Source organism: Tachypleus tridentatus, chromosome 8 (genome assembly GCF_004210375.1).
Source record: "Tachypleus tridentatus isolate NWPU-2018 chromosome 8, ASM421037v1, whole genome shotgun sequence".
Taxonomy (NCBI): domain Eukaryota; kingdom Metazoa; phylum Arthropoda; class Merostomata; order Xiphosura; family Limulidae; genus Tachypleus; species Tachypleus tridentatus.
In genome coordinates, this window is record NC_134832.1 from 33,575,995 (window position 1) to 33,851,361 (window position 275,367).

Consider the following 275,367-nt stretch of genomic DNA (forward strand, 5'->3'; position numbering starts at 1 on the left):
ACATAATACAGTGAAAGGCACATTTGGTTTTATAATTAAACTTTCTGTTCTGGCTGTTTATAAAATTGTGTGGGTCAGCAGTTGGAAACCATTAAGTTATGTGATGGGGTTTGTTCAGCATAATTGCTATTTTCTAGTTCAACCTTTGTCTTATACATTTGAGATATGTGCCTGTGATTAAACAACTTGTACTTATTACAAAAATTTATTGTAAAAGTAAAATGATCAAACTTTTGCAGACGAAATTTCATGTTGTACTAACTGTTACAGATGGAAATTATCTTAGTGTTGTTACTTAGAAGTTTGCTATTGCTATTTGGAATTAACCAGTATAGGGAAAATAGGATATTTCAGCTTATATTAATGGATTACATTGTTAGGCTAGAGGACATGCACTTGTTCTGATTTGTTGTCTGACTTGTGTAAGAATTGCGGTGATTTTCAAAATTTTGGTGGAATTATGGATGTGTGTGTGTATAGTTTCTGTTTGAATTGTAAAGTTGATAAATTTTTTCTAACTTTCACAGTTTAGAATTTTTGTACTGCTAATTTGTGTCATTAAAATAATTTTTAAAAATATTTTTACATTAGGAAACTATTGCTGTTTGTTATTAGCAACAGATATTAATTTAATAAGTAGAAGAATTAAATTATTCAAAACTAATAATATGACTTAAAGTCTTTGGTAATGTTGGTCTTTTTATATATGTAACATAAAGTTTGCTGTTTAAAGTTTTAATACATTTGTGGATATACTATTTTTATTTAGATCAGTGTCTCTTCCTGATAAAAGTGGAAAGAAGCTTATTTTCCTTGTGAAGAAAAGAACAGATGCATCAATATTTTGGAAGAGTACAGTACGAATAGCTTGTGTAAGAGTAAGTATCATTGATATACAACCATTGGTAGAATTTGTTGCCTTGAGTATGTATTTCATTTTGTTCAATTTCTCAATGTAACCAAATTTGCTGCATAATCCTTTTAAGCCTATTATTACAGGGCATGGGTCAAAGGATGTGTTGTTGCATTTGTTGACTCTCATTTGACTAATGTTTTATTAATTCGTATCATTAAGCTTGTTCTCTCTCTCGGGTTTGGGTATCACATGTACCCTGGAGGGTTACGTGCTCTTCCTCCTTCCTTTACTTATGTGGTCATGCAGTGTTTAATGGTGTTAGTTTTTGGGTCAGAGTGGGCTGAATTACTCTAACCCTTTTCAGGGCAATGTCCATGTACTAGTACACATATATAAATATTCTATTGCCCTATCAGTAAGATGTATATGTATGTATATTTATTACATTTTATTTATATTTTTATTTTTTATCAAACTGTAGTTTATAATTCAAATTTTCATATTAGACATTACTTAAATTCTTAGTTTAAAAGTAAATATTTAAAATACACATCTAAACTTTGATTTTTTTGTGTGTCACATGGTATGTTGAATGCAACACTGGTTCAAATTAGATGTTCTGTGATGTCAAAATACAAAGTCTATTGTTTTGTATGAATTAGGAACTCAAATTACTGATATTTAAAAAGTAGAATATAAAATGAAAATCTTTTATCTTTTCAATATGATGAGATATCACTAATGTAGTGATTCAAGTACAGTGACCTCCAATGTTTGGAAAGAGACCCTCATATACACTTAATTCTTTATATGACATGTAAATAACCAATTTAAAGCTCGGAATTTTTCACAAGTTGTTTTTCCCAACCATTTTTAATTCAATGACATTGTTTCTTTAGAGACAAACCTTCTTACTGGTAAGTTGAGTCATTTAACCTGGTTTTTTGTTGTTGTTTACTCACATACAGCTCTGTGACAAAATTTGATAAATTACGATAGATTTCTGTGGTATTGGTATAATATGATTTTTTTTGTTATTCAAATATATACGTGTGTGTGTGTGTGTGTCTATGTTCAAAATCTTAAGGCTTAGCAACCTTTGACAAGTAGTAACCAAGTACAGAGATTGTAAATAGTAATAATATTATTATGACATAATTTATTAACATAATTATGTTAATAATATTATGACTGAAATTTGATCATTTTTTACAAAATGCCCATTCACTAAAATACAGCCAAGACAGGTCACTTTGTAAAGACTAAAGATCAGTTTTGTCTTTTGGATGTGGTAACATGAGTGCACACACTCCATGCCATTGTAACTTCTATTTTAGCCATAAGTGACTGAAAGGTCAATATAACTAACAAAAGTAACATATATGTAAATGTATAATATTATGACATTTAAGCTATTTGGATTAAACTTTTGTTTTCAAGTCATAATTTGTAGTAATCATAGAAAGAAAAAAGCATAATTTATCTTCCTAATTTTTACCATGATTATGAGATAAGTCAAATCTATCAAACACCTACAGAAATTCCACTTTAATAGTGAAAATAAAATGTGTACAGAGAATTTTATCTTTTAAGCAATAAAAAGATACAAATTGATAAAAAGTACTTAGTAAGAATTACCATGAACAATTTAATTTATTATCAGATTGAAGTCTTGATGTAAGAATGAGCATTATATTGCAAAGGATCTTAAGAAGTTTTTTTTAATATTTTAATGAAACCCTTGGTTTACAAGCTCTTATCTTTATGAAGGTAGCTGATCAGAATGATATGAAATATACCATGTTTGTGAAGTAGTGCTAGTTTAAAAATGAAATGCAGATTAATCTTGAGGTGTGGTTTGAAAGAAAAGTTTATTGAATTTTTTGTTGACTCAGCTGAGCAGCCTTTAAACTGATTCAAAGGAGAAAACGGTGTACATGAAGCTCGTTGTTAATAATAGATTCCATTTTTTCTTAAATGTAGGTCATTACATCATCTGGGAAGATTGAAACATACAGACTTATGAACCTTAAAGAGTTTCTTCAAGTTTATAAGATGGTGATTTACCATGCCAGTGCAGCTCCACCATCAAATGAACCCATTACAGAAGATGATGGTGGTGCTGCAGGTTGCTCTCTGGATGAAACCTCAGTAAAGGTTCTGGATGTAGAAGACAGTAGACAGTGCTCTGTTCACAAAGAGTTTTTTGATACATCCATTATCTTAGATGGGTGTGTAGAACTACTGGAATTTTTAATTATTTTTCTCTTGTTTGTATTTATGTTGGACCATGTGCAATTTTTATTACCTTTGGTTTGGACTGATTGTAACCCTGTGATTAGTGTACTTAGATTGTGAATCAAAGGCTGTAAAATAATCCTCTGTATTGTAGCTATGATTGTGCAAAAGGAGTCAATTTCCTCAATTCAATTACGTAAGAATATTCTAGTACATTTTAATTGGTTACGAATGCTGTTGAATGTCATATTTTAAAATTTATAGACAGCGAGTTTGATTTAGTTTCAATCTCAAGTAAAGTAAAAATCTTTATACACGTTAATTGTTTTTTTTTTTTAAGTGTTGTTGGTATTAACATGCTTTGTAGTCATATAAACAGTAGATATGATATCTTTCACTGGGATACAGGGCCATGCTATCTCTCTGGTTAACTTGTGCTTAGCATTACTGATGGGGAGTGGAATTCTCCAAAGAAAATAGTATAAGCCAGTAATGTACATTGATCAAAGTGTAAATAGAACTGGACTTCTATTGAAGTTAGGCTTCTAAATTAAACATTTATTGGAATTACTGAGCTTATTTGTTTTATTTTATCTTTTGATTTTACTCTTTTATCATTTATTTTGAAACCTTTAACAACACAATAAGGAAAGTAAAATTAAGTTAGTTTATTTTGAATAACTATAATTTTATATATATTATAATCGTAAATTTTTAAGCAAAAATAAAACATTAAAATTAATGTAATTTTGTTTAACTTTAATGTGTTTTGTTTTGGCTTAAAAATTTATGGTTATAATAATTAATCAGAGGTTGGGATATGCTGTTTATAATGCAGTCCTTACTCATGATTTTGTTCACTTGTTTAACTTCATTTAAATGTATTTATTTAATTTTACTACATATATATAGTTTATTTTATTAAATATTATGTTTTGTATTTTATGATGATAAATACTGTTCTGTAATTGTTAAATAACATTAAGTTGATTTTTTCTGAATCTGGAAAAACTTTACACCTTAAGTATTGGGTATGAACTCCTGAGACCTATACATGTACTATTTATAATTAAACCTCATAAAAGAAAATGACAGGCATTTTAAATTCAATAGACAGAAATTTACATCACACCTGTATATTTTGCAGTTAGTTTAATTATGATGCCTACAAAACAAAATCATACCACACCAACCTGGGAATGTAGTATTAGCCTTGGTGTGAAATCCCTTCTAGTTTGAGTGTTTTTGCAGCAGAACCTTGGCTTGAGGAATTTGGGGAGTTATTTGGGTGTGTGTATATCCACTTTTATTTGAAAATGTCTGTCACATGAAGATATATTGTTGTTTCTGTATTCCTTGTATGGGTCTTTGGTTAAAGTTATGGGGAATGTCTTTCATTCTTTTACCAAGGCAATTTGTAGTTGATCTTAATTTTTGGGGAGGGGGGTGGGGTGTAAGAAGGTGTGAGAGACAGCTCCAAAGTTTTCCTTTGATGTACTTTATAAGGTTAAGGAATGGGGATAGTGCCATATTCACAATAATTAATAAAATATGATAGCTCCAGCAGAATCTTAAAGATGCACAAATCAGTATTCCCATCGGAGGAGACAATTCTCAGCACATTCAAGGAGCCAACCTGAATCTTTCATGACCCTCTAATGTACAGTTGTCGTAATACTTTCCAGTTTCTATCTTTGACTTCTTCAAAAGTTGTCATTTTGGTAGGGCTGTACTTAATTGCAGTGCAGCTAAACATAATTGGTGTAGGGTAGCATTTGCTTTAATGAATTGTGGCCTGTATGTCTATAAGAATAGTGACTTGAATTATATAAAAAGATAAAGAGTACTTGGAATATTTCTATGTTAGAGAGGAGGTTCTGGATTCACTGTTATGTTTGCAATTGTATTGGACCCAATTAAATTTCTTTTGGTCAACCTACTCTGAACAGGAAATGGCTGTGAGAATAGACCAGTGAAATTTTTCATAGAATAATTAGAACTCATTGTGACCTTTGAAATATTGGGGTCAAGTCTTAGGGATGGTTTATGCATATACCTCACCTAACAGGTATCTACAGTCAACTGAGAAATACTGTGTTGAAGAAACTGACCATATGAGTTGGGCCTTCTTGCAACTTCAGTTGAAAATAAACATTTGGAAAATTCTCTAAGTTTCTGCTCTTTAATATTGTATTTCAAAAGTTGCAGCATATTATCATTAGTAGGAAAATCTTTAAAAATAAAATGATGTTTAAGATTGTTAAATTTACATGAAATACAACTGCCAAATCTAATGTGAGATTAATCTGACAGCTAGTATTTTCTAAGATAAAGAACAAACTTCATTTACTTTACTTATTTCTGTGTACAACTTATTTATTTGCAATTTTAATTTCTGGAATATATTAATTTTCATTTCATACTTTGTCCCTTTTTGGTGATATTCAAAATGCAAATGAATAAATAGAGCAACATTGTGAAATATTTTAAAGATAATGCATTTTTGTATCAGTATGAATATTGAAAATCATGTACATATTAATCAGGATTCTGGTTAATTTTGGTCCTGTTAGAAAGTATATTTAGTCACCAATAGCCACATCATTTTCTACAATTTAAAAGCACATTGAGGTGTAATAACAAGTGATTTATTAATAAAAACTTAACTTGTGATAACATTATTACATGGTTAGCTAATTATATGGCTAGAGTTGGTTTGTTAGCAGTTGTAAAATGACATGTATGTTACTCTAATTCCTTTATATATCTGAGTGTTTATGTTTTGAAGTTCTATCTTTTTACTTCTATTTTAGTATTAGTGTTGTGAAAGATATGGCTACAGATCTAGATGAGTGTTGTATATGTATGGAGAGAAAACCTGAGACTACCTTACCCTGTGCTCATAGTTACTGTATGAAATGTATAGATGAATGGTAAGTTATATTAGTGGACTTATTTTGTAATTATAAAGAAAAGTTTCTGTGAAGTAATAAAGAGGAGCAATTGTTGGAGATTCCAGAAAAAAAAAAAAAACTTAAGGTTTAGGTTCCAACTTTGTTATATGTTTATATGTATTTATTATAAACTACATGTAAGAGGATCTTTTTCCTTAGTTTTATTTGTTGTCTTTTATATTTTAAAAACTATCAGAAGTACATGGAAATATTTGAAGGAAAAAAAATGAAAATATAAAATTTCTATATGAGGTCTGAGTTTTTTTTGTATAATCAATTTTGAAAAAAGATAAACATAGTAAATGTAACATGTACTACAACTTCTCTATAAATGAGTTATTAATGAACTGTGTATTATTTGATTTTGATATCTCAGTATTCTACTGTATCTTTCTTCACTGTAGCTCATTTTCAATACTTAATATTTTCAATACTTTTTTTTCCAGCACTTATTACCAGGCAGATATTATTTTATTTCATCTTTTACCAGTTCATTTTATAGTTTTATATTATGTAAAGCTCTTTTATTGTATGATTGTAGTAACATTGTGTTTGTATTGCAAACTATCATTGATAGGAAAACAAAGAATGATTAGCAAGCTTAAAGGAAAATGCCATTTTTTTACTGGTTTTTGCAACAAGTAGGATTACTCAAAATGAACTTTTCTTTAAACCATTTCACAATTCTTTAGCTGGACTTTGATTTTAACAAAACAGTGTTTTTTGTTGTTTTCTCTGCACCAATGTGAAGTTGTTGAAATTAATTTAGGCTTGGTTTGGCCTAGTCATAAGCATGCCCAATGGTGGATCATAATGTCTATGATTCATATCTCACTGTAGTAATAAAATATTGCATCCCAAACTTTAGGGCTGTGGATGCATTATAAGAGGACCAGTTAAATCCCACTAGAGTAGCCCAAGAGCTGGCAGTGGATGGTATTCTCTGTCAGCCTTCCATGTTGTCTGTCAATTCAAAATTGCAGGAAAAGTGTCCAGATAGCTCTTATGTAGCTTTGCACAAATATCTGAAACAAAATAATTGCTATTAATATAACATAAAATAATAATTTTTAATTATCACATGAAAATTCAAAATGTAAATTTAAATAGTTGGCAGAAGTATCTGCTTCAAGGAAAACATTAATGGGTAAACAACAAAACTGCATTTATTTTCCAAATACTCTTTTAAAAAAAACTTCAAATTCCATGAAATGAAGAAATTAAAAAATGTCTAATTTTTACTGGTATTTTGTGTTTGGGAACAGCTATTTGTTGGTCTAAACATGAACAGAAATTTGTGAAAATAAAATCAGTTTAGTGCAAAAGACAACTGACATTTTATATTTTATAAAGAATCCATTTAACAAATCTTTTTTTAGATGCACACTTAAATGTAGACAAAATCCTTTTTGGCCCAGCAGTAACCCTCAGGGCTGTAATTGAGAATTCTCTGCTCGATCTCTGTGGTGGAAACAGAGTAGATACTGTTTGTGCAACTTTGTCGTAAAACATTAACATTAATTATATTAATTCTTGAAAAGTATATATTTTGGTCATTATCTATTATAATAATACTCGGTTTTTGTCTGTCCTGAAAATGCACACACATACACACCTTCCTGCCTGAATGTGCATTTTTGTGCACTTCGTTTCAATGGATGTGAACAAAAGCCAGATGTAAATATATATCAGTAGAGATTTTGTGCAACATTAAAACTTATCAAAGTTTTTTAAATCTAATGTGAGGTCATATGATAACATAAGTTTATTTATTAATAAAATTAAGTGCTATAAAGTTTAGCCATTATGAAACTGAAGGAAACAGTTTATTAAAGTAATATAATTTTTTAATATTATAAAAACAAAAAATAAAATGAAATTGAGCAAAAGCCAATCTAGTTGTGATACAACCTGCCAACAGTTCATTAAAGTAATAAAATGATCTAAAATAAATAATAAAACATAATTGAACAAAAGTCAATCTAGGTGTAATATGTGTTTCTATTTGCTAAAAACATTATTTAGTATTGCATTATCTCACTTATCAATCTCAGTGCCCTGAAGCAGTGTGTTTCTTCCCATGCCTGTCTTGTGTACCTCAGTGTGTGTCAGTGAATGCTACTACTTATGTTTGAGTTCATAGCTATTCCTAGTTATTTCAGGACGAGGGAAGGAGAGAAAAGTTGACTCTGAATACTCGTTTTTTTCTAGAACAGTGGAGTGTGGACTACTTCGTTATTGAATCGTGTAACAAAAAAAACGTGCTTAATATGCAATGAAACTATTGCAGTGCTAAAAGAATACAACATTACCAAACCAAACACTTGTCAAACTATTTTCAGTTCATGGGAAAGCCACATTTTGACAAATATGAAACCTTGTAACATAACTTATTGTCACAACAGTTTTATATTTAAGAGGAAGAAAGCTGAGAATGAAGCCAAAACAAGAACAAGTTTCCTAGTGGCACATTTGTTAGCCAAGTGAGAAAAAGCACTTGCCTATAGTGAGCTAATTAAATAATGTATGCATGAAGTAACCAAAGAAATGCACCCAGAAAAAGTAGACTTATTTAAGACTATTAGCCTTTCGGTGAATACAGTTGCTTGTAGGTCGAGGACATTGGAAGCAATATTGTGTGTCATTTGAATGACAAGGCCAAATAGTTTGAGTGCTTTTCCATTGCACTTATTGAGTGAAGAGCTGTGCCCAACACTTTACAGTTGCTGTTTATTCATGGAGTCAATATTAATTTTGAAGTCACTGAAGAATTAGCTTTTGTGCACAGTATGCATGGAACAACCACAGGTGAGGACATTTTCAAATTGGTGGAAAATTCACTAATGCAGTACAACCTGGAATGGAAATGGCTGAAGCATCTTATAACAGATGGTGGTAAAAATGTGTGGTGCAGGAAGAGGTTTAGTTGAGCAAATTTACAAAGCTCTTGAAAGTGCAGGTTGTTCCAAGTCTATGGTTCTTCACTGCATTATTCATCAGCAGGCACTGTGTGGAAAATATCTGAATCTTTCATATGTCATGAAACGTGTAGTTTTAACTGTGAACTTCATTTGATCTTGTGGGCTCAACCATTATCAATTCTGTGAATTTTTGGTGGAAATAGAAGCAACATATCTCACCTTGCCATACCACACTTAATATCAGTGGCTTAACTGTGGGAAGGTTATGTTGTGTTTTTTTTAGCTTAGAAGTGAGATTGAACTTTTCTTAAATGAAAAGAACTGTCCTCAACTGCTACTCAAAAACAGTGAATGGCTTGGGAAATTCGGTTTTCTGCAGACTCCATGTACATGAATGAATTCAATCTTAGGTTACAAAGCAAAACCATGCTTATCTGTGATATGTTCACTGAGGTGAAAGCATTTTGGTAAAAACTAATTATTTTTGAGTCTCAGTTAACGAGGAGTTGCTTCACACACTTTCAAAGTTGTGAAAAGTTCAAGCAAGAAGCAGGATCCCCATTCCCATGCAGGTTTGCTCAAGATATCCTTTCTGACATGAAACTACAGTTCAATGAGTATTTTTCTGATCTTGATGCAAGTGCTACAGAAATAAGAATCTTCCAAAATCCATTTGATTGTGTTATTGATGAACTGCTACCTGAAGTTCAAATGGAAGTGACTGGTGTGCAATTCAATGACATGTTGAAGGACAAATACAAATAAGGGAAATTAACAATTCTATAAATGCCTTCCAAGTGATTAATATGTTCATTTACAAACACTTTGCTCGTGGATTCATTTTAGTTCTTGGCACTACCTATTTCTGTGAAGAGAAAATTTCTAAGATCAGTTACAGATCAGCCATATCTAATGAGCATTTGTAATCACTTTTGTTGATAGTGAGCACTAACTTTGAATTTTGTCAGAAAAACACCAGTTTCATGCTTTTCACTAATGCTAAAAATATGATTTTGCATCTTAAATATTTTCCATATGTGCTCTTATGAGAAATAAATTAGTGATGTTGCATTCTGATCATGTATACATCCCTACTTAATTTTACCATGACTCCTCTGACCCACAAAGCATAAAAACATCTATCTCCTGGTTTGGAGACCCCTGGATTAGTGTCTCAAGTTTCTGGTGAGCTCTGTTAACTAGCTCCCTTCCCCTTTTGTTTGACACTGTAGATTGACAGAGCAGTTAGCATTGAACATATGTCCAAAACCAATTGATTTAAAGGTTTATTCAGTTAATATTTTTTTGCAGGCTTACAAAACATTTTTATCATGTATTACCAGAAGTGAAACTGTTTTATTAATCCAGTAATTAGCAAACTTTTTAATATAGAAACCCCAAAACTTGTACGATTCTCATGAAGAATTGGAAAGATGGGATGATAAGCTATTTTTTCAGAATATGGTATATTTTGTATATACCGTATTTTCCGCCTAATAAGCCGAATTTCTGGCCCTAAATTTTGGACCTGATTTTTGGGGGTCAGCTTATTGGCCGATCACTCCTTTCGGAAATTTCTTCTTCTTAGGAAATGTTTTTCTTTTGAAAATTACCATAGGCAGTAATTTTGTCCCATCAGCAAAGCACGTTAAGACTACAGTGAAACGTTGTTTCTGGAATTTCATTGGTGACCTAATTACAGTGAGTGGAGCCAATAACGAATGACATATTGATTCCATCTCTGTCTCAATACGACACGTTCTGCTTTACTACAGAACGCCAATGATCACACACAACATGCATGCTGACGCTGAAACGAGACTAAGAAATCATTTTGAAGAAACTTGTCGCTTCTTAAAAATGGCTTTGGCTTATTGGGCAGTAATAAGCAAAAACCCTCATTTTCAGAGCTGAAAATTGGCCTCGGCTTATTTGGCGATTCAGCTTATTAACCGGAAAATACCGTATATCATTATAGGCAAAATTCTTGTGTACAATTTCAGGACCTCCTCCTAGGTTTAGCCATCAAAACAACTATTATGAGGACTTCACGATTTTTTTCTACAGGAATGTTTCACACAACACTTGCCCATTATGTCGAGAGAAATTGGAAAGCACAGATGAATCATGGGTAATATTTGATGCTCCTGACTCTAAGGAAGTACAACAAGAGTTGGAACAGACTTTGTTATACATTTCAGAAGAAAAGTCAAGAGATGCTTAACTGATATGTGAAGTATGTGATTTGCTGTATGAGATTTGTGTGTTAGACAATTATATGTATACTGTAATACCCATTTAACATTTAGTAAGGGTTTTTGAGAACAAAGCTCTAAACGCCCTTGATGTCGAGAAACCCACCTGAAATAAAACTACTCGAAACAGCTGGTGCAGGTATTAAACTCTTTTATTGATAAGGAGAGAACAACGTTTTGACCTTCCTAGATCATCATCTTCAGGTAAGAAAGAGAGTTTACAACTGATCATTGCTGGACACGTTTTATGGACAGGAATATAAAGGGGTGCATTTATACTCTCGTCCCTAAGACTTGTCCAGCAAAGGTCAGTTGTAAACTCTCTCTTTCTTAGCCTAGAGATGATCTAGGAAGGTCGACGCTGTTTGCTCCTTATCAATAAAAGTGTTAATACCCATATCAGCTGTTTTCAGATACAAAGGTCTAAACAGGGTCACTTTAACATTAAATATAGGGAGATATATGGCATTGTTTCTTACCTGTGAATTGTGCTAAAGTAGTTATTAATTTAAATGAACACACACAGTCTTAAAAAAACAAACTTGTCAAATTAGTGTTGATTCAAAAACTGGCCCAAACCCAACATGGATGACAGCAGGCAGGTGAGGCAGTGGACATCATTTAGCTCTTTATAATATTAGAAAAAAGTCAAATATTCCTCAGTGTAAAAATTGTGGCATTATTTCACTACACATCTCCTCTGTTCTGTTTTTTCATCACCCCTCCAGTAAGTATGAAATTTAACATAAATTAATATATTATCATTACTTGAAAAAAGCATTTTTATTAGCCTTCAATCTCGTTTGATTACAAAGCCATGGAATAGAAAATCAGACCCCTCCTGCCACACCCATCTGTTAACCAGGTCTCAAGGAGAGGAGTTCTCTATAATGGATCAGCTTAAAGCAGGGTCTTGTTGTAGTTGTGTACATTGCATTAACATATTTTCCTTATGTGTTAACATACTGTACATCATAAGTGTTTAACAGGAAAAATTTTATTGTTTGGTCATGTAGTAATTTGTTCAGAATATTTGTAATACAGTTTTAATGTTGTGGAGTCTTTCGTGATGGTCACTTGACAAATAATGTTTCATAATACCTCTTTAAAACCTGTGCACTCTCAAAGAGGGGTTGGGATTATAACAAAGTGCATATTTTGTGCACTAATGAAAATGGTGAATGCCTCTTTTTCCCATTAAACTTCAGCCCCACGTTAACAATAAAAAGTATAATTCTCTAATTAAAAATTATTTAGCAGTTTAGTTTTTATAAAGAATTTTTAAGATAACAGGTAAGAATTTTACAATTTCCCAAAGTTACTTAACATTACAGGGCACACTGTGACTGAAAACAATTGTTAGGTTTCATATATGAATTTTAACATGAATACGAAAAAATCTTTAACCTGCAATTAAAGAAACTATAATGGGTCAGGGATACCTTGATGGTATGCTTCTGTATTGCAACCTGAAGTGTTACAGTAGTTTGCTGAAAAAAATTCAATTGATGAAAGTAAAACGTGTACAGGCGAGTCATTACTTGAGCAGTGATGACAATTTTTATTCATTTTATTGTACTTCTGCTGGAAGTAAAACAATGAGTTATAAGTTGATCATTGTAAAATAGCATCATAAAAAATATTGAACATTTGAAATAATTAAAATGCTAAGATACGGCCACATGTTAGGTCTTGAGCTTTCAAAGTTGGTGAGCTAGGCTCAGATCTGTCAGATATCATAAAATACTCTATACATTTTAGTTTATTTGAATGATGTAACCTCTTCAACAGGGGAGGGTGTGTGACCAAGTGCTATCTTACCTATTTGTGTAATTCAAAGGGCATGTACGTGTCCTAGTGATTAGCAAGCTCAACCATAAATCTGAGATTCCATAATTCATAGCTTGTCTCTGCCATGAATAGCAATCAAGCTCTGCACTGTGGTGTGGGGCCAGGGGTTGTTACAAAAATGTAGTTTAAATCCTACTAGTTTAGTAGCCCAGGAGATGGCAGCAGTTGATGTTCATTAGTTCTCTATTACTTCATAATAAGGAATGGCTTTTACTGGTAGCCTCTGAATAGCTTTATATGAAATTCAACAAAAAATGACAGCCGAAAGCTGCAGTAGCTTTGCTACTGTGAAAATAACATTGTGAAAAATATCTATCGAGGCTTTCAAGCTCATGTTGCAAGATATAGCTAAAACTGTTCAGATCCATATAACCTGATATTTGGCAAGTGCTTGTTAGTACAAAGTTTCACAGAGATAATGTTTATAAAACTGGTAAATAGCAGTGTAAATTATCTGTCAGAACAATTTCTATAAGTCATGGTTAAAAAAGTTTCATGTGAGCTGTTCTCAAATAGTGGTATCACATAGTTTAAATAGCCTATCAGTTTGTCTTCGAAATTGTGTAGTTAGTCTATTTGAAATCTGGTCTGTTTAATAATTTTAAATCTGTTTTGTAAATTGTTGAAATTTTGAATGCCTGATTAAATTTAATAAAAGGTATCAGTAATCACATGACTATATTATACATTTTTTGAGGTTTATACATACATAATGTATGATCAAATTTTATTGTTAAAAAGAAAGGTTAGAACATACACAAGTAACAACTTTGATAAAATAAATTGTCATTGAGCAGCGAAATAAAATTAAGAACAGACAAATTTAGTGTTTTTAACAAATAGAATCTAAACCTACCGTTGAAGTTATTTTACATTTCTGTGTATGCATTCAATTTATATGCAAAAATGAATGGATACACTTGTAAATCTTTAATGTGCACCTAATGGTGTAACTATTAAGCCTTATACAGGACAATTTGTTACTTTGCAACAATAGAATATATTTAGATGGCACAGATTCCATTTTCAACATTATGAAATAGAAACTCTATAATCCAAGTGCTTTTGAAAGGTGGGCCTTTCTTCTTCAGCAAACTGAAGAAGGTCAAAACCTTTCAAAAGCACTTGGATTATAGAGTTTCTATTTCTAGAACCTAAGTGTTTTTCTAACACCATGAATTTTCAATATTATTTTATCATTGGAAACACACCAGAATTTTCTACAAGAACCTAACAGTTGATGGTATGCCATTATTAGTGTTATTCTAACATCATTACATTCTGTGTCCTAGAGTAATGAATATATCGAAATCTGTTATTTTCCTTGTAGCTAACAAAGTTTAGGTAAATATTTTTGGATGCAAAATTTTAACAGTTTTATCAGTTTTCACAGCTAGTTTTTTTTTACCTTGCTGTAGCTGTAGTAATGCCAGTTACTGGCAATAATGAGTAATTGCAAAGAAACAGTAGTATTATTAAGACCAGAGATTAACAGATAGTTCAGTTATAAAAAATATAATTGCATAAGCTATGTTAGAACTACAGTAATATGTTTTGGGAGTTGTGAAGATATGACTAAATAAGGTATATAAAGTACAAAATAGGTAGTTAAAGTATTTTTTAATAAATTTCAAGGCAAAAAGAAACTTCCCATCAGTAATGCCTATATTAATGTTATTACACATTGTTTAAAAAGAAAGTTTGTTATTAATTCTCATGTCATGAATACACTAAAATTTAAAATCCAAATTATGATGTACCTTATGCATTTAATAGAAAATATATAAAACAGATGGGTTTCAACTAAAAAACAAATAATATAATAACAGCAAGTTTATATCAAAAGATACTCCATTTGTCCAATTTTGAAAACATTATTGTGTTTTCAGTATCACTTATCAGTCAAGAATAAGGATGCATCCCAAGTGAAAATCGTTTTTATTGAAAATGAATGGCACTGTTCTTGTTTTGGCACTGTATACATTTCTTGTAGAGGCTTAAAAAGTAAAAGCAGTGTATGTGTATGTCTATTTATTTTCATCAATATTGTGTTAAGGATTTAGGAAATATATAAAACAAATTAGAAATATAGATAGAAACAACCAAGTTATTAAATAGTAAATGTGTACTGTCAGTTCTGTAGGTATTGCACAAGATTGATTTAGCTGGCATAATTGACATTTAGAATTTTGAAGACACTGGCAAGTTTGTACTTATATTGGCCAAGAATTTAAAATGTGGAATTCAGTACAGAACTAAAAATACCAGATTTTAATTAGAACTCAGTTGTTTGTCTAATTTACTAATTGATAATTTGACTTGTTAATCACTTATTATTGTGGGAGATGGCTAAAAAAAGTATAATATTCTTATGGGGGACAACCAAAAAACTTAAATTGCACAAAATAGTTTTTTAATACATGTTATGGACAAAGCATGTTCTTTTACTTTGTTTAATAAGAAACAAACAGCAATAATTTGATTACATTACATGATTTTAGTGACATTGATTGAATTCTTATAAAGACAAAATTAAATTATTATTGTCACTGATAGCTTGGTCAGACAACCTCAGTGAACATTAACTTTCATCACTTTCCAACTTTTTTGTTAAGCAGTAACAACAAAAGCAAATATTTGTGCTCATTTGTTAAGGTAGTGCTGCATAACAAGATGAAAATATTATGAACAGTTTATAGAGTTGAAAATGTTTTGAAAATGACTTACTGCACAATAAAATTAGAACCAGTAGTAAACTTAAAAGTTCCATTGATAGCACCATTCTACCAACTGAAGTTCATACTACTCATAATAATTATAAAGAATTGAAAGAACACCCCCTGGTGTTAGAGAATTATTTGCAACAGACCAGAAACTTTGATCAAATGTCTCATTGTTTTGTAGCATATACAAGACACTGGTAAACTTTCTACTGTGAGAAAAGTAGCACAAACTTCCCAGAAATTTGATCAACTGAGAGAGATGTGTGACAACAACTGAATAAGCAAGTAAATCCGATAGTGTTTTTTTTACACATACGTGCACACAGTTCTGTCTGCAAGATCATCAGGCCCAGTTAACTTTACTCTTCACTCATTACTAATTTCTAGAGTGGGAGATGTTCTCAGATACACTCATGTCCTTAGAGTGTGACAAGATAAGTTTTCACAGAATAACAGGAGGTTTGATCAAGAAATGGATCATGGAAAAACTAAATTTTACAATATTTTCACCATGGCTGCCGGTGTGAGAATCTGACAATCAGTTTGTAAAACATCCCTTGAAGATGTTTTGGGGCTTTTTCAGCTACTATGGCGTCGAAGGCTCACATATCATAGAAGGTACGATGCGAGGACCACAGTACATCGAAGTTTTGCAGAGAAGTCATTTCAGAATTGAAAAAGGGATTTACAGATGGATCTGGCTCCATGCTACACATTGAAACTTGTGAAGAATTTTATGGGTACAACGTGAATAAAGGTGCTGGCCTGGACTCTCTGGACTTAAATCCTATTTAAAATCTTTGGGTGATTTGTAAAGAAAGACTTTGAGGAAAAGACTGTACTGCAAATTGAGGTGTGGTACCGCGATCCAAAAATTAGTAAAGATTGCAGTCAACTCGTGCACTCGATTCCAAAGCGGATTAATGATCTTCTGAAAAATAAAGGTGGTCATATCGTGTATTATTTTGCGAGTAGTTTTTGGATTCTCAGAAATAAAATGCAAAAATTGTAATTTTCTGTCTTATTTCAATTAATATGCACAAGGGTGCAAGTCATCACCAAAATTAGTGGATGTACTTGCGCCTGAAGGCTCAGTGGAAGAAATGAAACATCTCATCATATCTATACTTAAAAACAAACTCCCTAATTTACAAATGGGGATAATTATCCGATATATCTAGACATTGCCACAAAATCTATTATATTTAATATCCTTGGCAGCTCTATATCTTGTAGTAGGCCCAGTAATAACAACATCAATGATCTTTCCATATCTTTCAACAGGTTCATTTTCTTCACAGTTAGGTAAGAAGTCATCTTTATTTTCAAGAAAATATCTGAGAATTCTTTTCTGTTCTGCAGACAGTTGTAACAGAAGATTATTATTATTTGCAACTTAGCATCGTTAAGAATTTAGCTCCAATGTTCATGCAGTGTTTTTAAATTAGTCAAAAGACTTTCAATGTTGTCCCCTTCAACATCAATGGTAGCTTTGTGGGCTTGCAATACTTGATTGTGTTGATTGATGATCACAGGTACCTTTAACCTATCAAGATGCAAGAAAATTATTGCACAGTCAGTTATACATTTGATTTCGGTTTGTTTCGGTTGCAAGATTGAGTAAGATATTTTCTGATATTGCATCCCAGAAAGATAAGCTGCAAAAAAGCCTGACCCTATCCACTTTATCGTTTCTCTGAAAGTCTGTGACGAAAACAACCTACATTCGTGATCAGGATACTCCACCGTTGTGGGCCACAACTAAATAGATTGTGAAGCTTTTGAACTGTTCCAAAGAATGTCTGAGCCTCTGCACAACTTTCTGCTGACAAGAAAATGATGAGAATTCAGCCAAAGGATTAATTTTTGGTAATACAGTTTCAACATCATTATATTCACCAACCATGTTGGACCCAATGCACTTTGCACTCAGTTGTTGGTATTTCACAATCAGCTAAACAATCAAGTATTAGATTAGAAATATCAGCCCAAGTCTTTTTATTGCAGTCAATAAATCTTAGAAACCTTTCTTGGATGACCAAGGAAGAATATGATGATGGCATGGATTATATCTCAGGATATAAGTTGTATGCTTTTGATGAGAGGAGTCAGATGTTGCATCTACTATGATACCAAAGTACTTTGCTGCAAGTACTTCCTCTCACATTAACTTGCTGAAAATAGGTTGCTATGAATTCATTCTTGGACTTACCCGACAAGTAATGAGCTTGAAAAAATAACATTCTAATTGAGATTCTGCAACATTCTCTCCATGCTCTCTTAGATTTAGATTGTAACAACTGAACAAACTTATTGAAACATAGATAATAAATCAACTTTTTATACAAGGTTAAATGTCTTAATTTGCTACAAAAATACTTAAGGAAATCAGAAACTCACCATATATGAAAATTGTGATGCAAGCTCTTTATATTTTCTGTCTTGATAACTTGCCTACCATCACTTGTTGACGACAAGTCATAAAATAAATTAATAATAACTTACTCTTAATATTCCCATCTATAATTTTCTAAGAAGCTGTCAATTAAAGTGAGATGCACTTGCCACACCAACCTCTAACATCACCCATTTCAGAATTAACCAATAAATAATTTTTATGCTTTACCTCGTCTAATTTTTATCCTATAGAAAGACAAAGTTTTAATCCATGAATGGTGTATAAATTCTTGTTTTCTTCACTATGGTGTAAAAGAAGGTGGCTCGCTTGGTTTGAACACAGCTGTGGAACTATTCAAATAATGATATAAAAAAATTTTCTGGATAACTATCACATTTAGTTTAATGTTTTACAAGTAAATCATTGTCATAAAGTCAAAAGCAAGTTTTTATAACTAAATGTATGATGACCTGGACCCAGAATGGACAACAGTATTACAACCATTGCATCAGAGAGTTATTCAAATCAAAAAGTCAGCTAATCCCTTATTGGGTTACACACAATATGTTATAAAAAAAGAGGTGAAAAATCTCACTATCTGGGGATTCCAGATTCTGTATGTTCAACTTTGGATAATTGCACACATAAATGAGAACTGTTTCCATGAGCTTGGGGTGAATTAACCGACATAACATTATAACAGCATATCCCCAACCTTTCGATGGGCCTGTACACTGTCCTGAATATTTTTACTTGCTATCAATCACTGTTTTAAATATAATTGGGCATGTGTTACTATACAAAAAACTGCAAGGCTAACACCATGTTGAAAAATAAATGTTTTACTCATCCACAATGCTTCTGGGTCTTTAATTCAAAAATACAATAGCAAATTCTGCAGTAGGCAAGTATTTTTGTTTTAACTCCTACAATGATTCAACCTGCAGTCTTAGGTCATTACCAGGTGAAAGTTACATCTGTGTAATCTGCTCAAAGTTGGTGATAGTGAGATGAACAATTTCCACGACACAAACAGTTTTGTTAAAAAGTTTATTAGACACCGTATATGAGCTATGTTGCTTTTCTTTCAACATTACTACACATATAGTGTAAGAAACAACAGCATAGTCGCCTCCTACGTCATACTACCAGACATATCAAGCCCATTAGGATTTAGTTTTGTTCATTAAAATTAGTCCTAATACACAAACAGCATTTAGCTTAGTTATTAAACTTTTGAGTTTTAAAGAAGTGCCATTATATTTTCAGTTCTGTCAAACAAATATCTACCCTTTACTTATGTAGATATAAATTTTGTTTATACAAACTACAACAACAACCAAACTTTTCAGTACAAAAACATACTATTAGCAAAACACTTGGGTAGTATAATAGGTGCTCATTGAAATCATATTCTTAATCATTAACACTAACATTACATAAAAAATATTCTTGTTTAATTTGTGTTTCTCTGACTACTAAGTAACCTGATCATGACAAGATTAAAATCAAATACTCAAAAACAATAATATTTACTATTATTCTCTCGGAAAACCAGTAAAATATATTATTAATGTTAGATAACATTGCTACAATTTTTACACTTTTAAACTAAAAAAAAAACACCTTATAAACCTAATAATAAAATTAAAAATTATCATACCTTACTGATTTCTGAGCAATATATTATAACTGCAGGAGAAAGTGAATTAGATGTGATCAAAAAACATTACATTTATGTACAACTATGGCTTATGATCTCTCATTTGATACTATCTAGGACAATAATTTGCCCATAAACTACTATATACAAAACAAACTGGACACAAATAAGACCAGACTCTCAGTTCTATACATATTTATCTGATGCATCATTACTGTAATAAAAATTGATCAAAAAAATAATAATGTTGATAGCAATATTTACTACTATTTTCCTCCAAACCAAGCAGCCTAAGATCTGAAACAATTATGTTACACAACACAGGATACAAGGATATTATATATTTACCCTTAAATGGCAGTCACCATCAACTGATGTTGCTACCCACAACATTCCCACTGTTTAAGGGTTGTCAGGCATTGACAAGAAGTTACTTCCCATAAAATATATTTTACTGCATGTAAAATTTCTTATTGCATAATTATTTTCCAACCAGTTTTTTTTCTGTCTTGTGGCATTTACTCTGTGCAACTTTTTCATATTCACAAGAATCAAACTGCCGATATTTAAACCTAAATATTTCATATCAAACTTTGTTTCTATTCTAAAAAACAGTACAATCAGAGATGATTCAAGCAAAGATACTTAACATGTAATTGAAAAAACAAAATATACATATATATGTACACATAAAAGAAACAATACTGTTCTATGATCACTCATAAATGCCTTGACAGTAGACTAGTATATCAACTCTTACTACTGAACACCTACTTAAAAATTATTAAAGCTATGATTTTGGTAGGTTCCATAATGTGCAACAAATAAACTTATTATTTAGGAGCTTATGAAATAGTAAAATAAACTAAGATTAAAATATTTTAATATATGAGCTTTAGGCTGCAATACATAAAAGCTTCTAAGCATTATAAAATAGAGATCTTTGATTTAATTGTATACAAATATATGTAAAATACAAAATTCACAGAAAATGAAAGCATGGTATTTACTACTGGCAGACTGAGAAAATAACTATATAATTTTGAGTAGTTACATTAAAAATAATGTCGAAAAATAAACCATATTAAATGTTAAAAGTTACAAAATGAAAATGAGTCTTAATTTACTTTATTAAAAACAAGCTTCCTTCTTGTCCGATATCTAAAGGCCAAAATATATTTTTAAAACTGCTGGATTTAAGGTTCACATGTAACAAACACAGAATATTAACAACTGAAAAAACAATTCTCTGATTAAAATCTCTTAAAAGAAAATTACAAAACTTCTTAAACCTAACACTAATATAATTATAGATACATAGAGTATCTCAGTAATTCAGTTCCAGTTAAAGTCTACCGTAATGCAGTTGGTTAGGGTATATTTTCTGTGTCTTAAAGGGCAAGAAATCTCTATAAATAGATGTTAGTGAATTCACATCCAATAATCTTAAAACCGTTTCCTCCAGCTTATCATTAAGGTGATGACCTTTGTTATTGTGTGATATTAAAAACTTACATAAAAGTGATTAATAATTTATTTGTCCTAATATTCACAGTGTGATCTACTAATATATTATTGAATATGTTCAAGGTTTTATATATATATATATATATAAACTAGAAATCTAAGAAACTTTGGGCCTAAACTATAAATTTCAATCATATAAAAATCATGTTGAACAAGTATTTTCTTCCATCTATGTTCTTAAATCAGAACCAGACAAGACTATTTCTGGTTAATGTAACACCATATATGAACTTCAACGTTCAATGAGAAAGTTGGTTTTTAACTTTGCAGAAAATCATGTATTATAAATACCAAGATGTGAAACATATTATGCAAAAAAAATTCTAAAAACATTATTGTGTCAACTAGTTTCTGTTTTTTTTTTTTATTTCATACTGTGTTAGCTAGTAATACTAACAACTATTTTAAAAATAAAAATAATATACAAAAGTAATATGGCACAGTTAAAAAAACAGTAACAACAAAGCTAAGAAAAACGATTGAAACATCTGAGTTACAAACTATGGTCATCAGGGTTAAAAAATGAAGCTTTCATTTGCCTTTCATTAATGTTATATGGTGTCTTGATGTAAACTCACCTTACAACTTACATAATAATTACTCTTAGAAGCATGCATAACCACAACAGAATAATAAATATCTATACATATTTTACATTAATTTTGATCTAGAGGATATTAAGAATCAATACACACTTGCCACTGTACCATTTTACTAAACTTCTCTAAAGCCATAGCCTTGCCAAGTATTTAAATACCAAACACTTATAGATAGACATTATTTTGATACCTATAGTTGACTGTTACTTATAGCACACTTACCATCTCTCTTAAATACAAAATATACATTGCACTTAAAGTGGTAGGTTTCTCTGACTGGCTTCAGTTACTGTTCTACTGAAGTTAGATCATTAATGTTTACAAGTAAACGTAGCATAAAATTATGCTCTTGTTTTAAAAAGCTATTAATAGTTAATCATAAAAACTTGGTTTTGATAGATGTATTATCACTTGATGAGAAAATAACAATATTTCATTTCAGATTTTTTTAAGAAGATCAAAGCTGCCAGATCAGTAACTATTCTTTAAACTCAAAAGTTATTTGTTTAACAATCAAGATATATTAGGTAATTAATGAATTACCAATATGAACAACTATGTGTACTATTTAAAGAGCAGTAGTTTATGCAATGTAAGTCAATCAAGCCCTCGCAGGTTGCATACCAAGAGTTTTTACTCATTACACTAGACACTGTTCAAATATTATCACAATAGTAGGAGTATATTTTACAGTCAAACCTTTCAAACATGATTTAAACAAGTCAAAAAGTTGTATGTTACATTACATATGATTGTAAAATAGTTCCTTATAAACCATTAAATGGTTTAGTCACATGTTATATGCAACATATATTGGGTCAAGCTGGTCAGCAAGAAACCCATCTCGGAGGTGCATTCGCTGCTTTTCACCTCGCGAGTTGATAGGGACAACACCAGGATCCACAACGACAACCACACCCACAATAAGCTGATGTTCTTCCAAAACAACATTGGTTACCAGAGGTACCACATCCAAAGCTTCATTCTCATTTCCATCAAGTTCCACTACTACCACCAAAAGATTTGTCCACGTGAACACAGCACTAAAGAAATAAGTTTTTTAGACTTCAGAAGTAAAATTAAGGTTTCACATGACAGTTGAGGAAATTATAAGTAAAAAAAATTTAAATAATATAATGATAAGATTATTTCTGATTACCAATTTACTCTTTAATTTAAACATTGATGATTAATTTCACACAGTTTCGTTGTTTTAATGTAATTCAAAGGTTAACATTGTTACAAAAGTTGGCTAGTTTGTGTCCCTAGGCAAATGTGAAATTTTATTACTAATTTTAGATGTAGTGAACATCCAACTAATGAACAAACAATGAACTGGACTATTCATGTTATCTAACAAATTTTTAAAGCATAAGAAAGAAAGGAACCAACAACCTTTAATCCTTTGTCATCTCTACCTGCACATTTAAACCAAATGTGTCACATGTAATTTAAATGCCTCGTGCCTGGTTTGTTATACAGTCAGAACAATGCTACTTTAATGGAACGTACTTCCATGTATGATAAAGGGTTAAAAGTGAAATCAATGCAATGTTTGTAGATGTTGTTGAATATAATGGTAATTATCATTTTTTTATTATTATACCTTGGCAGACATTTAGTTTTAAAGGAAAGTATCCCCCTTCACCCCACACACAAGTAAGTGTAATAATATTGTCATGGTACTTCAAGTTTTCATTAAATTATTTATTATGAGAATGCAACTTAATTTTAGAATTGTGGAGATGGAGTCAGAGAAAAGTGGTCCACAGCAGAGACATGCAGTTTGATATACAACAAAATCTGATCTAATGGGACAGACCCTTTACAGGGTCAACTGTTGGCAGGGTTCTACAAGTTCAATGCCTCAAAATTAGTTACAGGGAAAAATGCGAGTACCTTGAGAAAACCCATTTTCACAAGGCGTGTGCCAAATAATCTACTTTCCCCGTGCCTAGCTGTATAAAAAGAAAATCATGAGTTAGTTATATAATACTAAGTGATATGAGTTGTCTAAATGATTTTCCACTACACTGTGATACGTTATATGGTGATACTGTTTTGTATGGTGCACGTAAGATGGCATGAAAGACAGAGGTGAGACTGTTTCTTGTTTCTATGTTTTTGTAGTATATTTTGACTAGCATGTAAAGTTTGTACTGGAGGTAAGACAATTTACCCACTTTATGTGGACAGCTAACTTGGCGTGTATTTTAGAAGCCTTACAGCTAATCTCTGTATGTGATTTTGTTTATATTATAGTGTTTGGTTCATTTTTTCTGACATGATTATTGTGACCTGACAAAAGTATTTGATAACTGGTCAGATGTAGACTTTATACATTTTAATGATGCTGCTGGTTTTTGTATCATTTAATTTTACCTGCTTATTGGTCATAGGGTGGTTGATTCATTTGTTGATGGTTTTGTATGTGCTCACCCATGTAAATTTTCTGTCAAATGTGATCCCAAGGAATTTGTCTTTAGAACCTAGTTTTATTTCTACAATTTTAATTCTACTTTCTTTGGAATTTTGAAACATTTGTTTAAGCTTCCTTGGAATATTATTTTCTGGGTTTTGATTTGGTTTAACATGACCCATCAATCATTAATAGAAGAATTGCTTCACTACATTAGCTTTCCTACTCTGGTAAACTCATCTGCAATAATTTTGCAGTAATAAAAAGTAGACATTATCACAAACAAGATAAAACTGCGACATGATAGGATGAACCTGGTTTCCTATGACATCCTAGTAGTGACTAACAATCCTGCAATGATTAGATCAAATCTTTGCCACTTACGAAATTTAAATCCATCCCTCCCATCTGGAGTGTATGCTTCCATGTACTGTCTCTAGAGACACATACATATCTATTTAAAGGAGAAAGAGTGAATGTTGAATCACCACCTAAAAATTTAGTCACAGATCCTGAGTTCACATGTGTGATTATCCCACTACTGCACAGCTAAATATGAGTCTTCTTAAATGTACAGCCACTTTGCATCATAAACTGAGATGGTACAAGTAGTTTTCTCCGACACTGACTTCTGGCATCCAAAATTGAACTTTTAAGCATGTTTTTGATATCACTGCCACTCTGTTTTGATTCCCAGTGCAATTTGAAGCATGGTGCTTTTGGCCATGTGGTTGTTTTCCAAACACTTTTAACACTGGTAGTCTTAACAAGCCATCAGTCTATGCAGTTTGGGTTGCAGATGCACCTGTAAGGAGAGGACACTACTGTCATCCCCCTTTCAATGTCTGTTTTACACTTATTTGAAAATAGGTTGAAACACAAACAATCTTTGCAATTTATTCATATATTTTGTTCATACTGAAGCTATCGATTGTTTCACTTATAAAATCCCCCATGTTAAGTGATAAAATCTATATCTAGGTCTTTTGAAAGATTATGCTTTAAACTCAAGAAGATTGTTGGAAATTAAGTACAAAGCTACACAATGGGCTATCTGTGTTATGCCCACCACAGGTATCAAAACGCAGTTTTTAGTAGTGTGAGTCTGCAGACATACTGTTGTGATGCTAGGGGGCAACTCAAGAAGAATTATCCTTAATACAGTTTACTTGACTCCAGCAGTTCTCAGATGTTGGTTGAAAAGTGTAATTACTGTTTGATAGTTGTAAAAAGTGTTCCTTAACACAAGTTTCTGATCAGGGTAAGAAGGCTGTTCACTTAAAATAAGCACCAAATTTAAGAATGAAATGAATAACTTACCATTCTGATACCTTCTTGTGGCAACGAAGGACACTGTTCTCGATGTCTATGGGATGGTATCGCATTCCTCGTAGTATAAGAGTTTCATCTAGAGAGCCAACCACAAAGACTGCATCATGAAGCTCTGGAAAAGAAACAAAAGACTTCAAACAAATCTGTATCCACAGTTGAAATATATAATGGCACAGTATTGAAACAGAGAACATAACTAAAATATTGCAGTGCACACAAATAAAATAACTAAAACCAGCATTATGTCTTTTCATCCATTCTTGTTTAATTAAAGATGTGCATTTTCAAACATTTTTGTCTAGTCATTTTCAGAATAAACAATAATTCTTCTTAATTTACACCAATCCAACAAACAATCTTAGTTGTATATTTTTGTGAATATTAGAAGAATATTAAAACAAACTGGGTAACGTAACCTTCTGAGCTTTACAAGACGTTGGGAATTCAATTCTGATTTGGAAAAGTAACTATGCAAATATGTCTCCCTTCTTTTTTACATAAAGCAAATGCTAATTAACGTATCTACAGCAAAAAGATTAATATATGTAAGATTATATAAAACATTAAACTCTTAAAAATTAATCTAAACATATTTTAAAGTTTGTTCATTCAAGTGGTTAAGTTCCTTTCACCCAAGTTATCTATTGTCCTGAGTCATTTCCCTACAACATCACACAAACACCATGTGTGTTTCTTATAGCAAAACCACACTGGGCTATCTGCTGAGCCCACCAAGAAAAATCGAACCCCTGATTTTGGCATTGTCAATCCGTAGACTTACAGCTGTATTAGCGGGGTGCAAACACCTTCATATGCAAAAGATTTCTATAAAGTTGAATACATTATATGAAAGTAGAGAGCAATTTCCTCTGATGGGTCTAGTGATATCTTGACTTTGTGACAGGAATGATTGATTGATTTAGTGTTTTATGACACAAAGCAGCTAGGCTATCTTTGCCAAATATCCAGTAAAAAGGTAAAAATAAATTAAATGTAGTAAAATACATAAAAAGAAATGAAGGTAAAACAAAACATCATTGAAAAACAGAAAAAGTATAAAACCAATGTTGAAACCTAGTCTACAATGTGAGAGAGAAAGCAGAGTAAAAGAAGTTTTAAAGTACTTTATCTAGCAAAATGGAAATGATCATAACCTGCCAGGAAGACTCACAGGTAAGTACCAGAACCACCGTCAGTCACCTGAAGTTGGTCTTTCCAGTCCTGGTTCCCGGGTTATGTGTCATTATTGCAAGTACCAAAGAGTAAAGTAATAAAAGTTTAAAAAACATGCAGCAAAATTGGCATAACAACTCGCCAGGACGACTAACGGGTAGTTCAAACGGATAGTTCAAAAATCAGTGTTAGTCACCTGAAGTTGACCTTTCCAGTCCTGGTGTCGAGTTATTTAATGTTCTGGCCATTTTCCAATTTCAAATTGAACTAGAGAGATTAAAACTTTGAAAAGGGAAACATAATTAAAAAGGGGAAATGAAAAAATATCCAACACTTAATTGAGGTTAAAAAGATTAATGGCCATTAAAAAACTAAAAACTTTATCAAGGTGGACAGTGTCACCATCACCAATAACACTGTCCAATGTTACAGATAAACCCTGGGAAAAAACATGTTTAAAATAGTGCCGTCGTTGAGAGTCGTAACGATGGCAAGAAAGTAAAATGTGGCTTACAGTGATTTGAGTGTTACACAAACTGCACACTGGTGCAACAGTTCCAGATAAAAGAAAATGATGAGTTACAAAACTGTGACCAATGCATAGTCTAGTTAGAACAACTTCCTCCTTCCGGAACCTTACAGAAGCTAGATGGCCAAAGCCAAATATAGGGTTTTATTTGAAAAAGCTTGTTGTCGTGTTGCTCACTCCAAGTTGACTGCCAGCTGGCATGGAGCCAAGGCTTGAATACAGGACCATAGTTTATGTACGGAATAGGCACAGTGGTGATAGTGCTTGAGCAGATAGATTTAGCTGCCGTGTCTGCAAGCTCGTTCCCACGAATACCAACATGGCCTGGTATGCAGAAAAACTGGATAGAAGTAGCAGTTAATGAGAAATGGGCCAGTCGGTTTTGAATATCAGCAAGAACAGGGTGTGAGCCAACGTGTAGCAATTCCAGGGCCAGTAGAGAACTAAGCGAGTCAGTATAAATAGTGCAGTTGGAGTACTGCTCAGCTTCAATATGATCCAGGGCAAGAGATATGGCATACAGTTCAGCAATGAACACAGAAGCTGTAGAGGGGATTCTGCACGCAACCACCAAACTGCAACAAACCATGGCAGAGCCCACTGAATTACCTGATTTGGAACCATCTGTATAAATTGGAACGTAACGATTGTTTGAAAGATGTTCATTAAATAAAAGACGGTACTTCCAATCTGGAGTATCTGCCTTTTTCAGATGACTTAAAGAAAGGTCACATTTGGGGGCTGTAATAAAAGCTATGGTGGGATGGGCTGACCTGTGGATTCTGCAATGTTATCCAAGAACAAACCCAATTCATCCAATTGAGCCTGGATCTTTAGGCCATACAACATCGCAGATCCCTGTTCTGAAAGAGTATGGCTCACTGATGTTCAGTGAAAACACATCCCCAGGTGGGATGCTTTAAGTGTGGTATAAAGCTTCAAAGAATATAGTAAAGATAGTTGCAAGAACTTGAAGGTGCAGAGACCAGGTTCATCAGATTCACCGATATAAGCTTTGAACAGGAGAGGGGCAGGAAGCCCCAGTGCAGAGTCTAAGTCCTTGGTGATGAATGGGGTCCAGCATCTTAAAGGCGTTCGTCATGGCACTTCCATAGACCATTGAGGGCAGTTTGTTTTGCCGCTCAATATATCTCGATATGTTCTTAACATACAATATCGACATCTCCCCTACTGGCAGTAGAGTGAGAGGAAGGATGTTCAGTGATGTGCATTTGATCTTTAGCTGCTTTAAGTGTGGTACTTAAAGGTCAGCCCTGACGGTCCAAGTTCCTGTACCCAAAACTTGGTCTCAAACCACACGAACTTAGAACTCACCGATATCCATTCAAAATTTTTTAATAAACATGGGTAAATGGCCACATAACCCATATGTATGGAGAGAAAAATTAAAGCCGCGCCATAGTCCACTCCATGTTGTGATTAAGGGCAGTTTGTAGTTGCCGCTCAATATATCTCATGTTCAACGACTTTCACATCTCGTCGCAACAGTGAGAGGGAGTTGTTCAGTGATGGCATTTATCTTTATACTGAATAGTGTGACACTTAAAACACAGCCCTGAGGGACTCCAAGTTCCTGTACAAAAGAACGGGAAAGTGTCAAACCCACAAGAACTTAGAATCTCCTGTCCATTAAAAAATTTTTAATAAACATGGGTAAATGGCCACGTAACCCATATGTATGGAGGTCTCACAATATGCCATACCTCCATGTTGTGTCATAAGCCTTCTCAATGTCAAAGAATATTGATATAAGATGTTGGCGTTTGAGAAAGGCTTCTCTGATTGATGTTTCAAGTCAAATTAGGTGGTCTGTGGTGGAATGCTGTCATCAGAAACCACACTGGGTGGGCGACAGGAGGTTGTTTGATTCAAGGAACTAAACAAGACAAGCATAAACCATTCTTTCTAAGGTCTTGCAGAGACAGCTCGTAAAAGCTCGTAAAGGGACAATTATAGTCAAAGAGACAGTCAGTTTGAAAGGAAAGAGGTGAACGCTCTGCCCAAGTCTTGATGGCCAAGAAGGTGGAGGAACAAGCAGAAGTGCTAGATACCCGGCAAAAGCTTTCATCTAGAGTATCAGCGATGCTCCGGACATCAGCTACCTCTTGACCATCAGAGAGTAAGATGGAGAGGGGGACAGAATTGTAGTGCCCACTGACCTTTCGAATCCTGTCCCATATGACCTTGGAACTGGTGGTATAAGATATGCTAGTTGTGAACTTAATCCAAGATTCCTTCTGGCTTTGACGTCTTATCCACCTAGCATGTGCACGGGCCAATTTGAAAGCAACGTGGTTCGAAAGTGTGGGATATCTACGAAAAGTATCCCAGGCTCGTGTTTGAGCTTTCCGTGCTAAGTGGCAAGCAGGATCCCACCAAGGACGAGGATATCGTGGAAAACGTGTTGAGGTTTTAGGAATACACTGAGCAGCTGCTTGTATAATACAGCCAGTTACCGTTGCCACACAGTCGTCTATTGATGGCTGATTCACGATGGCAGGATCAAGTTCTGCGAGAGCAGTGAAAGTGGACCAGTCTGCCTGATCCAGCTTCCACCGGGGCACCGGGTAGGGTGGCATCGACCACAACCACTCTCTCTCAAAAGTATAGGAAAATGACAACTGCCTAGTGGATTATTGTCAACCCTCCATGAAATATGGGAGAATAATGAAGGGGAGCAAACTGAGAGATCAATAGCGGTAAAGGACTGACTAGGTGCATGAAAATAAGTGAAAGAACCAGAATTGAAAAGAGAAAGATTGTGATCAGAGAGCATATGCTCTACAGAGCGACCCCTCCCATCAATAACAGCACTTCCCCAGAGGGGATGATGTCCATTAAAGTCTCCCAGGAGTAGAAAGGGAGACGGCAACTGTTCAATGAGAGCATCAAGGTGTGATTGATCATATGTCTCTCCAGGAGACAGGTAGAGAGAACAAACAGTGATGGTATGACCCAAGGAAACACGGATGGCTACGGCCTCCAAGGGTGTGTTGAGTGACAAAGACAGGGTGGGCACATGCTGATCAACCAATAGTGCCACCCCTCCATGTACTCGTCCATCACACAGCCTGTAATTTCTATACAAAGAAAACTGCTGAATGGTGACTGTATCAGCAGGTTTTAGAAATGTTTCTTGTAAGGAAAGACATACAGGATGGTAGGAAGCAATGAGTGTTTTGATATCATCCAGATTAGAACGTAAACCTCGACAGTTCCATTGTATCAAGGTGGCCATTTTTAACGATGGGTAGGCGAAGTGGCTGGAGAACCCTTCTGTTTACGACTGTATCTTTTCTCCTTACTGTCCTTAGTTGGAGGAGGTCTATCAACCTCCATGTATCCTGCCCTGGGTCGACTGGCCAGGTCTTTGTTATTGGAAGGGGATTCCAGTGACTGAGGATGCAAACAAATGATTGTTTTGCCTTTTGGGGTGGGAGAAAAAGATGTATCAGAAGAAATGCCTGTATTTGAAACTGAAGGATGTGGATCTTGAGGTTTGTTGGAATGTATGGGTGTAGAAGTCAATTCATCAACATTTTTAACCATGGAGGTCAAAAGGCTTTTCATTTGTTTTGAAAATGATTCTCTTGGAGGCACAGAGAGATCTGTCTGCACTCCCACTGTAACTGTGGAACAAAGTGCAGCAGCATATGTCCGAGCCTGAGGATAAATAATGTTATGAGTCGTTTTCAAACGCTGCACCTCTTTTTCCTCCAACCATTTTGGGCAAGAACGAAAGTAGGAAGGGTGAGAACCATTGCAGTTGATGCAATGTGGGTCCATGTCACATTCATAGGCATTGTGGTCCTTGCCACCACAACGAGCACATGTCAGGGAACCACGACATGATGTCTTTGAGTGGCCGAACCTGTGACATTGGAAACATCGGAGAGGGTTTGGAATGTATGGCTGTACCCTGCAAATTAGATACCCTGCCTTGATGGTGGCAGGTGCACATGATGATGTAAATGTCAAAACGAGGATATTTGTTGGCAGTGTAACTCCATCTTTGCGAGTGGAGATGCAGCTCACTGCAGAAGCTCCTTGAGTGGAGAGACCAGGTAGAATCTCTGACTCGGGGACATTCTTCAAATCACTCTCAACAATAACTCCTCGTGATGAATTCAAGGTAGCATGAGGGGTAACCTCAATAGGTATATCCCCAATTGCCATTGAATTCAAGAAGAGTTCACTGTGTTGGGTTGTGGATGTTTCAACTAATATATCTCGAGATTGAAGCTTCTTTACTGACTTTGGAGAGCCAGCAAGACCCTATAGTCCCTTCTGAATAAAACAGGGGAACATTTGCCCTAAAGGTTTTTCTGAAAGAAAATGTAATATAAGAAAATGAGGTACGTGTGTTACAGATGTTGAAGATTGCTGCTCAGAGTCTTCAAGACATGGGCATTTACCTATTGACTGTTTTTTCACTATTTTATTTAAATTTTTTGAAGGAGGATCCATAGGAAAAAGGAAAATTTCGGTACCCACTGACCCCACCAACCATGGAGCCCTACGATGGGATGCACTACAATGTCATGCAAGGACAATGCAGCAATGCCAGGGTTTTGTGAGCACTATACCCAAACACCAGCATCAGGCACAATGTCCACAACACCCATTGAAAACTTCCAACACTGGTACTTGGTTGACTCTAGCCCAAGTGGACCAGCCGAATGAACCAAGGGGGGCCACCCAAAGGCTGCCCGTTTACAGGAATTCAAGGCCAAAGTGGTGTGTTAGGGTTGGACCCCTCAACCACTCGGATCCTCTCCTCCCCTTCACGGGTCGCCACACATGGCAAACACATGGGTGGATGTTTAGATCCCAGAGAAGGTAACCAGACAGAACAGAACCTTCCCTGGGAGGTCCCCTCACCACGTACAGGAATCCACACCAAGGGGGATAGGAATGATTGAAAGTAGCCTATCTGATGATTTTTATGGGAAATCAATACATCCAAGAATACCTTGCTTCATGACTGTATAAAGTCTGGTAATGTTGTATTTAACTAACAAAAGAGATCAATCACAATAACAATAAATGATCTACACTTTATTCAATATTTCTTTATAGTTTTACAAGATTTAGTTAAAGCTTAACAGATTTTATTATGTAAAAAAGAAATCTTTAAGACACACAAAAACAAATTAAAACATTCAAGATCTGAATACTTGCAGAAACTATTCCAAATACTAACCACCCTCTGCTTGTACTGACTCTGTTCTTCGTAAGAAACCCAAATAGCCTGTGCGTGCGTATGTTTGTGCAGTGTCACCTGTAATCAAACGTGCATTAAAATGGTCACTGTGGAGTGACTCATCCCCATATATAGTGAAGTAGCCAGTACAACTGTGAGGTGACTGTACCCAAATCTGAAATAAAATATCAATAATTTTATCAAGAAAAAAAACAAGTAGCTGAGACACCTTCCTCTTCTAGAATATAGAGTAATACACTATTTTAAATCACATTTTATAAACCTACAGGTAAAGAGATTGGTTATTCTACAAGTTTAATATTTGCTTTTTGTTTGTTTTTAGAGAAAGGCTATATTGATCTATTTGCAGTGTCCACAGGGAATAAAACCTCAGATTTTAGCATTGTAAATGAATAGACTTATAGCTGTTCCACCAAGGGACATTTAATACAGAACAGTAAAGTAAGTTAAAGCAAACACTAATAATTAAATACATATCTTAAAAAATAACAGATTTCTATTTTTTTGTAATATGAAAAGGGAATACTTTTTTCCAAAACACACTTTAAAATACAACATCAGCCTTGGGAATGCACTTGAATTTCAAATAAACATCTTCACATAATTCATAAGTTTGGATAAAACTAAGGTAAACAATGCTAGAGAGAGGTAATGAACAAGTAAAAGAACAGAAAGAGAAATGTAGCTATAACTAATATTATTGGAAACTGCTGCTTAATAAAAACAAAGTATGACAAGTACAGCTTTATGAATTTTTGTTTGATTTATCATTATTTCTGATAAACAATTTTTAGGTAAACACCTGTGAAAAACAAACCTTGGCTTAACACAGACGTAATGCTGTTGTATGGGTACAGTAAATTAGAAAATATTTTTACAATGTTGGAAATAAAATAAGCCTTTGTAAACAAGAAAAAACAACAACACATAGTTGATACAAGTATCTCTAAAATAAAAAATTACATTAGGTCTGAATACCCATCAATATGATGGCTGGATGGTGAAAAGTAAAATCCTACACAAAAATAAATCTACAAGAACACTGACAGGTTATTCCTGTCAAAGTTCTATGGGTTATAAGCAGCATAATTCACTGGACTGACTGGTTCTAAAGCAAATTTATAAACTGATTTCCTATGTTGGAGCTTGATATTAAGAGAAGGCACAATTTTTATTGAAGCCAAATATGTAAGAAACTCTACAAACACATCTTCTAAGTTTTTAATACTGATAGCAAGGTTTTACTATTTTATCATACAATTTTAACATGAAGAATTAAGTGATGTGATAGTTATTATACAAAACCAAACAACTGCTGCTCAAGTACACTGGAAACCAATACATATATATATTAAACTTACAAAACCAGTTTATGAGCTTTACTCCACACCACAAATTATTTGACTTAATTAATCCAACTTTACCTCACCCAGGTGCGAGTCAGCACAATGACCTTTGGTCTCAGGGTCAGCAATAACAACCTTTACTCCAGGTAACAACTTTCCAGATTCTACAAGACACAAACTATGAGGTGCTCCTCTTTCAACTACAGTTACCCTGTCATTTCTCAAAGCACGTACGTCTACGTACACTGTTGTAGGGTCTGGACTAGAGGCTCCCTGAGACAGAAATAAACTCCCATATGTAACAGCAACAATATAAACGTACATCTAAACAACATTTTTATCCAACAAGAATTCAATACAATGACACACCAGTAACTTCAAACATGTTAAATTCACATCTCATTCAGTAGTTCCTATTTAATAAAATGAACAACAAGTTACAGCTATCCATTAATACAAAGTCATTACTTATTTCCTTTCTAACTCACATTCTTTGCTATATTAAAACTTTTTTTGTTATATTAACCAGTGTTTTGGATTATTACAATATAAAAATGGTGACATCAGGTATTGAAAACTTTGTGGGTTCTATCCCCTCATATTACCCCCAAAATAAAATTATAACCAAAATATTAAAATATTAAATTTTTCATCTGAGATGTAATTTTAATTTTTGTTCCCCTGATGTAGTTATAATTGAGCTGGTGAAAAACATTATCTCTCCACTGAGTGACAAAATGTTTTTCTATTCTTTATTCTCAACTGACCACAAATCTTTTGTTTTTTCTCAGCAGATTCACATGAAACTTAGTAGGGTTATACTCTAGTCTACTCTAACCAGATATTTTTTTTTTTTTTAACTTGCTAAAGTTATACTTTGGTCCAATACACCAAGATTTTTTTTTTTATCTTCATGGGATTACACCTTGGTCCAACAGACCTATATATATTTTTCTTCTTTCTTTCTTATCTTGATAGGGTTATACCTTGGTTCAATACACCCAGAAATATTTTTCATCTTATTTTTTTAAAATAAATTTAGGCCTTTTAAACGTGTTAAAAATAAAAGATCAAATAACTCAAGAATGTGTCTTAAGCTTTTCCGAGTCATGTTTACAACAATCAAGATGAAAATTGGTACAAATATAAATTTTCATGTTCCAACATGCTGATATACAAAAAGTTAGCTTTGCCTATTTTCAGTTTTCGTAAGAGAGGATCAAACCTCACAAAAAAAGCATAGCTTTGGGAGGGAGGGGTGATCAATCACTCATCCATGTTTTGACCAATTTACACATATTTTGGTACAAAGCTACACACACTGACAACCAACAACGTTGGAATTGTCAATTTTTAGTAATTATAGGGAGTCAAGATACCACCAAAAAGCATAATTTTAGGTTTTTAAACGTTTTACATGGGATTTGGTACAAAGATACCTTCTTGCAAGATCCAAGCAGCAGAGTATAGATGGTTTATGATTTTCTATGTTTCTCACATTTTGCAAACTCTCTCTTTGTTAACCTAAAGATGACCTATGAAGGTCAAAACGTTGTTCTCTGCTTATCAATAAAAGTGTTAATACCCATACCAGCCATTCTGAGATACCTTTTAAAGTTAATAATTATTAGGTTTTGTATTACTTGAATGTCATAGAAAATAGTCTTCCTTCAAGTTTATTTATTTAACAAAATTATATTTTATAATAACTAGATAATTGTAGATAAAAGTATTGTATGTGACTGTTAGGAAAGAGGAAAATATAGAGAGGTCTGTTCTGAACATATGTACATAAGCTTGTAAAACATGGACATAGTTAATATTTATATATAAAATAGAGTCAGTTACATACTACCTATTTATTAATACTTCACATGATTTTTATCAGACTGTTTAACACAGTGGCCTAGTGAAGAATATCATTAGGCCTATTGCAATATATGATTGAAAACTGGTTTTCTGGTCATGGGTTATGTCCTGGAAAGTAGTTATGTTAAGTGATGGTTTTATGGTATTATAAATCACAAATCAAAAAAAGAAAATCAAATTTATATTCTAAAATATTCCACAGTTATTATGTCATGTGTTTGAAGTATCTGTGTTTTAGAAATGATGGCATTTATAAAATATTAAATTTTACTTATGCAAGATCACATGTGGCATTACACCAGCCATCTGGTTTTAAAAGGTAAACTAACGTGACTTCTGAAGTGAAAATAACAGTGTATTTACCTATACTATTGTAATCAATGCTATACATCTTCAGAGTAAAATAATACATATAAAAAAACATCTAGTACACTAAACGTTTTACTATATAAATAACAATATTATACATAATTGTTTGTAATATAAAACTTATTAACAAACTACAAGTATCTCAATTAGAACACTAAAATTAAAATCCTTGATAAATTGAAATCTATCAAACCTGAAGACAAATAGCTATATTAACTCGACAACCAAAAGAAGTGCTGACAGCACGTGGAGAGAGTCCTACATTTGAGAAGAGTTTGGAAAAGGAACTGGTGAGAGTGACTCGAGGTCGTTCTTCTGCCACAACCACACATGTTCGAACACAATTCAAATTCATACCTCGCTGCTGGTAAATAAGTAGTGTTAGCTACTAAACAATACTTTTAGAATGTTCAACTTTACAATGAGAATATCTGCAAATTATTTTCTTCTGCACATAAAGTTGAGGTTCTTACCAAATTTAACACACAATTTTTTTTTAACTAAAAGACTTTATTAATCATTTCATACCATTAGTTAAAAAGCATATTTTTATACTGTATAAAGTTAATCAGTCTATGCTACTGAAATAAACAACTCCATTTTCTTATTTTAAGAAACAAAGAGGATACAAAGGATAACAACCAGAACTATCAAAACAAGCTTGTAATGTTCAATCTTACTTTAAGTTGGTTAATAGAAGATCCAAGACCCTTAGTGCAGAGCTCCATCACTCCATAAGAACAGAAGGTATCTCGAACTACATAAATATGCAAAAAAAAAGTGATTGTGTGTAACAGAGTTCATAAACCAGTTTCTTTAATATTAATTAATTTGCGTATTAGAAGCTAAACTATTTGGTATCTTAGTTGTCTTTTATTTAAAAATATTATCAGGTCTCAAAAATTATACTAGACTAATGATTCTTACTTTACAGAATCTCTTTGGCTACAGAACCTATCAATAAACAACAACTATTCACAAAATATTTACACAAATAATAAAATATTAAGTAATTAAACTGTTAAAGTATAAGTAATTTATTTGATGACACTTTGAGACAAAAGCTCAACAGCACCATCCTCTCACATTCTATTTTTTCCATGATAAATCTTTACTTTTAATCTCTTGTTTCCTTTTTTAACACTAATTATATAGACAAATCATCAACATGTGTTTCAATGAAAAGTTGAAAAATCTACATAAGTGATACACTTATCTTTTCAAAAATTTTCTCACAAATTTCTTGATCAAATACTACAAATCTCTTATCATTAGAAAGGTCTTTGTCCAAGAAACTCAAAATGTATTTTGGCTTTTAAATTTAGAATCACCCTACCTGCTCTTGAATCTAATGAGTATATTACATGATAGCACAATGTCTTCATTATCAAATGATGACTGGCTTCAATTTGAACTTTTTTTTATTTGCAACGTTTTTCACACAAACACTTAACACACATGTAATTTCCCAAAAGAAAAAAACTACAATAAATAGAATTTCTTTGAGCTTTCTCACCATAGTTTGGTCTAAAATATGCATACACATTTCATTCAAACCATACACTTATAACTCTGCAAACACACATTCAGACATTTCTGTATACTCAGCAAAGTTTGCTTTCATTACAACTTTACACTTAATTTGCTTTGAAATGGTCCATTTCAAAAGTTGTTATAAATACCTTTCAGCCAATTTTTCTCTACTACAAGTTTTAGTTTTTGTTTTTGTGTTTCTCTGTTTCAGTTTACTAAACCATGTCATACACTGAATACCTGCTATTATTTTATATTCTGTGATAATTACCACTACTGTGCTTTATTGTTTACATCACCTGTAGTTTTATTAAATAAAGCTACATCTAAGTGAGTTTGTTTGTCTAACCACATAATGTTTTTTTCAAATAGACCAGGGTTTATCAGTCTAACACGTAATGCCTGTAAAGATGAGTAGCTTAAAATGCATGCATGAAAATAATAAAATACAGGAAATTCAAGCAAAGTCCATGAAAGCTACTGCAAAAATGTTTTATGGATCATGGCCATGAAACAAAATCAATAATACTCTCTTTTTTCTTTTAAATAATGACTGCAGATTGTAACAGAACATTTCAATTATCTATCTTAGCAGCTTTTCAGCTTCTGAGTTTTTCACAGTTTTTCTATTAGTTTTACAACTTCATTATTGATTATATGACCGAGAGGTGAATATGATTTTTTCTGGTACATTTAAGGGTAAAAACTTGACAGGTTATAGTCATCCTCTAACTGTGATAAACTTTTCTAACTTCTTTGTCAACATAAATCTTATTTGACTTTTATCTAACATAAAACGTTTCTAATTTTTATATTTTAGTTACAGCCTATACAACAATGAAGAGAAATATAAATAAAAAACAAACTGTTTAGCTCTTAATAAATTTAGTGTTAAGGTCATTTACACTTAGATGTCAGGTTTTAGTAGTCTTACTTTTTTCTCACTTTATTGTATGTTAAAAAATGATTCATATAACTTTCAGATATAATTTCAGAATACAAAAAATATATCAGGCACTAAAATACAATATTATAAAACTACCCTTCTTTCCTGACTAAGCCACAAATAAGCTAAATAAATTCCATTACTGTTCTGAAATATGACTTTATACAACACAGGTGAAACTTGTTTTTGTACTCTTTGGCCACAAAATTGAACTAACAAGTTTAAAAGTTCTGCACATTACAATATGCTCTTTCTATTGGTTCTAAAATTTTCATTAGAAAAGAGTAGATGTAAGTGAATAATTTGCTTGAAAGGCATAAGAAAAATAGGAAGGAGCCTCTCTGGCAGGTTTAACAAATATATCAAAAAAGTAGATTCCTTGTCAGTACATGTAGTGTGTTTCTAATAAGTTAGACATTATAGAAGTTGTATCATTGAAAATCTAAAGGGCAGAGTTCAAAGAACAGAGATGTCACATGATGCAGATGAATGAAGACAGACATTTTTAAATATTTCCTTTAGAAACTAAAACTCATTAAAATTTCAATTATAATCTATGTTTTAATGCCACTTGTATCAACATATATTTTTAATAAAGTTGTTTAATTACCTTCTGAGTGGTACTCTGTAAAAATGTCATGACATGAACATTTTAAACCAACCATCAGCATAAAATAAAGAAAGTCAGTGGATACCAGTATGATAGATATATTTATAATAATAATAAAAATAAACAACAAAAACTGAACTCAGCAGATGTGAAGATAAACTGACTAAAATTATAATAAGAGGGTTGGACACGAGCAAATTAAGTCTGAATACAGGTAAAAGTAATGCAACATATTACACACTTTTTACCTTTATGCTGACTAAGTGTTGATAACCAGAGAGCTGGATTGACTTCTATTTCTGAAGGAGGTATAAGAAGGGAGTGGTGGCCTGAATACACACTGTTAGAATAATATTCAATAACATACACCATATTATTTACCATATTATACAACCTTTTTTTAAACAGTATTCCACACTGCTCATGAAACTAGAATGTAAAACTGTATTTACTGTTCATATATAGTATCGTTCAGTGTCTGCATGATTCATGTAATTCCTCATAAACTACTTGTCACTCCAACTTCTAAATGATACCAAACAAAGTCTTAATCCCAAAGTTTGAATACAGGTAAATTTTTCACTCCATTTTTTGTGAAACCCAAGGATTTCTCAAAAAAAACCTCTCCTAAACTGCTAGGTCCACCTTTTTCTAGATGGTGTCAAACAATCTTGATCTTGTGGTTTGCATAAAGATAAAACTTTTCATCCAACCCCTTAGGAAACTGAGATATTTCTCACAAAAAAACATTTTTACATGGATTCCCTAAAGGTGGACCCCAAATTTGGCACCAATTTACCTTAGAGCATATAAGTAAGTAGGCCTACTACTTACCATTTGTAATTTGATTAAAGAAATTAAATTTGAATTATAATGACAATGATACCATAAAATAGTAGTTCAAAAATTAAGTCTGCATTAAAACAGCTCTGTAAATGTGGTTCATAAACCTACAGATCTACTTGTAATAATTAATACTTCACCAAGTTACAAACTGGTTTAAAACACAACGTTGTACATATACCAAGTCAATACAGTAAAGAGACCTACTATAATGAACAAAATAAACACTCTATCTCCATTAACAATTTAAATATATTTTAGGAGGAACCTAAATAAAATAAAAAATTTAAAAATGGGGATTTCAAACTAACATTTTCTTCCAAAAACATTTTGTTGGGTATTGTATTCTGTCTTAAGTATATTTAACTACCAATATTAAAACAACTGAAAAGTAATATGCAACAATAAGATGAAGCTTATTAATAAGGTTTAGAGAATATAGGGGTTTAATTTTATATAAAAAACTTTAGTTTTCATAAGTTAAACCATGTAAAACACAGAGAAAACAAGTGAAATATCAAAAAAATATAACATATATATCCTAGAATACTTTTTACTAAAAAATGAGCTCAAAACAAGTTTATGTAACATCAAAGTACACGAGAGATAAACACATTTCTTTAAAAATATGTGACAAATTATTTCCAAGTAAAATCAATGCAATTACAACCATGTCCAAATACAAAAAATTAAAATACTTTAAATCATGTTTTGTGTTTTTTATCTGGCAATAAAACAGATATCTTACCTATTCAAACACCAAAGCACAAATCCCAGACCACAGTAAGGGTCCAAGCACAGAGCTACATGACGTGAGGGGTATAACTCACATGCTAGTTTGATACTTTTGCAGAGAGATGTAGCTGCAGCATGTGACATCTGAAATCAATCAAAGCAATTTATTTCATTCAAGAATAGCTTTTTTTAAATATATAATAATTGTTTTTTGTGAATTCACATTCAACTCTAAGTTACAAAAAACAAAAGCTCAAATCAGTCATATCTTTTGTTGCTGAAACTTAAACATATTTCTAAAAACGAAAGTTAGTGAAAATCCTTCAAAGAATACAACCTCAGGTATTTTACCTTTAATATTTCCAAGGCAAATGATACTTAGATGCAGTCAAAAACAAAAGCCGAGAACAAACATCAATCTTTAACCTCATTATGACCTTCTAGAGGTAGCTGAGAGACATGAGACTGTTTTTGATATTACAGTGTTTTTCAGCACATTACCATAGTACAAGATTCAATACTATTCACTTACAGCAAAGTTAGTGAGGCTATTTGCTTCCATTCCTAATATCAAACAACTGATTACAGGGAAGGCAACCAATCATCAAATCAACACCCCCACTAAGGCTACTCTTTACCAATAACTAATGAGACTGACCCTAACTATATAATGCCCTCATGGTTAAAGAGGCAATCTTGTTCATGATGAGTTTCAATTCTGCAACCCATACATTGAAAGTACCCTAATCAACAACCTATCCCAGAAGGAATAAATTCTGTTAGCAGAAGATAACCTTGAAAAGAAACTCATTTTATGTATCTATTTCTACTAATATAAGCTAAAAAATCTGATGGCATTTGAGTACACATTAATTTGTTTAATGTATGAGTAAATGCTGAAATCTAGTTAAATAATCAAAATTTGTGATTATTTCTTTCTGACATTCCTTAGTAAAGTTCTTCTCTTAATTGTGTTGAAACCCATAATAAATTTTTTGAGCTTGCATTTATTTCAGAGTTGAAATGGATAAAACAGTATGCATATAGGCTTTCCAAAACAGCAAATTTTAAGCTTTTTACAAGATATACTTGTATTGGTCGATTATACAGCAATCTTCATTACAATGCAACCCTCATTTTCAGAAATCCTGGGGAAACAATTAGCATGTCTTAACATCCTTTTTCAGGTCTGTAAGATCAACACTTTAACTAAACAGTCTACAGATGGATTGGCTGCAAGAATTAGTGATACTCTTGAGTAAGAATCTAGTGTTCATGTATAAACAGGTGCTATCTGGATGTCTAGAAACGTGACAGGCTAGATTAGGGGGATGGGTCCTGTGCCAGGCCATAATTATAATGTTACTATGAAATTTACATCCTGATTATTATTTTAAAAATTTGTTTTCATATACATTCACCCATATATTAGAATTTTTTCTTGTTAGACTGTATAGGACATTTCTTTTCAATCACAAAAACTGATAATCATTTAAACCATAAATTATTTCACAACATACACACACAGTTTTACACAGTTTGTTGTCACTCATCATCTCTTAAAAACTTTGTATTGATATGGTACATAATAAGCAATAATAGGTAATTATACAACACCACATGTGTTTCTGTGTGTACCTAAAAATGAGGTTAAGCTTATCTTATAATACAATTGTAAATACACATGTATTACTTTTATTCCAGCCAACATTCCAGTTGTGCTAACACTAAAGTCTAAGTAGGCTATCATTTCTGGAGTGGCCGTCCTATAAATGTTAGCCATTTTCTTCTTGGGTAGGTCATCAGTGTCAAGAGTTGTGGGCCATGACTTGATATCCACTACATTTCCTGCTTCCTTTAATAGAGTTAAAAAATAAAAGACTTGATTTTTGCTTTACAACTTTTATTGTGAAAAAAATATAATTTTATCAGTTCACTCTGGCAAATGTTTCAGTGGGTAAAAATGACAATAGTAATTTTTGTAGTGTACTTTTTAATGAAAACATCCTCAAAACAGGTATGAAATATTGTATTATACAACAATAATTAAATACCAGAAGAAAAATAGTCAACTGTTCAACAGTGCTCAAATTTTGGGTCTCATTGTGCAAATATTAAATGTTAATACCATTAGAATAATGATAGCAACATTTGACAATCCTGTATCTGAAGATGACCTAAGAAAATCAAAATGTTCTTCTCTGCTTTATTAGTGAAAGTGTTAAAATCCATACCAGCCATCCTGAGATACATTTTTACTTCAAGTGAAATTCTCGCCATCATGAATTTGACAGTTCTATAAATACTGTAATGCACCTCCAAAAAATATATGATATGTGTGTGTGTGTGTGTGTGTGTGTGTGTGTGTACAGTGGAACCCCTCTAAGCAGCCAACCCTTGAAAGCAGTCATTCAATCACAGTCCCTTTTTTTGTTTACATAATCCCTAATATGTAGAGTGGAACCCCTCTAATCAGGCCAGTTTGTCTCAGTCCCGAAGGTGGCTGCTTTAGAGGGGTTCCACTGTATATCAAAATATATTCTCATAGATCAAATAAACTGTCTAACCAAGTGATAAATTAATAATTTGTGAAGTTTAAGCATATATTTTTCTACCACACCTTTGATTTGAGGAGCTTTATGACAGGAGACGTTGATAAAATTATCACAGATTTGCTAATGTCAACAATCATTCTAACTGTTGGCAGTGTTGTTTGCAAGTTCTGGGGATGAGGTGGTCTAATACTAACTGGAACAACACCTAAAAAAATTACAAAGAAAAACTGAAACCAGAACAATTCAAAACTGCATTTCACCTTTGTAAGTTTTATTCAACTATTCCACAAACTTAAACTTCTTCTAATCAACTGAGTACATGCTTGGTTAATTATTGACTGTTTTATAATAAAAGGATTGCATGCACGAAAAACCATGAATTTTACAAGGGCAGTAGTATAAAAACAATCTCATATTCTTTGTTATTCAGTTTTAAGAATATGTCTTCTTCTTAAGTCTATGAATTCAAGCATGGATGACATATATACAAGCTATAGATAAAACTGTGTGATGTACAATTTATTTTAGAAAACTATACTAATACTGAGTTTGAAAAGTATTAATAAATAAATTTATTTTCCACATAAATAAATTTTCAGTAACTATTTTTTCTTTTGTTGTTTTAAATATTTTGGCATAGATACTCAAGGGCTATCTGTACTAACCATTCCAAAATTATTTAAGATATTTACAAGTTGGGAGAATTAAATATATGACACACAACAAATGTGTTGTTGTTAATGTTTCTGGCCTAAAGCCTTCTTAAAAAGGTAACCTTGAAAAGAGAATTAATGTTTTGGGCCCAAAAGCTTCTTAAAAAACAGTGATGTCAAAAACACGGATCAGCTGTAGTGTTTAACGTATACATATTAACAAGTATACAGGAAGTGTTTCTAACAATGCTGTTAGGGGGTTTAACAAAAGAGACAATGAATAGAAACATAATAGATAATCTAGGTAAAAGCAAAATAAAACCTTCAGTGAAATAAAACTTTTTTACTTAATCCATCAGAGAATAAAGTGTGTATACTGAAAGTGAGATGTTATTCACATTCTTATATTTGTCTGTCCTTTGGAGCAGTTATCACAATCTAAAGATGTGAAAAGTCATTGTTTTTGCCAGCAATGACTGTTGGGAAATAAGTTTGTCAGAGTTACCATTAATTATGTCACAATGACATTCCCTCATAAAATGTCAGGAAATGGGTTTGTCACAGTCACCATAAATTATGTGACAATGAGATTCCTTCATAAATAATGAGAAAAGGATTTGTCAGAAGTACCATTAATTATATGACAATGATAATCCCTTCTAAAATTACCATTAATTGTGTGACAATGAGATACCCTCATAAAATGTAGGGAAATGGGTTTGTCAGAATTACCATTAATTATGTCACAATGATATTCCATCATTCACTGACTACACATTAAGTCTCACTAATGTATAAAATTTGATACAAGTTACAGATTATTCAGTATTAAATGACTGATATACAAGTGAAAGGTCAATCAATAATCAATTTATTAATTTAAGGCAGTCACAGATAGTTGTCCCAGCCTACAGTACCCACTGGTTGAGAATTACTAGACTAGAGGGAAGACAGTTGGTCAACAGAATCTAACAAAAACTATCAGAATGCTCACTCCAACTGAAGTGATGTCAAACCCTGTGAACAGCAAGTACCATAATTTAGGGATATTTCCAATGCCATTCAAATAATAAAATATATGATCTACATGCATATCTGAAATAACATTTAAAGTAATTATTTTTCAATGTCTTTTATTTAATATAAAATTTCATTGATATAAATATTTTACAAATTTGATCATATCAAGTTATTGGAGCGCATTTTTGTCTTAAGAATAAATACAGAGTTAATTTAACAGCCTAAGTATGGGTATTTACAAAGATATTTTTAAAATTGTCCCAGCACAGAGTTTTACTCTTAGTGAAAACATTAATTAAAAAAATCTTATTCAAAGCCACCGTTTACTGTTGTTAATTGTATAAAGTCATGTTAATAATGTTTAAAACAACATGATGCACAAAAGGCAAAACTGGACTTTCATTTCCAAAATAGTTTACAAAGCAGTTTTAAAATCCAAATTAAGTATTAAAATAAATAAAAGAAAAATGTCGCAAGCCTTACCCACATAAAGGCAGCCATAGAAGGCACAGATAAGGTCGATACCTGGAGGGTAGATAAGAGCCACATGGTCACCTGTGTTGAGCTTTCCTTTCTCTAACAACATACAACCAACTCTTTCTGATCTCTTCTGTAATTGTGAACATGTAAGAGATGCTGCTATGCTTCCCTATGAAAAAAAGAATAATATACAAGATTTCAAACAGCTAAAATTGGATGGTAGAAATAATGGAAAATTTTTTTTTAATGATGCAAGTTTGTCTTTTTAAAATTCTTCAAGCCTGTAAAAAACAAACAATTCAATGCCTTGGGCATTTAATTAGATTTGGGGGTAGATTGATAGAGGTTGTGATAATGAGTAATAAATATCAAATTGGGTATAAGTGAGCTTCAAACTTGGTATTAATGATGCACAAAAATCATGATCATTGGCTGAAATTCTCCATTATGTTTGATTAGTTGTCAAGGAGACAAATTGACAAAATGTTACAATTAGTAAATTTCAATGTCATACAGCTGACTAAAGAGGAATGTCTTTAAGAAATAATTATTTTCATGTTTCAAGCTATACGTATTCACCAAGAACATAACTTAAAAGTATATAAAAATCAATATGCAACTGAAGCAATACTTAAAGGAGATGACCAAATACACATAAAAAGTGTTGTTCTTATGAAATACTAGAAATAGAATAGTCAATTCTCCATACATATACTGTTACTACATTACAATTAATTTTTAGAAAACATATTCATAAAACTTTATTTTGATATGATTTTCATAAAATATATTAGTCATTATTTGCAATCACATGATGGGCATTCATCTTGTTTAACATAAGATATAAGAATCTTGAAATAAATTTAGAGGATCCTTTTCATAATTTGAACCATATTTTGACAAGTAGGAAATATCACAGTTGGTTCAATACCATATTACATACTACAACCAACTAGCAACATTTTACCAATATCTACTGGGATCTTGACAATAAGGTATTATCAAATAACACTATTTGAAGGGATCAGTACAGTTATGGAGTCGATGCACAGGAAAAATGTACACATTTTTCTATCTCTAATATTTTGAAGACAAATTTTTTTTATTCAACTACAAGCATTACAACTTTTAAACAAACTAGTTTTTAACTTTGAATTCAAGCATTTTTATAAACTGTAGAAAATACTGACATTTATAGGGCACTAATACTGTAATATCCATTATTTTTGCATTCAATGATCATAAAAATGTTAGAAAACTTTAAAAATATCCCAACATTTATAAAACTTAAATGTAACAGTCACCTTAATAAAGCAAGTATTGTATTTTAATACAAAGTAATAACTATTATTCAAATACTTACTTTTGAGTTCAATAACGTAAAAATTGTGTGATCAGGTGTAATACCTGCCCTCCATCGCAGGACTTCAGAGATAAATTGATACTTGCGTGCAGCATCCCCCACATCTTCAATTAATGTTATGTCTCTTCCTTGTGCCGATGCAAGTCTCACTCCCTGTACCATGCTTCCAACTAACACAGAAGCAGGACCAACATCTGTACAAAATATTAAATTCTGTTCTCAGAATTGATGTTTCTTTAATTTCTTATATGATACAATTAACACTGATGTCAGACACACCTATATACATAAATATATATATCAAAAATAAAGACGGACCTTTATGGTAAAGAAAAAAGAATGTAGATAAACATGAAGTAAATAGGATTTTCAAATAAAGCACAAACAAGTTTATGAAAAGTAGAATAACACAATTTTTTTATGACATAACTATCTGTTTTGTTGTATTTACTCTCAGAAAATAGTACAAAAAACACCTGTACCTTATACTTACTTTATGATAGCCTTCGTTTATACATTTTTCTTTTTTATATCATTACAGTATCTCTGAGTGTCAGCATCAAATTGTTATTTACTAACCAACATGAAATATTTAGTAATGCAATGGTTATGGTATTTAAAAAAGTATCTGCTTGTAATTTTACACGTGTTACTCTCTTGTTCAAGAATAGCACAAAATATTCTCCTGGGTTTCCTCACTGAAAAAATGAAATTGTATTGTATCACTACAAATCTACATATTTTCTTTACATTTTTAGGCTTACATCACCAATTATAGAATATTATCACAGTTCTATTTCATCACTGATATGCAAACAGTCAACAAATATCTAGAAGTTTAAATATTTCGGAAAAGACAAAGGGGTATCATTAAGGTTTAGTTTCAAATGTTTAATTAACAAAACCTCCTGTATTTGAAATCTTTATTTGTTTTCTGCTGAGTAGAGAATTTTCAAGTCTTTATTATAAGGCATCCCCCTTTATCTTTATTACAAACTATCCCATTGTATCTTTTATTTCCTTCACTTGGTCAAATACATATAAATTTGTAAATAACATATTACTGACATACCACTTGAATCAAATCTTTCATGCTGAAAAGGCCTTTAAAGTATGATTGATATTTAAAGATGACTTTCAGTGAAATTTGTGGTCATGAGGGACTTAAAATGTTCACTATTTTTTCTTTACTTTAAACTGTAAAGAACCCAGAAATAGTAATACAATTGTTGGTTTATAATCACCAGTCATTAGTGTTTGAGAAGTGTTCACTTTTTTTGCAAGTATTTATAAAAGGCCCTAGGTATCAAACTAATATAGTAACAGGTTGTCAAAAGGCTTTGAAAAGAAGCAGCAATATCCTTCCCTAAAAATAATTACAGGATAATAGGCCAATTTATTTGAAAAAATATTAAAAAAAAAAAATCATACAAAAAATCAAAGATAGAATGGTGTGAAGTCTGGTAAAGTTTAACTATTAGAACACCAATATGATGTTTCTCACATTGCTCATTTGAAGACTTTTTATTATTGCATCTCAATATACGTGCAAACAAACAAGAGTTAAAAAAAACCATGTATGCATGGATGCCGGGACTAGGGGAGCAATAGGGACACGTGCCCCCATTTATTTTTTTTTGACAAAGGAAAAAACTGTCCTCTTCAAAAACTACAAATTATTACATTAAAGATACAATAAAGGTATAAAACAGCATGTTAAACATTAACATATAAGATACAATAAAGGTATAAAACAGCATGTTAAACATTAACATATAAGATGGGTTGTAGTTGCCAGAACTCTTATTGATTCATAAATTACCATTTCTTTTTGACAAATCAGTAAAAATGCTAAAGATGTCTCTATAGATTCAACTTTAATGTAGCAGAGAGAAAAACAACATGTAGACATGCTCAGAACATTCACATTTAATATATCACTTTGGAATATTTTAAATTGATTTCAATTACTTTCAGATAATTCAAATACCACTAATATTTCCATACTCTACCAATAACTTCTATACTGTATCAAAAGTAACAGATTTGAACAATTAGATATTGTAGCATTTGTAATTGTAATGATTATTATTATCTATTTTTCATTATCTTGCTACTTTAAAATTTATGTAACTGAACAAATTACACATTACTTCCATTGTGATAAAAACTATTTTTCATTCATTTTTGTAACAAAAAAACAAAAATGTCCTATATTTTCATTTTTCTATATTATTTACAGATTATGTACAACAATTCCTTTCTATAAAGTACAAAAAAAAATAAATTTTACTGTTGAAATTTAGATATCTGTATTATTTGAATAATACACCATGGCTGAAACAGTTTCCTAATTTTCAAGTGGGATTAGATAAGAGCAAGGAAAAAAAATTTAAGGATGTGCTAAATTCAGAAAGATATAATTTAATTGGCTTATTTCACATTTAAAATAGTTATAAACTTAACAAAGTTACTGGTGTTTTCACTGTTTTTCCAAAAAAGGCTTAACAGTAAAATTATTTCCAGAAAACATAGTTATTTGGTACATGTTTTTACTTAAAGACTTAAAAGTCTGCCTAATGGATACGGAAAGTATCATAATATTTATTTCCAAATGTTTTTTTTAACCTTTCTTAAATTATATTTTATACCATAAGATTAATACTATTTTAAACTAGAATTAAAAATTGAAATTACAAGAAACAGAAAGCAAAAATTATCAATATAAGAAACATACTAAATATGTTAAAAGATGACCAATAATTATACAAAAAATAATGATAAACAGTTTTGAATTTAAAATATGAAAGGAACAATCTCTGAAGCACATAAATATAATTAACATTAAACACGAGGTTACAGATGTACTTTGAGTTAATAATAACAATAGAAAAACATTTACAAAAAACAAATCTACCTGAGTGAACTTCACGAGGTTTAGGAAGGTTTGTAACACAGGTGTGGGGACACATTAAAACATTAGCAGGATGAAGACTTCCTTCTAGAAATCTTCGCTTGGTTTCTGACAAATGGATACCACCTAATGGGGTCTAAAAATATTAAGAATCATATAAAGTAACAAACTTTAAGCAGCTTCTGACATACTGTTGATACCAATTTAGATTAGCAAATTAGAATATAAACATAACATTCAGCACTCATGGTAAGCAACTTCATTAAAAAAAATTTTCTTTTCTCTAAAGACGGCCTTACACACATTCATACAATGCAATTTACAAAGAGTTAAAAATTTAGAAAAAAAAATTTACCTTGACTATCTAGTGGATTAATATTACTGACAATTGGATAACTAAGACTCACTATTCAGTTAAAATTAAAAAATGCCTTTACAAAAATTAAATTACAGTATCTTCAAGATCATTAACAATTCTGAACATACAACAACCACTGCCTAACTTCTAAGCACCTGCAGGTATAACACAGAAAAACAAAAGACATCAAAAACAAGATCTAATATCTACAAACAATTCTCTCACCTTTGGCAAATAGTTTGGTGGGACTAGAGCTAAGCAATAAATACCCACTTGGTGAATACTGTCTACAGCTTGCAGAACTCTGCTAATCCATTGGAAACTCTAAATAAAGAAAAGAGTGGACACTGTTAGTACCAAGTACATAGCAATATAACAATCACACAGTATCTCTGTCTATAGCCATTTCAATTTCCAAGCTGAACATCATGAAGCAATAAACCTTGAAAACAATTTTGGTCTGGTTTTTGTTTTTAAAGAATTCCAAATTATTTAGCAGTATGAAATCATTTTACTTTAAATTCAACATGAAATTTCAGTGTTTCTGGGAACACATCCAATGCTGTATTTTCTTTAGCACTTAATTGTTTCGATACATTCCATCAACAAACAAGAGCATTAATCAGAGGAAATAAGAAAATCTAATACTTCATAATTTGCCTTTTTTTTTGGACTGAAAATGAAAAGGTAAACCTTTCTTGAAACCACTTTAACTATTTTATATGGGATTTTAAAGACTACAAACGTTTCAAATAAACATAATTTGTCAGTCTAATTAATTTCATTGGGAAATGTATTAGTTACCTCTTCCTCGGTGCAATCAGGTCTTTGTTCTGCTATAACACAGATTCTTTCATCCCTGAGCACACGAATTGAGAACACAGCAATTCTAAACAAAAGAAAATGAAAATTTCCCTATTTATAAACTACTGAGAAGAAATATATATAGTGACTTTACATACATAGATATTTCAAATTGTATTTAATCTATTGTAGGCTCTGCTGACTACTAAAAAAGCCTTATAAACAGTTATTTCACAATAAACCTCATGGTTACAATAAACTTAAAAATATCTGTATTTTATTTGTTTGTAATTAAGTATAAAGCTACACAATGGACTATATGTGCTCTACCCAACACAGGTATCAAAGCCCAGTTTCTTGCACTTTAAGTCTGCAGACATAACACTATGCCACTGGGGGATAATATTTGAGCTTAGCAACCATATATCATAATTATCACATCATATCTGTAAAGTAACACAACATACAGATGTGTTATAATTATCAAAAAATGACCAACTTCTCATATTTACAAACAGGAGTTTAAATAAAGAAATATCACCTAATTTTTAAAACATTAATTATTACAAAAAACAAATATGCTAATTAATTTTCTTCTAGTCTCAAAATAACTAGTTATACAGGCCTACAATGGTTTTATTGTCTTAAAGTTTTTGTGTGTTCTACAGTAATTCCCGTACACTGAATCTATAAATGGTACACATTTTTCTCCATCACATACAGATTTTTCACAAAATATTACATGCACTTTAAGTAAGTGAATCATTCTCATTGAATTTGGATCACATTTTGTAATGCTTAAAACATTAACTACCTCTGGCTATATTTCTCTAGACCAAAATCAATTGTTCTAAAACCCAAACATAATAATAATAAATTTTCATTGTGGTTATAAAAGAAATAAGAATTTGATCTAAGTAATAGTTTTTTTCTTTCCAATTTGTTTAAAAATCCTTACAGAAAAAATAAATACTTTTGAAATCTGCATAGCGAGTTATGGAAAATCCATTATTAAAATTAAACCTTTTATGAAGTTTAAATTCATAGCCTATTGTTATTAAAGAATTGTATGTATTATACAATATCTTTATTAAAAACTGTATGCCTTATGATATATTTTTTTAAAAAATATCTGTAATTCTCTGTTTCAGGGCATGCTCAAACTTAAACTAAGGAAACAATTTCAGACACACTTGTTTTTGGATATTTACACACATAGACTAAAAGGCTATCTGTGTGAGCCATCCATAATTTTTGAGAGACTAAAAAGGACATCTAGTCAACACCAACCACTGACACTCCTGGACAACCCAAGTGTAGCTAAGTAGTAGGATTTGATTGTCACCCTTATAACACACACCCATGGACCCAGTGCATTGTGTTTGATTGTTACTTTTCTTGTCAGTAACAGGAGGCACAGATCCATAGTTAGGCATACTAATTAATGGGCCCGGTTTGTGACAAAGAGGATATATTTTCTAAATGCTATTAGTCATATAGGAAGTTGTACAACTTTTTTGCTTATCTAATTTCTAGAAAATTTCTGCTTAACCACATGGTTCAGAAATAGACTGAAGTTTACTATTTCTTTGTTCAGTACAACAGGTAAAATCTACTTCTCCTGAGAAGATATTGTGGTCTATTAAAATGGTCAATGGTCCTTTGCTGGCTGAAAAGATATCTGTACGTTACAACCAGAGAAAAATATATGAGAACTACAGTCACATGATAAAATTCTCACAGAAGAAAGAATATGATGTTTCTTTCAAAATAAAAGTATTTACTATTTTTCAATTCTACCCAACCATCCTAGTATTTACTTTAAGAAAATACTGTTTCAAGAGAAAGAAAACTACTTAACAATGCATTGAACCAACAGAAGCAACTGTGCTATTATCAGTGTAAGTAGTTTCACTGCACTTTGTTTTTGTGTTATAAGAATTGTATTCATTTTTCTCAAATGTATCCATTTTTTTCTTTGCTCAACACAGAATTAAAACTCAGTTAAGTTTTCAAATGCATATTGCTCCTAAATGTTCAGGTCAAACCTACTATCATTCAGTGAATCTATCTGATAGCTGCTTGGAAATCAGTTTTACCTGAAAATACTACAATTTTTCTATCACAAAAATATGTAAAGGTGCATTTACTTCATTTAATGCAAATTTGCTACCTCTCAAGTTTGAAAAACAGGAAAAACATGCATACAATAGCTTTTTTCCTGTTTTTTATATTTCTGGATTAAAAATGTGCATTATTTATATTTCTGGCCAATCCTGTAATAAAAATGTATTGTATTTTGTTTTCTAGCAGTTAAAAGTAAAACAAATTTGTATATTATGCACAACCTAAGATATGATTAAAATATAACAACTAAATATCAGGTATTAGCAGAATGAATACACATACATCAAATCTGGTTTATCTCTGTCTTTACTTCTAATGAAACCAGAGTTTTAAGGGCTTAAGTCATGTGTTACCAATTACTTCTAATTACATACACAACCTCCTTTTCTCAAGCAAAATCATGGGTTCCCAAAATAACAACTTCTACTTATGTAGTAAGGAAATTTTTTAAGACCCAAACTCCCACACAGAAGAGGAGTTATTATTCTAATATATTTCAATAATTTCGTTGATGCTTGTTTTCTAGCACATAGTTATATAAAGAGCTATCTGCACTCTATAAACAAACCACAGAGAACTGAAACCCAGATTTTCATAATGCAAGTCCCAAAACTTACTGTTGACCTACAGAGTAACCTCAGCATATTGCAGTGGCACCCTTACAAGTTTAATTATTGCATGTTATAAATCATTTTATAACCATTATTTTATAAATAATTTTTAAATAGAAGTATATTTATGATTTACTGTGTCTTGACTGCAACCCACAGTTTAAGAGCTGCTGAAACATTTTATTATTCTGATACCATTACAGCATAATATCCAAGCCACCTACATTCATGGACAAAAAATGTGTTCAAAGTGAAGCATTACTGAGAACGTTAATATCTTCATCCTTCCATACAAAAATAAATAACACAGAAAAAAATGCATCAAAGAATATGATTTTTGCATTAAGTTGTCTACAATGAAATATATATATCTTTACATTACTGAGAGCATAGCTAGTTTCATTTATACAGCACTCAAAGAATTACACTACATATTTTTTCTATCACTAATGACAACTTCTAAAAACAAATTCACAAAATGTTTGAATAATTCCATGCTACTTTATAATAACAGTCTTTATAATAGATGCTTATTCCATCAACCTGATTCTCACCTGCCACGATAAATAAATTTCATTGGGTCTACAGCCAGAACAGTTGCTATGAGGTCATCAGTATTATGCTTCCTTCCACTTACTTGCATCAAGCCATCTCGAGTACCACAAACAAACACAAGGCCCCCCTAACAGTAAGGACAAAAAAATATAACTTTGTTTTTTCCATTTATATAACTAAATAAATTGTACTAATAACATCAAATTGGAACTATTCAATATCAGGTAGGAACCTCAGATACAATATTTAGTAACACCTAAATTTCACCCTTTCCCATTAAGAATTTTGTCTTTATTATTCAGGTAAACTACTCAACAATGATTAGAAAATTATTATTTTGTAAACAGTAAAACTATCAACACTCACTACTCCAGTTTCCTAATTACTTCACTTGATCATACATTCATTAAAGCATGCAATAACCAAGTTTAATAAGGTAAAATTTCAGAACATTCTTGTATTATGTTTTTCTCTGTAGTAGCCACAGATTTAAAAGATTAGATGTTAATGAGCTTAACCACTCTCATTTATAATATTCATCAGTTCTAAAATTGAGCAGTTTGGTAACTAATATAATACTACCTAGTGTTGCAACATATTCTCTATAACAATAAGCCTTGTAACTTCCAGACAACAAACAAAAACTACAGTCAAGTCACTGGCTTATAACCTAAAACCTGTAACACATACATGAAAAAGTTTTTTTTTGTTCTTTTACAGAAAAATTAAATTTTAAATAAGATGAGCATATTTTCTACACAATCATATAACATTTAGAATATAAACTCTGTCACTATGGGCCCAATTGAATGGACCGAGTTCATGACTCCAAACTGATCTTATAATTTATAGTATTCTTTGTATCTTTAAAAAAATTTTTTCAAGCTTCCAGTAATCATTAAGATTCATCTGAAGATAAAAAAACAACAGTATTTTCAATGAAGTATTTCCAATAAAAATGTCTCTATGAATATATGGAATCAAATTATTGAGCAAATTTCATAACAAATTTTAAAATATTTTTCTTCATACAAAAAAATAACAAGTTTCATTTTTGTAATCACTAGAAACTTTTCCTTTTATCAGTTATTTTCTCTACCCTAATTGTAAATAAGATATACTAGCCTCACAAATGACAAAAACAAAATTCAAATAAATGTAAATTAACCTTTTTGGTTTTAAAATGGCTTTAACTTGTAACATAAAATTACATTTGTTTATACTAACTTTGCTGAATGATAGTTTAGACAAGGGACTTATTAGTACTGTTATTGAGCATTTATCTTTGACATAAGTTAATAGACAGATAGTGCCATATTCTAACACCTCCCAAAAACCTTTATTAAATTTTCTGTAACAGAACACACACTGTGGGGGAGGGTACACAAGCATCTTGTATACTTTAGTGAGTGCACTAGCATAATTTTGATGAGTGAAAAAATGAGGCTTTGATCCCAATAGAAGTTTATAATCATTGTAATGAGCACTGATTACCATCTGATTTACTGTGTTGTTTATTCTTTATTGGTAATTTCAATGTCTTATTACTTATGGTGACTAGATGTCCTGGTTTGGTCAAGACAATCTTGTCTTTTGGTAGATTGTCCCAGTGCCACAGAAAAAGGTTTTTGAGACACACAAAACATCCTGGTTTTATGACAAAGGCATCACACAATTAGCCATACTATATCGTAAATTTAGCATGCCTGCTGGATGTGCTCATTATTGTAACGTACATTATTCTGCTTCCAAACTTTCTTCAAAGTTCAGTATGTGCACTGTGAGAAACCCAAATCTGTTCCAGGTTTTTTAGTTAGTACAATAGTAGACCTATAACAGTTGATGTTTTTTAAATACTTTAAAAGCAGACTTCCTACCATTAAACCATAGTGTGTTATCTGCCTGTCAGTCAGTTTGTTTATTTGTTTTCAATTTCATGCAAAGCTATATGAGGGCTATTTGCACTAGCTGTCCCTAATTTAGCAGTGTAAGACTAGAGGTAAGTTAACTAGTCATCACTACCCATTACCAACTCTTGGGCTACTTTTTAGTCAAAGAATAGTGGGATTGACTGTAACATTATAACATCCCCACAGCTAAAAGAGCAAGCATGTTTGATGCGACAGAGATCTGAACCAGCAAGTCGAACATCCTAACCACCTGGCCATACCAAGCTCCATTTCAATCAAAAGACACTAAAATGAGGTCACATTAAGGGATGCTTAACACTGCAATTTGTACTGTCATGACATCAGTAAAACGAGCACATGCCACAAATCATGAAAAGAATTATGGAGGTTACAACACAGCATGACATACAAATTTCACAAGTAAGAATAAAATTATTTATTACTCTTAATTTCAGGTTTAGTTACTCTGGAAACAGAACATATATTGGGAACCTGCAGAAGTGTATCTAGTTGCATATTTATATTACATATACTTTACATATGTGAGAACTTCAACAGCAGTTGGAAGTAGCTCAACTTAGTGAAATATAAATATTATTGTTTGTTTGTTTGTGGTTAAGTGCAAAGCTAAACAATGAGCTGTTTGTACTCTGCCTACCACAAGTTTCAGAACTTGGCTTCTAGCATTGTAAGTTCATAGACATACTGCTGTGTCACTGAAGGATGTGTAACTATTATATAGTCTTCATTAATAGTTGAAAATGAATTTCTTTCTTTTTACCTCTTATAATAAAGATTATCTGCTGAAAAAAACTAGCAGAAATGTTACAGTACAAGATCTGTCAATGTAAGCAACACATACTATGTACATAATTCAAAATAATTTGTATCAAAAAATGGATTATATATACTGTATAATGTTAATAATAATGATAAGTATTAACCAATACCTTCATGATAAGACTACAGAAAATACTCAAGAAATGTTTTGTAAGTATGACAGTAACATCATTAAATTGTTATGTGGTTCACTTTGTATGAAATTTGAAATTAAAAATATTAAAGAATAAATTACTCCAATTACAAACTAAAACTGTCAGAAAAACTCTGAATAATGTTTCTATATTACAAATGATAAAAAAATCAGTGAATCATTCATAACTTATGATCAAAAGTAAGCTGACCCTACATGTCACTATTAAAAATACATAATTAATCATGAAGCAATTTTTTTATATAACAAATGACAATTTGGATGCAGTATCATTATGAATAATGAAGAAAACCAAACCATGTCTTCATTATAATGCACTTATCGATCAGTTGGGTGCCCTCATCACTAATATTTATTTATACTTATGAATCCATAAACTATGCTAACAAGTAAAATAATCTTCAATCATAAATGTAAGGTAAGTAATTTAATAATATTCAAAGTTATTTCAAACATTACAGCCATTAATAAAACTAAAATTTAAGAAGGACCATTATAAGCCATGCGAAAAAAAACTTTTTATCTTAGATCTTCATTAGTTAAACACGTATTTAACTCATGTTTCTCTGTGAAAAAGAAAACCTAACATTTGTTTATAAGGTTTTCTTATTTTAAGTAAACAGGACCTTTCCTATAAAATTAATCTTAAGGGAAAAATGGAACAAATCAAAACCAGTTTCCTGACAGCTTAACTTTATCAGTTTGACATCAAAGATAAATGGTTTTCAACATATGTTGCTGTTAGTGTTCATAATAGGATACAGCACAAAAGATAAAAAAAATAAAATTATATTACAAACTTACAGGCCCAACAAAGCCCAATAAACCAGTCCTCACAAATTTCTGTTCACTCACAGCCCTCCCATCTGGATGTAAGGGTTGTACCTGTAGAGAAAATATTAATATATTTAATAGCTAACATTCATAGAAACATTAGGGCTTGCCACCTTTAAATTAGCTTCTTATGAAACTTTATATATATTATTTCGATATCTTATGATCTAATAAATAAATAAAAAATTCTAACAACAACGTTACCTTCAATTTTTAATCATAATCCAGTGGATAATATTGCTTTGTTTTCCCTATTCAAACATACAAAGGCTTCCATAATTGATTACAAAAACAAACAAGATTATACAATTGCTTATGTTAATGACAAACACATTTTTCACAAGGTATGTAAATTAACCAACACAATCAAGCAAATGAATCAAAGCAAGAAGTTGTTGAAATTCATGTTTCAATATTCTGTCATAAATATAACAGTACCACTGAGATTCAAAATTGAAAAATATATCATAATCAATAAAGTTGGAAAGTAAAATCAGTTGACTAAACATGTAATTTGTCTACTTAAGTGATAAGCTATGCAATGGGCTATATATCTGCTCTGCCCACTGCAACTGACCAAGAACCAAATATGAAGAGTAAAAAAGAAAAAGTATTCCTACTATTTACTGATGTTTTTCATTCTTTATATCCACTTTGAAAATAAATTGCACCAAATTGCAAAGATTTTCCAGGTAACAAGGTCTTCAACAATAAAAGCCAAGTAAAAGATAAAATGTAAAAAATGCAATCAACATGAGACCTAATTCCACTAATTTCTGCTGTATTTTAAAAAGCAGTGACTTTTATCAGTTTCTGGTCAATTCTTTACACTGAGTGTTATAACAGGCAAAATATAAAACATCTCAATGTGACAAAATACACTGATCCAGTGGTAGAGAATGGTACAGAAATAAGTTAGTAATTTGATGGTTAATTTAAATCAATAGCAAAGAAAATAAGTATCCTCATTAATTAAGTTTCACAATATAAACAGTATTTGTTAGACTATAATACAGATATATTTATAATAAGATCTCAGTATTTTATTTCTTTCAGGCAAATATTTTCAAATAGAACTGTAACATTGGTCAAGTTTATAAACACTGACCAAAAAAATTGAAATTTACACCAAGGTTAAATGATCTAGAAAGTAGTACTGCTGTAAGATTTATTTTATACGTTTAAATTTAGATGTTTACTAGAGGAATCATAATATTATGATGTGGAAAATTTGTGCAGTGAATAGAAAGGAAGTAAAATTTAAAAAACAAGTAATCAGTGATAATAGAGTTAGTTCTGAGATTCAGTTTAAGTTATTAAGTTAAGCAAGGAGTCAACATATATCAAGTTAGAGATTCAAATCAGAGTGAGTTCAGTGTCAATAAAATTATTCTTTGTCAGACAAGAGGGTTATTGTAACTGTTCTACTAGCCAGTTGTTCAATCAATTAGCTGTGAAATTTTACAAACAAGTTAATAAGTAAGGTAAGCCTAAATTTGTTCAGGAGTTTATGCAGAAAAGTTTATGTATTTGGAATCAGATCTAAAAATGGTTGTAATGAACATTTATCTTGGAAATAAACTAGTTCATTGTTCTTACATGAACTGCACTAAATTAACTTCAACAAGCAATCCAAAAGAAATCCACCCTATGAGCAAACACATGATGACAATATTTTCATTATAATTCTTTTGTTATTACTTAGCTGTTATTATGACTTCAAAGTCTCACATATTCATATTTATATCCAAATTTACTTTTATATATAATGCTGATGCAACACTGATGACTGCTAGAAATAAATTTTAAACAGTAGTTACATCAAATATTCTTATGAACAAACACTGAAGTTCTTATTTTAATGTAAATAGATTTTTAATATCATTTATCTTATATATACTTGTGATGAGGCCATGTAACACTTTAATATTGAAGCATATTTCAATCCACATTTAAATCAGTCATTGTCTTGCCAATGAAACACTTAAGGTTTCAATATGAAAGTGAGTACACTGTATGTTTGACAAAAGTTACCTTAAACACACTATTGGTGAGACCTTGAAGCCCCCAGTAAGAACTTCCAGTCAATGAAGAGCTTACACACAACTCGCCTACTTCATCAGTCTTACAGAGATAAGGTTGATCACCAACTTTAACAACAGCTACTACAGCTAAAAAAACAACATTTAGAAGCTAAACAAATGATATTAGATTCCAAATGTTTATAGAAATTGAATATTTAAAGGAATTCTTTATAATTATAGTTGGTATTATTTAATAATTGAAACATACTAAAACTATTCACAAAATTGTAGACTTTTTTCAGTGTTGTCTTAAAGAAGTAATATATTATCTTAAAACTGTATTATATATGAACATGAACAGCAAAAACTTCACTTTTTAGTTGTTGTTGTTTCTTCTACTTCATTACCAAATTTAGAAAAGTTACAAATTTGTTTGTTTTTTTCAGGATTTCAGTTTTCCATGCACGCCTATCATCATATAAATTTAGTTTTGAAATTCTTTATATATAGTGACACAGCAACTTAACTAAAGTATATTATAGCTCTTCAAAATGGTGCTTAAAAGCTGCCTACAATTCATAAAAAATTGATGCTTGATAATACAGGCATTTTCTTAAAATATACAACACAGTGAAAGCATCACATGAAACATATCAGAAAAATAATGAAGGCTATGAAGAAACTATATTCGTTATCACCATTAATAAAGGTTAGAAATCCACTCGTGTTCAGGTGTTTTGAATATGTTTCACTGACACTTGATATCCAAATAAATGTTTAAGTGTAATAATCCTTGTAAGTAAAATTAATTATACGCTCATAGCAAATTGCTATTCACTGGTTTTAAATTGTATTTCTGTGTGAAACAATTAAAATAGTAAATTGATAAAGAATTCAATAAGCTTAGGATAATAAATTATAAAGAAGATATGGACATTAATGAAGAGATTTTGATGCGCACTATCTAAAAATATAAATAACTTTTTCATAATTAAATTCTTCCTGCAACAGATATTTTGCACAAAATACTACAGTTACAAGTTCTCAGGTTCTCTCAGACTTTCTGTGAAAAATAGAGCAAGTTATTATTTAGTTGAAATCTATTGATAAAACTCTGCTGCTTGTACAAAAACTAAGGTCTTTTTTTTTTCAAAAGTGCATGTCAAGTTCTACTTACCACCAGGCATGACCTGTCCACAGTCTTGCAGGGTGAGAGATGTAAGACTATTTTCTTGATCCACTCGGATTACTCCATAACTTAAAGCTGACATGGATAAGACTCCTCTACCACTAGAACCAGGACCTGTTTGACCTGGCCTGAAACAGCAAATTATATAAAAAAATTTGTAAGATAATACAATCTCCTCTTATAATTTTCTGCTGAAAAATAAGTATTTAAGCTCAGTGTGATCTAGGACTTCAAGTTCTCTAAAAAGCAACCTCTTCACAAATAAGTGTTATTTCAAGGCAACAATTTTAATCACTACCTCTTTTTACTTTGCAATTATACATTTGAATATATTATGAAAATGTTTTTAGTTTAAAAGTCTTATATCCAAAACTTTGTTAATAATTTTGTGTGTGTGTCAACATAATAAAATATAATAAATATTCTTTGTCTATCATAAAGTTATAACTTTCCTTCTCCAAAAGTATACTTCTGTCAGGTACTTATTTCTGCTTACATACATAATTATCTTTATTTAGTACTGCCCTCTATTTACATTTTTTTTTTTTTGTATGTCACAAGCCTTTCACTCCTATGTACTCCTCAGTTCAAATGGCTTAACTGAATCTTAAGTGTAAATTATCGTGTGTCAAACCTCCACCAACAGATGTGCCACACACACAAATTACTCATGTGACTTTCTCTTAAGTTATTCTACCCAACTACCACTTCAAGTTTAGGCAAAAACCTAAGCACCAGGTGACAGTGGGGAGGAATAGTGAGAAGTATGAGTGAAGTAAGTACCTCTTGAAAATATATTTTCAAGGTAAGAAAATTATAACCTTCAACAATGTAACTTGCTTCTTCTCACATACCTAGCTAGAATCCTGCACTGAATTGGAAGAGAAACCAGCACAAGGGAGAAAGTAGTAGAAGCATCCTTCAAAAGCACATGAATGACACCCTCATGAAGGAATCCTCTAATAAGAGGATTACACATGGGAACCTGAATCACTTCTTTACCAAACATACTCTTCATCCAGATGTATAAAAGGTATGATAGAAAGGGGTGTAAAAGTGTGAAGAGCATATCCCAATGGGAGAGAAAACAGTTGGACAGTAATCCTAACCACAATATAATTTCAGTCTCCATGATGAAAAGAATGTGGGTAAAATAAGGGATGTGCCCAAAGGTACAAAGTGGCTAAGATGCAACAGGCCACATTCAGCACATTAATTCCATCCCAAACTCAACTGATGGGAAACTACCTGAAGTAAGTCAACTACAATCCAAAACTCACCTTCAGGAATTGAAATCTATGAAAGGGTAGGAAAAATTATCAAACCATCTTCACCTCAAGTTCAGCCGATTGGAGGAATACATCCCACCACCATTGGAAACAGAGCACATGTGAGAAGAGTGAAATACAAATATAACCCACTCAAATCAAACAGGCTGAAATACCTCAATAATACTTACATCCTCAACATAAAAAACATTGAAGGTTTATGCAAGAGAAAAAAGCCGAGTAACCAATAAATGCATCCACTATGACCCACAACATTAGGGCAGGTCACCCAAGACAAAGTGAGAAAGGTACTAGACACCCCTTTGTGAGGACTTACAACGATTGGTGTAGCTCTAAACTCAACTACTGGGAATTGATTTCCAAATGGGTGTAAAATCAGAGATCCCAATTCAAGGGGTGAACTGCATATGTGTGAGTACAGTGTCAATTAAGTTCAGCTCTAAATCCAAAAATAAACCGGCAAGAACTGACATCCATGCAGGGGGCAAGAAAGAGAATCATGCTTTATTCACCTCCAAGTTCAGCTGGCCAGAGGAAAAAAATCTCATCACCAAGTGGAGAAAAGGGCACCTGTGATAAGAATGAAATACAAATATATCCCACTTAAATCAAATAAACCAAAGCACCTCAAACACAATTACATTCTCAACATAAAAACATTAAGGATTAGTGCAAAAGGAAGAAGAGGAGTAACCAACAATTCCACCTATCATGACCCACAACACCAGGGCAGTACAATCAAGATAAAATATGAGTGAGGTATACCAGGCATCTCCTAAACACATTTCTGAAGACTTTGGATTTATAGCTGAGCCAATCATCATAAGTTCAACTTCTGAAAACTAACTTCCATGTGGGGAAAACATGATGGATCATTCCCAATTTGCCCCAGCAGAAGAAAGGTTCACCTTTTAAAAGCACTTGGGTTATGGTGTTTTTATTCATTTCTATCAAGACTTCTTTAACCTGTGTGTTTTTCTAACATTATGAATCATTCATTATGACAGTTTACTCCAATTCTTTGTCATCTCCATGGATAAGCCTGTGCAGAGATGAAGTATCTTTCTTGGAAAATATCCATCAACTACATCAGCAGAATGCTACCTTTCTACTGTCAACTGAAGGAAGCATTATTGATTATATTGTATATCTCTTATTCAGGAGCACAACTCCATGGTCCACCACCCTAGTGGCTTAAAGCTAGAAAATGATAAGGACACTGTTACCTTACTGTAATAAACAGAGGGAAAAAATGAGGTGGAGAGTCTGAAAGAAAATTCACACCATAAACAGTGCAATGGGTGACCACAAAACTATTCTGAAAAGCAGACCACATCCAATTTGTTCAATCTAAGGAATGAGAGAGATGGTAAACAATCTCCTTCTCCTATATCCACAAATTCCACAAAACAGGCATACTTATGAATCAGAGATATCGTGCAAAATAACCTACAAGCAATCTTGTGGAACACTCCATCTCTATCACATGTGACAATGAGTGTTTAATAGTCAACATGGCCTTACACTGCAGATTAGAGCAGCATTCAGATCAAAATATCGGACAGGCCCTGAAATATATATATAACACAAAAGAAACAAAACTTCCCCAGTTATAGTTGCACCAAAGTCTGAAGAATGGCAATAGATGAAAGACAATAACCCAAAGAGGAAGAAAGAGCAACACGATGCAAATGGTGAGAGATGAAAGTAGACAGAGAAACCCATTTGTAGAATTTTTTCCATAGGACAATGCAAATGAGATGCCAGGGAAAAGGTAAGGTGCTTAATCTGATGGAAAGACACCAAAATAATTGACAGAGAATGTGACAAGGAAGAATAAGGCAATCAAATTAAATGCCAAACACAGTTGGTAAAAGTAAAAGAAAAGAGAGATCATGAACAAAGGATATATGCTATGGAATGGATATAGCGAGAACAATTATGACAGAAGGAAGCCAATCTGGACATAGAAGTATATTTGAATCAGACCTAGAATAAAGGTTGGAAACAAAAGGAAGAAAAATTGGTGAAAAGTCTTGGAAAAGAAAGATCGTTCTGGCAAAAGGCAAAGATAACAGGAATGATCAAGTGTACGTGAAACATCAAGGGCAAATAACTCTGACCAGAAACACATACATTGGCCAAAAGAAAGAACAAAACATAGAACAAGCAGACAAAGATTCAAATGAGAGGTGCAATAAAGCATCATACTGACATCCAAATCTGGAAGGGCTGTTGCCATGGAGGTTGACTAATGCAGAAGGAATGTAGCAAGAGTGAAAAGTATGGTAGGTAAAAACTTTACAGTACTGGGAAAAACAAAAAGTGCAATCAAAAAGATCAAAGACTTCTGATCAAATAACCAAGTGAGAAAATCCATAATGACAGGAACAGTAAGATGAATAGGTAAGAACCCACCACCCTGAGACCAACAGTGTAAAATGTTTCACTTACATTTATAAATCTCTATAGAAGAAGGTCAAATAGAACATGGCATTAAAAAAGCCACTCACCATAATCAACTAGATCTTCTTGCAAATAACTGGATAAAAACCAGGCACGAAGACAAAGAGTAGAAATGGTGAGATGCTTGATGCAGAATGGATAGAGTTCTGTAACAGTAGAAAAGACTGGATCTAGATCAACTACCAAAACTACAGTTTGGCCAACCAATAAGAGACAATCAGAAGGACTTGAAACAGAGCAGAGTGGATGATAAAAATCACCCTTGAAAGGAGTCAGATAAGAGGATACACATAAAAAATTTGTCTGTCCAATCCTGACTGAATGCATTTACAGCCACAGCAAATGAATGACACACCAGAGATCAAAACAGAGGTAACTTGGTGTTGAAGACAGTGATAATTGCATCCAAGTGCAGAGTACCCACTCAATTGCATAACAATTGAAAATTTGATGATTTAGATATCATTCCATCAGGCATATTTTTCTGGATAGAAAAAAACCATCTGTTACCAGGTTGAAAGCACCCAAAACGTGAAAAGCAATTAGACAAATACTGTGCATGTGGGCCCAAAAAATAATTTTAATGTTTAACAATATAAGAAAAGAAAACAGGTGTCTTCCTGGTGATTCATATATATGCCACCACTGTAGACTTGCCTGTATGGACTGGCAAGATGAAAAAAATGATCCAAAGCCTGATGATCAGCATGAAGCTCCAAGATATTAATAATATCATTCACTTGAAGACCATGGAACTGAAATGACTTGCTACTTGACCCATATTTTCCAGATATGAAGTGAAGTGTTTATAAAAATATGTAAATGTGGATAAGAGGTGGAAGCAAAACCCTTGCTGAAGTGTAAGACTTGTCCAATCACCAATGAAGATCATCTACAAGGGAGGGAGGAAGGGTAAGAGGAATATCCAAAGGATCCCATGCAAGGTTCCATTAGTCATGAATAGTTCATTGAAGAGCATGATCCTTGATGATAAGTGCTGCTATGAAGAACCACATCCTCAAAAGAGATAGGACCTCACAAACAGAAATAAAGAAGGAGTTATGCCATTGATGACTTCCATCTCTATTGTATGGAACTGAAGAAGAGAAGGTTGTTTCTGATTAAAATGAGTGTTGAGTAAAACAAAAGTCAAATATATAAGACATTGAGTAGGACTAGGAAATTATTTCTCCAACTTGAGAAACCAACCCAAGCCATCTCCAGAGAAAGCAGATAACATGTGAAGTGGACTCCCATTCAAAAGAAACCAACAGAAGTCAATCATTCATGTAATGGTAAAAGCATAACCTTTGAGTGTGCATAAGTCTGGCAAAAGCTTTGACAACCAGACAGAAGACATATGGTGCTACTACAGAAAGCCAGAAAATTAAAGTGGATAATTGATACACCACCTCTTGATAAAGGTAGTGTCTCAACTGCCATGACATAGAAGTATGGAAATAAGACGTGAGACATCATCTTCGTTCATCTCTGAACTTCAAGAAAAATCCACCTGATGCTAAGAAAGGACTCCATGGTAAAAACAGGGTAGCACAAGAAGCAATTGAGACATAATAGATTGATCACAGACTGCCCATCTCCTGTTTTCTTGAAGACAACAAAAAGCTTGGAATAAAGTTCTGGAGAATGGTAAGTCACAGGTTCAATGGCCTTCTGAAAGAAAATAGCCTGTATTGTCTCAAACAGATACTGACATATGGTAGGATTCCAAACCAAAGTTAAAATAAACAGGTATAAGAGACAACAGAAGATGGAAAAGGAAATTGAAGACAAGTCCTTCTGAGAAAATGAGAAGGAACCATAGGTCCTTGACGAAGTCTCACCAAAGATGAATAAAGTGGGATAAAGGTGCCACAGCTAGACCATAACTCATAGGATAATTACCAACACTGTTGGCTGTATGATGTCTGGCATCAAATAAGTTAAAGAGAAGAAAATCTACTAATGGAATGAATGAGCAAATGAGAAAAATATAATACCAAACAGAAATGTGAATTGAAATGGTCAAGACATCAAGCAAGACAAATGAACAAATGATCAACTAACAAGGAAAAAGTTGATTACTGTCTCACAGATTTCAATGGGGTTACAAAGTCGCTGGAAGGTCTCCAAACATTAAACTGATTGAAAAAGGGATCAAGTGCAAGTCCTGAAGATAAGGAGATGGTAAATGAACATAGGACAAAACCATGTCTCTTTCCAAAAGAACCCAACAACAGAGGAACCACGTGTGTAAAGAACAAGTCAAAGTTGACAAATTTGCCAACAAGGATGTAATGAGGTAAATGTATCCCATAAGAAACCTTCAGGATTTCAATGAATCACCTTGAACAGGAAGTACATGATGGACAAACATTATAATTTAAAGGTGAGAATATTGGGCTTTGGACAAAATAACAGGACAATCACGGTCCCTCTCCAATGTAGCAACTTGCACATCAGAATGCATAATGCAAATAAAAACCAAAAACAACTGTGTTGGCAAAGAAAGAAAAGGACAGAAAAATAACTAAGTTCCATAACAGAGTAGAATATTAAGCAACACCATGACTGAGTGAAGTAGGAATTAAAACTAGATAAAATAAATAGGAAGCTTGAAAAATAATCAATATGAAAATTCAAAATATAAAGTGAGAGCTAAATAAAATGTTCAAACATAAGCACTGCTAAACAAGCAACAATAGATAGACAAAATAGCACAGAGGGAGTCATATCAGCTATGTGTGTATGTGGGGCACTTCTAATAGTGGCAATTTGTTGCATGATAATTTGCATGTTAAGCTCAGTCAAACCTGAGAGTTAAAGCCCTGTGGCATGCAAAAAAAAACAACAGGGAAATAGAAGGCAGCACTGAACAAGAAAGCTCTGTGAGTGAATGGAAATAAGGTACCTTTTCAATGTAATATTTGCTTTTACATTTAATACCTTCTGATGGCAACAGTTAGACATTCTTCTGTGGCAGCACATGGACAAACAGCTTCAGGTCGTAGTCCTCTACTGTGGAACACACTCATAAATTGATCACAAGAAGACAAAGACCCTAAAAAAAATTTTTTTGTTTGCTTAATCTCAATAACAAAGACAAAAACTTGCCTAATCAAAAGAGAAAAAACTGAAAGACTTTGGTATTTCTTGATTATAAGGTTTAGGCTGCAGAGCACATGAAAAGTAAAAGTTAGAAATATCTGTGTTAAGCCAGTATTTAACATTCTTCATCTATAATTTACAGAAGAAATATTGGATTACATTTGAAAAACCAGAGTGCATGAAATAAATAAAGTGGGTGGCTTGAATTACTTGTCTTCAAGTTGGAAATATGTTACGATCATATGAAATATGAAAAAACGTTCCAAAAATACAACTAAACATTATGATGAGAAATCTGTTTAACACAAGATGTCTGTTACACATTCTATCCTTTACTTTTCAAACCTTAATACTGAAAATATGCATTAAACTTCTTTTGATTAATTTGAGCCATGGTGAACTTCACTTATGAGGTAATGAAAAAAAAACTATTAGCCCTGAAATCACACACAGACTTTATTATATATTATGTCATTTACTTTTTGATTTATTGTTTGTTGTTATATTTTTGTTACAAAGAGTATTTTGCACTGTTAGTTTAAAATTTGTCTTTAGAACTAACCTAAATCTCATAAGCTGAACAACTCCACAAGACATTGGAATTATAGTAAAAAATGTCATTAACAGCAAGGTCTCCCAAACAATGAAACAATGCATTCTAATTCATGATGACAAGAAACCCACTTGAAGTAAAAATGTAATCTAAAGATGGTTGGGTATGGGTATTAAAACTTGAGTTATTTTAATTAATGTTTTAACACTCATTCCAGCCATCTTTAGAATGCATTCTAATACTTATATATAGGATATAAAGAAAAGTGTATTTAATTACGTATAATAATTGCCAGGTTTATTTTTAGTTTTGCTCTGTGTACATATCTTTACTCTTAATTAGTTATTATTTATTATATACTAAGTGATTAGTAATATTGATGGTATTTTTATTAAAAACATTTTGTAGGACTGGTATTGTAAACAAAAAAGTCTTTGATGCACAATCAATTTGATGTATACAAAATTTTAATGAAATGTATTCAAAAAGCTGATAGGATTCATATGAACATTTCAATAATTCTAGGGCTAGCAAGCTAATTAGTAAAGATAAAAAAAATAGTAGTTTATTTATCTCCTATCAAGATAGTTTTGAAATGTATATTTAACATTTTTTCTACTTTTCTATCTAATCCACTTTTAGTTAAAGTAATATCTGATACTTCTTAAACATGCTAATATAATTTTTTTAATTATTTTCCAGTGACAAATTTGGCTAACTGTGCAGAAATAAAAGTTATTAAATCAACATTATATATTAAATTGATAAACACACAATTCAAAATTCTAAAGGATTGTAAATTATTAAAGCATAAATACACATTTACACATGACATCTAAATGAAAAACTATCAGAAATTACATGGGTTCGATCCATCGGCCACAAGTAGCATTTTTAAAGAACTAAGGTTGACATCCTTGTGGTCCTTCGAAGCCAGTAGACCCCAGTGCAAATCCCGGGATTTGCAGATAGCAGAGGTGGCTATAGTTAATAAAACAGTATCAGTAATTAGCTAACGATGATTTAAAGTACTTAACATCTAAAACAGACATAAAAATAAAGCTGATTGTCTTTAATGCAATGTTACTATCAGAAAAGAACAATCCTCCCCCACACACAAACACGTCAAAGACGTTTCATAAAAGATGTATAATGAACACTTTAATCTACTTACTTTAAACGTTTTTCAAAATGCAACTAAAAAGCTCACAGTAATAAAAGTAACATTCATCTACAAATATTCTCAAGGTGACAGAGCTATATATTCACACACACACACACACACACACACACACATATATATATATAAAAGTATGTTAATAATAACACAACATCAGTAATATGAATGTTTCTTAAAAATACAGTAAAGTATCATACCATGAGGGAACCTTTGTATAAGATACTAAAAAACATGAAATATTCTTCTCTTACATGATCCCTAAATAAGTATCAGCAGAGCCATAAACAGCAATATTAAAAAGTTAATACACTTACTGCATATTCAGCTAAAGCTAAGAAACAATAATAAGAACACTCCTTTAACCTTACCTTGACATGTCATGGATCAAAGGTCATGTCACTGTGTTTGTTAACTTGTGTTCAAAATTTTATTGAGCAATCATTTTATAAATTTACATCAATAATTTTGGTCCCAAACTGTAGATCAAAATTCAAATCTTAGTATTATATACATCAGTCAATTTCTTAATTTAAAAGTAAATATTAAAAGAACACACATTTTTTTTTTCTTGTAAGTCATGCAGAATACAGCACTAGTTCAAATTAAATATTTGTGATGCCAAAGTGCTAATCCTATAGTTTTATACACATTCGGAACTCAAATTACCAATACTGAGAAGCTAAAATATAAGATAAAAACCTCATGTCTTGTCATTTTGTTGAAATATGCCTTATGTACTGAATCAAACCACAGTGGCCCCATTCATCTCTTTCCATTTTCAGAAATGGTCCCTTATATACCCTTACTTCAATATATGACCTGTGAATAACCAATCGACAGCTTAGAATGTCCCCCTAGTGGTTTTCTCACCATTTTAATCTGTTAGAAGCCATTTCATTCTATCAAACCAAATTTCAAGAAGGTAAGTTGTGTCTTTAGTCTGCTCAAATTTCTTTTTTTTTAATAAATACAGCTTAGTTAGCTTGATAAATTATAGTGAAACTCTATAGTATTAACTTATGATTCTTTGGTTATTGAACTTTATATATAAAACCTAGAAAAATTTCATTTCATATCCTCTATATGTGAAATTTTAAAAGGCTTAGCAACTGAGTACAAAGGTCATAGGTACGAAACAATTGTTTGCTTTACTTCTTTATTTACTCTTCTAAGTTTAATACCTTAATTCTAAATAGTAATAATCTATATGCACATAAAATGTACAATAATTGAAATGTGACTGTATATTACAAAATACTAGTTTACTAAACCACAATCAACACAGGGTCACCTTGTGAAGACTAAAGGTCAGTTTCAGATTACTGGATATGATAACATAAGCACTCATGCACTCCATCAATGCAAGTTATGTAATGTTAGCCATATAACACTATATACTTAAGCTATTTAGACTAAACATTTGTATATTTGTGTTATAATCTGTAGTCGTTCTAGAATGAAAAAAAGCATAATTAATATTTATTTCCTAATTTTTTTATGGTGGTTACAAGGTCGGTCAAATTGAAAAATCCCATGTTGTTAGTGTAGAGAAAACACCAGACAAAATATAGTCTTACTGAAAACAAACATTTGAAATGTATTTAGAAGTTTTTAGAAATCACAGAAATAATATTTGAGATTTTTGGGAAAGGAATAGTTTTTTAATCATAATATGAAAATCACTTAACATACAGACTAGTAGAGGAACAGACTCAATATTTTCACAATCAAGTCTTCAGTAAAAGAAATAATTCATCTAAAAATAAGATATTTTTAGTACTGTAAATTTGAAACCTTTACTAAACATCTACCAAATTTTATAAAATACACATTGTGCATCAAGTTATAGGATATATACTAAACATTTGTAATTGAACTAGTGTATATTATACCAAGACAATCATGAAAGGGTTAAAAGTTACATTTTTTCACATCTTTAATAAAGAGAAAAAAAAACAACTTTGATGTAAAGAAATTAATACAGGATTCTTAAAATGTAAATCTGCAAAACTTTATCCAAACCTTTGTATTTGGTTATCATTAACATCCAGGATGCTGGACTACTCTTCATGAGTGAATATGGAATAAATATAACGTGCATACCATTGAGTACACTCTGCAAAATAAAAAGTAGTGTAAATATAAACAGCTAACATGACAGTGTGTGTAAAAAAATCACATAAGAGTAAACTATACACTTGTATCTTATACATTAAAGCATATTTCACTGAAAGAAAAAACACTTTAGAACATATTCAACAGTTATAATTTTAATAAACATAAAAAATCTGCACATTTACAGAACTTTAATAATACAATAACGACAAGTTTGAAAGATGAAAGTACAAAAAAGATCCAAGTTCATCAAACTGTAAAGATAACCGATTAAGTCAAATACAGATATTAGTATTATATTAAATGATTGCTTGTTTGTTTGAATTTAAGGACAAAGTTACACATTGAGCTATCTGTGCTCTGTCTGCCATGAATATCAAAACCTAGTTTCTAGCACTGTAAGTCTGCAGACAAACCTACCAAATAATTAATGTTTTTGCTTAAAAATTATCAAAATTTGACTTATGAAATCTACAGTTTTTTTAGATTTTGCAATTTCCAAGTTTTTGTTGCAAAACATTGTTACTGAAAATTTTCACATTTCATACATAAATTTCACATTTTTTTTCAATGATGTGCAGAGAGTTCCAGTCAGTTTTAACTTGACTGATGTTTATTAAACTATTCCTTTCAATACATTACTTTGTCAGTTTCAGTATTCACCAATCTGGGTATAAATCATAAAACACAGAGCAAAAGCTAATAGATTTAATGAGTGCTATAGGAACAAAACTTTCAAAATGACATCAGTATTATCAACATTCTCAGTTAAAATTGATTAATGTTTAGTAAAAACAATTTTTTACAAGTAAATAATAAGTTCTCTATTATTAAGTAAGGATTTTAATCAGATTATTTGGCCATAATCTACCCTACTTGCTGAACCTAAGCTTACCTACTGTCTTGTCAGAGAATAAAATTTCTGTAGCTTTCAAACAAATACAATGTAACATAAAAACATCTTCAGAAATGACAAAAATGTCTTCATAAACTATAAAATAATCTAAACTCTATAGTTTATTCTCAATTTTCTATATTCCATTTACATTTCTTTTTTCAGCATGCAGAAGGTCCACCATATCAGTTACTCAAACTATAATTTACTGCTCAAACCACATTGAAATAAAAAGCCTACAACCTGCTCTATCCAATCATATTTAAATACTGCATGCACATACTTTCAAAGTTACACTTTGTTCAAACCATATGATTTTAATATTATGAAAATGTGTGGGAACACACAGAGCTGTAAATCAATGACATAGAAGGAAAAGTACTTGAGAAATAAGACATGGATGAATATATTCTTAAGGAATGATAAGATTCCTAGCAGATGTAAACCTACAATTTGGAATAGGCAGATAAATCTAAAATAAATTTATAAATGCAACTCTTCCAAGCTAGACTCCTCAGGTATGACAGTTAAGATTTTTTATTTTTGAATTAATTACAAAATATCAATTTTAAAATATTTTTAAATTAAAAATTGTTCAGACAGATTAAAGAGCCCAAAAGAGATTTTAAGATAATGTTCAAACAGTTTAAATCAAGTACTTACAGTGAGAATACTATGCCACAAACCAACTTCTTTTTTAAAGTCTAAAACACACACCATTACTTCTCCTATAAGAAACAGGAAAATACCATTTAAAAAAACAAATTTATAAAAAATATGTCATCAGCACCTTAATAAATAATTAAAATAGATTAGCTAGTTATAGATTAACAATTTGAAATTAAGTGATTAAACCTTTGGAGTGAACATTTCAGCATGCATATCAATAAATATTATTTTACAAAATCATTAAATGCCCATTCAAGAAACTCACAGATACATTTATTGATAAAATTAGAAATACTTTATCATTTCATGGTAATAAGAAATTGTGCAATATGGATTAACTTAGAGTGGCAGAACCAACAAACAAGACCAAATAACAAGTCATATCCTCCCTAGCTGTTGCAACTCAAGTTGGTGAAGGAACTTATAGAAATATTTATTAATAAAGTTAGAAATTTTTTGTAATTTCCCTTACCAACAATTTCAACAGACCACACTGAAACACTTTAATAAACTTAAATAACTTTCCACTATAATAAAAGTATGCTGTTTTTCGTTGTTTTTTTTCACATACCTTCAGTATAATTACATGCTGCAGTTAAAGCTCGACAGTGATTTACAAGAGCTGATCTGGTTACTGTGACACCTTTCATGGAGTAATCTTTATCAACAGTATACTGGAAAACAACACAATAAAAACAGTACACTCTAAACCCATTAGAAGAAAGCTTGGTTTTTTCTTTGTTCAGAAATGTTTTATCAAATAATAATGCCAATTAATGCATCTAAAAATGGCTTAAAGTAAAAACTTTCATAATATTAATCTAAATAAATAATTCAAATTTTAGTACAGTCAAACTGGACATAAAAATAGTTTATCAACATTTAACATCTATAAACCTGAAGTCAATGTTAAAATCACTTTAAACCTTCAATAAAACAAACTTAAAGGAATATATTTGTGAATAGGAGTACTAGTTAATTAAATGGAAGATAATCAATGAATATCTGTAATAATAATGTTTTGTTACCTACCTTAATACAAGCATTCTAACAGACATAAAATTTAAAATTGCTTTGAATTGGGTATGTCTGTGCAACAAATATTTAGGTACAAGGTGGAGCCCCAATGTAATACAGTAGTTGGAATTGTCATTGGACAATGTTATGAGTTACCCTCTTGATGCATACATCCTGTCCAAATGCCATGTAAATTCACTCACATCCCATTCGGCAATCATGTAGAAATTGATGTTATTAGCCAACATGACACCAAGATTATTGAAATCATACAAGTACTGATGTTGTGAAATTGTTTGAGTTCCTTACTTACAGGAGGCTAAGGGACAATAAAAATTAGAATAACCAAATTTCATTGGTTAAACTGCTTAATTAATTAAGATAGGAATATTTCATTGGTTAGTTAGTAAATTATCATAACTGAATGGCTACTAAAAAATCTTGATTAAACACTCTAAATTCACAGTGATTAATTAACTTTTAGCTACATCCAGAATTTTGGGATCTATGAGGGATCTGCCTTATCTATGTTATAGCAGCTTGCATTGTAACAAGGACTCCACTGTATAATAATTAAAAAACTTTGCATGTTATGAAAAATAATCATGTTAATTATGAGTAATTAATACATTTTAGCTAAGAGAATATTATGCTTATTTATAACACAGCCTGTAATTTTATAATTACTGGTGTGTCAGTGAGTTACATATTAGTTCTGATAGTATGTTACTGTGAAAGAAATTTTCAACATTAACAAGTGAACCAAGGAAAAGAGGAACTCACAAATAACTCATTACAAATCAATAACAGAAAATCAATGAATAACAGCTTTGATGTCACTTTCTTTTTAACCTAACCCTAGACATGTTTGAAATTAAATATTTCCAATGGAAGAACAAATGGTACAGAATGTTTGACAACACTCATATTGTATCCTCTCTCTTCCCCTTTCCATCCATCATACATTCAAATGCTGGAAGAAACAGTTATATCATCATTAAAAAAAAAAAAGAAAGCCACTGCTATGAAACAGATATGGAAGGTACTTCCTTTTTGTAGTTCTTTCTTCTGGACAACCTTCACAATTTCCTTCATCATCTGCATAGCCCAAGCTATGTAGTTCACTTTGAAACTAAGACTAAACTCTACCATTCCTGATGAGCAGGTAACCAAAGCTCAAACAGTACTCATATAAACCAAAAAAATATACATGTCAACAAAGTCAAAAATCAAACCAGTCAATTCAAGTAACTCAAAAATATACATACACTAACCAATAAAGCCAGTAATGTATCTTTAAAAACAAACAAACCTGGAAACAAAAATCAAATTTATTGTTTGCTTTCAAAATATTTATAAAAACAAATTAATCAAGGACATAGTTAAGTCTGTTGTCAACAATATTTTTCCACCTTCCATATTCAAAGAAAAAATTAAATGACCATCTTATCATCAGAATCAAATGCTGTGAAAACATAAAACTGTTTTCAAATTTTACCCTTCTCTTAGAAACATTCTTATGTAGGCCAAGAGAACCTTAAAACAACCAAAAAACATGGTAAAAATAAACTAACCTTTTCATATTTGAAAGTCTAATTTCCAAATAGATAGTAGAAATATGGTAGCCAACATACTAAAAAAACAACTATATACTCAACTTTCAAAATCATGAAATATCTTGAATAGGAAGTTCAAGAGAAAGTACACAAACACATATTTAACAACAAAAACAATATCTCAATACTTAATTTCTGAAAATTTCACTAATCTGAAAGTATTTTGTGTTATACTTTAGAAAATTCAACTAGACCATGGTAATTGTCATCTATTAAATTTTCTCTACAATGATAACAGTTTAGTTGGGCCTACACTACCCAAATTATGCCTAATGAAGACTAAAGCACAAGATTTGAAAGCTTGGAACAAATAATCCCTCAAACAACAAAACAACGTACATTTTATTCATAACCCCACATGCATAGCAAGTTTATAAACTTGTTTGGAGGGGGTTTATGTTTTTCTCCACTAAGTTATAGTTTAATATAACCGTTAAAGTTTCTTTGCTGCACTCCACCTGAGTTAACTCAGAAGTTAATGTTTTTGAAAAGATATTTTTACGTACCTCTATGTACCCAACTGCTTCTTCCGTTAACCTAGGAGGTGGTGTCCAATCTTTAGGTGGCCTGCCAAGATTTTCAGTGATAAACCAGTGAAGTTTTGGCCAACCTGTTAATCACACAGATAAAATATTATGCATATCACTAGCTCTATCTATGTAATTGATTACTAAAATAAAGTTGTTTAAATCATACAAGAAGTTTGGTATGTCCTCATTTTTATGACTAGTATTATAAAGGATCTGACAATATGTTCAGAACTTTAATAACTTGTAGAATCTTATCTATAAAATGCTCTTCTTTTAGGAAAATTTTATCATTTAATTGGGGGAGTCATCTTACAACATAGGTCAATCATTTAAGAATAAGTGCTTAGCTGTCTTGGAAAGGGTAGGTCATTAAAAACTATTTATACTGATGTAATAGTTGAAATTATGTTGTATTAATGTTTTCATGTCTCAAACTAGCAAGAACATGAAATGGAAAAGTATATATTTTGACATTTAAGTCAAATTTTATACAATATGTTGAAGCACACAACAACTGTACTGTAGAAATGGATCTCGATGACAGAGAAAATGGTCACAGTTTGGGCAAAAAGAAACCCAAGCTTCCAGCTGCCATAAAGTCAGTCTATTACTAAATGGTCAGAAATTGGCAAAAAATTTCAGATGCCATAAAGCCTATCTATTATTAAATGATCAGAGACTGGTAACAAAAGAAACTCAAACTTTCAGATGCTAGAAAGTTTATTATTAAATGGTCGGAGACTTGTAACAAAAGAAACTCAAACTTTCAGATGCTAGAAAGTTTATTATTAAATGGTCAGAGACTTGTAACAAAAGAAACTCAAACTTTCAGTTACCATAGAGCCTACCTATTATTAAATAAAGCAAAAAATTATCCCTTTTCATTACAACCTTCTTACTTGGTTGCTGCTTGTCGTAGCTTGCTAAACCTGAAGAAATCTCGCTCATGGTGGTTGGGAAACAAAATAATTTGTTTTAGGTTTTACATATACACTTGAACAACCAAGAAATCAAAACTTACTTCATCAATACAATATATTTTATTATAATTTATCATATTTTATAAATAAGCTGTACAAATACAAATAGAAAATCTCAAACAGGCTAAAGACTCAACAGCATGAATGTTTGTCTCACAATAAAAAAGGGTGCAGTTATATTTCAAAATGGTTGAAAAAATCACTAAGTGAAAATTCTGAGCTTGTTATTGGTTATTTGTATATCACATGTAGAAGTGAATATAAGGGACTGTTTCCAGAAATCATAGGAGGTATGATGGGGGTCACTATGTTGAATTCACTAAGTATAGTGATAGCTCAGCAAATAGAAAAGATAAAAGGTTTTTGTTTGGTATTCTAGCTTGTCAATATTTGTAACTAGAGTTACTAATACATATAAAACTATATACTTTGTATTTTGACATCATAAACATCTAATCTGAACCAGTGCTGCAATCGACATAGCACTTGACACACAAGAATCAATGTTTAGGTGTCTTTGTTTATATTTACTTTTAAAATAAGAAACTAAATAATGTATGGTATGAAAATTTAATTTATAATGTACAGTTTTATACCAAACTTATGGAGTTCAATAAAATTCTGAATACAAATCAACAAATAAGATGACGTGGTATTTTACCCCCAACCCATTGCGATAGGGTTAAATAGTAAGAGACTACCAAAAAAGGAACCCAAACTTCCAACTGCCATAAAATCTATATGTTATTATATGACCAGAAATTGGTAAAAAAAAAAAAACACACACACAACTTCCAGCTGCCATAAAGTCTTATCCATTATTAAATGGCCAGAGACTGGCAAAAAAAGAAACTCAAACTTCCCGCTGTCATAGTCTGTCTATTATTAAATGGTCAGAAATTGGTAACAAATGAAACCCAAACTTCCAACTGACAAAGTCTATCTATTATTAAATGGTCAGAAATTGGTAACAAATGAAACCCAAACTTCCAACTGACAAAGTCTATCTATTATTAAATAGTCAGAAATTGGTAACAAATGAAACCCAAACTTCCAACTGACAAAGTCTATCTATTATTAAATGGTCAGAAATTGACAAAAAAAAGAAAAGAAACCCAAACTTCCCACCACCATAAGATACATCTATTATTCATTGCTATAAAATAATTTTCATTTTAAAGTAAATTGTGCTCAATACTTTGTATAAATAAAATTATTGTTACTATTGTTTTCAATTCTTTCGAGGGAATGTCTTGGTAAAACATTAAATATGTACATTCATGAATAGAAACGAACCCAAATGTGAGGTTGTCTTGTATGCATGCCTCTGAAAGTCAAGGCTGACAAACCCCAGAAGTATGAAGTCATCTTACAGACAAGAAGCCTAACAGTTAAGGATCTATAGTATTTATTAAAAATACACCAGAAATACCTTTGTAAATGTTTGGGTATCATGTTTGTTAGCAGAAATACATAACTAAAGAACAAAACTGTTGCAGGCTTTTGACAATAACCAAATGCACAACTTTAACTCCTTAGTTCAAACATTTTGAAAGTTTTACAAATATTTATAAAGAGATTTAACATTTTATAACTGTAAAGGTTTTAGAATGAATTTCAGCTTGGTCTTATGGTAAGTTTCATGTCAGATTCAACATACTACTTGTCAAATTATTGTAATTGCTAAAACCTATCTTTTGTACATTTGTTTGATTTTTGTGCATAGCTAGACAGACACTATCTTCCCTAGCTGTTTCTAATTTTCAAGTAATAGACTATAGGGAAAGCAACTAGTCAACACCATGCACTGCCATCTCTTGGGTCAGACCATAAAGTTTGGTTTGACCCCTTACTCCCTATTTTTTAAAATAAAATCATGGCTTCAAAGTGAAAAGCTTTTGTTGTTGTTGTTGGTAAGGGGGCATGAGCCACAGAAATACAGCTATACAGTCTGATACATTAACCACTGGGCTGTGCTTATCCCCCTAGGGAGAAAGATTAACCTTATTCCAAGTACCTGTAAGGTATGTTATTTTAATGGCATAGGTAAAAACATGCTTCATTTGTACTGGATTTGATTAGTCTTTACTTTTAATGTATTTCTTAAGCCAGCTGTGATGCAACTTTACAACTGGTATAGCAAAACTATTAATTAATGTTACAAATTTCTCCATATGACAAATCTACAATGTTAATCAGTCCTATGGTGTTAGCCAGTGTTCAATGAGAAAATTTTGGACTATACGCACATATGTATTTTTTTATTTGAGTGTAATATTAGGCAATATATCACAACAAGAAGTACATTTTAAAAATTAACAAATTATGCATTATCACTTAAAATATAACTTAATACCTTCTTATTTACCTGAAAATCTCAAATAGACAAATATAATCATGGATTATATTCTGCATACCAGCATCTCTGTTAGACATTTAAACTGTAAGTTTACTTTAATAGTTTACATGTATTTAAAAAACACCCTTACCTTTGAATATATGAATCTCTCCAGTAGCAGTCTTGGGTAATCCTTTGTAACAAGCTTCAGAAGTGAGAGCATAATTAATTCCACAATTACCCAGTAAAAACCCTATTTGTTGTGAATCAGCATCCTGGAAGAAACAACAAATAGTTAAAACTTTCTAAATTACCTAATTTAAACCCACCTATTGGTTCAACCCTGTTAGTTTGTTTCCATGCTAGAGGTTATTGAGTGACTATGCAGTTATTAAATCATATATAAAAAATAATATTAAAAGATTAATTTTCTTGATTAAATGTAGCATAGTTTGGTGCACTAAAATTTTTTTTTTTAATACTAACAATAAACACAATCCTCTAAAATAAGAAAACACAATTTCAGTACTCTGATTATTCTCTCTGTAAAGGTTTTTGGAACAACTTACCAATATGTTATCCAGTCTAGAATAATTACTTTTTAGCATACCAACACCATAATTATTTCAAAATTTGCCTGTGGGTTATTAATTTGTACAGAATTGCTGTATGAAAATGGGTGGAAATCTTAGTTTTAGTTTTTTCAGAAACCATAAGTGTTCTTAAGACAGTATTCAAATGACCAATTCCTTCTGTTTGAAAGTTAGAGACAACTATCAACTGTTAATAAAACTTTATCCTTGAGCTATGACTGCAGCCTTTCTTGTGTTACAACTCAACATTGAAAACAAATAGCAACACATTAGCATTAACAACTGAAGGTGTTACAAAAGCTGTTCAAACAACATTATCTGTAATCTTCTCTCTTCCATTAATATCTTTAATAATAATAATACACAAACATGAATTCACATTTCTCACTTTAAAACTAAGTTGATGTAGTTTTTATTTGAGTAAGTGCTAAAACTTGACTGAAAGATGACATATTCAAATATTTCATCATCTTTTCTAATCTTGAAATCTTACACCAATCATGGGTACCCTGGATCAAAATTTAACCCTTATACTGTTACATGATAAAGAAATTTGTTATATAACTATTTTATGGAAAGCAGAAACAAAAGTAGAAACAGAGTTGTAATCAAAAACAACATATCACCATATGAGTAATTTTAGCATTCCAGGGGCCAGAATATACAATACAGTGGTGACCTCGGTTCTTGAATGACTCCCTTCTCGAACAATTCGATTTTTGAACATATTGTTTGAGAAAAAAATGTTTTGTTTGTCGAATGTAAAACTCGGTTCCCAAACCAAGTTGTCATGGCCCAAGCCCCCAAAATAACCCGACTGATGACCCGAATGACTCTTTGATCATTTTCAGACCACACCAAGCTTGCCCAAAACATTTTACCTGCACCTGTCACTCAGTCCATATCCCCACTAAAATCTACTGTGAACGTTCTCATTTTTCTTTTTGTTTGTTTTTTGTTGTTTTTCTAAATATTCTGATTAAATAAGCCACCATGGGGTCAAAGAAGAATAATGAAACCAAAAAGAAAAGTTGTTAGAGCCACAATAGAGGTGAAAAAAGATCTCATAGTGAAGTATGAGAGTGGTGTTTGTATGTTTGACCTTACTACACAGTTTGGTATGCACCATACTGAAAAATAAAGAGGTCAAAGGAGCTGATGTTGCAAAAGGAGTGACAGTGCTTACAAAACAAAGATCACAAACAAGGAAAGAGTTAGGATAACTGTTGTTGATTTGGGTAAACGAAAAACAGTTAGCTGTGATAGCATTTCTGAGACCATCATTTGTGAGAAAGCAAAGCAGTTGCATGCTGACCTCCTGAAAAAAAAACCTGGAATAAGTGCTGATACAAGTGATGCCTTTAACACTAGTAGAGGGTGGTTTGAAATATTTAGGAAGTGGCATACATAGTGTGGTGAGACATGGGGAGGGTGCCAGTTCTAACAAAGATGCTGCTGATAAATTTGTTAGGGAATTTAAGGACTATGTAGAAACTGAGGGTTTTATTCCCCAACAAGTGTTCAACTGTGATGAGACAGGCCTCTTTTGGAAGAAAATGCCAAAGAGGACCTACATCACCAAGGAGGAGAAGTCACTGCTGGGACACAAGCCAATGAAGGACAGGCTAACTCTATTGTTATGTAGTAATGCAAGTGGGGACTTAAAACTTAAGCCTTTGCTTGTGTACCATTATGAGAACCCGAGGGTTTTTAAGAAAAATAATGTCCTGAAAAGTAAACTAAATGCCATGTGGAGGGCTAATAGTAAAGCATGGGTAACCAGGCAGTTTTTTATGGAGTGGGTCCATGAAGTGTTTGCCTCTAGTATGAAGAATTACCTCACAGAAAAACAGTTGCCACTCAAGGCCCTTCTTGTGATGGACAATGCACCTGCTCACCAACAAGGCTTGGAGGACTGGCTGGTGGAGGAGTACAGTTTCATTATGGTGAAGCTCTTGCCCCCTAACATGACTCCTCTCATTCAGCCCATGGACCAGCAGGTCATATCGAACTTTAAGAAGCTCTACACCAAAGCACTGTTTCAAAGGTGCTTTGAAGTGACCTCTGACACAGAGTTAACCCTCAGAGAGTTCTGGAAAAATCACTTTAATATCCTCCATTGCTTGAGGATCATAGACAAAGCCTGGAGGGAAGTGTCTTTGAGGACCATGAACTCAGCCTGGAAGAAATTGTGGCCAGACTCAGTAGCAGATAGAGACTTTGAAGGCTATGAGGCTGAGCCTGTTGTCGAGGATACTGTCTCACTAGGCTTGAATGTGAGTGGTGATGATGTGGAGGAGTTAGTGGAAGACTACAACATTGAGCTCACCACGGAAGAACTCCAAGACCTTCAGAAGGAGCAGCAACAGAAGGCAACTGAGGAAGTGTCTTCAGATGGAAGGATGTTCCTTGTTCACTAATCAAGGAAATGTGTGGAAAATGGGGAGAGTTACAAAGTTTTGTGGAAAAATTTCACCCTAACAAAGCTGTAGCAAACCGCAGCATAAACGTTTTCAATGACAATGCCATGTCTTACTTCAGAAACATTTTAAAATGCAGGCAAAAACAAACCTCATTCGAGAAGTTTTCAGCAAGAAATTGGTCCAGTGAGTCTCAAGCAGGTTGTAGCAGTGTAAAGAGACAGAACTCCAAAAGGAGAGTTAAGTGACGTTTTTATGGAAGGTGACTCCCCTTCCAAACAATAATAACCCTCCTACTCTCCACATTCCTCACCACCTTTCACTTATGCCATCAGTTCTCCTCAGCACATGTAAAGTGCAGTTAAATTTTCATTTATTGTTTTTTTATTGTTTATAGTTTTTATGGTTGACTTTATGCATGTAAGTATTATTATACAGGTATAAATAAGAAATATTTTTACTTAAAATGCTTCATAATGCCAAATTTTTGGAAATCTGAAATGGATTAATTTTATTTAGAGTATTTCTTATGGGAAAATTGATTCATTTTTTGAACAAATCAGTTTTCGAACAGCCTTCTGAAATGGATTAAGTTCGAGAACTGAGGTACCACTGTAATTATATCATTCAAATTTATAATATATCACACCTTTAAAGAGTTAAATAAAGAGTTTCACTATTTCTTCTTCCATACTCTCTCTTTTCTTAAGTTATAAAGCTTATTTTATAATCTGTGAAAACATTGAATTATCAACATTATATATCATAAATACTTACCCTCTTCGTAAGGGGAACATCAACTGGAACTGGTACTACGCCCACAGTTAAACAACCATAGAATGCACACATGAAAGAAACTGGGTCATTGTTTGGGTACACAAGTGCTACCTGCCAACAAATATAATTAAAAAACAAATATAAGTGAAATATCTTGATCAGTTCTTTTTCAACAATGAAATAACTTCTTATGTTTAAAACATTAAGATTTTTGTATAAATGTAGTACTTAACAAATAAGTTTCTTTGTTTCTGAATTTCACGCAAAGCTACATAAGGACTATCTGCACTTAACAAATAAAATAAAATACCTCATACCAAATAATTCTATGATGGCACATGATTCATTTGTTTAAAATGGGATGACTATCTAATGGTGGTGAACACTACCTTAAAACACATATTTTTACCTTACCAAGTAAAGTGAAGGCACACTTTGTTACACTGATAATTATTATATTTCACAATTTAAAGGCTAACAATAAACTGGAAGTTTTAAGAAATAATTATTGTCTTATGATATGTTAATACACAAACAATGTTTTTTACCAATGACTTTACAACTGGGCCTACTTATACTAGTAGTTGGCTATATAACCCTACAATTAGGCTTAGATTCACAGTTTTTTTGGTTTTTCTCTGGTAAATTATCATTTGTCAGAAAGAAAAAACTCTTTATTCATCACTGTTTGAATTTTCTGATGTTTCAGAGCATCCTTCTAATTTTTAGAACTTCCACAGATCCAAATATAATTTTTTAATTTAACCTTTTAAGACTATTAAAATGTTACATCCATATTGAAAACATCAAACTTAAGCAGCTTCAAATGAAATAAGCATTAGCTCATACCTTGAGTTGTCATTTTAATCCTACTAGAGAACATTATTGTGAACTGCAATGTTTGAGAATTTCTCAAACATTTGGAAACACCTATTTCATTTTGTCCCATAATATGGCTGATGATGAACAATAAAAAAATCTTCGTACATACATAAGCAGGGTTTTTAAAGCACACCAACCCAAAAAAACAATAAAACAGAATTTCAAAAGACTTGTACAATATATGATATTCTTTCACCACAGTAGGTTTCAAATTTCTGTTCAAGCTTCCAGAATGAGCACTATGAAGCTTCTAGAACACCCATTTCAGCATGTATTTACAAAAATATTGTTTGTAACATTGACAAGAATACAATCACTGTCTGCTTGGAAAACAGTTTCACTTCAGCAAATGTGTTCAGTGCCTCACCATTCACTGAAGAAATGTGTTTAAAATCTGCTTTAAGTGCCTTCTACATCCTTTCTGCTACGTAATAACAATGACACATTCCATAATAACATGCAACATTTCCACTTGAAAAGAATGATGTTTAGCCTTAACTGTGTCAAATATAGCCATTTCAATAAAACTGCATAGTTTATTATTTGGATGATTGTAGTACTTGTTAAAACAAATGCTCACAGTTAGAGGTGAAATTCTCAAAAAAAAAAAGTAAAGGTACTCAGTTGGGTGAAGTGATCCTGTTTTGCAAAATAAAAAATATCTATTTGTCAACATAAAAAACTGACAAAACAGCTCAAATAAGTCCAAGTACTAGCTTTAAAAGAAGTTTCCAGTTGTTAGCATTGGCAAAATTTTCCCCCTTTCTTAGAGCCATATGTTAGCCACCTTTTCTCATCATTAGAAACATAAATCATTGAAATAAAATAGGTTGTAATTTCCTGTACAATGATGAGGAGTGTCTCAACATATAACCCCTTTTGTCATATTGCCATAAGCACATAAAATTGGTAAAAATGTAAAAATAATGATACTCCATAAAAACTCACTCTATCTCCAGGTTTTATTCCAATTTCTCCTTTTGATCCTGCTTTGTTCAGAATGTTATAAGCTATTTTCTGTGAACGACTTAACAATTTTCCTTACAAGCATATAAAAAAGAGAATGAAAGATTAATTTTAATAATTTTTAGGATAAAAGAAAAAAAGAAAAACAATAATTGACAACATTAAGTTAAAAAGGTGATGCAAGAAAAAACAAAAGTACCTCTTTTTAAGGGGAAAAGTATATTTCAAAATAAAACTTTATATAAAATTAATTTGATAATAGATATAAATTTAAATGTCAGTAAATAATTTATTTATTAACTTTCTTTTTATCCATGTAGACAAAATATTTTCCTCAAAAACCATATGTATTTCCAAAGTAACCAAAAATTTAATTTACTTAATAACAAAAAAAAATTCATTTTATAATATTTATAAAATTCACAAACATTAAAATACCAGAATTAGTTTACTTGTATCATCACACTGTAATTTACAAGTAAATTACTAGTTCTGAGAATGTTGACAACAAAGTACTTAACAATACAACTAACAGTTCTGAGAATGTTGAAAACAAAGTATTTAACAATACAACTACTAATTCTGAGAATACTGTCAACAAAGTATTTAACAATACAACTAACAGTTTTGAGAATGTTGAAAACAAAGTATTTAACAATACAACTACTAATTCTGAGAATACTGTCAACAAAGTATTTAACAACACAACTACTAATTCTGAGAATACTGTCAACAAAGTGTTTAACAACACAACTACTAGTTCTGAGAATATTGTCAACATTGTATTTAACAATATAACTACTAGTTCTGAGAATACTGTCAACATTATATTTAACAACATAACTACTACTTCTGAGAATATTGTCAACATTGTGTTTAACAATACAACTATCAATTCTTAGAATGTTGTAAACACTATATTCATCATCACAACTGCCTGTTTTCATAATGTTTTGGATGGATGTTGTGATATGACATTTAGCCAACTATCGGCATTCTAAATACTGTAACATATACAAGGTCAGAATTTTCACAAGTGATAATTTAATAAAAAACTACTATATAGTTCTCTGAGTTATAACAGAAACAATCATGAGCACTTAATAATAAACCTTTAGTGTGGTAATGTTGAATGGATAAGGTTTGGTTTGCTATGAATTTCGTGCAAAGCTACAAGAGAGCTATTTGGGCTAGCTGTCCTTAACTTAACAGTGAAAGACTAGACAGAAGGCAACTGGTCAATACCACCTGCCACCAAATCTTGGAATACTTCTTTACCAATGAATAGTGGGACTGACTGTCACTTTGTAATGGCCTCAGAGCTGAAAGGGCAAACATGTTTGATGGGACTGGGGTGAATGGATGAGAATAATCATTTTTACAACATCATTTCAAATTAAACGTATTAGTCCTGTGACATTTAAAAATAATGAAATATGTATACAGATAGTACTGTGATATTTAAAAACAAAAAAGTGTAAGTATCTCAAGTACCATAACACTTAAAAGTAAAAAAAGTCTTCTTTTCATGGGCTTTCAAAACAGACATTAAAAAAATCTGTTTGAAGGTAGTTACCATTTACTTACCATATGTGATAATTTAATAAAAAACTACTATATAGTTCTCTGAGTTATAACAGAAACAATCATGAGCACTTAATAATAAACCTTTAGTGTAGTAATGTTGAATGGATAAGGTTCGGTTTGCTATGAATTTCGTGCAAAGCTACAAGAGAGCTATTTGGGCTAGCTGTCCTTAACAGTGAAAGACCAGACAGAAGGCAACTGGTCAATACCACCTGCCACCAAATCTTGGAATACTTCTTTACCAATGAATAGTGGGACTGACTGTCACTTTGTAATGGCCTCAGAGCTGAAAGGGCAAACATGTTTGATGGGACTGGGGTGAATGGATGAGAATAATCATTTTTACAACATCATTTCAAATTAAACGTATTAGTCCTGTGACATTTAAAAATAATGAAATACGTATACAGATGGTACTGTGATATTTAAAAACAAAAAAAGTGTAAGTCTCTCTAGTATCATAACACTTAAAAGTAAAAAAAGTCTCTTCTTTTCATGGGCTTTCAAAACAGACATTAAAAAACTCTGTTTGAAGGTAGTTACCATTTACTTACCATATGTTAGAGAGTTTCCTATTTTACCATTTGTATCTAAAACTGTTATTACTGGAGCTTTGGAAGTTACAGTCCCGTACCTCTGGACAGCTTCTTCTAAGGTCATGGGAAGACCTGAAGGTACCTGTAAAGTTACATATTATAGATTTTAATTATATTTTAAAGAAGAAAAAAATGTAATATACATTCAAGTAATATTTCTGTAATAAAACAATTCCAATATTTAAATGTTATCCTGATATATACATATATAATTTGTTATACAAAAAAATAAAGTCCAAACAAAAATCAAAAACACTGCACTAATTCAGCGTACAGGTTATAATGTGGGATATAAAATATACCCTAGATTTTGGAGGTGACTGAAGAAGTAGAACCTACATTGTGGTGGGGATACACCATCTATCAGTCTTAACCTCTGTTTGACAGTATTGTAAAAAGTAAATTACATTTCTCAAGGTATAAGTTTTGTAATTCAAATTATACTGTACTGTATAAAATATTTAAAAATCCATTTCTTTGGTAGTGACTAAATTTTATATAAATATTCATTTTCCTCTGATACAATAAATATAAGAACCATGAGTTTCAGATTAGACTGACAAACAGGAAGCTGATATATTGAAATTAAAGCCTGCACATAAGGCTTACATATTATTCATGAAATTCAGTGAAAAACTATCTTTTAAAAGAATGATGAAATGGATAAACATGTTAGCTCACCAAAGAGGCAGTCCTGTCCATGTTTTGAAGCAAAAGGTACTATAATAAAGAAGCACATTATGCTAATATAATAATAAGTTAGCAAACAATGACTTATAATGCTACATGTTTCAACAGAACATTGGTCTCTCTCCTTCGAGTGCCTTTGAAAAAGAAATCACTTTATTATCCTCATAATTCATTCTTTGTCAACTTATTATTATAAGTTACAAGAGTTAAATAATAAATTAACAAGATAGGTACATCCAAGGAAGCTAATAATACCAAATTTTGTTTTTAGAATTGTAAAAATAATTTCAAGGATATTCTTAACTCTGAAATACTCAAATCTTTTCTTGTTGAGCTTTTCTCATTCTGTCAACAGCCACATGACTTTGGATTTGAATGTCTATGACATAATGCACTGAAAGTGTTAACATTTTCAAAGTTCTCTACTTCTCAACCTTACATGTGACTTGTTCTTGTTACCTAATGTTGTTGTGATCTAGATATTTATTTTTACTGTCCCAAAGTTCAACATCTGGCATCAGGAAAACTAAACAGATATGTTTTTCCTGCCAGATGTCAGACTTGTGATGTTTAGAAATGTATGTCTCAGTTGTGGAGAGGTGGATGTAATGGTCTTTCAGATGCAACTACCCAATTAAAATTCATTTTAATTCTAAAATTATCAAACTCAAATCAGATAGGCTTACCTCTGTAAGACAGAAAACCTAGACTGAGATGGAGGGTGGAATTAAAGAGCATAACAATAAAATACAACCATATCATTAGATGTTGAACTCCAGGACATGAAAGGTAATGTGCATGTATCACAACAACATTAACTGGTGAGAACAAGTAAAGCCTGAGCAGAATCCAGAACTCAACGGAAGAATTGTTAAATGTATGTAGATAACTGGTTAAAGTCTTCACTACTCAACAGAAAACTTATGGAACCAAAGCAAGAACAACTGAAGTGGCAGTGAACTGATAAACTACATCCTGATGGAAAAGAGTAGGAAAGGGCAGTATGCCAAACAAATCAGGATACGAAGATAAAGCATCTAGAATATGAACCTTCATCACTGAATGTCTATATTGAAGTAAGTTTCATAACATCCTGGTATCTTCTACTTTGAAATGGGAAATCCCAAGAAATGATAGAGATGATACAGATTAATCACAGGTCTTCAGCGGTGAAAACACTGAGACATGTGTTGAATAATTTGAATTATTCTTGTAAGAGATTCCAGACTATCTGATCCAACATTTGTCCAATAAGTCACACAGAAGGTGAAAAAGTAGAGAATTTTTAGTAAAGTGGTAATGTATCAAAGGACATTCAGAACTAAACATAATATGGTTGTTAAAAGAACAAAAATGCCTAAACAAAAAAATTCATTGATTGATTGATTTAGTGTTTTATGGCACAAAGCAGCTAGGCTATCTGTGTCAAATGTCCAGTAAAAATGTAAAAATAAATTAAATGTAGTAAAATACATAAAAAGAAATGAAGGTAAAACAAAACATCATTGAAAAACAGAAAAAGCATAAAATCAATGTTGACACCTAATCTACAATGTTGAGAGAGAAAGCAGAGTAAAAGAAGTTGTAAAGGACTTTCTCTAACATAATGGTAATGATCATAACCCGCCAGGAAGACTAACAGGTAAGTACAAGAACCACCGTCAGTCACCTGAAGTTGGCCTTTCCAGTCCTGGTTCCGGGTTATGTTGTCATAACAGCCATTATCAAAAGGTAAAATAAGAAAAGTGTTAAAAGACATATAGCAAAATCGTAATAATGATTAGCCAAATGTCCGGTAAAAAGGTAAAAGTAAAGTAAATGTAGTAAAATTCGTAAAAGGAAATAAAGGTATAAACAAAACAGCAATTAAAAATAGAAAATGGCATAAAACCAATGTTGACATCCAGTCTACAAAGTTGTAAAGGGCTTTCTGTAGCAGAATGGTAATTATCATAACCCGCCAGGAAGACTAACAGGTAAGTACAAGAACCACTGTCAGTCACCTGAAGTTGGTCTTTCCAGTCCTGGTTCTGGGTTATGTGTCATTCTGGCCACTACCAAAAGGTAAAGTAAGAAAAGTGTTAAAAGACATGCAGCAAAAGTGTAATAACAACTCGCCAGGACAACTAACGGGTAGTTCAAACAGCAGCATTAGTCACCTGAAGTTGGCCTTTCCAGTCCTGGTGTCGAGTTATTTAATGTTCTGGCCATTTTACAATGTCAAATTGAACTAGAGAGATTAAGACTGAAAAGGGAACCACAATTAAAAAAATGTAATGAATAAATATTAAACACTTAAATGAGGTTAAAAAGATTAATGGCCATTAAAAAACTAAAAACTTTATCAAGGTGGACAGTGTCACCATCACCAATAACACTGTCCAATTTTACAGACAAACCCTGGGACATAACATGTTTAAAATAGTGCCGTCGTTGAGAGTCGTAACGATGGTAGGAAAGTAGAATGTGGCTTACAGTGATATGAGTGTTACACAAACTACACACTGGTGCATCAGTTCCAGATAAAAGAAAGCGATGAGATAAAATACTTTGACCAATGCGTAGTCTAGTAAGAACAACTTCCTCCTTCCGAACCTTATGGAAGCTAGACGGCCAAAGCCCAATATAGGGTTTTAATTGAAAATGCTTGTCACGTTGCTCACTCCAAGTGGACTGCCAGCTGGCACGGAGCCAAGCCTTGAATACAGGACCATAGCCCATGTACGGAATAGGCACAGTGGTGATAGTGCCAGAGCAGATAGATTTAGCTCCCATGTCTGCAAGCGCATTCCCACAAATATCAACGTGGCCTGGTATCCAGAAAAACTGGATAAAAGTAGATGTTAATGAGAAATGGGCCAGTCGGTTTTGAATATCAGCAAGAACAGGGTGTGAGCCAACGTGAAGTGATTCCAAGGCCAGCAGAGAACTAAGAGAGTCAGTATAAATAGTGCAGTGGGAGTACTGCTCAGCTTCAATATGATCCAGGGCAAGAGATATGGCATACAGTTCAGCAGTGAACACAGAAGCTGTAGAGGGGATTCTGCACGCAACCACCAAACTGCAGCAAACCATGGCAGAGCCCACTGAATTACCTGTATTGGAACCATCTGTATAAATTGGAATGAAATGATTGTTTGAAAGATGTTCATTAAATAAAAGACGGTACTTCCAATCTGAAGTATCTGCCTTTTTCAGATGACTTAAAGAAAGGTCACATTTGGGGGCTGACAGTGGATTCTGCAATGTTTTCCAAGGACAGACCCAATTCATCCAATTGCACCTGGATGCGAAGGCCATAAGGAGCAATGGCAGATCGTCTGTTTTGAAAAAGTAAGGCCAACTGAGGAAAGAAAACACATCCCCAAGTGGGATGCTTTGGTAAGAAGAGAAGTTTCAAAAAATACAGTAAAGACAGTTGCAAACAGCGAAGGTGCAGAGAAGGTTTGTGAGATTCCACGTATAAGCTCTGAACTGGAGAAGTGCAGAATGCCCCAGTGCAGAGTCGAAGTCCTTGATGATGAATGAGGTCCAGCATCTTTAAGGCCGAGGGTCTGGCAGAGCCATAGACCCTTGATCCATAGTTGAGTTTTGAACAAATAAGAGCACGATATATCTTTAACATAGAACATCGATCCGCTCCCCAACTGGCAGTAGAGATGACACGGAGGATGTTCAGTGCTCTTGTGCATTTGACCCGTAGCTGCTTTAAGTGTGGTATAAAGGTCAGCTTACGGTCAAAGATAAGCCCCAAGAACTTGGTCTCAGGGACCACTGGCAGCAAAACTTCACCAATACGGAGTTCAGGATCAGGGTGGATATGCCGTTGGCAGCAAAAGTGCATGCAAACGGTTTTAGAAAGAGAAATATTAAAGCCGTTTGCTGTAGTCCACTTCAGTACATGATTGAGGGCAGTTTGTAGTTGCCACTCAATATATCTCATGTTTGACGACTGACACGAGATGTGAAAGTCATCAACATAGAACCCGTTTGCAACAGTGAGAGAGAGTTGTTCAGTGATGACATTTATCTTTATACTAAAAAGTGTGATGCTCAAAACACAGCCCTGAGGAACCCCAAGTTCCTGTACAAAAGAACGTGAGAGTGTCGAACCCACACAAACTTGGAATCTCCTGTCCATTAAAAAATTTTTAATAAACATGGGAAAATGGCCATGAAACTCATATATATGGAGATCTCACAAAATGCCATACCTCCATGTTGTGTCATAAGCCTTCTCAATGTCAAAGAATATTGAAACAATATGTTGGCATTTGAGAAAAGCTTCTCTGATTGATGTTTCAAGTCAAATTAGATGGTCAGTGGTGGAATGCTGTCGTCGGTACCCACGCTGGGTGTGCGAGAGGAGGTTGTTTGATTCGAGGAACCAAACAACACGAGCATTAACTATCCTCGCTAAGGTCTTACAGAGACAACTCGTCAAAGCAATTGGTCAGTAGTTTGAAGGAATCTTGGGATCTTTTCCAGGTGTAGAGAAAGGTAAGATGATGCCAGGAATCAGGAAAAAACATTCTCCTGCCAGATCCGGTTAAAAACAATTAGAAGAATATCAAGAGAAGCAGGAGAGAGATAACACAGCATGTCATAGTGTACATCATCAGGTCCAACAGATATACTGCCTGACCAATGAAGGGCCATTTTCAGTCCCACCAGTGTAAAGGGACAATTATAGTTAAAGAGACAGTCAGTTCGAAAGGAAAGAGGTGAACGCTCTGTCCAAGTCTTGATGGCCAAGAAGGTGGAGGAACAAGCAGAAGTGCTAGATACCTGGCAAAAGCTTTCATCTGGAGTATCAGCAATGCTCTGGACATCAGAGAGTAAGATGGAGAGGGGGACAGAATTGTAGTGCCCACTGACCTTTCAAATCCTGTCCCATATGACCTTAGAACTGGTGTTAGAAGATATGCTAGTTGTGAACTTAATCCAAGATTCCTTCTGGCTTTGACGTCTTATCCACCTAGCATGTGCACGGGCCAATTTGAAAGCAACGTGGTTCGAAAGTGTGGGATATCTACGAAAAGTATCCCAGGCCCATTTTTGAGCCTTCCATGCTAAGTGGCAAGCAGGATCCCACCACGGACGAGGATATCATGGAAAACGTGTTGAGTTTTTGGAATACACCGAGCAGCTGCTTGTATAATACAGCCAGTTACCGTTGCCACACAGTCGTCTATTGATGGCTGATTCACAATGGCAGGATCAAGTTCTGCGAGAGCAGTGAAAGTGGACCAGTCTGCCTGATCCAGCTTCCACCGGAGCATGCGGGTAGGGTGGCATCGACCACAACCACTCTCTCTCAAAAGTATAGGAAAATGACAACTGCCTAGTGGATTATTGTCAACCCTCCATGAAATATGGGAGAATAATGAAGGGGAGCAAACTGAGAGATCAATAGTGGTAAAGGACTGACTAGGTGCATGAAAATAAGTGAAAGAACCAGAATTGAAAAGAGAAAGGTTGTGATCAGAGAGCATATGCTCTACAGAGCACACTGCACCTCTTTTTCCTCCAACCATTTTGGACAAGAACAAAATCGTGTAAGCTCACATCAATAACAGCACTTCCCCTGAGGGGATGATGTCTATTAAATTCCCCCAGGAGTAGAATGGGAGACGACAACTGTTCAACGAGAGCATCAAGGTCTGATTGATCATATGTCTCTCCAGGGGACAGGTAGAGAGAACAAAGAGTGATGGCATGACCCAAGGAAACACGGATGGCTACGGCCTCCAAGGGCGTGTTAAGTGACAAAGACAGGGTGGGCACATGCTGGTCAACCAAGAGTGTTACCCCTCCATGTACTCGTCCATCACACAGCCTGTCATTTCTGTACAGAGAAAACTGCTGAATGGTGACTGTACCAGCAGGTTTTAGAAATGTTGCTTGTAAGGAAAGACATACAGGGTGGTAGGAAGCAATAAGTGTTTTGATATCATCCAGATTAGAACATAAACCTCGACAGTTCCATTGTATCAAGGCGGCCATTTTTAACGACGGGTAGGCGAAGTGGCTGGAGAACCCTTCTGTTTATGACTATATCTTTTCTCCTTACTGTCCTTAGTTGGAGGAGGTCTATCAACCTCCATGTATCCTGCCCTGGGTCGATTGGGCAGGTCTTTGTTATTGGAAGGGGATTTCAGTGACTGAGGACGCGAACGAATGATTGTTTTGCATCTTGGGGTGGGAGAGAAAAATGTGCCAGAAGAAATGCCTATATTTGAAACTGAAGAATGTGGATCCTGAGGTTTGTTGGAATGTATGAGAGGAACAGAGATGGGTGTGGAAGTCAATTCATCGACCTTTTTAACCATGGAGGTCAAAAGGCTTTTCATTTGTTTTGAAAATGATTCTCTTGGGGGCACAGAGAGATCTGTCTGCACTCCCACTGTAGTTGTGGAACAAAGTGCAGCAGCATATGTCCGAGATGGAGTGGCGGACATCAATTTCCGAGCCTGAGGATAACTAATGTTATGAGTCGTTTTCAAACACTGCACCTCTTTTTCCTCCAACCATTTTGGGCAAGAACAAAAGTAGGAAGGGTGAGAACCATTGCAGTTGACACAATGTGGGTCTGTGTTACACTCATAGGCATTATGGTCCTTGCCACCACAATGAGCAGTCAGGGAACCACAACATGACATCTCAGAGTGGCCAAACCTCTGACATTGGAAACATCAGAGAGGATTTTAAATGTACGGCTGTACCCTGCAAATTACATAACCTGCCTTGATGGTGGCAGGTGCACGTGGTGATGTAAATGTCAAAATGAGGTTATTTGTTGGCAGTGTAACTCCATCTTTGCAAGTGGAGATGTGCCTCACTGCAGAATCTCCTTGAGAGGAGAGACCAGCAAGAATCTCTGACTCGGAGACGTTCTTCATATCCCATTCAACAATAACTCCTCGTGATGAATTCAAGGTAGCATGAGGGGTAACCTCAATAGATATATCCCCAATTGCCTTTGAATTTAAGAGGAGTTCACTGTGTTGGGTTGTGGATGTTTCAATCAATATGTCTCTAGATCAAAGCTTCTTTACGGACTTTAGAGAGCCAGCAAGACCCTCTAGTCCCTTCTGAATAAAAGAGGGGGACATTTGCCCTAAAGGTTTTTCTGAAAGAGAATATAATATAAGAAAATAAGGTACGTGTGTTACAGATATTGAAGACTGCTGCTCAGAGTCTTCAAGATGTGGTCGTTTACCTATTGACTGTTTTTTCATTATCTTATTTAAATTTTTTGAAGAAGGATCCATAGGAAAAAGGAAAATTTCAGAACCCAATGACCCCACCCACCATGGAGCCTTAAGAGGAGACAAACTACAATGTCATGCAAGGACATTGCAGCAACGCCAGGGTTTCGTGTGCACTCTACCCAAACACCAGCATCAGACACAATGTCCACAACACCAATTGAGAACTTCCAACACTGGTATTTGGTTGACTCTAGTCCAAGTGGACCAGCCGATTGACCCAAGGGGGGCCACCCAAAGGCCGCCCATCTACAGGAATTCAAGGCCAAAGTGGTGTGTTAGAGTTGGACCCCTCAACCACCAGGATCCTCTCCTCCCCTTCATGGGTCACCAAGCACGGCAAACACGTGGGTGGATGTTTAGATCCCAGAGAAGGTAACCAGACAGAACAGAACCTTCCCAGGGAGGTCCCCTCACCATGTACAGGAATCCACACCGAGGGGAACAACAAAAGGTTTACAATAATCGAACTCATGACCTTTAAGTTGTGAGTGAAGCACCCTAATAACCAAGTCACTTCCAATGCCTTGTATATTCCTGATATTTAAATAAATGCTGTTCACAGCAGTACTTGTGAGGCAGTCAAATTTCATAGATTTACTGGAAAATAAAACCTATACAAATAATTACATTATATATACCTTATGAAATATGAAATAATTAAAACCAAGTAAAAGGTTACAAGCTTAGACATTGTGCATTATTAACTTATGAACAGAGCTGCACTCTAGACATGCATTAAGATTTTCACTACTTTTTTACTATAAACATCAACAATTGTTACTTACCATTAGCTGCTCTCCTAAATGAGGTGTTACTTACCATTAGCTGCTCTCCTAAGTGAGGTGTCATGGTGCTTCCTTCTGACTGAGGTGAGTTGGGATCTACTTGGTTAGCTGCAACTATATAGCATCACAAATTTTATACCAATAATGTTTAACGGAAATATCATTACAAGCATCCAGTGTCACTCTTTTTTCTCTTTTTGACACTTTGTTCATTCATGCTTTGTTAAAGCTTCAAATTAATAATACGTACAATCTAGTACCACATTAAGAACCAGTAGCAGAAAATATAGATACGTTTGTACTAGCAAAGTACCCAGCATTGCTCGGATGAAAATGACTTTCAACATCCTGAATTATCCTGATTAAATCAACCTTACTGATTGTAATTTTTTGCACAAATATCAAACTGGCTTCTGTACGTAGCTTAATATTTCAATTAAAATCAATAAAAATAACAATATGCAAAAAAATAATAAACATTTCTTCAAGCTATTTTAATCAAGCAAAACCAGGTACATTGATCCTGCTTCTCCTATGCACCTCACATAAATCTCAAGATCATTTGCAGCATATCCTGATTTTATTATCATTCCATTTAATAAAGAATTGATTTACACTCTTCTTGTTGCAACACAGCATAAAGTAAAATTTAACGATAACAAATGTTTTTGTAAAGTCATTGTATAGCTGATCCTTGCAAGTACATTCAAGCAAAGCAAAAGATATGGCTGAAGCAAGTTATTTAGTTGAAAGAGCATGTATGCAGGTTTGAAAGAAAGCACCAACTTTTTTTCAGTAATGGGGAGTTAAAGAGTTAATATGTATGTGTAGAAGAATGAGGGAGAGAGGGAAAGAGCACATATGAAGGCTTTGCAACGTTTTTAATTCATTTTAACACAAAATTGATCATGGATAGGCTGAAAAGGAAAATTCATCATAGAGAAGAAACTTCCAGTCTTTTTTTTTTTAATTTGAGACCAACTGTTTGTCCTGTTTGACAAAAATTGATATATTGACTTTAACTGCAGGCTCAAAATGCCCTCTGAAGTTGCAAAGATATGGCCCATATTACTTCCCACACAAAGTTGTATCTATATGTTGGATTTGGAGTTTGTTGCTTTAAAGATATGGCTGAGCATAACAAACAGACCAACAGGGGGAAGAGACATTCAAGCTCATATATAGATATATATTATAGTAAATGAGTCAGCAACACATTTCTAAGTCTATAACACTGTAAAATTGTAGAAACAAATCTGTTCACAAAACCTTTCTACACAGTTGAGCCTAAATATGTTTTTATATGTGGTATCAAAACTAATTATTTATTATATTTTACTTTTCTCAAGTTGTTTACAGTACTTCATAGCTTTTACTCAATATTTCTGATTATTTATTTATAAGTTTGCCTTCACTGAGAAGTCTGAAACGTTCCACTTAATAGACCCCATGGCAGTAGGAAAACTATACAACAAATTCTCAACACAAAAATTTTCTTTAAAAGTTAATACGCATTCTATCTGGTTAAAATGGCTGTTTAACCTTTAAGAACAAGACTTTTACAAAACATGCTGTAAATCTATGTTACTTTAGAAACTATTTACAACTATAGAAGATCAATAAAAACCAGTAACATATCTTTTACAACAGCAGCATTTGAATTATTTGTGATTACTGGTTATGCTTAAAATTATTTGTGGTTACTTTCTCCAAACAAATTTCAAGTATGCAAAGATTTTTCTCTAATATACAGTAATGACATCACACACACATTTTCCTTTATTCAAAATAATACAAAGAAAAAATAAATTGTATACTAAGAATGATTTAAATTACACATTAAATATTTCCCAAATAAATATAAAACCACAGAAAGAAGACAGCAATGTGCTATATGAAGCATTAATTATATTAATTTGGTAAATTTTGGTAAATAAAGAAAATATATACTAGAATTTATCATACAACTAATATCAGGAGACAGCTGTAAATATTAATGATGAAAATTATACAAATTCAAACATAATGAACTTGGTTTACCTAATTTAAGTCAATCACCTTTAAGTCAATGTTTAACCTCTGATTTAGTGTCATCTTTGTGGCTGTCTCTTCTAGATTTCTATTATGCATTATTTAATCACATATTTGGCCAAAAATACAGAAAACTAAGTTATTATTTCTTTGTAGCATTCTAAATTTGTTTCACAATATGTTTACTCACTTTCTAAGTCTGTTTCATCATCAACATAAAACTCTGGTAAAGGTCTTCTCTTTGGCCGCTAAAAAATATGGAAATTATAACAATTAGTTTCCAACTATAGAAAAGTAATGTAATTAAAAAATAGTGATTATCTTTCACACATTTTTAATTCTTTAACTTAATATTAAAGATTCCAAACAGTTAAATTGTTTCAAAGTACCAAAAGTTTGAGATCACCTATTTTATCATTCCAAGCAAAACCTGCAATTTCATACATGTGGATACACAATCTATTCAACATTCACAAATACAAAGAAAAACATTTCTTTTTACCTTTAATGTGTTTAGTAGTTGTTGAATTTTAGATGACACTTTCCATTTTCCAGTTCCTAAAGAGAACCCACATAATAATATTTATGTCATTCTACAAAAACAAACATGCTAGAAATTTCCTAACCAATTAAAAAAATTAAAAGGTAAGTAATTTTGTACTACAAAGATTACATACAAAAGGGATATTTAAATATCAGTATAGCAGAAAAATAGAATACATATTACTGAATTTTTTAAAAGCACTACTGAAGCAATATAAAATAAACATTTTGTAAATTATTAGTAGTTTTACTGTGTGTATACATAAACAACCAGCTTACCTTAAGCAATGGTTAAAAAAAACAAACTAAAAGCTTACTTATTTTATTGTGTTGCATTATAAATATAATTAAATGAAAATACATGTTACTTACTTAGCTCTTCTAAAGCTTGAAACTTCATTTCTGGAATATGGCATGTTCAGTGGACAAAATATACTTTAAAGTTGATTCCTTCTGTACTGTTTATTTTAATCAGCTATGAGTTGTGTATCAATTATTATTGATTACACAAGGTGAAATAATAAGTTACTTAACAGGTACTGTTAATTTGATGTAACATATAATTAGCTTAATACCTGTGTTGTACTGTAATCCAACAGCTGAGTGTTGTGTTACTCGCACAGAAGACATGTGGGCCTGATTGTATCTATGGAATTGTTCCCCCTGATATTGAACCCCCATGTTGCTAGTAAGATCTGGTTGAGTCCTCAAGTCTACAATAAACACCGTTTGCTTTAATAAAGTCTATATAAAGTAACATCATTGGTGGATAACTTCTTACATAAAAATTTATATCTGGCACTCAAAATCAGGTTAAAATTTTAAACAAAGATTAAGTTCAAAAATGCATTAAGCTCATTGATGAAACATGCAAGTCATACTCTTTAAGTTATATGTCTACAGATTATTTCAAAGAATACATATTTAAAACTATTAGCCTACAAACACCTACAACAGGTTGTTACTTACTAAACTATATGCATCTTAATTGCAGTCAAAAAATTTAGTTTCTTGACCACAGACGAAAATAATAATAAAAATAATATGTTCTTAAAGCATATGTTCCAAACTTTATGTCCAGGTTTGTTTACACTTAACAAGTTACATGATATTTTTGAATTAGTGTTTATTTAAAGGAATTTCTCATACTACAATGGTACAATATACAACACATACCTATTTATTATGTTAACAATTTATACTAAACAAACTACAATGTAACACCAGGTGACATCTATTTGTTTGTAAAGTTAACAATTTATATAAAACAAACTATGATGCTACATTATGTGACATTTATTTATTAAATTAGCAATTTATATAAAATAAACTACAATGCTACATTATGTGATGTTTATTAATTAAGTTAACAATTTTCATAAAACAAGCTGAAGTCCCCATCTGAGATATATAAGAAGTTGTTTACTCTCCTGCCATGCTGTACAAATGTTGTGTTAGAGAAAATTTCTAAATTTTGTTTTTGGTGTAATGACATGGCACCTCCTATGAATGTAGCTAAAGTTAACTTGCATCAAAGATAATAAATGCTCCATAACAGAAATTATGGGTGAGGAAGTTGTGATTCCACCATTAACATGTCCCTTGTTCTAAATTATCATCCCACAAAGTTTGATTATGATTGGTTCAGTAACCTAGGAGTAGTTAGATAATGAACAGACAAACAAACACATTAAGTTTAATATATATAAATTACAATTAACATAACACTATTATTTATTTACTCACGAGGCGTAAGGTTCTGCATCACATCTGCTAAGTTTGTCATACCCTCATTGAGACTCTTACTATGTTCAAACCCAAAATCTCCCCGACTGCTACTACTACCACCACTGTCAAGGTGGCTGTCTGTCTGGCAAGGAGGAGTTTCTCTAGGTGATGATGTACTAGATGTATCAGATTGGACTCCATAGGCTTGATGGAAAGTTTGAGAGGAACTTTCCTGTTCTGGAGTACTATCTTCATCCAAGACACTGTCTTCATCTGATGATGACTCTGTACAAGTCAAATTTATAATTCCATCGAATGAATTGTTTTTCTTCTGAAACATATCTCTAGATGGTATTAGTCTACAAACGTTTGTCTAAATTTACAAAATTTATGCCTTATTATGTACAGGTACAATGTACACGACAGGTTTTAACAGTATGTTACTAATTTACAGTTGTTTAAATTCCAGTTCATTTATTTAACATCTTAACACTGTTTACTGACAGTACTACTACACATAAGCTAATTTGGGCACTGTATAAACTAAATAAAATTTACAAGTATTATTCATCAACTTGGTAAATCAGTTCAACCTTGTATAATGCTTTAAACAATTCAAGGTGATGCCCACATGCAGAAAGTTAAGCATACACATTTTTTTTGTTTTATTTCTTTCTGTTTGAATGTATGATTAGGAAGAAAATTATAGTTGAAACTGAATAAAAAAAGTTGTAAGAACTACAAGAACTCATTATCAAGTGCAACACAGACACAAGATACAAGAACAAACATTACAAATAGTGAACAAACTTACGAGTTACATAAAAACTGTATTCATCATCATGGTGTTCAAAAAATTTAGATAAGTATACAGTTTGTGTTCAGTCAAACAATTATTTTGTAGTCAGTCCAACATCTGTTATAATAATACTCAGTTTAGTCTGCCCTGAAAATTCACACACATCTTACAACCTAAATAATCTTGAGAGGATATAAATATACTTTAGTAGATATTTTGTACAACATACTAAAGGCTTATCAAAGTTTTTTAAAGGCTCTAACATTATCAGTTTATTTATTAATATTGTTAAGTACAGTAAAGTTTCGCCCTAATCAAACTAATGCAAAAACCATACACAAGCTACATTTTCTTTGTTAAATACAGGCTGTACCGAATAAAGGCTTAACTAATATTAGTTCTAAGATGAGTGGACTTACAGATATTGATGTCTGTAATTAGATTTCTTTTGTATTATTCTTGAAATCCTGTATTTAAAGAACTACTCTTGCAATAAAGATACTGCTCTGACCACATGTGTTGTGCTAGTCACATTTAATTTGCAGTTTAACATATTAAGACCAAAAGGAGCTACAGTTCTTCGAGATGAATACTTAATTTATTCACACATCATTTTCATAAACATGTATAAGAATTAAGGTCATTATGGAATCTTACTATCAAGGGTAATTGATATTGCAAAATGAAAAGTCAGAGATAAGAATGGAGAAATCTTACAAAACATGACTGATGTTACGCTCTCTTCCTGATTTCTGTTCAGATAACTTGACTAAATTTCATGCAAATATAAACTTCATGTTTTGGTCAATGAAATGCAAAGAACAAAGTGATTATCAGTGAATAATACCAAACCAAAGTCAGAGCACACCTCTAAGTCTAGTTTAATGGCATAAATAATTTAATCCAACACTGTGAAGACATCTAATTGGTAAGTTTATTACTACTCTAGAAAAACTAAACATTTCTAAGTACTAACAAGCCAAGAATTAAAAAGAAATCCTGGGGATTTTTTTAAAATTCAATCTAAGCACATCAAAGTTTAAATTCAACACCAGTATACAGAGATAAGAATGGTATCCAAAAAGATAAGAAGGATCTGCAAAATGATAAGAAGAATCTGCAAAACCACTTTAAAGACAGATGTTTACAAAAAAAAAAAAATTTTAACCAATTTCTTTAAACTCCTACAAAATTTTAAAACCAAACTAATTATGTATATTATATTAGCACACCTATCACAAGACTGGATAACAGAAAAATAAAATTTTCCTCATGAACTTATGGAACTTTGTAATATCATTGGTGATGTACCTGTTTATTATAGAAGCACTGTATATACATCCAAAAGCATATGGGGCAAATATGATGCATAAAACAAACTTGGAAACTCTCAACATCAAAATAAATATAGTTTTTGGTACGTTATTAAAACAAAATCTTCTCCCAAAATTAATCAGTTTAAGTTACAATTATTTGAAAATAAGTTACTTAAATCCTAAAATATTTTATTATACTAATGTACTGATACAATGGAATATTAATACAAATTAACAGAGATGCAACATGTCACATATATTTTTGTTTAAAATACAATATTTGTTTAATTAAAAATTATTATAAGCATTTTTATAAATAAAAATTAAATTTATATGACCAATTTCAATAAATTTATTAAATTGTATATATATCTAAACTATTTTTTAAAAAATTATTGCTCACAAAAATATGAGATCCACAACTAAAATATACCTGACAGAATGTTTATTCACAATTGTTATTTCAAAACATTTTTCATTAATAAGGAAAAGTAAAAGTTATTGTAAATCTTAGGCATGTAAAATATAAAGGTGTGTCAAAAAAGTGATACGATACAAACAACTATCATGAAACCATGATACAACTGTACTGAATCATCAACAAATACAACTTATATATCTTCAAAAAACTTAGCAAGCTTTCAGTAAACATTATAAGATTTTTACAGAAAATAATCAGAATTTCTAATAAAGTATTATTGCTAAAAATTAAAGATTCAATAAAGAAAGATGAGTATTGAGTATAACATGTCTTTATTTATCAAAAACATTACATGCAAAGTTAACATAACAAATTAACAATAACAAAACAGGTAGATAGATATTAACTTTTTTGTTGTTGTTGTTTTTATTTTACTCCTTTTGCCAGCTGCCATTTATTTGATCAAATCTGAGAAATTGAAAAAGCATTGGAAGAGTGAAGTACTAAAACAAGACTATTAGTTATGTGGATAATAGATTACAGACAAGACAGTTAAACTCTGTAAAAATACATAGGTATATCTAAACAAGTATTGTGTTGAGTACTATAATGATATATATAGTCCTAGTAATGGTTAAACAGACAAGTTTCTTCTCTACTGTTAATTAGTTATATTCAGAAAAATTATATATACATATGATAATCTAAATACTTATCTTAAATGTTAACTCAGAAAAACTTTACACATATCAAAAGAATAAATGTTTGGGTGACTCAGTAGTAAAACTATAAAATATAAAGTTAAGAGTAACAGTAAGGGTTAAGTACACTATATTAAAGTAACATGATTTTTTAAATAAGCAAATCAGCAGGTAATTTGATAAGTACAGCTGGTATAAAGAGTCATGGAATAACATATACCATAACTAAATTTGACATTTTTAAGCATTTCATGGGTTGTGTGATGCCTCTGAAAACTGACCACTTTTGGGAATTGTATGTAACAACCTTTTCCAACACACAGCATTCATATAATATATTATAAAGAGATATTCATTTTAGGGTTTAAAAATTTTTAAAATGGGATATCCATTGTTCACAATGGCATTGGAAAACAAAAAAAAAAAACAGTATGGATAAACTTGAAGAACGAGAATCATCCAGAAAGGGTCCTGCAACAATTTTGCACCCAGTCATAATAATCAAAGCAGATCATCTTGCAAAAGTGACAATCTACAAAGATCATGCACCCCAAACAACATCATCAAGAAAGATCTATATCTGGAAAAGTTACAAATCATATTTACACAAGATGTTTTCACAAAATATCCACTCAACCATTATATACCTCATAAAATTGTAGATATAAATTGAAATCCATTCTATTCCATATAAAGACACTGGATTCCTATGTAATCAAACTTGTGAGTACAACACTGATAAACCATCATCCTTGCATACTAAATGAAGTATGGAGAAGATGCAGGCAGTTATAGTCAGCTTTTGACATGGCAGCCTTTGGATGAAGCTTTTTGAAATGTTAACTATGTTTCAACAATACTGTCAAGATCTACAATGATCATATAGGGCAGGACTGTTATGTGTAATGTAACAATATGGTAAGGCTCCATAAATCATTGAAATATAATACATTCAAGCTCTGAAGTTTGACATAATGGATGATAGACTTATTATTCACAACACAGAAATATTTGTCATCAAGCCTGTTACTGCAATGGAAGCTCAGAAATATTACAATTTAAAGACAAATAAAATTAGATCCATAAAATTATTTTTTGGTTCACTGAGCTAACTGAGATTGTACCTTTCATTGTGCCAAAACATGTCAGTTTTTGTGTTTCTTCTTAAAATATAAACAAATAAAAACAGCAATAACTTATATCCTACAACATGAAGATTCAAAACATTATCTTTATTTGAACTAAAATATTAAATTCAATTTAGAAAATAACCAGGTAATAATAATTGTAGATTTAATGTACAATCAATCACCTACTTAGCCTAACTAAAAGTGTGATGAATAAACCACTATAAATAATATATACCACCAACCTAATAGATGTCTTTCTCTAGAAGGAGATGTGGCCATTACAGAGGTTCGTTTGGAGGGCATTAGAACTGATGGTTTACCTCTATTTTGCATAGCAGCCAAAGCTTGCTGAACAGCTTCTTGTCTAACTTCTGAAAGAACAAAAACTATCTTAATACCATTTGCTAGCAAATACCTAATTTAAGTTTTTAAATAATATTAGCAATAGCTGATACATACATGATTTGTTAACATATACAGTTAACTTTGCAGGAGAAAAAGAATGTTGGGCATATTTCAGTCAAGCAACATTTTCTGAGACTATAAACAAAGAAATAAATGTACAGTATTACATTTAAGATATTAATTAAATTGCTAGATGGCTGAGAACCAGAAGGAAGTGTTAAGAACAAGAGAGACAACTTTTCGACAGCAGAACAGCAACAATGAGAATAATAAAGCATGCCAATTACAGGAAAAATTAATTTCTAGCAAAATATACAAACAAAAGAGAATATTCAATAGCTGGAGCTGTAATTAGATCTCTCATCAGTCAAGAGATGGAGCTACAAATTAAGAGTATGTAACTGAAAAAAAAACTCTGAGCCTTCTGTGAGCAACTGAACCATAGCTAAATAAAATATTTTTTTTGATAATAAAACTTGGGCCAATGATTGTTAAAAAAGAAGAAAAAGCAAGATGATACAAGTTTTCTTGTATTCAAAAGAACAAAGACAATTATTTGAAAGCAACTGACATCAAACTACTGATGATCATCCTGTCAGACTATTTAAAATCTTGATTCTAAAAAATTAACATCTTTTGTTAAACTTCTGATTACTTGTTTTATATAAAATAAGCTTAATAACGTTTTCTTAGTCAGCTGCAAGCAGCTGGTGGTCATGCTTTCTCACCTTTCATTACCACTTGTTAGTTACATACGAGTCTTTGAAAAAGCAGTTAAAAAAAAAAAGCCTGACATGACTACACATCTGAACTTAGAAGACAAATTATTTATCACATCATGTGATCAGTTTGTTTTGTGAATAAATGAAGTATTCTGTAACTCTGTGAGTAAGGTGAAAATAAAGTGGCCACTAAACATATGGTCAGATTAAGATATATATACATACTGGTAGTCAAATTCACTTTATAAGAAGGATATTCAAGGTTCCCTTCTCCACTTCAATATACTGCATTATTGCCTAAAGTTCTAACTTCCACTGAAGTAATAATGTCATTACACTAACTTATGCAAACTATGATTACAAGGTAGCTTAAACTTCTGTATTCTATACATACAGCTGAACGATGCATACCAACACATTGTTCTTATTGAGTGAAGACTGACCACCAATAATACTTCTACAACAGAACTTGTTCCTACTGTTCATGATGACCTAGTAGGATAGACCCTCTCCTCCTTGACATACACACACCCAAAAATAAAAATAAAATAATTATTTGGTCTATTTGTTTCACAAATCAAATAAACTACTTGCAATGTTATTCACAAACCTAGTTATATTTGTCCTCAAAGGAATTAATCTGTTATCTTACTATCCAAGATTGGTCTAAACAGTCCTTGTTTTGCACCTATTCTTTGTCTGATTTAAGTAAGTTACTGTCTTCTCCAGCATGTACTTAGTAACACAGCCAGTAACTGTACACTTTCAAACTTCTTTACAATTCAAGTTAAAATTCCAAACTTTATTGAATAAGTATTTTGTTCAGGGATGTTTGTTTCTTGTTTTTTTACCCACAATGGAAATTTATAAGATATAAATTCAAAAATTTTAAAGGAACAAAAAGGAACTTATTAGGCCATTAATAACATCCCTTCCAGCTCCCAAATATAATCATCCTTTATTATTTATGCATTCATCCAATCTTTTCATGAACTCAGTTAATTTTCTGCCTCCATCCCTCTTGAAAGCATATCATTCCCAAAGCTAATCACCCTGTGTAAAATGTGATATTGTCTAAACTGTAGACAACTCCTACACTGCCCAAATTTGAATTTAAGACTCTTTCTTCTATTGTTTTCACTGCTAAACACAAAAATGTTTGATGGATCTATATTATCAATTCCATTAATAATCTTAAACACCCTGAATCAAATCCTCTATGACCTTTATCCTCTCCACAGAAAACAAGTTTAGAGATTTTAGTATCTCCTCATGGGACAATCCCACCATCACCCTAATGGCTCTTCTCTGAACCTTCTCCAATAATTCAATGTCCTTTATGAAAAAGGAAGCCCAAAACTGCACACAGTACTTTAAACATGACCTTATATGTGATCCATATACTGATACATATTACCTTGTCTTCTATTCAATATTTCTATAGATTCTATCAAAGATCTAATTTGCTCTACTGCTAGCTATAATCCACTGTTTAAATTACTTTTTCAAAACCATTATCTTTTTCTTCAAACCACAGTAATTAATGTATTCCCATTTAAAATGTAACAACAATTTGAATTATGAAAACCTATATATATCACCTTACATTGTGGATATTTAATCTTTATCTGCCACATATCGACATTAAACGATACAAACCCCCCTGTAAGTCTGCAGCATCTTTGATACACTTAACCACCCAAAATATCTTAATGTCATCTACATACTTCAATATTTTGTTAGTCATTCTAGAGTCAATATCATTAATATGAAACACAAACATCAGGGAACCCAGCACAGAACTCTGAGACACACCAGTTGTAGCTCTAATCCAGTCAGACCTAACTTCATTTATTACTGCTCTCTGCCTTCTACTCTCCAGCCAATTTCCCCCACACCCACACCAGCTAAAGTTTATGCATAGCTACATTTGATTTAGAACTAAAACAAATAACCAGAGTAAATGCATTCATTATTCCTTGTTGCCTAAATGGCTACCCTTAAATTAATGGCAGGATTAACTGCAAGTAATGATGCCAGTATAGTTTAAAGCGTTCAGTGACATGCCTCACAAAATGAGCATCTCTAAGAAAGCTATGTGCCCCCCCCTTAACCTAAACATAATAGTAACAAGTATCTCAAAGGTTAAGGTAATAGTAGTGCCAATAATTAAGTTTCATGGAAAACTACATGTGTGAATGTTTTACAACAATGCGCTGCCATATGGTTTATTTATCAATATACAGTGGCATGTAATGGTGACCAATACCAGTTAACTGATTTTTGGTTATCTTTTCTAAAATCTGCCCCTCCTCAAATAAGTGCCCCCCAATGGTGCATATGCTATCATTGAGCCGAGATTGAGAAGGTAATTTGAACATTCTGATCCACCGACGAAGATATAAGCTACAATGTCACGCCAAACCTATGTCAAAGGGCACAATGCAGATAAAAATTAACAAATATACAGAGATCATATATATATATTTATTACTAAAGAATTCAATAGAAGCGCAAGCTAATCAAGTTTGTCATTAAGTGTGTACACACACACACACAAACATACAGAAATGTATTTTTGGTTCAGATACTATCCTCTAGCAAACTAACATTAACAAAACAAAGATGGCACTGTCAGGTTATTGAATTATAACACTTGAAACAAACTTTAAGTCTTACAAGTAAAGATCGAAGTTAGTTTCTATATACTTTTAACACTTAAAACACAACATAGAGACACTTGTTAACATTGTTAACAGGGATCTATATCATGTACGACTCTACTTACCCGAATGATACCTACTCTCGTGACGTGTAAGTCTGCGTTGATTTCGCCGTTTCGCGCGAGTCGACGGACTAGCGGCACCAGCAATGACAGGTAGTGCTGTTATCGAATGTCCACCAATAAATAAAATAAAGCATTAACAACACATTAAAAGCAAAGTTAGTGCATCACTGAGATCCAATTTATATAAAATTCAGTGAGTATTGAAGAATAAAACTAAACGTAAAACATTTTTAATTAATTAATATATTTTACATGAGGAACACATTTAAGTGCATATATAACACGTAAAACGTTTTTACGTCTATACACAGCTTTAAAAACTTAAATACATTTAAGGTTGAATTTAAAACGATACATCATGAAAAAATACTAAATTAATATATATATATAGTAATATTAACTAGAAGTATATCATAATATTAAGATATTAAATATTACAAATTCTTTATTTCAACGTCTATTTGTTTCGAGAAAAGAAAGAATTTCGAAAAGATGTTATTCTTATTTTTTTAAATATTTCAAATTTTAGTTACTATTCAGTGAAAAAACAGGAGTTCATTTTATAGAACTTACAGTTAAGCTACACGAGGTATATGTGTGCTAGACATCCACAGTGTTAAAGAAATGACGTGAATTATTTGAAGGAAAGATTCACTGTATGTCCTTAAAAATTGTTTGCGCGAGGTTGAACATATTAGACGTAAATGTCAAGTTTACATATAGAAATATTACTTGCCTTTTATCCATTCCTCCAAAACAGTTTTTTCATCGCTACACTTGCGTCCATTTTTTAACCTATTCTCTAAGTGAACACTTAAAATTTAGATGACTGGTTCAATTACAGTCCCACATAATAACAATAGTATAATTTAGTTGTAAGCACATAATAAACGTTAGCCTTCAAAACTAACAAGCATGACTTGACAAATTAATATACAGAGTTCTGCTGTTTCTCTTTCGTCGGCAGATTAAAGATTGATCCAAAAGTCTGAGTAAAATGATGTTGATTACAAGAGAAACTCCCACACTGGAGACTCCAGGTTCAAGTGAACTACAAAACCTATGACAATTTCTCTTCTATAAAACATCTCCCACCAAACTGGGCCACAATGGCACCAAGAGAAAGTCAATTTGTGACAATATACTAATTTACTCAAAAACTCCATGTCGTATTCGACACTTCACATTCTTAATGACATTTGAATTATAATATTTTCTGATCCCACCCTAACCGTAAACTATTAAGTTAAAGCTTCGTGAACCAGATACACTGAACTCTTTTGACATCATAAGCTCAGCACTGGATTATTTTTAAACTGTTATCCTTGACAAGATAAAGCAAACGTTTGTTAACTATTTATCACACACTATGCACCTTTCAATATTCAGAAGTTTATTGTGACTTGTTATACATTCTCCATAAGCGAAGTCACTACGTATTCAGTAATTAAGTGGAAATACTTAATTGTACTATTACAAGAAGGGACACGCACGCTTCACGTGGATAATTAACTACGCTGTGATTACAGGTCATTTGCCATCGTTGATAATGCAGTATTCTGGCTAGGAATAATTCTACACATATAAATACGACATGTCTAATAGCACGAAGATCGAAGATTTGATTAAAAGGAAAGTAACAATCACAATTACAAACACCATTATTACACAGAGGAGCTTCAAAGAACAACCCACAAATGTTGCATGTTTGTTTGTAATTCTGCGCTGGCCTTCCCTGATTTTAAACAGGGAAGGCAGCTTGTCATCACAATTCACATCCGAGCTCTCAGACGACTCTTTATCAACAAACAATGGTATTTTCTGTCATATTTTCTGAAACAAAAGGGCGAACACATTCAAGGATGGTATTTCAAACACACTACCCTCAGACTGAATCGAGTGCCCTCACCCCAAGAACATGCTAAGTCAATTATTGAATGAAAGTGTTTGTTTGAAGTTAAGCACAAAGCAATACAATGGGCTGTCTAATCTCTGCCCACCACAGGTATCGAAACCCAGTTTCTATCGTTGTAAGTCTGGAGCCACATCGTTGTAGCACTTATTTAGTTTAAATTAGCTCAGATAAATTGAAAGGAACAAATAACAGAAAAGAAAGTAATGAAATGATGGCGTTTACACAGCTTCACCAATCACAGACAGTTGTTCCTACTTGGCTCTCGTGCAGTCTGTGTCCCACTAGAAAAATACAGCTAATTCGTGTAACAGAACGGAGATAGAACCTAGACTGACACCCATCACAAAAGCTACAACACTAGCGACAAATTATTCACGTGGTCACAACAAATGTCCAGCTTTTCAGACAACAAACTCAAAAAATTATTGGTTTGTTTTGAATTTCGCGAAAAGTTACTCGAGGACTATTTGCGCTAGTCGACCCTAGTTTAGCAGAATAAAACTAAAGGGAAAGCAGCTACTCATCACCATCCCCAGCCAACTCTCGGGCTATTCTTTTACCAACGAATTGTGGGATTGACCGTCACATTATAACGCCCCAGCGGCTGAAAGGACGAGCATGTTGGTGTGAGGGGATTCGAACCCGCGACCCTCGGATTACGAGTCGAGTGCCTTAACCACCTGGCTATGCTGGACCACTCGAAAAATGAGCATCTATTACTGTAACGTTATTAAAACGTGAGTTGAGGTGTAGTCTGTGATATAAACCTACAAATCACAGACATTGTGACTGTAAATATTTTAATCTACATCTGTGTGCTCCAGAACCCTCATGAAATACAAGTTCCCCCTCCAACAGAGTAAACATTATAGGCAAAACCAAGTAAGCACTGAAACATGTTATAAGCATTATATATAGGAGTTTAATATTTTACCCAGTTTCGATGCCCATCGTTTGAAGTGTGGGCATAAATTTAAACCACACTTGAAACTCCTCAGTTAGAGTCGTTAAACACTTTACTTAATGTAGTCAGTTGCCCTAAACGTGTATCATCTCTCCTCTAAATAAGCATAAGAATCTTTTCGATCATTAACACGAGAAAGAAGAAAAAAATAACATAAATGGAAGATAAATACGTTTACAGAGGCCGACCCTGCTTTCAACACTTTCATACAGAACGTGTATCTTGCATAACAAATAACATCTCTTTAGTTTTTTTTCTTTTACTATCAACATTATGGCTTCTTAACGGCAAAGCAGACAAAAAGTAACCAAAATAACTTTACCATCCTCGTCCTTCGACACGACGAGAGTATTAGTGAGGGGAGAAGATAATTCTTTGAGTGGATAAAAGAAATTTCTCGCAAAGTAAGAAAGAGTAAGATTAACGTCATCAGCTGAGAAAGCACGTGAGGTCCACGTGTACTATATCTATGGGCTGACAATCACACGCTTCACAACTTGTTTTCGCAATTTAGGGAATGAGAAACCACCATAGAAGACACAGCCTGGATTGTAATACACATACATATATATTTATTTAATGCTACCACAAGTGTTTTCAAATTATCAAATTTCATAGAAATGTGCCAGAAACTTTTCCACTTCAATAAAGAAAAGGATATTTAATTGAAGCGACACCTGTGATGAGGAAAAAAACAACAACTAGAATACTGCAAAACATTAAACGTGTTTCACTAAAATGTTTTACTTCTGTTGATTAAACTATACACTATAATTATCTCAATATAATATGCTTCAAAATATAACGTGCCCTCTAATCTTCACGAAAAAAAGTCAAATCTGCCTTATCACCTGAAAGCATATGTTCCTAGACTCTTTCAGTAGTGCAGTCAACGTAATCCTTGGGTAAAAAAAAAACATTAGTTTCGAAAATCTTGTAATTGCGTGTTAGTTGCACCGCTTACTAACTTTGAAATTGCGACTGGCAAATAAATATTGTCAAAATGTTGGAGTATCCGTAAAAACGCTAAAAGCTCTTGCGACTGCTATGTTTGTACATAAAAAAAAACAAATAGCCGCCTTTCTTAGTTAAAGCTCTCTGCAACACCTTTGTTATAATGGGGCTACGTGTAATTTCTTCTGAAATTACGCACAAGTGAAGATAGCTGTTTTGACTTCATAAGACCGACTTAAAACTACACTACGAAATCAAAGCCTAACACAACAAAGCCGCACTGGCTGATTATGGACAAGTACTGACACTTAGTTCAGTACTTTAAAAAGTCGGGTCCGCTTTGATTTCTTAAGAGTTACTTAAAATAGACCTAACAACTCATGACAGAAATCCTCCTGTAACTCTCAAGATATAGACTCGGTCAATTCGACCTGTCACGTGACCACAAAGTAACCACCATAGTTTCCATAACTTTTAATATGTTTTATGTATCTTCAAGAATGTTTTCAAGATTTTAGTAAACAAAGAAAAAACAGAATTTTAATTGGGAATTTTCACTATGTTGCCCCTGAACATAAAGTTACGACGCCATTTACCATGACAACCACACGTTAGATAAAATACGCCATCTATTCGAGAGCAGTGACCCGGACAAATGATTTAAAAGCTTCACCGAAAACGATCCATAGTTTTGAATATCAAACAGTAGCGACAACTAATTTTAGATTTTCAAATATTTCTTTTCTAAGTTTGCATATAAATAAATCTTAAAATTTGCAGCTTACCTTCTTGTTCATTTTATTTCCAAATTCATGAATAAAACAGCAAACAATTCTCATTTACTGCTTTAGAAATTGAGATTTCCATAGTCATAATTCCAAAATGCAACATTTTAAGTAAGTATGCATATCGTTCATAAAAAGGTTATCTTAACCAGCTATTAAAAGCAAAACAAAAAAGAAAGATTTAGATTTGTCACCATATACTTAAACACATCCTTATTTCCAGATAAACGTTCAGTGAAATAAACATATTCTTTACCCTTGTGTATGTGCGTGTCGGCACGGCTTCTCGAAAACAGCTGAATAAATTTGAACGAAAGTTAGTATACATTTCGTACGGATATATTTTCGTATTTATTTTGAGAGATGAACACGATCAACGTTGTCTCTCTAGTTAGAAAGACACATAGCTACATAGACACTAAACACAAAGGGCTGTCTGTGCTCTCCTCATCACAGGTATTGAAACTCAGTTCCTAACGTTGCAAATCCGCAGACATATCGCTGTGCCCCTTTGTTTGTTTCTTTCAGAATTTCGCGCAAATCTACACAAGGCTATCTGCGCATAAATTTTCCCAATTTCGTGCAAACAGACTAAACAGAAGGCAAATATTCAACAGCACCCACCGCCAAATCATGGAGTACTCTTGTGTTATCGAACTGTGAGATATTTATATCTCCCTCTTATACCTCACCCCTGCGAAAAGCGCTTTTATGACAACACTTCGCGAAACGTGCATTCGCAGATTCACAGTCCAGACATACTAACCAGTCAGCCAAGACTGGACTTTCTCCTTGTAAAGAGCTGAAAATAAACGTTTCCTGAGACGAACAATTCTTTTTGTGTCTCTTACTTCAATGTATAAACAAATATAAAATCAATATTGACAAATCATTATTGATGCAAGACTACACTTGTCTGACTATTAATGTTTCGAACACTTTCTCCTGCACAGTTTTCGTTGCTCGTAACTCATGATTAGTTAGTATTTCCATATGTACTGAATTTTACATTTCAGAGGTTTTTTCAGAGTTTGGTTTGTTTTTAATTTCGCGCAAAGCTACATGAGAATTATTTGCGCTAGCCGTCCCTAATTTATCAGTGTAAGACGAGAGGGAAAGCAGCTAGTCATCACCACCCACCGCCAGTTCTCGGACTACTCTTACCAACGAATAGTGGGATTGACCGTCACATTATAATGCCCCACTGTTAAAAAGGTGAGCATGTACGGTGTGACGGGGATTCGAACCCTCAGCCCTCAAATTATGAGTCGAGTACCTTTACCATCTGGCCGTGCCAGGTTTTTCTCAAAGTACAAAGAACGTTCATGTAATATACAATAATAATTTTTGACTGAATTCTTTTCCACTCCTAGATATATCCCTTTATCAAAAACTAATTTTAAATTGGGATTAATATAGGCTTGCACATCAACACATTTTCCAAAAACCCTCCACTATAAGTGGGCGTTCACTTCCTTAAAGACCATATTTAAAGAAACCAATCAAAATACATTCCACTGGAGCTACGTCAAAGGACTTTACATATCGAATGAAAATATTATCCTAGTTTCACCAACTATCTTTCTCACAAAAATAGTCACTGATTTAGAGGTGTGGCTGGAAGGTTGTAAATATTTAGCTCGTAAAGCAAAACATGCTTACATTTTTGTTTTATTTTTTTCAAAATCACCAGGGCAGCTTCATCACAATGACTTTGGGGGTCGAATGGTTCTCTTTAGTAATGGTCATTTTGAGAATGAGGAAGTGGCTTCGTAAATTTGGGGTGCACATTCGGAACCCATTAATATCCTAAATGCTTTGCTATGCTCGTTCTGTTTCTATGGAAAACACTGACGAATTATTCTTTGTTTAGAAAGTCCTGTGGATCTATGACGTTTTATAATTTTTATACAAATATACTTAGTCGAAATGAGCAAATATATAAAATTCCACTTGCAGTTATTCATCTTGACAGCATTGCGCTATTGAATGCTCAAAATTTCGTCGGGAACGAAGACGTATACGTAGTAAAAATGTCATCCTTGACGTCACGGGTCGGGTCGCACCTGCAACGATAAGCAACTGAACTTGTATGCAATTAGTTTTTATAAAGTATTATTAATTCTCTGTATTTGTGAGTATTTAGAAGATTCATCGCTAACATTTCTAAAGAAAAAACTTCAAATATTCCAAAACAAATGTTTCATGACCACTTATTGTACAGCAACAATTTTGTCGATGAACAAGTATATACGACAGCCCTCACGTATCTTTCCCGAGACTTAATCAATCCAACAATGCTGAAACAAATCGACTCGGGCAGTACTGATGCAATAAACCTTTTAGTTCTTTGATGCACTTTCTATTACATCATTCCCGATGGCAAAAACTACTTATCTCTTACTGTGTCTGTACGAATACTGCACAACATTTCAAATTTAGTATTATAAATAGTAACTTGTTCCTTACCTTCGGTTTTATAACTTTGACAATATTTATAAATCAAATCGTATACTGGTTACGTCATCATAAATGTAACTGTTGTGACTGCCCGTCTTCCACTGACTTCTTAACTCGAATTATCCACTTCACAATGGCGAATGAGATAAACAAGGCTGCCAGTATGAGACCACTTTAAGCTATAATATATATATTGTTATATTTCAACAACACTTTATATGATATATCCAGTGCCGAAGAGGCCTTTCCCTCAATACCTTGGCTCATCAGATTAGATAGAATAGAAGTTCATGGTGCATCAAACCATTGCAAAAGAGAAAATTTGACAGTTTGAAATCTAGTAAGGTAATGACGAATATATATGTTTGTATAAAAATATCAGAATCTCTACAAACATCTATAGAAGTATAACAGACCGGTTGTGCCTTAGTGACGAAGTAAACACAGACTGCAAACCCGAAGATTCGTGGGCTGCCGCTTGTTGCAGAAAAACTACACTCCGCAATTTAGGGCCGTAGACGCACCGTAAGATTGAAGGTCATATTCAACAACTTCGACTAGCCCAAACGTTCAATCAGTTCAAAGTAACGGACAGCTACGAGCAGATAGCCTTCTGTGCAGTTTTGCGCGAAATTTCTTTGAAGTAAAAAAAAAAGCATATAAATAGAATACTAAAAAATTATCTTAATTACGTAGCAAAAAATATTATTTTACCAATTTTTATTCTGATTTACTTTTTATATCCATAGGTAAGGAAAATTTAAATTTTTGCTTTAAAAGTTTTATTTTTTAGTGTTCCAAGTATGAATAAGATTTTAAGGCAAGGAAGAATGTTTTCATCTGAAAAAGAAACCAGATGGCGATTTTTTCTATTTCTAGATCTACTAACTCTCTCACGTGATCAATGAACCTGTCTTGTACCCGTTTCTCCTACTACGACACTAAATTTAGTGTATTGATACACAGTGGACAGCATTCAGGTTATATCGTAGTTCTAGGATTCCACATTATTTTAGCAAGTGTACGTAAGGTGACCTGCTAAATATTCTTGTGTGTGCGAGTGTCTCATATTTTCCTGGCTGGAGATACAAAACAACATTGTTTTGTTGTTGTTGTTTTTTCTCCCCACCAAGGCTTCGTCTTCATCGGGTTACGGTCCAGGAAGGGCTAGATTCAGTGTTGACGTATTCCCCTCTCTCTAAGGAATTATTTTGTTAGCACTGTTACTGATTTGGTTTGGTTTGTTTATGATTTCGCCAAAGCTACACGAGGGTCATCTGCGCTAGCCATCCCTAATTTAACAGTGTAAGATTAGTTAACACCACCTACTGCCAACTTTTGGGCTACTCTTTTACCAACGAAATGTGGGACTGACAGTCACATTATAATGCCTCCACGGATAAAAGAGCGAGAATGTTTGGTGTGACTGGGATTCGAATCCGTGACCATGAGATTGCGAGTCGAGCGCACGGCCTAGTCACACGGCCGTTCCAAGCCTCACTGTTACTGAATCCTAGGTAATAACCCCTGTTATATTGTTGCATTACTCATAGGTGATTGCGAGATTGCAATAAAGTAAACATACCTTTAATATTTTAACGACGTTTGTATAGAACAAATATGTTTCAAAAATAAAGGCACCACGATTCAGGACAGAGTGGTGTGATATTAATATAACATTTGTAACTTTTAGCTCAAATGGAAATATTTAACTTGAATATAGTCACATTTAAGTTTTTCTGAGATGATGCATACTATTTAACAATGATACTCCCTAACGAAAGCTTAAACTGGTGATATTTCACAACGTATTATAGCTTTATTATATACTCAGCCGCGGGTTCGAACCCGGGCCAGTTCTCAGTTTTCGTTCCTTCAGTTCAGTTTCTGGTAGTTAAAACTTCCTTCTGTACTCCTCTTTGACTTGTTTGTTTTTGAATTTCGCGAAAAACTACACGAGGGTTATCTACGCTAACCGTTCCTCATTTACGAGTGTAAGATTAGAAGGAAGGCAGCTATTCTGCACCACCCACCGCCACCTCTTGGGCTCCTCTTGTACCAACAAATATTGAGATTCATGACGACGAAAAACCCAATTGAAGTAAAAACGTATCTCAGGACGGCTGGTATTAACTCTCTTATTAACAAATCAGAGAACAACGTTTCGACCTACTTAGGTCATCTTCAGGTCAAAAGAGGGGAGATTTACCGCCATTTATAACGTCCCCATAGCTGAAAGGGCGAACATGTTTGGTGCGACGGGGATTCCTCTTTGACGTTCCAATCGGAGGACAAGAAACTAATGAATCCTCAAGGGGCGAAAATCCGTTCCGGACCGTTCTACTCCCCAGTTTAACGTCTGGATTTTAGCCAGCATACGATCCGATTTATGAGCAGCGTGGTACTCGGAACTATAAATACACATTCGTAACAGCTCAGCAAGGTTTCGTACAACCTCTCAGTGCATACGAATTTTACATCTTTCTTACAAAATCAACAACTTGGAACGTATCAAGACGGTTTCCAGCCTTTCTGTAATTTTACTTTAGGAAAGACGCATTTGATATTCAGCGCATATTCTAAGCTGTTCACATGTGTCAAGCGAACTTTTTTACAACCAACAATAAAACAACCACCAACACGTATACAACGATTTCGAACATTAATGTAAAGAAAGAAACACAACTGAAACAACACACACAATGTTTATCACGCAAACGTAATAGAATCACTTATTAAAACTGGGAAGTTATGGATATCCAAGGCAGGTAACCGTAACATCAAAGTGTCTGAATTAAGTCTTTATTGGGAAATTTTACAATGTTATTAAATTCCGGTATACAAAAAAAAAAAGTTTATAAAGTAAGAGTTATGTAAGAAGCATGAAAATTTAGGGAAAAAAGGTAAAAATATAAATATAAAAAGGTTCAAAATAAACTGGAAACTAAAACGTGCTTTAATTTAAACACAGTATCGTAGAAAGAGACAGATATCTGCTATTTTCATTCGTGTAATTACACACATAACCTCATTATTTCAACAACGTGGCTAAGGGACAAGGATGAACGTGTTCTTCGCTTAGACGTGATCTTACCATTTGAACGATAAATTGAACTTGAACGTAATTAAATCAAACAGATACACAATATGTCACAAACTGAATGTTTAAATAAACTGCAAAGCCACAATGGGCTATATGGTGTGTCCACCGAGGAGAATCGACCCTTGGACGCAAGTTCGTAGACTTACCGCTAACCCACTAGGAGAAAGATTTGTTTATTTTTGAATTTCCCCGAAAAGCTACACGAGGACTATCTCCGCTAGCCGTCCCTAATTTAACAGTGTAGGAGTAGAAGGAAGACAGCTAGTCATCACCACCAACCGCTAACTCTTGTACAGGGCTACTCTTTTTACCACCGAATAGTGAGACTGACCCGTCAACTTATAATCCCCCCCCTCACGGCTGAAAGGGCAAATATATTTGGTGGGCCTGTAATTCGAAACCTCGACCCTCAGATTGCGAATCGAGCGCCATAACCAACTGGCCACGCTAAGCCTATTCACCGGGAGGGAAGGTCATTTTATATATTTATTAAAAAGGTTTATTTATCAGAATAAAAATTAAAATATTAAACACTTAAACTATTAAAAATGAAAATTTAAAAAGCATAAGAAATTGATGCACTACATTAATTGTTACCTGTGGAGTAGACGAAAGTTATTCAATTGGTAATTCAAAATCCTTGCCTGTCTGACCTAACAAGTGGGAAAAACAGAGAATAGGCCTTATCCATGTTATTGTTGGTCATCCCAAAAGTAAAATAAAGTGCATGTGACACAAAGGGAATGGCCCAGAACAATGAGCAGCTACAGTAAGAACAATTTAACCTCGTTTCTTAGTCAAATCTTTCTACCAAATCAACAAGTACGCCAAAACAGACATGTGCATGTGAAAAAGGTTTGAAAACTATTAGAAAACAGGTAACTTTTATATACATAGGCTAAAAACTGAAAAGAAAAGCTGCAGTGTACTCTGTTTATAAGCATATTACAGAGTCAAGCCTTGGAAAAGTCATAATAATAATGTACAAATTAAAACACAATAAAGTAAAATGAAAACAAAATGAAATAAACTCAACATATTTTTTATCTGCCAGAAAACTGATCAGATTGAAGATTACTTTTTTTAATTAGGGTTAATCCTACAGCAATGAACATTATTAAAAAATGACCATCAATACTGCTTACCTGAAGCATGGCTAGAAAGATAGGGTCCCAACAGTTTGGCTTTCTTTTTCTCATAACCCTTTTGGGTGATATCACCTAATAAGCAGAAAGAAGTTAGCAACGTGTTAACACTAACTTCTCGAAAAACGTCTGCTAAAAATGTACTTAAATTAAGAACACTTTTTCCTTATGTAATTCGATGAAAATACAACAAGCTGAAGAAAACAATAAAAATGTATTGATCATGCTTTCAGAAAGCTGTACTGGTAACTGAGTTATTTTTCAGTAACAGTATATTAAATCCTGTTTACTATGTTTACCTACACAGCTGGTATCAACATTCAACATATGATATAACGAGGGGAAAAAAAAAGTGCACGCACTATGAACTGAATGAAAAACAATATTTTTATATTTGGCAACATACTTTGTGTTTGAATTCACGTTTCTTTATTTTTTGTTATTTTAATATTTAATACTGTTTTACCACAGCTGCCATGAAAATGAGTAAGTGATTGTAATTACAACATTAACGATTTTTAGGATCAAAACTTCCTGCCTGAGTTTCTATTAGATACTGAGCAGTTTATAACCGCTGTCAATTTCTTATGTAGCATCAAGAACAGATGGTTATTACAACGAGCAACCATTAGGGCTGCAAAAGATGTCTATCTTTTGGGTGTACTTCAGAATATGAGTGAGAAGTGTAATGTTTTGATAATACTGTAGAATGACCTAACTTTCATATCAGGAGTATCTAACAAGATAAAGTCTAACAGCACATGAGAAAAACCCGATTATGTAACTTTTTTAACGCTAGGAATTTTGATGATTGATCACTCAAGGTCCAGCAACAACATTCCTAGACTGACTTACTGAACAGGACACTGTTAGGAATCAGGTTGCCAGGATAGTGTTTAAGAGGAGATGCTAAAATGGAGACGACAAATAATGTTCCCCAGCGGACAAAACGGACATGGGACAGTTACCAAAATGGTTACCAGGCTGGGGCTACAACAGTGGAATTGCAGTAAATCGTGGAACATACAGACCTTCTGGTCAAACTTCTTTAAGTGTATTGTGAGAACTGATAATAGGATGGAATAGACATAGTAAGTACTACAGTAACACGAGATATCCTCTTCCGCCATTCATACTACCAACTGTCATAGTCATGGTAAATAATAGTATTCACAACAAGGGCCATTAAACACTTCAACAGAGCAAAACCATCTACCATATTTATTCTGAAAAACCAAAATTATTTATAGATTCCTTTTGGATTTTATGATGATTACTGTAGTAATTCTGTTTTGATGGTTTCTTTTACCGAGGGATAATCAGTTTCTGAACATCTTTAAAGTTTCTCGCGTGAACTGAATGAGCCCAGTACATTTAAGACTATATTTACTTGTATCTAACAGTGTTCCAACTAGGAGATGATCCTTCATGATACAATACATCCAAATGGCTTACTGGGCTGAGTTTTTTGGTAATACTTAAAAAGTGACCATGGAAAATTTTGTACACGTTTTGGAGATATTATAAAAAGCTAGTTCAACACTCAAGAATTGTTTGAATATCCCACAGATATGATCGGCTGAGATGGTCACTTTACCTATCATATTATATATATACTCGAAGAAAACAACATCAACCAATTAGAGTAAATATATATATCGTGTGTGTGTATATATATGTATATACACACTGACTGATGTTGTTTCTTCGAGTAAAACTAGACAATGAGCTACCTGTATGCTGTTCACCGTGGGGAATTGAACTCCAATGACCACTGGCATTCTTAAAATACTAAAACAGTTTATTTTAAAAACCATAGAAGACCCTACAAACTTGGTCAATCTTCAGGCCAAAAGGCCACCATCCATAAACGAACTACTGAATTTTACTACCTATCATTTTCTATTTATTATATATATCCTCACGAACAACTTTACCAAAGCAAAATCTTTCCATCCCTGGATCCTCTGGCATACATTTACAAAGTTTTAATGACACTAAATAAACTTGTCTTACTCTCTATATGTAACAATATTTTGTTCAATTACCTTAAAAACTGAAGCATATATTAAAATTTTTAAATATAAGCATTTCAGTAGATTAAAGCAATCCCAGTGGTTCATCGGTACGTTCACAGACGTACAATGTTAAAATCCGGAGTTCGATCACCAGCGGTGAACATATCGCAGAAAACCTATTGTGTAGCATTGCTATTAAGAAAACAAACAGCAGTTTCATAGCAAAAAATTGAGTTCTTAAAACATTTTGCTTACTAAAACTGTTAAACAGTGATATATTTTAAAATAAAATACATGTATTTTTTAACTTTTTATACACACTTCTATTCAGGAATGTTAATAAAGATAAATATATTTCAACTACACTGTATCTTTATTTTTTATTTTGCAACCAGCTTCTATAATGTAGTTTTTTTGGAATTTTTTTGCACATAAAACAATTGGAACTCTTGCGAATTTATTGACCAGTCATGAAAAATAACTTCGACCACAGAGACAAAAAATCAGTACAAACAAATTTACACATATTGGCACTTTTTAAAACTTAGATGTCTCTACAGACGTGTAAATGACACAGTGATAATGAAATAATATCTTCACTTGCTCCAGCATAGCCGGGAAATGGGGAGTTCAAATGACCACCACCATATTCTAATACGTCACTATATTCTGTTGTTTTGTTTTCTTAAATAAAATAAATATTCAAGTCCTGGCATGGCCAGGTGGTTAAGGCGCTCGACTCGTAATATGATGATCGCTGGTTCGAATCCCCGTCATACCAAACTTCTAGTCTTACACTGCTAAATTAGATATAGCTAGCGCTGATAGCCCTCGTGCAGCTTCGCCCGAGATTTAAAAATAAACAAACAAATAAATATTCAACATTTATGTAACTTAAATTATTTGTGAAGAATTTTTTTATTTGGAAAAAAGCCTCTTGCTCACCTACTTTGTAGTGTTGACTATATCCCCATTCACACCTGACTCTATAAGCGTCTTTTAAAATACCTAGCGAAATTAAATCACGAATCAATTAATACTTTGTTTAATTTTCTTACTGTAAATCAACACAAGAGCTATCTGCGCTAGCCGCTCCAAATTTAGAACTGATAGATGGGAGAAGGCAGCTAGTCAACACCACCCACCACCAGCTCTTTGGCTACTCATTAACCGCAAAAAATTGGATTGATTGTCACATTATAACGCCCTCACAAATTGACAGTAAATACAGTACGTTTCGAACATTGTTTGTTTGTTTGTTTGTTTTTGAATTTCACGCAAAGCTACACGAGGACTATCTGCGCTAGCCGTCCCTAATTTAGCAGTGTAAGAGTAGAAGGAAGGCAGTTAGTGATTACCACCCACCGCCAATATTTGGGCTACCCTTTTACCAGCGAAATGTGGGTTGACCGTCACTTTACAATGCCCCACGGATGAAAGAGCGAGAATGTTTGGTGTGACGGGGATTCCAATCCGCGACCCTCAGATAGCGAGTCTAGTGCCTTTTTATACCTGGCCATGTGGGCCCGTTTTGAACATCGCCACAGATTAAGCCTAAGGCGAAGATACTGAACTTGAATTTGGAATGACTTAATCTTTTTATCAACATCAGAGAATTTGAATGATCCTGCTCTTGATGCAAAGAAAGAGGTTGTTTATAGCGAAACGTTCTCAGACATCTGACCAGTAATAGGGACATCGACTTGTGAAATCTGATCCATGGACGTGAGTGGATAAACGTGCAGTTCAAAAATAAACATAACAGCCTGCACCAAGCGACTACGTTCTTCTTGACAAGATTTCGTAAAGAATATTATTAGATCCCAAATAAGAGTGAAAACACATACCGCCTTATGTGTAAACTTAAGAAATATTAACACAGTTTTTTTCTTGCATGTTTACACTTAGATGAAGGCGGTGACACTCGTTGGTCTTAAATTTATCAATGTAAATCTGAACAGCATATGCGATAATACTCAAAATTAAAAGCAATATTTTATACGTATTTACGTACATAAAATTAGACTTAAAACTAACGCGTGCCTGACGTCATTAATTTATTTGTTTTACTACACCCCTACACCTCTTTTTAAGACGACGCGAAAGTTGAGTTTGTTTCATTTTGAATTTCGCACAAAGCCACACGAGAGCTATCTCTGTTAGCCGTTCCTACGTTTATCAAAGACAGACTAGAGGGAAAAGACAGATAGCCAATACCACCCACCGCCGACTCTTGGCTTACTCTTTCATCAACGAACAGTGGAATTTACCGTAACTTTATAATGTTTCCAAGGTTGAAAGGGTCAGCAAGTTATGTAACGGGGATTCGAACCCGCGATCCTTAGATTGCGAACCAAGCATTCTGACCACTAGGTCAGACCTCAAAAGTCGAGAAAACAGCAGAAAAAATGTCAAGTTAGTGGACATGTGTATAAATTAAATCTTCCTTTTTTTACGAACTACAAGAACAGTGTTTCTGCACTAAACTTTGTAAACACGTAAAACTGTCATCTAGTTTTATTCATTTTAAATAGCAACGACATAGAAAGTAAATAAATGCATACACAGATGTAATAATAACGTGATCTTTTTTTTTAATTTAACTTTTTAATACGTACTGAAAATTAACACAACTGTTTCTGAAGTCAACGATCACCAAACTGGTTAATTTTAGTCGCTGTTTAGAGTTTCGGATTACGCCTATATCAGGGAAGTTTACAATACGTGATCGGAAAAATGGCTTATTTGTACTAAGACGTTGTCAGTTATCTGTGTGTGTGAAAAACATTTTTTTTAAAGCATTAACATGATATTATCCGTAAATTTCAGGCGAGCGAGCTAAAGTTGTAACATATAAGACTAATCCGTTGTGTGTATATGTGGTGCAACGTTGGGTGTGATTTTCTTACAGCAAAGCCAGCAACGTTGAGTAATAAGTAACTGAGTAAATTTTTTATGAAGTTAGTGGCTTATTGTTTTTCACTAAAAATGTACACTAATTTTAATATGCTTGGTTTTATGTTTTATATCCATTTCTCTTTTGAGTTTGACGTCTTTAGTTCCGTTCGAAGACATACCCGACAACATTGTCAGTATTTCCTATAGACACGAGAATTTTCAGCGTTTCATCATGTTATCAATCATAGCCTTCTATTCTAATTTTTCAAGGCACTAAATGAGGATTCTGGGCACTGTTAAATAGAATTGCGACATGACCCCCATACGTCAGTGTCTAGCGATACCTCTGAATCAACATTTATCTTAGGGTAAGTTGTTTTTCAGTACGATTTTGTGCGACAGTTCTAAATTGCCACATTTTACCCTTCTCTAACTTTGAAGGTGCACACACCTTTATTCGGGTGAATTTTTCACAAGTTTCATGGTGAAGCGTTTCATTCACTTAATACCTTTGCAATCAGGATATAGTTAGCGCTACCCTGCTCTAATTTCGCTCTCAGAGGTTACATGCCACAGTAATCATCAAGAGAGCTCATACCAAATAGTTTCTGTATCGCTGCTGCCGCGAGGTGTGGGTTATACGAAAATGAGGTAACGTTGCGCAGGTTTGTACAGGCCTGTAGATTCCATAAGTTAATCTCCTTGTGAACGTAATTCAAAAGAACACTTACGTATGTAACTTAGAGTTGTAAGCTACAATATGATTGCAATGGTTTGATCAGAAGTGCGTTATTTACGCAATTCTTCCATTCTTCAGTGATGATATGTCTTGAAGAAAAGCCAGTCACGTTTCAAGGTCTATACTCTAATGGAGTGTTGTAAGAAATAGACAAACTTGTACTCTGCTCTGTATATTTGTTATTTGTTGTGCACTTACTATACTCTTACATCTGTTTCACTTTTCTTGCTGTCCTAGTTAATCTTTGTACAAATAAATCTAGTTTTGAACTGTTATGAAGTTAGGTGTAGATATCATTAGTTGGAGCTGAGAGAAATATCTCTAAGGAATTATTGAATTTCTTTAAGTTACTAGAAAATTACTTTTTAGTGAGTGATCACTTTCCTAAGTCTAGCGGTATGGAAACTACAAGATCCCTTATGACTGTACACGTTATAATTCGATGTACACGAAAAAGGTTTGTTTGGATTGTTTTGAATTTACTCGGTTATTGCCTGACTGAATTATCGTAATGTTAGTGACGTGATAATCTATGTTTGTCTTGGGTATTGCCAGTATGTGTTCAGTGTGTCGCATTTGTTACAGTCACCATTGAAATAAATTTGTATGAAAACTCGAAGTATCACTAATATCAGTGAAAGAATACAGGAAAGGAAGCTAATCATCATTACCCACCGCCAACTCTTGGGCTACTCTCAACAACAAAGAGTGAAACTAATTGTCACATTACAGCGCCCCGCGGCGGAAAGAAGTATGTTTGTTGGGACGGAGATTCGAACCAGCGACCCTCAGGTTGCGAGTCGAACACCCCTAACCTCCTGGTCATGTCGGGCCAGCAGAAATAAATATTAATTAGTACGAAGGTTTTATATGCTAAGACTGCACATACTGACAATTTATAGAAACCCCAATAGAGAACATTAGAACCATTGACGACAACAAATCACCAGATCTCTCTTAAGAACCAAACTTCGACGAAAGAAATACGAAGGAATGAAACCAAAGCTTCTGTAAAGCATTTTTAATTAAACCGCACTGTCTACGTAGCAACCAGAACACGTATAATCAAACATAAAGAAATCAAGCTGGTTTTAATTAAACCGTACTGTCTACGTAGCAACCAGAACACGTATAATTAAACCCAAAGAAATCAAGCTCTGAATGTCAAACAGAAGTGGTTAGATCATTAATTTTGGCTGAGCTCATTTCAGAACATGAATTAGTGATACTTCGAGTTTTCATACAAATTTATTTCAATGGTGACTGTAACAAATGCGACACACTGAACACATACTGGCAATACCCAAGACAAACATAGATTATCACGTCACTAACATTACGATAATTCAGTCAGGCAATAACCGAGTAATACTTTCGTTTCTATCTGATCCTTTCCCGACAGGGCGCAAGTCAAAGGCCATGTCATCAAGTTTGTTGACTCGCATCCAAACTTTTATTGAACTACTACTTTATAAATTTATGTCAATAAATTTGGAATCATCTTGTAGATTATAACTCAAACTTTAATATTATATGTGAATTAATTTATTGATTTAAAAGTAAATATTTAAAAAATCCACATAAATATAGATTTTAGTGAGTGGTGCGGTATACCGAATGCAGAAATGGTTAAAATTAGAACAGCAATTATTGGCAGCGTGTGCATTCCTATTACAGGTGGCGTGACGATCAATCACATCACCTTTGTAATATAGGTTTTTATCCTAGCATTATGTTAAGCTGATACTACATGTAAGCCTGCCATTGAATAAAATCAGCTTGTCACGTATAGACAAAATTATAATAAGCAATATATCAGCGTTTCCCAGTCCTTCGTCATCCACGCCCAAACATAAATAAATATAGTTTATTGAGTTTTATTTTTAATTAGTGAAAGAGCGAATCTAAGTGACGAAATATCACACATGGATACATGTGTTTTTGTTTCAAGTTAATCACAAGGCTACACGATGAGATATCTGTGCACTGCCAACTTTGGGTATCGAAATCCGGTTTTTAGCGTAAGTCCATAGACGTACGACTGTGCCACTGGGGAACATAGATACACGTAAAAATCTGTTGTAGTAATTACCTACTAGTTTAATTAAAACGCTTTATTTTGCACTGCTGATTCTACCCTAATAGCTAACGTCACCTCCAAGAAATTATTTGTACCCCCGAGTGGGGAATACACTTCGAAAAACGTTAAGCTACATAACTACACTTAAAAAAGAAATGCGATTTTCAAGTAATCCCCATGTCTAGTTGAAGGGCAGGCGTAGAAAACTTTACGTCAAATTTCTGTACGTATTTCACTTATCAAAGAAAAATCAATGCTGTTGCTTTCCAGCGTGACTTTTCTTTGTGGACAGTCTATATGTCTGTCTGTTTATACGTTACCTAACTACTCCTAGGTGGCTGAGCCAATCTCAAACGAACTTCACGGGAGGATAGTTTGGGACAAGGAGCACGTTAATGGAGGTCAATTCTTTCCACCCCATTACTGCTATTATTGAGCATTTATTATCTTTGACGCAAATTAACTTTAACTACATTTATAGATGAAGTTACGTCGTTACAGCAAAAACAACGTAAAAAGTAATAACGGTATATAATATCAATACACAGGCACAATCATAAAAATGTGTCCAAAATCAGAAAGTAATCATTCATGTTGAGTAATAATTTATTTTAAAATATTTGCACATTTTAAAACCTGAAATCGTGTAAAAGGCACGGTAATAAAGAAATAGCACCTTCACATGCGGAAGAGTTGTATCCGGGATAGGTCGAACGACCACCCCAATTTCCCCTTAAAATTTAGAAAACAGTGGACCTCTTTCCAAAACAACTTTCATGCAAATCACTTAAATTCTTTATGAAGAATAAAAGGTCTACATGTATTTTTGTTGTTGTTTAAAGACCCCAACTTTCAAATGCTGATTCCTAAAATGACTCAACATCTAGTGGCAACTAAATCAAGAACTAGTTAATAATTTATTGACTTTCGCGCAAAGCTACTCCCTAACTTGGCAGTGACATACAAGAGGGAAAGTAGTTCACCATCCACCGTCAACTTTCAAGCTACTCTTTTATAAAACAAATAGTGGACTTGACTGTCACATTATACCGCCCACACGGCTAAAAGAGCGAATATAATAAAATAGAATTCAACCCCCCACCCGAAGATTGCTGCGAGTTTAGCACCCAGACCTCCATTTAAAAAAAAAAAAAATTAGTGATGACGGAAAACCCACTTGAAGTAAAAATGCATCTCAGGACAACTGGTATGGGTATTAATACTCCTACAAGCCGTCCTGAGATACAAAATTGATGTTGAATTTTGTGTCATATAGAATAGACTTCAAATGACTGCGTCCAAAAGTAAACAATTCGTTTTTATTCAAACAAAAATACATTTAGCTTGTGTACACGTAACTGAAACCACTTGCGAAACACACACACATATTCAGTAAGCTTGTATTACAGAAGCACATAATTGCAACTAATTCAAAGAACTCCAGTTGATTGGGCAAAACAAATCAATATTAACAGCCATTATTCCAATCAGGTTATTAGTTGGTAATTTTTTTCCTTTACAAAACATCATTGATTAGCTAAACATGTATTTTAGAAATAATAATGAATGAAACAGAAAAACTAAAAGGACTAAGTTTTAATGAAACGAACAGGAACCTTCAATACAAGGATTTAGGTTGGTGGCGGTATGGGAGGGGGGTAAAATATCGTTTATGACAGTAAGGAAAACTCATCTTTGTTTATGCTCTTTTCAAGTTTTACAAACTTCACATAGGCTAGGCTGAATCATTGATATTTATTATAAGGAAAAAATTTTTTTTTTTCGGGGTGCTACATTCGGCTGTATTGGCTGCATCCCTGTTTCAATATCAATGTTCAGTCTTTTTTTTATTTACTTCCCAACAGTCCTCGGTTTCCGAAATAAAATTCATTAGTGTTAGAGTGTCGTTTATGTTTATTCCATCATAACACTTTTCTTACAACGTCTTGTAGACCAGATATATGTACGATAATACATCGTTGAAGCATGACAGTCGTTTCAGTATAGAAGCATTATTCTACAGCGCTCACCATTTATTTTTTATGACAGTGAACGTGCGTTAACAACAACGAAAAAAAACACTGGGGCGAAAAGTATAGCTGCGTCAGAATTATAGAGCTGTAACAGATCGTTAGACAAACGACATTTTGTAACTAAGGCATTTTCTTGCAGCGAAAACCAATCGTGTGTCTTTTATTACGTCATACATCTCATTGAACTCTTCCTTGGATGGTCGAAAATATTTCTTGAACCCTTTAAGGTTGACTTCGAGTTCGTTCACTAACCAATCTGTGGCATTCAGTGAGCCCTTTCCTTTTTCATCAGGGTGTCGAAAAAGAAAAGAGAGAGAGAGAAAGAGCCAGACGGACTGGAATTGCAGGGAAGAGTAAAAGACTTCAAGAGGAGGGTTTCCGTCATTTGTAACCAATTTGGCTTATTGGTAAGGTAAGGCCTTCCTTGATTTGCTTTGGGAACAGCCTCTACATACACAGTTCGCGTATGTACAACAGTTCCGCTGATGTGTGTGTCAGATTTTATAAAGAATTTACGGCCCTAAAACGCGGAACGGGTTCGAACCAAGAAATGTGGGATTCACACTTCAAACAAACTATTCATCCGGACATGCCAAACATCTTTTTTTGTAACTGTACGTTGTGTACGTGCTTTCCTTCCATTTTCGGTAACAAACAGCATCTAGTATGTCAGAAAACCACTCTGAGGAAAAACGTTCACCATACCCAATATTTCGTTCAGTTGTTTCACCAATACAAAGCACTGAAAAAAATGTTGAACTCAAGAAAAACAACAGACGTAAAGAACATGTAGTTGAAATTACCTCTACTTCTCACATACAAATACACACCCGTATGCGGGTTAGAATCCTCGTCACACAAAACATGCTCGCTCTTTTAACCGTGGGAGCGTTATAATGTTACGCTCAATCACACTATTCGTTGTAAAAGAGTAGCCCAAGAGTTGGCGGTGGGTGGTGGTGATGACTAGCTGCCTTCCCTCTAGTCTTACACTGGAAAATTAGGGAAAACATGAGCTACAAACTGCTAATCTAGTTTGCTTGGTCTAATTAATACTTGCGTATCTGCACGTGCTTTTAGCCCATAGCCTCTAAATTAGCTGTATTTAATACGAATAACAAAAATTAAAAACGAGCCACCTTTACTTTTAGATGAAGTTACAACAAAAACTTTAGGCCGATAGTTCAGGTGACTTGTTGAATACACGTGCATAATATAGTCAAAATTTAGCAGTTTTAATTGAGTAACATTGCAGATGTGACTAATATTTAGACCAAATTTGACACCAAACTATAGGTTGTAAATATCTATTAATGAACCAAATATGAAAAAAAAAATCCTTGAAAGTTATGTTTTTTCTATCAGAACAAATTTACTCAAAATTGGGGATATCTCAAGCATTTCTCAATGAATTGTCTTGAAATTTGGTATGTGAAGTAAGAGTCCAGAAGAGCACATCCACTGGAAATGTGTGATGGTTTGGGATACTGCAGTTTGAGACACAGAAAGTGGAAAAGCACAAAGCAATCACTCATGTTTATAACACAGCAGATTGTTTTGGCCGCACAACACACTATAGTGTGTTTTGATAAAGCTGTGTTTTAAAACAAACTTTGTTTATGTGGAATATGAATCTGTTGCAATTACCAAATATGATTTCTTTGTTTTGAATTTCGCGCAAAGCTACACGAAGGCTGTCTGCGCTAGCCGTTCCTAATTTAGCAGTGCAAGACTAGAGGGAAGGCAGTTAGTCATCACCACCGACCGCCAACTCTTGTGCTACTCTTTAACCAACGAATAGTGGGATTGACCGTCACATTATAACGTCCACACGGCTGAAATAGTGAGCATGTTTGGTGTGACGGGAATTCGAACCCACGATCCTCAGATTACGAATTGAGTGCCTTAACCACCTGGCCATGCTGGGCCTAACAAATCTGAGTCAAACAGTTTTCCTCAAAACGTTTTGCATTAATATAATATTCCGAATCGCCTGTTGTTTAATGAAGTATTTCATTGACATGTGTTAAACCGGTTTCGGAGAAACATTGAAGAAAATCGTTTCTTAAAAGAAACGTGTCAAAGACTCAGTGATTTTAAAACCTGTAAACACAAAACGTCAACAATTAGAAGAGAAAAATGTATTGTTTTAGAGCTGTGTAACATGATGTTTGTGGTCAACACATGGGTGAGGGTCGTGGGTTCGAATCCCCATCCCACCAAACATACTCGCCCTTTCATGGTGGCTTTATGACGTTACGAGTAATCCCACTCTTCGTTGGTAAAAGAGTAGATCAAGTGTAGGCGGTGAGTGGTGATGACTAGCTGCCCTTCCTCTAGTCTTCCACTGCTAAATTAGAAACGGATAGCGCAGATAACTTTCATGTTGCTTTGCACGAAATTCAAAACAAACAAACGCGGGGGGTCTGAATATGTTAATATTTGGTCTCTTCTGGACAAAGGTGTCCAACAGATACCGTGCTGAACTTTTTCAGGTTTAAATCCTCAAGATCACCAGTGCACGACATTTCAATTCTCAACCAGTCACTGCTCTAGTTTTCGAAGACGAATAAAAACAAACCTTCTACTGTTTTAAAAATCCCTATTACAATCTTCGATTTCCTTTCCCGTTATATACTAAATAAGCACAATCGATATCAATTCAGCGAGTTAACATTAACATCCTATAGAATGCTCGTTATCGCGAGACGAGGACCATTAATCTAAATGTATTCACAAATTATATTTACATAAACCTCGTTAAATATGTTTATATATTCTTATCCTAACGACAGCACAAACTTCTCCACAGATTTCATATTTTTTTAAGCACGTGTCTATTTTAAATGCATTCTTTATTGTTTAACGAGCTTATAATTACACTTCTGTAAGTAGAACATTCCAGGTAATACCGATAGAATCCCCTAAAATGTGATTTTAAAAGAAATCTCTCCCTTCAAACTCTTTACGACATAAAAACTTTTATCTTAATATCATATTATAACGTTACATCTGTATACCAAACAATATTATCTGAATTCCTTACCTACTGTTGCTGTTTGTTTGTTTGCATTATTATCAAATACAGTCAAACTAAACATAAAGACAGTTACAAAAGTGCAGACTATATGATTTTATGTATAGCTTTACAGTTTGACATAATACACATTCAATAAACAGAATTAGGAATTTTCATAACACAGCACCCTGTACATTTAGGCCTTGAGTTTACCTTTATTAGAATTGTATGGAGGGTGGCGTCGGTAAAACATTATAGTGAAACTATCACAGATATAACAATAATTATTGGTATCGGTACGTAACGTCGGTAAAACAAGGCACTGGTATTATCATAAATATTTTGGTGGATTGTTTTTTAATTTCGTGTAAAGCTACACGAAGGCTGTCTGCGCTAGCCGTCCCTAATTTAGCAGTGTAAGACTAGATGGAAGGCAGCTACTAATCACCAGTCACCGCCAACTCGTGGGCTACTCTTTTACCAACGAATAGAGGTGCCTGACAATCAAATTATAACGCTCCCCATAGCTAAAAGGGCAAGCATGTTTAGTGTGACGGGGATTCGAACCCGCGACCCTCGGATTACGAGTCGACGCCTTAAACCACCTGGCCATGCCGGGCCGCATGAAATAATAACAAAATAATATTTTGTTCACCATTAACCTCAAAATTGTTAAAGCCAGAAGATAACGTGCAAGAAAAACTTATCATTAACAGTTTGTATTCCAAGATGTGTAATAAGTAGTAAGAGAAACACTTCGATAATCTCTATAACTGATGAAGCAATTTGATAAAAACAAGAGAGAATCCTCAATAGGTGAGGCACTAAATTTTTTTTAGACAGGATTAGAATAAATTTACTTATGAGGTCTTAAGCGTGGACATCTACATTAATCGAAAGGGTTTGACCTCGCGAGTCTAAAATTGTAATTAGATCTCAAATCGGTTGAGAGACGGCGGAGCCACGAGCTGAAAGTTTGTACTTGCAAATAACTCGGAGTCGTTCAGCCGCGACTAAAAAAAACGGATACAAGCAGCAAGAAAAAATAAAAAAGTAGAAATTAAATAGTTGGAAAATAAACCTAATCACAAAATTCTCAAAGACGAGCAGAAGAAATTGTGGTCAATCTCACGATCTCTAGATTAAAGAGAAACCCAAAAGTTGATGGTGGGTGGTGATGACCAAGCTTTCACTACTAAAGAAGGGACAGCAAGTGCACATGGTCCTTGTGTAGCTTTGCGCGAAATTCATAAGAATCTAATCGTTATTATGTATATTCTATAATCAATAGCATGCTTAGAAGCCCTTATTACAGAAAATTAAAACAGGTGTTATATGTCAAAATCTTTACAAACGGATGCTACAGACTATAAGGATAAGGTGGAACTTATTTCATCCGAAGAGTTTGCGATAATATTAATTAGCATAATACCACTCTAACATGCTAAAAATAAACCAGGAAAATCGTTACATTCGGTTTCTATTATTACAACAAAGTGCAACAGAAAAATCACACTAATCATGTGACCTAATATATTTATATCCTTTGCCTACAGATTTTAATGTAATTTTACTTGCAATATAATAAATGCAATTACAGGTTACATTAGCAAAACTGGAAGATATATATTCATAATAAATGATAAATCACTGCAGCATGCCTAAAAACTGCATCCTAAATCATCTTATTCATCTTGCGAAGTTCTCAACCTTTGATTCTATACGAATATCGACCACCACATCTTAAGCATGCACGCCCACAAACTGCAATATTAACAAAATCACATTTACAGGGGTCGATATTTTACAAACAATCTGTGTATTCCTGTTCCGACCTTTAGTATATAGAAACTTTTATTCAAATCTCACTAAAACATCATGCTCATTTCTCAATTCACTAAATCGAAACTTAATATACACAGTCACACCTCGTCCCACGAAAGAAAATATTGATTCTCCACGTGGGCGTGTTTTTTGGTTTGTTGAATTTTCCGAAAAACTATGATCAAGGGATATCTGCAGCGGTCGTCTCTAATTTTAAAATTATAGTCTATAGGGAAGACATTTTTTCAACCCTATCCATGGTAAATTCCTTAGCTATTATGTTTCAACGAATAATGGAATTGATCATAACATTATATGACAACCACAGCGTAAACGATGAGCATGTTTGGCGAGAACTGTCGATCTTGTGATCTTCAGGTTGCTTATTGAGTTTTCTAAACATCAGAACATGCCATGCCCTTTTGGATGCGACTCTTCGGTATACAAGATGGTTGAACATAGAGTTCTAGGTCGAAAAAAACAGCAAATACATTCCTGCTTTTGTACTTCCGTCCCAGACATCCAAAACACAAGAACGACTTTATTTACAAAATGAATAAGAGCTGTAGCACCAATAACGTCACCAATATAATTTATTAAAATCCCAAAACTCCAATGAAAAATAACAGCCATATTTTTTCCTATTTATAAACAGAACTATTTTGGAATCTAGACATAAAACATACCCACCAAAAGAATTGCCAAGGTTAACTCACTATTCCACACAAAATTTATTGCAAACAAACAAGACAAAAAAACATATATTAAAAAAAAACTAACAATACATTACAAGAACCCTAGACAGATAAAACTAGACTCTCAGGAGTTATACATGGGTGCCTGCAAGCCAATTAGCAAAGATATCCTGAATCTTTTTTTGCAGCTGCACATATGATATGGACAAGAAAAGATACATATCCATACTAGAGAGCTGCCTGCGTTATCTGAACATAATTTAGCAATGATAGACTAGAGGGAAGGCAGCTTGCCAATACTAGCCACAGTAAACTCTTGGTGTACTTTTTAACCAACGAACAGTGGGACTGACCATAAATAACAACGTCCCCACTGCTGGAAGGACGAGCATGTTTGGTGACGAAATTGTAATTTACGACTCACATAGTGCCAGTCGGGAACCCAAACTAGTAGTCCCCACAGGATAAGAAACAATAATTTAAGTGTCTAAAGTATTGTATAACTGGCCAACACCCATCCCTAGACCTAGCTGCATACTTCATTTCCTTCTGTCTCTACCCCCACTTCCACACGTGTTGAACGAACAAACCATGCGCTTGAAAGAAAAACAAAAAGGCGTGGGAGCGTTGGATACGAGGTGTAAAACGTTATCAGCTGTTTACCACGTAGCAAACTTATTACGTGGACCTATATTTACCTACTGCTGCTCTCTCAGCGACTTTCTTACAGATGGCTTTAGAAAAAAGCTATAAACCTAAGACTAATTTGACAAAACAAACTAGCGACGGTATTTCAGGAACCAGTCTGTGTTACTTTTAACCGGTAAAAATATTATCTTAATGTGAGTAATACAGTAATCAAGCCATGTCAAGGGCAACTGTATGAACTTTGAACACACACACACACCTACATATATAATGTACAAAATTTCAGTTTCTCTCTAATACAGTTCTTAAAGCCGAGGGCTGCTGTAGCCAATAGAAGCTTCACATAAATATTCCTACAACTGTTCTCAATTCGTGTGATTCGTTATTTCACTTGAAACGTATTAAAAATTAACCAACGTAACGTATTCCTTTCCTCTTCTTTTTTTTTCCCAATATTAAATTCATTCACTACTGTTGTAAAAAACATCCAAGCAGAGAGATTCTTTTACATGTATGTATGTATTATTATTAGCCAATAAGATTAACAAAAGTCAGGTTATACACCACATCCCAGAGTAATTCTAAGAACTTATTGATGAATGAAAGTACAAATGTATAACGATGTCCGTTTTTGTTTGTTTTTATTTCGCGCAGAGCTACACGATGGCTATCTGCGCTAGCCGTCCCTAATTTAGCAGTGTAAGATTAGAGGAAAGGAAGCTGGTTATCACCACCCACCGCCAACTCTTGGGCTACTCTTTTACCAACGAATAGTGGGATCGACCGTCACAATATAACCCCCCCCCCACGGTTAAAAGGGCGAGCATGTTTGGTGCGACGGGGATTCAAACCCACGACTCTCAGATTACGAGTTGAACGCCTTAACCCACCTTACCATGCCGGGCATAACGATATGTCAACCACACTTGGGTGCGACAGAAACAAGATTAAGACCAAATTTATATCGTTGTATTCCAGAAACAATTGCTGTATGCACAGGCGTGGGAACCAGGGGTGATGTAGCACCCATACTTTCACAAATTTCACTTTTATAGCAACTCTAAATTTTTATATTTTTCTGGGGAACATTTCCCTAGACCCCTTAGGTTAAACTAATTTTAGCAGTCCTTATACTTTCAATCTCTCACTGTAAACTTTTCATAGCTAATCAAGCACCTCCTTCCTACCTCACTGATATGGTGTGAACCAGAATAAGTGGATGAGGTTTAATTTTTCATCAGTGTCACATCAGTCATTGACATGTCAAAATTAGGATAAGGATGAAATAGGGTTAATATTATTTATATTGACATCAATTACACTAAGTAACATAAATTTTGTTTCTGGATAGTATGTGTTATTTCTTAATTGCTTATGTTGTAAAAGTACAGAAAATGACCATTATTCTCTTCAAACTTTGCTTTTGGATAATGAAATTTAGAAATTAACCTATTTTCTATGTAAAAACGGGCAAATTTGAACATTTTCATTTACATAATGTCTGAATAAAACAACATATCTATTAATATTTACATGTATTTATGCTAAAGATGTACAAAAATGTTTAGAAGTGAGTATTTTTTCAAGATTTGAGACTGCAATATAAATCACTTTCACGTATCAGCCCTTAAATATAGTATCCCATCATGTTTTTGTTATACGCTCCTTCGTAACGGTGTTCAAAGTCCAGTATATCTTGGTGGAAGCGTTCGCCTTGCTCCTCTGAGTATGCTCCCGTGTTTTCCTTGAATTTGTCAATATGAGCGTCAAGGATATGGACTTTCAGGGACATCCTGCAGCCCATTTTGTCGTAGTTCTTCACCACAGCCTCAACCAGTTCCACATGATTTTTGGCCTTGTGATTGCCCAAGAAGCCCCGAACCACTGCGACAAAGCTGCCCCAAGCTTTTTTTTTCCTTCCGACTGAACTTCTCGGGGAATTCTGTGCATTCCAGGATCTTCTTTATTTGTGGTCCAAGGAAGACACCAGCTTTGACCTTTGCCTCAGACACAGCTTAGATAAGAAGTCTAAATGGTACTTGAAGGCTGCAGACTCCATATCAAGAGCTGGAACAAATTGTTTCATAAGACCCAATTTTATGTACAATGGTGCGAACAACACCTTCTGGAGGTCCACTAGTGGCTCACACTTGACATTGTGCCTCCCCATATAGAACTCGGTCCACTGTGGCCATTGCTTCCTGTTATAGTGTGCTGCGATATCGCTGTTATCTTTGGGATAACAGGGAAACTTGGTAAAGCCTCCTTGGAGACCCATCAGGAATGCCACCCTTTTGAAGTCTCCGATAACCTTCCAGCCAGACTCATCACACTTCAAGGCTTCTAGCAAGGTCTTGACGCTGTTGTATTCCTCTTTGAGGTCACAAAAGCAAAGTTTGAACAGAAAAAATAGGTATTTTCCATTTACTTTAGACATAAGTAATTAGTAAATAACACTTTCTGCCCAGAAACAAGAAAAAGTAAAAGTTTTGTTACATAGTGTTATTTATCGTGGTCATATTTTTACTTGGATTAACTTAATTTATAGCTAAGAAAGAAAAGCGAATAAACGGACTAATCGTATAGAATTTCATGTTTCTATTTATTATTCTCATGGCAAGGTGGTTAAGGCACTAGACTCCTAATCTGAGGGTCGCGAGTTCGAATCCCCGTCGCCCCAAACACACTCGCCCTTTCAACCGTGGGGGCGTTGTAATGTTACGGTCAATCCCACTATTCGTTGATAAAAGAGTAGCTCAAGAGTTGGCGGGGGGTGATGATAACTAGCTGCCTTCTCTCTTGTCTTACACTGCTAAATTAGAGACGGCTAGCGCAGATAACCCTCGTGTAGTTTTGCGCAAAATTCAGAAACAAACAATTATTTATTCTTCACGACGATGAGATATTTCGACTTTTTTTTCTTTAATACTTGTTCAAAAATTAACTATCATTTATAGGCTAAAATTCGTTCACTTGAACGAAGTTTCATAGCTGCTACTTAGTAGACATATAGTTTATTTGTACGCTGCCCCGACCTTCTTGTTGGATAAACAAAGGATCCGTACACAGGAGATAAATTATTCAACAACATATGCACAACCCATTTTTCGATACGTCATCCATGATGAACAGATGTCGCTGTTCACGTTAAAATGAAAATGATGTTTGTGAGCATAAGCGTTAGACCTAAAATATTCCATTTTGGAATGTACTTAATTTGTTATGCTCAACAAATACCAAGAAGCCATAACTTGGATACTGCAAGAATTACACCTTCTCATGTATACGCGAAATCTCATGTTGTGTTACGTGATAACAATAATATGAGAAAAATCACGTTTGTTTGTTTTTCGAAGCTACACGGGGGCAACCTACGCTAGCCACCCCTAATTTAACAGTGATAGACTAGAGGTCAGGCAACTAACTAGTCAACATCATCCACCACCAACTATTGGGCTACTTTTTTTTAGCCAACGAATGGTGGTATTCACCTATCGTTGTAACGCCCCTATGACTGAAAGGCGAACATGTTTGGTGAGAGAGGAACAAGTTATGAGAAGAATTAATTTTGCATGAGAAGTTACAATTAACAGAGTTTTGTGGCTGTAACTGGTAGAAACGTGAAAAGAATTTGCTCATAGCCGCCCTATGAGAAGATACAACTGTTCCAACAATGAAAGTTTGTGTATTCCCCGATTAAACTGGATATGTATATTGTTCTTGTTGTACGTACAACAAACAGGTATTCAGCTAATCCACAATCAACAATACCATCAAGCATTCATCTAACACGTCCGATAATACCAAATAGATATTTTATAAACGACCAACAACAGTATCGAATATTAATCTAATAGAAAATTAACAATACTATCAAGCAGGTATTCATCTAATATATGACGAATAATATTATGAGATATTCATCTAATACAAGACCAATAATACTATCAGATAATAAATCTAATATACGACCAATAATACCGTCAAACAGATACTCATCTAATACGACCAATCTGTAAAGAAATATAAATTTTTTCACCCACCTTCTGTATTAGAATCACACCCATCTGATGAAACTCTGGTAGAAAACATCGAAGATTCTGAACAAGAATCGGATTGGGAGTTCGTGGTTCGATCTTCCATAAGAGCAGGCCAGAGGGAAGGCGGAAAGTTGACCAGAACAGAGGGTACATTACGAAGTGATGGTGAATTGCTTGTTCGCCAAGACATAGTGTGTGCATGTAAGCACCCACAACTTTTAATAATACAGTTTCATGACCAAAATCAAGGGACAAAACCGATAGTAAACTTTTATACCAATAAAAGATGATGGAGGAAAAAGTAGACAATATTATTGCTGACAAAAAATCGTCAATGATAAATAAATATTATCTGTTTCTTTCTGTTTCTAGAAAATGAACTGTCAGATAGACATTTTAAAAAACTGACGCTTTAAAACGAAAATCACGAGAAAAAAACAACAACTTGAAAACGTTAGTAACACTTCTTGAAACCCGAAACAAGAAAAATTCAGAAGTTCCCAAATACTGCCACAATAAGCCGTTTTAATTGTGGTAACCACGTGTTTCTTTCATCTCACAAGGATTAACTAAGTTGTTAAAAGCTTGCCTACACGATAATTCGTGTCCATCTCAACACTACACTTCAAGAATGACGCCAACGTGTAAATGATTTTGACAGCAAGTCCACAATTAAATCAGCAAATGTACGATTATGCTGTGCCACACTGCTTCATCTCATCACAAGCCTACACTTACTAACCTAGCAACAGAGTTCCGTGGTTTACTTGAAGAGTTCAAAAACAAGTGAACTGTGCACGGGGTTCCTCCACTTCCCGAAAGGAAGGGGAGGGGAAGGTAAAGAAACGTTTTATATTTGCTTTCGTATGGCGAAGGTATTACTATAGATTTTCACCATCAATAAATCAAGCGAAAAATAACGTTCGTGGCAGTCTTTCTGAATATTCATTTTACAGATATTAATCTAGAATAGGACCATCAAACATATATTCATCTAACATAGGTCTAACAATATCATCAAACAGTTATTCATCTAATATTGGCCCAACAATACTGTCTAGCAGATATTCATCTAATATAGGATAAACAATACTATCTAACAGATATTCATCTAATATAGGCCCAACAATACTGTCTAGGAGATATTCATCTAATATAGGCCCAACAATACTGTCTAGGAGATATTCATCTAATATAGGCCCAACAATAATGTCTAGGAGATATTCATCTAATATAGGCCCAACAATAATGTCTAGGAGATATTCATCTAATATAGGACCAACAATACAACAGATATTCATCTAATACAGGACCAACAATACTATCTAACAGATATTCATCTAATACAGGACCAACAATACTATCTAACAGATATTCATCTAATACAGGACCAACAATACTATCTAACAGATATTCATCTAATACAGGACCAACAATACTATCTAACAGATATTCATCTAATACAGGACCAACAATACTATCTAACAGATATTCATCTAATACAGGACCAACAATATTAACAGATATTCATCTAATACAGGACCAACAATACTATCTAACAGATATTCATCTAATACAGGACCAACAATATTAACAGATATTCATCTAATACAGGACCAACAACACTGTTTAGCAGATATTCATCTAATACAGGACCAACAACACTGTTTAGCAGATATTCATCTAATATAGGCCCAACAATACTGTCTAGGAGATATTCATCTAAAATAGGCCCAACAATACTTTAGCAGATATTCATCTAATACAGGACCAACAATACTATCTAACAGATATTCATCTAATACAGGACCAACAATACTATCTAACAGATATTCATCTAATATAGGACTAATAAGTACAATTACTGGCTAGTCACAATTTTAAACCTAAGATTTCCCACCACTTAATTATAGCATTTGTGTTACAAATCATAAGAACGTCTTATAATAATTGAAAAATATTGTGGTTGGAAACTGAATTATACATATCATTTCACCCGGCTATTACGAGTCATTACCTATTCTATAAGAACTAATAACGAAAATAAGAACATACTAAAGTAGCTTTCTATATATAGTAAAAGCAGAAAAGTTAGTCACAAATAATATCTTCACCCCTGAAGGAGAAAAGTCCGCATTTAGAAAGTGCTCGGATGATAGGGTTTTTATTCATTTCTAATAGTTTTTGTAACCCTAATTATAACCTACATACTGGTGACACGTGAGTATTCACACAGTAATAAAAATAAGAGGAAATTTATCTTTATAACAGATATATCTTCCGCTATAGTTGAAAATTTTCGCTCCCTTTCTGTGCTTCACGTGTGCCACGTAACCTTGCAAGTTAAACATATTATTTAGTTGTTTTCCTGTATGTAGTGATCAAACAATCACACCTGTACACACCGACATTCGAACACATACTTTACAAATGAAAACATTAAAACTGCTTTTAATTCACGTACGAAGTAATTAATTGATAATGATTTTACAAACGTCTGCACCTGTAAAATTATAAAAAACGAACAAAGAGCTTGGGCTGATACTACTGTTGTAGGTTATTTTTATTAATTTAGAGGTTTGTGTTGTTTTTGACTAGGAGGAGTTTTTAACGTCATATGATAGGTACGTGGTTAATGATGAACTTTCGTGGCAGTCTAGGAAACGAGCAGAACCATTTTAAACACCTTGTAGGCTAGTGGAGATTACATTGTCCTTTGATTAGTGAGTTTGTCACATTATGTAATTGATTACAGTTAGCTAGTCCTTTAGTTCATTCGTCTTGTTACTTAAGCTTCGTGATTAATCAGTTTGTGTTTTAATGAAATAACAGAAATACAAGAAGTATCATACGTGTGTTAAAATTAGCAGTTAAGTGGAATTTCCATCGAAAGTCAAGGGCGTACAAGTAATTGGACACAAAAACCTCAGAAAAATTTATCTGAAAAGCCTAAGAGGATATAGAAATATATTAGTAGTTTTAAGGTTAAAAACAAAAGTTTGTGTAAATCGGCCATTTATTTAAAACTTGTTTTTATTTTCGTTTATTAATGTCGTTGACATAAGGGTATCGTGTGGTTTATTAACGAATGTTCTTAGTATGGTACTAAACCTATCACGTGTGATCAGTTAAACAACTAACATATCTGAAATGCAAAACGCGAGATTGAGAAACGTTGGAGCGATTATTGATGATGTCAACAATATTTATGTCAATGTTGACACATCATACGTTCTACTGAAGCAACGAAAGTTCAATACATTCCTTGTTATATAAATAGGAAAAAAGTTAATAAAATTCAGTCATTCTCAGGAAACTATTTCGTATGAGAGTGGCCATGCAAAGCACAAGTTAGAAATATGTATTTGTATCTATACTAAAAAATAATTTAAAAATCTGTCTTATTTCTCTGTGTGTGTCCGCCATAGCACCAAGAGGAAAGAACCTAGAGACCTGTGTGTGTATTTTTCTTTTAGCAAAGCCACACCTGGCTATCTGGTGTGTCCACCGAGGGGAATCGAGCCCTGATTTTAGCGATGTACACCCGCAGACTTACCGTTGTCCCAGCGAGAGACTCTAGATACCTGAAATTTTTCATGCATATTAAGGGAAACCTGAGGGTATGCACCTGAGTGTTATTTTTTAGATTTGACGCAAAACATTTTGGCCAATTTTTTGCCCTATACTTTAAGCCTCATAATTTTACTTCCTGAAAGACTATCGGATAGCATATATATTTTTTTCTAATTCTCACTGAATGAACAATGTGTGAAGGTTTTCTGCCAAGTACTGTTTTTAAATACAAACATGCGAAGAAAAATACAAACCTGAGAATTAAATAATAAGTTCAATTGAACTAATTTTAGAAAACAGCAACAAACAACAGAAAGAAACAGTATAAATCACAGAATCGGTAAATGGAAAGAATTGAAATAAAAACATAAGGAAAAAACGAGTCTGAGAAACTACATCAAAACTATTTGCTTTTAAAAACAGTTGAATTATGTTAGGAAACTGGCAACAGACAAATGAAGTACGGAATTAAGTACAATTAAGATAATGGAGACACTTGACTAGTGCACCGAGACCTCTGTGAATCATAAAGGGACCTTAGAATCCCGCAGCAGAGCGTGGGTGTTTTACACTAGTTTTAAAATAAAATAATAAATTATAGGGAAATTCTCGGAATTCTGTATTTCTCATCTTTAGTGACATAAGATTTCGTAATATGTTCCGCAGAAAGTAGTCCGTGTATTTGCGCATGTTTTGTATGTCCGAGTGAGAATATTTTGAATTTATTGGCATAAAATTTGTATTATATACTAGTTTAAACTGTATCCAAGACAATACAGAGTGACATCTAGCTGTGAGATGTTAAAGGACTTACCAGCTTATTGAGGACAGATTCGGACTGCAGTTGGTGACTCAGCAGTCTTTAATTTTTTTAATTTTGAAAAGTTTGGACAGTAGAAAAAAAATAATGTTAATGTGTGTTTTCAGGGCATGTCTTTGTAAACTGTAAGATAAGGCCGTCCTTCTTCGGATGGCGTGTAGAAACAGTATAGTATAATTGGCTAGAGTCAAAAGCAAGGACCTGAAAAAATAGAGGGAGGGCGTTTTTATATCTTAAAACGACATAAACCTATTTAACATAAACAAGCATACAATATTCGTATATTTAACTACTAAGACGGGCCGTCTCCCTTACAGAAATGTAAATCACTATGAAATTTAAGATACTTCCTAATTATTATTATATCATATATTAATGCCAAGTACATGCCAACCATTCCTCAGTAAAATTAATAAGATATGCAAGCATCACTTTTTTTATTTGTTACAAATGTTTACAAAATATTTGTTGGTTTGCTAAATTCTGCGCAATGCTATTCGAAGGTTATCAAAACTAACCACCTCTGATTTTAAATATGATAAACTAGAGTCAACATAACCCACCACCAAATCTTGAACTGCCATTTTACCAACGAATAGTGGGATTGTCCGTTACATCATACGCCCTTATGTCTGCAAGGATGAGCACGTTCTGTGACGAGATTCGACTCTGCGACCCGTCGATATAACAAAACTGCCTAATATAGAAAATAAGAATCTCCAAATTGTAGCAGGTTTGTCAGTGAGAACATCCATAAGAAAAACCTTAATACGCAAGGTTACAACATCCTCCATGTGTTTTTCCTGGGCCTCTAAACATTGCACGTGCATTTTGAAATTAATATCACAAAGCTTTGTCCGACCACGTGCACTTAGATATCACTCCTGCAATATCTCACATGCTACTAATAACAGCAATAACCTTACCAAAAGGCTCTGTTAAGTGTGGGTGTGTTATTTTTAACGAATATTTCGAAACAAATATATTCTTCTATACTTTATTTTCAAAGTTTTTCTGTGGTACTAACGTGAAAACAAAAACAGAGCATAGCTCACAAGAACATTTACTCAGTAAAATAACAGATATAAATACGAAACGTAATTACATTTGCACAGCTCTCGAAACCAGTTATTCATTCAGCAAGGTAACAAAGAGTTAAATACTTATGTAACAATAAATAGCTCGAGAAATGAAACATCTAATTAAGCCTTTAAAGTTTAGATGTATTAGTACGACGACAAAGAAACTTATGCTATCTTAGCAAAACAAAAGTATCAATATTGATAAAAAGGTGTATTATCTCGTACATGTAAGTCCGAGTTGACTTCACGCTGCTCCAATAATTCCAAGTAATGTAATGAACTATTTAAAGTTCACACGAGCGTTAGAAAACATAATTGAAATTTCAAACTTTCTGTTAAGATAAATAAATAAACAAAAGCTTAAGACTGTATAACATTCACTAAACTGTAGTACCAGCAGAGCAGAGAGCGTGGTAGTAGTTTCGATTTAAAATTATCTGACCTCAAGCTAAAGCTCATGTTTAGGGGCGTTCACAAATATGTATTCTCTTCGTCCCGTGACTGGACTTCGGCTTAATAGTAGCTTTAGACAAGCAAGCAGTGGCGGAAAAAACCGACGACAAGCCCCAACTCCTATCACAAAATCAACGAACAATTTTGGACTTAATGGTCATTAGATCCAACGCCACAGCTTTTATGTGGGGGAATACAGAGTGCCCCAAAAAACCCACTTTCTCTCTTCGGACGCGAAATACTATCCAAATAGCGCCTTAGCTGAAAACAAAATTATATATGGGTTAAATCACTTGTATCATTATTGTGGTTCAGGGTTTGTTGTGTTAAATACACTCAGGGAAGACTATGAGTTTCTGTGTTGGGTGGCTGCAAGACATGAATTCTTGAGTTGGCGAATCTCTATTAACAGGTTTCTTGTAGAAATGTGTGGCCAGTTGTATTATTCCGTCATTAATGTTTGGGATGTCATCAACGTTGGCAAAATATGAAAGAAGAGTTTGTCAAAAATATATGGTAATCTGTATGCTATCCTTAGGGCTATGTTTTGTTGTACTTGAAGTTTAATGTATAAATTATCGGACATGTTACACAGAACCATATTGCAATATTCCGCAGTAGGCTGTATGTACATTTTGTATATGTGTAGAATAGTGGCTGGGGAGCAACCTTTTTGAAAAACTCCAAATTTTCTAATATAACATAATCTTTGGTTTATTTTAGCGCTGACATTTTTAATGTGTTGTCCACGTTAAGTTTCGGTTGAAGGTGACACTAAGGAACTTTACATGTTTGGTGAGGATTATTTCCATATTGTATAGATACAGTCGGACTTAGGAATTTATTTTTTTCGTTTGAAGTATATATGAAATGTCATGATCCGCATTTTTATGGGTTGAGTGCAACACGCCACAAGTTACACCAGCCAGTGACTACATTGAGGACCGTCTATAATTTACGTACCGCGGCTATTGGGTGGCTTGACTTGCTCCATATCGCTACGCCGTCGGCGTATTGGGATGCACGTGTTCCATTTAGCTTACGAAACGCTATGTCATTTACAAAAAACATGTAAAGCAGCAACTGACAGCTGACTCTTGCGGTACACCTGCTTTCAAATGTTGTTGTTCCGAGGGAACGTTATAACTTCTTACTTTGGCTAATATATTTAGAAGAAATCCAGCTATCCAGCGTGTGAACATTGTTGGAATATTAATCTGTGATAATTTAGATGTTTGAACATCTAATATGATAAACCCTATAGTTTAGGGTTAAATAGGGTGTGTAGCATCATGCCAAACAGAATCGAAAGCACGCTTAACATCTAGAAATACCGCTATTGTAACATGTTTTCGGTTGTAGGCTTGAAATATAGATTCCATTAGTCTTACTAGATGGTCAGCCATTCGTCTATTGCGTCTAGTCGCGTTTCGTAGTACCAATTTCAACCAAATAAAATATATACTTGCGATAGATGTACTTTTTGCAAGGTCCCTAAAAGTGTTCCATTTAAATAGTAAATAAAACCAAGTTCAAAAGTGATAATTTTTTTATATCTTGCTTTCGAAGTTCATACGTCACGCTGTGTTGTAGCCTATAGAGTAAATAATTCTTTTTGTGATTCATGGCCCATGCACGTTTCACTGACGTTATTACATTGCAAATTTCAAAATCATCTGACGTCGTTTTAAGTGTCTACTGACTGACTAACATATAGAAAAACTACTGTATAGTGCTGCAAAGGGTTAAAGTAGATGAATTCTCCAGGCGACCTTCGTCCCCTTTTCGGATAATTTACTCCATTTGTGGTATCAATACGTTTAGGGTTAACCGTACATTCGAACCTTGTGTGTACTCTTAATTACTTGGTTCTTTTTATATATTCACTCATCAATTATTTTCAATGTTAATACGCCGATAGTTATTTTATTCTTTACAAAAGCATGTACAGTTTATCCTTAATAACAAACTACATTTTAATGATTAGTTTTGTTTGCTTTTCTATTGTTGGTTGTTTTTTTGTTGGTTTTTTTTTTACAGGTACATCTAATGGGTTAACTTGAAAAAATATTAGTAATAATTATGAATCATTTACATAAACTAGTGCACATCATAAAACCTGTTTTTCGTGAAAACTGGTAATATAAACAGCGACCAGACCACAACTATATCTGTGGTATCCCAACCGGCTTGATAAACCCTGGTATTTAAAGGTCTCGTAGGCATCAGACATGTTAAATGTGGTGTAGTTGACATATCATAACGTGTTTTGTTTGTGTTTTTTTATTGTTTTTGAGTGTTTATCTTTTGTTTGTTTTTTTTTTAAACTATGTTTGTGGGATTGAAATCAGAACTTCAGAAGAATTACGGTGTGTGTGTGTGTTTCGTATAGCAAAGCCACAAAGGGGAATCGAACCCCTGATTTTAGCGTTGTAAATCCGGAGACATACCGCTGTACTAGCGGGGAGCCAGAAGAATTACAGGCCAGAAGATATTTCCTACATCACTTTGCTAAAATTTTGATCATACTCCAAAAGTTCAAAGCAAATGCGTTTCAGCATGCTCCGAGTTTTAATATTAAAATATATTCGCTCATAACATCGCAACAGCTGTAACAGCGAACACGTTCGATCTCGCGACTCGAAGATTGCCAGTGAGACGCCCTAATCACCACACCAAATACAGAGAAGCTGTATCAACAACATACGGAACACGTGGCAAACACTCAGGAACCTTATTGACAATTTTCAATTCTATTAACAGCGCAGTCATCATGCTTGATTTTCATTAAATACTCAAAAGTTGGATTACCGTCACCACACTTGGATTAGAGGGAATGCAGCCAGTTATCACCACCCACCGCCAACTCTTTTACTAACCAACAGTAGGATTGACCGTAACATAATATAACGCAACCACAACTGAAAAGACGAGTATGTTTGGTGTGAAGGGGATTCGAACCTGCGGCCCTCAAATTGCAAGTCCAGTGCCTTAACCACCAGGCCATGTCGGTTAGTTTTCCGTGAACCCCGATATGAAATACTTGTTTTAATTACTCCAGAATTTTTTTTCTTTTTAACGTATCTGTAAACGGAAGTCCAGAAACTTCAAATTCCTAAATCTCTGATTAAAGTGATTCTTTCATAATTTATTATGTTTATTTGTTGATAATCGCTTTACCCACAATGGGTATCGAAACACGACATTTAGCTACATAACATCCTCAGACCCGCCATTAATTTCTGAAGAACAATACATTACGAGACTTATTAAGACGACTTGCACGTTCTTTGGCTCTGCATTTGAAATACAAGTTTTAAACATATCACCTAAACCTCTAAAATCCTGCTTATTAGCAATTACAGTTACGACAGAAAGTGTTCGTATCCCTGCGTCCCGAGTGGTTTTTTGCTCATAACTTAAAAAGTATCACGAGTAGGCTAATAGAAGTATGAGACATTATAAATATTATAAAAATACACATCTACATGCATTTTTATGTAAATTAAACGACAAATAAACTGTTTATAAACAAATAACCAAAAATAGAAGGAGCAGAAAGTGTTCGTACATTTCAGAACGTGTGAAAAAACTGATATTCCCGTAACAATTTTGTTTAGTTTGACGAATAAACTACATTATACCATTCCAGACCTAGACACTGGGTTCATAATTATTGGAATTTAGCCAGCAAAAAATGTACTTCCGGCAATTTAGAGCCGTCTTCGTCGTTATCTGCTTGGTCATCATGGCGAACAGGAAACAACTGTCCAGTGATTTAAAAAACCGAATTATTGTAAAATACAAATCTCATATGTCTCTTCCCGGTATTGCTACACAACTTAATGTGCCGAAATCTACTGTTCAAAGCATAATTGCCAAGTTTAAGCTTACAGAATCAACTGCTAACCTCCCTCGTTCCGGGCGCCCCACCAAAATTCCAGAGAGAATCAAGAGGAAGGTTCTCAGAGAAGTTCGTAGGAACCCTCGTTTAACACGTAATGACATACAGAAACTGGTAAGGAAAATTGGGGTTGAAGTAAGCACTTCTACAGTTACGCACATATTACGATCTTCTGGGTTCAAAGTATGCCGTCCTCGTAGAACTCCATATTTAAAGCCTGTTCATTTAGAAGCACGATTGAGGTATGCAAGAAAGCATGTATATAAACCCTTTACCTATTGGAATAGTATTCTTTGGTCAGACAAGACTAAATTCGAGCTTTTCGGCCACAATGATGTTCACTATATTTTCCGTATGAAGGGGGAACGAAATCTTACAAAGAACACCGTCCCTACAGTTAAACACGGAAGTGGCTCGATCATGCTGTGGGGTTCCTTCAGCTCTTCTGGTGTAGGCAACCTTCACCGCGTCAACGGAATCATGAAAAAAGTAGAGTACGTTGATATATTAGTCACTTATATCAAGAATGATGCTCGGAACTTGCGACTTGGGCATCGTTGGATCTTCCAGCACGACAATGACCCTAAGCACACATCGAAATATGTGCAATCCTGGTTGCAGAGGAACCATATATGCGTTCTGGAGTGGCCATCGCAGTCACCCGATCTCAATCCAATTGAAAACGTTTAGCATGAGTTGAAGACCAGGGTTCATCAGCGTCATCCGAAAAACATGCAACAATTGGAGGCCTTCTGTGAAGTAGAATGGAAGAAAATACCAGTCGAGTACTGTCAAACCATCATGGATAGCTATGAGGAGAGATTGCGCCAAGTAATTCACCTGAAAGGCCACACAACTGACCATTAAAGTAGACGCACGAACACTTTCTACCCCTCCTATGTTTGGTTATTTGTTTATAGACAGTTTATTTGTCGTTAAATTTACATAAAACTTTATGTAGATGTGTGTTAGTATAATATTATATATAATATACCATACTTTCATTATCCTAATCGTGATATTTTTTACGTTATGAGGAAAAAACTACTCACGACGCGGGGGTACGAACACTTTCTGTCGTAACTGTAGCACTTTCCACTAGGTGTCGCGACGTCAATAAGAAGCTAAGGTGTCTCTTTTATTATTAAACACAATAGACGCTGATAAGAGTTTCCTATCTTTGTCAAAATCACACATATTACATGAGTTTTGATAAGCTTCCTATGGCGTCAAAATGAAATATAATTTATTGTATGGGGTATACAATTTAATGATTCAATATGTAATGGCAAAACGTATAGACGAAGCTAATGCTACATTATTTTGGCTACTGAAATACACATTCTAATGTTGGGAAAAATGTTAAATAATTCTAAACAATTTAAATTTCACATAACACCTTTGAAGTCGAAGAAGCTCAATAAAAGCGGAAACCATAAAATTAAGGAAGATCCAAACACTTGGAAAATATCAGTTATCGCAACTGCCATCTATTGGCACATAGAGAAAACATTAACGCCCTTTCTCACTAAAAAACTTGTACTGATTTTATGAGGTAAGGGCTTTAGCTGAAAGATTTATCTCACTTTCAAAAGCTTACACACTAAAAGGCGAAAAGAAATACGTTTGAATAAAAAATATATTTGTGATATCAAATTTATTCTACAGTAGACATAAAATTTCCTTCATATTTTACAAAAACACACAACATAGTCTACATAATATTAAATGATGGGGAAAAATGCAATTCAGTTACCTGCACACATACACAGTTTTGTTGTTGTTGTTATTACTAACTTGGAACCAGAATTTTCAAATATCAGCTATTTATCTTAATCACCAGCTAATAAATAAATAAAGTTTTGACAGATAATCTGTACCAATATTACCTCCAGCAAAACAGTCTTCTTTTAAACAATATGACACACCCCTGTTAATATTGTCAGGTTTCTTTAAAAAATACGACGCGCCCCTATAAATATTATCAGGTTTTTAAAAAATACGACGCGCCCCTATAAATATTATATTTTAAAATAAAATAACGAAACCCTATAATTATTATCTGTTGTTGTTTTTTTACAACAATACGATGTACCCCTATAAATATTTGTAGGACTGAAGGCTCAATTTCATCTGTTAGCAACCATATATAACTCTCATGAGCTTTGTTTCTCTTCTGAGTTAAACACAAAACTTCAAAATAGGATATATACTGTCTGACCACCATGTATATTGAGACCCAGTTTTTAGCGTTATAAGCTTTCAGACTTACTTGGAAGTCGGGGGCGTGGTATGGGCTGATAAGTTTCAGATGGTTTTGTTTTATGGGACAATCAACAACAGGATTTAAGAACCCAAAGTGAGATTAAGTGGGATCTTGTGATGGAGACAGAGAGAACACTAATACGCATTTATTTTCTAAATTATTAAGCATATATAAATATGATACAAATTACAGACAAGTTAGGCTACCCTTAAACTGTAATGAAAACAGCGGCAGTGAAAATTAACACTTCGTCAATCCTATGAGTTCTGTAACTTAAGTGCTAACTACAGTAGTCTTATGCTCCTTTTTCACGTTTTAGAATTTCTTGTTTTTTGTTTTATTACCCATTTATTATTTTTCATTCATTTTTCTGTTCTTCAGCGTTTGGTTTTTCTCCAATGTTCTTTTGTCTCACTCTTTCAGTACCTGGCATGTCCAGCTGGTTAAGGCACTCGGCTCGTAATATGAGGTTCGCGGGTTCGAATCCCCGTCACACCAAACATTGCTTGCCCTTTCAGCCATGGAGACGTGATAATGTTACGGTCAATCCCATTATTCGCTGGTAAAGTAACCCAAGAGTTGGCGGTTGGTGGTGACGACTAACTGCTTTCCTTCTAGTCTTACACTTCTAAATTAGGGACGGCTAGCATAGAAAGCTTTGCGCGAACTTAAAAAAAAAAAAAACGAAACACTCTTTCAGTGCTCCTTTAGAATTCCTTTTGTTTTCATTCCTCCACAAGATATTCAGCTGACCAGGTGTCTGTCTATCTCTTCATTTCACGTATTTAGAAAGGGTAAAGTGTCACTTTCTTGAGCCAGCACTGTGGCTATGTTCGCGTTTTTGTCTCGCCATCTTCTTCAGTTCTACCATTAGCGAACACTGAAAACGTAGTTTAACTTAATTGTATTTGTAGCGCAGCGAAATTCCCCGCCATTAATGTGTATGTTGATGTTGCACCGATGTTGAATTCATAAGGTGCACAGGGAAGGAATTCCCCAGTCACTGAACTACAGTATCTTCCATTTTGTCGAATATGAATCTAAACCCCCTCAATGGAAGTGTTTGGATTCAACACTGTGTTGTACTAACCATGTATCAGCAAGTTCAGAACTTTGACCGTTATTAACACACCTAACAGAAAGTACAGGTCCAGCGCTCTTGTACGTAACACACACAGTTATCACGTGCTCTGTATACCTCATAAGCAAATGTCGCTTTAAAAACCAACGTCAAGGGTGAACGTACATACGTATCCTTTCAAGATAGATATACGTGAATGAATTATGTGGTGCCAGAGCTCATAAAGCAGTATCCTTAGTTGTGTGTCCTGACGTTTAGCAACACTTGTCACCTGTTGCATTAGTTCCTGTTTCGTTGGTTAACCAGTACTTCTTGTTTGTTCTTTGCCAGCTATTTTCCTTATTTACTACTCGAATTTGAAGGGCAACAAGACCAGTTACCTTCACTCACACACTATCTAGTTGTTTTTTTTTAGAATTAAGCATAAAGCTACACAATCGGCTATCTGTGCTCCTCACCATAGGTATCTAAATCCGGTTTCTTGCGGTACGAGTCCACAGAAATATATCGCTGTGCCACAGGATGCACCATCAAGAATACTCTGGACCTCTTAACATCGACAATAATTCACTATTATTTGGATCTGGTACTCAAGCATCAGACAAATAAAGCCAAAGAATTTACAAAACACGTGTCACAATATTGACTGAGAATATATTCCATTTTCTGTAGAGTGATCATCTAGTAGTTTGTGAACGAACTCATGAAATAAAACATTTACACAACATTACCACTTTAAAGTACAGTGTAACTGAAAGTGACCATCCAACACAAAGTTCTATGATCTCATATATTCATGAACAAGACACGTGCGAATGTAGCAAAATACGATTTGATAGACATCCTGATCCGATCAATATCTTACTATATAAGTAAAAACGAGATAGTGGTATATACTAAAATATTTCAAAGCTGCAACACAGCGGAAGCGAGCATTTATGCAACAACATACACCACGTGATTAAAACTATGAGGTGCATGTTGTTACATAAAGGCACCACGTGACTAAAAGTACGAGGTACGAGTTGGCTGCCGAACAATGTATGAAATAGTTTTTCTCTCTTCTTGAAAGGAAACCCCAGTTCGCCAACCAGAGTCAAGAAAATGCTGTAGAAAATATATAGTGCCAGTATACCATTGGCAATATGGTAGATAGCACAGTAACACAGGAACTCACAACGATACAGTAACGGGCCAGGAATGGCCAGGTGGTTTGTTTGTTTGTTTGTTTTTGAATTTCGCACAAAGCTACTCGAGGGCTATCTGTGCTAGCCGTCCCTAATTTAGCAGTGTAAGACTAGAGGGAAGGCAGCTAGTCATCACCACCCACCGCCAACTCTTGGGCTACTCTTTTACCAACGAATAGTGGGATTGACCGTCACTTTATACACCCACACGGCTGGGAGGGCGAGCATGTTTAGCGCGACGCGGGCTCGAACCCGCGACCCTCGGATTACGAGTCACACGCCTTACGCGCTTGGCCATGCCAGGCCCGACAATGCTTTGGAGAACACTTACTTTGCTAACGATAAACAACATCAGATTTGCATAAAAAGTGAATTTATAAAATAAGTAGTGGCTTCCAGACACCACAGATAAATGTTTATATTACAAATATTTGTGAAACTTAGTAGCAGATTATACTACTATTAGACTCATATTTGAAAAAAAAAGGTTCATGTTATATACGCCCTTTAAATTGAGATTAACTTTTCCCGAAAATGTAATTTTTTCTTCCATCTCCAGAGTTACCACCCCCAATGATATAGCTCTAAGCCTGTGTGTTTTTTCTTTTCGTTATTGGGAGTTTGGTTTTTGTACACAAAGTAGGGTTAGGTTTATCAAGACGGCTTTCTCCCGTCAGAACTCTGGTTTTCTTTACAGATGAATGTTTATCATGATACACCTTGCTACGATCCCTTTACATTGTTGATGTAAATATGTGCGTTAACAATTCTTGTGTTGTGCCTAACGTCGCTAATGTTCGGTGTTGTAGTTAAGCCTTCCACTTAACGAACGGTTTGTTGTGTACAAATAACATTTCACTCGTTCTGAACTAACACAGGGACATCTTACATATAATATCTTTTTTTTTAAATGCTACAAATCGTATTCGCGGTGGCCACAGTACAGCTAGCCTATTGTGTAGCTTTGCGCTTAAAAACAACAACAAATAAACATCCGAAATGAAATTTGTTTACGAATAAACTTATTTCGTACTAAATCACTCAAAATATTGAAGTTGATATACGAATTTTCAACAAGGTACACATTCATATTCGAGGCTGTAAAGTGATAATTGTTTTGCAATTTTGTAATTGGTTTGATAACGGATGTCGATAGAAGGAGTGCCTTTTAACAACCAATCATTTTTCACGTAACAAGAACCTTCCTGATAGTGATAATAAGGAAGTCCTAAATGAAACTGAAGTCTGAATTAAATTATTATTATTATATACGCGTGTGTGTGTGTGTATGAAAAATTAGCATCAAATTACGCATAGAAATACATGTGTGTAAAACATTAACATGAAAATACACCATGTCAAGCCAACATTGAGTTAACCTTTCAAAATATAATAGACTGCTCACAAAAATCAAAAAGTATAATCCATACTATCTGGATATTTACTGTTTAGTTGTAATATTCCTAATATGTATTTTAGTTTTCGATATTAACGTATGTGCACTTTTAACCATGGTTTTAATTTCAAACTGTAGGTTCTAAACAATGCAATATGTTTGTTTAATATGCAATGAACTATCTACTGTATCCACCGTGGGGAGTCAAACCTCGGATTTTGGTATTGGAAATCTGTTGGCTTACCATTCTGTCACCCGAAGATATACCCAATATAGAAAAAAAATGTCAATATATTTTTTTCAGGATGGAATTCAGGTTTAAAATGAGTTGGTTCACTAGTGAGCCAAACTGCAAATTTTAGCGTATCGTACGGTACACTGCCGAAACCATTTTGATATAAAACAATGTGATGAAATAACTATTTTTCCACAAATACAAGTTTATTAATCTTTCAGTATTGTTAGTCACAGCATATGTTGGTGAAGACAAATAAATTCAATAAAAACTATTTAAACACCAAACTATAGTTTACCCTGCATCATATACATATACATATCTTTCTACTTGAAGAATACAAAAGTCATTGAAAAGGTTTAAAGTAATTACAGTGTAAGTAGTCTCCACCAGGGTCGTTACTGAAAAATAAAGTGACATCACTGGTGGGACAATTATTAGATCACTGGAGACAACTGTCCCACCTATAAACGCATTATTAGATCAATGGGAGCAATTGTCCCTGGTGATCTTATAAATGTGTTTATAGGTGGAACAGTTGTTGCCAGTGATCTAATAATGTGTCCCACCTATTGTCTCACCTATAAACACACTATCATATCATTGATGGGACAACTATCACACTTACCTACACATTATTTCAAGGCCTTGTGTTTGTAAGATACATAACTTTAATATTAATGTGAATTATGGCAGATAACTGACAATTAGAAACATGAATAGTAACAGATATTTAAACTTTCTTTTAAAACAAACTAATTAATCTTCTATAATAATTTTAAATACAATTATTTAATTGGATGTACATGAACATTTGATGTTGTTTATGATCTGTCCCAATGTTCCGGATGCTATGTTTCAAAAAAATGTATACGTTTGATAATTAAGTGGGTGCCTCTTAAAAAGGAAATTGTTGATTCATCTTTAATTTCCTTGGTTTGGTTGAAGCTTGAGCATTTTAACCATTATCATTACACTGTAATTTACCTTTTTTTTTTTTTTATTGTGAAATAATAAAACAATGTTTGATGCCACAAACTTGATTTTGTAAATATATTATCATGTTAAAATGTATGCTACTTTAGCAGTCTTCAAGTTAACAATGAATTTAATTGCACAGCTATACAAATACAGTATTATAAGAAGGTTCCATGTCATATGTTATTAACAGAAATTAACCCCGGTACAATTCATCGCAATATCACATTTACTTACATACAACACTTATAGTATGTTCTTATTTATACTTACATAAAGTACATTACGATTAAATTTTATGGTCTGGAGCTATCATGACTGTTATTCATAGAATAACAAACGTTGCAAGTTTTGCATCTTTCATACCATGGTAACAACCTTAACATGTACTCTCAACTTAATTACTGTCACTTAAAGTAGTACATTATGACAGTCCTCATCTAGAAGACACTGCAGCATATAATAGTTTCTCCTTAATCCATGAATCACCCAAGAAGTTAACATAGTGACATGGAGACACAGCAAGAGCAGATACCTATCTGCTTCATCCATCCTTGATGCCAAACTTAAAAGCACTGAATTTTTGCCTTTATAGTTACATCATATTCTTCTCCATAACTGACTACAAAGACTTCTTCAGTGACTAAATGTTCTTCTGCAAAAGATATAAAGGTTTTTTCCCCCAAGATTGCTATTAGGTAGGATTTATTCTTTCATTTGCTAAGATATAGTTCAAAGTTTTTTGCTTAGAACAGATGTAGGTGCGAGTGCCTAATATCTTCACTCACATGGCTTATTACTCTTTTCCGTGACCACAGATTGCAAGTTAAGCACCCTAGTTACCAGTTCATTCCAGGCCTTTCTTTTTGTGACTGTGCTCTGAACTCTTGAATATCTTGCAGCACCACACCTGTGATACACTATATCTACTCTTAATAAATCAAACCAACCTGTTTGTAAAGGTTCTTCAAAGTTTCTCAGGTTGTGTTTCAACATGTATCGCTTAGCCATGCCATTGAGAATATATGGAATGTCATGCCTGTCTGCTTCAAGAGATTGAGGTGTACCTATTGCCAATTTTTCCAATTCTTCCAGAAGCCAGCTTTTAACTACCTTATTCATAGAGCCATTTGGTCTCATTATACTCTACATAACTACTACCAGCTCTTACACTTAGGGATCAGTTTTCTAATGTCTTAACATTGTAAATATATCAACCATTCACATACACTATTTACAGACAAACCAAGTACACAGTGTTAGACAAGTTTATTCATAAATACTGTAGTAGTTAGCCCAATAAAAATCACACTTGCCAACTTTTTAAAATAGAAAATAATAAAACATGGGTTGAACTGGTAGACAAGCAGTGAATATATTTCAATACAGCCTGTAATTTTATTACAAAGTGAACTATTTAATAACATACAATTTATTTCACAATGCTATATTGTAATGACGATAGACAGTGTTTGCACATTTATATATTAAACACTATAAATGTGATTTACGACCTACTGTTTCAAAGTCACAGAGGTTATGTTTAATTTGTTTAATTCATTGAAGAGAGTAAACCTTGGTGTGACAGTGAACATATGCTTTAGCTATTGAATAATACAACAGAAATTAGAAAAAAGAAATGAAATTTAATCCAACAGTAGGCTTAATGGTTGACATAACCTGGGTGTGCTGCCTGCATTTTACAAACATAATCCATTCTCTTGTTACATTTTTCATAACATTTGTTTCTTGAATTTTTGCACAAAGCTACCTGAGAGCTTCCTGCACTTGTAGGCCCTAATTTTGAAGTAATAGACTGAAGGAGAAGCAACTAGTGAACACCAACCACCCCCAGTTCTTGGGCTACTCTCTACTAATTAATAGTGGGATTAAGCATCACATTATAATGCTCCCACAGCTGAAAAGGTCATCGTGTTTAACAATCCCATATACCAAAGGTTAGCATGTCAGTAAGTTACGTGCCTATGAAATACAACAGCATCTATCATGTTTCATAATCCCATGTCCCAAAGGTTACAAGTTAAACACCTCAATCAACTTGTCCCTTCCCAACAGCATATATGGGCACCATACGAGGTGTACAAAGTAGAGTTAATTATGAAATACTTAAAATCAAATCCAAATAAACTTTAGGAATCTTTAGAATGTCTATTTTATGAAATATTAATTTATAATAATTCATATAATACTGTGTCACATGTTTATTAACATGCATCCGCAAAGCTGAAATAACTATGTATACAAAATAGACAATTTCTGGCCTTTATGACCTTACTACAGACTTTATGATATCATCAACACTGACCAATGGTGCCACTAGGTTGTCCTAATGAAGAAAGTTCTGTGGTATATTGTTTGTTATAACTGCAAGAGAATGGCCTTGGAATTTTAGAAATAACTCGTAATTACAATTTGAAGTATGGTGCCAAAATGTTACTGTATCACAATTCACAAATTATGCTGTAAAATATTGATGCTGTTTACTGCAGGAAGGACACTGGGTCCAGATATTAGCTACAAGGTACAATATTCCACAAACCAACTATGGAGGGGTACCTAATGAAATCTAAAAGGTATGTACAACTCTTAACTAGATTAGATCCTGGACTTAAAAAAAATAATAATAATAACAATAACTCTTGAAATTTTTAAATGAAAGATGTAGATTAAAATACTATTTCATACAATATTTTAAAATTTAATTATAAAGAATAGCCCAAAACTTGTAACACGGTACTAAGTAATCTTATATCCCATATTAATTCCCATTGTGTTTATGAACTTGTTTATCTGGGAACTCTCCCACAGTTTTGGTGTCAGCAGGACCAAATTTGACAGAGAAGCTTGGGGTAACCCAAGGCTATCATTATCTATACAGTGGAGGCCTCATCCAGGGATGAGGAGGAGATAGATATAGTTTTTCAAGGTTGCTGAATCAGTAATATTTGAAATGGTGTCCATACCCCCCACCCCAATACTTGCAACCTTGTGAGACCAAATATGACACACTTGCTTAGGTAGTATGATTGGATAGCCCCCCAAGAATGAAACTACCATCTCCAAACTTGTTTTGAATAACAAATACAGTCTATGAAACAAATTCTGTCAAATGCCCATGATTCCAAACTTTTTTCAAACACCCTGTAAATTATTAGTGGTTGGCCAACTTAAAAAAGAAGAAAAGAAACTGAGTGACTCACCAGGCCAACACAGAAAGCAAAAAATGTACTGCCAGGGTAAAAGTCATGACAATTTTTAACATATGCTCGAAAAGCAAAATTTTAAAATATCCAATTGATTGATTGTTATGTTAAACTAAGAATTTGTCCCTTATTAAATATATAAAAAAATTACCTCACACACAATAAAATAAAATTTCTTGATATACTGTATACACACACACACACACCCACCATTAAACATTTACATATGCATATTATAATTCTGTACAGATGTGAAGTTATCAATACACAAATTTTAATGGTAGAAAGAGATATATTTTTCAATAATAATTTTTATCCTAAACTCCAATTTTTCTACTGTATCATGAATGGTTCATAACATGTTCATTTAAAATAATTATTAATTATTATTTTTCACAAAATAATAAAAGTTTTTGTTTGTTTTGAATTTTGTGTAAAGCTACATGAGGGCTATCTGCGCTAGTGTCCCTAATTTAGCAGTGAAAGACTAGAGGGAAGGCAGTTAATCATCACCACCCACCACCAACTCTTGGGCTACTCTTTTAACTAACGAATAGTGGGATTGGCCGTAACATTATAATGCCCCCACGGCTGAAAAGGCGAGCATGTTTGGAGCGACGGGGATTCCAACCCACGACCCTCAGATTACGAGTAAAGTGCCTTAACCACCTGGCCATGTCGGACCATAATCAACGGTACCAGTACGTTTTGGCAAAACTAATAATTTTGCTCATATCTACGTTAATTGACTCACTGCTTTTCTAAACAAAATTTGTTCGTTCATAGATCAAAGCCACATTGGGGTACCTGCTAGGCCCTTCGCCTAGGATCGAAATTTGAATTTACGCGTTGTACATCCATACATTTAACCGCTGTCCCACCAGGAAGACTAAACAAAGTTAGTGTGTTTGTTTTAAAAACAAAGCAAGATTGGGTTATCTGCTGTGTTCACCGCGGGAAAAACGAACCCAGAAGTTTAGCTTTGTAAGTTCGTAAACTTTTACCGGGCCCGGCATGGCCTAGCGCGTAAGGCGTGCGACTCGTAATCCGAGGGTCGCGGGTTCGCGCCCGCATCGCGCTAAACATGCTCGCCCTCCCAGCCGTGGGGGTGTATAATGTGACGGTCAATCCCACTATTCGTTGGTAAAGAGTAGCCCAAGAGTTGGCGGTGGGTGGTGATGACTAGCTGCCTTCCCTCTAGTCTTACACTGCTAAATTAGGGACGGCTAGCACAGATAGCCCTCGAGTAGCTTTGTGCGAAATTTCCAAACAAACAAAAAACTTTTACCGCTACTACGGTGGAGGGGGAGTATAAATTTTATATCACAATGTCTTCGTGCTTTTTACGTTTTCGCACGTCAAATATAACATTCTCTCTCTCATACACACACTAGACATTTTACAACAACAACGTTACAGAACATATTTCAAAAATACATTTGTATTTAAATAAAAGTCAAACTTCATCATAATGCACGAATTATCCATGGAACACATACATACTGTGACGAGTTCACACGCATGCGTGAAGTAGCTACTCGGAAAATGTCAGTCATTCATCTCTTCTTTCGGCTATTCTCTACAAAACAATGAGTCACATTACAGTACCACAAAACACATTACCCATTTCGGCAAAACGTGTCTAACACAAATAATCATAAAAAAAAATACAAAACTTCAAAGATTTATGAAATGCACTGTGCATTATTACGTAATGCTTCCCACGGTGCTTAAATTCGTTATGCAGACACATGGTGGTGTTATTTTTGTTTTCAGACATTGCCTACCTAAGCGAAGATACAAACTTTGAATTTCTCAGTGTGAGGAAAAAAAAAATTGAGGCGGGAAAAAAAGCACTTTACTTGGCCATAAATAAAATAGTTTTACCTCATTAAATAACGCTACAAAAATTTACCCGTGAGAAATAGTTAAAATCTGCTACAACATAACAAAAACATTTTGCTTTTTTATATGTTATGGGCTACAGAACTTGTAATAAGTTACATCTACAAACTGTGTGTGAATGCAAAACATAAACAAACACGTGAGAACATGCCAAACGCAGGACGAAGAAGAAAAACCGAACTTCCCACAGTTAAATACGGTACAAACTACATTCGTCGTCCTGAAACTACTGCCAGAAACGCAGGCTGACATATGCAAAGTTGTCATCACTCCTAAACATAAAACAGCTGTGTTACCCTAAGAAAGCGTACAATCACTTATTATAAAGAGAAAGATAGTTAAGTTGCACTAATCTCACTTCCTTACTTTACTTTAATAGAACACGGCCAATATTTTCCATGTTTTAAAAGTTCAACTTCAGTTTATCGTGTTTTCATTGGTGCTTAGGACACTCAAATGGATTACTCAACAGTAGTCCTTCGTATGTGGGCACTAGAAGTGGTATGCCAGGTTGTTGGGAACAGAATGACATCATGATCCCCTTTTTTTTTTTTTTTTTATTCACCTTGTGTTTGTATGTTCCTAACCTTCTGATTTACAAACATATACATGTATATTACAAACAAGCGCAAGCGTTCTACACGCATAATTAAAAAGATTCAATATGTAATATTACAATTTTCATCATAGGGTCAGAATCTTACGTTTTTTGTACTTACTATAATATATTTAATAATGCAAAATTTACTTTCGTATTTTACCTGAAACAGCTTTCCCGAAATATTTCATATTCATAACATTTCTTATAGTTAGTACTTGTGCCTTTCCATGAGATTCGAACCCATTATTTAACGTTATAGTTAGTAAGCTGTTGAGCTTACTGCTTAGTAAGCAGGCAACCGTTATTTTAAGAAAATATCAGTTACACATATATATTTGTATATAATTTTTTCCAATGTTAATTTCAACTTTATATGAAGGAACTTATTTTTATAAATATGCAGGCGCTCTCCACAAACAATTTAAACTTTAATAGACATCAATGACACAAATATGTAAATATTATACGGCAATGATAGAAATTACTTCAAAAAACTAAAAATTAAATAACATAAAAGCATTAAATAACAATATTTCGATCATTGCCAATTACATGAAAGAACTTACGTTTTTTCGAGTTTTTACGTTGATTTCTTAAAACGCCGCCACTTTAAAGATAGCATATTTTAAACTATTTCACAAAATATCTGTATAAAGTTCTTCAGAGTTACGAGAACTGTATTTAAACTGTTTTTGACAAGTTTATGTACTACTACATTTGATTATTCTTCAAAACTTTCGCTCGTTTGGATAAACAAAGTACATTCAAAGCTATACGAGGGCTATCTGCGCTCGCCATCCTTAATTTTGAACAGCCTAATCACAAGAGGTCAAGCAGCTAGTCAATTATACCTATTGCCATCAGTTGGCTACTCTTATTAAATTATTGAATTTCACTGACACTCATACAACGCACCCACTCACCACAGATGAAGCACAATTTTCTTACAATAAGACAGGAATCATGTACCCACGGCTACACTGTCAGCCACGCCCGACCTCTCAGAAACAAATAAATAGCTATTATTCATTTAAAAGCTCTAAACTTTTTTTTCAATATATAAACTTTGAAATTTCTCGATTTGATTCACAGCTTCACAGTGCGTGTGTGTGTGTGAAAAACAATCATAGGTACATTTAATACAGCGATATGTATTCTACCGAAACGTTTATGAAGACAGAATATTAATATCCGACATCCTCCTACACATGACTAACAACTTTCTGCAGCAAATAACAAGATATATTAAAACGTTCTTGAACAAAGACATTAGACTATTTATAACCGCCCGAATAACATGGTCCAGTGAGTGTTTAATATGGTTGTTCTGTTGTGGTAATAACCAGGAAATTACACGTTTAATTTTAACTTTAGATAATCATGGCTTAGCACACCCCTTTAATAACAGATGTTTGACTAACCCTGAACTTCCATGTAATCAGTCAACAATAGGCAAGTCCTAAACGCATACAGACAGCCATTCCGAAACTTTTCTAGAATAAGTACTAGTTTCCTTCGCTCATACTGTTAATTAATTTTATCCTCTTTTTATATTACTAGTAGTATTATCATTATGAGAACTCCCGCCAATTATTCATAAGGTCAGAAAGCTTTAATTACTGGTAAAAATAATATAAGTCTCTGAAACAATTACAAACACAATTCAAAATGTTATCGATTTATCTTAAAGTTTATACACATACTATTGTTCATGTAGTGTAACAACCTGAACAAACATTAGGCCTAAGTGTACAGTTGTTTTTATGATCAAAGTTACCGACTGTAAGATGTTTTTAACTTGTAATTGTAATGGGTAACAGGTTTTCTTCACGTGTGGCATTTCTTGGTTTCAATGAAATATATTTAAAAATATTTATAAAAACTAAGGAAGTAATTTACGCAAATAGCACTAAGTCAACAGACAAATGACAAACTGATACACAATTAATTATCCAAATTAAATATACTGAACTTGTTTTCAAGAATGCAGAAATTTTATTAAAGATTGTTTTTTATTTGTTTAGTGTTTTTTTTTGCCAACAACAAATATTACTGACGAAGCTTTTCGGTCGGTACCAACCAATGTTAGGTTATCCATGCCAAAAAATTAAAAATAATAACGATACTACAAACATATTTCGGAAAATTATTTTTAATTTCATGTAAAGATATTCAAGGGCTATTTGCACAAGCCTTCCACATTTCAAAATGACAGCCTAGAGGTAAAGCTACTAGTCAGCACCACTACTCTTAAACTAAATTTATTTATCGGCAAACAGTGACTGGCCGTCATATTATAACGTCTGTTTTAATAGTGGAATAGTTTTTATTTTCATGGAGCTGCCTCTGTTTATTTCAATATGATTTCAACTGTTGCAAGTAAATTGAATTAGAAATTCAAAACTATTTTGTCAGCTCAGCTACTGATGTTGGTGGCCATCTGGGGCAGCTCATATTCTGTAATGTATAACAAACACTGTATTCTGCCTAGATTGGTCTAATAAGACTGAGTGTACAGTTGTAAGCAAAAAATAAACTTGTATCAAAACAATTAGAAACTGACTCTTGTAGCCTTGTTTCAGTTACTAATGGAAAGACCAGTATTTGCAGTTTGATATCTCAGGCTAAGTTCATATCAAAATTAGAAAATAGCAAGAGGATTGCAGGTGGGTCACAGAATAGCTGTGTTAGTTGTTGCCATTGGCAATAATGACAATTCAAAGCACAGCTGAGTGACGGTCAAGCATGGTTAGGAAGCCAGAAGATTTAAGGGTGCAAAAGATACTGTTTACAAACAATACCCAATCCAACACAACTCCATACAAATGTTACTTGATCATAAAGTAATGCCCTCTGTCTAAGTTATTTTAAGCCATTATAAATTTAAATATACACTTTTAGTTGAGCCTCTGAACAATTAGAATTTGTCTGGCCTTACTTTTTCAATCCTGACTTTGCTATTTAATATTAAGTCTTTAACCTTTTTATCTTGTTTTCAGCTAACTATTAGTGATGTCACATTCATTCATTTTCTTTCTTAGCCTATTAACTTTGACATTCATAATGAAAGAGGATTTGTCAGAAAGCTTTCTCCATAGTGATCTTAGAGATTTGGACTACTACTTCTAGAGTTGGATGATTAATGGAATTTGGTAATCAATCATTGGGTTTTGTCACTGATAATATTCAACTAAATTTTGATATTTTTCATCAGTTGTGATACTAATCAACTGAGGTGAATAACCTTGAATTAATAATAAATAATAATGAGATATAATGGCAAAATTACAAATAAATGGATAGTTGGAATAATAAGAACACTAGTTTCAATTAGGTGCTTTTTTCCTGTCATTAATTAAACTGTAATATTCATTAGTCAAATATTTTTCATGTACTTAACCTACAAAACTGATTAATCAGATTATATGTTTAGCTCTTACTTGTTCTACCTTCATAAGACTACAAGAAGCAGGCTCACCTTTGACACAGTGAAACCCATGGACAAAGATTCATTACTGGCAAAAGAGCAGAATCTGTCCAAAGCTAGAGTCAGGCTAGCATCAATAATTCCTGATATACTATCTACAAAGGTGACTAACCTGCCACTGCCAAGCCATTGAGAAATGTGTCTGTTATGACCCAAACAGCTGTACAGCTATAATGTTGGTAAAGCCCAGCTCTTCTACAGTACAACCTCACATCCCTACCCTCAAACTAACACCAACATCAGTACAAAGGAATCTGTTAAAGGCATTAAGAGATCTACTTCAGAATGTGAAGTGTCCCATTGGAGGATTTACCATAACAAAACAAACAAACAAACATGACATGTGTAACCATCACTAAATACCATAGCCAAAGAAGCCTTTTCCACAATTAAAAGCTGTCTAAGTCATCCAGACACTGAGAGAGTCAACCATCAATAGGGTGAGAATAGTTTGCTATTTAAGTGTGGTCTTTGATAACACAATTTTCAGTGACCCCACAGGTCAACACTGGAGCATTTATATCCATAACAGCAGACCCACCACAATTTAGTCCTGCACTCAACTGACAGCTACTACCAATAGCTCAACACTTTAGTAGACACTGATCCTGAAGCATCACTGTCAAGTCCAAGCTACTTACTTGGATAGAAGCCATGGTATTCTATATAAAAAAAAAGCTACTGAAGTGGACAGGTACACCATCTCAACTAGGTGAGAAAGTACAGTGGCTTCAGGAAGAACTGGCACAGATCCAAGAGGCCAAAACAAAGGTTAAGGAAATAATATGGCAGACCACTGCTACACAGAAGTGATCACCAGTACACCTATTTGTTGTATAGGTGTTTTGGAGAAATGAGAGAAAGTTACTCGGATTTCACAACTGATGCACAGATGTATTTAGTTGGTTTTCAGCTTTAAAAGATGGACAGTGTCATGTAAACTAACTGATTAAATTAAATAAGGGTTTCTGATTATTACTATTTTCCATTAATCCAATTATCAGTATGTTTGTTGTTAAGCTCAGAGCTACATAATAGGCCACCTATGCTCTGTAAAGAATTTATTGCTATAAGTTTTTCTTTTTTTCAACTTAATGATTCAATGTTCTTGGGTTCAATTTCCACTGCCAAAAAAAAATATTTATTTACCATGTCATTGTTATAAAATGCTGACAATATGGAAGATAAGTAGCTGAAAAAATATTCTGCCAACATTTTTCTTTTTTCTGAACTGCTAAGTAGAGAGAAGACAACTGTGACAGTAATGGCCACCACTTCTCTTTCTTTTGCCTGTATGTACTAATCAACTTATAAAACGTGTTGAAACTCATAATGTTGATCATAAAAGTTCCTTTCATCTTAGCTACATGTTGTTCCGAATCATTCAGTTGTGGTATCACTTGTGCATTTCCTTGTGGGAATATTTTTCCAAATGTGAACTGACTTATTAGAGGACAATGATCTTTTCCATTAGCAGATCACCTGATACCCAGGGATGTAATCTTGCTTTTGTGGGATAAATCAACTATCATGTGGATAGCAAACATAATCCATGAAGAAAAATAGCATTACTGTTTCATGCACATGCTATATTTTCTCAGTCTGGAACAAATTGTCAAATGATCTTTAACAGTTTTGCACAAAACAATTCTTAATGTATTTGTAATTGATGCAGCACTCCAGAAAAAGTTCTCTCATGTGCCCATCTTACCCATAATTATATTTGCTACTGTGAATAAAGATTGTTTAATTTCCTTTCACAGTTTATCCAGTCTCTTTCATTCTTTAAGCTCAAAGTTAGTGAATTAAGATTGATACCATGAAATATATCCTGTCTAATATCTTGTTACTCTACAGTACCTATTTGATCACCTCTAGATGAAAGCAGTAAACCTAAGAATACCGTACATGTATAAACAAAAATCAATTAAAATTTAAGAAAATGAACGACTGAGCAACTCTAATCAAACAAAAAAAACTCAGTTTCAACGTAAACTATGAAATGTACATATATAGTCACTTACCTTCTGATAATTCTAATTCCAACTCAGCAAGTTTATCACGGATATCTGGAGGTAGGCTTACTATGTCAATATCTTGGGCCATGACAATAAATAGTGTCTTTTCGTTTTTCTACTGTAATGAAAAACAGAGCAGTTTTCATACATTTGCAATTTACTATCAATAAACACTTTAAAGACTATGAAAATTATTATAATTTTCTTCTACAGCTGATACTGCAATACAAATATAAAAACACCAAAGCAGTTGCAATAATAACATTTTTATATCATTCCACTGAGTTAATCTATGTTATTGAATCGTAATGGACATGTAAATACCGTATCAAAACTGTAATTTAAACTGAAGAAAGTCTACTTATTTCAAATGCTTTATACTAGTTCTACATTTAATTACAAGAAAATTGCAGAACTTGTTTGAAAAAAAGGTTTATTTAAGAACATCAGAAAAATGGAAGTTGCTCCCCATTTATGAATTTTTTCATCTTGCACTTCACATTTATATACTTACTAAACCATTTGTTTTAGAAAAATTCAAATTAAGTATGAGTACCTCATTATTTAGTCATTTGAAATCCAAACTTACAATCCTTATTGTTTACTAGATTATTATAAACACATGGAATTCAAATGGAAAATACTGAGAATTATTTTATTATGTACATACAATAAATGTTTCTGATTTATCTCTACTATAATCTGAAGATAACAGAATAAGATGATACATGGTTAAGATTGAGAAAAGACAAGTTAGGCTTCAATGAAGAGGTTTATTTTTCAAATGGGTTGACTGTTGGAATGAGTAGTAATGGAGGACAGCATTTTTAAAGAGTTTTATAAGGGAATGTATCATCTCCTGAAAAATGAAAGGTATTTAAATTATTGCTTTTATTGTAAATGGGCATGCCAGAATAGCCTTTAAAAACTACAAGTATCCTGTTCCTCACACTTCGTTAAATTTAGCTGCATCCATAACAACCCATTCCAATACCCAATTGCCTTGTTAGAAAAGTAAAACTGACAGAGCTGAATATGATTCTTACCCACCCTACCAAAATTTATATTAAATCAACTAATCCTACCATTCTTACCACTAAGTACAACAAATCATGCATCAACACTATCAATTCCATTAACAATCTTAAACACCTCAATCAGAACCCCTCTAACTTTTTTTATTTTTTTAAAGAAAATATTATAGAAGTCTTAATCTGTCAATGCATCCTTTCCATCCCAGAAAGCATCTAAGTAACCCTTCTCTGAATCCTTTCCAGTAATTCAATGCCCTTTCTAAAGTAAAATACCAAAGACTGAATATGGAATTACAAATATGGCCTAACCAATGACCTATACAATGAAATTACAGCCTCTTTAGACTTGGATTCAATATTTCCAGAGAAACAAACTTAAAATAATATTTTCCCTACTACTAGAACAACCTTTCCTTCAAAATATTCTTCTTGATTTCCCAACTGTCCAGTTTCATGAACTCTGTTCATCTTCTGTAATCCTCTAATCTAGTGGCTTGGAAGGCTTATGAGACTGATCATCCAAATCAACATCCTTTTCTACTATTGGGTTGAGGAATAATTCGTGAGTGTTTTTTCAAGTTAAAAAAATATATTCATAAATGAAACGCTTTCGCAAAATATTTCATGTCATTTGGTAGATAATTTTTGCTCTAATAGATGGTGTGTTTGATTTTCATATGTCTTTAATTTTTGCTTTCATTTTCTGCTCATTAAATGGAATGTCAAGTGGACAAAATCGAGCATTTTCGACACCATCTGCTTTTCGCATTTAATTTCTTGCAATTTCGTTTAAAACAATGCATACTGTATACCTAGGTATTACATGAAATAAAGTATCATAATAAATGTTTTGAGTGTAATGTGTTCATGCATTGAAGTATTGTATAGTCTTGCATGTAATGCTTGAATGAAATTATTTAAAAACGCTCACGAATTATTCCTCAACCTAATATAACACTGTTAAGACTACTTCCATCAAAATTATATTTCAAATTATGATAATCCACATGTATTACTTCACTTTTATTATAATTAATAGACCTGCCATTTATTTGCTCAATCCATAAATGATCCAAACCCTTTTGTAAAGAAGTAGCTGCATCCTCCCAGATAGCAATGCCCAAGATCTTAATACCAGAGAAAATTTAAGCAATTTATTTTGCATTCCTTCATCTATATCACTAATATAAATAAAAAAAGAACTATTGTTTTAACTCTGAGTTAATCCCTTCATAATATTAATCCATTCTGACTGAATTCCATTTACAACAACTCTGCCTTTCTCCATACAGCTACTTTTCTATCCAATGAGCCAACTTATCCTCCACACCTTTGGATTTTTTTTTTAACAGGCCATTTATGTGACACTTGAAAAATACTTTTTGAAAGTCCAGATACACCAAAGATTGTCAAAATATTAGTAAAGCAAAATTTTCCCACAGCCAAATCATCTTTGTTAAATCATCTTCTAAAAGACTTTAAAAAACTTTTGTCATCAATAATGTAAGACTAATAGGCCTAAAATTGCTTGGACACTTTTTATTACCTCCCTTGAGAATAAAATAAAAGTAACTAACCAGCTTCCAATCTTCTGGCTCATGGCCATCTAGTCAATTACTTATAAAAATAAAAAAGAGCAGAAACAGACTCACGTGATCTTATCCTCGGTCTCCTTCAAAACCATTGAGAAGAAAACCATTTGGCCCAAGAGCCTTATTATTCTTTAAATTTTCCATTTTTTCTCAACAAACCCACAATTACTGTGAGCCTGATGTTCAACTTTGTTTGCATCTAGCAGTGTAAAAATACTGCTTAAATTTTTATTAGTAAAAATTAGAAGTAAAATCAGGATCTAATTACTGAGCCCTCTCATTATAATCAGATATAAGCATTCCTTTATCATCTTTGAAAGACCCTACTCCTATCCTAACATTCTGCTTACCCTAATGTGTTTTAAAAAATTGTAACTGTTAATTTTTATATTTTCAGACAAATTTCCACAACCATCATACTAGTCAATTTAAACTCCTTAAATTTATGTTTTTCTTTTAAATTTTGTTCCTTATATCCTTTGTAAACCAAACTCATTTTTCACTTGCATCCACCTTTTTCTCTATGAAAAGATCCATCTTGAATATTTAAAAATTCATTTTTGATCAGTCACTAATTCACATCAGATAATTTCCAATATACCCACCCTAAATTAAAATAATCCGTAACTATGATCTCACTAACAGCTGAATTCTTTATCTCATTAGAGCTTCTAATAAATTAATACTTTCATCTGGTTATCTATAACAAATAATCACCAAAAGCCTTCTGTAATCATGTTTTGTATGGTTACTACTCCCCTTCTCTTTAGTATTCCATCTCTTACTACATAACCTATTACCCTGTATTCAAAAGGGATTTCTGCAATGAAAATTACCAAAATCCTTTTAATCTCATTATATCTAAATCTTATATTCAAACTAATGTTCTAAAGTCATGTATTTTATTTCTTAGTCTTCAAGCATTAAAAGAGTAACAATTTAGCATATCATTAAAACTGCTTACTTTTTCATACGCTACACTTTTCACTATACATTGTGTTTCTGCATTTCATTCATCCTGGTCTTCTCCACCATCTAATCCTAGTTTAAAATTGTCATTACAGGCAAGCTAATTGCCCTTGCAAATAAACTAGCTTTCTACCCTATTTAAATATAAGCCATCAATGCTAAAAAGCTCCCTTTTCCCATTGAATTCAAACCACAAGTCCATCCAACCAACTTGGTCATCTTAACATATTAACCTAAACCTAATATTAAGGCCTAGTGACCTACTTATAATTTCATCTTCACAACTAAGTCTTGATAGTATCCCTGACACAATTAAAATTATGACCCTTTTTTTAAATGTCTTATATTAAGGTTTTCTTATATATGAAAAAAAATGACAAGGGTCTCAACACTTTTACAAGTTGTTTTCCTAAGGTGATGAAGAAAACCAAGATGTTCCTAAGTTTACCTTTTTTTAAACCTATTTATGAAAGAGGAGATTTTTTTTAAATACTTGAAAAATTTCTTGATTTATAATACAACCATGAAAAATTATTAGTGAAAGGATTCTGAATGTTAAGTTTCTTAACACTAAGTCTACTCTTAGTAATAGGAAGACTGTTAATATGAACCTTATTTTCAAAAGCAAAGGGTCATTACCTTCCACAAAATGTTAGGCCTATTAGTTTGGCTAAAACTACTAACAAAGTATCACAGTTATTATCAAAAGTTATTTAAGTATGTATTTGAAAATTTGGAATTTCACTGATGACTTTAAATATGGTTTAAAAAAAAATTTTCTTAATTAATTAACTGGCATTTGATTTTTTAGTTGTTTTTAAGGCTTCCATTTTTCATAACCCCTTTCACAAGATGGCTTGTGAAAGATTATGTAATTAGTAATATTTACTTTAAAGTTGTTGTTCGAGGAACTAAAAGAATAAAAAGTAAGTTTGTGGAAGGAAGCAGAAACAGATATAAATTATCATTTGATAAACATGCCTAGTGAAGGCTATTTTAGAATCTTTCTTACTATCAGACATGACTGGATAATGTTAAAAAAAGGGCCAAAAAAGCAATGTGCAGGTTCCAGATCAGAAATCTCCCTGAAGCTTCTGCATTTTCATTGAAAACTAATAGTATAAAATGAAAATATGTATACTCTTTTTATCTGTCAATAGCTCACAAAATTTATTTTCTAAATTCACCAAAAGCAATTTTTTATATTTTTGTCAATTTTCTTTTTTTAATCTAGGCCTCACTGTTCCTTATAATAATAGCTTACTCAAATTTTGTCACCTTTATTTTTTACCAACAATGAAACAATGCAAGCATCTGCTATGTTTGCAAAAACATCAGTGGCTAGATGTTATCACATGGAACAGAAAATTTAATTTTAATGACACTGAATTATCTTAACATAAACACTCGTTTGGCGTTTGCTGAATATTCTGGCATTTGGCCAGTAATAAACATGGCATGTCAGGAAGATAGAAGAAACAACAGAGTTTAGATTTGTTCCATATGTTCTGCTTGTTGATCAATAGTTCGACAACCTACATTACTACCAACCACTGAATATTCACCATTTCTCTGAGGACAGTTTAAAAAATACAACAAAATTCTTCTTAAACTTAAGATTATCCTTCCTGCACTACTTATTTCAAAATTCTGGCCAACATCTTCAAAATTATACTTCCAAATTCATTGGTGATTCTAATAAGATGTTGGAAATATAAGATTCTATTAAGAATGCTTTTCTTATCGAAAAGAATCCCAATAAGTTTGATGGCTGACACAGACCTAAAAATCCTTTAAATTTAGTGTTGCAAGGGAAATATTTATTTTAAACAAATGCTATCTGTTGTCAAATATGTTTAATTTATTGTAGAGGTAAATAGATTCCAATTTGTTTGTGTCTCTGTGGAGGGGTAATAAATGTGAAGATTAGGTTATTTTTGAAATGCTAACCTAAGCTGTAATGTTTACATGCTTATGGAGGTTCAAATAATGACTCAGCAGTTACTTGTAGAGTTTGCTAACAGAGGAAATGTTAAAGCTGGCTTCAGTTAAAATTATTAAATTAGTACAAAAATAACACTGGAATAGAAAGTTATGAAACTGTAACAATGACTTTGAGTAGGAAAATGACAGTGATGAAATTATTAGTTCACTACAGGTGCAATACAGTGAAGTTACCATTAAGGGAACCTGCTCTCAAACAATTGCAACATATTTTGGAAACTGTGCTTGTTACCAATGGAGAGAAAGGGGAAGATGATGATGCATTTGTAGCAACAGGTTATCAAACTAAGAATTCAAAGAGTATTTGTAGTAAACACACAGAAAAACTAAAACCTGTTTACCATGCACTGTCAAAGAAGATAATCTTATAGCTGGAAAAAAGTACTTTCAGTTTTCATAGAGCATATTGAAGCAAACCATCAAAGTAATAGCAGGTTAGAAGAGTTAATAAGTAATTAAATAATTAAAGAGCTTATGCAAGGATAGGAAATGCAATACAGCAAGTCAAGTACAGTCCAAGGTTTAAATAAGAGATTATCATGTAGGTGTTTCTTTAAACTGTCAAGATTCAAGGATAAAGAAAAGTTGTTTTCCCATGATTATTTTTACTAAGTAGATTGAAAAACAATTTCCAGAGAAGTACAAAATTGTGAAATGTTTAAAGTTTTTTCCTAAACACAGTGTTACACAACAGACTATCTGTGCTGTGACAATTGTGTATAAAAAACACCTTTTTAGCATTATCAGCCTTAAAACATACTACTGTGTCACCAAGATGTTTTGTTCAAACTAAAACATGTTAACACTCCTACGAAAAGTGGGGCCCAATAGGCCTAATAGGCCCCACTTTTCGTAGGAGTGTTAAAAGTTAAAGAAGTTTTTGGTTGTTGGAGATTTTCACTTGGCTTACAAAAAAACTTGTGGTAATCAAAATAAGTTATTTTACTGAATAACAGAAATAAACACAAAGCTTAATGTTTTATACACTAAAAACAAAACAAATTGTTAGAATACAAACATTTGGTTTCTCACAGAAAGTATGATGTGTTTAGGATACTGCATTATTAATTTACAATACCTGACTATATTGATGGGAATTTAGAAGATTTTAAAATTATTTAGTACACACAATATAGACCAAAGAAGATAAGTTGGTTTGTTTCTCAGAAGTGATCTAAACACTTACAACAAACATAAAGGAAGTCAGAAATAATGTAATGTACACACATGGATTAAATTTTTTGGGTGAATGGGCTCTCGCTGGTGTAGCAAATCAGGGTCAATGCATTGACTTTTGTTCTCTCTTACATTAGTGAGGTTGATATGGGCATAAATAGTAAAGTTAGCCTGATAACACTAAACTTTCGAGCATTTCTGTGATAACCCGAATGCATTACCCTACACCTACTATAGTTAACGGTCATATGCTAATTTTTTGCTCAATTAGTCAAATGATGAGTGATTATGTAGTGTCAATGTCCTCAATACAGCTACAAATACCTAAGAGTTTAACTAGGAACCTTAAAACTGAGGAGTACAATGTTAAGTGACTTTCTTGCTTCTTTTATTATATTTTTATTAAAATGATAATATTGAGACAATCAAGGTGTCTGCCCTGAAACTATAAATTTGTTTAAATATCAATTTAGTTCACATGGTGAAACATATGATGTCATTTTACGTTTCTGTCTGAAATAGTACTTATTGTAAACAAGTAACTGAAATATTAGATTTAATCACTCATTTTACATGAACATAAAAAGCGTAAAACTAATAAATGGAATGAGTCGTGAGCCATACCACTGACAGAATGAATCTTAACTTTTTTATCATGCGACCCATAAGTTATTAGGAAACCTGTAACAGTCATGGATCTACAAGCAATTCACTGCATAAAAAAAAAGTTTTAAAAAATGCACTTGAAAAACCAGTGAAACCCTGATGAACTAAATAACTAGAATTCACCTTTTTATTTTGTTCCTTTGGTCTACACTTCTTGGTGAGTATTGTTGAATTTTCTTGACAATAACCAGTAAACTTGATTCTTACAATTATGGTAATCCAAATTTCAAGTTAATAAAATATTGGGTTAGGCCCACATCACTCAAACCATTGAAACAGTGATTTATTGTTATTAGTAAAGCTAGCAGCATTTTTAAGATGTAATTATATATGTGTTGATTACAAATCACATGTTATGCCTCATGTGGAATTTTATGTAAAATTTTGATTTACTTTTGAAAGAATAGTGACTTATTGGAAATGGTTCAGAGGAGGGTTCTCAGGTTGAAGGCTACTTGTATACACTCACTTGAGAAAAGTACAAATTTTAAACACAACCTCTGTTTTTAAGGAAGTCGTAATTTCCTCTCATGTTCTTATCACACAAGTTAACAACCTTGTTAGCAAAATAAACTGTCTTAATTGAGGCTTAGTCTGTCTTCTTCAAATCTTAAGTTTGTTATTCTCCATAAGATAACCCCTTTCATCATCAGAATCAAGATAATAACCCTCCTTTGAAACTTTTCCAATAAGTAAGTATTCCTTCAAAAGTAAACCAAAACTTCACATGAAATTCCATGTGAGGCATAAATTGTGATTTGTAATCAACACATACATAAATACATTCTAAAATGCTTTAGCTTTACTACTACTAGTAGTAACAGAGTACTGTTCTATAGCTTGAGTGACTTGTACATCGCTGTACGAAATCATTTTCTTCAGTTAAACTATCAAATGAATTATCTTATATATTAAACACTAGCTGGAGTACCTATCAATTGGATGAGTGAAATAAAAATTTGTTTGTAACAAAGGATAGGAAAGTGTGGTTTAGTTTGTTTTTTCTTGACATCACAAACATTAAAAGTGCAATAAAAATATATAAAGGTACCAATACTGATAAGAAAGATGTACTGTTTTCATGAATCCTATCCTGTTATCCTCTATTACTGTCATGTTTGCTGCTGACTGATCAGGAAATACAGAATTGCATAGGAACAGATACACACACTGACATTTATTTATACAAATGTAATTCAAATTACGATAACATGCAACACCTTATATATACTGTAACTGAAGGCCATCTGTCAAATACATATCAACCAATTCATCCATGTCAACCTATAATATTTCAACATCCTTAACACAATTAAAAATAACCAACAGTTTAGTGTCACTAACAAACAGCTAATTTACTATTTATGCTCGTATCAGTATAATTAAAAAGTAAAATCCATGCACAGATCTCCCAAGTTACTCCACTACTAACAAAGGTCCAGATTGATCGGATTGAATTACTATTATTAATATCTTTTTTCTTCTCTCATCCAACCTTCCCCTAATACAATGAACTAGTCTGTTTTTTTCAACTACCACCAAGAACAAATGTTATTTTCATTCACAGCTAAACTTCTGTGTGGTACCTTATCAAAAGTATTTTGAAAATCCAAGTACACCAAATTCATATCCTTTCCATTATCCAAACAATACATAAAATCCTTCAAAAATGTAAAACATTTTAGTTGCAACAATGCAGCGCAAACTATAGTCAACTCAAACACTTTCATCTTTTGAGCCCCGATATATTTTTTCCGATTTGCATAATTACATAACAATTATTCCTTGCATCAAATACGGCAAATTTTTAACTTTACGATAAAAAAATCACAACACAGTGTAGAGAATGGTTCATCCATGCATTATTCTTACATTCTGAAAACTGTAATTAAGATCTTACTTAATGAGATATTACTCCAAATTTTTCATTTTTGGTAACCCTATAACCCAAACACTTTATTACTATCAATCTCGCTCTTACCAAGGATTCAGCCACTAATTAAGAAACTAAAATGAATGTAAGCTTACCTTAAATGTGACTTTCAATTTCTAAATCAAGTCGTACTTACAACGAAAGATACACAGTTCTTTACTCTGGAATAGCTAAGCTATACGTTATTCTTCATAATCCATTTAATCCATTAGAATATGCAAGCAAAACAAAGTTTGGAAAGCTTTCAGCACTAGCTGTAGTAGTTACGCGTTACAGTCTTACTTTTAGTGGATTGCTCTCCGGTACAATCTCCAATGTAGTTAATACTGGCGTTAAACTGTGTAAACATCAGAACGTAAAACTAACATAGCACTATCAAAAATGTCACTTACTATAAACTCCGTAGGCTATGCCGTAAAAATGTTATACTTGTCATAACAGTATATATTAGTACAGAGAATAATATGAAATTCCATATACATACATTTACACTAAGATGAATACCTTAAAAATCACAACAATTACCATGCACAACACACAAATTAAAGAGAACGAATTATTCATCTCCAATTCCACTATACCCACTTTCCAGATGTCACTAGTATCCCACGAAAGGAGGACAGAACTACGTAATTTCTTTTGGTTGGTGCTTTCTTGAGAAAACATTACAACAGTTATTGAATTTATTTTTATTCTAATACAACAAGAACTATTTAAATATGATAAATTAAATCCAAAGTTAGTTTTCCTTGAAAAAGTATTTAAAGATTGAAAACAGTGACATGAGTGTATTCCTTGCCATCTGCTGGTAGTAAAATAAAAATATAAAACAGCGTAATAAAGTAAATTGCATATACAATTTTTGATGATAATTCAACACTATATAATAATGATAAACAATTGTTAATCAAAATTAAATTCTTGAAATCGAAAACTCAAAAACAAAAAACGACACTCGAAACAAATATATATATATATATATGCTTAATTGCTCTTTAATTGTGTATTTAATAAAGTTGTGTTTGATTATTATTGTGTGTGTGTGTTTTCTTATAGCAAAGCCACACCAGACTATCTGCTGTGTCTATCGAGAGGAATCGAATCCCTAATTTTAGCGTTGTAAATGCGGAAAAGTATCCCTGTCACACCGGGAGATATTGATTATGTTATTAAGCACAAATCTTGATAATGGGCTATCTGTGATATACTTATTATAAATATATAATCCCTCACTCTCACCCCTGAGCCACCAGGGGATTGTGTTTCTTTACAAACATAGTTGGACTTATGTGTAATTAAATTCAATCAAACTTCTTAATTTAATTGAACCTAATCGAGTTATGAATCTTATACTAAATATTTATTACAATAAATTATTCATAAAAGTATTAATAAGTTAATATATACTTAGACTCTATTTTCTTTATGTTATTAATGGTATAAAACGACACAGATGACTATATAGTAGGTACTGTAATAAAAATATCGTTTGTTTGTTCTTTTAATTTCGCACAAAGCTACTCGTCCCTAATTTAGCAGTGTAAGACTAGAGGGAAGGCAGCTAGTCATCACTACCCACCGCCAACTCTTGGGCTACTCTTTTACTAACGAATAGTGGGATTAACCGTCACATTATAACTCCCCACGTCTGAAAGGGCGAGCATGTTTGGCGCGACGGGGATGCGAACCCGCGACCCTCAGATTACGAGTCGCACGCCTTAACCCACTTGGCCATGCCGGGCCCAATTAATAATAAAAAAAAAAGAGAGAGAGAGAGAAAGAAATCAAAGTAAACAAATGGGTATAAGATTGAATAAATAACTAACAATTTTATTCTAGTCAACGAGGTGGTTTGATTATGTATTTCATAAATGTTTCGTTCTTATTTATAAGTGTTGTTAGCTAGTATGGCTTTTCTACTGGCAGTATTTATTAAATTAAATCATGTATTATAATGATGAGATCTTGAAAATAGTACTACACGTTATTCATGAAACAACTTAGGCTGTCTCATGTTATACTACAACCTTTCTTGTTCAAGTATTCGTTTTGTTTGGTTTTTCTTTTTTTGGTAATTAGAAGAAGGGGCGTATTTAGTTTGGGTTTGTTTCGAATTTTGCGCAAAGCTACATGAGGGCTATTTGCGCTAGCCTTCCTTAATTTAGCAGTATAAGACTAGAGGGAAGGCAACTAGTCATCACCACCCACCAACAACTCTTGGGCTACTCTTTTTACTAAAAAATTGTGAGATTGATCTTATAACACCCCTACGGCTGAAAGGGCGAGCATGTTTGACGTGATGCGGGATTCGAACCTGGACTCTCAGTTTTTGAATCGAGTGCCATAATCACCTGGCCATGCCAGGCCCTGTGTTTTATATAATCTATCCACATACTTCCAGCAAAATAGCCGTTGCAACTTCTTTCAAATGTTGGACAAGACCAGATGCTTCAGCCCTGGTTTTAGCTGTTTGGTTGTCAACTGCTGATAACTTTTGTAACACTGAATAAGAGCCTTGACAGCATCAGTCCGCGCTAACCATCTTGTGTATCACAAATCTTTGTCAACTGTCAAATTTGTATTCTTGCTATTTTACAACGCATCACGAGGTTTTCTCCAGCAACTATTACTTACATTACACACGGTAGACACAAACCTTCTATATTGTATTAAACAATGCCACAGTAGCAGGACAACTTTCTACTGCACATTTGCCCACCAATTTCAGAGAATGACTCATGCAAGGATATATACTCAGCGCTGCACACTCATCTTTGATGTAGTTTTGTGTACCACGATACTTGCCAGATATATTACTTTCGTTTCAATGTGACTGGTCATGGCAATCTGCAATGAGTATCCTTACTCCTGAAGAAAATTCATAACAATCTCACGTATTTCCATGCCTACATGATTGAGCATGTGTATGAACTTCAAATATCGTTCAAATGGTCCTGTTTCCAAGCCACTGCAAGCGGTAAAATTCGTATGGTCGGTATGAGATATGTCAGGAATGGAATCTACAGGAAAAGAAAAGTACTTTGCATTCCGAATTTTATTTATGAGTATAGACAAAACTTTGTCGGCCATCAGCTGACCAAGTTCTTCAGAAATGAAATCTGATAAGTTGGAATGTATATCCACTACCTATATTTTAATGTTTATTGATATGTGCTGCCAAGAAGCTGTTATAAATGCTTAAAAGTTCCAGAAAACCAAGGTCGTTACCATTATGCACAAACCAATAACTTGATCTTTAGCACGAAATACCAGTCCTCGTTCACAAAGACACTCTAAAACGTACATATAACCCTGCAGCATTTTCTACCTGCAGATGCATTAAGTTTCATATTATTCTACAAAACATGCATCATTTCTAATGAACTACAGACTTGCGAATTATTAAATCAGCCATTGCTTTTCTATACCGATCCGACCTGCCACACGATTCAATGTCGTTCCTGGCCTGCTTCCAGTTATTAAAATCATTTGTAAACGGATTCTTAACATTTAACATTAGCTTGTACACAAAACAATAAACTCAACAAGTAGTCTTCGAGTAACACAACTGTGTAAGATTGGTATTTGTTCTATATAATGCACGTGCGCGGCTAAATAATGACTTTGTGCAATGACATGTTCAATCCAACTCTTTCACAGATGACTCTTTGAAGTCTTCATCACAGTGAAGAAATTCTGAGCGCTTCTTCCTGACAAAAGACCTGCGCATATTCTTACCTAAGTTATTGGGCGATAAACCAAGACCATTGTAAAACTTCTGTAATCCAGTTCCAACTTCTATTTCTTATTTTGATTATTCAGTGTGTCGCTGATTCATATTAGTACTAGTACTTTATCGCTTTATCTGACGCACTACTGTTAATATACTGCTCATTATTATTAGTACTGGTGCTTTCTGGCTTTATCTGATGCACTGCTGCTAATAAACTGATGATTCATATTAGTATTGATGCTTTCAGACTTCATCTGATGCACTACTGTTAATATACTGCTGATTAGGAACATTTTATGGTTAAGCAAATTTAAGAATAGAGGCCCAACCGAGGTGGCTGAGTTCTCAATTTCAAAGAACTCTTTAATAGTGTTAGGAATTATATACTGTAATGATGAGAACGACATGACTGAACTCAACTGGAATAACTGTTTAAATAAAGTACGAAAGATTATCAATAGCTCCTAAATAAATCCTAAATCAAAAAGAAAACAATCACTTATTCAATGGACTCTAACACCAGAAATTCACGCACTAATAATCAAACGCAGACAATTAAGACCAACACACTACATCACACGCGATCCACACATTAAAACAGAAATCAATAGAACAAATACAAAAATTAAACAAGAAATTAAAAAAGTCAGAGAAAACAATTGGCATAACTTCTGTAAAAACTTAGAAAAAACCAAGAACAATCCAAAAGAATTCTGGAAAAAATTCAAGAGTATTGCTTCAGACAGAAACACAAATCACATGCTACAACATATCACACACAACAATAAAATCGCAAGGACGGACGAAGAGAAAGCTGACTTATTAGCTGACTATTACAAATCCTCTTTTAGCGATTTAAACTCAGTAGATTTCGACACACAACACCAACACCATGTCAACAACTTCATAAATACAAACCAAGCTTCATTCTTACCAGGATTCCCTGGCGAGACACTAGAAGCATACTCAAATTCAATCAATAGAAAAATAACCATAACCGAACTAAAAATTAATATCAAAAACTTGAAGAACACTTCCCCCGGACATGACCAAATACCAAATATTATTCTGAAAAAAAGTTCCACTCTCCTACTACAACACCTCACAAACATCATGAACATTTCACTAGCGACCGGGTATTACCCTGACACGTGGAAAAAAGCCATCATAACAACGATCCCCAAGAAACAAACTAATAGAACAAATCCAGATAATTTCCGCCCCATCAGTCTGTTAAGTTGCCTTGGCAAACTGATGGAGAGAATTATCTCCAACCGTCTCCTCCATTTTTGCGAATCAAACAACATCCTTCCAGAATCTCAAAATGCCTCCAGAAAAAATAGACAAACAACAGATCACCTCACACGACTCACCGAATCAATCTACAAAGCTTACAACAACAATCAAGTAACCATCGGGGTATTCCTAGATGTCAAAAAAGCATTCGACAGCGTTTGGCACAACGCCATCATATACAAACTAAATCACCTGCAAATAAATCCCACGATAGTCAAATGGATTTCAAATTTCTTAACCAATAGAACAGCACAAGTAAAAGTCAATAAAACTATATCCAAATTATTTAATATAACGGCAGGAGTGCCCCAAGGATCAGTCCTCTCTCCACTTCTATACATAATTTTCGTCAGTGACATACCTTTTCCAAATCTAACATACACACACGATTCACAATACGCAGACGACATCGCAATCTGGAGCACCTCCAGAAACCCAGTAATGGCCATGTCTCGCGTACAAGAATCACTAAACAACGTCTCAACATGGAGCAACAAGTGGAGAGTCGTGTTAAATCCAACAAAAACACAAGCAATCACCTTCTATAGAAAACTAAAGAAGCAAAGAAAAATCTAGAAAAATAAAACTATCACTTGGAAACACAACCATTAACATGAGCAAAAAACATCACATTCCTTGGCGTCACTTTCGACACAAAACTAACATGGAAAAAACACATAAACAATATACACTCATCAATCAGAAAAAGGATTTCATATCTAAAGACTATAACTGGTAAACAATCGAAATGCGCACCGAACACCATTATACAAATATACAAGGCTTACATCCGTCCACTAATAGAGTACGGATGTCAAGTAACATACAATATGTCAAACAACACACTCCAGAAAATCCAAGTGCAACAAAACAGAATATTAAAATCCGCATTCAGCCTACCATCATTTACGCCAACAAATTATCTACACCAAATTAGTAATTTACCAACTATAAGAGATAGAATAACAGAACTTTCTCTCAAATATTATCTAAAAGCAGAAAATAGAAACAAACTAACGGCATCACTACACAAATTATCAAGTGCACCAACAAAATACATATCACCTTACAACATATTTCAAGAATCACAATCCACTCAACAAAGAATCTAAATAAATAAAATCCATGTTATTAACATGAATTCCTTTTTTTCAGGTACAGGGCACACGACAGGCAAAACTTTCGGCGCCTGTCCTGTGAAAGTGGGTTTTCTCGGGGCACTCCCGTTTCCCCCCACATCAAAATCTTTAGGCATTGGATTTCTAGATCCCAGCCCAGGCAACTCTTTTGCCAGACCCTGAATCGTGCTGTTTGATTTGATCTGGATTTGAATGAATTATATTCATGTTCACATCTGCCCAACTTCTTCCTTTCGGGACAGGTCCCGGCCTTTCTTTCCACTGCTGCCTTTGCCTCCACCCAAGACAACATTTAAAGAGACATCCTCCACCCGAAAAGTCAAGAATAATAACAATAATTAATTTATTAAATAAAATAATAATAATAATAAAAACTACCACTTAATCTTAATAACAATCCACGAAAGGGGACGAAGAGGAACCACAACGTTCCTGAACACCCCGGTTGGGGAGAGAACTCTTCTGATTTCTCTCTCTCTAAACTGAACCCCTGCCACGTTAGTTTAGTTTAGTTATCAATAGCTGGTTGAAAAGGAAATTATCTTTCAAAGGTAAGGTATTAATAATTAAATCAATAATATTGCCGACGATAATGGTGCGTCCTGACTGTTATATCTATACCTGACAAATATATACAGAGATTTAAAACATCAATATTATGTTTATTCTGGCACGATTGTATTCATTTGATTCCTTATGAGCTTTTAATATCCAGTGTGGCCAATGGTGGCTTGAATTTACATGATGTTAAATTTAAGAACAAACATTATAAATTAAATGTAACAGTGATTATCTAAATAATAACAAATCGTTATTATATAAACCTCTATTCAGTATTACCTAAATTTATATGGATATCTCGAATTAATTTGGATAGTTTTTTAAATGTCATATTCAACCTAAATATATGAGGCATGTGAGAAGTTTTCCTATTCAATCGAATATGGTTTGGAAGCGTTACCAAATAAAATTTATGTTCAAGTTAATTGATGCTGCCAATATCTCAATAAAAATCATTTATAAACATCGCCAAAATCAACTAATTAATAATAAAGTTAAACATAGTTGGTATCTACTGTTCAATGCTATCGAGGCTTCACGATGGCGATATAAGTAGAAGAGTGTATGTTCAAAGTATAATGAAAACCTAATGGCTGATATATATTATTTATTATTATATAAATCATTGATAACCGATACGAAACTAAAAATATATGAATTTAACTGATCATGGAACTTGTTGTCTTTGTGATAAATTTAGTGAAACAATTGAACACCTTTATATGGAATGTGAAGAAACAATGTTTCTTTGGAATTACGTTAAGAATGTGTTTGAATTTATCACAAAGACGCTGGTTAGTAATAAACAATTTAGATTAACAATGATATCCGAATATCACAATTTAGAAACATCACTACAACCAATAATGTGTTATTCCATCTCACTTATCAAATATGTTGTGTTCACATCTAGAAAATTAATAAGAAATGGCAAAAACTAGGCTTAATATTGTTGCATATTATAAAGCCAAACATAAGAATAAAATCTACTTTGATTGGTTGAGATTCAAGTATGAAGACCAAATACAGATGTTAAACCATTGGTATGTAGAAACTGGTGTAGCAAAATTACAAGGAGATCGAATACAAATTAAATTACCATAAAGCCAAATAGTTTACTTTCAATATGAAATTGAGAAGTTTTTGTAGTATGAAAATATCTTTTTAAATGTAACATTTATGTACATATGCATTGGTTTTTGTCTCTCATCTTGGGCGAGGAGAGATACCGGGATCAATACCCGGCGTCTTCAATTTATCATTTTCGAAAAGTTCTGTAGTTACTCAACTTTCATTCCGTAAATAACTATATGTGTGTTATATATTAATAATTTACTTTATGAAATAATTTATATATATATATATGTATTCAACTATTAATATTTTATTCACAATTTAAGTCTGATGTGAGTGTCCTTTAAACCCTCAAATTTATATTATTTCATTAAAATTATATCTAAAGTTGTTTATCTTGAAACTACTATCCTGAGATGTTCATGGTTTATATTTTTAACTGATAGCTAGATCAACATGTTTTGTATCATTTTTGATACTGAAATTACAATCTAACTTACATAACAGAACCAATTATCTTTCTTAACCCTATCCTACTCGTGCTATTTTTAGTTTATAAAATACTTGCATATTGATGTTCAAACTTTGGTCTCAGTGGGCTTTGAGTAAAACTGTTATATCATTAGATGACTTCGGAACTCCAAAGAAATATCTCAACTTTATGTGTCAACCAATAGAGAAGATGGAACAAACAAGAGAAGGCGATATGGTTGCATAATGACACCAAACCATGAAGGGGAGGTATTCTGCAGAAATATATTTGGTGTTTGTTACTATGGTTACACCACTTTGGAACTCATCTGGTCGTTGATCGATTTTGTACCAAGTTATTTTTATTTTTGCATATATTATGTGCTCTAATAAATAAATACACTAACATCAGTGAAGAGAGCTAAAGTAGAACTTTTATTTGCACTTAAACGTATTGACGAAAAACGGAACGTATATAATAAATAAATTTAAAACACGTACAGTTGGTTATCTGTTGTAATAATCTTGTACTTAATGTTACGTAATGTTTTATTAAAAGTTTATCATTAATTTACGACTTGTATACAGATATGTTTTCAGGCACATGGTAAAGACATGTTTGACTTTCAAGAGATGTTGCAATGTAAGATAAAGGACTTCCCGAAACATTCAAAGATTCGGAAACACTTTAAAATACGAAAATACAATGACAACTAAATTACTGTCATATTCATTGAAAGTTTCGAAGATATATTTAAAAATTCTTTGTTATTTTTATAATTATAAAAAAATCTAAACAATTGGATCTGTCTAATGATATGTGATACTTCCCTGTTAAAGTAAGCATTACTAACAACGTTTCTTCTCAGTCATTAATTCTTTCAATGTCTTTGTTCGTTTGGCTTTCTGTGGACATGAATATAATTTTTTAACCTTTTTTGTCGAAGGTTTTCGTCGGACAGAATATCCTTTTGAAGATACTATAAATTTGTGTTTCAGTTGTTCGTACCATTCCATCATCAAAATATATTTATTGATAAGTTTCACTTCAATATCAATAATACGATTTATCTTCCATTGATACTCCTCATCTCCTAGGGTCGAATTATTGAGTTTCCAAATTCCACGTTCTCGGGGTAACTGATGAAAATCAAAGTTTAATGTTACTGCGTCGTGGTCTGTAAATGTGCACGAGATGATATAGCAAGATTTCGCACAATTTATGTTATTAGAAAGCAAAATTTTTATCTATCCTCGACTGAATAATTAATATTGATAGATTCTTTTCCATGTATATTGCTGAAGGTCTAAGGCCTCACACTAATTAGGAGGCCTTAAGCTATGACCATAAATGTATTGCACGAAAATGTTCTGTCTCGAAGTAGCCGCTATAATTTGAAACGCCTAGGGTCAATAAAACCATTAATTCGGCCTTCTACACAAGCATTCAAACTTATTAACTAATCTAAAAATACAATAATTACTAATTTCATTAAAGCTTACGAATTTTTCTTTATTTACCTTTCTTGTATAATATTCATAAACTGCAAAAATCTTCGATTAAATATTAATTCATTTCCAATTCTGCCAATTAAACGATTTGCCATTTTATTAAATAAATTACTTAACATTTTATTTGATAGAGTTAAAAACATAAATAGCAAAAAAATAAATATACTTTTTGAATAAGAAACAATAATTAATACAGTCGTATGAAAAAGTTAGGACACCCAATGAAAGCCTGTGTATATTTGTAACATTTTTTAATATATAGATATTTAATCTCAATTTTAACAATACTGAAAGATTATAGGAATATAACTAAACAATTAAAACTGAAGAAAAGACTTTTCAAGATCTTCTGTAAATGTAATTCTACAAAAATGCATATTCTAACTGAGGAAAAAGTTAGGACACCCCCACATTTATTCCCACTTAAAATGGCTCAACTCACACACAAGTGTATCACACCAGGTGCACATGATTATAAGATCATCACTCAGCATGTTGAATGAGGATTGCCCTATTTAAACCTCAGACATTTAGTTTGGTGTGCTCCTGACTGTTGAAGTGAGAGTGAGCACCATGGCGAGAGCAAAAGAGCTGTCTCAGGCCTTCAGAATAAAAATTGTAGCAGCTTATGAGTTTGGTAAGGGATTTAAAAAGATCCCAAAGGATTTTGAAATCAGCCATTCCACTGTCTGGAAAATAGTCAATAAGTGGAGGGCTTTCAAAACAACTGCCAACATGCCCACGTCTTTACAAGTTATAAAGTAAACAATTTATCCTAGGATTTCCTACAATATCCTTTCTATAAAAACAATTTATCCTAGGATTTACTACAATATCCTTTCTATAAAAACAATTTATCCTAGGATTTACTACAATATCCTTTCTCTCTCTAAGTTGATCGTTATATATTCCTAAATTATGTTAATAATGTTTGTTTATTTTTGAAATTTCGCGCAAAGCCACACGAGGGCTCTCTGCGCTAACCGTCCCTAATTTAGCAGGGTAAAATTAGAGGGAAAGCAGCTAGTCATCACCACCCACCACCAACATTTGGGATACTCTTTCAGCAACAAATAGTCCTTGTTTGATGTAACGGAGATTCGAACCTGCGACGTTCAGATTACGAGTCAAGCGCCTTAACCACCTGGCCATGCTAGGCCCTGTTAATAATAAAATACTTTTTTTTCTCATCCTAGAGTAACATTTATTTGAGTACATTGACACAACAATCATCTCAGTTCAAGCCATTAAACATAACTCGATAACATTCATAGTTTTTAAATGATATTTACATTTCTTTTAGAAGATAAACATTACTTACTTTTAAAAATGAATGACAAATGGCGAGTTCTAACTGTTTTATTCTGAGTAGTTTTTATATTTTCACCAATAAATGGCAATAGTATTCCATTTTTATAGCACTGAGGAATCGGGAAAAGAATATACAGTACTAAGGATCTAAAATATGCAGTGCGTGAAACATGAACATATTTAAATGCTAAACTTGTAATAAAAGCTGATTCAGAGTGTTGGACGAATGAGGTGACTATTTTAATCAATGTAAATTATTGAAACGAATCACCTGCAAATTTACGTTGTTTTAAGATATTCAATTGTGTGTCTTATCCACCGAGCTTGTATTGATGTCTTGTAATACATCCGAGCTGTGTTATTGCCTCTACAAACAGCTTCTCGACTCTCAGTTCCCACAATAAACCACTTGCTGTTTTTCTGGCAGAACAAAGGTTGTCCTCGCATCGTCTTCCCCAGCCACGAGAAATAAAAGTATCATGTTATTATAATAGAACAAATATTATTTAGAAATGCAAAATTATAACTGAAAGCTCAAATATACTTTAAAACTTCAGTAACATTTATTTTGTCCTATACCGTAAAATGAGATTACCGTGTGGTAAGAAATATGCATAATAAAATTAGTGTTTGTTTGAATTTCGCGCAAAGCTACACTAGGGTTATCTCCACTAGCCGTCCCCAATTTAGCAATGAGAGACTAGAGAAAGCAGTTAATCATCACTACCAACCGCCAACTCTTGGACAACTCTTCTACCAACGAATAACGAGATTGACAGTCACTTTATAACGCTCCCACAACTGAAAGGACGAGCATGTTGGGTGAGATGGGGATTCGAACCTGCGACCCTTAGATTGCGAGTCAAGCACCCCAACCATCTGGTCATGCCGAACCCACAAATTTTTAAAGAAATGGTTAGGATTAAAGATGACGATGAAAGTTGGAAGGGAACTAAGCTCTTATGAAACATTTTGTAGAAAGATCTACGGATTTACATCGCTAAAACCAGGGGTTCGATTCCTCTCAGCAGATAGCCCGATGTGGTTTTGCTGTAACAAAACACACACACTTCTGTAAAATTATTTTGCTCTCTCTGTGCACGTAAGGACCCAATACCACTTAAAATGACAGCTTACCAGGTTTTTCTATAGGAAAGGAGAATAAGAATTGATTCTATGTAGACTTTGGTTAATGATGTGTAATTATATCATATTATTATATACAATGTTGATGCTAAATTACTACATACATGGTATTAACATTTTATGGGATGGATATATCAAACTGATAGACTTTGATCCTTTTGATTCCAACAAACTACAGAATTGACTGAACTTGGCAAAAACGCAAAACTTTCTAACGTATAAATATCTTACATGAAAACAAGTCATTTAATTTCACCAAACAGAGACTGAAGACTGCCTGGAGAGGTCAATTGTTTTAACCACTCGCACCAATGTACTGTAGGGTGTTGTCTGTCAGCTAACAGATAAATCACTATATTTCAAACTGAAAATATAATTTCAAATTAACTATAGAATATCCATGTTAAAGGTTTGTTTGTTTTTGATTTCTCGTTTAAACCTACAAAAAAAAAAAAGGTTAGCGAATTGTTACCCTGATTTTAAAATGTTAAAGTATGAGTAAAAAAGCCAGTCAACAGCATGCAACTCATGAAATCTCTTGAGCTGTTCCTGTCTAACCAAATAGTGGAATTTGACCTTCACTCAATTAGCAAAGGCATGATCCCAAAGTGCAGAGTACGATAGTGTGGAACCGAATGCGATCCATGAATCTTCTGATTCACGTTTCGATAAGGCCTGGCATGGCCAAGCGCGTAAGGCGTGCGACTCATAATCCGAGGGTCGCGGGTTCGCGCCCGCGTCGCGCTAAACATGCTCGCCCTCCCAGCCGTGGAGATGTATAATGTGACGGTCAATCCCACTATTCGTTGGTAAAAGAGTAGCCCAAGAGTTGGCGGTGGGTGGTGATGACTAGCTGCCTTCCCTCTAGTCTTACACTGCTAAATTAGGGACGGCTAGCACAGATAGCCCTCGAGTAGCTTTGTGCGAAATTCCCAAACAAACGTTTCGATAACACCATACCCGGTACGCATATTAAAATGTTTTACTGACGATTTCGAAATACGAATACAGATTCTATATATTGTTATTCACCAACATATTTATAAAATGTTAAAACGTGTGGTAGTTTAAAGAGTTAAAAATGTTTCCACGACACCTATTGGATTATCACTTTAGCTCAGCCTTATGTGCTAAAATTCTAATAAAAGGTTAGAACGAGCGAAAGAAATAAAATGGACCTGGCATGACCAGGTGGTTAAGGCACTCGTCTCATAATCTGAGGGTCGAAGGTTCGAATCCCCGACACATCAAACATGCTCTCTCTTTCAGCCGTGGGGGCTTTATAAATGTGACGGTCAATCCCACTATTCGTTGATAAAAGAGTAGCCCAAGAGTTGGCGGTTGGTGGTGATGACTAGCTGCCTTCCTTCTAGTCTTATTACACTGCTAAATTAGGGATGGCTAGTTCAGGTAGCCCTCTTGTTACTTTGCACGAAACTCAAACCAAACTAAACTTAGAAATAAAAAACAAAGTTCAATTATTACAAGTGTGCATGTCTTACCGAATATATTCTGGACAATGAATCTCCAACCACCTCCGTACATATAATCTTAGTATTATAATATTCTGGTCGTTGTTCAAGGCTGGAGGGCGATGAACTAAATTTACACGATTCTGGGTTCAGTACCTTCACTATTGTCTGTTGTAATTGGTTACCTTAAGAAAAAACAAGCAAACATTATATTTCACTACTGAAATATTATCCTTGTTATTACCACTACCTACAGAATAACTGATAATTTCTGACAGCGGTGTAACTACAAAAGACGTCCAACCCCCCTTTCTGGTTAAAAAGTAATTGGTTGAATCACCTACCTTCATTTTCTCTTTAATTGTAGTTATGATTCTGGCTGAATCCCCCCTGTCCCCTCCTTATGTGGGTTCCCTACATTTATTTCCCTCAGTCTGTAATTACCGTTCTGGCTGATTTGCCACCTACCCCCACTAAAGCATATTCTTACACTACTGATCTCTGACTACACTTATTCTTATTGCTTTTGAAAGTTTATGCCAAAACGAAACAATACGGTAATCTTGACAGAAATAAATGAGCCAGTTAACGTCTCTTACCTTTAAGGCCCGGCATGGCCAAGTGGTTAAGGCACTCGACTCGTAATCCGAGGGTCGCGGGTTTGAATCCTCATCACACCAAATATGCTCGCCCTTTCAGCCGTGGGGGCGTTATAATGTGATGGTCAATCCCACTATTCGTTGGTTAAAGAGTAGCCCAAAAGTTGGCGGTGAGTGGTGATGACTAGCTGCCTTCCTTCTAACCTTATACTGCTAAATTAGGGACGGCTAGCGAAGATAGCTCCCGTGTAGCTTTGCGCGAAATTCAAAACAAATTAAGTCAAACCGAACCAAACTTACCTACCAGATAGACTCCTACATAGTAGAATAATGTACTTTAATACGAATTGGATGAAAAACGAATTACTATGCGAACTAGACAGGTACCTCATACATGATGAAGCTAGTCCTAAATATCTCTCCCCAGTTAACTTATATTTTAAATATAAAAATAAATAATAAATATATATTAAATAATAATAATAATAATAATAATAAAAATATATATACACATATATATGTATTAAATAATAATAATAATAATAATAATAAAAATATATATACACATATATATGTATTAAATAATAATAATAATAAAAAAATGCCACCAACAAACTTGACATTCTGCTGATAGACTAAAATAATCACTATATATGAGCCACAATACATGGACATTGCCCTGAAAAGGATCAAAATAATATTAAGTTCTACAATTATAAATACCAATCCGTCAAGAACATAAGTACAGGAAGGAGGAACCTGACCCTCCGGGGTATGAACTTTTCTTACCCAAACACCGACAGACATTCATTCATTCGAACCAAACTTACCTTTGAAATCCCATCCTAGAGTAAAACAGTAATCTCCAGGTAGAACGTCAGTGTTTGTGTCAGGAAGACAAACAGGGGACGTGTAAACAGTGATGTTAACTGACTTATGTAGGTTAATCAGTGTTACTCCATCGGGTCCGAAAGGTGATTTGACAATTCCCATCACGCGCCTTTCTTGGTCGTATGGTGACACTGATGCCAGTCTTGCGCTACCAGGCTTAACTGTCCAGTAAGCCTTCGGGTATCTGAGAAACAATAATAAATCAATAAGTCATAATCGTGGAAAAAATTAGTAAGTCATATTCGTGTGAATGTTGCTGGCATTTCAATACATCTTTATAACAAGACTTTCGGCATTGTACTATTATTTAAATTATTTTCTCTCAGCTTTCAAGATGTTACAGCTAGCTAGCCACATAACCTAAAAAAAGATTATAAGCTAGCTGTGACATCTGAAAATCTCAAGAAAAGTTTTAGTTTTGAACAAACTTGATAGTTAATTGGCCAAGCGAAAACTCTTAGGTTCTGGAGTAACTTTTATGTATTCTCTTGCTTTTCCTGAGACTAATTTGATCAATAAATCTATATCTACACCTATAATCCTTATGTTTGTTTCTAATAATAATTTGACCGATAAAACCATACCTATACTTATAACCCTTGTATTTGTGTCTAATCATAATTTGACCAATAAAACCATACCTGCACCTATAATCCTTATGCTTGTGTCTAATCATAATTTGACCAATAAAACTATACCTACACCTATAATCCTTGTGTTTGTGTTTAATCATAATTTGACCAATAAAACTATATCTACACCTATAAATTTTGTATTTGTTTCTGATCATAATTAGACCAATAAAACTATATCTACACCTATAATTTTTTTCATATAAAAATGATCTACTAAATGCTAATATTAATGTATTGAACCAAAGGTCTCTGTTTACATATCTTAACAAGAAACCACGAAAGTTCTAACTGTTCCAAAGAATAACTACGAGGTCTTTTAAACATGCCTTCCTATGAAAATGTTATGTTTTAAACACATATGTTAAATCCAAATTCCAAAACTTATTACTGGAAACAAACGGTTGAGGAGCTTAAAATGTAAACTCACTTGTTCAAACAAACACTAGAGGTTATGGCCCATGTATGATCAACTAAAGCACCATCACAAACATGTTTTCCGTTCTGTATTAACATAACATACCAGGGCCAGTCTGCATGTTTTGCATCTTTCCATTGTGGTGAACGATGATCAATTGTAAGTTGTGTAAGAGTTGGATTTATTCCACAACCTATACAAAAACAACAGTCGAAACAAAACAAAAAAACATCATCGAGAAGAAATGTATAACATTAATTAAGATAAACAAAAATTAATTGTAACTAGCTACGAGAATTTATATCCTAACACTGGAAAACTATACAACTATATAGAATTCTGTCGTGTTCGTATTTACTTAGACTTACCCAAACTGCCTTCTTTATTAAGTCGTCACTCGCGCTCAAGTGCATACAAATAACTCCAACTATTTTCATATACAAAAGAGATTTATTTTGTTGTTTATCAGATGATTGCTTAACCTCTACAAGTCCAGAGATACATTGGCTTATTGTTACTCTCCAAAATAAGAGGTTAAGCCAAGGATCTCTTCGACTTTCAAATAGACAAACTGTTACTAGATGGAAGGCATTACAAAAGCTGTTAACAATACAGCAGCCGACTGCTAGTATAAACAGTGCTTATCTCTGACGGAAATAGGAAAATAAAGCTTTATCATAAGTTAGAACACAAACTGTTGATAACGAATGCTGATAAGTCGCGTTTCACTCTTTTATTTACTAAATGGGCCTGGCATGGCCTAGCGCGTTAAGGCGTGCGCTTTGTAATCTGAGGGTCGCGGGTTCGCGCCCGAGTCGCGCCAAACATGCTCGCCCTCCCAGCCGTGGGGGCGTTATAATGTGACGGTCAATCCCACTTTTCGTTGGTAAAAGAGTAGCCCAAGAGTTGGCGGTGGGTGGTGATGACTAGCTGCCTTCCCTCTAGTCTTCCACTGTTAAATTAGGGACGGCTAGCACAGATAGCCCTCGAATAGCTTTGTGCGAAATTCAAAAACAAAAAACACAAATTTACTAAATATATGCATAAAAACCACACGAGGCACTTAACCACGTTTATGTTATTTCGACAATGCTGTTGATGTAATATTGTGAGAAACGTTCTCCAATGTATGTCGTGTAATGTTGTAAGGAACTTTTCTAACGGAGTGATGTAATTTTAAGAGGAATATTACCAGTGCAGGTATGTAATGTGTTAATGTGTTCCTGTAGTAAGGGTTTGACTCTATGATTACTTTAGAAAATGGCTAGCATCCACAACTTTCTTTGTCCCATAATATTGCGTTTCCATCCACATTGGCAAGGGCACTTCTACTGCTCCAGTATTATCCAATTATAGTGATTTCAGTCATCTTCCGTGACCAGCACGAACACCGAATCTCAGCTACAAACACAGACGGTCCGATTTACCGCTGTAATCCTCAGCTGACATATACGAGTGAATTGCGCATCACACTCCACAATAACCTTACTATAAACAAGCAAGACTATTTGGAGCATCTAATAGAATCTCTTCCACAAAGATTCAAAGTTGTTATCGCAGTAAACAGGTGGCCCTAACTGATATTAAGGTGGAAGTTTCAATGTTATGGTCAGCCGCTAAGAGCATTAATTCTCAAAACCAAAAGCGAGCGGGCTATTACTGTAAAGAGTTACTTTTCAGGACACAAAAATTTGTATCACAACCGGCATCAATTAGTTTCCTCCATACTGTCAAAAAAAAAATAATAATAAGTAGAAAACGGTTATTCGTTTTAGTTTTCAGTTACTTAACGTATAAGGTTACCTCAATTAGTCATTTTGACTGTATCTTGAAGTTCTTCCTTCAGAATGAAACGCTCTCCCCACCAGTGGCACAGCGGTGTGTCTACGGATTTACAAAGCACAGATAGCCCATTGTGTATCTTTGTGCTTAACTCCAAACAATGGTCCGCCATGGCCAGGTGGTTAAGGCACTCGACTCGTAATCCAAGCGTCGCGGGTTCGAATCCCTGTCATACCAAACATGCTCGCCCTTTCAGCCGTAGGGGCGTTATAATGTGACGGTCAATCCCACTATACGTTGGTGAAAGAGCAGCCCAAGAGTTGGCGGTGAGTGGTGCCTTCCTTCTAGTCTTACACTGCTAAATTAGGGACGGTTAACGCAGATAGCCCTCGTGTAGCTTTGCGCGAAGTTCAAAACAAACAAACATAATGAAACCTTATATTTATCGTGAGAAGAAGAAATCTTTTATCCTATTTCAAAGTTTCTGCACCTTTGTTTGGGAACATTGGCATAATGGAATAAAAAAAAACAAAGTCAACTACAGCTTTATTACCATTTTTTTCAAATCAGAATTTAGTTTCATCCCAATAATGAACTTCGCTATACATAGTGAAAACCCGATCACATGAATAATTTTAACATCCTTTATATACTGACTGAAATAGTAAATGAGTTCTGGCTTATGGAATTCAAAATTTTATTTTTTCAGCTGCGATATAGAGCTTCATAGAACATCTTCGATTTTAAGTAAAAATGTTTAACTCATAGCTCTGTCATCTCTTGATTTGTTTGTTTTTTGGTTTTGAATTTCGCACAAAGCTACTTGAGGACTATCTGTGCTAGCCGTCCCTAATTTAGCAGTGTAAGACTAGAGGGAAGGCTCATCACCACCCTCTACCAACTCTTGGGCTACTCTTTTATCAACGAATAGTGTGATTGACCGTTACATTATAACTCTCTATGGGTGAAAGGGCGAGCATGTTTGGTGCGATCTGGATTCGAACCCGCGACCCTCGGATTACATCTCTTGATCGATTTGAGATCTAATTACAGTTTTGGACTTAGAAAACCTAATTTATATGACCACGTCAAAGATGCCATAGATTATTTTATTATAATCCCACCCAAAAGAATTTCTATTAGAGGGTAAGCTGATAAAAATTACTTGGAGTAATAAAACTCAATCGGGTACACGCGCGTCCCAAGCTTGGTTTCACTGGCTCACAAAAAATATAGCTAATATAAAGGGGGTTAAAATGATTTAATAGATTAATTTATTTTAATCCGGCTTAAAAGGACTTCATGGCTACTGAGAATTCCCTCTTGTTTTCCTCGTCACTCAGTAATTTTACCAATGACAAAAATGTCAGCGTGCTTCACTTCACCCTCTAATACTTCCTACTGTTGAAATGAAATTATGATCCAAAAATTTATTGTAACACTTGAAGTACACAAAGATACCATTTGGGGTCTTGAACAATTTACACTAAATTTGTAGTGGCTCATTATTCATTCATAATTCACAAGTACTCCTTCTTTTATTACGTGAAAAGTACTACAAGAAATGGTAACACCATCAACTGTAGACATTATCAAAGAACTCCTACACCATCAACTGTAAACATTATCAGAGGAACACGTCCTATGTACGCCAGTTTTGTGAGAACATTAAAAGAAGTTAAGTTTCAATTTGTAGAAATATGTAGAAATGATATCGCAGGTGTGAGATTTTTTGTAAATATGATTTAAACCAAACAGTTTAAAATCTTGAAAGTCCACTTACTTGGTTTCGGTTTACAAGGCCCAGAACCGTTGTAACTAGGGTAAGTCGAGCAGTTAATCTTGTCGTAAACGTTCTTTGGTAACAAATTCTGACAAGATCTCCAAAATTCTATTTGAACAGATTAAAAAAATCATGAAGTATATGGACATTTTACACAAAATACTGCGTACATCGAACTATACTGGCTACTTCTAACTGCTAGCAGCTGGTCTTAGTTGGCCTTTGCCATAAATTCAAAAAGTATAAATACAAATTTTAAATGTTTGCACATCATTCCTAAAATGTCTATATAAATTTTGATGTTGTTAGTCGCATACAATTACCATTTAAAATCGAACATACCTTCACAAAAAGTTCTACACGGTGAAACCATTACGTCATTCTGGCACTCGGGCTGTAAAATGTGACAAATAAATTCTCGTGCCAAAGTGTAGCACTCAAAATCAACGATTTGACGATACATTATAAAATCTTTCCGGAGCTCTTGAATACTCATGTGTCCAACCATATTTGGGTAATATGTGATGTTATAAGACGGATTTTTACAAAAATCTAACTCTATTGGTCCACAGTGACTTTGTTCCATCGCTGCACTTGGTGATACAGCGAAACTAATACGTAAACCATCTAGGTAGCCGGGGTATTGTTGGTGAGGGATCCAAGAGTCGGCTAACTTACCATCTGAAGATATTCTCTCTATAATAATGAATAACAATATAATAGATTTATCGTTGGTGAGAGATCCAGGGGTGAACTCACTTAGCATCTGATTATATTTTCTCAATACTAATGAATAACAACAACATAACAGTTTTATTGTTCATGAGGAATCCAGGGGTCGGTTAACTTACTATCTGATAACATTTTCTCATTAATAATTAACAACAACAATATAACAATTTTATTGTTGGTGAGGGATCCAGGGGTCGACTAACTAAGAATCTGCTTATATTTTCTCAATAATAAGTAACAAAAACAATACAACAGTTTTATTGCTGATGAGGGATCCAGAGGCCGGCTAACTTGGCATCTGATTATATTTTCTCGTTAATAATGAACAACAGCAATACAAGTTTTATTGTTGGTGATTGATCCATGGATCAGCTAACATAACATTTGATGATATTATCTCAATAATAATGAATATCAACAATATAAGTTTTTATTTATTGAATACTTCGTTGAATGAAAAAACTTTAGAGGTTATAACATAATTTAATATTATTATTTAAATAAATGCAAATACTCAGTTTAACCGTTCATTTAAAGACTCATGACTGTCTAATAAAATCAAAACAACAAAAAGAAACTAACGATAAATGTCAATAAAATAAAACTAATAAATTATGCAGTAAAAATATTATTATATTTTGTGATGACTAACCTCGAATTTGTACAGATGTTTGATCAATCTTCATACCCCGGAAAACACCGAGTTTCGAACTGATTATTTCGTTTATCAGAATAACGTAAAGGTCAGAAGCATCTACTTGGTTGCTCTCACGTGACATTCGAAGGTTGAAGTGAACATTCTCTTTGTTGTATTTCTGATCTCTAAGTAAATTTCAAAGTATATTATAACGAAAATAATTAAGAACTAGATACCTCTCTATCTACATTAACTAAGTTATTCACTTTTTTAATAATGAAAAGAATTCGAGAAAATAACAGAATACACGTTTGTAGTTTATACTTCACCGTCTAATTCTCAGCTAATTCACACATGGAAAAAGTTCATTGTTACGCTACCTAACCTTTCTCGACCCTAATTTCGTGAATATTTAAATAAAAAGCCATTCGGTTAAAATGTTTGTAAAATACGTTATTAAACCGTAATACAAGAACAGATAAATATGAAAATATATCATATTTTACTGAAAGTGTTAGAAAAAAAAAGGTAATTCCTACGAAAGTTACATGGCAAGACAATAAGAAATCTACATGTAATAGGTGTAATAAAATAACAATAATTATGGATAACAGAATAGTTAATAAGTCTCATTGTCTAGTTAAAGGTTTTGACTAATAAACACGCCCCTCCCCACATACGCTAGTAGCACAGCGGTATGTCTGCAGCCTTACAACGCTAGAAACTGGCTTTCGATACCCATAATGGGCAGAGCATAGAGAGCTTATCGTGTAGCTGTATGGTTAGCTTAAACCAATCTAATAAACACGTCCTGACACTGAGGGCATGTTTATACATTTACAGATTAAAAGTGAAGTAATTTTTCCAATAGTATTTTAAACATATAATCTTCGTTTTCAAGAGATTAACATAAATATGATATTAATACTGGATACAAACTCCATTCTTGACATATAGTATTCAAAGTATTCTGAGTACCCACCTTCTCAGTGCTACAACTTCAGCCTGTAAAAAATTCACTACTATAAATACTCTTGTTGTAAAGCTTTTCCAACTGCAAAAGAAACAAAATCATAAAAATACGTTGTTATCTATCTATGGTAGTTTCTGTATCGTTAACAAAACACTCTCTAACACTGTCTTTCTCATTCCTGTTACTTCTCACACCAATAACCTGATTAACTCCCACAAAAAGAGAAAAGAGCAATATTACTCGGCTACTAATATAAACATAATTAATTGTACCATAAACAATATATATTACACGACTATTTAAACTATATATATCACCAGTGTTTTCGGTTAGGGCCCGGCATGGCCAAGCGTGTTAAGGCGTGCGACTTGTAGGTTTTCTGAGTCCAAAACTGTAATTAGATTTCAAATCGATCAAGAGATATAATCTGAGGGTCGCGGGTTCGCATCCCCTTCGCGCCAAACATGCTCACCCTTTTAGCCGCGGGGGCGTTATAATGTGCGATAAATCCCACTATTCGTTGGTAAAAGAGTAACCCAAGAGTTGGCGGTGGGTGGTGATGACTAGCTGCCTTCCCTCTAGTCTTACACTGCTAAATTAAGGACGGCTAGGACAGATGGCCCTCGAGTAGCTTAAAGCGAAATTCAAAAATAAACAAACAAACGTTTTCGGTTAGCATTTGATATATAAGTAAGAATTATCTGTCCTAGTGGCACTTTACAGAACTATCCGCTTTCTGACGCGCCATTTTATGTAACTATGACGTCATGTTACCGCCCTGATTTTATTGTTACATATCAAATATTTTAATTAAGTGTACCCACCACTCGAATTACATGGCAAAAGAGCTTACACTAACCTAGAGAAAGCAGAGATATTTAAATACCACCTACAAAACACGTTCAAAACACACCATGAACCAGACATGAACAGATACTTCTATAATAAAGTCAATATCTTCATTGAACACAAGAAAACCATATACATGCCAAAATTCCCAGTAAACACATTAATAAAACCAGAGAAAACAATAGACTGGAGCACTCATCAACTAATAAAAGATATAACAGTAACGGAAGTACTAACAGCCATCAAAAACACAATAAACAAAGCACCTGGATAAGATGGTATACAAGCCATCCTCCTAAAACACGGTACTCAGAAGCTATATTAACACCTAACAGCTCTGTTTAGCTTATCATTTCCAGCTGGATATATCCCTGTTTCTTGGAAGAAAGCAGTAATATTAATGTTCCAGAAAGAAGTAAAGCCAGCGTATAAACCAAACAACTACCGCCCGATTAGCTTAACCAGTTGCATCGGTAAAATTTTAGAAAGAATAATTAGTAACCAACTATCTATATACTTAGATGTAAATTCAAAATTACCCGAAATTCAAAACGGATTTAGAAAATACAGACAAACTACAGACCACCTAATCAGATTAACAAAAACATTTACAGACAGCTTTGACAAAAACGAATGCACTGTGGCTTGCTTTCACGACATTGAGAAAGCATTTGACACGGTCTGGCATAACGGATTACGCCACCGGTTAACGAAAATGGATTTACTCCAGGGAATTATTTGCTGGCTATTTAACTTTCTGGACAATAGACGTATAAAGTAGATGTGAATGGAGCCCATTTAGGGTCCTTTTCACCTGAGGCAGGAGTGCCACAGGGAAGGGTAGTTAGCCCTATCTTATTTATCATATATGTGAGTAATATTCTACTGTCGGACCTAAAGTTAGGTTTTGTATCACATTTTGCCGACGATGTAGCGGTCTGGAAAATTACCCCCACTCCTTCAATTGCAGCAACAATCCTCCAACCAGTCCTGAGTAACTTAGAATAATACTGCCAGAAATATAGAATAAAATATTATTCCGAAAAAACCAAGTAATACTATTCACCAGATTAAATAAACTGAAAAAATATCCACCAAAGTTATACATGAACACTTCACTTTTACACACTGCTACTTCTGCTAAATTTTTAGGTTTAACTTATGATACCAAATTAACGTGGATACAGCATATCCTGATTAGAATCTGGAAAAGAGCAAATTATGCCAGAAGTCTTTCAGGTAAAAATCAAGGTACATCACCTGATAATATAATAAAAATCTACAAAACCTACATGAAACCTATAATAGAATACGCATCTTCTGCCTGAATAAACATAACAAAAACAATTACACAAACTACAAAAAATACAAAATTCAATCTTAGCTTCAACCAATAAAGTACCACGTAGTACTTCACATTCATGCACAAGTATGCAAACAGAGACAATATCTGTAAGATTCTTGCATAATTCACTCAATTATTTTAATAAGAATTGGCATAAAAATGATTTAATGTGTGATCTCGAAAGATACTACGTACATAATGAACATAGTCCTAAGTACCTCTCTCCTATAAATATATATTTAAGAAATATAAATCAAGCTGGCCACTATGCACTAGATGCTTAAAACGAGTATTATTTCTTTTTTATTGTTTTATGTTTTATCTTTTCTTTTCCTTTTTTTATTTTATTTTATTTATTATTATTTTATGTTTCCGATAAATATATATGGAAAAGGGGAATATATATATATACGAATAAAAGTGAAAAAAAAGAAATAAAAGTAAAAAAATTAAAACTTGAATAAAAGAGGAAAAAATAATAAATAGATAAAGGAAAAAAACAAGGGCAAATCAAGACAATACATGGACATTGCCCTGAAAAGGACCGGAGTACTGTGGAATACTCTGGGCCAAAAGTACTACAACAAATTCTTACTAGCAGCCGACACAAAAGCTAGGGATGAAGAGGTCTTGTGCACCTGACCCTCCTGGGTGTTTAAAAATTAAACATTTCCAAATACCCACAAAAAAGAAGCGAATCAAGTGTAACTAAGTTTGATTTCGAATATTATGAAAATGTTTTTTCATCTTATGAATACATACTTTACTTTGAGTAGAAATAAGCAAAACAGAATGCATACCTTTGTTTTATAAAGTTTGGATTTTGCCTCAAAATCATCAGACACTCTATCTGAAAGTCGATCAGTAAAAGAATCCCCACTTATTACAGAAAACTTTCCCATGAACACTCGATCTATAAAAGAAATTCAAAAACACTTCAATAATTTTGAAAAAGTGTTCACATATACTATTCAACAATTTTAATAACCACTCAGCAAAAAAATTGGTTCAGCCTACCATCTTGTAAATCCGTGGAAAACATACAAAACACTTAAGACTAAGGCTTAACCGTTACTTGCAGTTATTATGTCAGTTTATTCAATTGATCAAAGATGAAGAAAAAACACGTTCAACGTTGTGCATGAATAGTTGTTTTTCGCACTCTTGAACCATATTTTTTTTTAATGTAATTTCTTCGAGGACACAAAAACTTACAGAAGTCAGCACACGTTCAAACGTAAAAAAGGTTCAAACAATGTAAGAGAACGCTAGTACATCCATTGTTCAAGAAACCTAAATAAAGTAATTTACATATTCTTTTGGTGTTGTCCCATGGAAGAAATGTTTCATTTTACTTTACGAATAATCATGTTTTGATAGAAACTTTGTTTTTATAAATACAAAATAAAAGTTGAGAGTTAACAGATTAATAAATCCCAGCACTAAACCGATTAGGCTAACAACTGAATACACCCTAGCACCAAACCTATTAAGTTAACAACCTGATAATTCCCATTACTAAACCAATTAGGTTAACAATCTAATAAGTGCTAATAGTTAACCGATTAGGTTAACTATGTAATAATTCCCAATATTAAATTGATTAGGCTAAAATTATAATATATCTATCTACTAAGCCGATTAGACTAACAATTGAATAACTCACCTTAACCTAATCTTGTATAATAAAGACTACGTTTTAAAGATATTATCCTTCATAATTGGTGACATTTTGTTGGGGAAATATTTTGCAGAGTTTGTGTATATGTATGTTTTATAATAATAAATTATTACTACGTACCATTTAGCCTCTCTGCGTTAAGATAGTCCACTAAAAAGAAAACAAAAATTAAGACAATTTTAATATAAAAATTATAGACATAGGAAATAAAATAAATTAATGGCTTCAAGAGGGTCGAAGTGAATATTTAAAAAATGTAACATTTTTATATATTGCGGTTTATCAAAACACGTTTTTATTCTTCTATTAATATGTAATTACGATTGTGTTTAATATTATATTTTACTTGTCTGTGGTTAAGCAAAAAGTTATACAATTGGCTAAATCTACGCTGCCCATCACGAGTATCAAAACTCGATGTCTACCACAGTAATTCTGCACACATGCCGCTGTTACACAGCGGCGCTACATTTTTCTAAGTTGGATATTAAAATAACACTTTTATCAAATAAGGAATTTTAAAATGCTATTTGTTTATGGAACAACTAAATACCAACAAACGTTTCGTATCTTGATTAATTCAAAAATATATAATTTATAGGACGTTGTAAGTTTGTGAATGTATATAAATACAATTATATAATTTTGTACTCGTAATTAATATTTCGCCATCGTTTTGCATAAACTATTTTCAAAATTAAGATTTTACGACAAGTACACACGTTTATTTTTAGTTTCACGCTAAGAAAAGTATCAAGAAAAGTCATCACATATGTTCGATTTCTCAGTCTCTAAGGTAACTGTCTTTCAGTTGTTTTACGATACACGAAATTGTAAGTCTGAATTTTAGACCATACAAATAAATTTAAAAAAAATATTCAGATAAATTTTGCATCATTCTCAACTTATTATATTTTTCTTATTTTGTTTATTTGGAATTAATCATAAAGCTACACAAAGTGCTATCTGCGATCTGCTTACCACCACGGGTATCATACCCGATTTTTCTTTGCAGTCCATGCGTTACGTTCGGTCATGTTCTGTCTGACAGCAGTGCATGCATTTTGAGAACGGTTTTGCAGTGTAGTTTCCTACTGCAAAATGTTTTAATATATAGCTCTTATGTTCAAAGAAGACCACTTCATCCTGCGTGGTTCTTAAATCTGTTTAGTGAATGTAGTCTACGGTGTTCTACAACCTGTTTCAATAGTTTGATTACATAAAGACATATAGGCTCGGGAATTGTGTTTTTGTATGCAATAGCATTAACACTTTCCAGCTATTTAAGGAATGAAATGGTTAAATGGACTATCGTAAAAGATATTTGTGTATATGTGACTTGTGTCGCTTTTCCAGATGAAAATCCTTCTTGATTATGTTGTTCATTGTTACTTGAGATACATGAACGGCTTTTGCCCTGGCCTTCTGTGTTAGTAAATTCTCAGCTCTTGTAGTTTGTTTAATATGGTTGGGATACTACTTGTTGCAAATCTCTTTCTATGTAGTCCCGATTTCAACGACATTAAGAATAAGAGACAACCCCCTTTCAAGAATTCTAAAATCCCAAGCTGAACACATCTTTATGACTTTGGTGAACAAATATTTTGATAAAGAAAGAATTGTTACATATTCTCTCTAAAAGAAGTAGTATTCTGTGGAATAACACTACAAACAAAATTCCAGTATAAAAACTTAGTTTTCATACATGCCGTTCCACCGTGATTTTATATGAGCTGTGGTCCCCGTGTGACTTTGAACCTTGAATATTTAAAATCTTTTCAATATAATGCACTCAAACCTCTGTAAATTAATTAAATAAATCTTGAAGTTCGTTTCTTCACTTCTTAAGCCACGATCATTACTTTTAGCAAACATATTCACTTAACATTTGTCAACTGCAATAGAAAAGTAAATGCAAACATAAAGACATAAATGTCGATGTTTTAACTGAATTATTAGTTTACCTATGATGCAATAAAAAGTTCTTTCAGTCAAAAATGAGGGTCGTGGTTATCCCAAACCAGCGTAGGGAACAGGATGTGTTTATAATTTCGATATCGTTACAATAAGTTTTCTATGTAACAATCAAGCTATCAAAACAAAACGAATTTGTTTTAGTGCTAGCTACTCATATTATTAGTTTTTTTTGCTTACCCCCATAACAGATTGTAGTTGCTGCTCCCATGGCGATAAAAAGTAGAGCTAAAGTTACACAAATACATGTCGTTGGGTTACATCTCTCTTTCTTCGCAAACTTTACATCCTTGGTTACACCTGTTTCGCTAAGGATGCTGTCTTGGCTTTTAAATCCGTTTTTGTAATTTGTCATTATGGAAAAGTCGTGTTGAGCACACTGAGTTGACTGAAAAAAACAAAAAACGTAAAACAAACGACACTAGAGGTCTGTTTTAATTTACTCTTTATTTTTCAGCACAAAGCTTTACAATGAGATATCTGTCCACCGCGGAAATTCAAAACTCAGATTTTGTGTTTATAAGTGTATGACAGGCTACTTTAGTTTGTTTTTGTTGTTAGCCAAAAAGCTGACAATGGGCTATTTGTGCTGTGCCCACAAATGGTATCGAAACCAGATTTTTAGCATTATAAACTTTAATACTGAACCACCAGGAAGCAGTAGTTTTGGATACAATAACAACTGATGCTACTCATTTCTGTTTAACTTTAAACAAGAGGGAATCTTCAATAACCACAGTTCTTCAAATTTTTTTAGACAGGATTAGAGTAATTTAATGTATAATACCTTTTTTCTTTCCTTTTATTAAATATATTTTTATACGCCAGTAATGACAAATGTGGGTCACGTGTATACCTGATTCGATTTTATTACTCGTCAAGATTTCTACTAGCCTAATCTCAAACTGAAATTGTTTTAGGCAGAATTAGAGAAATTAATCTATGAAAAATGGGGCATGGTTAGACAAAAGCAATCGAAATGGTTTGACCTCCTAAGTCCAAAACTATAACTGTATCTCAAATCAGCCAAGAGATGACAGAGCTAGAAGTTAAAAGTTTGTATTTGAAAAGGAAACAAAAACGAGCCCAGAGCCATTTTATGAGAGCCATGACTGAAAATGTTCAACGTACAAAACTTTCATATGTAATAATGGTGCAAAATTGTGTGATAAGCTAATAAAATCTGAAATGTTCTAGCAATATTTATCAAGTGAATATAATACACTGACCAAAACCAAGCCCAACCTAATTAAGACAATTCTTCATCGCGAAATCGAGGCTAAGAAGTTCTGGCTTGAATTTCGCACAAGGCTACACGAAGGCGATCTGCGCTAGCTGTCCCTCATTTTGCAGTGTAAGATTAGAGGGCAACTAGTCATCACCACCCACCTCCAACTCTTGGGCTACTCTTTCACCAACGACTAATGGGATTGCCCGTAACATTATAGCGCCCCCACAGCTGAAAGGTCGAACATGTTTGAAGCGATGGGGATTCAAACGCGCGCTCCTCGGATTACGAGTCAAGCGCCTTAACCACGTACCCACGCCGGGCCTTGATTAATACACTATATATATACATATATATATAAACAACGTTTTTCACACATAATTACTAATAACATGTGGTTGACATGCACATGAATTGTTCACAAAAACCCCAAATTGTGCTTTTCTCTCTGACAAATTGAGCACAAGATAAGCATTCTGAAAATGTTCATATTTCTTTTTGGGACGCGCAGAAAGTAATTGTACTAAATACCATGTGAATTTGTCGAAATATGGCCAAGAAAGAAACCAAAACCTCTAAAATTATGTTGTAGTTTTTTTTTTACCTTTTGACCCTCCTAAACTAACTGAAAATGGGTAAATCCCAGATTTTTGTATGTCAATGTGCATTGCCTGTTAAAAAGCATCTTAGTAGTGAATTCCATGTAAATTGGCCGAAAAAAAGCTAAATAATATTCACGACTAATATTATTATGAATTTATATCGCCCTTTAACCCCTAAAATGACCAAAAATGGACATATTCTCCATTTTTGAAAGTGTGTGTATGGGACATGTAAAAACGTAAAAAGGTATATTTATTCCAAATTCCACGTGTATTAGCCGAACTACGGCAAGGTAACTGCCAAAAATTCTTAAAATTATGTCTTTAGTGGCATCTTGACCACCTTACGACTACTAAAAATATGTAAATTGAAATTTTTTGTGTATCGATGTGTGTTGCCTGTAGAAATTGTACTGAAACTTATATAAATTGGTTAAAATATGACCGAGTAATTAACTAAAACAAAAACCCAAATTATGCTATTTTTTGCGAGCACCGCTCTCCCTGAAGAAAAAAAGACTCAAAATGAGGAAATACAATTTTTTATATGTCAGTGTGTTGCGTACGAGAAAACTTATATTTCTACCAATTTTCATCTTGATTACTATAAGTATGACCGCATATGAGCCCAAAATATATACATATTTGGATCTTTTGGTGTTTGAATCCATAAACTCCTTAAAAAGCTCAAATCTAAAAGTAAAAAAGGTGTCTCGACGTATTGGACCAAGGTATAATCCTACCAAATTTCAAATACATCTACCCAGAAATGAAGAATTTGTTTCTTTGTTTTTCAAATTCGCGCAAAGCTACACGAGAACTGTCTGCGCTCGCCGTCCCTCATTTAGCTGTGTAAGACTAGAGGGAAGAATGCTAGTCATCAATCATTTTGAATAATGACCATAAATTTTGTAAATCTAGGGGACAAAAAATGAATTAAGAATCAAATATATTTACATTATCATATTTTAACATATATTTATGATATAAATATCAAATTATTGAATATATGCCTTTAACAGAACACTGTTTTAACATGATTAACTTTACAATCACCGATCTCGGAATTAGGGCTGTAAATTTCTGTACTCTACGAAACTAATGAAATAACCAGTTTTTACTAATTTTTCTTTATTTTTGTCTTTAAAATAGGTTGTATACTGTTCGTTTTTGTGGGCTATGGATAAAATTTACTTTAATAAGATATAAATGCCAACTGGATTATTTTCAAAATCATTATCTTTTTATCAAAACTAATTTTATTAGAGTTTTATTGCAGACTACACACCAATATATACACAGCTATAACATACATAAAATAGTTCTTACCTTAGAACTCTTCTGCATTGCTGTTATCCACAATTTTTTGTACGATAAAATGCTAACAAATGAAAGATCAAATTTTACTTTTTCCTAATCCTTTCTGTAGAAAATTTCTGCACTGTTATTACATAACTAGTTCAACAACGACGTCACGACGACCGTCCAAGCAATACAAACTTCCAACCTGATCGTAAAATGAATTCTCACAAGTCTTAAACTTATTCGTCAGATTTAAGTAATGAATGAACTTGAACCTCACGTCTTCAGTCTTTAATACCATCTGACTCAGATCTTTTTAAAATAACGATATATTCACGAGTAAAATTAATAAGAATTGGGAGAAATATTATTGGCATCATTACCAACTTCAGTCACTTTTTACCACCTATTACGGATTGTCATGCGTACACGAGATTTTTTTCATTACATTTACACCATGATTCACTTTTTTAACCATATCCAAGCCAACAAACAAGAGAAACATTTCAGTTGGTGCACTCTTATTTCTGAAGCCGTTAACAAGTAGCATTTCTACCTTGCAAATTATAGGCCTAGTTTTTGTGTTATTGTCGTTGTTCATTCAGCGTATAGGTCCTGCCAAAGATACAAAGAAAGGAATATTTCTGGCACACCAACCCTTTCTTATCTAAGGTGGAGTCACTCCTTGTAATGATTTATGCAAGGTTTTGAGTCACGGTTTAGCTGACTGTTCCTACATGTGTGTGTGTGTGTGTGTGTGTGTGTGTGTGTGTGTACATTTCACAGAATTAAAATAGTTTCGTCCATATTCAAGCCAACCGAAACAAAAGTTGACACACATAACGTTACACAAATCATAAATTAATTGGCGTACACGTGAATACGAAGTGTTATGATAAAATAAATGGGCCTTCTCGTTTAATTAAAAACATTGTTAACGTATAAATAACACTTCATAAAAGTATGTTTTTGTTTGAATTTCGCGCAAAGCTACTCGAGGGTTACCTGCGCTAGCCGTCCCTAATTTAGCAGTGTAAGACTAGAGGGAAGGCAGCTAGTCATCACAACCCACTTTCAACTCTTGCTAATAAATTAACATATATTTATGTTACTTATAATTATAAATATGTGTAAAATGATTATTAAACGTTCATTATATACTTGCAAAAATGTTTAAATATATCTTGAATATGTGGATAATCGTGAAGGAATACACATTTCTTTATCTTTGTGTTCGTGAAGAAAAAATGTTTAGGGTTAAAAATTCAAAAAATTTAAATTGGTAGTTTAGCGAGAAAAGGGGAGGGTGTAGAAGCATGGAGTGAAAACATTTTTATGAAGAAATGCTATTAAACGAATTTTAATGGCTAAAAATTTATTTCTTGAAATTTGTTTCGTTAATAATTATTTTGAAGAATAAACTTCATAAACGACAATGGGTTATTTCAATTATTGTCAATGTTCAGTGTAACTCTGGCAATTTGTTATTTTAATCATATTTCAAAAATAGATATGAAGATAGACCTGATGTGGCTTTGACCCGCTGTGGATCAAACAGTCTAGTTCGATACGTGGTGTCGTTTAAAGGTTGCGGTCATTCCCACTTTCCATTACAGACAACGGACAAAGCCCATTATGGAAATAACTGCTACTGACTTGTTGTCTTCCCTCTGGCCATCAGTTCAAAATGCGATTTGTCATAAGACGTTAGAATTAGACCTAATACATGTTAAACACACCCTTTTTGATCCAGTTTCTTGGAGATTTTCACGAATTAGAAGAGTGTATAATAACAGTATTCCATCTACACTTTTTATATGTCACATCCATAGCTAACGATATGTTTCACCCAGTCTCTTCAAATACGTTAAGCGTTGGAGCACTACTTATATAAGTTATTTGATACAGTAACAATTGTCCCCCCGCTAGTACAGCGGTATGTCTCCGGATTCACAACACTACAATCAGAGGTTCGATTCCCCTCGGTGGGCTGAGCAGATATCCGGATGTGGCTTTACTATAAGAAAAAACACAAACACAATACAGTTATAATGTGTGTTCCTTTTACAAGTCTGATTAGTAGTTCAAAATGAAAGACAGCTGTATCTGAGCCCTAGAAGTCCATTTACTGGCCGTTTGGTCCACATGAACATAAAATGTCTTTCAAGTCGCCTTCTGTCTGGTTAAAAGTTCAAAACAACGAACATCTATATAAATTAACAATTTTCAGAATCACTGTTTATTACAAGAGACTCTATTTTTAAAAAAAATCGTATTATTTCCAATTCTAAGTATATTCCAGTCATTTGAAACAACGCCCTTAGTAGGATTTACAGCACTAGAAACTGGGTTTCGATACCCGCGGGGGACAGAGCACATATAACCCATTGTGTGCCTTTGCGTTTGACTACAACCAACAAAGACTGAAGCAAAGGTATCACTTTTTCCAATCTACACTCACGTACTACAAACTTTATAAGCAGTTACGAACATTTCAACGATAGGTTGTGAATTCAGTAAAATTTAGAATAAGGATAAACGTTTATAGCCATTTGTCAAGCTAGATCTCATGGAATTCTTTCGAATGTCAATTTAAATATAGCATTTAATTCTCAGTTTCTAGATTTATCTACCATTCTAATGTTGTATTTCCTAAGCGCAACCAATTCGTCGTTCCTTTGATATGCTTAAATATTGCCCCATACTACCAGTGGCACAGCGGTAATACTTCGGATTTACAATATTAAAATCAGGGGCTCGATTCCTCTCATTGGAAACAATAAAAAGTCCGATGTGGCTTTGTTGTAAGAAAAATACAAAACATACAAACACACTTAAATATTTCTTATGTTTTCTTCACGTATAGGGCCTTGTTCATCATCACATGTAAATATGAAATGTATAGCGACTTCTTCAGAACTATCAATTTTCCTGAATTTATAGTGAGGTTCTTAACTCTACTTTTATAAGTATACGACGTGATAAGAGAAAAAGTTACGACTTTTGGGTTCGAATAGCACCTGCATAAAATAAAGTAACTTGCATAGAACCCAAAACTCGAACTTAGATAATGTATTAAAATAACTTTAGGCTTGAATATTGTAACTTGTATTTAAGACCGAGTTTTATTGCGTATTGAAAAAATAAGTTAATTAAATTTTGGTCTTGCTTGATTTTGAAAGATTAAACTCACACTCTTAATCTATGTAGAGGCCATGCGATATAACCTCCACATCTGTGGTTTCACAGAATCTCATTAAATGCTCAAATGAAGTTGTAGCAACAGTTAAAACAATGGGTATCAATATTTTTAATTTCACGAGATCTTAGCGTAATTCAATCGTAAAGCCATAGATGGCGCTAATAATAAGCGTCGCTTTATTTTCTATGATATTATTCATAAAAGAAGAAAGTCCCAACATATCTTAAAAATAAAAATAATAATAATAATATGGTGATTTTAATAATTTAAACACAGCGAAAAATTAGGTATTAGAAATTCCAACTTGTCTTTGATTTCGAGAAACATTTAACCAATACCTCAGTTTCAATAGTTTCTCCACGAAAATACTTTTACAATTCTTAATGCCCCTGGCCCGGCGTGGCCAAGCGTGTTAAGGTGTGCGACTTGTAATCTGAGGGGCGCGGGTTCGCATCCCCGTCGCGCCAAAGATGCTCGCCCTTTCAGCCGTGGAGATGTTATAATGTGACGGTCAATCCCACTATTCGTTGGTAAAAGAGTAGCCCAAGAGTTGGCGGTGGGTGGTGATGACTAGCTGCCTTCCCTCTAGTCTTACACTGCTAAATTAGGGACGGCTAGCACAGATAGCCCTCGAGTAGCTTTGTGAGAAATTCCAAAACAAACAAACAAACTTAATGCCCCCTACTGGTACATAGGGATGTCTGTGGACTTACAACCCTAGAAACGGAGTTTTGATGCACGTGGTGAAAAGAGCACAGATAGCCCATTGTGTAGCTTTTTACTTAACTACAAGCAAGAAAACAACCGGTTCCTATTAACCATATCTAATGTGAATATACACTTACGTCGAAATCTCCAAACACTTACATTTTAATTATTGAGATTTAAAATATTTCTCTCGTTTTGCTTTATTAAATAATTGATTGGTAAGAAATTTGATTAGCTGTATAACCCTGCGCCCAAAATTTCAGTGTCGAAGTTGTGTAATGGCATTTTGGATAAATAAATATATAGAATAGAAACTCTTCACACGTTTAACAGTAAAAGGATATTTAAAAAACTAAAAATGGAATTTAGAAGAATATTAATCTAAGAACCAAAATTTCACTAGGTGTCACTACCTGTTGCTATCGGACGAGTTAATACACTGATGATAGACCTTAGATGTTGTGAAACGTAATTTCTTTTATACGTATTTAAAACCTTATTTGGATGTCGCATGTTCAAATTATTTGGGCACTCGAATCTCCAGATTGTGAGTTCGAAGGCTGTCAAAGAATACGTCCACTTTTTTTACCCTGGGAGCATTATAATGTGATAGTCAAATCCGTTTTTATTGGTAAAGAGCTTGGTTTGTTTGTTTTGAATTTCGCGCATAGCTACTCGAGGGCTATCTGCGATAGCTGTCCCTAATTTAGCGGTGTAAGACAAGAGAGAAGGTAGCTAGTCATCAAATCCACCGCCAACTCTTGGGCTACTATTTTACCAACGAATAGTGGGATTAACCGCACATTATACCGTCCTCACAGTTGAAAGGGCGAGCATATTTAGTGTGACGTGATTCGGACCCGTAACACTCAGATTACGAGTCGAGTGCCTTAGCCACCTGCCCATGCCGGGCCTGGTAAAGAATAGCTCAAGAGATGGAGTTGAATAGTGTTGACTAGCTTCCGTTCATTCTCTTTTTTAAAAAAAGTATAAATAACAAATGCAGTTTCATTAGCTTTTGTGTTTTTAAATCCAACGAAAAGAATCACGTTATCAAACCAAAGTAACAAAGTAAATGTTTGAAATTTTGTAATAAAAAATTATAAACACTTTTATTTCTAACCAGCACATATACTCATTTTTTAATGTTGATTTGTGAATTTTCAGTTTCTTTTTACTTGTCTCGCTCAGATAGAAATGGGAAGAAACGAGTTCCCATTGGATTCACGTTTTAGGTATTACTCTGTATAAGATTTTGTGAAACGTTTTTCCATCAATACCTAATAATTTCACATTTTTCAGAACAGTTCTAAAATTTAGCGATTGAATACCAGGAATTGTAAGTGTGCTCCACAATTTAAAGTACAAATACTATTATTCAAGCTTGATTTCTCTTAAAACTTATGTTTCACTCACCAAAGCAACTTTTTCACAATCTAATAATGAAATATAATTTCATTGCATTACGTGAAATAATATTTAATTTATTCACTGTTTTAAAAATGTATTCAGTATTGAGAAATAAGGTATTTGAATATACTTTAATGCAAAATCATGTGTGTCAAGTTACATTTACAAAGTAAAGGAAAACTGGATGAGTAAAAATTCATACGTGTCTACATTTCTAATGAGCAACTTTCAATTTATTCTATTTTCAGTTCTTGCATAACCAACTAATCATACGATATTAATGGGTAATATGGATCACAATGGTTTTTCTTAACTCATTTTTGAAGTTATTAATGCATCAAGTTCCTTGTATAAATATTTAACAATAAAAGAGTCACACGCAAAATTAACAATTAATTAACCCCAATTACTACTGGGGCCCTCTTATGTGCTTTAAATGGAAAATTATTAGTTTCGCTCAAACATATCGTCAGTTATTCACTCTAAGTATGGAAACAAACAAACAAATAAAACTACTCAATATAATGCAATGTGTACCTCATTTGTAGTAAATAGTATAAAAACAACCAAAAATTTTAGGATTAAACACGAAAAACAAACTGATAATTTTAGGGTTAAAAACTGAGACGTTCGAATAGCTTAGAAGGTAACCAACGGTTAAAGTGAAATTTTCAAAGAGGCGGAACTCTCTTTTGTGATCCACTTTGACGTTCCGGTGGGAAACCTTGAATTCCCAAGAAGTAGAACTCCATTCCGGACTGTTTCGCTACGAATTAACCCCTAAAATTAAGTATTATAAAACCACTATTTTTATGTTTATTGAGAATTTATCAACTCGTTTAATCCAACCTTTTGTTTACAGGCTAGTCTTTGTTACACTTCCATACTTACATATCTCACTTATCTGAGGCAATTTTCATAATGTCTGTACGTTTTCGTTGTTACTGGCCCTACTGCTGTCGAAGAGAAAGGTTTTGTCTTACTTGAATTATTTCTAAAATTGGAACCGTGTTATATTTAGTAAACTTTACGACATCCAGTAAGTGGACTATCATTGAATTACGTTGGTCAGACAGATGTGTAAGCCCTTTGTTTTCGTATATTATCACTTTTACCAAACACCTTTAAATACAGATTAGATTATTTACAGAAAAACACGTCTTGCTGTATGGCAAACAATAATTTTGGAATTTCTTTCACAAGATCCTAAATAATAAATTTCTAGGTGAAAATAGAAACATTTATGTCACCAAGAACAGTTATCAGATAGATGTCCATTCATAAACCCACTGTGAATGTAGATTAAACAATGGAGTGAAAATTGTCTCTGTCAGACAAACTCAGTTTCTTATTATCTAATCTCTAACGAATCTTGTCGAGCTTTAGACATATTACTTTCCAGGTTTTTACCAGTCATCGATTTCTACGTAACAACTCTGATATTTCTGTCGTCTCGAGTTGCACGCTTATTTGCAAAAGGGTACAATAAGAAATCAACGAAGCAGATTTGGTAAATAATTCATGATGATAAGAAACCCACTTGATGTAAAAATGTATTCTAAAGGCGTTTGGTATGGATGTTAAAAACTTTAATTAAAATGAAGTACAGAACAACATTTCGACCTTCTTAGGTCATCTTCAGGCTAACGTTGTTCAATACTTCACTTTAATTGCCAAACCAGCCGTCTTTAGAATACAGATTTAGTAAGTTCCCCTGTAAATGTATATTTTAAATCAGCGAGGCCAAGTACGATTGATACACATGTTAATACGCCTTGTTTCGTTTTAGTGCAAATGTTATGACATCCTTTTCTATTCTGTTTTAATACAGGTCTTATGAGATCTTATTTTATTTTAGTGCAAGTGTTATGACATCTTTTTTTCTGTTTTAATATACGTGTCGATATCATTTTTTGCTTTTATGTTATAACACACAAACATGACATCGCGTCTGTATGTTTGTTTTCATACACGTTATCTCAGCTGTAAACTTTGTATATGTGTGTGTGTATTGTGAACAAATTAAAATACACAACCTCTTGGTATATATTTTGTAACTATGTAACTTATAATTCATAGACTATTAAGGAAAGTGAAATTTCCAATATGCTTAGAATAAAAACAAAACACGTCGTATTATTAACATCTGATGCTCTGTAGTTGTTCCCTGCTTCTGGTTTGAGGATATCTCTGCAAATACCATGGCTCATGGGTATAAAAAGTATTGTTTAGCCTTTATTCGAAGCATGGCATACCAATGAAACAACCAGTACCGCATGATAGAAATGGATTTCTAAGGAATATGTCTCAACTAATCCATTGGGTGTAGTGGGTTTCTTAATGGTTGTATTCATCGCTGAAGTTGGTCTCGAGTGTGATTTATGGGACTGGTAGCTGAAGAAGAAAATAGTGTTTTTTTTCCTCCTTAAAACGATTTCGTCGGTGGGTGTTGATATTTTGAGGTCAAGTATTGTTGTAATTAAGATCACATCAGGTCTAGGGTGTCAATGGAAAACCTGAATCTCGTCATTTATAAGTATGCATCATTCTGCCTTATGATGCACAGTACAATAGCTCAATAGTAGAAGTTACATTACGACATAATCAGATAGCCATCCTGGAATTTATTACGATGACCTAATGGACAATTAACGTAAAGCTCACCAACCTGTCACATCCTTATTTGTTACACCACTGTCTGCTTTTTTTAAAAAAATCTAGCGTGTCATCATGATATTTGGACTTGGTGCTTTCTTAGGTTTGATGTTCAGTCAACTTAAGCAATGCGAGGAGGATCAGTCTCTTGGAATGAGAGACCTTTACAGCTAACCTGATCCAAAATGTATAAATGTGAGGAAACAGCATGTAGGATAAATAAAACTACAAATAATGGCTGAAAATCAGAGAACAAAACATACCTGCTTTTAGCTATCATATTCATAATAATGTCTTATGTATCTTAATAGTAAATATATTATTGTATTTTATGTTAATATGCTAGACATTGCTAATATTACGTAACGGATCACTGTTTCTCGCCTAATTTTAAAGTATTTTTTTATATTATCACAAAACACCGAACTATGCTTTGCAGATCCACAAGATGCAGATCTTGTTTATTGCTGTTCCAGGTGATTTCGAATCGTTAATGGTAAAAATATACGATAAATTTTTGGACGGAGATTTAATGATAAAGTATTAATTCTTGAGTAAGGAAGATAATTGTAACGTAGAAAAGGTTTGTGAACCCAATTAAATTTTCGATGATGAATTTGATGTATTTACATTTTTTTCTACAAGTGGACAGCATTTTGGATGTTTGACTGTCATGGTAGGAAAAATTCAAAATGGTCCTATGAATTAGTGGAATGTCTACAAATATTATCCCAAATTTTTATGTTATATTCCTGAACTCTACTGCTGAACCACCGAGGGACATAAAACAAGATAAAACATTACCTTAAAAAACACAACGTATAAGTAATAATTAATATGACTTCCTTAACCCTATTGTCTTTGAGAAAAAATATTAACTTGTTCAAAGAAAATGTGAAAAACAAACTACAACAATAAACTCGTGATTTGTAAAATATGCAAGGTTTATTGATAAACTTACCTAATCACATAATTATTTGGTAAGGCAAACGTTTCAGATAAAAACTTTTATTCTTTTTCTATCTAATTAGAATTAGGAAATATATGATCGTGTGTTATCCTTTTAATAGAATAGCGTCGTAAATTAACACTGCCCTTTACTTATAATGAAAACCAACTGTATATTGGAACAAACTTATCCCTAATATATATATATATAGTCTGTCAATACAAAATTAACTATTTGGTTAATTCGAAGTTTTCTGGAATATCCCTACAATAATAATGACTACCAATTCAAAAAGGCATTGTTATGGAAAAAAATAAATATAACACGAAATTACATTTTGTCTTTCTCACATGATTTCATCTTCAAAGTTTCGATATACCAAGTAGACTTGTACGGTTCTGAAAGATTCGTTCTAACTTGTACATTAATGACCTTAAAGGTTTTAGGTGTGGCCTTTAAACTGACCAATACAAAGACAAACAAAATCTTTCTTTTATCAAAATTGTAGTACGATTCATGAGAAAGATAATGATTTACCTTTGATTTCTCTAGGAAGTTTAGAACTGAATACTTAAGCATTTCTATTATAATGGCATCAAACTGTAAATTTCCCTGACCATTAAAAGTACCAAAGGACATAATTTGTTTATCAAAAGTAGGTAGTTCGAGAACTGTCCTCTGAAAATGAAGCCACGTATATCAAGATGGACTCACATGATGGAATTACATAAAATATACTACTTATTAAAAATATTATTAAATACTGCCTATTGACGAAAACCATAGAAAAAAAAATAATATCTTAAAAGTAACCAACACAAAGTGAATCCTAATAAAATTATGTTCATCAGTGCATTATGTTTTCACGAAAGTTATAGTTTTACTTTTTAATATGATTGAAAATAACACGTCTATAATAATAATTGTTTGTTAGCTTGTTGTTAAGCAAAAGGGTATACAATAGTATATCTGTGCTGTGCTCAATATGGATAGTAAAACCCATTTTTTAGGATTACAAGCCTTCAGAGTTATTGCTCGGCCGCTAGGAGTTGTTATTTTAATAATGTTATTATTCTGATTGAAATGGTTAATCGTTCTACTTAATTGGCCTCGCATGACCAAGTTGTTAGGGCGCTGGATTCGCAATCTAAGGGTCATGGGTTGGTAGTGGATGGTGATGACTAGCTGCCTTCCCTCTAGTCTTACACTGCTAAATTAGAGATAGTTAGCTCAGATAGCCTTCCTGTAGCTTCGCGCGAAACTTAAAACAAACAAACGATTCTGTTTAATTAATTAAATATGATAGTGATAATGCCAAAAGCTTGAAATAGCTGTTACATCACGCCTATGTCTTGATTTATAGATAAAAGTATAGATTAACACTTTTTTCTCATGGCGTTTTAATTTTTAGAGCTACCCCGGATTGTAAGGCGACGTATGATATAATTATCTGCTATACAAGCTTTGAGAAGATACTTTCCTTACAATGCGCCTCAAGGACAAGTATAACTATATATTTTTAATATATCTCGAAGTCGACTTGATGAGAGCATGTTAGACATATGAGCTCCCAAACGATATTTGTCACATTATAAACCTGCTAAGGGCAATATACTATAGAAAACAGTAACATATTAAAACAACACAGATAAAATCTGGAGTCACGTTTCAGTTTCAACTTTTCAAGGATATTTATCCATCTAAAGTCTTGTTTGTCGAAAGAAATAACTTTTAGAATTCTGCTTGAGGCTATTACACTGACTTCCAATCCAAACTGATGTGTTTTGTTCATCAAAACAGACTTATACAGGCTCCAGGACACATAAACAACATTGTTTGTTTGTTTTTTTGGAATTTCGCACAAAGCTACTCGAGGGCTATCTGTGCTAGCCGTCATCACCACCCATCGCCAACCCTTGGGCTACTCTTTTGTCAACGAATAGTGGGATTGACCGTCACATTATAACGCCTCCACGACTGAAAGGGCGAGCATGTTTGGCGCGACGGGGATGCGAACCCGCGACCCTCAGATTACGAGTCGCACGCCTTAACACGCTTGGCCATGCCGGGCCCATAAACAACATTGTTTAGTTTTTTTCAGATAGTGTTCTCATTGATGAATAATCATTGGTTACAAATTTTGAATATTTTAAAAAAGAAAATAACTTCTTATGTTCTAAAAATGTTTTTGTTTGTTTGTTTTGAATTTCGCGCAAAGCTACACGAGGGCTATCTGCGCTAGCCGTCCCTAATTTAGCAGTGCAAAACCAGAGGGAAGGCAGCTAGTCATTACCACCCACTGCCCTACTCTTGGGCTATTCTTTTATCAACGAATAATATGATTGACTTTCACATTATAACTCCCTTGTGGCTGAGATGGCGAGTATGTTCGACTTGAGGGATTCGAGTCGAGTGTTCCAACTACCAGGACATGTCAGGCCCAGACTAAAAGGGGCAGTTAGTCAGAAACATCCTAGGCCACTTCTTGTGGCGGATAGAATTGTGGGATGTGACCGTTAATCTTATGGTGCAAATATGACCCCAGATGTTTAGCGCATTTTTGCTGCAACGAGTCGCGAACCGTTAACTTCCGAATTCAGAGTCCAATCACACTAACCCCTAAGAAAAGTCTGATATTTGTGCCTTTGTGAAAGTAGAAAAAAAAAACAATTACTGAGACAAGCGTCTTTTATTTATTTATTTTAGCTTCTTGCATTAATAATATTAAAATACTCGATCAACAATGATCAATCGCTATTAACCCTGGTTTACGTTTGTTTGAATAACGCTGTTCAAACTCCCCAACACAATTTTCATTCCTCGTAGTACGATTGACTGTCACTTTCGTAACGCACCCACGACCCTCAAGTGCGAAGCATGTTTTTGTTTGTTTTTGGTGGTAACGGGACACGAGGACCCTCAGATCCACAGTCTAGTATGCTAGCCTAAATATTCGGAGCAAGTGAATCATCATATACGAAAATTATGTCAATATTTCATTAATCAAACCCGAACTGTGTTTCACGTGTTATAATTACGAATCAGCACATATACGTTTAATCTATAAAAGGTTATAGCAGCATTATTGTTACGTGGCAATTGATTCGACACCAAGAGCAACGTAAAGTAATTATTTTGTCAAGATTATGACTTTTTTTTTTTCTTCATCTTCTATTTCTTAGCGGAAGCATACTAAAGAAAGAAAAATTACACTCGAAAATGTGAGTGACTCTTTAATTCTATTTGGTATTCATACGTAGTTAGAGACGGATGTTTATCATTGATAACTTTTGACATTGGCACACGGTTTGATAAATCTATTTACATGTTATATTTGAATAAAAACATAAGATTTCCTGTCACAGGTTGTGTAGCATAATTTTCTAAGCAACACGGTTTTGTACGTTTAGTACAGAGAGTTTCAGGGGCTTTAAGATGTTATTACAGTCGTTGTTACCATAGTAACTGTCAGATATATATAATGACATACAGGAGAGATTGTGACAACTTATAGTTTATATAATTTATGGACATAATGAACTTCTAGCATTATAATTCATAGTGACGCAAGATTTGTTTTTGTGTTCTATGTTGGAAGTTGGAGACACTTTTTTCTTAATTTTGGGAGTTACGTGTTTGACACGTATTCTCTTTATTTGTTTTTTCATGCTAAAATATAAACCAAAAACATTTTAATTGGCTTGATTCAGATTAAACAACTAGCATTGTTTCACAGAATAAGTAGTTCAAATATTTCGTAAATAAGTGCATCAAGGAGAAGCAAAGATTGTTCAATTATAAATCAAAATATTTAATATATTGGCCCAGCATGGCCAGGTGGGTTAAGGTGTTCGACTCGTAATCCGAGGGTCGCGGGTTTGAATCCCAATTGCACCAAACATGCTCGTTCTTTCGTCCGTGGGGGTGTTATAATGTGACAGTCAATCCCACTATTCGTTGGTAAAAGAGTAGCTCAATAGTTGGCGGTGGGTGGTGATGACTAGCTGCCTTCCCTCTTGTCTTACACTCCTAAATTAGGGACAGCTAGCGCAGATAGCCCTCGAGTAGCTTTGCGCAGAATTCAAAAAACAAACAAACAAACAATTTAATACATTTTACAACCAAATGGGGTTTCGGGCCATTACACAGTCTTGTATCAATTTGCAAATTCCTCGAAAAGGGACCGAAGACCACGTGGAGGGATTGCTTGTTTTAACTACTCGCACTTTTATACAGTCTGTCTGCCGGTCAGTAGACACTAAAATGATGTCACATAAGAAAGTGCTTAACGTTGCAATTTGTATTGTTGTGACGTCATTAAAAAGTATGCATGCCATGAATCACGAGAAGAATTACGCATTCTTTAGGCTGCATTACAGTACAACGTATGAACTTCAAAAAGCAAGAAACAGAAATATTTGTTACTCTTGATTCTGATTTTATTTATTCTTGAAACAGAACACTTTAGGGGATCGTGCGCAAGGACATATATTTTTTAATAAGAATACTAATTCCCTTAATCACTTTTATTTAGTAATAGCTTTGGTTTAATAACACACGGTAAAAGAAATGAAGATAAAATATACAGTTTATTGATTAATTGATAAAAACACACTGGAATATTTATATCGCAGAAAAGTGTTAGTAATACTGCAATATTCATATAATGTTTCAGTTTGTTTTTTGTTTTTTCATTCTTTGTTTGTTTGTTTGATTTTAAACTCCAAGCAATGCAATTGTTTTTCCCTGGTATGCCAACCAAAATACAGCTGTTATCAATGTATGCCGTGAAACTTACCGCTTAACCACCAGGGGGCCTTTTGCATGCATCTCTATTTTTCAGGTTTATTTTTCGAATTTACTCAAGAATTACAGGCTGGTATCCAACGTCATTGTAGGTAGCTTTCTAAGCGCATAACAAGAATTTGGATAAAGTCTAAACTCACTGTGCACTTTATTAAAAGTATCATGTATTAAAAATCGTATGTAGTTAATTTTCACGCTTGGATTATTTATACAAAGTACGTCTGTTTATAATTATGTGACGTCTTAATCATTCTTAAAACTTTAACTATTCCGATCTTTAGAGGTGATAAACAAGAATGGAGGCCTGGAAGACACAATAAAACTATTATATGTATATTTCTTCCTTCTTTCTCCTTCATTCCAAACCTTTCGCCGTAGATTTAGAAAGAGGAATTCAGTTATTTTGTGCTTTGTGGCACTTTCGTAACTGTAGCTATCATTTTATGTCTAGTATTCACGTAAATAACTACTGGATTATTGTCAGGTTGCGTTTGTTGAAGGTTACATCAACGACAGTTAAAGAAAATGTATTTTGATCAGTGATGTCGAGAAAACCCACTTGTAAAGAAATATGTATGCAAAAACTTTTTTTTTGTATCCATAGAATGTGTATTTAGTAGTTGTTATTTTTCTGAGTGTTTTGCCTGCAATAAATATTTCTTAGCATTTCTCTGATAATGTTTTGTTAAGGTATTTTTATGGTTGTATCAAGCAATCGTTGGAACGTTCCGTGAGAACCAACCAAATTCCTTGACAAGCAATTGATTAAGAATTAACATTTATTGCAACAAAAACTTGTTTGGTTGAAATTAAGCACAAAGCAATCTAGGTTCTAACGTTGTAAGTCCGTAAAAAAGGTGTCTCAACATCTATAATGTGTTCTGTAATTACCAGATGTCTGCTAAACTCATACCAGGTTTATATGCAAAAACGGCTCGTTTGGGCTGAGAAAACACTTTTACATAGAAGAGCGAACAACGTTTCGACCTTCTTCGGTCATCGTCAGGTTCACAAAGAAAGAGGTAACTGACCGGAAGCTGACCACATGTTTGAAAGGGGTTGTGTAACTGTGTGTCGAAATGTAGAGGGCGGTATTAGATGTTTGAATATATAATTTTATTTATTTTATTATATTAATATAGGTATAAAGGCGTTCCTTTATATTGGTTTATTTTGGGTTTAAGTTGTTGTATAAGTAAGGCTTCTTTAATTTTGCGTTTGTTTATGTTTGTTTCTTTATTTAGTATTTGAGTGTTTTCTATGGTTATGTTGTGTTTATTTGACTTGCAGTGTTCGAAAACGTGTGAAGGTGACTTTTATGTTCTTTGAATCTGGTTTCCATTTTTCTACTTCTTTCTCAATATAGAAGTCGTGGCAGTTATCACATTGTATTTTATAAATAATGTTGGTGTGGTGTTTGTCAGTGTAGTTTTACATAGTATAGACCCAGTTTTGTGCCGGGTTTTGAATAAATTTGGTATTAATTGAATGTCATATTTTGTTACTAATTTTGCCAAATGTTGGTTATTTGTTTGCTGATGTCAGGAATATATGGTATACAGCAGTATATGGTTTCGTGGTTTTTTGATTCGTGAGCTGTATTTACTTTAGTTGGTTGATTTTGCTTTCTGTCTAGGTGGGTGCGTATAATGTTTTCTACGGTTTGTGGAGGAAACTTATTGATGTTGGTGAAGTATTGTTTTATTTTGTCTAATTCATACCAGGTTTTATAGCTAGAACTTACTATAATAGAAATATATGTTAATTTTATATCAGTTCACACCCTTTCACAAATTTCAAATGATATAAATTTTCTAGATAGCAATGTTAAATCATCTTTACAAAGTGTTTGTTTTTTTTCATTTTGCCTGTCTGTTAATCGCTGGTTTAACCCGAAATATCACGAACATTCAAAGAAATCTTATTTGTCAAGAAACTAAATCTTGGGCTTAACCAACAACACTATTGGCTGATTTAGTAAATATTATTTTCATATTGGTTGTTGTTGTTTCTATTAACCACCCAAATCATAAAAGTAACAGAATATCTAAGAAGGTGTTGCTAACGCTTTCTTTATTTAGCAAACTACTATTTTTTAAAAAAATATTATTAAATTTACTTTATTTAAAGTATATTTCTAATTAATGTCTAACAATGTTGTTTTAATATTGCTGTGACCCTGTCCATTCATAACACATACACTATTGTTTTCTCTGTCTCTCTTTATAAATGTATTACTTCTTTCAATGCTTTGCAGGAAATTCAAAAACAAACTCCCCCCTTTCAATGATTACGTGGATTATCGTGTTTCCTTGTTAAAAAAATCAACTTGAAAGAAAATATTTTATTATTTGAGAATGAGCATTAAGTGCTTTCCGTTTGAATATCATTAGCTGCTCTCCGTTTCTCAACATTAATTATCGTTTACTGTAGCTATCAATCCCTTACAATAGCATTATTTTTAATGTCTACTCGCCTACTGAGTAATTACGTTTTATTTCCGAAGTAGCTACAAATGTCAAGATACATTGTCCTGTGATAAACAGTACAATAATATCATATTCAAGCTCGTTATAAATATGGGTTTCTGAAACTATTACAACTGCTCTTTGTAGTAAGAAGTGAATGCAGGTTTTGTTTTTATTGTTTTTTTAAATGAATTTTTAATTAATTGTTGCTATTTCTCGATATTATCTGAACACATATATATATATACAAGTATGAGAGGAGAAATATTACTAAATAAAAAAGATATGATGGACTGGCTACTGAACGTGGAAAAAGAAACTAAACAATATAGGGATGGAAGTAGTTACTGTTAGAACTAGGCCTGCTGAAGAAAGATGATGATGAATGAATATAAGGTATCTCAATTTTGGCTATTCGCCGGTTTTCTACTTTGGGACGCTCTGGATAGCTAAAAAGCGGAATATACACAGGAAATAAAGTGAGTATGACAAGTAGCGCTTCATAACTAGCTTCTGATGATCTGTAGAGAAGATAATCCAGATGACTTTTATGTTGTTTTAATATGGACGTCTGTGCCAACCCTACGTAGATGGCGCTAGCGTAATATTCGATTATTTCAGGTAAGACTCGTAATATAAAACTCATTTTTATTTTGTGAAATAACTTCAACTGCTACCAAAGAATAGATGAGCATCAATTATTTCGTTTTTTCCAACACAAGTTCTACACCTTTTTTTCTTATCAGCTTTTTTTTAATCCGATGTGATTTTAAGCACAAAGTTTGTAAATATTCAGCTTTATAGAACAAAACACAATCTCGGCTTGTTCGATAAATAGCAAAATCAGATATTTTAATTTATTTTTTAAAGTAGTAGTAGATTTAAAAGTAGCCTCAAAACCATTTAATTAGCGTGAATTCCAGTGTTGGTACAGCAGTAAGTATACGAAATGACAATGCTAAAAACTGGGATTCAATCGATTCCTCGTCGTAGACACAGCAGATAGCTTAATGTGGTTTTGCTGTAAAAAAAAAAACACCTCTGTCCCGCATGGCCAGGAGGTTAAGGCGCTTAACTCGCAATCTGAAGGTCATGAGTTCGAATCCTAGCCTCATCAAACATACTCGCCTTTTCAGCCGTAGGGGCTTTATGAAGTTACGGTCAATCTCACCATTCATTGATAAAACAATAGCTCAAAAGATGGCGAAGGGTGGTGCTGAGTAGCTGCTTTCCCTCTAGTATTTCACTGCTAAATTAGGGATGGCTAACGCAGATAGCCCTCGTGTAGCTTTGCGCAAAATTCAAAAACAAATACGCTTCATGAGTATGATAATTATTAGTCCGCATCAAGAAATAGTGCTTATTCCAATTTAGCAGAGGACTGAAATTAATTATAAGGTATAACCTGTGTGATCAGTTTTGGGCTTGGATTAGGCTAGAGAACGTTTCACTATCGAAATTTTGAAACTCAGATCACACGCAAAAGACAGAGCGGCAATTCAATTTAAACAAATGTTCCAAACTGTAGGTGACATTTGCTTAATAGGTGAGGTAGATATTTACGATTTATGTGCAGTGACGGCGCCAGGATATTTTCGTTGGGGAGGGCTGAGGTAAACTGTGGAGGGGCTTCCCAAAATGCCATCAATATGAAGTATAAATGGTAAATTATAATAATGTAAATACCAAGGTACATTTCAGAAAGGTGTGCTATTTTGAACTGCGTTTTCAATGCACTTTTCATTGGAAACTCATACTCTGATTAAATAATTCATTATTACAAATTAGAAATAATCTGTTTATAAAAATATGCGTATATGCATACATTATTCATACAGGCCAAACTGTGATTGTGATATTGTTCTTATTACCATAAGTGTGACAAGCACCTGTTACAATAATGTAACTTCTACTTTACATTAAATAAGGCACTTTTAAATAGCCAAATGACAATTTCAAAATTTATTCTAGAATTGTTTAGAAATATTATTTGGTCAGTTAACATGTAAGGTTATTATCTAATCATAAGTATAACGGTAATTGAATTGTAAGTCATATTTCTAAGTGTATGCCACAATCATCAGTAAAATTTTGGATGGCTGATACACAATGCAAAATGATCTCACAGAGGACACAACAGTGGCTAAATGCTTCATAGTTTAAACCTATACACAATACACTTATACATGCATGATATGTTTTACTTTTCAATAAAAGATAAATGTAATTAATGGGTAAATATCTGTAAAACCTTTGGTTTATCAAGTAAAATCCCTGATGATCTGTTGTAACTTGAAATCAGCATGGTTGTCTAATCTTCGTCAAAGCTCAAGATAGAATGGCATTACACAGGAAACGGCAATACAGCGCATGAGTTTCAGTGCATTCAATACGTTGCTATGGGATGCATGACACATACTTCCGTCTTAATGAAGACATGGAGTTCTACAGATCTATGTCTCTTTGATGTTAATTAACAACGATGATTGTGTTTTCCATATTTTATGAATATATGTAGGTAACAATATTGGGGGGCTGAGGGGAGGCTTGGCTTATTGGAGGGGGGGGGGCTCAAGACTTCCCTTGGCGCCGCCACTGTTTATGTGATGAAGTTGGGTGAGCGTCAGTACTTCATATTTATCGCGTGGTGTTGCTTAAAATGTAAAAACAGAGAAACAAGAAACATTTAATTCTTACGTTCAATGTATTCATTTGACGTTGTCTGTACACTTTACCCCACAAAGAGTAATGTTGAAGGATAATATGCTGAAATATTACAAACCCACTAAGTTAAATATTCCACCTTGTCTAATTCAAAGAAGTTTTTTCCTATTGTTTCTAACTCAGGAATTCAACAAATATAGAATAATAAAATTAAATTCTTACCTTAAGAAGTGTCATTACCCAAAAACTGTAATAAAGAAAAGGTTTCAAGTTAGTTAAGCTTAAAAAGGGAACCAACAGTAATATATGTATAAATATAATAGTGCCCTCTGTAGTGTCTTTATGTAACTACTTTGCAGGGTTTGAGTGGATCTTCACCAAAATTGTTATGGAGATTCATGGGGAAATACAGACAAATACGTGGGTTTACATTTTGTGGTTTGCTGGTTTTTTATGGTTGGTTTGAATTTCGCGCAAAGCTACACGAGAGCTATCTGCGCTAGCCGTCCCTAATTTAGCAGGGCAAGACTAGAGGGAAGGCAGCTAGTCGCCATCACCCACCGCCAACTCTTGAGGTACGCTTTTACCAACGAATAACGGGATTGACTTTCACATTATAACGCCCCTACAGCTGAAAGGGCAAGCATGTTTAGTGTGACGGGGATTCGAACCCGCGACCCTCAGATTATGAGTCGAGTGCCTTAACCACCTGGCCATGCCGGACCTTTTTATGGTTGTTTTTTTACAGTTACATATGAGGAAGCAACTTTTTATATTCTAAGATAACCTTTCATTCATCACGAATTTTCGCAACTTTCGTCTAGGTGAGGGGTAGACCAGCTAGTGAAAGAATAACATATTATTCCTTTAATAACAAGGCAATTACTCTTGAATTAAAATTAACACTAATGATATCCAAAACGAAATGGAAAGGATTTCAGATAAACTTTAAAAGCTAAGTTTTAAAATAAATCAATCATACTATCATGAAGACAACATAAAATTCGTACGCTATATTGAATCAGAGAAAACGTAAGGAAATCTGATGAAGAAAATTTTAGCTGCGGCATAACGGCTCCTAAAATGACTCTGCGCTTTTTTTTTTCGTATACAAACTTTTAATTCACAGCTTTGTCACCCTTGGTCGATTTGGTGTAATATTACAAATTACACTTTTGAACTCAGGATTCAAACACACGAAATATATTACATATGCTAAATTTGTTGTTGTTGTTGTTGTTTTGGAATTTCGCACAAAGCTACTCGAGGGCTATCTGTGCTAGCCGTCCCTAATTTAGCAGTGTAAGACTAGAGGGAAGGCAGTTAGTTAGTCATCACCACTCACCGCCAACTCTTAGGCTACCCTTTTACTAACGAATAGTGGGATTGACCGTAACATTATAACGCCCCCACGGCTGGGTCGTAACCCGCGACCCTCAGATTACAAAGCGCACGTCTTAATGCGCTAGGCCATGCTAAGCCCCGTATGGTAACTATATTACACGTACTAATTATATTACAAACACTAAATATATCAGATGCACAAAATATATTACAGACACTAAATATATAACATACACTAATACAGACACGAAATATATTACATACATTAAATATATTACAGACACTAAATATGCTACATACACTAATTATATTACAGATACTAAATATAATACATATAATAATTATATTACAGACACTAAATACACCACATAAACTAAATATATTAGAGACACTATTAGGGAGGAAAAATTTTTTGTATGCTTTAAATTTAATTGTAATTAAGAATAAATTTACACAAATCTCATGTTAAAAATTCAAATAATAGCCAATTACGTGTTAACAAGCACACTGATAAGTGTATTAGAATAATGCTTTAGACGAACATTTTTATTAATATATTTCCATATTGATAATCTTGTGTAAAGAATAAGAGATTATTTCATGAAAATTATTTTATCATTTTGTTTGTTTGGAATTAAGCACAAAGCTACACAATGGGCTAACTGTGCTCTAGCCACCACAGGTATCAAAACCTGATTCCAGGCGGTTTGAGTCTGTCGACATGCCTCTGTGCCAGTGGGGGGATTACTTTATCAATAAATTTGAAGCACTATATATATTACCAAGTTCAACACACAGAGGGAGTTTAAAACATATATATATATACATAAAGTTTTAAGGTAAAAGAAAAATAACGCTGGAAGTTTTATATTGTTAAGTGAGTCTTGTCAGATAAAACCTTAGATCTGAGTAGGACCTAACTTCATATGAGTAGGACGCATCTGATGATTTGATCTATTGAAAAGTAATGATTTACCGTGAAGTGTTTGCGAAGTGTTATTACACAATCAAGTGAACATAAATGGTAATGAAGTACTAAGTGCTATAGTACGAATGTTAATTCATGGACATAGCCCTGAATTGGGAAGTAGAATAAGTGTATTATTTTACTGTTTGTTCCCTGATTTCATGGGGCCTGACTATTACAGATAGCGACTGAACACTAACTTCAGATCAACTCCGGCGAGAGGACCTTATTTTAGAAACTAAAGAGAGGTGTCGTAAAATATACGAAACTGGTGTTTAGTGTTTTAGGTAAGTGTTTTTATATTTATTTTTTAGATTAACAGTAATAAATAACATTGAAAATAATTTATATTGTTTCGTATATGTATATAGCGAGAAAGATCACACTCTCGTGTTTGAAGGTTCTTTATTTTCTGTGCGCAATTGAATGCAACTGCTAAGCATATTACTATGCATCACTAAATGTTATTTATTTTTTCACATGTTACAGCAACGTAAACGTTTGTGTGTTTGGATGAATGAATGCATTGTAAAGTTAATCCTAGGAACCCAATCAGGCGAGATATTAACTTCACACATAAATCATCTGAAGTTTTTGTTTTTGTATACTATTAGATTATAAAGAAGTATTGAATCAAATACCAGAGGAAGAATCAAAATTCCTTCTAGAAAACAATGACACGGACAAGTCTTAAATATCCTTCCTTTTCAGCTGTTGGGTAAATTATTGGAAGAAACAAATAACCAAATAATTTGAAATTTTAAAAACTTACTCTTGGAAGCAAAGAACAATACGTAATAAAGTGTCAACCACACTGTATCTTCCATGTCCACTGCAGAAGAGGCCTTTCGTTCAACACCAAAACTATCTTTTATTTGTACTTCAGTTTCCAACTGTCGTTTTGTATTATCTTTACATATGTAACTATGAACATTTACTAGAAAAGTCACTGCAGTATTAAACTCCCCTAAAGTGAATATATGGCTTATGTTTAACACTTAATAAAAATGGCGTTGGGTTTTACTTAAACACTTAAAAACTTGAAACGTATTCACTGAAGATAAAAGAAAGTAATACGAATATAATGGTAAATTTCTGTTACCTTAGTTACATTCGATCAATTATTGTCCAAGAAATCTGATAATTTATAAAATATTTTCAAATGTAAACTTATATAACTATCCGTTGAGATATTTTTAATTTATCTTCACCCTGCTTATTTTTGAAAGAATAGAAATATTTTTGAAGCATTCCAGATAAATACAAAGCCTTGTCGTTGAATTTTACTCAAAGTAACTCTTCCTAATTTAGAAGTGATATACTAAAGGAAAAAAGCTAATCACTACCATCCATTTTGAGCTCTTGGGCTGCTCTGTTATTTACTTCAATGTAAAGGATGACAATGATTTGCTGAAACAACCTCGGATGACGAGTCGAGCGCCTTAACCACCTGGTCATGCCGGACATTCGGCATGAAACACGATATCTAGCTGTTAATATTTCATCAGAGTAATTTTGAGCATATGCAAAAATGATGCTGGTCACAAAATGAGTTACTCATTAACATGATTTTATAGTAATTTTCTCTTCTTCAAACAACATTAAAATATAATATATAACTTGGCAAATTATAAAAAAAAAAGTTTATCTTTAACCTTGAGATGTTATGAACGTGAAAAAAATAGAGAAGACTGTATGATATGTCTTTCAAGAGATGTAGAGAATCGTCTAGAACAGTGTGTTATTTGTATAAATTTCGGTGGTACGCTAAATATTAATGTAAAAATTTAAAAATGTGTAATAACCCTAATATGAGATGTACACATGTTTATAAAAACTGACCCGGCATAGCAGGGTGGTTAGGTCGCTCGATTCCTGATCTTCGTGTCACGGGTTCGGGTCCCCGTCACACCAAACATGCTCACCCTTTCAACTGTGGAGGCGTTATAATGTGACAGTCAAACTTACCATCCTTTGGTAAACTAGTAGGCAAAGAGTTGGCGGTGATGACTGGCTGCCTGATCTCTTGTCTTACACTGCTCATTTATGGACGGTTACTCTCTTTTCCAGCGAATAGTGAAATGTATCATTATATTATAACACCCCACGGCTGAACGGGCGATCATGTTGGGTGTGACGAGGATTCGAACCCGTGACCATCAGTCGAGCGCTTGGCCATGTCGGATAGAAAATTAAGAAACATCAATATCTAAGATATGAATCTATAAATTACATAAGTTATGTTTTAATTTTGTTTTGGTGATATTCAATCATTTTGCTATTAAAATGGTGATAATACCAGAAGGATAGAAAGTACCTAAGTTTTCTCAAATGGTCTAATCAAACACCTTTTCGTCTGGTTGTGTAATAACAGGGAATACGTTAAAGTTACAAAACGGAAAGTTAAACACAGACAGATTTGTTTGATTTCGAAGACAGGTTAAAACCAGCTTTGTTTAAAATCATCTCAAAGCTTCCCTAGTGCCACAGTGGTAAATTAGCGAACTTATAACATTAGAAAGTGGCTTTCGATACCCGTGTTGGACACAGCACACAGAAATCAGCTCCTATGTAGCGTTAATGTTTATCTATAACCAAGTTAAAAGTAAAATTAAAGAGAAAGTGTTTTTAATTAAACCAACAATAATTTTTGTACTTCCTTTAAATTTGACTATGGAGGGCCTAACGTTTTAGTATATTAGCAGAAAAATTATTACAGACGCTCTCTTTATACGCATGCGCTAGCATATTTTTAAATGTATGTAGATGTTTATTACGCTTGAGGGTCGATGAACGTGTAGATGAGGTCATTTATAAAACCTAATTTACAAGTTATATGAAACTCAACGCCAACCAGAACAGAACTAAACGAGTCTCAACAGATTTTACCATTATATACTGCAGTCGGTGTTTTCAATCTAGACGTTTCTTGAAATTTATTATTTTTGTTTTCCGGTAGGAGCGCGACTGACTAGGTTTTAATGTCTAGAACTTTATCTAAAGTTTAGGTTTCGTTTGGTTTGTTTCGAATTTCGCGCAAAGCTACTCGAGGGCTATCTGCGCTAGCCGTCCCTAATTTTGCAGTGTAAGACGAGAGGTAAGGCAGCTAGCCATCACCTCCAACCGCCAATTCTTGAGCTACTCTTTTACCAAAATAAATAAATAATTTAATGATAAATCAAGTTTGTATAACTTTGTAAATCTGGAATGAAGGAAAATGATTCTTTCTCCATATTGAACAAAATATTTCATTTATTCAACGTTTCAGCTTACAACTTCATTAAAGTAAAATGTTTTACAGTAACTCTTATATTGGAATCATCAATTAGTCATAGTGGAATAAAAATTTGTTATGTCAATGGCAATGTTTGAACAAAATAAATATTAAATATCAAATTAAGTTTTTACAAACTACAGCTTTTAAAACAATCAAAATATTTTATTTAAATTAGTATCCCAATCAGCGTTTCTATTGCTTTTGTATTCGAATCAGAGAATCAGTAATGATTATCTTATTATACTGTTGAATGTTGATTTAAATACAAAAACCTTCACCATTAAAACCAGTTTACTTTAGATCAATTGTACTAACAGTCGAACAAACGACTTAACTATTTATAAATAAAGAATCGTCATTAAAATGTAGCTTGTAAGGACATATATCATCAGCAAGAAAAGTGAAACACAACAATATTATATTGTATCCATGCGAAGACATAAAATAGTTCCTTAAACAAAGTTTGTAATACAGCCAAAGAATTAATATAATAAATCGTTAATTAGTTGTTGTTTTATCTGTGGGGTTTTGTACAGCCAGTCAAAAAACGCATTACGCCTCTACGTCACAGACTCTTTTCAGTTTCACCTCTGGTGAAAATGAAATCTTTAATGTCTCTGTGCAGTTAATTATTATTTATTTCAACCCAACGTTGTTGTGACATAAAATATTCTTTACTAAGATGTATTATTAGGATAGAATTGATTAAAATTGCTTTTGTTTTCACTTTATTTTTATTGCAAATGATGTGTTTAAAAACATATTTTTTTCTGATTTAATTTACACTCAGTCTAAATAATTCATCTTGCGGAAAAAGAATATGCATTTGCAAACAAGTTAGCAAATGTATATAACCGTGTATTTGCAATATATCTACTTGTTCCATTATATTTTATACGTGAGTTCGTAGCTAGCAAAATAAATGTAAAGTACCAATAATAAAATAATATACAGTACAGTTGGCTAGAAAAAAGACAAATAAACAAGCTAATTGTTTTAAAACTAAGCCACAATTTGTTATCTAATGTATCCACCGCAGAGAATAGAACCTCGGAGTTTAGCTTTAAAGTGAGGCGCTTTCACACTGCACGTGGACATGCGCGTTATACGTACATAGATCAGAAAATACAGAAACAAACACGCTATGGAACCAGAACATTTCAAAAACGATATTATTATGTAACGTAAGGATTTTCTTAAGGGTCAACCTTCATGAATTAAAAGTAACTTCTGTTTTAGAACATCAAGAAGTGATATACGATTAAAAGTAACAACTTTCAGTAAGATAATTTTTCTTACGTCTTTGAACGTGCCGATATGTATATACATATATAGCCATTTTTTCACATCTGTAAAACGTTTGTATTTTTTGTCACTTGTCAATACACTATGAGTTACTGTACCAAGACGTAAATCAGTGACGTCGTGTTTTACTATTGGTCAATAAACCGAATCGTGGCTAGAGAGGCGTGGACTGGAGAGTTTAAACGTGTACTATATAAGGTGAATTTGTTGTATTCTTTCAACTTTACCAATACGAGTACAGATCGTTTTGAGTGAACAACGAGTGAAAACAGACGTGTTATGAGATATCAGTAAACAACAAAGATTTTCGTCAACCGTTTTAGAGACTAAATCAAAATATCGTTTTTCATCGTCTGCATAAAACTGACAAATACCAAGGAACAAATAATAGCGAGAATGATGAACCAAACATCATTTCTCTTCATGGTCATCTTCATGGCAATGTTTTTCTTAGCCGCTGGAAAGCCTCATTTAAGGTAAGTTGTATATTGTTTTGCCAAGGTCCATAAGTTACGTTTTTAAATATTTCTCTTTTGAAAAACCATAAATTAAAATATTTCTGGGATGATAATACATTTAAAATAGTACTGTTGTTACAGATTTCATAATACTTGAATTTAAGAGAAGCCTAAAAGTTGATGGTAGGTTGATGCTAAATTAGGGACGGCTAGCGCTGATAGCCCTCGTGTAGCTTTGCGCGAAATTCAAAACAAATCAATCATTCTTGACTACTTGTTCTAATAGCTAAATAAACATTTTTATTACATACTTCTCGCCATATCTCACACGTTCTTTTGATAGAAACATTTAACATGGGTTTAAAAATATATTAATTTACTGATGTTGACGATCCAAAGAACAATTACTCAACAATCATTAGTTTAGATTCTCATGATGCCCTTGAGTTACGACCACTAAGCAGTGAAAGGATCATAATATTCAGGTAAGAGAAAAAAAAAAAAACGTTGACGTAAACCAACAATACCTATTTATAGATCAGAAGGAAGCAATAAGGCCAGTCAAACCTTGGCCTAACCTCTTTCATACCATGCATAGCTAAAGCTTACATGTTAAAGTTTGCTTCTTTTAATTTAATGCATTAAACAGTGTGCATGCAGTATCTGTATAAAGATTTAATATCATAGCCTTATTTTATTTTTAAATTCTGGCAATTGTGGCAATAAGCTGATCAGCTGCGAAATTGCCTCCTACATCAATACTTTTGTAAATAAAAGATTCGCAATGAGTAAGATGTAAACAATATAATAAAATCATCCATTCTCTCTGTTTCTACTTACCATAGAAGAGCAGCGAATGTCAGAGATGTACTTCAGTATTTACACCAAGAACTTCCCGTCTACACTTTACATTCTCCCTTTACTGACAAGAAACATACCATAAAGTAGTTTTTTTATTGTGTCACAAATATACGAGTGATGTTGTTAATTTAAGTGTCTTCACAATTCTGGATCACGTTGCTGAATATAGTAATTGAAACTGACTACCTCTACTTCTGAAACTTGTTTTCTTTTCAGTTTTTTTAGAAAATGCTGGGAAGTCATTTATTAAATTTTTGTTATCATCTGCAATATTGATTCCACCGTCCAAGTCTCTATTGTTAAAGCTGGGTAACGAAGATGGTTGCCTAGAGCGTTAAATATTCGGGATATTCTGTGCCTGTTGTCTACCTAGCTATGTAAAATGTACCTAATAATTGAGTCAATAAACGAAACGTTAAATCGAATTATAAGTGAGGCTACGAAATCAAAATAAGACAAAGAAATGTTGTCAGAAACTCATTAAAGTGTTTTCATGTAAAAATGGTTTTAATGCAAACATATCACACAACAAAACATATTGTTAACTAGATGGAGTGCTCGTTCCCTGGACGGAAATTATATAAATGCATGATTAATCATAGGTTATCTTAGGACATAAAGAGTTTCTTCCCTTATATGTAATTGTAAAAATAGCCAAAAACGCCCGCAAAAATTGCAAACTGGAAAATGCAAAACTAAAAATTTGTGTGTATTTCTTCATGGACCCGATGGATCTCAGCACAAAATATAGTGAAGAATCTATCCACAGGAGATGGTGTAGTGAGAAAAAAATGCCCATAAGATCAACAACACACAAAATGCAAAACTGGGAATTGTTAAGTGTCTTCCTATGGCCCCAGCGAATCACTTTACCAACTTGCCAGGTGATTAAGGCGCCCGACACGTAATCTGAAGGTCGCGGGTTCGTTTTCACGTCACCCCAAACGTGCTCGCTCTTTCAGCTGTAGTGGCGTTATAATGTGACGGTCAATTCCTATATTCGTTGGTAAAGGAGTAGCCCAAGAGTTGGCCGTGTGTGGTGATGACTAGCTGCCTCCCTCTAGCCTTACAATGCTAAAATAAAGAAGGTTTGCTGCGCTCGCCCTCGTGTAGCTTTGCGCGGAATTCAAAAACAAACAAACCGTACCAGTTTTGATAAAGATTCATCTACACCCTCTTAAGTAGCTACATGAACATGCAACAGATAATGCTATTATATTTATATAAATATTGCAAAGGTAACATTGAAAATATAATTTCAATGTAAAATCCGACTATTTCTTTCTTATTAGCTACACTCTTTACCTAGACTGCAGTTTCGTCATTTCAAAATTCATCAGCACAGTTTGTTTGAGCAGACCAAAGAAAAACAGTTAAGCCTTTTGTAATGATAGTCCGTATATAATATATATTTATTATAATATTATAATATTTTTTAGTCCTTTCTAAGTAACCAATTTTATCTAGTTAATTTAGGTATGTGAAAATATTAAAGCATTGCGCCTAATGTATTATTCGGTATTATATAGCGGAATAACTGTTTACTGATTATATTACAGACATCTTTTATTTTCGTGAAAGGTAAAACTGAAAACAAAATCTGTGACGCAGAATCCTACTATATTTTTTTCACCGGGAAATATTATACAGTTTAATTTTAAACTCTAACGCATTTCTTCAATAAGAAGTAAAGCCCTTGGTTCTGGAGTATTTCTATGGGGCACTCTGCAATAGTTAGCAATTTTCCACAGCACGTAATAGTTTCTTCTTGAACACTTGAAATTTTGTTTGTTTTTCAAGTCTTCTCTAGTTATAAAATATCAACAAGTACAGAAGGTTACTCTCACTCAAAAAACGTCTCTAATTCGGTTCCTCATGATTATCCTTGGATTTATTTGGGACAGGATGGCCAGGTAGTTAGGGCGTTCGACTCGTAATCTGAGAGCTGCTGGTTCAAACCCCTGTCGCACCAAACATGCTAGCCCTTTTAGCCGTGGGGGCGTTATATTGTTACGATCAATCCTACTATTCGTTGGTAAAAAGAGTAGCCCAAGAGTTGGCGGTGGGTGTTGATGACTAGCTGCCTTCCTTCTAGTCTTATACTGCTAAATTAGGGACTGCTAGCACGGATAGATCTCGTGCAGCTTTGCGCGAAATTCAAAAAACACACAAGCTTCGCTTTATGATAAGTGAAATAGCATAAAAAATTTCACGATGAAAACTTCTCTAAACTTTGTCTGTGAGTTTGTTTGTTTTAAATCAAAACCATATTGGGTTATCTGCCGTATCCACAGTGGGGAATCGAACCTCGGATTTAGCGTTGTAAGTACGTAAGATTATTTCTGGTCCTCCATGTGAAAAATGTTCTTTTTTGTGAACAAAAGAAAATTAAAAGGTTCCCACGTAGTCTTAGAATTGTTAAATTGTCAAATAATCATGAATTTTTAGGGTGATGAAAATATATATAATGTAGTATTCAAGTTGTACTTGTCATGCTAATAAAAACCTCTATTATAGTATTTATTATAAGTTTGTTGTTGTAGACTATTTTAAACTTGGATATTTGTATTGTTGTTTTGTGAGAGAGAGGTTTTGTATTTCTTGATAAACACGTGGCTTAACGTTTGGAATTTTATTTTAAAACAATTTAAGGAGTATAAGTCGCGAGTTAGATTAAAGTAGATGATTACTCATTTTTGAGTTTGTTAGTTATTTAACAAGTAATCTATGATATATACGATTTAGTCAGTTTGTCTGTATCTGTTAGCTTGTTAGTTCAGTGCGTTGATAACACTATGTAACACAAATTTTGTTATTTCTTAATTGCTTATCTTATAAAAGTACAGAAAATGACGGTTATTTCCTTCAAACTTTGCTTTTGGATAATGAAATTTAGAAATTAACCTATTTTCTATGTAAAAACGGGCAAATTTGCACATTTTCATTCACCTAAGGTTTGAATAAAACAACGTATTATTCAAGATTTACATGTATTTATGCTATAGTTATACAAAAATGAACAAAAATGTTTAGAAATGAGTAGATGTCCGAGATTTGCGACTGTAATATAAATCACTTTCACGTATCAGCCCTCAAATATAGTCTTCCATCATGTTTTCGTTATCCGCTCCCAGGTCACAAAAGCAAAGCTTGAAGAGAAAAATTGGTCTTTTCCATTTACTTTAGGCACAATTAATTGGGAAATAACACTTTCTGTCCAGGAACAAGAAAAAGTAAAAATTTTGTTACACAGTGTAATTAAGTTTGTGTTTCAATTAAGCCATGAAATATAAACCATACGATTTGAAAAGAGATAAAATAAATTAAATGAATGTTATACTATTAAAATCTAGCGTGAATTTCGGCCTACCAGTAAACATTGAATAAACTTTCTTGTAAAACTTGTAGTCGAGGAAATAAAACGCTTTCGTTATCATTAAGTAGAAATTTGTGAATAATTTAAAAAGACCGGCTCAACGTTAGAAACCGCATTTGAATAAAATAAAAATTTCTATCTTGATTTTGTACATTTCAGAAAAAGACGCAGTGGAATCGCTGATCAACGACTAGCTGAACTAGAGACCTTAGTAAACATTTTAAAACTAAGAAGCCGTGACTATGGTTTGGTACCTCCCGTCGCTTTTGGAACTTTTGATCCTGCACGGCTGTAAGTTTTATTTCTTTCTGTAGTTTGCTTCAGTCTATACGTAATGTTAAACGTCATCTTCTATTCGAAGAAAATACTCAAATATAAAACAAACTAATTTGAAAAGAGATGTTCAGTGGCGTAGAATTTCAGAGGACGATCCAATATTGTTTGGCTCTGTGAGTATGTGATAACGCGTGCGTTTACTGATATGAACATCGTAAAATTATATCCATTTTCCAAATCAAAATATTCTAATCAGTCAGTTAGCAAGCATTTCTAAGATGACGTTCCCATCAGGTAACACAAGGAAAAAACTAGCAAAGAACTTCCTCCGTAGGCCCAACATAGCCAGGTGATTGGTCGCTCGACTCGTAATCTGAGGGTTGCAAGTTCGAATCCCCGTCACATTGTAAAGCCCCCTCGGCTGAAATTTCAAGGCGAACATATTTGATGTGACGGGTATTTAGCAGTGTAAGACTAGAGAGAATGCAGTTAGTTTTACACTGCTAAATTAAGGACGGCTAGCGCAGATAACCCTTGTGTAGCTTTGCGCGAAATTCAATACAAACCAAAACATACTAAACCAAACTTTCTCTGGAATATCTACCCTCAGCCATAAACAAAGGGCAACAAAGACAAAAAATGTATCTTCAAAATATTCGATTGAAAGTATAATTTACTTAATAATAAATAAATCTTAACTGTGTAAATTATGATGATTATTTTACTCGATATTAGTTATTGTTTAATATTTCGTCTTATATTTTGATTGATTATGTGGAATTAAACACAGAGCTACACAATGGGCTATCTGTGTTCCGCCCATCACGGGTATTGAAACTCGGTTTCTAGCGGTTGGAGTCCGTAGGAATTCTGTTGTGCTACTGGAGGGCTTTTATACTTCGAACCGTTAATATATAGGGGATATAAAAGTGCCCCCCCAAAATGTTGTTACTTTGTTATATCTTTCACCAGATAACAAAAAATATGTAAAACTACGTGTTTTTAGAACGCACTCGACGAGATCTGTTCAAATATGATATCAAATCCTGATTTTAACACTAGCTAACTGCTACACCATGCCAAATTTAAGATCCAACCTGGAATTTATGTATAGGTAGTACAACCATTAAGCCATGTCCGGCCCTGGCACTCGTCTTTATGCCAAAGATACTTTGTTATCTTATTTGACGATAATGAAATCTTTGAACAGTCTTAACTTTTTCTCTCTTTTTTTTTGTCTATTTTATACTTTTTTTATAATAATATATTTTCTATTTTTCATTGTACTATTTTTATTTGTTTATTTTTTAGCGCAAAACCACATTAGGCAATATGATATGTTCATCTACTGTGTGAATCGAATTCCGGATTTTAACGTTGTAAGTCTTCAGACTTACTGCTGTCCTACCAGAAAACAATTTTTCTAAATCTCTATTTTACATTATTTTAATTTTATGAATGGTTCATTAATACCATGCAATATTTTATATATATATATATTAATTTCTCGCAAAATTGCAAGAAAGCTATCTGCGCTAGCAGTCCCTAATTTAGCAGTGTAAGACTAGAGGGAAGGCAGCTAGTCAACACCACTCATCGCCAACTCTTGGTCTACTCTTTTACCAACGAATAGTAGGATTGACCGTCACATTATAAGGCTGAAAGTTTATAATGCTGAAAGGGCGAGCATGTTTGGTGTGACGGGGAATCGAACCCGCGATCCTCAGATTACGAGTCGAGCGCCTTAACCACCTGGCCATGCCGGGCCTTATTAATATTTCTTTCATTTCGAATATTCCATTGTAATTATGTGATTGTTGTAAATACTCTAAAGTTTCTTAGATAATCAAATACTATACATCGTTTCCGGATGAGGGTCTCAAATGTTACAGTTTTAATTGTTCTTTGCTTTCAAATAATCCTATTTTATCGTAAACCATCTACAAGTTGGCCACGTATATCCTTACTCTTTCAATAGAAGTCAAGGTGTGCTCTTCATTTATAACGTTTATTTTTTATACCTGTTTCTCTAGAGGGAAGAAGAGAAAATATAACAAGGTTCCGACAGTAACGCATCGTATTAAAGCCCATTCTTCTCAGTCGAACACATCCGTAAAGTACATAAAAAAAGAATGAAGATCACAACTGCTTGGCTGCTGAGTCTGCGTGGTGGTTTGACTTAATCTTATCCCTTCTTTACCTCATTCGTTATGGAAATATTGTTCATTTTATTATTGTAGACGTAGTCACGTTTGATGTAACATAATTCATATATTACATCAAGTTATAAACGACTTTTAAGGCCGTAAAGCATGAGTACTTTGGACGTCAGACCAAGCTGATTTTTTTACGACAGGAAAGGCCCTCTACCTAACAGTAATTTAGATACCTCATGTGACGTTAATTACCCAGTTTTATCGTGTGTGAAACATGTCTTTACAAGTTATTTCATTTTCTTCTAAAAACATCTTATAATCTGGATTCTCATGAGCAATCATTGCTTTGTTACTTCAATGAACCACATCTTTGTTTTCCTCCTAAAACAGCTCAAGCAATACTCGATATTATTTCTGGCCAATCACAGGTATTTTCCTGACTGGCATAATCTGTTTTTTTTTGTTTTGTTTTTACTCAAGCAACACGTTGCATGTCTCACAAACCACTGATAACCGATCCGATGGTTTTAATCAGTTTCTACGTAAGAAGATGTCAGCTTCACTTGACGTAAGAAAAAAACTTCTGGCTCGTTCATGTTGACACTTTACGACTGACAGTCTCCATATCGTCAAATCAGAATACCGACTGACTTTTCACACCTATGTTTTTGTTTGTTTCGCGTCAATTAAATAGTAAAACTTCGGTTTATCAGAAGTAAATTTACGGAATAACAACATTAAAATACTGAATTCGATTCTCCGCGATAGACAAAGCGCAAATAGCCTCTTGTATAACCTTTGCACTAAAAAAACGACAAATCTAGTTAACGATCACTAAACTGCAGAAGGTAACCGAATGACCGCGTAATGGTATTTCTGTGGCTTTGATCATATTTTATATCTCCACTTTTTATGGGTTTTTTTACTATAATTTTTTCTGTGTGACTGGTGGAAAAGTCACTCATAACATTGTATTTTTTGAGACACCTATAAATATTTCAATTATTCTTTCATTCCAGTATCTGAACTATCAACAGATTTGCTTATTTTTCTTCGTGATACTTTAAACATTCACAGTGTAACGTTCTTCATGTTCGATTGGCTAGAAATTTCGATACGGATGACATCATGGTTGTACAGTCTCTGGTTTATTGAGCAACCCGTGATTCATTCAGCAAAAATGACTTCAAGACTGACCATGAGACTTGTCAATTTTTGTCATCAAACCATAGCTGAATTAAAACCCTTTGGTTTATATCTCAGAACGGCTGATATGAGTATTAACACTTTTATTAATAAGCAGAGAACAACGTTTCGACCTTCCTAGGTCATCTTCAGGTTAAAAAAAAAGAAAGAAGATGACCTAGGAAGGTCGAAACGTTGTTCTCTGCTTATCAATAAGAGTGTTAACACCATACCAGCCATTCTGAGATACATATTTATTTCAAGTGGGTTTCTCGTCATCAGTAATAAACCCTTTGGTGCCAATATGCAATAAGGAGATATTGGAATCCCCCTTCTTAGGTTTATTGAAAACTGAAACCGTTTTGGGGGGCTTTAAGCCTCTCTCCTAGCCTGATTCAAAATGGAGACCCCTTTTTAAGGGACCGAGGCCGTCATGCAAATGTATGGCTTGCACTCAATCTAAATCTGGTACTACGTCAAAGGACATTGAGAGCATACATAAAATAAGACAGATAATGTTTTATTACTGGATATATAATCATTGTTAATTCACAGTTTGCTTTCATGAAGAAATATCTAACTACTAAAGCTAATATGGAAGTCACAGGAACTTTCTGTGCAGTTTTTATTTAAACTTTCGAAACAAGCCACCATAGAACTAAATGCAACATAGTAAAAAGTGTCGGGAAATTTTCATTTCCAAAGCAACAAAGTAGCTTATCATTCGCTTTCAATAATGACATATATCGTATCTGCAATGTCAGAATTTCAAAACATATAAACAATAAAAGTCTGTGTTTATATATTTTATAAAAGCAAAGCCACAGACTATCTGCTGTGTTCACCGAGGGGAATTGAGTTCCTGATTGTAGCGTTGTAAATCCGTATACTTGCCACTGTCCTAGCGGGTTACAAACAATAAAAGTAGTCGTATTAGTACGAACGATCATTCTCTTGAAACTACAAACAAATACGTTTTTATATGTTTTAATTTTGGCGCACTACCAAAATTTAAATACCACTGAATCCTAAAAGCTTAACGGTGATCGTTGAAAGGGAAAAGCGAAATATTACAACCTTAAACCAATAAGCTTAAGTAACATTTCCCACAATATCCCATTGATTAACTATATTCAGCCAATGGTAATTTTTCTACGATGAACTCGAGAAGTTTAATATTCCACAGTTAATATTTTCCCCATTAGTTGCTGGGTATTTTTAGATACCAAGGGAAGGGGTGGAAGCTTCCTTTGTAGCACTACGCCGTTCGAACTTAGTGTTTTTTTAATCTGTATTAACAAAAATATTACTATGTTTTGATTCATATTACTTAAGAATAATGCAATATTTTTATTAAAAACTGCATGAGTATTACAGTGAAGATAATAAGGAGTGAGTGTAATGAACTTATTATACTTATTAACGGTATGCTTATAAAAAATAAGTAGAAAAATCACAAGTTGTCTAATGTTTATAAATATTTCAGAACATATTGTGTTTGTGCTTCTTTCGTAGTGATAGTTTTATGATGCTAAAGTACTTTTACTTTTTTGTGACGAAAATAACAGTCTTATTATAATTGTATTTTAAAAGAACGAATGATCGGTTAAGCCTTTATTAAATACGACCCATTGGTGTAACTACAATTAATGCCGACCCTCAGCCCGTAATTTCATAGGCTGTGGAAGAATTCTTCAAACACTTGTGTTGCTTATGTTCAATAAAGATTTAAATTAGCACTATAACTTGTGTACGTTTTGCTTTAGTTTATATTGGGCTAAGATTTACTGAATTTCATCCTATCAACAAAAAAATGTATAACGTTTTTCTACGACCCACGTTAGGCCTTTTTAAAATATTTTATAAGCTTTTAATACGTTGTTGCGCAAAATGTCTAATAAAATATATTTACATCAATCTTTTGTTTACATCCGTTGAAAAAATAAGTGTGCGCGCATGTGCATTTTCAGAATATACACAAAAATGAGTGACATTATCATAGATACCAGCGTATAGCTCGTAAAAAACTGACAAAGCAAGTAACCACTCTTACATTACAGTATGACCTAACCTCACATTTCAAAACTAACTGAAATAAATAAATTTTGTGAAATCAGGCTTGACCAATAAAGAGGCAAAAAAGTGCAGTCAAGGTAGTCAAATGTTCTGTAAGTTCCGCAGTGAGCCAGTCAAAATTACGATCGTTTATGAAAATAATTCGTGGCGTATTCGTAGAATAATTATTGATTAAAAAACAGTTGCATTAACAACTTCCAGTATATAGGAAAGCAAGTGTGTTTTGGTAACACAACTTCCCAACAATGAGTTTTTATGTCATATTGTTTAGCAACAAAGTATAACCTAATATTGTTGTTTGTCGATGTAATAAAAATATAAAATGAAATAAATGGAAAACAAAACTAAAAAAATATTTATTGATTTCTTAAAGTTTCCTTTCATAAGAGTTTTTTAATCAAAGACGTTGGTGCTATAATAGAAGATAACTTTATTTAGAATCGATTAAAGTTTGAAATTGAATCGATATTTTTTTACTCTTTTGATAAATTTTATGCGCTTGGTGATCCCGCACTATGTCTTTACTTTAGGCTTATTATAACAACACTCACTAAACCTATAAGGTTTCACAGCACACACCCTCTCATGGCTCCTTTGCACTTTTATTACTAAAATCGTAATAAGCAGATAGTAATTGGATAAATGCATCTTGGCTCTTATGACTCTTCCTGTTTCGAGAAATCAAGCCTCACGTGGTGTGACACACGCACACACACACTGGCTTTTATGTTGGCTAGATTTTATCTGGTCGTTACACAAGCATGTATATATTTTTTTACAAAAATCCTAACGCATAATCTCTAAATCCGAAAACGTGGCGCAAACTATTTTAGAACATGACATTGCCAAAAACGGATAATTTCAACTACCTACAATCCACAATGTTCACAATTTGTGAAGGAACTTTTGATATAGACGCAATGGTCTAACAATTAATAAAGTTTATTCTACCTTACTGTTTGAAAAATAAAGAATATTTGCTTTGTAATTTTTGTTTATGTGCAAAGTGTAGTGATTTACTGAAAAACCAACACGAATGAGTCCTATTGTTTTTAATAAAGGATTTATAAATTACAAATTTAATAGTTATGGATTTAGAACGCTAAAGACAGGGGTTCGATTCCACTCGGTGGACTCAGCAGAGAGCTCGATATAAGAAAACACACACAAAAATCTAATAATCTTCGTTTTCGTACTTAAATGTGTTTATTTGATAATGTATATTATTCAACTCTGTATAATATTGGTTCAAAGTTGTTTCTCAGACAAAAGAAATGAGAACCTTAATTTGTTCTTACTGTTACAGAATTGTAACTAGACACAAGTTTATTCGATGTGAATATTAAACAATCAAAAGAACGTGAGAGTAGGAAAAGTTAGTTTAGTGTTTTAAAAATGTTATTTACTGTTCAATATTTAAATTAAGTTTATGTAAGTCTATTTAATTTACATGGTAATATAAGTATTGTCTTCTAGTTAACATTTCATGGACAAAAAGAGTAAAACCGTTTGAACTAAGTGTTTTATTCGTCTTTAATCACTTGTATAGTAAGGAAAGGTTAATTATTGATATTTTTATAAACAACTTCTTTTTGTTCTTTTAGCTTGCTTAGGCTTAAGTTTTATAACAAAATAACCCCAACTCATTTCCCTTTGAAAACATATTACATGAAATAAACTGAATCATAGTTGATGATTTACACTTTTACACCAAAGTTAAAATATGTAATTTGTCCTTGCATAGACAATTTACTATTACAATATTACAATAGTAGCAGTTTACACTTTCACAAGTTAAGTAAAGGAGGGTCTGCAATGATCACATAGGCCTGCAAAATTAAAGTTCATAAAAGTTGTTTTGGTTTTAATACCGGATATTCCATAAATCAGCTACGCAGATTTCGAAAATAATATTCTTTCTTTTCTATCACATAAAGATCTTGTACAAATCGAGAAGTAAAAACAATGAACTCTTATTTACAAAGTATTATTTTCTTTACCACAATGAACATTTCTTATTCTTATGTTTGAATTCTAGAACGATCGATAAGGCTCTCGTGTCGCGATTGGACTAGAGAAATCTACAGCTAATGGTTGTCAACATTTTAGGAATAACAAAATGTAATTCATTATATAAAAGTACATATGACATTTTGTGAAACCTCTGTACGTGATGGATAAAATTTGACGTCATTTTCCGATTCAATGTACAGGAATTACCATAGAATATGTGAAACATTTAAAGAGAATGAAACTATTGAAGGCCTGTGTTATTTGAGTCAAGAGTTCAGTTTCGACATAGAGTGTACGTCAGATGTAGTAACAAGTTTGTGCTAATAGAATCTGCACAAAACATTAAAAACTACAAAACAGTAATGCCTTACATATTAGTAAACGATACTTGTTATGTGTTAACTGACATTTAACTCACAATCAAGTACGAGCTAACTCTCACAAGTTGACTGCTGAAACAGTGCACCAGCTATACTATAACACGTATGTTGAGAAGTGAACTAGATTTTGAAAGCAAATGCCCCGAATTTCTCAACTAAAGCACAAATGAAAATCCCTAAATTTTGAATGGCGATGTCTAGTCACTCTAGGCGGGGGTGGGCAACTACATGACCACTGGCCACATGTGGCCAGAGGATAGCACACATGTGGCCAGAGGATAGCACACATGTGGCCAGCTCGAGTTTAGGAATCAACTTTTTCCATCATTTATTTTTTATCGTAAATTTGGTACTCAGCAACTGCACTGCCTCACGTCATCGCTAATGTCGCATGCTTCATCACTGCTACAGACTTAGTCCATTTTGTAACGTCAGTCTGGTTTAGATGTTTGTTATCGAGTGTGCGTTGTTTTGCATGCGCTTGCAAACATATTTTTATTGTGCAACTTTCAAGTGTTTAAATATATTTTGTTTTTAATCCCATAATATGAATAAATGGATAATTCGAAAACGCAAAGAATCCAGATTATGGTAAACACTAAGAAAATAAAGACAATTTAATTATTTTTGGTATTACTGCTGAAAAGAGAATGGCACGTGACTGGGAAAACGTGAAACGAGAATTTAATGAAAGTTGGAAGCTGAAATTTGCAGTGGTTGAAGCAAATAATAAGTCAATGTGTGTTTTGTATAACAAACATTTTATGAATAATAAAGTATACAACCTTAAGCAACTCTTTAACAATTTTCACAGTGAATTTAATGTAAAATTTCCAGTTGATAGCAAAAATTGTATGAATGAAATTAGCTGTCTGAAGCACAACTTTATGAACAAAAGGGAGGCCTAAAAAGATTTTTATCATCGATAGAACTAGTTACGTTAGCTGGCTATAAAGTAGCTTGGATCCTAGCTCAAAAAAAAAAAAAAAGAAATCATTTTCTGATGCTGAACCAGTGGAAGAAATATTGATTGTGGTCATTGAAACTCTGTTGGAGAATTATGTTTCAAAAATAAAAAATGATATTCTTCAAAAGGTAAATAATTTGCAATTAAGTCGAAGAACAATTGCCCACATAATGCTAGAGTTAGCGAAAGACATAGAAAATCAGTTGCTTGAGCAAATAAGAGACTGTTTATATTTTTCTTTAGCACTAGATACTCGAGTCAACAGATGTTAGTAACACTGCGCAGTTGACACATTTGGTTCGATATGTAACTTTAGATCTCCAAGTGAGGGAAAAAATGTTTGGCCTTTGTGGATTACGAGATCGAACATATGGAAAAAAACACCTTTGAAAATTTTCTTGAAATATCAAAATAATTCAATCTGAATTTAAAAAACCTGGTTTCTGTCACAACAGACGGTGCTCCCGCCATGACTGGGATGAAATCAGGATTTGTTTCTCTTTTGAAGCAGCATTTAATGTGAAGTCCACGTTGCCATCTTTACATTAGATTTTGCATCAGGAAAATTTATGAGCTCAGATGTCTAAAAGTTATTAATTGAAAAATTTGATGGACATTGTTGTAAAAATTGTAAATTATATGAGAAGTGGAAGCTCTCTCATCCATTGACAGTTTGTTGAGTCTTTGAAGAAAAGCAGTGAGTGTACTTTTGATGACCTTACTGATTTTGCAAATGTAAGATGGTTATAGGAGGAAAAGTCCTGGAACGATTTACTTCCTTATTTCCTCAAATAAAAGAGTATCTTGTTGAAAAAGGTAAGATTGAAAATTTCCCTGAAATTGAAACTTTGTCATGGCAGTGTGATTTGCACTTTTTGTGCGACATGATGGCTCACGTGAATAATTTGAATACGAAACATCAGGGAAGAGGTAAATTAATAAGCGAGTAATCACAGTCTATTCAAGAATTTCAATTAAAGCTAAACCTCCTTGCATAACAATTAGAAAAGATTGATCTGATACATTTTGCAAAGTTGAATAGTTTTCTGGAAAATAACAAGGACTATGATTTCTCTGATCTCTGTGTAAACTGGATCAAAAACCTATCTCAAAACTTTTAATCACCTTTCTCCGAATTTAAAAATTTGAAATTGATATTTGAATTTTTGCATGATCCATTTCAATTTGACTTAGGAAATTTCAGTCAGGAGATTACAACATTTTTGTCTTTGGATAAGTGTGAATTTGAAGACAAGATGTTTACCCTGCAAAGTGTAGAACACGTAAAAGGTAAACAAAAATGTTCTATCAGAGAGATGTGGCTCACTATTCTGATAAACGAGAGTTTTCCAAATTTAAAGACAGCAATTTAAATATTATTTTCCATGTTTGGGATCCACATGGGTGTGTGAGTCAACATTTTTTACGTTAGATTTTCTCAAGTCCATATACAGATCTCGGCTTACTGACATAAATGTAGACAGAGCTGATGCTCATTGAGCATAGATATTAAGCCCAATTTCACGAAACTTGTTGATGAAAACCACAATCAATTTTCACATTGTCGGTTAGTTCAAATGCAATTATTTTGATTCAACTAACATCTTTCAATTTTTTTTTAATAATGTGGCCAACGTTCTTTTCATTAGCCACAGTTGTGGCCACTATGAAAAATAAGTTGCCCACCCCTGCTCTAGTGCATACGATCCAGCCGAGCTGATCCGTGACACCTCGTGACATCTGTGTAAAGCTGCTCTTGGTTTGTATGTTATTCTCACGAGGCTGTAAAATTAGGGGAGGTTCTACAGTGAGTAAATCAAGTTTCTATCAAACTGGCAGCTTTTATGACGAGTTGGAACCATGTTGTGCTAAAAGTGGCTTCTACAATGATGAAATATCGTGACATGATTGTGTCTTCCAGTAAGCTTGTTGAGAAAACTCTGTATGAAAGTTCTTCATAAGGACGTCTTCATGGTGTGTCACAACTCTGCTTTCCTATGAAGGTGATATAAATCATCTGCATAGGTAGAAAAATATTCACTAGGTGTACATTTACTGAGATCATAATGAGCTAATTGTATGATTCAGCTTTCCACCAAGCCCAATCATCCTATTATGGTGGCACTCCAGCTGAAGAGCTAAGTCTCATTAATGTTCTCAGTGCTCGAATGCTGGAATTTCTATGCTGTATAACCACTTAATCTGTGTTAACTTCTTCTTGACTAATAGTTTGCTAGAATTATTTCAAGAAACAACTCAGGTCTTATTATATTTTGCATTTAAATGGCAATATGCTAACCTACTGAACTAGGAAGACATGTATTGCAGACTAGTACTCTTTAACAGTGTCTAAATGGTTAGGGTCTGGCATGGCCAGGTAGTTAAGGTACTCGACTCCCCGTCGCACCAAACATGCTCGCCCTTTCAGCCTTGGGGACGTTATAATGTGACGGTCAATCCCACTATTCGTTGGTAAAAGAGTAGCTCAAGAGTTTTCGGTGGGTGGTGATGACTAGCTGCCTTCCCTCTAGTCTTAGACTGCTAAATTAGGGACGGCTGTCGCAGATAGCCCTCTACTAGCTTTCCATGAAATTCAAAACAAACCAAACAAACCTAAATGGTTATTTCATGGAATACTTTCAGAATGTAAAATAGCGCTCAATATCCAAGAGTGAAATCCTTTTCACAAATCATGGATTTTGACACTATTTTGGCATCAGTGTGTGTTTTTTCTCCCTTGGAATCATGAATTACCGTATAATATATAGATGTTATTTTCTAGTTTAAAGAATGTATCATCGATATAAGGTGCTTCCACACCTTCGTATGATAATTGTGTTCGTAGTTTTATGCTAGAAGAGACAAACCACTAATGTACGGTTGATCCATATGATGGAAAAGATAGTCTTTATTTCATACAGTTGCAACAAATGTCCATACTTCCACATTACATATATATATAGATGTCCCCCCAGTTGCTCTTTGAAAGTCTAAAGGCTTATAAAGTTAAAAACTGGGTTTCGATACCCGTTACTGATAAAACATAGATAGCCCATTGTGTCTTTACGCATAGCAACAAAACACATACAGAAATAAATTAAATATACATAGAAATATTTATCTAAATTTCTAATATTCATAAAAAATAAAAACATTTAAAAGTTTTTAAAAATAAACCAATATACATACTTTTGAACTTAAGGATTAATTGTGTAATGTATTGTTAGAGAGTAGTACTTTAATTCTTAATTTTTGTCATGCTCTAACATTAAAATGTGACGTCAGAGGAATGTGGAACACACCATATTAAATCATAATAAATAAACTTAGTTTTCCGAAAGCTTGTCTGAGCCTAAATCGTAATGCATAAGCTTATGGTCTGTCTGATTGGATTTTCATTTCTTATACTTACTCTCACTACGGTTCTTCTTAAAGGCAAAAATGTCTTAGTTTAGGTTTTAGTTTCTTTTTTTTTTACCTTTTAAATTCATACACCAAAACCTGAATTTAAAAGTTACCAAGATTTTTAACGAAATTCTATTTTTGTAGTTTGTTATTTTGCTAATTAGCAAGCGTAAACTGGTTCAGCGGTACACGGAAATAAAATTCTGTTGAACCCCTTGGAAAATAATTTTTAAAAAGGCTAATTATGTGTCAGTAGAACAGAGAAATAATTATTTGTCTATTGTCATTATATTAACATTTAAATTACACGTGATAATTTGACCCATTAACTTTGTGAATCGAAAGTATTTATTTAACAACGTTAAAGGTACATACGTTGTCTCCTATCTTGGGAGCTTCTTTGTGCTTTCAAAATTGGCCCGGCATGGCCAGGTGATTAAGGCACTCGACACATAATCCGCGAGTTCGAATCCCCATCACAGCAAACATGCTCGCCCTTTCAGCCGTGAAGTGTTGTAATGTGACGATGAATCTCACTATTCGTTGGAAAAAGAGTAGTCCACGAATTGACGGTGGATGGTTATAATTAGCTGCATTACTTCTAGTCTTACATTGTTGAATTAGGGACGGCTGATGTAGATAGCTCTCGTATAGCTATGCGCGAAATTATAAAAACACAAACAAACAGTAATGCAGTAGGGTTTTCTTCATCGCGTGCACCTTTTGAGTTTTTTTTTTTTTAAATCAGTGAAGTACAACTATTTCCAAGTTAGTCACTCATTAAAAGGAAGGGTGCAAGGAATTGTGGGAAATACAATTTTATGCATTCCTTTTGACTCACTCGGCCGTCATGTAAGTAAGTGAAAAGTACATAGAAATATAACTATTACTGATTCTATGGCCGAGTGCTAATGAATAGAGGGTGTTATAGACATTTGTTTGTTTTTGAATTTCGCGAAAAGCTACACGAGGGCTATCTGCGCTAGCCGTCCTTAATTTAGCAATGTAGGACTAGAGGGAACGCAGCTAGTCATCACCACCCACCACCAGCTTTTGGGCTACTCTTTTACCAACGAATAATGGGATTGACCGTCACATTATAACGCTCCACGGCTGAAAGTGTGAGCATGTTTGGTGTGACGTGGATTCGAACCCGCGGTTGTAAACGTTCTTACATGTTTGTATACTTTCGTTAATTTTGTTTCTTGTCTTTATATTCCGTAGAAAATTTATTTTGGGTTTAAAATGCACAGCTATATTAGACTTACAAATTTTTTCGATTATCAGGAGTATAACAGTACTGTTTTTCTTAGGATCCTAGCTACACAGCTTCACTTAAATGTCCTGGTTTATCTTTGAACTAATTTCATGAATTATGAAATTTTTACCCTTGTCTGAAAATCTTTCAACCAGAACTTTTGTCTCGCAGTTTGATTAAATTTAGGAGATAAAAATTTCTACATAATTTAAAAGTTAATTTTCTACACAAATATTCTTATCGAAACTTATTTGAAATTAGAAGAACATTTCATTGAGAACAGTCACGTGAACTTCAAAAACGTTCATCAAAAAACCCTTAGGAGCTTGTTAAGAATTTTCGTTTTCAAAGTTTTGTTCTATTTAAATAAACCATTTAGGAAATAAAACGTTTGTAGTTTAAGGGTTTGTTTGTTTTTAATTTCGCACAAAGCTACACGAGAGCTACCTGTGCTAGCCGTCACTAACTTAGCAGTGTAAGGCTAGAGGGAAGGCAACTAGTTATCACCACCCACCGTCAACTCCTAGGCTGCTCTTTTACCACCGAGTAAGTGGATTGACCGTTACTTAATAATGTCCTCATGGCTGAAAGGGCGAGCATAAATCAAGCATAAAACGCTGAACGAATTGAAAATATCCCGGGGCACAAGCTATAATGTCAGGAGGTGACTATAAAAAAGAAAACCATATTGCGGTGGGAATACACTTTCTATCAATCTTAACCTCCATTCGCCAGTCTCCCGTAAGAAATAAAAGAGTATCAACAGATATAGAAATTAGGAGAGCGAGATGTAGATGCTCAAGCCCACAACGTCCCACATCTCTATCACCCTTCACTGCCTACAGACAGTTGTGGGAAGGTGACTGCTCTCCAAAGTAAAGAAGGAAAATTAACTGAAATATAAATGAGAATAAGAAAATAAGATACTACCATTTGAAGGTAAGTAAGTTGGAAACTTACCTCTTGAAGTTAGCATTTCAGCTCGCAATATGGTAGAAAGGCACTAATTGATAGCACAGAAAATGAATTATACTAGTATGAAGCGTCCCATCCAGTTATATAAACAAACCAGTATAACTCCCATCTACCACCCATATATATATTTAGAAATCTTACTCATTATAAACCATATATGAAGTAAATAAATTGTAAAGTTTGGAATATTTCCAAGCCTGGTATTTTTTTTATTAACATGTTCTTATCAAAGCTTCAGTTGACTTTGGCCAAAGTTTTAGGAGAAACAGTAACGTTTGAAAGGTTCTTAAAGAATGGTGTTATTTTTCATTAATATAATTGTGTCTAAAGTTGAATATTTGAATTAACAATTTTAAAGATAAAAACCTACTTTGTGAACTACTGTGACGTTCATACTTTCCCTTTCAATTTTTTAAACTCTATTAGCCTCTCCATGTTTTTTGATAGCCTTCGAAAGATTCTTGAAACAAGGCCTGTTGCATTCATGTCCTTTTATCTGTAGGTCATGGATGGTTAATGAAAATCTAAAGAATTTGTATACACCAAGATCCTACATTCAATAACAGACATTCTGTTAGTGATTAAAATTAAGACTAGATTAATAAATGATCGAGAAAGAAGTTTATTTCGAAGAAATGTAAAACAATATCAAATCTTAGTTTTAAAAAGTGTTTGAGATGATGGTGAGATATTTGTATTGACAAGATAATTCAAACATTATCCAAAAGGTACATAACTAAAAGGGAGACAAAATAGCGTCATCTATTGTCTAATTTTAACAGTAGACGATCTTGTCAAAAAAGCAGTAAAACAAAAAGAAGTCTAAAAGTAAATTGGCTCCTCAGGATTGAGATCCAGAAAATTTATGACAAAAAATAACAAATTAAGGGAAAATTAACAAAAGAAAAATTATAATACATACCTACTTTATCAAATTGTCTTCAAGAAGTTTATTTCCAGGAACACTGATGTAATTAGAGATCGACACTTATAACCTGGTGGCAGAAAACTTTTAATGGAATTTATCAAATTGTCTTCAAGAATTTTATTTCCAGGAGCACTGATGTAATTAGAAATCGACACTTATAACCTGGTAGTAGAAAACTTTTAATGGAATTTTTACTAGACGACAAAGCGTAGCCATTCACTATATGAGATCCATTATCCGGTACAGAAAAAATCGTGATTTACCAAAAATTGTTTTTGCCAAGGGGTTTAAAATTTCACTCACTAGGCGGCAAATTTTCTTCACTGGCTGACTTTTCTGTCGCCCAGTCACAATGTGAAAAAAAAAGTTAAGAGAAGAAATAAATAACCAAGGGTATTTACGCCCTTGTGAAAACGAGTTTGCTGAGTGAGTAGGCGCATCAGCTAATATACTCTTCAAAAAAAAAAAGAAACGCAAAAGGGATATTTTTGTTATTTTAAAGAGAAATATATGTAATAACGTTACAAGCTCAGAGTATGTGATGTTACACGTGTTAAGGCACTGATTGTCAGACCAAAATGACAATAAAAGTTGTGCACTTTGAAAACGGAGAAAACATCGGATTGTTCGCCAAAACGCATTCGTGTCCAATAAATTTGTTTGAGAGATCTGCATGTTCTGCAAGTGCAATATGTGCAAAATCCCTATAAAAGTAACGGGTTCTCGGTTTCCATAGCTCCGTGTTAAGCCACCGACACGCAATACAGTTACGCCAAGACTGACTGAAGCACAACGCAACAACGCCATTGGTCGTTTGGAAGCAGGCGAATCTCGATTAGATGTTGCCAGAGCTGTGAATGTCCACCCAAGCACCATCACAAGGCTATGGAATCGTCACCAACAACATGGATCAACTTGTGACGGTCCACGATCTGGCAGACCTTGTGTGGCCACGCCCGCACAAGATCGCTACATCCGGTTACGTCACCTTCGGAATAAGACCACCACTGTGACGTCTACTGTCTCAACCATACCAGGGCTGCGTAGGATTTCCGATCAGACCGTACGCAATTGTCGACGAGATTCTTAGGCCTCATGTGCAACCCATCATGGTGAACGTCAACGACGTTTATCAACATGACAACGCCCGTCCTCACACAGCCCGACCCACCACTGTCTTCTTGAGACACCACAACATCAACGTTCTTCCCTGGCTCTCCTGATCACCAGATTTAAACCCCATCGAACATCTTTGGGACGAGTTGGACCGACGTCTGCGACGGCGACAACCTCAACCGCAGACTCTACCTCAGCTTGCAGCAGCTTTGCAGGCTGAGTGGACAGCCATTGCACAGGATGTGATTCGTCATCTCATCGCTTCCATGGACAGGAGATGCCAAGCAGTTATTGATGCTCACAGGGGGCATACTCGTTATTGACGTTGAGTGACGTTAAACTTCAACTAGTGAGCTTGGACTTCGCCTTTGCAGACTTTGAATGTTCAGCAGTGAATGTGCAAAGTTTCACACATGTCATACAGAACTACCCGGAATAAACTTGTTAACAATATGTCTCAAATTTTGCCTTTTGCGTTTCTTTTCTTGAAGAGTATACTTATAAAGCCAGAAGTGCGAAAGAGTTTACTCTATGTTTCATCTTTCACAACACACGAGAACAGAGACGGGACATAAATACTGAGTTTCAATCAAGAAGAAAAAAATAGTTTGTTTTTTTAATTTCGCGCAAAGCTACACGAGGACTATCTGCGCTAGTCGTCCCTAATTTAGCAGTGTAAGACTAGAGGAAAGGCAACTAGTCATCACCACCCACCGCCAACTCTTGGGTTACGCTTTTACCAACGAATAGTGGGATTGACCGCAACATTATAACGCCCCCACGGCTTAAAGGGCGATCATGTTTGGCGCGAAGGGGATGCAAACCCGCGACCCTCAGATTACGAGTCGCACGCCTTAACACACTTGGCCATGCTGGGCCACACAGCTATGAAAGCGAACATGTTTGATGTGACGAGGATTCGAGCCCGCGACCCGCAGATTACAAGTCGAGAACGCTAACCATGCCGGGCGTAGAAAAGATAGAAAGTGTCTTTAAAATTAGAGGTGAAGATCGCCTTGAAGATCTAACCTACACCTATCCTTGTGTGTCACGTCACGTCACGCTCGATTTCTCAAAAGTCATAAAAGCCAAAATGAATTTAACCAGATAGATACGATTTTAGTAACTGGAGTGCCCTAAAACCTTGTAAGTGTAGTAAGTATTGGTATAATAAGCCTGAAGACATAGTGTAGAATCGCTATGCCTAGAAAAGAAAAGAAAAGAACATTTCGTGGCAGGTATTTAGTTTTTAAAGGAAGATGAACTTCCCGACTGGGGTGTTCAGGGATATTTATATCCCCCTTCACCCCACTCGCGTTAGAATTTTAATGCTGTCATAGATTGTGTTTAATTTCTCCTGATGATGCACTATGTCGGATGTTTGAGAAGTTGACATATTGAAAATAGTTTCACAGAAAAGCAACGAAAAGGCCGAACGAGTGAAGGCAACAGAGCTGGAGTGAGTAGTCCAGGCTGACTCGAAGAAGAACGAAAAGAAGCGGCAAACCAACAACATACCAAACGTCCCCTGTTCAGGGCCACCGAGTAGCTGGAATCGAGAAATCCAAAAGCTTCAGAATTTGGTGTGGAGGGAAACGGGAGTAGCCCCAGAAAACCTACTTTCACAAGACAGGCGCCGAATAATCTACCTGTCTTGTGCCCAGTGCTGGAATTAAAGGAAAGCATCGAATTTTAATTAGACAATAAATTAAAATAATTTATAATGCTGGTTATACTCATTAGTGAGTATTATTTAGACAATAAATTAAAATAATATTTAGTTTAACTGGTTGAGGTATTGAAGGCTAATCTTCCTGATTTGTGACCAGAGCTAAAATGAAGAAGAAAAACTAGTTATTATTCGTCACTCAATTTGAAAAATTATGATCATTTGTACTTTTTGAGTTCTTGGAAATTAGATATGCGTTTTATGGACATGCTATTTTGTGTGGGGCTCATGTCATGGTATGTAATTTGGCAGTTAAGGAATTTCGTGTCTCTGCGTTTTTATAGTATTTATGGGCTAGTGTTGTGAGGCGGTCAGTGATAAGAGGCATGTTGCAAATATCATGTATGTATTTGATAGGAGTGCACATGGGTAGTCTAAGTGCCATTCTTAATACTCTGTTCTGTTGGAGTTGAAGTGATCTGGCTGTGGTATTTTTCATGTTGTACGTGATTGGGGCTCCGTACTCAATTAGAGGACGAATATAGGCTTTATAAATTTTAATAATGGTATCGGGTGTGCAGCCTTTGTCGCTTCCAGTTAAAAGTTTTAAGTAGTATATTCTATTGCTAACAGATTTGTTGATTGTGTTGTGTCCAGGAGAGTCGCGTGTCAAGTTTTATTCCAAGAAATTTGACGTATGAACTTAATTTGATTTTATTGTTTCCTAATTGTAGATTTACTTTTTTCAAGTTTTTATGATGTTTATTCAGGCTGTGCCTGAATGCTATGGCAGTGGTTTTGTGAGGGTTTAGTAGGACTCTCCAATCGTTACACCAGATGACTATGGCATTAAGAGTTTCTTGTATTCTGTTACTAGAGATTACTGGGTTACGCGATACACTCCAAATGGCAATGTCGTCAGCGTATTGTGAGAAGTATGTGCAGGTCATGTCAGGAAAAGGTATGTTGTTCACGAAGATAATGTATAATAATGGAGATGGAACGGAGCCTTGTGGAACACCAGCAGTAATATTAAATGTCTTAGATATAGTACTGTTTATCTTAATCACTGCAGTGCGGTTAGTTAAGAAGTTCGAGATCAATCTGGTTATTTTTTGATTAATGTTTAATGTATGAAATCGATATCTAATGACGTTGTGCCATACTGAGTCAAAAGCTATTTTGACATCAAGAAAAACAGCGATCGTTGTTTGGTTATTGTTGAAGGACTTGTGTATTGATTCTGTGATTCTCGTTAAGTGATCCGTGGTCTGTCTACCTTTACGTGAGGAGTTTTGGATTTCGGGAATTAGGTTATTGTTCTCGCAAAACAAAAGCAGTCTTCTTGAAATTATTCTTTCTAAAAATTTGCCAATGCAGCTCAATAAACTTATGAGCCTGAAGTTGTCCAGGTTAGGGTTTCCTGTATTAGTTTTTGGAATTACACTTATTTTTGCCTTTTTACAGACGTCTGGGAAATATCCAGTTATTATAGATAAGTTCATTATGTTAAGAAGATGATGTAGCAGGTTAGTGGATGTCTTTTTTAGGATGATGTTCCTGATACCATCGTCTCCAGGAGAAGAGTTTTTAAGTTTTGAGATATTAGTTTTTAGTTCTCTCATTGTTATTAGTCTGCCGTACATGTCATTGTCCGTGGGAATATTCGTGTTATTTTCTGTGATATTGGCCGGAAACAAAGGAATGTATAAGTTCTGTTTACTTGACACATGGTTGTCTATACTGAGTTTGAGTGATTGGTTAAATGTTGGTGAATTGATATCTGCAAAAGAAGTGGTAAAATAGTCGGCAAGTAAATCAGCTTTGTCGACGTCAGTTTTTGCAATAATATCATTGTATTTGATATGTTGGAATAGTTTATTATTGTTCTTTTCTCCCATTAGTGACTTAAATTTTTTCCAGAATTCATTTGGGTTGTTTCTACTGTTGTCTAATATGTTACAGTAATTCGTCCAATTTTATTTTTTTCAGAATACTTATGTGGTGTTTGATTAAGGCATGAGTTTTATTTATTTTGTGGTTTCTACTTTTCATGCAGAGTCGCCAGAGTTTCCTGCCTACAGCCAAGTGCATCAGTTTTATCATGAAATTAAAATGTTCATTCAGTTTTAAACTTTAATCGATTCTGAATTAAACTATCTTTTGGTAATATCACCGTTTTTTAAATTAAAAACATCGTTAATGAAAGGAGACTAAATTAAGAAATCAACAGATATTTTATCAGTTTTGTCGTCTATATATTTCATTTCATACTTTCATTAAATAAATTAACGACAATATCAGGTAACACATTTGTTGGGTTTTCAGTATACTAAAAGTTGTTAATACAACTGTGTTTTGTTGTTTTTTTCACCAGTAATTTATTCTATGAATATGCCATGAGTTCATTTCACGGCATGAGCAGGTGGGTTAAGGCGTTCGACTTGTAATCTGAGGGTCGCGGGTTCGAATCCACATCGCACCAAACATACTCGCCCTTTCAACCATGTGGGTGTTATAAAGTTATGGTCAATCCCACTATTCACTGGTAAAAGAGTAGCCCAAGAGTTGGCGGTGGGTGGTGATGACTAGCTGCCTTCCCTCTAGTCTTACACTGCTAAATTATGGATGACTAGCGGAAATAGCCCTTAAGTAGCTTTGGGTGAAATTCAAACCAAACCATTTCACTAATAATCATAATTTTGACTTGGTCACAAAGAAACTTACCCTCATTTGATTGCCTTGACTGCACTTTCCTGCCTCTTTGTTGGTCGTTTTATTTCGAAAAATGTACTTCAGTTACCTACGAAATGTAAGGTTAGGGTATACCATATGATGGGTATGGTACTTTTGACGGGCTATACGCTAATTACTAATAAAAACCAGAAGAATTTCCTTTGCATTCTGCAGTATTCTAAACCTGTAACTACCAATAACGTGACATCTACTAAAATCCAAGGGAGTTTTAGAAATCCAAATATACTGTCAGAAGTATATTATACGTTGCAATGCACCTAAAGATTACTGTTAGTGAAATGTATAAGATGACATAACAGATAAACTAAAGCCACAGCAAAGTTTGTGATAAATAATAATACATAAGAAAAATGAAAAGTGTGAATTCCGATTTTCCAGCATCATTTCGATTTATATTAACTAGCAGTATGAGAAGCAAATTAACATCTTTGTAAAATGACCGTATGTTAACATTTTAAGCCACAAAATAAAAGCCCAAAGTCTGAATGAAGTCTATAGTATTTAGCAAGGAGTGACATAAGAAGCTGATTTTGACCTTGTAAACAAAGAGAAGACGCCACCATTTGTCGCCACACTTGTTACCCTCTTTAATGACACTTCACCATTTTACTAATCATAAATATTTATGTAAAAACGGCTGGTTTGGGTTGAAACTATCGGTCAGTTACTTCTTTCTTTGTGAACCTGACGATGAAGAACGAAACGTTGTTCGCTCCTCTACATAACATTTCTCAACCCAAACCAGCCGTTTCTCCGTATATATTTTTCTCTACAAGTGGGTTTTCCCGTCATCACTAATCCTAAATATTAACTTCTGATCAAATAAAGATACTTGCATTGTTCAGAACTAAATATTTTAAACTCAGGCTTACTGTGGTCTGATCTAAATGTATTATTTAATTCATTTGTTAAATTTTAGTAAATATAACAAATAAGATAACGTGGCATTACAAGGTTAATATTTTAAACTCAGGCTTACTGTGGTCTGATCTAAATGTATTATTTAATTCATTTGTTAAATTTTAGTAAATATAACAAATAAGATAACGTGGCATTACAAGGTTAATATTTTAAACTTCTCAAATACCCCCATTCTCTCAAAGTAGAATTTTTATTTGGTCGTACTGAAAGTTAGCACAGTACAAGGCTGAGTACGTAACGTTAAAACTATTCGGAATATGCAAATCAGCAAGTTACATTACACCCATGGTAAATACACATTCTACTGTGTAACGGAATGTATCATAACTGTATTTTGACGTGCTTGTTATTTTGCAGGAAGTTTGATAGAATTGAAAAGTTATTGCTTTCGCTATTTTATGTAATTCAGTTCACAAAAATATGTTACGATCGTAAATTCAGATTTTCCAAAATGGAGATATCCATTATACTAAATGGCATTTAAAAAAAAAGGACTACGGATCAACTTGGTGTACCAGATCCTCAAAAAAAAACAAAAAAAGACTTGCAACAAGTAACATTCCAACTATCGTAAGTAAACTGATTGTTGTAACAGTTTAGAATCTCCAAGTACAAAAGTCAGAAACAACACCAAACAGGTGTTCCAGGCAACAGAAAACAACATAAACTTTATCTCAGAAAATAACAAGACATGCATATGTGCACATATCCATTCAGTCATCGAATACCTCAAGCAGCTGGAAAATGAAGTGGCTATTCATGCAATAAACTAAACTAAACTAACGTGGCAGGGGTTCAGTTTAGAGAGAGAGAAATCAGAAGAGTTCTCTCCCCAACCGGGGTGTTCAGGAACGTTTTGGTTCCTCTTCATCCCCTTTCGTGGATTGTTATTAAGATTAAGTGATAGTTTTTTGTTTTTTTTATTATTAATTTATTTAATAAATTAATTATTGTTATTATTCTTGACTTTTTGGGTGGAGGCAAAGGCAGCAGTGGAAAGAAAGGCCGGGACCTCTCCCGAAAGGAAGAAGTTGGGCAGATGTGAACATGAATATAATTCATTAAAATCCAGATCAAATCAAACGGCACGATTCAGGGTCTGGCAAAAGAGTTGGCTGGGCTGGGATCTAGAAATCCAATGCCTAAAGATTTTGATGTGGGGGGAAACGGGAGTGCCCCGAGAAAACCCACTTTCACACGACAGGCGCCGAAAGTTTTGCCTGTCGTGTGCCCTGTACCTGAAAAAAAGGAATTCATGTTAATAACATGGATTTTATTTATTTAGATTCTTTGTTGAGTGGATTGTGATTCTTGAAATACACTAATTTGGTGTAGATAATTTGTTGGCGTAAATGATGGTAGGCTGAATGCAGATTTTAATATTCTGTTTTGTTGCACTTGGATTTTCTGGAGTGTGTTGTTTGACATATTGTATGTTACTTGACATCCGTACTCTATTAGTGGAGGGATGTAAGCCTTGTATATTTGTATAATGGTGTTCGGTGCGCATTTCGATTGTTTACCAGTTATAGTCTTTAGATATGAAATCCTTTTTCTGACTGATGAGTGTATATTGTTTATGTGTTTTTTCCATGTTAATTTTGTGTCGAAAGTGACGCCAAGGAATGTGATGTTTTTGCTCATGTTAATGGTTGTGTTTCCAAGTGATAGTTTTATTTTTTCTAGATTTTTTCTTTGCTTCTTTAGTTTTCTATAGAAGGTGATTGCTTGTGTTTTTGTTGGATTTAACATGACCCTCCACTTGTTGCTCCATTTTGAGACGTTGTTTAGTGATTCTTGTACGCGAGACATGGCCATTACTGGGTTTCTGGAGGTGCTCCAGATTGCGATGTCGTCTGCGTATTGTGAATTGTGTGTGTATGTTAGATTTGGAAAAGGTATGTCACTGACAAAAATTATGTATAGAAGTGGAGAGACGACTGATCCTTGGGGCACTCCTGCCGTTATATTAAATAATTTGGATATGGTTTTATTGACTTTTACTTGTGCTGTTCTATTGGTTAAGAAATTTGAAATCCATTTAACTATCGTGGGATTTATTTGTAGGTGATTTAGTTTGTATATGATAGCGTTGTGCCAAACGCTGTCGAATGCTTTTTTTTGACATCTAGGAATACCCCGATGGTTACTTGATTGTTGTTGTAAGCTTTGTAGATTGATTCGGTGAGTCGTGTGAGGTGATCTGTTGTTTGTCTATTTTTTCTGGAGGCATTTTGAGTTTCTGGAAGGATGTTGTTTGATTCGCAAAAATGGAGGAGACGGCTGGAGATAATTCTCTCCATCAATTTGCCAAGGCAGCTTAACAGACTGATGGGGCGGAAATTATCTGGATTTGTTCTATTAGTTTGTTTCTTGGGGATCGTTGTTATGATGGCTTTTTTCCACGTGTCAGGGTAATACCCGGTCGCTAGTGAAATGTTCATGATGTTTGTGAGGTGTTGTAGTAGAAGAGTGGAACTTTTTTTCAGAATAATATTTGGTATTTGGTCATGTCCGGGGGAAGTGTTCTTCAAGTTTTTGATATTAATCTTTAGTTCGGTTATGGTTATTTTTCTATTGATTGAATTTGAGTATGCTTCTAGTGTCTCGCCGGGAAATCCTGGTGAGAATGAAGCTTGGTTTGTATTTATGAAGTTGTTGACATGGTGTTGGTGTTGTATGTCGAAATCTACTGAGTTTAAATCGCTAAAAGAGGATTTGTAATAGTCAGCTTTCTCTTCGTCCGTCCTTGCGATTTTATTGTTGTATGTGATATGTTGTAGCATGTGATTTGTGCTTTTGTCTGAAGCAATACTCTTGAATTTTTTCCAGAATTCTTTTGGATTGTTCTTGGTTTTTTTCTAAGTTTTTTACAGAAGTTATGCCAATTGTTTTCTCTGACTTTTTTAATTTCTTGTTTAATTTTTGTATTTGTTCTATTGATTTCTGTTTTAATGTGTGGATCGCGTGTGATGTAGTGTGTTCGTCTTAATTGTCTGCGTTTGATTATTAGTGCGTGAATTTCTGGTGTTAGAGTCCATTGAATAAGTGATTGTTTTCTTTTTGATTTAGAAATTGTGTTTTTTATGGCTTTCTTTATGGCTTCTGTAATTTGATCAACATAGTTGTCTAGTTCTGTTTTGTTATTTACATGTTCGATTGGATGGGGTTGGTATGAGTCCAGAGAGGCATTAAAAGTGAGCCAGTCTGTTTCAGTGTAGGTGTATGCGGAAGGAGTCACGTACGCCACAGCAGGGTGGCGCGGGTGAATCATACATGACATAAGGAAGTGGTCACTGGTGATTTCATCATGCACTTTAAAGTTAGATATTCTGTTAACCATGTCCTTGGGTGCAATGATGAAATCGAGTACATCGTATGAGCCGTTAGCGGCTAAGAAGTGTGTAGGTGTATTGTCATTAATTAAGTGCATTTTATTGCTAGAGATAAATTTTTTTATGCACGATCCTCTGCGTGTGTCTCTGTTACCCCTTAATTATGTGTGCGGTGAATTAAAATCTCCAATAATAATTGGTTTGGGTTTACGATTAACACATTTTTGAAGGAAGTTAATGTCGATATCTTTGGTTGATGAGCAATATATGGCTAGAATCGGAATAGTTAGCCGGTTGTTAAAGTGTATATTACAAAAAATGGTCTCATTAATGTCAGATTTAAAGGAATCTGCTATCGAGATTAAATGCGATATTTTCGTACTAAAGTAAGTTATTATACCTCTGTTGTTTTCTGAGTGAGGTATGCTGTGTGTGATGAATCCGGGGATTGTGGTGTTTTGTTTCTCTGTGCAAAGTGTTTCTGAAACGATGATTATGTTGGCGTTTATATGTTTGTTTATGTTGTATATTTCTATCCTTTTGTCTGAGATTTCCTTGGCAGTTGATGTGTAAGATTTTAATGTGTTGTATCATTGTGTTGTTTTATTTCCCTTGCATGAATTTTGAGTGAAAGATGGTGTGGTTTGAGGTGAGGAAGGTTAAAATAATAACTTGCAAGGCTGCAAACAGCCTTGAGTGACTCGTGCCTCGATTCGAATGAGGGGAGATCACTCAATTCTATCAGCATTGCTAGCAAGTTTGTGGTGAAATCTGTGGGGTTGAATGCTTGTGTTGTTTTCGGGCATGTTACGTCCGCGTAAGTACGTGTTGGTTGAGAGTTTGATTTGCGAGTCAGTTGGAGTTGGTAGTAAAGGTTGTTTGGTGATGTGGGTGCCGTGGGTTTGATTATTATTGTTCGTGGTTTTGAAAAGGAATCTGTTGCGTATTTGGGGCAGCCTTTGTAACTGGCTGCGTGGGGGCCCTGACAGTTGGCGCATCTCACTTGGTTACGCTCGTTATTCATGCAATATACCCCAAAGGAAAATATACTAGTCAAGTTATCTGATACAGCATTTACAAATTTGTGACTGGACTGTTGAAATGGTGTACTAGAAAATCGTCTTCTTTCTACATTACACAGACTATAGAAAGCAGCAAGGAGGAGGGGTGGATTTTGGACATGACAAATTTAGAATGTAGCCCTTTTCGATGAAACTTGCACGCTCAAGATATTGCGAAGACGAACAGTCGTCATATACAGCACGAGTAGGGATGGCAACATGAGCTAAAATAGTATAGAGAGGCTTCAAAATAATTTTTATATTAAGTTCTCTAAATTTCTACTAGTTTACATTGTCATACAGATAGTTTGTATCCTTTTAATATAAGGTACATTCCAGAAATTTTAACGCAGTAAGCTTATACGTTACCAAAAGTCTGCACAAAAAAAGTGCATTTTGAACCACAACGGTACGAGACAAAAACAATTCGGTGCCTTCAAGATTTTCAATATTCAACCAAACAGATTAGTTTCCACCTGGATAAAATTACCTATTCACAATAAATTCTAATTACATAACTCAGTGTAATTGAAATTTATTTGGAAAGGGTAAAAGTGTGTGTAGGAGAACAATTTGCTGTTTATTTTTCTACCATTTATCAGGTCCTCCTTACTTTGTGTTGTAATACAGGTCTTAAGATTGTAATAAATATTTGATTGTATGAATTTCCAATAAAATTGTAAGATCTTAGTATTTCACTAAATAGCACTCACACTAAGTATGTTGTTTACAGAAACTCAGAGGACCAATACCTAAAAGTTTTGGACATACCACAAGTATCTAAGTTACCAAATATAGTTGTATCTACAACACATTAATCATTTTAAGCTTTGTTAAAAAGTCAGCTATGCTTAATTATACATGACTTTCAATAAGTCTAAGTCAGTCTTAAAACGTGTTTGATCATAAAAAGTTTGTATCTGTGTTGCAGTCACCCCATATAGTGTATGAATATTCATGTATCACGTGTTAACTGAGCTTGTGTCAGAAACGCCAAAACTAAAATTAAATTCTTTAGTTCTCTACAATACTCAGCAAGTGCAAAACAAATCTAGGTATGGTTCATTTTGCCATATCATATATTTACAGTTGAAAGAAACAGCCACCGAAAAAGTGTAATGGTCAGAAATAAAGGGAAACAAGCCAGTTACAACTTTGCTTCTTGAATGTCTTTATTATATCACTCTGAATAAGTCACAATAAGAAACACTTACTCCAACTATCATGCCCTCATGATATTTCTTCCAAGAAATTAACACTTTAGTTGTACATTTATTAAATGAAGCATGAAACTAAAGCACTAAGGTTTAAACTCAACTCACTTTAAGTTGCATTAAAAATATATATACAATGAATTATTATCTAATAAAACAGTTGAAAGAAAGACAAGTATAAAAAGATTGTCACTAGAAGACAAAGTTAACAGTGCACAATGTATAGTCTAATTACACAAACAAAACAACTCAAAATTAATTAAAATCACATATGTTGGCTATCTTTTGTTTTTTAAATACATATCTTAACTTATTCCCTTTCACATACAATTGTTATAATAGATATTTGACCCCAACTTACAATATAATGAATATTTTTGTATGACTGTAAATTCCTCACTAACAACCATAACAAAAACTGAAACTAGTGCTAATTTTTTTATGAAAGTAGTTTCATTCAATATAAGTAAATAAATCTCCTTGTGGTGAAAGGTCAACCATTTAGATGTGAAGCAACAATAACATTAACATACCAATATTGTAAAATTTAAAACTTTTATCAATTTCCATATAAAGATTGTTTCAACAAGTACTAATATAACTAGATAAGACAAATAAACAGCAGGATATTTATACAAACTCCCATTTTTCATGAAAACTTACAACTAATTTCACATTTAAATTAATTCAGTCTTGAATAAAAAATTCATAAATAAAAATAAAGCATTCTGGTATACACACACCACCACCACCACAGAAAGCCACAACAGTAATATTCTACCAACAATTTTGTCTCAACTGCATCAAATTCTACAAAACAAACAAGAAAACACTCTTTTTAAACTTTAAAGAAAATTATCATGGCCACAAGAAAAATTTTTTATTGACTAGTCTTACACAATTCCACAAACACTGCTTAAAAACTTTGGTATACTATATCTACACAAAATTGATTATTTAACAAATATATTATACATAATATATCTTTACATTCTGTACATTAATTCTAATAAGAATACAGCAAAAAACACCTAAATTCAAGTACTTCACTTTCATTTATTTTTTGTTTGATATATATCAACAACAACAACAAAATGTTACGAGAGGGCATGTACACTTTGACTTGAAATCAAAATATTTTTCAGATATTTTTGTACATCAATAAACAATATATTGTACAAGTGCTGGATATGTGACTATGGCTATAGATACTCTAACATTAAATGGTAAAACGTACATGAATTTGTACACAGAATAACAACCATACTAGTGCTGACAATGTGTCATGGTTTCTACCAAAACGATAATCATGGGTCTGTCCAGAGTGGACTCCTGTCATAAAACACTGATGCTCTAAGATTACCATGGTGTTTTGAAAAGTAAACTCTAGCAGTAAAGCATGTAAACTTCGAGCTTAGTCAACAGTATGTATCACACAATCATGACATTTCATCATGACTTTTAAACTTTGGCATTGAATATGTACAAGATATAATATGTATCTAAAAATCACCCAACAAACCCCAATACCATTTTTCTTTTTGTTGTTGTTTTCAGTTCCAGAGAGAAAGTAATCACAGTTTTAAAATACTGTCCAAAAAAACCCTGTATTTACACAAGAATGTGTGTGGTAATGATAACTCTCTCTCATGACAGATCACTGGGCATCTTGTGGTCGCAAGTTAACTTTTATAAATACAGCACATATTTTTCACTATTGTTAAGTACTGGGGTTTTCACATCTTCACTTAAAGTTTTTCATAATAACTGCACTGCCACAAATATTTTTAAAAATGAAACCTGTTTCTCAAAGGAATGTTTCACAAGTTTCCTTGACAAATTAAACCTTAAACAAACATTTTAACACAATGAATTACTTTAATTAGTTGTTCTGCATTTCATCATACCCACCACAAACATAGAAACCTGATTATTAGCAGATTGAACATCCCACACATTACTGAACTATAAGAGAGGTGGGTAGGTCCTTTTGCAAAATATATTGCAACACTTTTTTTAGCCACATCTCTATTATAAATTTGTTATTCATTCATTTTAAAGTTTTCTGCTTTTAAATTAAAATTAAAGGCTTTGTTTCTTGAACAAAATCAAGAAATATAAACAGGAGAAATATTACTAAAAGGAAACTCAAACTTGAATTCAATAGGATTATACTACATTTTTAAGTACAATTACTGTGCACATGTGTGTATTAAAAAAGTACATACACACACACTAGACACAAGGAAAACCTAAAACTCAAATTTCATTGCTTTCTTTTCTAGACAGATTTTAAAACAAATGAAAGGGTAAATTATGGGTGATAACTGCTATAAAACACCAACTTTGGTCCCTCTTATAATACTGATAACTATTTTACAAAAATCTTTGTATTAATAAATGAATAAACATTTTATATACACAATATTTATGCTGTTTCAAGTATGCATTTGATGCATAGGTAGTTCTCAGCAACTTCTAAATTCAACATACTTTCACTACAATACCAATAAATCAACCCAGCATAACAAAAAAAAAAAAAAATTCAGTTGTTACTTTTACCAGCTAAGCCAGTGATATGTATGAATATTTTACCAATGAAAACTTCACTAAATATGAAATCAAAACAAAATAGTGAAAAAAACCCATAAATTCAACAAACCATAAAAAGTTAAACTCTGAAACTTGAGAAGAAATCAAAACTGAATAGAAATGTTGAATGTGTACAAACTAGTTTCTCTAAGTTCAAGTATTCTGACAGTCTCCCCCATTAACTGTAGTTTTTAATTGGTTTTGTAATTGATACACTTGATTGTGTTCTTTTATTATTAAAAAATTGGTTGGAAATTGGACTTAAAAAACTTGCCTCAAAAGCTTAGCAATACATTCAGCTCTTGTATAGGAACTGTAGAACTTAAAATAATACCACAAAGCCAAATACAAAGCAATGAAAAAATGACTTTCATCAAGTCAGAAGTAACAGATAATTGAAGACAAAAATTAAGCTGATGAGATTACTACTTAACTTGTGTACATTGAATACTCAACACAATGATACTTGCATGAATGTTAGAGAAAAATATTTTAATATTAAACAAAACGTTATCTTATGGTACAATAACAGTAGGAATCATTATCATTTAACAAAGACACTAGTAGATTACCAATAGTAAAATTAATTTAATTGAAAACTTCCTGAAGGGAAAAGTAGCAGTAATTTAATCAATGTTACTGTTCCACCTTCAATAACCAATGAGAAAGCATTCTTGTTCTGACTATACGCAAGTTGTGCAAATTACTTTTTAGAATTTCAGTTTTTTAGTATTCTCAGGTTACCTAAAAAGTATTACTTGTTTTAACCGTCAGCCGAGGACCTACACTTATCATACTGTGAACACACTAACAGAAATTCCACTGAGACAAAAATCTGGTAAATATAATAATGCTAAAGTGAAATTTTAAAAAAATACAAGCTAATTTGACTCAATAATTTTTAGTTATATACCAACAATAGAATGTTGGTTCCTAGGTATTTAAATATTAAAATTTTTTATGAGCAATGTATATAACTGAAGAAATGAGCTTTCTCACAAACAGTACACTCAACTTCTAAACATGCATATACATTAAAAAGTTTCTTCTAAGGAAATTTTGAACCAATTACTTTCACAGTACGACAATACAATAAACCCCTGCTGATAATTATTTTGAAACTAAGATACAATGGTTAAATATCTTTCAATATTTCAAAGTTCCAAGAAGTTGTTATTCATCCTATTTGCCCACAGCCATAAGTATTTTATGAAAATATCTTACCATGTCAAAAGTAACCATCATTCGTATGTGCTTTCTTATTTGTAGTGGTAACAAATAACCAACAGCAACTATTATCAAACGTCTATTAATAATACTTGACTTGCACAAAACAGGCTCGTCTCCTTGAAGTTTACAAAGACCAAACACAATCTTTAAGAAAAATCTAAAACTATTCACATTATCCTAGACCTAAGAACACATCATAATGGAACTACAATGGTGCAATCTTCACGAAGGCTTAACAGACTGAAAAAGAATAAGATTTAACTTATATTTATTATCCATGAAAACAAGGAAAGAAAGAGGACCTTAACCCTAAACATGTGCCCATCAGGAAGTTTTTCTAAAAGGCTTCTACTGACTTTCTAATATTATTGGACATAGTAAAAACAGAGTAGATACAGCACTTTCAGTTAAATTGTGAAATGTTATATAGTCAGTTCACTTATTTAAACCAAGTACAAACTTACTGGCACCTGTATTTTCACCTCTGCAACATACAATTAATAACAATAAAATGCAAAGTACAAGTTGTATTTTGTTTTTTTTTAAATGAAGACAACAGAGAATGTAAAAGTGGGTAGAGGTATTCACTAAACTTTCCTGAATGTACCAAAAAAAAGCAAATTAGTTTTTTTTTTATTCCTCAGGAACTGCCACATGGCCTGAAATTGTAAAAACAGTAGGTTCTACACTGATTCCAGCAATTAGAGATTTTACGATATAACAACAGGATTTACTACACGCGTCAACGAGAACATCGTTTCTCATGTGATTTCAACTCTTCAGAGCACACTGTTGAATTTACAAACAAAAATATATAGCAAGTAACTAATTATGATTCTTAAAACAAGTACTTTCTCAGTTCTCAACCAGGAAATAGTTGCATGTTCACAAATTGTGTTACAGTAAACAAGGATTTTATCAAGTACTTATAAATAACAACAGATGTACTTTTATCTTAATCATGATGCATTTAATGTCTTATCTCAAGTTAACATGTTTAATTAGTATTCATCATACAAACAGTAACAAAATTAGTAATGGTTTACTTCTGTTCTATTGTTTTTTTATTGTATTGATAAACAAGCACTACATCAAGTGTTAACTACAGAACTGAGGAGGAACAGAAAATACAAAACTGATAATTATAGGATCTGACATGGAACCCTGTATTTCTCACAAAATAAAGAGTATAAACAGTTAATAAATTTATGGTTAAGTTCATAATCACATCCATATGGATCTTTCTTCTTAGTTTTAGATCTATTTATGTTGAATCTAATTTTTTTATTACAAATATTTTCAGCCTTTTCTCCATTAACATATATATATATTAATGGCCTAAAACTTAGAAATAAAAGCTATAGCCAGTAACAAAACAAGAAATATAAAAATGTTTTACTTTGAAGCTTTATACTGTTAAAACACTCGATTCTTCATAAAGTGATTGATATGCATAGGAAGTTTTTATTAACGTATACTTCATAAAATATGTACTTTGCAAACAAAACAAAATGTAGTTTTTGTACAGATTTTTGGTTTGAGGTTTTGTATAACACTGAATGTAATAAGCACACAGAATAACTAGAATGTACTTACACAACTGTACATAAATGTAGCATAGATTTGGGTTACTTTTACATCTGGGCTTCACTATTTGTAAATGATAAAAACTACAAGTCAACTTACAACAAACTCGCGAGTAATTAGGGGTTTTAAAACATTTTAATACAAGTAATCTAACTTTTTATTTTAAAAATATATTAAACTAAGTCTAAAGAAGGTTATTTCAGTTGTCTTAAATTTGGCAAGTTCAATAGAGAACTGAAAAAACATTGCACATTTATTCATAATTATCAATTAAAGAACATTGGTTTAGATTAAATTATCAGAAAAAGAGCACTTGTTTACCATAACTAATGGACAGTAACCTTTTTTAGCATAGTAGCTCATAGAATGGCTTTAATTTTTTATTTTTCAATCCAAACATTTAGCTCATAGCTCAGTCATCTCTTGACCAATATGAGGCTACAGTTTCAGATTCAGGAGAACAAACACTTTTAACTGTTGTAACAGACCACACCCAAGGTTTCATAGATTAATTTACTTTAATCTTACCTAAAATAACTTTAATTTGAAGGTAGGCTGGTAGAAGTTTTGATGAATAATAAACTTGAATTGGATATATACATGCCCTACATTTGGTATCACTGGTCCAAAAAGTCGAAGGTCTTGTCGATTATTACAATCCTGCCTAAAAGAATTTGACGTGATGCAATTATTCAGGAGACCCTGTTGTTTCCAAAAGACTGAAGAGATGTGGTTGCAGTATTCCAAATTTCTATTGCAGTTTTATTACCACATCAAAATATATGTTCCAAAAAAAGCATAAAATTCACTTTTTTTCTTTCCCTTGATGATATAGATCTCATGATCTTTGACAGATATATAAATAAGGTGTGAAATTTATACACTAAAAATATTATTTGTGAACTACAAAAACCTTAAAATCTATGAGGAAGTTGAAAATGTTATAGAATCTTAACAAATGTATAGAGGTTCACCTGTCATGTAGACCATGAGGGATTTCTAAACGTATTACTCTTTTTAAGGTCATGTAAAGAGGATATGTTACCAAGAAAAAAAACTTGTATTTGAGCAAGAGATTAGAGCTCAGGTTTAGACAAGACTTGACACACAGAATGAAAAAAATCAAAATAAACTGAAAATAAGCTTCACAGTACAGTTCAGTTAAAGAATAGCCATCCAGATTCATACTGTCTGTGCTGCTACTTTACATTATGATTAATTATGTTTCAAAAGTAAAGAAACTTTGCTTCTTTGGATCACAAAAATCATTCAAAAGTGGGTTAGCTAGTACAACTGCTGAAGTAATTTGAAACGAATCTAGTTCAGCTTAATAAATCTACTGTAACTACTACAATTATAAGTTTCCTTCTTTGTTGAAGAACAAAGTTTGTATAGGAATAATTTTCATGTTTCAAAACCCTCTAACTGTTTTAAGTTGTCTTGTACAGTTGAAGGAAATGTTTCTGAATACAGAATGATAACAAAAAAAACGTTCACATATACTGATGGTATACCTGACCACAGTTTATTCTAGATGTCAGTCAGCACAGCTTTTTTAAATTGCTTTATTTAAAGCATGTAGTTCATAGTAAAATCTTTCAAACAAAAACATGGTAATATTGAAATTCAATATCTAGAATGTTGGAATAGTGCATGGAAAAAAAAAGAAAAACAGAACAAAAACAATAGGTCAACATGAAGAAGGTAACACTCATGAAATACTTCCATGAAGTTAGAAAAACACACAAGTGCAAGAAGTCTTGAAAAAATGAATAAAAACCATTTTTCAGTTTCTTATTGATTTCAACTCATAAAATACTGTAGTATTTGAAATTTGCAAGTGATGTCAAAAATAGCTTTGACCTATATGCACCTATCCAAGATTCTTTTCAGCAATCTAAGAGTATATTATCACATATCATAGAGAACCTCAAGGTGCACGATATTTCTGGTTGCAGAGTAATAGATGGATGTTTTCCTGAAAGTTAAAAGCATTTTAAAACCTCATACTTATAGAAAATACACACCAAATATCTTTCCAAGAACCTGAACTGAAAGAGCACAGACCATTCCTGCAACATAACCAAATATTCAGTATGTAATTAAGAAATGCTGCAACTACATACAGTGTGCTCTGGAAAAGCAAGTCAAGTTTCCATCAGCTAATTTGCAGAGGTTCACAGTTCATATGTAAAAACCTTTAACTCTTTCTCCTTTATAGTTTGATGGTATTCTCTTCAAATCACTAAACAACCAGCCAGAACAACCAGAACCAACAGGAAAAGGAAATAAAACATTTGCTGAACAGCACATTTGGAAACATGTATTAGAAAGTTTTAAAGATAACTAGTAACAACATCCCCAAAACAAACAAACCACCAGTAAACCTTTGTCAGAGAAAACCTCAGTTGTTCCAGCATCTAACTTTAGAAATAGATGCTTTAAAAGCATCTGCTTTGTTTGCAAGTCTGTGTGCCCTTAGCATAACTAATTTTTCTGCATACATTTTAGTAAAACAAATTTCCATAAAATCA

General features: G+C 33.5%; 4 protein-coding genes across 20 annotated transcripts in view; 2 read left to right on the forward strand and 2 right to left on the reverse strand.

Moving 5' to 3' along the window:
* Positions 1-13,746, forward strand: part of LOC143222129 (RING finger protein 141-like) — a 17,042-nt gene extending 3,296 nt beyond the window's left edge. Inside the window, exons 3-6 of the mRNA XM_076448128.1 lie at positions 770-878; positions 2,840-3,087; positions 5,908-6,027; positions 11,037-13,746. Of these exons, the coding sequence (XP_076304243.1) occupies positions 770-878; positions 2,840-3,087; positions 5,908-6,027; positions 11,037-11,193 (634 nt within the window). The 3' untranslated portion in view covers positions 11,194-13,746. The remainder of the gene's footprint in view (positions 1-769; positions 879-2,839; positions 3,088-5,907; positions 6,028-11,036) is intronic.
* A 5,481-nt stretch (positions 13,747-19,227) lies between these two features.
* On the reverse strand, positions 19,228-178,938 carry LOC143222130 (disco-interacting protein 2-like). 14 transcript variants are annotated; one of them, XM_076448138.1, is made up of 40 exons: positions 178,725-178,938; positions 168,772-168,883; positions 120,562-120,636; positions 109,236-109,331; positions 105,563-105,691; positions 100,972-101,238; positions 99,801-99,938; positions 99,185-99,240; positions 98,873-98,930; positions 96,686-96,765; positions 88,584-88,622; positions 87,861-87,984; positions 85,702-85,793; positions 83,872-83,982; positions 80,233-80,356; positions 76,740-76,843; positions 74,172-74,274; positions 73,595-73,659; positions 71,944-72,037; positions 69,603-69,722; positions 68,027-68,141; positions 61,314-61,453; positions 60,147-60,283; positions 58,083-58,163; positions 54,374-54,501; positions 51,082-51,166; positions 50,503-50,601; positions 49,923-50,055; positions 47,006-47,199; positions 45,646-45,811; positions 43,555-43,694; positions 42,628-42,789; positions 40,948-41,078; positions 39,605-39,696; positions 36,948-37,024; positions 36,461-36,631; positions 34,108-34,302; positions 32,663-32,837; positions 25,725-25,848; positions 19,228-23,028 (listed from the first exon to the last, which is right to left on the reverse strand). In XM_076448138.1, the coding sequence occupies exons 2-40, from the start codon at positions 168,851-168,853 to the stop codon at positions 22,776-22,778; spliced, it is 4,755 nt and encodes a 1,584-aa protein (XP_076304253.1). In that variant the 5' UTR covers positions 168,854-168,883; positions 178,725-178,938; the 3' UTR covers positions 19,228-22,775. The 14 variants fall into 14 exon arrangements, with proteins under 14 accessions (XP_076304253.1, XP_076304248.1, XP_076304251.1 ...); XM_076448133.1 differs by having other exon boundaries at positions 178,235-178,736; XM_076448136.1 differs by having other exon boundaries at positions 178,624-178,729.
* Positions 178,939-188,133: 9,195 nt separating this feature from the next.
* LOC143222132 (prostasin-like) lies at positions 188,134-209,985 on the reverse strand. 4 transcript variants are annotated; one of them, XM_076448146.1, is made up of 11 exons: positions 209,310-209,985; positions 204,297-204,326; positions 203,296-203,408; positions 200,311-200,382; positions 199,344-199,513; positions 198,302-198,655; positions 197,960-198,067; positions 194,407-194,587; positions 193,284-193,528; positions 191,885-192,039; positions 188,134-189,686 (listed from the first exon to the last, which is right to left on the reverse strand). In XM_076448146.1, the coding sequence occupies exons 3-11, from the start codon at positions 203,331-203,333 to the stop codon at positions 189,516-189,518; spliced, it is 1,494 nt and encodes a 497-aa protein (XP_076304261.1). In that variant the 5' UTR covers positions 203,334-203,408; positions 204,297-204,326; positions 209,310-209,985; the 3' UTR covers positions 188,134-189,515. The 4 variants fall into 4 exon arrangements, with proteins under 4 accessions (XP_076304261.1, XP_076304260.1, XP_076304263.1 ...); XM_076448145.1 differs by lacking the exon at positions 209,310-209,985 and adding an exon at positions 206,331-206,439; XM_076448148.1 differs by lacking the exons at positions 191,885-192,039; positions 209,310-209,985 and adding an exon at positions 206,331-206,439.
* Positions 209,986-235,288: 25,303 nt separating this feature from the next.
* LOC143224125 (uncharacterized) lies at positions 235,289-243,427 on the forward strand. The gene is made up of 3 exons (XM_076452579.1): positions 235,289-235,513; positions 239,892-240,023; positions 242,042-243,427. Exons 1-3 carry the CDS (start codon positions 235,434-235,436, stop codon positions 242,142-242,144), a joined length of 315 nt encoding a protein of 104 aa, XP_076308694.1. The 5' UTR covers positions 235,289-235,433; the 3' UTR covers positions 242,145-243,427.
* Positions 243,428-275,367: the final 31,940 nt, after the last annotated feature.

Bases quoted from the DNA above. Each gene is read 5' to 3' on its own strand.
- LOC143222130 (XM_076448129.1), bottom strand. From the start codon at position 140,745: ATGTCTTGGCGAACAAGCAATTCACCATCACTTCGTAATGTACCCTCT. The intron at 73,660-74,171 runs GTATGTGAAAAA...TGTTTCTTATAG, and splicing joins AGCATGTAATTATACTGAAG to GAGAAGTAATGGTGTGTGTT. The intron at 72,038-73,594 runs GTAAGTACTTGA...TTTATTTTGCAG, and splicing joins TGTGGCATAGTATTCTCACT to AGTGTACTCAATGGTATGCA.
- LOC143222132 (XM_076448146.1), bottom strand. From the start codon at position 203,333: ATGATTTTGAGGCAAAATCCAAACTTTATAAAACAAAG. The intron at 200,383-203,295 runs GTATGCATTCTG...TTTCTTTTGCAG, and splicing joins CCAAACTTTATAAAACAAAG to TTGGAAAAGCTTTACAACAA. The intron at 193,529-194,406 runs GTGAGTTTACAT...ATTGTTTCTCAG, and splicing joins TCTAGTGTTTGTTTGAACAA to ATACCCGAAGGCTTACTGGA.
- LOC143224125 (XM_076452579.1), top strand. From the start codon at position 235,434: ATGATGAACCAAACATCATTTCTCTTCATGGTCATCTTCATGGCAATG. The intron at 235,514-239,891 runs GTAAGTTGTATA...TGTACATTTCAG, and splicing joins GCTGGAAAGCCTCATTTAAG to AAAAAGACGCAGTGGAATCG. The intron at 240,024-242,041 runs GTAAGTTTTATT...CTGTTTCTCTAG, and splicing joins ACTTTTGATCCTGCACGGCT to AGGGAAGAAGAGAAAATATA.